This window comes from Vipera ursinii, assembly GCF_947247035.1.
Source record: "Vipera ursinii genome assembly, chromosome: W".
NCBI classification, from domain to species: domain Eukaryota; kingdom Metazoa; phylum Chordata; class Lepidosauria; order Squamata; family Viperidae; genus Vipera; species Vipera ursinii.
The window spans coordinates 19,005,762-19,294,119 of record NC_139522.1 but is presented as its reverse complement, the minus strand read 5'-3'; the positions used below and the strand labels follow the sequence as shown (position 1 = coordinate 19,294,119).

General features: G+C 44.9%; 1 protein-coding gene across 3 annotated transcripts; it reads left to right on the top strand.

Moving 5' to 3' along the window:
* The first annotated feature begins 67,734 nt into the window (after positions 1-67,734).
* Positions 67,735-286,269, top strand: LOC310648238 (dnaJ homolog subfamily B member 6-like). Of its 3 annotated transcripts, XM_083375986.1 has the most exons (10): positions 67,735-67,870; positions 107,419-107,496; positions 111,834-111,943; positions 200,677-200,733; positions 204,979-205,089; positions 237,152-237,283; positions 239,838-239,979; positions 240,426-240,496; positions 252,386-252,543; positions 253,360-253,375. In XM_083375986.1, the coding sequence occupies exons 2-10, from the start codon at positions 107,432-107,434 to the stop codon at positions 253,363-253,365; spliced, it is 852 nt and encodes a 283-aa protein (XP_083232112.1). In that variant the 5' UTR covers positions 67,735-67,870; positions 107,419-107,431; the 3' UTR covers positions 253,366-253,375. The 3 variants fall into 3 exon arrangements, with proteins under 3 accessions (XP_083232112.1, XP_083232114.1, XP_083232113.1); XM_083375988.1 differs by lacking the exons at positions 252,386-252,543; positions 253,360-253,375 and adding an exon at positions 285,324-286,269; XM_083375987.1 differs by lacking the exons at positions 252,386-252,543; positions 253,360-253,375 and having other exon boundaries at positions 240,426-240,814.
* Positions 286,270-288,358: the final 2,089 nt, after the last annotated feature.

The following is a 288,358-nucleotide window of genomic DNA, read 5'->3' as shown; positions in this document are numbered from 1 at the left end:
ATTCTATTGATTAAAGTGTGGAGAGATATAGTAAAGGAATAAAGGGAGGGGTGCATTGGTTTAAAGAATTATTCAAAATGACGAGTATTCCGAACCTATCCAAGGAAGGGACAGCAAAGAAGGGGGCACAGATTGCCTCAGCTACCTCAAGTCCATCGAGCCAAAAATCAATTGATGAGCTTCTGCAAAGAGAAACGTCTAATTCATTTAAAGACCTACAGGCTATGTTACAGGCGATGCAGGAGGCCATGGCTAGAAATCATGAGGAGCTGAGGAAAGAGATTGGAGAGGTGAGGAACGACACAAGCGATCTCAAAAAATGGATGCAAGTAATGGATGGAAGACTGGAATCGTTCCAACAGCAGATGGCAAAGAATGAACAGAAATTACAAAAGATGGAGGAAAGGATGGAAAAGGAAGAAAAAAGAGTAGAAGAAATAAATGAGAAGCTAACCAGAGCGAATAAAGAACTAGAAGCAACAGTCCGTTATCACCTTTATTATTTGTTTTAACATTGGAGATATTATTGATAAAAATACGGAACTCGGAAAAAATTAAGGGTATTCAAATTAGAGATCAGGATTATAGATTGAGGGCGTTTGCAGACGATCTGGTTGTTACGGTGACTCAGCCAGAAAACTCTGTTGTGGACCTGATGGAGATAATAATGCAATATGGGAAGGTTTCTGGATTTAAGGTTAATGTACAAAAAACAAAAATTTTGGCCAAAAACATGACAACACCGCAAAAGGCCCTTTTAGAAGGATTAACTGGATTTGAGATTGTTAAAAGGGTTAAATACTTGGGGGTGTATTTGTCACCCTCAAATGCAAAGTTATATAAAAATAATTATGAAAAGTTATGGGGAAAAATTCAAAAAGAATTGGAGAGTTGGGAAAAATTGCAATTGTCTTTACTGGGAAGAATTGCAGCAGTGAAAATGAATGTCCTGCCTAAATTTTTATTTTTATTCCAAATGATACCGATTCTTAAAAAAGACTCTAATTTGGAAGAATGGCAACGGGGTATCAATAAATTTGTGTGGGCAGGGAAAAGGCCACGAGTTAAACTTAAGATTATGCAGGATACTCGTGAAAGAGGTGGTCTTAAAATGCCTAATCTTAAATTATATTATGAAGCTGCTGCGTTGTCAGGAATAAGTGATTGGATTAATTTGACACAAGGGAGATTATTAAATCTTGAGGGCCATGACTTGTTGTTTGGCTGGCATGCATATTTGTTGTATGATAAAAAGGTAGATAATGTGTTTAAAGCGCATATTTTAAGACAAGCATTGTTGAGAGTTTGGAAGAAGTACAGACATAAGTTAGGTTGTAAGATACCATTGTGGGCAATCCCTAAACACGCATTAGAAAATATAAATGTTGGTTTTAAACATGATGTGACCACGTATAAGGAGATTTTAAGTTTGGAAAGAAATGTCTGGTGTCTGAAACCGTACAGTCTCTTGCGAGATGAGAAGATTGTTCAAACTTGGTTCCAATATATTCAGCTACGGGCCAGGTGGAAAGAAGATCAGAAAACTGGTTTTACAATGACTGATGAAAATCTGATAATGCAAATTAGAAAGCAGGGTCCAGCACATATCAAACGGATATATCTTGCACTGATAGAAATTGATTCAGAAACAGAACTTGTTAAAGATTGTATGATAAAATGGGCCCAAAACATTCAAGAAGTTATTACAATGGATACGTGGGAAAAGATTTGGGTGAGGAACGTAAAATTTACACAAGCTCAAAACTTAAGAGAGAACTTTTATAAAATGTTTTATAGATGGCATCTAGATCCTAAAAAGCTTGCAAGTATGTATCCGAATTATCAGCCCAAGTGCTGGAGGTGTGGCGATGAAGATGCAACATATTTTCACATATGGTGGACTTGTAAAAAGGTTAAGGCCTTTTGGATAAAAATTTGGTGGAACATGCAGAAGATTTTCAAGCAAAGGATAAAGTTTTGCCCGCAACTTTTTTTGTTAGGTATAATTACAGATGCTACGGTTGTGGACACTAAGTTGATGTTGAATTTAATTACGGCAGCAAGACTCTTAATAGGTCAATATTGGAAGAAGGAGGAACTGCCGACTATAGAAGAATGGACTTTAAAGGTTTCTGACCTGGCAGAGATGGCAAAGATTTCGGCTTATTTGAAAGATCACTCGCAAGAACGTTACATTATGGAGTGGAGAAAATGGATTGAGTATATCCAGAACAAATATGGGACTAAAAAGTTTCATGTAGCATTTGAATAAGTCTTCCCTTCTTTTCTTTTTTCTTTTTTTTATATTTAATAGTAATAGTGTTTGTAGTTATCCTATATGAGCTAGAGAGTGATAGATTTTAGAGTTTATGGTTGTTAGCATTTGGATGTTCATGATTGTTTTTTTTGTTTTTATACCCTGTACTTAGCTCTGGGAAGTCGGGGGGGGGGAGGGGGGGAGGGGTAGGGAGGGATGGGTATGGGAGGGGGAGGGGGGATTGTTGAAGATAAAATGTATGTTAAAACTTTTTAATAAACAAGCTGCAATGGAAGACAGGGTGAACTCACCCTAAAAGCCTAGGGAGTTTCAATTCTACTGTGACTGGGTTGATGATCCTTACAATGGGGAAAGGCCCCAAGAATTTCGGTCCTAATTTCTTACTGGGTAATTTGAGGCATAAATATTTAGTCAACAGATAAACCTTTTCTCCAACTTGGAATGTTCTTTGAGGAGCCCTCTTTTTATCTGCCTGCTTTTTATAGGTCTCAGAAGTCTTTTTTAAAGCAGTCTTCATGGTTCTCCAAACTTCTTCACAACCTCTCACCCATTGATCAAGTGTCTGAGAAGCGGAGGGTGCCTGGGGGTATTCAGGTATTGGGCTGAACTCTTTTCCTGTGGCTACTCTGAAAGGCATGAAGCCGGTGCTGCTGTGAACAGAGTTATTGTAAGCCTCCTCTGCAGAAGGGAGGAGGTCGGCCCAGTTGGTTTGTTGGTAGGAAACATAGCATCTGAGATATTGCTCCACCATTTTGTTAGCAGATTCTGCAGCTCCATTAGTAGATTGGTGAAAAGCAGATAATAGGCCTTGAGATGATCCAATTAATTTAAGAAAGTTCCTCCAAAACTTAGCTGTGAACTGCACCCCCTGTCTGAAATTATTTGTTTAGGGGCGCCATGCAGCTGGTAGATATGTTTCAAGAACAATTTAGTCAGTCGTTGGGCAGACGGGAGTCCTTTGCAGGTGATGAAGTGAGCCTGCTTTGAAAACAGGTCTATCACAGTCCAGATGACTGTATTTCCTCTACTTTCAGGTAGGTCTACTATAAAACCCATAGCAATTTCTTCCCATGGTTGAGAAGGGTCTGCCACCGGCTGCAATAACCCAGGGGTTTTCCCTGGAATTCTTTTCATAGTGGCACATACAGTACAACTCCTGACATAGTTTTCCACATCCCGTTTTAATCCCGGCCACCAGAATTGCTGGCAGATGAGATGTAGAGTTTTCAAATAACCAAAGTGTCCAGCCTGTTTTACGTCATGGCTGTGTCAGAGAGTGTTAAGACGGAGGGTTTCTTGCAAGTACAGCTTTTCCCTCTTGTAAGCCAAACCATCCCTGCATGTTAGGGAGGTTTGATTGTTCTTGAACCATTGATCAGTGAGGAGCTCTTGTTTTATTTTCTTTGCCCTAGAGTCATCAGGATTAGGGGCCCTGCAAGGCGTGAGTTGAGCAGCAGTTTGTGGATTGGAGATAATTGCCTCATTAACCTCTTTGCTCTGGCTTTTGTACTGGGGCAGTCTGGATAGAGCATCAGCTAGGAAGTTTTTCCCTCCTGGAATGTACTTTAGAGTGAAATTAAAACGGTTAAAGTACTGTGCCCATCGTACTTGCTTCGGGGACAATCTGCGGGGAGTTTTCAATGCTTCTAGATTTTTGTGATCTGTCCATACTTCAAAAGGCACCTTGCTCCCTTCTAGATAGTGCCTCCAGTTTAATAAAGACCAGCGGATCGCGAACGCCTCCTTTTCCCACACAGCCCACCTCCTCTCACTCTCACTAATTTTTTTTGAGGTGTAGGCGCAGGGTTGCAAGGTCCCACTTTGGTTCTTTTGCAGTAATACAGCTCCGACAACCACGTCACTGGCGTCGGCTTGAATTACAAAGGGCTCCCCTGGGCAGGGATGCTTTAGGACCGGTTCAACTACAAATAGTCTTTTTAAATTCTCAAAAGTGGTTTGACAGCTCATAGTCTATGCTAGTGGTTGGCCTGGTCACGGCTTCCCTCCCCCTTTGCCTGTTTTGAGTAGTTCCGTAAGGGGTAGAGCAATCTTGGCAAAGGAGGGGATGAATTGACAGTAGAAGTTGGCAAAAGCTAGGAAGCTCTGGAGCTGTTTGCGAGACTTTGGGGGCTGCCATTCAATTACAGCTTTCACTTTGGTTGGGTCCATTTCAATGCCCTCGTTGGAAATTCTATAGCCAAGGTAATCGAATTGGGTCTGGTGAAATTCACATTTTGACAGTTTGACATAAAGCTTGGGATTCAATAGTTTCTTTAACACTTCTCTCACTAGTTTTACATGATCAAGTCATATTCATGCTGTATATCAGGATGTCATCAAGATACACCAGAACCCCTTTGTATAAATGATCATTTAGGACCTTATTAATCAGCTGCATGAATACGGCTGGGGCCCCCTGTAGCCCAAATGGCATGACTTTGAATTGATAGCTCCCCATGGGACAGTTGAAGGCAGTCTTCCACTCATCTCTCTCCTTTATTCTCACCCGGTAACATGCTTCTCTCAGGTCTAATTTAGTGAAGACACTTCCCTTAGCCAGGTGGGTTAGTAAGTCCTTCAGGAGCGGGAGGGGTATTTATTTTCCACATTCACCACAGTCACACCTTTAAAATCTACGCAGAGACAAAGAGACCCATCTTTTTTCTTTAAACAACACAGGGGCTTCCACAGCAGACTTGGCCCGTTCAATGAATCCCCTCGCTAGGTTTTTGTCCACATATTGCTGCATCTCCTCCATTTTGAGGGGGGGGAAAAGTGTACATTCTCGGTCGTGGGAGTTCTGCTCCCGGCAACAGTTCAATGGAGCAATCATTGGGTCAGTCGAGAGGCAGGACATCACATTCTTTGTCACTAAATGCCTCCGCTAGGTCCCGGTACTCGGTGGGGATGAGTGGCTCGCCTGGTTGCATATTGAGGCATCCATGTGCGCTTGTTCATTGGGTGGGCTAAAGTTTGCTGTAATGTCCATTGAATCAGTGGGGGGCTTGGGTCCTATAGGTAGCCTCACAGTTCTCATTCCCTTCTCCCACCAGATAAACAGCTTCCATTTGTCCAGCCAGGCTAATCCTAGGATCACAGCTTCAGTCATTTTTGGAGCCACCAGGAAGCCAATGAACTCCCAGTGCTCACCTATTTTTAAGCGTAAGGGCTCAGTTAATTGCATGACTAAAATCCCTCCCATTAGTGAGCCATCAGTTTGCTCAAACCTCATGGGCTTGGAGAGCAGTTTTGCTCATATGCCCATTTTCATAGCAAATGGCAAGCTAATAATGCACCGGGAGTATCCAGAATCGACTAGCACTTTTAAATCTAGGTGTGCCCCCGACTTAGGGATTATGAGTTTGGCAGGTAGTGAGAAAGGTGGGATGTGTCGACTCACCATCGGGTCGTTCTCTCCTTTGTCATCGCTGTCTAAAGAGGGTAGAGTGGTGGCGGGTCCAGCCTGAGTCCCGGCATTCTCCTGTGTGGGGGATGTGACTTGGGCAACAGGTTCCTGTGTGATCCAGTTGGATTTCTCTCTCATTGGCTGCTGGGCACATTTCTTTCTTACTGCTGGTCCTGGTCTACTCTCTGCTGTTGGGGGTAGGGGACTGGGCAATTTGCTGCTCGATGTCCCTGCTGTCTGCATTGGAAACACTTGATCGGTGGGCCTGCAGGGGGGCTGGGACTTTCAGTAGCCACAGCAGTTGGAGGTTTTCAGGGGGGTGGCTGCCATTTGGGTTGCTCTGGCCTCGACTCAGCTTCAGGTGGGAGTAGATTCTTATAGTGGGTGAGCTGAACGTCTAGTCTTACCGCTGTCTGGTACCACTCTTGCAGCTGATCAGGTACTGCTCGATAGATACAGGCCTGAGAGAGGTGGTTGCCTAATCCTTCTTTGAAGTGGACTAGGGATTGCTCAGGCCACCTCTCTATCTGACTGGATATCTTGCAAAACTCTTGTATGCACTCCAGAGCAGGCCTGCTGGCTTGCTTTATCTTATGGATTTGTTCTTCTGCTTTGAGGGCAATGGATGGGTCCTCAAACCTTGCTCTCAGTCCTAGGAGGAAGAGATGGGGGTCCTCCAATTCGGGGGCTTGCTCGTTATATAAATTATTCAGCCATTTGGATGCCTCTCCCTCTAAGTTGGACGCAATCACATTGACCATAGGGGCTGGGTCCGGATAGAGATAGGCACAGCAGTTCAAACGAGAACGGACTTGGTTGAGGAAAAAAATCAGCTTCTCTGGGTCCCCATCGAAGGCTGCTCTGAAAGCTGGAGCAATCAATGGCTGCTGGCCTCCCCACTGTGGCTGCAGCTGAGCCCCCCGGCAGCTGCCTCATCCCCAGTGGCTGCACGTTCGGGGGCTGTTGCCACCCCCCTGCTGTTGCTGCAGTACCAGCACCTGTGGCATCTTGAGTTGCCGTAGGTCTCCCAATGGTTGCTGCCTGGATGGGGGCTGTTGCTGCCCCCCTTGCTGCTGGTCTGCAGGGAGCTGTGGCACCCTCAGTTGCTGTAGGCCTCCCAATGGTTGCTGCATGGGCGGGGGCTGTTGCCATCCCCCCTGGTGTTGGTCTGCAGGGAGCTGTGGCATCAATTGTTGTAGGCCCCCCTGCAGGGAGGGGGTTGTTGCTGGATCCCCATCGCTTGCGGGCCCCTCAGTGGTTGCTGTACATTTGGGCGCGGCGACCACCCCCACTACTGCTGCTGTCCTCCCACTGGTTGCTGGTCTCCTGGCCTCTGCATCACCCCAGGTTGTTGCAAGGCCTCTATCAGCTGCTGCAAACTCAGGGGATCCAACCACCCCAACCACCCAAGTCCTCAGCGGCAGACAATTTGGTAGTTCTCCACCGGTCTGGGGAATGCAACATGCGAGAATCCCTTCATGGTAGCTCAATTTCGTCTGCCTTTGAAGCACTTGAGGGTAGCAAGGCTGTCTAGATTCTCCACTGGGCTGAGCCCATTCCGATGACCAGATCAGCTGTCCTTGCGGCTTGGGCTTTGCCCCCAGCTGGGAGGCCTGAAAAAGCTCCTTCACCACCGGCTCGCTGGCTGTCGTTCCCCCAATGGAGTAGCAGCTGCTGCTGGGGTGCTGGCTTCAGGCTGCCTCTCTTTCTCCATGCTGAGATCTTCCCCAAATCTTTGTCGGCTTATCCCTTGATTCTAGGGACAGCGACTGGGGCTCAGGACCCCTAGATAGTTAAGAAAGTTGGAGATTTTGGCTTAATGTCATGGTTCCGAAGATGAAACTCTTCAAAGAACTTTGAGGCATTGTTTACCTTAAAGAATCTTTATTCGAGTAGCATAGCATCGGCTCTTACATAGTCGAAGCCAAAATCTGAATTCCCCTCCCCTGAGCACATAGTATCGAAGCACAATTCCCTCCTCTAATTAACAATTATAAATCACATTCTCCAATCAGTTTGAAATGCAGGCTTTCCCTCCAGTTCTCCAACCCAATTCTTATCATCTCTTATTTCAATAACCTTGGTTCACACACTAGGTTCAGTATTGTTATGTCCAGCTAAACTCGCATGCACATTCCTCCTCCTCCCCCCAGTATCATCTAATTCTAACTCTAATTCTAAGAGTAAAGCATAAGAAGAAAAATGGTTGCATCTCTATATGTTGTCAAAGCAAGAACATCCGATGTTAGCAGCATTGACATTGCCTTGGACTTATCTAATTGTCACCACACCAATTGATGGATAGCCTGTAACTCGGTCAGATATTCATTAGCTGCAGGAACTGGTGAGTCGAGCTGTGAGAAGGAAAAAAGCTGGGGATGATACCCCATATTGATTACGGGCCCAATTGTTGGGACCCTGAGAGATGGCTAGGTATGGATTGGGGTCTCTGGTTTACTGTTAGGAAGAGACCCCTGATCTGTTTTTTAGCTAATTTTTTTAGGGGGTTAAGGGGGAGGGTTGGATTGCGGTTTGGGTTGGAATCTGGGGGGCTTCCACCAACCGAGTTTCAGTCCAGGCTTGTGACAGGTCGCGGTGGGACCAGGCTTGGGTTGGGTGCCTCCGGGTCTCCAGAAGGAGGGGTGGGGTTGCGGATCCCCACGATGATTGGGAATGGCAACAGGTGGTTGTACAGGGGGCCGTATCAACATTTGGGAGCACGCCCCCGCTATCTCCAAGAGGTGGTGTGCTCCGACCCCCCGGATTTACCCCGTATTCCCGGGAGCGGGAATGAGCAGGCCCCTGAGCTCAGGCTGGTGTACCTTAATGCCAGATCGGTAGTTAATAAGGCTCCCCTTATCCGACAGCTGGTTGAGGAGGAGCATGCCGATCTGGCCTGCATTACTGAGACCTGGTTGGGCCCAGAGGGAGGTGTCCCTCTGACTGAACTTTGCCCACCAGGTTTCCGTGTGCTTCACCAGCCCCGGGCTCAGGGAAGGGGTGGGGGTGTTGCGGTGGTTGTAAGGGAGACCTTGTGTCCGCGGGAGGCTACCGTTACTCAGATATTCGGATGTGAGTCGCTCCTCCTGAGATTTGGCCCTGGGGTTCAGTTGGGCTTGTTGCTGGCGTATCTTTCGCCTACCTGTGTAGCAGCAGCCCTGCCCAAGCTCCTCGACACCCTCTCTGGGTTGGCGGTTGAGTTCCCCAGACTTATGGTTCTGGGGGACTTTAACCTACCATCCTTGGGAGGTTTGTCGGGGTTGGCTCGGGAGTTCATGACCTCCATGACGGCCATGGACCTGACCCAGGTAATTCAGGGCCCGACTCATGAGGGGGGTCACACACTCGATCTTATTTTCCTATCTGGCTTGATGATCTGGGAGGGGGATCTCCATTTATTACTCCCCTGTCATGGACCGATCATCACCTCCTGCGGCTGGCCTTCTGATTGGCCCCCCCCCTGTCGCGGGGTTACGGAACCGACCAGGTGGTTCCATCTCAGGCGCCTAATGGACCCTGAACGGTTCCAGGAGGCGCTTGGATCTGTGCCTGCCATCTTCGCTCACAGCCCGGTCGATGCCTTAGTGGAAGCCTGGGAAAGGGCGGCCACGGAGGCACTCGACCGCGTTGTTCCCATGCAGCCCCTGACCCGGCGCAGATCCCAGCGGGCACCATGGTTTTCCATGGAGCTCCGGGGGATGAAGCGTCGGAGACGGAGCCTAGAGAGCTGTTGGAGGTCCAGCCAGTCTGAGTCTGATCGATTGCGACTAAGAACCTTCACGAGGTCTTATCTCACAGCGATGGAGGCAGCGAAGTCTAATTACTTCGCTGCCCTCATCGCGTCCGCAGATAATTGCCCGGCCGCCCTGTTTGGGGTGACTCGGTCCCTCCTGAATCAGGAGGTGAGGGAGGAGCCCCTGCAGGGTCGTGCTGAGGAATTTAGTCAATATCTGGCGGATAAAATCGCTCAGATTCGGGCCGGCTTGGACTCCGACTGGGCAGAGTCTGACGATGGGGAATTGAGCGGTCTTGGGAATATTACTTGGGAAGAATTCGATCCTGTGACTCCGGAAGAAGTGGACAGGATCATGGGGAAGCTGAGTTCCACCACTTGTTTACTGGACCCGTGCCCCTCCTGGCTGGTTTATGCAGCTCAGGAGGGGACACGAGGCTGGCTCCAGGCAGTAATAACTGCTTCTTTGAGAGAGGGCAGCTTCCCCGCCGCCTTGAAGGAGGCAGTGGTGAGGCCCCTCCTCAAGAAGCCTGCCCTGGACCCGGCCATTTTGAATAACTATCATCCGGTCTCCAACCTTCGCTTTTTAGCGAAGGTTGTTGAGAGTGTGGTGGCTCATCAGCTTCCTCTGTTCCTGGAGGAAGCGGATTATCTGGACCCCTACCAATTGGGCTTTAGGCCCGGGTACAGCACGGAGACGGCATTGGTCGCACTGGTGAATGATCTCTGGCGGGCTCGGGACAGGGGTTGTTCCTCTGTCCTATTCCTATTAGACCTCTCAGCGGCTTTTGATACCATCGACCATGGTATCTTACTGCGGCGCCTCAGGGGGTTGGGAGTGGGTGGCACTGTCTTACAGTGGTTCTCCTCCTACCTTCTGGGCCGTTTGCAGTTGGTGTTGGCAGGGGGGCAGAGGTCGGCCTCGAGGCCTCTCGTTTGTGGAGTTCCTCAGGGGTCGGTCCTCTCGCCTCTCCTGTTCAACATCTATATGAAGCTGCTGGGTGAGATCATTCGTGGTTTGGGGGTGGGGTATCATCAGTACGCTGATGATACCCAGCTTTTTATTTCCATCCCAGATCAACTCAGTGATGCCCTCTCCATGATGTCCCGTTGCCTGGAGGCGGTGAGGGTCTGGATGGGGAGGAACAGGCTTCGTCTAAATCCCGACAAGACCGAATGGCTGTGCGTACCAGCATCTCGGGTTGTCCATTCTATTCCATCTTTATCTATAGGGGGTGAGGTGTTAACCCCCGTAGATAGGGCTCGCAACTTGGGTGTCCTCCTTGATTCACAGCTCAATTTTGAAGATCATATAGGAGCTGTGACCAGGGGGGCTTTTGCCCAGGTTCGCATGGTGCGCCAGTTGTGGTCCTATTTGGACCGGGATGCCCTACGCACAGTCACTCATGAGCTCGTGACCTCTCGGATAGACTACTGCAACGCTCTCTACATGGGGCTGCCCTTGAATACCACTCGGAGGCTCCAGCTGGTGCAGAATGCGGCCGCGCGAGTTGTGATGGGGGTCTCCCGATACTCCCATGTAACACCTCTGCTCCGCGAGCTGCATTGGCTTCCAGTTGTCTTCCGGGTGAGATTCAAGGTGCTGGTGATGACCTATAAAGCCCTAAATGGCATGGGTCCGGGTTATTTACGGGAGCACCTTTTTCCGGCGTTAACTCCCCATCGCCCTGTGCGCTCCCACAGAGAGGGCCTCCTCAGGGTGCCGTCAGTCAGGGAATGTTGACTGGTGGCCCCCAGGGGGAGAGCATTCTCTGTGGGCGCGCCTGCCCTCTGGAATCAGCTTCCGGTTGAGCTCCAGATGGCTCCCGACCTTCGCTCGTTTCGCCGCGACCTGAAGACTTGGCTATTTGAACTTGCCGGCCTGGACTGAGGGACTGGGATTTTAGATCTTAAATTTTAAACATTTTAAATTTTAGCATGTGTTTATTGTTTAGGGCTATTTGATTTAATCTCATTTTAATTTTTATACATTATGTGTTGTTTATAGTGTTTTAATTGCCCTGTACATCTTGAAATGATAGTTTGTGCTTCTAACTCAGTTTTTGTTATTATTGCAATATCATTTGTGAATAATAAAAGAAAAGATAATGCTCCGTTGTGATCTTTTCTAAACAAACAAGGATCAGCATTACTGGCTACAAAACGTAATGCACTTAACTCATTAACTATACATTTATTCCACTCATAGCCTGATTGTTTCAATCCATAGAGGCTTTTCTTTAACTCCCAACAATCATGGTCTCTATCATTGGTCAATCCTGGTGGTATTCTTAAATAAATAGTATGTTGCAATGGAGCATGTAAATATGCAGTTTCAACATCTACATGGGTAACCATATATTGGTTTTTAGCTGCCCACACTAAAGCTGCTCTTAAAGTAGTTGCCCTCAGACTGGGTGCAAACACCTCGTCATAATCCTCAGTAGTTTGGGCAAAACCTTGTGCAACCAAACGTGCCTTATGGGTTATAGTCCCATCTACACCCTTCTTTATTTTGTATATCCATTTGCAACCTATAGCTTGCTCACCAGGTGGCAGTTTTGCTTTCTCATAGACCTTAAGATCCTGCAAAGACTTCAACTCCCTGTTCATTACAGCTTTCCATGATGCCTGTTCCTTTTCAGGATACATCCTGATCTCATCATAGTTAGAAGGTATTGAACTAACTTGACATATTATACTGGCTTCATAGCGATCAGGTGGACGTCTGATGCGCGTTGAACGCCAAGGAATTACAGGGTTTTGAGTTTCTTACTCCTTTCCTTCCTCTGATTCATCTTTAATCTCCCCTATCTCCTCTTCATCTTTTATATTTACAGGAGATGTATTATCATTACTAGTTACCTTATCAGAGGAGTCCTCAAACACTAGAGGATCAGTATTAACAGTTACTTGCTCTAACCTATCCCAACCAACGTGCTCAAGGAATTTTGCACTAGTATTGTTATATACATTAGTTGTGCCCTGTTCCCAGAAACGATAGGATCTGTGGTTAGCTTCGTAACCTACAAAGTATAATTGCCTAGCCCTATGTTGGCCTTTACTCCTGAGTTGTGCAGGAATGTGGACCCAAGCTGGGGTGCCAAACGTGTGCAGGTAATCAAGGTTTGGTTTTTTACCATGCCATATTGTGTATGGTATTTTACCAGTAGAAGTATTAACAACTATATTCAGAACATGGTTTGCACATTTTGCTGCCTCCCCCCACAGTCTATCTGTTAAGCCAGAATCTTGTAACATGGTTCTCATCATGGCTTGTAACGTTTGCCCACGTCTCTCAACAAATGCATTATGTTGAGGCCTATAAGGGGCTGAACGTTTATGCTCAATGCCAGCTGATTGTAGCATATCAACAAAGCGCTTATTTGTAAATTCAGTACCATTATCAGTAATTATGCACTGAACCTTTCTCTTTGTTTTTCTCTCCACGAACTTCAGCCAGTTTGCAAATTGTTGGAAAGTGTCTGCCTTTGACTTAAGCAGATAACAAAATCCATATCAAGAGTAGTGGTCAAGGATACTTAAAACCTAACATGACCCTCCTAAACTTGGTTTCATGGGTCAAATTAAATCAGCAAACACAACTTCCAAAGGTACAGTTGTTTTGAAGCCGTTTAACCTGTTTGCAGGAGTTGCCTTACTCTTTTCCTGATTACAGGCATTGCAATTCAAATACTTACTACATGGCTTCAGTTTAATTCCTTCTACTAACTCAACTGTTTTATGTAGTGAGTTAAAGTTGACATGCCCTAACTGCCTATGCAATAAATGTATACACTCATCATGTGGCTTCTTGTTCTCACATATTGAGTTAGCTTTAACTGTACTAACCTGGTTACTTGTGAGAACGAATAAACCATTTTTCAAATTAGCAGTTACACAGGTTCCATTCCTCTCAATAGTGCATTGCTCCTCTCTGAATGTTACCACAAACCCAACCTTAACCAATTCCCTTACAGATAACAGGTTGAATCTCAGTTTAGGTATATACAACATAGGTAACTGTTCATCAATGCATGGACAATAGGAATTACCTTCACCAGAGGCCTTCATCTTCCAACCGTTGGCTAGTGAAACATATTGGTTGCTGTTTTTCATATTAATAAACCTCTTTTTCTCTTTAGTAATGCATTGTGAAGCCCCACTATCAACAACCAACAATTCATTATTTCTGGATGTTGGTTCACCAGAAATAGCCAAACCAATGCCCTTCTTAGCCTTCCCACTGCTATTTACATTCTGTTTTCTACCCTTTCTACAGAATTTGGTTATATGCCCTCTAGCCCCACAAAAATAACATTTCTTGACATTGTAAGCAGTAGTGAATGGCTGCTCCTCTCGTGGTTGTGTCTCTCTCAGCTGGTCTCTGTCACGCCTCCTTCTGGACTCTTCCAGCAGTCTCCCAGTAATGTTAGTCAATGTCAGTTCCTCTCTGGTCAGGACTTCCAAAGAAGAAACATACTCATCATAACTCTCATCCAAAGATGACAGAATAATGTAGACCTGATGCAACTCTGAAAAAAATCAGCTCCTTTTCATGAAGCTCTTGAAAAGTTGCCTTCATGTAATTTAAATGGGTCAGCATATCTCCATTCTTCTGCAAACGAGCTCTAAACAGCTTACGTGTAAGGTGTATATGTGCACCCACACTGTCTCGAACATAAAGCCTTCGCAAAATGCCCCAACACCTAGCAGCAGACTCCTCACCACGAATATGGACAAGCTGCTGGTCATTCAGTGTTAGTCCAATAATGCAAAGAGCTTTCTCATTGCTTCGTTTAAAGTTGTCTATCTTCTTTTCATCCTCTTCGTCATCTGGATCCCAAGCAGTAGTATCTGGTGGGTTATTTACAACAGTCCATAGTCCTTCCTTGCGCAAAAGCAAGCAGCATTTCGTGGACCAGGAAACATAGTTTGTCCCATCCAACTGGGTTATCCAGGAGATGCCTGACAACAGGTCTTGTGCCATTGTACACCAAATAGCTAACACAAACTCAGCTAGGAATACTGTGTGTACTAACTCTCAGTACAGGCCTGGGCCCATAACCAGTGTTAAGAAATTTGTTGTGCAGAGGTCTCCTTGTGCTACCAAACAGTTGCACAGACAAGGAAGGGTACTGAGAGCAGCAAGAGTCACACAGTAAGAGTACACTGAGTTGTAAAAGCAAAAAGTATTTTACTTTGAGGTGGTGTAAAAACAAAAATGCACAGTCAAAAAATAAACAGTCCAGGTCATAAACAATAGCAACAGTCCAAGGAGTAATCCAAACTACAAAGTCTTCTTACCGGTCCAGAGGTCAATACACAGTTCAGGTTACAACAGTAGTAAACCAACAGCAGAGCAAAAACAGTAATAGTAGAGAGCAGTGAATTCAGAGAGAGAGAGAAGCTATGTTACTAGCTTCCTCTTATGGCCATGAGAACACTTACACACCCATTGGCCAATTAACTTCTTAAAGTCATAGCATTATGGTTAATATATTTTCAACCCAACATTGTAGGCTAACACCATATGCCTAACATCTTCCATACAGGAATATTCTGGTTTCCTTGAAAGAGCATTCGCTCTTTGGTTGCGACCACTTGGTATGTAGGTAACACGGAAATTGAACCTAGCAAAGAAGAGAGACCACAGAATCTGTCGTTGGTTCAATTTCTGGGCGGTCTGCAAACTTTCCAGATTCTTGTGGTCCGTTCAGACTTCAATTTGATGCCAAGCTCCTTCCAAATGATGTCTCCAGGTCTCAAACGCCACCTTAATGGCTAGTAGATCCTTCTCCCAGATGGTGTAGTTGCGCTTGGCCGGATTAAGTTTCCATGAATAGTACGTGCAAGGGAAGAGGGCACCGTTGGGCGCATGAGCCTGGAGTAACACTGCTCCAATGGCAATATTGGACGCATCCACTTCCACGACAAACGGCCGTTGAGGGTCAGGGTGGTTCAAGATGGGTTCCTTCATAAAGGCTTCTTTTAAAGCCTAGAAAGCTTGTTGCTCCTAGATGCCCCAATGAAACTGGGTCTCTTTCTGCAGAAGCCGAGTGAGGGGTGCAGTCATGGAAGCAAAACCAGGGATGAAGGTTCTATAGCAGTTGGCGAACCCAAGGAGTCGCTGGACATCTTTAAAGCAACGTGGGGGTTGCCAACTAGGCAGGGACTCAACCTTGCTCAGCTCCATGGTGATGCCCTCAGGAGAAATGCGATGACCTAGGAAATCAATGGTTGTTTGATAGAATTGGCATTTCTCCAGTTTGCCATATGCTGTCTTCCATTCATCACTGGGCCGGATTCTAACCAGATTGTAGGCTCCTCTCAAGTCCAATTTCATGAAGATTTTTGCCTCCTGGAGCCGTTCCAGAAGTTCGGGGATGAGGGGCAGCGGGTATCAGTTATGCACCGTAATGGTGTTTCATTTCATTTCATTTCATTTTATTAAATTTATATGCCGCACTTCTCCCTGAGGACTCAGGGCGGCTCACAACAATAAAAATTAAAAAACATAGAATAAAAATTTTAAAAGAGAATTAAACAATAAATGCAAAATTACAATACAATTTAACCCAGTAAAAAGCCTAATTAAAAATCATAGTCAGTCCAGGCCCGCTTGTTGGAACAACCATGTCTTCAGGTCATGGCGGAAGGACTGAAAGTCAGGTTGTGATAGTCACAACAAAGCCTTAATTCCCTGGACTTCTTTTTTACAAAGAGCACTGGCGTGGACACTGGCGAAGACAAGGGCCGGATAAAACCCCAAGCCAGGTTTTTCTCCAGGAAGTCCCGCAACACAGCCAATTCAGAGTTTGACATGGAATACAAACGCCCCATTAGGAGAGGCGTGTCAGGGACTAAGTTGATGGGGCAGTCGTATGGCCTGTGAGGGGGCAATTGATCCGCCTCAGTGTCACTGAACACATCAGCATAAATCGCCAGTTCGGAGGGCAGGGAGACCCCTGGGGGACTCACCACCTGGCTGGCACAGACTTGGGGTGTGTGGTCCACACACTGTAAACTCAGAAAGGTGACCAGGTTCTGGAACCAATAAATCTGCGGGTCATGTGTCTGTAGCCACGCCATTCCCAAGACCACGGGGAAATGCAGGTCGGAGGTTATGTAAAACTGAATAGTCTCCTCATGCGAACTGATGGCGATACCCAACGGTTGCATGGCGGCCTTAATTGGCTCAGACAGGAGCACTCGGCCATCAATAGTCTCTACTAACAGAGGCAGTTCCACTGGGCATTGTGGAACAGCCCATTTGGCCACAAATGCAGCATCCATAAAGTTTGTGGTGGCCCCAGAGTCAACTATGGCGTGTACCGGAATCCCCTGTGGCTTCCCGGGGTGGATCAAGCATGTCTCCAGGATCAAGTGCCATGGGGGTCTGTGCAGCATCTGATAGACGTTGCTTGGTGTTGGGGGAAGCCCAATCCAAAAAGCCTTTTAGGTAAGGCTAAGGGTGTTTCCCAACAGATGAGGCTGCTTTCGTGGGGCAGGCTCAGTAGCTAACGCTTTGTTTCTTGGGGCAGAATGCGGCCAAATGCCCAGGTTCCCCACAGTAGAAACAACCCCCCCAAACGCCGTCTATTCATTTCTGCCACCAATAGGTGAGGTCTGGCAGAACCTAACTCCACAGGCTCCTCCCAAACAACCAGAGTCTCATGCACAACCGGGCCCACCCGGGTCTCTGGGGTAGCACGACTCCTACACTGCTCATCCAACAGCTCCTCCGACAAGCCATCCTGGAAAGCATCCATGAGTGCAACTTCATTACAGGCTGAATCCTGGCTAAGCAGCTGAAACTCACTGATATATCCCTGTAAAGGGCGTCAGCCCTGCCTCAGAGCTTTCAGGCACTGGGTAGCGGTCTGTGTCTTAATGGGGTCCTCATACATAAGACGCATGTAGTCACAAAAACCCAAATTATCCAACAATGGACTAGGCTGGACTAGCAGGGGTGTGCCCCAATGAGCTGCAGCACCAGAAAGGAGGCTGATCATAAACCTCACTTTATCTCGGTCAGTGGGGAAGTCAGCCGCTCTCAGGCTGATAAAGAGCTGGCATTGACCCAAAAAAGCTGGAAACATATCCAGGGTGCCATCAAATTTATCAGGCACTGCAACTGGACACTTCCGTTAGGGTTCTGGAGCAGCAGGAGCTTGAAGCTGAGCAACGTGCACTGCCAGCAAAGCCAGCTGTTGGGAGAGCTGTGCATTCTCCACACGTAACTGCTCCAAGATAGTAGGGGGTAAAAGGCCAAAGGCAAACTGTTCTGTCCAAGCCTACGTGAGTACTTGCTCAACCGCTTTACTCACAAGGAGAAACCCCTCTTCATGGAACCAGGCAGGACCCCTTTTATTTTTACACACCTGACTCAATGTCCAAGACTTCAGAGGCAAGCAACACAATCAACAAAAACACAAATTCTCAGCCTTTGGCAACCAGCACTTCCCACACCTCCCCCCTTTATAGTCCAGTCAGGGCGTGGCTTCTTAATGACTTTTCATTTGCCTCTGGAGCCGCCCCACTGCTTTCCTCTGTCTTGCTCGCCTCTCTTCTCTGCGCATCCATGCATCTGGGATTGGCCCCAGCTGTTCCTTTTCATCTCCCAACTCAGGCTCCCAAACCAGCTGTGTCTCTGCTGGACCATGAGTAGAGGGGCCAGGCTCCTCGTCTGAGTGGGAGTCTTGGTGCTCCTCAGAGCCTTCCTCTGATTACAATGTCACTCCAGGCCCCTCCTCCTCATCTGAGTCCACAGACTCAGCTGCCAGATCCACTGGCTGGCAAGGGATCACAACAAGGACTGGCCAGAATGCCTGCTGATCACCCACTTCAGAGGGACTAAACAAGGAGTTGTACCATACCTGCCTGTCCTGAGGGGTGCCATGAACCCTATGGACATGGCATCACATGGCCAGCAAGGTGGAAATTGATCTAATGGAGTTTCATGAGCATAGGGGGCAAAAGAGTGGTAGTTGCACCATCCAGCTGAGAAGCAAGAAGCGCAAAAAGAGGGAAGAGGGGGTGCACCCTCTGTCAAGGCAGGAAAACCATGCCAGAGCCCTACTGGATGTTTCTGGTGTGGCAAAGAGGGGCACTGAGCAGCCAAGTGCCTCGAGCCATGCCCAATGTCTGCCCCTCAACCTTGGAGCCAGCCAAAGAGAGAGAACAAGCTGCCGAAACTGAAGGAAGGGACCTGCATGGGACAACAAGTTATAGAGGTCACCCCCCATCCAGTGAGGAGGCACAACTCCGACTCCCACCATAATAAGACCAGTTACGTATGAGAGTGACAGTGAAGGGGAAGACGACCCAATGGCAAGTGACCTGATCATCCCCATGACTGCTAGGGTCAAGGTCACTATAATTTCCTTGGGCAGCAAGGGAACATTAATAGTCCTATTGGACTTGGGGTGTACTAGATGCCTAGTAAGCCCACAAGTGGTAGAAAAACTAGGGTTGAGGTTGAGAAAGCTGAAAAAACCCACAGCCTTTTCCCAGCTAGACAACTTACTAGCTGGTGAAATGCCAGCCACTTGTTTAACTGAGCCCGTGGATTTGAAGCTGGGGACTCATGTACAAACCATCCAGTTCACCGTAGCCCCTGCAATGAGCAATGCTATGGTCCTAGGCTTAATTTGGTGGAGGAAGTGGAACCACTACATTAACTGGGATGGAGTTAAATTGCAGATGAGGAGGAAAGCTGAGGGGCAATAGTGAAAGTGTTAAAAAGTCACTGGGCACTTGCGGTTAAGAAAGCAAAAGTGGAAACCATCAATAAACTCAGAGGGAAAGAAATGTAAGAACAGCTGATTCCCAAGGAATATTGTGACTTGGCTGAGGTGTTCATTGAGAGGAAATTAGACATGCTCCTGCCCCACTGCCCCACAGACTGTGCTATCGAAATTGTCCCTGGGGCTAAGCTGCCAAAGCTGTATTAAATGACACTCAGGGAGTTGGAGGAACTCCCAGCATTTCAAGTTTATTATTACAGCCAAAGGCCAACACATAAATTAAACATTCAAATAAAACAAAACTAAACAGAACCAACACAAGAAGACATAACAATATATTACAATTAATGATGTAATCCAGGGGTGTCAAACTGCCGGCCTGCGGGCTGGATGCGTCATGAGGAAACCGCGCCCACCCCATTGCCGGCAATGGGGATAAAGCTCCAGTATGTTGCATGACATCACATAACATCGTGAGTTTCACGCCTGATGTAATAAATGGGTGACCAAGGTCTGCCTAGTTTTACAGACAGTATAACAAAACCTAGCTACCTACAGAAAAACTGAATCATACTGGCCTGACAATAAAAATACATTGAGTATAGTCTGTTGGGGGTGGCCAGAAAAGTAGCTGATTGGATCCGTTTGGATCTCCATAGCATTCAAACTGCATTTAAGCTGCCCAGAGCTGTTGGGAGGTGCTACATTCTGTAAGTCTGTTGGGGGTGGCCAGAAAAGTAGCTGATTGGATCTGTTTGGATCTCCATAGCATTCAAACTGCATTTAAGCTGCCCAGAGCTGTTGGGAGGTGTTACATTCTGTAAGTCTGTTGGGGGTGGCCAGAAGAGTAACTGATTGGATCTGTTTGGATCTCCATAGCATTCAAACTGCATTTAAGCTGCCCAGAGCTGTTGGGAGGTGCTACATTCTGTAAGTCTGTTGGGGGTGGCCAGAAAAGTAGCGGACTGTGCACCTAATGGCACACAAATTATATAACTAATAATTCATAATCATAAAACAGCAGTGGTACTTCCTTGTATCTAAGAATGTCTGGCTTAGTTCAGTGCAACACTTGTTTTGCAGCTGTCTTTCGCAGTACCCTTTTCAAACTTGGAAACTGTCTTATCTGTAAACAAATCACTAGTCTACAAGGACAGATTATTTATCTAGGTTCTGTAATCCGTGCTCTTCAGGCAGAAATTAGGTGTCCAGTTCAGCCCTTCTACTCTATTGAGCCTCCGTGCTATCTGCCCCCTCTACCACAAAGATCCTGCAGGAGAAGGGCAGTGTGGACAACTGTGGGATCTGGCAGGGTGAGAGCTGTGAACCATAAACACAAAGCTTTTGCTGTGTCCCCACACAACAGATACAGTGCCCTTGCTGACCTTAATAGGGACATTAAGGAGACTGGTAAAGGTATTTGTGATGATAACTCAGATAAGCAGGGGACTGTGGTCCGAGATGAAGAACTTGTTTTCGACAGGGAGAAGTGCGAATCAGGTATTACACATCAGTCATGCAAGAACAGAAAGGCATCCAAAAAGAGAAGCCACCTTCTGGTTGGTGATTCAATTATAAGGGATGTAAATTTAGGAAAGAACACAGAGGTTTTGAAAGAGGTCAGGTGTCTTCTAGGTGCTACTGCCAGTAGGGACAAGAAGCGTATTTCTAAAATAATCAAGAATGCCAGCAAGGACAGTGATGTGCAGGCTATTGTAGATCTTGGCACTAACGATCTGTCCCAAAAAGATGTACTCTCTGTGCAGCATGATTTCCAGAGCTTGGGGCAGGAACTTAGCAGAATAGGCTGTAGGCTTACTTTTCCAGAGGTTTTACCAGTGTATAAGAAGCAAAATGGAAAAGGCCAGCGTATAGCAGAATTCAATATGTGGCTAAAGGAGTGGTGTAAAGGGGAAGGCTTTGGATATATTAGTCACGATGTCTGTAGCTGGTCCAATGAAAAAATGTACAAAAGAGATGGTTTGCATCCATCAAAGAAAGGGACTGAGTTGCTCGTATATAAATTCACAGACTTTCTGCAGGAACATTTAAACTAAACAGCGGGGAAAGTGAGTTAATTGATACAGAACATCCCTGTCCCTGGCAATCTAAAAAATATAGGGCTATCAGTGCATGTAACGTAGATGTGTCTGTGGACAAGAATATCAACCTTGCTGTCAAGCAAAATCAAGCTTCTAATAGCGAGTGCCACACAAAGTGCACTAACCAAATAGGTGGTAAGACAATAGGGGAACTCAGGCACCACACAGGTCATGTAGAAAGTAAACACAGGGTAAAGGACTCAAATGTCTATACACCAATGCACAGAGTATGAGCAATAAACAGGGTGAACTAGAAATTCAGGTTAATGAGGGCAGATATGATATTGTCGCCATTACGGAAACATGGTGGGATGAAACCCACAAATAGAACACACAGCTAGAGGGATTTAAATTATTCAAAAGAAACAGACCAAATAAAAGAGGAGGTGCAGTTGCTCTCTATATAAGAAATAACTACATTGTTACAGAAATAGAGCACAACAATGATGAAAACTGTAAACTTGAATGCATTTGGGTTAAGATAAAAGGGAGAAAAAATGACATTACCATAGGTGTATACTATAGGCCACCCAACCAACCAGAGGAAATAGATGAACTTTTTGCTAGTCAGCTAACTAAGGTATGTAGGAAGCACATCACAATAGTAATGGGGGACTTTAACTACCCTGACATCAACTGGGAGACAAACTCTGCACCAAGTGGAAGATCAAACAGATTCCTGACAAACCTAGCAGACAACTTTGTCACCCAAAAAGTAGAGAGGGGAACTAGGGGATTAGCCATTTTGGATCTCATTCTCACTAACAAAGATGAAATGATAAAAGGTTTTGAAGCCACAGGAACCTTGGGAGCAAGTGATCATGCAATATTGGAATTCAACATTATGGAAGCACAAGCAATAGAACACAGCCAAACTAGAGTCTTGGACTTTAAGAGAGCTCATTTCAATAAACTTAGAGAGAGCTTGAGCAGGATTCCATGGATGAGAATCCTGATCTCATCATAGTTAGAAGGTACTGAACTAACTTGACATTCTACTGGCTTCATAGCGATCAGGTGGACGTGTGATACGCGTTGAACGCCAAGAAATTACAGGGCTTTGAATTTCTGACTCCTTTCCTTCCTCTGAGTCATCTATTATCTTCCCTATCTCCTCTTCATCTTTTATATTTACAGGAGATGTATTATCATTACTAGTTACCTTATCAGAGGAGTCCTCAAACACTAGAGGATCAGTATTAACAGTTACTTGCTCTAACCTATCCCAACCAACGTGCTCAAGGAATTTTGCACTTGCACTGTTATATACATTAGTTATGCCTTGTTCATGGATTACTGCCTTGTTTACTGCCTTCATGGATTACTGCCTTGTTGTGGCGAAGGGGCTTGCGTAATTCAATGAAGCTATGAGCTATGCCGTGCAGGGCCACCCAAGACGGACAGGTCATAGCCGAGAGTTCTGACAAAACGTGATCCACTGGAGAAGGAAATGGCAACCCACTCCAGTATCTTTGCCATGAAAACCCTATGGACAGTACCAAAAGGCAAAACAATATGACGCTGGAAGATGAGCCCCTCAGGTCGGAAGGCGTCCAATATGCTACTGGGGAAGAGCAAAGGGCTAGTACTAGTAGTGCCAGAAAGAATGAAGCGACTGGGCCAAAGCCGAAAGGACGCTCAGCTGTGGATGTGTCTGGTGGTGAAAGGAAAGTCCGATGCTGTAAAGATTTTTTCTTCATAGGAACCTGGAATGTAAGATCTATGAATCAAGGAAAGCTGGACGTGGTCAAACAAGAGATGACAAGACTAAACATTGACATCTTAGGTATCAGCGAACTAAAATGGACAGGAATGGGTGAATTTAATTCAGATGACCATCAGGTATACTACTGCGGGCAAGAATCCCTCAGAAGAAATGGAGTAGCCTTCATAGTCAATAAAAGAGTAGGAAAAGCAATACTGGGATACAATCCTCAAAATGACAGAATGATCTCAGTTCAAATCCAAGGCAAACCATTCAATATCACAGTAGTCCAAGTCTATGCCCCAACCACCAGTGCTGAAGAGGATGAAATTGACCGGTTCTATGAAGCCCTACAGCACCTTATAGAACTAACACCAAAAAATGATGTTCTTATCATCATGGGGGATTGGAATGCTAAAGTAGGAAGCCAAAAGATAACTGGAATAACAGGCAAGTTTGGCCTTGGAGTACAAAATGAAGCAGGGCACAGGCTGATAGAATTTTGTCAAGAGAATACGATGGTCATAGCAAACACTCTTTTCCAACAACCCAAGAGACGGCTCTACACATGGACATCACCAGATGGTCAACACAGAAATCAGATTGACTATATGCTCTGCAGCCAAAGATGGAGAAGCTCTATACAGTCAGTAAAAACAAGACCAGGAGCTGACTGTGGCTCAGACCATGAGCTTCTCCTTGCAAAGTTTAGGCTTAAATTGAAGAAAGTAGGGAAAAGCACTAGGGCACTCAGGTATGAATTAAATCATATCCCTGTTGAATATACAGTAGAGGTGACAAATAGATTTAAGGAATTAGATCTGATAGACAGAGTGCCTGAAGAACTATGGACAGAGGTTCGCGACATTGTACAACAGGTAGCAACCAAAACCATCCCAAAGAAAAAGAAATGCAAGAAAGCAAAATGGCTGTCTGAGGAAGCTTTGCAAATAGCTGAGGAAAGGAGGGAAGCGAAAGGCAAGGGAGAAAAACATAGATATGCCCAATTGAATGCAGAATTCCAGAGAATAGCTAGAAGAGATAAGAATGCCTTCTTAAATGAACAGTGCAAAGAAATAGAAGAAAACAATAGAATAGGGAGGACCAGAGATCTTTTCAAGAAAATTGGAGAGATGAAGGGAACGTTTCATGCAAAAATGGGCATGATAAAGGACCAAAATGGCAGGGACCTAACAGAGGCAGAAGAGATTAAGAAGAGGTGGCAAAATTACACAGAAGAACTATACAAGAATGAGCTTAACGTCCCAGATAATCACAATGAAGTGGTCACTGACCTCGAGCCAGACATCCTAGAACAGGGGTGTCAAACTCAATTTCATTGAGGTCCACATCAGCATTACGGTTGCCCTCGGGGGGCCGGGAGGGCGTGGCCAGGTGGGCGTGGCCGGGTGGGCGTGGCCAGCTCAATGCTGCTCACTCAGCGCAGCTTACTCAATGAAAGAAAGTTGGCAGCAGTGCCCCTGAGGGGCAGGCAGGGTGGCAAAAACAGTTTTTAGCGCTCAGCTCTAATATACCAGCAAATCAAGCAATCACACCAGGGTTACCCTTGTAGGTAGGTGCACTTGAAGCAGGCAGAGTGCCACTCAACCTGGTTCCCAGAGGGCCAACTTCCCCCTTCGGCCTCGAGTCCCCCGAAAAAGCCTAGTGGGGTGGGGCCGGATATTGGCTCATTTGCAGGCACCCCGATGAGCATTGCATAGCCGTAAGATAGGTAGTCCTCGTTTAGCAACAGTACAGTTACAACAGTGGTGACAAAGTAACTTTGCAGCCAATCCTTGCATTTAGAACTTTTTCAGGTTTGTGTGGCAAATGGCAGCTGAAGTAAGAACCTAAGTCAGTTGCAGTTTCACTGAGTGACTGCATTGCTTAACAACCAAGTGGCTGGTCCCAATTGTGGTCGGTAAATGAGAACTACCTGTATTTCTATGTCCTTTTTGGTGTGGTAGAGGGCTTCAAATTCAGGAAACCTTCCTAAAAAGGACCAGAGACTTACTTTCCCCAGGCTAGGAGTGCCCCTGAAGTACACACACTTGAACAGCAATTCAACACATAATCACACTTCTGTACCCATGCCAGCTTTTCAAAACCACACCGGCAGCAGGGGATCCCACTTCAGTTTCCATTTTACAGCTTTACCCTGTGCAGCAGAAACCCAGCACCTGCAAAATTACCCGTAACACAGCCTGGAATTAAAGGATTCTGCCCTCGGCAGTGATAGGTAGGCAGTTGAAGCAATCAGTGAAGGTCTTCCATAATTTTATGTTATACCGCTGTTTACCACAAATCTTGAGTGGGGCTTCTAGTTCCAACAAAATGGGCTGGCTCAGGAAGATCTCTCGTGACTTCAGGCATATGCCCAGAATCTCATTTTCTGTGAGCTGAACATTCTTGCCTGGATGTGATCCTTGCACTTCAAGCACCCAGCACAGGAGCCCATGCGTGAAAGAAGCCCGGCAGAGGAGCTGGAGCGGCTCCACTGCTGGGGGCGCCTCTTGGCCGGGCCTTGCAGGATCTGGGCTGGGCGCCTCTGCTCGCCCTCAGCAGTGCCCGGCAAAGTAGCTCGCATGCGAAACAAGCCCGGCAGAGGAGCCGGAGTGGCGAGCAGAGGCGCCCGGCTTGGATCCTGGAAGGCCCCAGCCAAGACGCGCCCCCAGCAGTGGAGCCGCTCCGGCTCCTCTGCCAGGCTTCTTTCACACAAGGGCTCCTCTGCCGTGCTTGTTTTGCGTGCGAGCTACCGTATTTTTCGGACCATAAGACGCACCTGACCATAAGACGCACCCAGTTTTTAGAGCAGGAAAACAAGAAAAAAAATATTCTGAACCAAATAGTACCAGTATACTAAAACAGGGCTTTTCAACCTTTTCATCCATTGTACCACTTTTAGGACAAGGCAATGTCACCCAGCAACGTGTCAAAAACTTAACCCCCCCTAAAAAAGGAAAAAAAAGATAAAGTACAGGTAGTCCTCGACTTACAATGATTCACTTAGTGACCGTTCAAAGTTACGACACTGAAAAAGTGACTTATGACCATTTTTCACACTTATGACCGTTGCAGCATCCCCAGGGTCATGTGATTTACATTCGGATGCTTGGCAATCGATTCATATTTATGATGGTCATATTGTTCCAGGGTCATGTGATCGCCTTTTGCAACCTTCTGAGAAGCAAAGTTAGTGGGGAAACCAGATTCACCTAACAATCATGTTACTAATTTAATTTCTCTCTCTCCTTCTCTTTCTCTCCCTCTCTCCCCCTCCCTCTTTCTTTCTCCTCTCCTTCTTTCTCTCTCTCCCTTTCCTTCTTTCCCTATTTTTCTCTTTCCCTCTATTTCTCCCTCTTTCTCTCTCTCCCTGTTTCCCTCCCTTTTTCTCCTTCTCCCTCTCTATTTTTCTCTTTCCCTCTATTTCTCCCTCTTCCTCTATTTCCCTCCCTCTTTCTTTCTCCTTGTCTCTCTCTCCCTTTCTTTCTCTCCCTCTTTCTCTCTCCCTCTATTTCCCTCCCTTTCTCCTTCTCTCTCTCCCTCTTTCCCTCTATTTCTCCCTCTTCCTCTATTTCCCTCCCTCTTTCTTTCTCCTTGTCTCTCTCTCCCTTTCTTTCTCTCCCTCTTTCTCTCTCCCTCTATTTCCCTCCCTTTCTCCTTCTCTCTCTCCCTCTCTCTCTCCCTCTCTTTCCCTCTATTTCTCCCTCTTCCTCTATTTCCCTCCCTCTTTCTTTCTCCTTGTCTCTCTCTCCCTTTCTTTCTCTCCCTCTTTCTCTCTCTCCCTCTATTTCGCTCCCTTTCTTTCTGCTTCTCTCTCTCCCTTTCTCTCCCTCTCTATTTTTCTCTTTCCCTCTATTTCTCCCTCTTCCTCTATTTCCCTCCCTCTTTCTTTCTCCTTCTCTCTCTCTCCCTCTCTCTCTATTTTTCTCTCCCTCCCTCCCTCTCCCATTGTCCCTTCCTTCTTTCCTTCCTTCCTTCTTCCTTCCTTCCCTCCCTCTCTGTCCTTCCCTCTCCGCGTTAGAGCAGTACCTACGGAGGCAGCCCTGCGGCCCGGCTTTCTCTTGCAGAAGGCAGACTGAAATGGAGCAAGGAATGCGAATCGCCCGATCTCGCGCTTCAGCGATCTCCTCTTCTCGGTTTCAGTTTCTTTTGCTACAAGACAAAGCAGGCTGAAACGGAGCGAGGGAATCTCCCTTGCTTTGTTTCAGCCTGCTTTCTCTTGTAGCAAGTGAAGCTGAACCCGAGCAGAGGAGATCCTAGGAGCGCGAGATCGGCCGATTCGCATTCCTTGCTCCGTTTCAGCCTGCCTTCTGCAAGAGAAAGCCGGGCCGCAGGGAGATTGCAGGAGCCAATTGCAATCTCCCTTGCTTTCACTTGCGGATGTTGGGGCTGGCCTGGGCATCTCTCCCCCTCACCGGCTGGGTGTTGTTCGTCCTCCCCCCCCCGCGTACCACCTCACTCCCTCCTACCTCCTCGTCCTCCACTTTTTTTTTGGAGCCGCAGGAGACTAATAAGATGCAAATAGTGCTGGGTTCCACCAGCCCAGTGCACTTGCCTCCTACTGAGCAAGTGCTCAGCCGGGCCGGCGCCAAGGTGGTGGGGGCCGGACCTTTGTAATTTCTGGGAGAGTTGTGCGGGCCAGATTCAATCATGTGGCGGGCCGTTTGTGGCCCGCGGGCCTTGTGTTTGACATGTCTGTCCTAGAATGTGAAGTGAAGTGGGCCTTAGAAAAGCTGAGCAACAACAAAGCTAGTGGAGGTGACAGTATTCCAGCTGAGCTATTCAAAATCTTAAAAGACAGTGCAGTAAAAGTGCTTCACTCAATTTGCCAGCAAATTTGGAAAACTCAACAGTGGCCACAGGATTGGAAAAGATCAGTTTACATCCCAATTCCAAAGAAAGGCAGTGCCAAAGAATGTTCAAACTATCGCACCATTGCACTATTTTCTCATACTAGTAAAGTCATGCTTAAAATCCTACAAGCTAGACTTCAGCAATATGTGGATCGAGAACTACCAGAAGTACAGGCAGGATTTCGAAGAGGCAGAGGAACTAGAGATCAAATTGCCAACATACGCTGGATCATGGAGAAAGCTAGGGAGTTCCAGAAAAACATCTACTTCTGCTTCATTGACTATGCTAAAGCCTTTGATTGTGTGGATCATAACAAACTGTGGCAAGTTCTTAAAGAGATGGGAGTACCAGACCATCTTATTTGTCTCTTGAGAAACCTATATGCGGGTCAAGAAGCAACAGTGAGAACTGGACACGGAACCACTGATTGGTTCAAAATTGGGAAAGGAGTCCGGCAAGGCTGTATACTGTCGCCCTGCCTATTTAACTTATATGCAGAGCACATCATGAGAAAGGCAGGGCTAGATGAATCAAAAGTTGGAATTAAGATTGCCGGAAGAAATATCAACAACCTAAGATACACAGATGATACCACTCTAATGGCAGAAAGTGAAGAAGAACTAAAGAGCCTCTTGTTGCGGGTGAAGAAGGAGAGTGCAAAACTTGGGTTGAAACTTAACATTAAGAAAACCAAGATCATGGCATCTGGCCCTCTCAATTCCTGGCAAATAGATGGGGAAGAAATGGAGGTAGTGACAGATTTTATTTTCCTGGGCTCCAAGATCACTGCAGATGGGGACTGTAGCCAAGAAATTAAAAGACGCTTGCTCCTCGGAAGGAAAGCCATGGCAAATCTAGACAGCACACTAAAAAGCAGAGACATCACCCTGTCAACAAAAGTGCGTATAGTCAAGGCTATTGTTGTGATTCAGGGTCAGCCTGTGGGTCCGGCAGCCGGGTCGGATGACTCGGATGACTCAGACGAGGGGGAGGAGGAGGGTGTTGAAGACGAACTTGCTGATGATGGCTTGGAGGCTTCGCAGAGCTCCCAGCCAGGCCCCTCTTACTTGGTGGAGACTCAGTTGCGCGAGCCCGACAGTGCAGATGATGATGACCCACAGCTGGCCTTGTTCAAGGACGCCCGACGCAGGAGGCAGTCAAGCAGGAGCAAGCAGAGAAAGGCTGTGGGACTCCTCGGAAGGAGGCACAGGGAGGCCACGCCCTGAACTCTAATAAAGGGTGTGTTTGGGGATGGGCTGGTTGCTGAAAGCAACCGCTCCGTTTGAGGATCAAAGTTCCGGTATCTTGTTTCATGTTCTGTTGTTTGTTTGTGCAATAAACTTGGCAGACGTTTTCCAGCCTCAGACGCTTTCCAGCCTCTGCCGTTTGTACAGGGGTTGCCTTTCTGCAAGGCCGGTAGCAGGCTGGTACAGAACAGTTTGCTTTCAGCCTCCCACCCCTTACAACTATTATGGAGCAGCTACGTGCCGAGAATGCTCAGCTCACTCAGCAACTCACTTTGCTGGCAGCTCAGGTGGCTCAACTGCAAGCACAGGTTCATGCTGCACCCCCACCCAGTAGAAAATGCCAGGTAGCAATGCCGGATAAATTTACAGGTACTCCAGAACTGTTTCCTGCTTTCCTGGGACAATGCCAGCTCTTTATCAGCGTGAGAGCAGCTGATTTCCCCACTGACCGGGATAAGGTGGGGTTTGTGTTAAGCCTTCTTTCGGGGGATGCAGCTCGTTGGGGCACGCCTCTGCTGGCTCAACCTAGCCCATTGTTGGACAACTTTGTGGGGTTTTGTGACCATATGTGTCTGATGTACGAGGACCCAATTAAGACGCAGACTGCCACCCGACGCCTGAAAACTCTGAGGCAGGGTCAACGCCCCCTACAGGGCTATATCAGCGATTTCCAGCTGCTTAGCCAGGATTCCGCCTGGAATGAGGCTGCGCTCGTGGATGCCTTCCAGGATGGATTGTCGGAGGAGATGTTGGATGAGCTGGCCCGTGTGGACATTCCCTCAGACCTGAATGGGCTGATCCATCTTTGCCTGCGGATCGATGCCCGGTTGCAGCAGCGAAAGAGTCGCCGTGCCACCCCACAGACCCCTGCCGCCCCTGTTGTGCGTGAGCCCCCAGTCCAAAGGGAGGAGCCAATGGAGCTGGGTGCCGCCAGGTCCCGTCTATCGGTGACGGAAATAAACAGACGACGATCGGGGGGGTTGTGTTTTTACTGTGGGGACCCTGGACATTTGGCTGCTTCTTGCCCAAAGAAGCGTCAGCGGGCATCAGTGACCAAGCCTGCCCCGAGAAAGTCCCCTACTTTGCTGTCGGGAAACGCCCCGAGCCCGATCTAGACGGTGTGAGAGATCGGGCGTCCCACAACAACAACACCGAGCGACGCCTTTCCGATGGTGCCTGTGAACCTCCACGGCATCTGATATTGGAGGCACGTCTGATCCTTCCTGGCAAGCCAGAGGGGATTCCAGTCCATGCCTTAATTGACTCTGGGGCCACCACAAACTTTATGGACTCAGCCTTTGTGGCCAAATGGGCTGTTCCCCAGTGCCCGGTGGATCCGCCCATGTTAGTGGAGACTATCGATGGTCGAGTGCTTCTGTCTGGGCCTATTACGGCCGCCACGCAACCAGTATGTATGGCCATCAGTTCCCATGTGGAGGCCATTCGGTTCTACATCACTTCAGATCTGCACTTCCCCGTGGTCTTGGGACTGGCGTGGCTCCGGGCGCATGACCCACAGATCTATTGGTCACAGAACTTGGTCACCTTCCCAAGCTTGCAGTGCGTGGACCACTCCCGCCAAATCTGTGCCGGCCAGGTGGAGGGTTCCCCAGGGGTTTCCTTGCCTCCCGAACTGTCCGACTTTGCTGATGTGTTCAGCGAGTCAGAGGCGGATCAATTACCCCCGCACAGACCCTATGACTGCTCCATTGATCTAGTCCCTGATGCGCCTCTCCCAGTGGGGCGTTTGTACTCCATGTCGGAGCCCGAGTTGGCTGCATTGCGGGACTTCCTGGAGAAGAATTTGGCTCGCGGTTTCATCCGGCCCTCGTCCTCGCCAGTGTCTGCACCCGTGCTCTTCGTCAAAAAGAAGTCGGGCGAATTACGGCTTTGCTGCGACTACCGGAAACTCAACGCCATCACGGTGCGCAACCGTTACCCGCTGCCCCTCATCCCCGAGCTCTTGGACCGACTCCGGGAGGCTAAGATCTTCACGAAACTGGACCTGTGTGGAGCTTACAACCTCGTCAGGGTTCGGCCGGGTGATGAGTGGAAGACGGCGTTTGGTACTCGCTATGGACATTTCGAGTACACGGTGATGCCGTTTGGCCTGACCAACGCCCCCGCTGTGTTTCAGCATTTCATGAACGACATCTTCCGGGATTTGTTGGACCAGTTTGTCGTGATCTACCTGGACGACATCCTGATCTACTCCCCGTCGCGTGAAGTGCATCATCAGCATCTCCGTCAGGTCCTGCAGCGACTCCGAGAACATCGGCTGTTTGCCAAATTGGAGAAGTGCCAGTTCTACCAGGTGACCATCGATTTCCTGGGTCACCGCATTTCTCCTGAGGGCATCGCCATGGAGCCGAGTAAGGTTGAGTCGTTGCAGAGTTGGCAACCCCCGCGTCGCGTGAAGGATGTTCAGCGACTTCTTGGATTTGCCAACTACTATCGAACATTCATCCCTGGCTTTGCTGCCTTGACAGCCCCCCTAACCCGGCTCCTGCAGAAGAAGACTCGGTTCCAGTGGAACGCACCAGAACAACAGGCGTTCCAGGCTTTGAAGGAAGCCTTCATGAAGGAGCCCATCTTGAAGCATCCTGACCCGCAACGGCCGTTTGTCGTGGAGGCGGATGCCTCCGACATTGCCATTGGGGCAGTGTTACTCCAGGCAATGACGCCCAGCGGTACCCTTTTCCCTTGCGCGCATCACTCTCGGAAATTGAACCCCTCGGAGCGCAACTATACCATCTGGGAGAAGGAGCTGCTGGCCATCAAAGCGGCGTTTGAGGCCTGGAGGCATCATCTGGAGGGAGCGCGGCATCAAATCGAGGTCCGGACGGACCATAAGAATCTGGAAAGCCTGCAGACCGCTCGGAATTTGAACCAACGCCAGATCCGGTGGTCTCTTTTCTTTGCGAGTTTTGACTTCCGGGTTCGGTACATACCAAGCGGGCACAATCAAAGAGCAGATGCTCTGTCCAGGAAGCCCGAATATACCCGAGTGGAAGACAAGCTTCTGCCCAGGACAGTGATCCCTGTCGAGTCTTTTGCTGCGGTACGGGAGCCGGTTGATATACGGGCTCGGATCCGGGAGGCACAGCAGCAGGAGGCGTGGGTGGCTCAGCGGAAGGAGGAGGTGGGGCCAGATTCGCCTTGGACGGTCATGGATGGACTCTTGTATTATCGTGACCGGCTCTATGTTCTGGGAGGGCCACTCAGAGGACTCGTCCTCAGCCAGTGTCATGTTAACCCGGCAGCGGGGCATTTTGGCCTGTTCAAGACTCTGAACCTGGTTTCCCGTACCTTCTGGTGGCCCCGAGTCCGACACGACATCCAGTCTTATGTCACCTCCTGCATCCCATGCAGGCAGGCCAAGTCAGCGACAGGGGCCCCGCCTGGATTACTGCAGCCTTTGCCAACACCCAAGAGACCCTGGGGGGCTGTGTCCATGGACTTTCTGATGGATTTACCCCCATCCTCTGGTTTCACGACAGTGTTTGTGGTGGTGGACATGCTGACTAAGATGGCGCACTTCATCCCCTGTCGCGGCTTACCGTCAGCTCGCGCCACTAGTCGTATGTTTATCCAACAGGTGTTTCGGCTGCACGGCCTCCCCGATAGAGTTGTCTCCGATAGGGGGGCCCAGTTTACAGCCCGCTTCTGGCAGGAGTTGATGCATGCGTTGGATATTAAGGTTTGCCTCTCGTCCGCGCATCATCCTCAAACTGACGGGGGAACCGAGAAGGTCATCGGTATCCTGGAACAGTATCTGCGCTGCTACGTCAACCTGCAGCAGGACAATTGGGTGGACTATCTGGCCATAGCCGAGTTTGCCTTTAACAACTCGCAGCACACCTCCACGCAGATGACACCGTTCTTGGCCAATGTGGGTTATCACCCCCGGTTTTTCCCCCTTTCTCCCGTGGACTCACCGGAGCCGGCAGCGAACGACTTCATGGCAGAGTTACAGGCGATCCATCGATTGGTGCGACGGCAATTGGAGAAGGCCAAGGCCGATTACAAAAGGTTTGCTGATCGGTCAAGACGGGATACGCCTCCACTATCGGTGGGGGATCGGGTCTGGCTGTCCACCAGGAACTTACCGTCCACACGGCCGGTGAGGAAGCTAGATCACCGATATTTAGGACCGTTCCCAGTCGAGGCTGTCATCAATCCGGTCGCCTATTGCTTAACTCTGCAACGTTCCCTGCGCGTGCACCCCGTCTTCCATCAGTCTCTGTTGGTCCCCGAGCAACCGGCTTGTCCACTCCGCCAAGCGGAACCTCCCCCATCAGGACCTCGTGATGGAGGCAGCACCCCCGAGTACGAGGTCGCCAGCATCAGGGATTCCCGTTGGCTGAAAGGTCGTTTCCAGTACCTGATCGAGTGGAAAGGTTACGGGCCGGAGGACTTCACCTGGGAAGACGTGACCGCCGTTCATGCCCCTGCGTTGGTGACTGTTTTTCACGAACAATTCCCATCCCGACCGCATCCGGATCGGCAGCCCCGGGGGAAGGGCCCTGCGGTGCGGGATAGTGTTGTGATTCAGGGTCAGCCTGTGGGTCCGGCAGCCGGGTCGGATGACTCGGATGACTCAGACGAGGGGGAGGAGGAGGGTGTTGAAGACGAACTTGCTGATGATGGCTTGGAGGCTTCGCAGAGCTCCCAGCCAGGCCCCTCTTACTTGGTGGAGACTCAGCTGCGTGAGCCCGACAGTGCAGATGATGATGACCCACAGCTGGCCCTGTTCAAGGACGCCCGACGCAGGAGGCAGTCAAGCAGGAGAAAGCAGAGAAAGGCTGTGGGACTCCTCGGAAGGAGGCACAGGGAGGCCACGCCCTGAACTCTAATAAAGGGAGTGTTTGGGGATGGGCTGGTTGCTGAAAGCAACCGCTCCGTTTGAGGATCAAAGTTCCGGTATCTTGTTTCATGTTCTGTTGTTTGTTTGTGCAATAAACTTGGCAGACGTTTTCCAGCCTCAGACGCTTTCCAGCCTCTGCCGTTTGTACAGGGGTTGCCTTTCTGCAAGGCCGGTAGCAGGCTGGTACAGAACAGCTATGGTCTTCCCAGTTGCAATGTATGGCAGTGAAAGTTGGACCATAAGAAAGGCTGAGCGCCAAAGAATTGAGGCCTTTGAACTATGGTGCTGGAGAAGACTCCTGCGAGTCCCTTGGACTGCAAGGCGATCAAACCAGTCAGTCCTAGAGGAGATCAATCCTGACTGCTCTTTAGAAGGCCAGATCCTGAAGCTAAAACTCAAATACTTTGGCCACCTAATGAGAAGGAAGGAGTCACTGGAGAAGAGCCTAATGCTGGGAAAGATTGAGGGCAATAGAAGAAGGGGACGACAGAGAATGAGGTGGCTGGATGGAGTCACTGAAGCAGTAGGCGTGAGCTTAAATGGACTCCAGAAGATGGTAGAGGACAGGAAGGCCTGGAGGAATGTTGTCCATAGGGTCGCGATGGGTCGGACACGACTTCGCAGCTAACAACAGCATGCCCTGTTCCCAGAAACGATATGATCTGTGGTTAGCTTCGTAACCTACAAAGTATAATTGCCTAGCCCTATGTTGGTCGAGTTGTGCAGGAATGTGGACCCAAGCTGGGGTGCCAAACGTGTGCAGGTAATCAAGGTTTGGTCTTCTACCATGCCATAATGTATATGGTATTTTACCAGTAGAAGTATTAACAACTATATTCAGAACATGGTTTGCACATTTTGCTGCCTCCCCCCACAGTCTATCTGTTAAGCCAGAATCTCTTAACATGGTTCTCATCATGGCTTGTAACGTTTGCCCACGTCTCTCACCAAATGCATTATGTTGAGGCTTATAAGGGGCTGAACGTTTATGCTCAATGCCAGCTGATTGTAGCATATCAACAAAGCGCTTATTTGTAAATTCAGTACCATTATCAGTAATTATGCACTGAACCTTTCTCTTTGTTTTTCTCTCCACGAACTTCAGCCAGTTTGCAAATTGTTGGAAAGTGTCTGCCTTTGACTTAAGCAGATAACAAAATCCATAATGAGAGTAGTGGTCCAATATACTTAAAACATAACATGACCCTCCTAAACTTGGTTTCATGGGTCCAATTAAATCAGCAAACACAACTTCCAAAGGTACAGTTGTTTTGAAGCCGTTTAACCTGTTTGCAGGAGTTGCCTTACTCTTTTCCTGATTACAGGCATTGCAATTCAAATACTTACTACATGGCTTCAGTTTAATTCCTGCTACTAACTCAACTGTTTTATGTAGTGAGTTAAAGTTGACATGCCCTAACTGCCTATGCAATAAATGTATACATTCATCATGTGGCTTCTTGTTCTCACATATTGAGTTAGCTTTAACTGTACTAACCTGGTTACTTGTGAGAACGAATAAACCATTTTTCAAATTAGCAGTTACACAGGTTCCATTCCACTCAATAGTGCATTGCTCCCCTCTGAATGTTACCACAAACCCAACTTTAACCAATTCCCTTACAGATAACAGGTTGAATCTTAGCTTAGGTATATACAACATAGGTAACTGTTCATCAATGCATGGACAATAGGAATTACCTTCACCAGAGGCCTTCATCTTCCAACCGTTGGCTAGTGAAACATATTGCTTGCTGTTTTTCATATTAATAAACCTCTTTTTCTCTTTAGTAATGCATTGTGAAGCCCCACTATCAACAACCCACAATTCATTATTTCTGGATGTTGGTTCACCAGAAACAGCCAAACCAATGCCCTTTTTAGCCTTCCCACTGCTATTCACATTCTGTTTTTTACCCTTTCTACAGAATTTGGCTATATGCCCTTTAGCCCCACAAAAATAACATTTCTTGACGTTGTAAGCAGTGGAGAATGGTTGCTCCTTTTGTGGCTGTGTCTCTCTCAGCTGGTCTCTGTCACGCCTTCTTCTGGACTCTTCCAGCAGTCTCCCAGTAATGTTAGTCAAAGTCAGTTCCTCTCTGGTCAGGACTTCCAAAGAAGAAACATACCCATCGTAACTCTCATCCAAAGATGACAGAATAATGTAGACCTGATGCAACTCTGAAAAAATCAGCTCCTTTTCATGAAGCTCTTGAAAAGTTGCCTTCATGTAGTTTAAATGGGTCAACATATCTCCATTCTTCTGCAGACGAGCCCTAAACAGCTTATGTGTAAGGTGTATATGTGCACCCACACTGTCTCGAACATAAAGCCTTCGCAAAATGCCCCAACACCTAGCAGCAGACTCCTCACCACGAATATGGACAAGCTGCTGGTCATTCAGTGTTAGTCCAATAATGCAAAGAGCTTTCTCATTGTTTCGTTTAAAGTCGTCTATCTTCTTTGCATCCTCTTCGTCATCTGGATCCCAAGCAGTAGTATCTGGTGGGTTATTTACAACAGTCCATAGTCCTTCCTTGCGCAAAAGCAAGCAGCATTTTGTGGACCAGGAAACATAGTTTGTCCCATCCAACTGGGTTATCCAGGAGATGCCTGACAACAGTTCCTGTGCCATTTTACACCAAATAGCTAACACAAACTCAGCTAGGAATACTGTGTGTACTAACTCTCAGTACAGGCCTGGGCCCATAACCAGTGTTAAGGAATTTGTTGTGCAGAGGTCTCCTTGTGCTACCAAAGAGTTGCACAGACAAGGAAGGGTACTGAGAGCAGTAAGAGACACACACAGGAGTACACTGAGTTGTAAAAGCAAAAAGTATTTTACTTTTGAGGTGGTGTAAAAACAAAAATGCACAGTCAAAAATAAACAGTCCAAGTAGCAATCCACAATACAAAGTCTTCTTACCGGTCCAGAGGTCAATACACAGTTCAGGTTTACAACAGTAGTACACCAACAGCAGAGCAAAAACAGTAATAGTAGAGATCAGTGAATTCAGAGAGAGAAAGAAGCTACGTTCCTAGCTTCCTCTTATGGCCATGAGAACACTTACACACCCATTGGCCAATTAACTTCTTAAAGACATAGCATTATGGTTAATATATTTTCAACCCAACATTGTAGGCTAACACCATATGCCTAACAGTAACTGTGAGAGGGATCTCGGAGTCCTGTTGGACAATCGCTTAAATATGAGCCAGCAGTGTGCTGCAGTTGCCAAAAAAGCCAACACAGTACTAGGCTGCATTAACAGAGGGATAGAATCAAGATCATGTGAAGTGTTAATACCACTTTACAATGCCTTGGTAAGGCCACAGTTGGAATACTGCATCCAGTTTTGGTCACCACGATGTAAAAAAGGTGTTGAGACTCTAGGAAGAGTACAGAGAAGAGCAACAAAGATGATTAGGGGACTGGAGGCTAAAACATATAAGGAACGGTTGCTGGAATTGGGTATGTCTAGTTTAATGAAGAGAAAAACGAGGGGTAACATGATAGCCGTGTTCCAATATCTCAGGGGCTGCCACAAAGAAGAGGGAGTCAAGTTATTCTCCAAAGCGCTCGAAGGCAGGACAAGAAGCAACGGATGGAAACTAATCAAGGAGAGACGCAACCTAGAACTAAGGAGAAACTTCCTGACAGTTAGAACAATTAACTAGTGGAACAACCTGCCTCCAGAAGCTGTGAATGCTCCAACACTGGAAGTTTTTAAGAAGAGATTGGACAGCCATTTGTCTGAAATGGTATAGGGTTTCCTGCCTGAGCAGTGGGTTGGACTAGATGACCTCCAAGGTCCCTTCCAACTTTACTATTATGATTATGATTAAAACACATAATTAATTATAAAAGATTATTAAAAAGATCTAAAATGTTTATGTTTCTGGTGAATCCCTAATACTGCTATGCAGAATCTAGCCACCTGCCCCGTGATTACTGCTTGCTCATAGTTAAGCAGCCACTGGAGATAAATAGTTTCCAAACGACCAGGATACCTATCAATTATGGGGAGGATATGGTTTTTCTGAATAGGTCTATATAGAAGGAACATCGAAGGAGTATGTGTCCAATGGTCTCCACCACTCCTGAGCCACAGGAGCAGAGTCTTTCAGCCGATGGTGTCTTTTTATACTTGCTGTACAGGACGGCCGATGGAAACGCATGGCACCGTGCAAGCAAGAATGCTTTCCGGTGGTTTACTGACTCCAACTGACTAAGATACCTGGCAGGTGTAACCACATATCTAATAGAGTCTGGAGCCAGAAACAGCGGAGCTATACCTAAGTCTGCTTGCCTCTCGATGTCCTCTACTCTTTGATGCAAGGTTTGTTTTGCTTGGTTGTAGTCCAATTTGAGAATTGAGGCTGACGAGAAGCCTAGTTTGGCAAGGTTGGACTCAACTGCCTTGATTCATGAAGAGGAGAATTTATCTTGAAGAATTAATGGAGCAAGGCCTTGTGGAAAGCAATTAAGCCTTAGCCAGATGTTTAAGGAAGCTATACAGATTTTTCCTTTGACTTTTATCAATCCTGTATCTAGACGCAGAAGTGCATTTGGGACACAGCGCGGCATCTGGAGAATTGTTCTGATAAGTTTGGATTGAACTCTTTCCAGTGGTGTAAAACACAAAGCTGAGGGTCCGAGCAAGGTTCCATAGAGAAGCTGTGCTAGCAACATGGCCAGAAAGAGCTTATTTGCAGCTGGAATGTAGTGTCCTCCCTTTGTGTGGAAAAATTTAAGAATGGCATTCGCTGATCATTGGCCAGAGTCAGCCACGTATTCTCCATGGGCTTTTTGTGAGCCAGTGGCATGGATGACCATCCCTAGGTACTTAAACGTGGTTACCTGCTCTATTTTATGGCTATTTAAATACCATGAGTGCCGTTTTGGCCTTTTTGCAAAAGCCATAACCTTTGTTTTCTCATAATTTATGTTCAGTTTATTATATTTGCAATACTGGACAAGGGTTAGCAAGGCTCTATTAAGGCCAACTGGAGTTCTGGAGAGGATCACAGCGTCATCTGCATAGAGCAGCAGAGCAATGCTTTGGTCACCTATTTTTTTGGGGGTGGTAATTTGGATTATTTAACCATTTTACCATATCATTTATGTAAAAATTGAAGAGCAAGGGGGCCAAAATGCACCCGTTTAACCCCCTTTTGAGTTTCAACTGACCTGGAGAGACCCTTGCATATTACACCTCACCTTGAGGGATGTTTTGGTATGTAAGGCACGTAACAGATGGAGGAGGCTGTGATCAATTGAGGCAGCTTCCAGCTTCTCCCATAGCTTAGTCCTTGTAACCGTGTCAAAAGCTGCCTTAAGATCTATAAAGGCAGCATATAATTATGCAGGTCTATCTGATGCATATTTTTCAATCAAATGATGAAGAACTAAGCACTGATCTATGGTGCCTCTCCCCTCTCTAAACCCAGCTTGTTCTTAGGCAATCAGGTTCTCAAGATCCAGCCACTCCTTTAATTTATCTTGAAGGTGTTTGGCATAGAGTTTGCTGATTATATTTAGCATACTTATTGGTCTGTAATTGGCAGGGTCATCTCTCTTTCCCTTTTAAGAAATTGGGACCACAATTGCCACGCCCCAATCCTCTGGGACATGGCCAGTGGAGTCAATATAGGTGAATAGTGCTGCCAGGATGGGTATCCACCACTCCATATTATTCTTTAGTAATTTGGCCAAAATGAAGTCAGCTCCTGGAGCCTTCCTGATCCTGAGTTGACCAATGAGGGATTTAATTTCAGACTCTGAAACTGAAGGCCACTCAGGTATATCCTTCATTATAGACCTTGTACTCTCACTGGAGGGGTCTTCATACATTCTCCGAAAGTGAAGTTCCCAGGTTATAGGAGATATGTGACAGTCTAATGGGGTATAGATTCTTTCAGAGTGGCAAGCTATTAGATGCCAAAATAAGGAGTTCTTTTGCTTTGCTGCCACAATGAGCTGTTCCCAGGAAGACCTTGTGTCTTGTCTCTTCTTGGATGCAATCAATTGCTTGAATTGTTTTTTGAGTGTAAGTAACTGTTTAAGAATTGCTTTATTGCCATATCCAGTCTCGCTTTTATACTCCTTGTATGCCAAGTTAAGAGCTTTCTTGGCTTCTACACAATCTCCCATTTAAGGAGAAGGGCCATAGCTGAATGGTTTAAAGGGGTAATAAGTGTGGACTCTGCTCTCAAGTTGGTAGAAATAAATATACCCAGCCCTCCTTTCAGTCTCCCTGGGCCTTTGCCTGGCCTTGCTTCCAGCTTATATGAATAATAGCCATTAAGCAGGAGATCATCAACAGTCCAAGTCTCTTGCACCAATATAATATCCTTACCTTTCAGAGGATCAGAGTGATTAAGGCCTCTAAATTGATACCACCTGCCTACATTCCATGACATAATGTTTAAAGTGTTTTCCTTGCACTGACCTTCATATAGTCAGTTCATGTTCTCCATAGGGCACTTCTTGGAAGATAGTTATAATAATTGTAATTTGATGCATTAGATTGAGTAGTTGTTGTCAATGCTTCTTTTAAACCATTCAGTCTCTGTGTATTATTAGCTTGCTCAGGTTCTGGCAATACACCATTGAAGTCTATCAACATTTCTTCTGTCACGCCCTCAGAAGATTCAGTGACTGTGGGTAACTCAGTTCGTGGATCACTTCTCTGCTTTCTCAAGGTTGATTCAGCTGCCCCTGCTTCAAACTTATCAGTATGAGGTCTGTTGCCACTTGGAATTGAAGCAGTAGTTCCCTCATGGAGAGACTGAGCCAGGAGTGGGCACAGGTTCCCGGAGCGGAAGACACGTATTGGAGATATTGAAAAACTGCTCAGGAAGTGCTTCATTCTAAAAAGCATTGAAGGAATTATGGACTGCTTGAAAGATAACAAAATTTGCATACATTCCCTTCTTGCTGGCAACCACTCTGCATGTAATAAATCAATGTGAGTATGCTCGCAGCGGAGCAGCTGGCTCAGAGACTGCCTAACAGCTTTTCTATCACTCCAATGTCCTCTATTCCTTCTGTTGTCATAGATTTGCAAGGTAACCTGGTTGGTCTGTAAACTGAGGTTATAATGGTCACCTCTAGAACTATCTGATTGAGTGTGGTTTTCTTTGTGGATATTCTTTCCTCTCTCATTTATAGAAGGGAGATAGGGGCCTATTCTAGTTTCCATTTCTGCATTAGCCATCCCATGTCTATCTGTGTGTCCTCCTGGGTCCTTCTGCAATGTTTGTTTGACTGCTGATAAACTTTGCAAAAGACTCTTTCAAGCAGTCAACCTTATTTGTGACAATTGATAAAAGTTTGTAGACTGAATTTCTGGTTTGAGCTGTGAGCAAACATTGTCTGGAAAGGAGATCTATTTCATTCTCCCTTACTAAGTTTGTTACTATCCCATCCTGTGCAGGAAAAGCAGTTGCTGAATTTCAGGGAGCGGATCTATTTTCTGTGAGAGAAACAGAAAGTTCTATATGCTGTTTGCTTTCAAGTTCGGTTTGTAAATCCCATTCCAATGAGTCACATACAGATGAGTTACTTACTGGAGCAGACTGTCTATTTGCAGTGAAATCTTCCATTTTCTGCTGCTTCAGTGGCTTAGAAGAACTCTGTGCTGCCGAGTGAACACAGTCTCTTTCTCCTTTTCCCCATTCTTGGTAATCCTGGCTTGTAGAGTTGTTAAAATGTAAGTAAAACAATGGTAGCCTCTCCAGTATGTATCCTTTATAAAAAGTCTTTGACTATTATAAAAAGTAAAACAAGGGTTAAAACAGATTTAAAAATAGGGTAAAAATAGTTTAAAAATGGGTTTAAAGTGGGTTAAAATGCAGTGTTAAAAAGGGTTAAAAAGTTAACATAAAAATAGAATAAAATAAAAGAAAGCTTTTACTTTTGGAGGAACTATTTACAGCCTTTGCTGCCTGTTCACCATCTTGGCTCCTCTTCCAACCCCAGCATTTGTGGATAAGAACCTAGCCAGGGGGTTTATTCAACCAACAAAGTTATGAATGTACTCTTCAAGGAAAAGAAGGATGGGTCCCTTAGGCTGTGCTTAGACTATTGTGGGGTAAATGGTATCTGCATGGAGAACACCCCCCTCCCACTGATGAAGGACATGTTGGGTCACCTCACAAACGGAGGATATTTACAAAATTGAACTTGAGACTATTACCGGGTGAGGATCAGAAAGGGCGATGAATGAAAAATGGCCTTAAAATGCCCACTGGGCTGCTACCAGTTCCAGGTGATGCCGTTTGGACTGCATGGAGCCACAACCATCTTCATGCAACTGATAAACGAGGTCCTGCATGAACATTTGTATAAAGGGGTCCTAGTATACTTAAGGGACGCGGTGGCTCAGTGGGTTAGGACGCTGAACTTGTCGATCGGAAGGTCGGCAGTTTGGCGGGTCGAATCCCGAGTGCCGCGTAGCAGAGTGAGCGCCTGTTACTCGTCCCAGCTTCTGCCCACCTAGCAGTTCGAAAGCACGTAAAAATGCAAGTAGAAAAATAGGGACCACTACGGTGGGAAGGTAACAGCGTTCCGTGCGCCTTTGGCGTCTAGTCATGCCGACCACATGACCACGGAGACGTCCTCGGACAAGCGCTGGCTCTTCGGCTTTGAAACGGAGATGAGCACCGGCCCCTAGAGTCGGAAACGACTAGCACGCATGTGCGGGGGAACCTTTACCTTTTTACCTAGTATACTTAGATGACATTCTGATCTACAATGAGACGATGGAAGAGCATGTAAAATTGGTCAGGCTGATGCTCAAAAAGCTCAGAGAGGCACAGCTTTACACAAACCTTTCCAAGTGTGATTTCCATAAGACCAGACTGGATTACCTGGAGTAGCGGATTTTGCAAGACGGTGTAGAAATGGACCCTGCGAAGGTGTGGGAAATCTCAGAAAGGGAAGCCCCATGGATGAGGAAACAATTGGAAAGTTTCCTCAGCTTTGCTAAGCTCTACCAGCCACTCATCCTTATGTTTGCCCAGATTGCCTTGCCCATCACAAATTTACTGAAGACAAAAGGGGTAACCATGGCCAGACCCACTCAGCCCTTAAAATGGTCAGTGGAATGCCAAGTGGCGTTCAAGTAGTTGAAGTACCTCTTCACGGCTGACCCGACAAGCCATTCATCATTCAGGTGGATGCCAGTGACATGCCTGTGGGAGCAGTGCTCCTCCAGCAAAACACAAAAGGGGAGGTACAGCCTTGCACCTACACCTCTCGCAAGCTCTCTGACACAGAAAGGCTGAGAGAAAGAAGCCTACCTGATCTGCTGGACTCATCTCACATGAAGGCAATTCCTAGAAGGCAGAATTCCTTTTGAGGTGTGGACCAACCAGAAGAATTTGGAAACACTGAAGGCCCCCCTGAAAGCTGTCCAAGCAGCTTTCGTGGGCTCAGTACTTCAATAGGTTCGACTTCACACTCCACTACCTACTTGGGGTGAAAAACCTTGCAAATGCCCTCTCCAGGATACCTCAGTACAACTGTGCCAGGGAGGTTATCAATTCCATCATCCCCTCCTGACAGGTAGCTGCACCAGCCCTAATGAGACAACAGAGGCTCACCAATACCATTAGCTGAGGACCTAGTGCAAACACTAAGAGGGCCTTTGGTGGAAGATGATTGGTTCCAGCAACATAAGGATGAGCTCTCAATGAAGAATGGGTTAGCATGGATGGGGTCCAAGTTGTATGTTCTGGCGAACCAGCGAACCTTGGTGCTGCAGTGTAGCCACAATATGAAAGCGGCGGGGCACTTTGGATTTGTGAAAACCCTCTACCTCGTAAAGTGACAGTTTTGGTGACTACACATGAAGAAGGATATAGAGACTTATGTGGCCAGTTGCTCAGTGTGTGTGTCGGCAAAGAGGCTATCCGGAAAACCCCCAGGCTGCTACAAGTCCCTCAGCACATAATAACAGACCAGGAGGTACAATTCACTTCAAAATTTTGGCATGAGTTCCTGAAACTGTTAGGCTCCTCTCAGAGCCTTAGCTCAGCCCATCATCTGCAAATGAGTTGTGAATGTAAGAATGTCATGCTAGACCAGTACCTTCAATGCTATGTGAACTACCAGCAAGACAAATGGGCCGAGCTTCTGCCTTTCGCTAAAGAGGCATACAACAACTCTGTACACAGTAGGACCAGTTTCACTCCTTTCCGGATAGCTACTGGCATAGAATTCATGCCCATGCCAGACCTCCCTCAGCAGACCCCTTCAAATGGCTGAATGGAAGTGTTAGTATCACTCTGTAACACCTTGGTAAGAGCACACTTGGAACATTGCATCCAGGTTTGGTTGCCATGATATCAAAAAGATGTTGAGACTCTAGAAACAGTGCAGAGAAGCACAACAAAGATTAGGGGACTGGAAGCTAAAACATATGAAGAACACTTGCAGGAATTGGGTATGTCTAGTTTAATGAAAAGGAGTGGGGTGACATGATAATAGTGTTCCAATATCTAAGGCTGTGGTTTCCAACCGCTAGGTCATGGCCCACTAGCGGGCCACAGCCTGTTCGAAACTGGGCTGTGGGAGAAATAGGCAAGTGTGTGCTCACGAAGTTGCACTCTTGAAAGTGGAGGGCACTTGCGCTCAAAGCTCCATTCATGCACGCACCCTCTACTTGCATGTGAAAATCCATTTGTGTAAGCAGAGGGTGGACGTGCGTTCGCCTGCCAATCCCACTCACCCACCCACCCCCGCTGATTGCAAAGGGGTCAACCTATTCTCCAAAGTCCCAAAGGCACTTTTCAAAAGGCAATTGGACTTTCTTAAGTTTTTTACTTGACAACATTTCACTTCTCATCCAAGAAGCATCTTGAGTTCTGACTGAATGGCGGGGAATGGAAGGATTTATATTCTTTGCCCATCCATTCTCCACCATTCACTCAGAACTGAAGAACCTTTTTAGATGAGAAGCATAACACTTTCAAGGAAAAAAAACTAAGTCCAGTTGCCTTTTGAAAAGCATCTTTGGGACAACCATGACCTGGATGATTGAGAATCTCCATAGACATTAAAGGAAAATAAATAAAGGTTATTCTTTTATAAATTGTATCAAATGTAACACCAAGATGTGAAGCTATTTATTTCCTGCTCAGACAGAGGACTCATAAATGGTAATCAACAAAGTTCTTTTGAAATGTTAAAAAAGCTTCAAAGAAGATAGGAACATCTCAAGGTTGCAAGTAAAACAAGATAAGATAGTGACGGATGTAAGGAAGTTGTTTCAATAAGTCTTTTGGATGTAAAAGCTTCAAAGAAGATCTTTTAGAAATGTAAATGACTTCAAAGACTAACTTAGGTTTCTTAGGGGTAGCATGTATCAAGAAAAGAAAGTATAAATGCCTGGTTTGAAACTTGTTCAGGGCGCTCTTTGAACCCAATCCAATTTGGGAAGGGTCTAAGAGGCCGCGTTTGCAAACGCTTTTATTTTTTTATTTTCAATTTTCTTTTCAATAAATCTTTGCCTTTGTTAACCAGACTTGTCTTCAAGTTGTGAGTATCAAATTTTGGGCTTTTAAATCTCACAATCTTGGCAACCAAACGTGGGGCTTGAAAGAGCCTCTAGGGGGGAGCTGTCCTCAGTAAAGTCCAGGGGCGTGCCTGTTGATTTCAACTGCCTGGGGTTATCTGAGATCTAGCTTCCCATTGCAGGCTCCAAGCCAAACTAAATCAACAAATTGACAATTCTGGTCTACAAAATCAAAGAATAGGAAAAAAGAAGTCAACAGCTGAAGCCCAGGACCAGGTAACCCAGTGCACTGGCCCAGGTAAGAAACTTTTGCCCTGAAGGAGGGAAACAGGTAATTGTACCTGGGTGGTCAGGAGAGCGATTGTGGGAGGTTTCTGAGATAATGGCTGTGTGAGTGTGATGGGCTGTGTTCTGGGAACACTGGTAAGTCCAAAGCGAGTGCGGACCTGAAAGGTCGCATTTCCTTAACCCGCGAAGGGAAAGGACAGCCTGAAGGGAAGAGAACTGGTGTTGAAAATTTTGAGTGGCCATAAAATCGAGAAGCTCAGGGAACCATAATCAGGGAAACTCTCAAGAAGATGGGCAATTGTTGTAGTTGTTGTTGTAAACCTAAAGAAAAGAAAATAACTATAAAATTAATCGGGGTATAGAAATTCTTTCTGATAGTCCATTAGGAGAATTACTAAGTCAGTGGGATGATGAAAATTTGGAAGCATGGACTTGTAAGATAACAAAAAGCAGAATGATAACTTTGTGTTTAAAGAAATGGCCTCATTATGTAATTAGTCCACCTGATTATCATTGGGACTGGTTGGGAGAGCCAAATAAATATTGGATAGGGAAATTAGAGTAATATATTCTTAAAAGACCTACCCTAAACAGTGAAATACCATACGTAAAGCCATGGTATTTTGTGCATTGGGAAGGACCAGTACCACCAGAGGAAGAAAGGATTTTTAAATTGAAGGAGGAAAAACCGGGATGGGATCCTTTAGAATGCCTCCCTTCCCCACCTCCTCCTCTTGCTCCCCCTCCACAAGTAATACCAAATGCTCCAGCCTTAGAGGATGATCAAGGAGCAGTAGGGGGAGTCGAAGAACAACCTGTAGCCGAAAGAACCCGAAAGAGAGAGAGAGAGAGAGAGAGGGGGGGGGGGGAGGATGAAAAAGAAGAAAAATTATATCCTTTGCGGCAAGTCCTCAGGGCATAAATGCACAGGGACAGCCAGTAATGGGTTATGTAGCAGTAAATATCACAGCTACTGAATTGAGGGAATTTAAGCAAAGAATGAAGAAGGTTCAAGAGGAACCCCAAACAGTAGCTGAGGAGTTCTCTGCCTTTTTAGGTCCCAATACATACACGTGGGATGAACTCCAGTATTCTCTGGGTTTTCTATTTACCCCGGAAGAGAGGGATCTAATCCGAAATGCTGCTATGGCATATTGGAAAGATCATCATTCAGGGGCAAATGATCCAGCTCCTGAGGAAAAGTTTCCATTACAAAGACCAGATTGGGATAATAACAATCCTGCCCATAGGCAGCAAATGGATGATTTAAAACAAATAATTATAGAGGGCATTCGGAACTGTGTGCCCCAAAGCAAAAATATCAGCAAAGCTTTTAATGTAAAACAGAAAAAGGAAGAGTCACCAGGGGAATACTTAGACAGACTTAGAGACCAGATGAGGAAATACAGAGGAATGAAAGAAGAAAGCAAAGGTTTTAGACAATTATTAAAGAGTCAGTTTGTGATAGGAGCATATGGAGATATACAAAGAAAAATACAGAAGATGGAAGGATGGGGAGAAAAGAATATAATGGATTTGTTAGCAGAGGCTCAGAAAGTATTTGTGAATCATGATATACAAGAGCGAAGTCAGCAGTAGGACAAATGATGGATAAGAAGTTAGGAGATCAGAGGGGACAGAGAAGAGAATTTGGAAATCAAGAGAAAGGAAGAGGAAGAGGAAGAGGAAAAGGCAGGAGAATGATGGGATTAGGTAGCAAGAACCAGTGTTTTAATTGTGGAAAGGAAGGGCATTTCGCAAGAAATTGCCCGCAGCTAAGAGAGAACCTTTGAGAACTTGGATGCAGGCAGAGCGATACAGGAGATCCAGGTGAAAGTGAATTTATGATCTTTAACTCAATGGACTTTGCGGAGTTTGAAAGTGAAAGTGCGTAGCAGGCAATAGTGGGTGAAAATGGCGGCTAAATCTTCTAAAGTTCTTAGAAGCGTGGGGGCTTCTCCGGTGCAGCAGTCTTCGTTACAAGCTTTATTGCCCCCTGCACCTGCACCTGCACCAACTTTTACAGTTAAAGACCTGCAGAATGTGTTGCAAGAGGCTATGGAAAAGCAATCACAACAATTAGCTGAGATTATGGATGAAAAGCTTACAGAGCTTCTGGATGAGAAGTTAACAGAAATAAGGGCAGACATCTTACTTGCATTTCAAGGCATGGCTATATGTATTGAGCGCTTGGACGAAAGAATGGAAGATCTCAGCCAAAATAATATCAGATTAGATGCAAAAATGACAGAGACTGAAAATGTGGTGGAGAAAATTGATAGTGATTTGACCTTGGTACAGTACCATGAGATGGAGTTTGCTGTGAGAATCAGAGGCTTAAAAGAGGATCCTAAAGAAAATTTGAAGAAAATAGTTTCTGAGGCTTCGGAAGGGGTGCTGGGGCGACCAGCAGATGCAATTATGGAAGATATAGACAAAATTTTCCGTGTTAATTCGTGGATTGCAAGACAAAGGAAATTACCCAGAGATGTGGTGGTTTATTTTACAAAGAGAGCAATTAGAAATGAGGTTATTCAAGCCTCTTACAATACTAAATTTGCAATTGCTGAGCAAGAAGTCTTGGTTTTAAAAGAGATCCCTCCAAGAATCCTAAGGAGAAGGAAGGAATTTGCCTTTTTGGCACAAGAATTAAGACGACGTGATATTAAGTTCAGATGGGAGATACCAGTGGGTATGGTGGTGATGCATGAAGGCATGAGACATCGTCTTACTACAGTGTTGCAGGCACGTGATTTTTACAGTAATGTTTTAAAAGCAACCCCCATACCACTTTTGGAATCTACAAAGAAGAATGGTGAGGGAGAGCCTCAACTACGCAGTGAGAATTTACAAGGTGCTGAAGGAACAACGCAGATAGATGAGAAAGCTACAGGAGTGGATCAAATTTCAGTATCATTGGAGGAGGCCAGAGACCAGAGGATGACGCGTGCTGCTTCGAGACGAATGAGACGAGAGCAAGAACAAGATCAGCAGAAAGTCATGATGGCACCCCCAAAACTTACTTATAGTGAAGCTGTGGGAGGAGCGTGACCTAAGAAAGTGCAGGTGATCCTGGAAGAAGCGCTCCAAAAGCTTCGGGTCGCAAAGGATGGCGACAAAGTTTCTAACTTGGAATGTTAATGGTTTAAATTCACCGCAGAAGAGAAAGAAAGTTTTTCAATACTTAAAACAATTTAAGAATGATGTTATTTGTTTACAAGAAACACATATTAGAGTTACGGATCAAAAGTACTTATTAAATTCAAGACTGGGTACACAATTTATTGCCTCTGCAACGGACAAGAAAAATGGAGTGGTTGTTTATGTTAAGAATACCTTGACAGCGGAGTTAATTGAAGCAGATAAACAAGGAAGATATGTTATAATTGAACTGTTAATAGAAGGCAAGAAAACACTTCTGGTTGGATTATATGCTCCTAATCAACAACAAGCAGACTTTTATAGTTTATTACACAGCAAGATTACTCAGTGGGATTATAAATCTTTTATTTTTATGGGAGACTGGAACGGTGTTTTGGATGTACAAATGGACAAGAGAGGTTCTTTTAAAAGTGTTCCAAGTCATGCTAAACTGCCTAAATCCTTTTTTGAAATGAAGGATGATTTGGAACTGCGAGATATTTGGAGAGAAAGAAATCTGCAAGAAAAGGACTATACTTTTTTTTCTGATAGACATCAATCTTTTTCTAGGATTCACTTTATACTAATTACCAATGATCTCTTTTCCAGGATTAAGAAGATTAAGATTTGTCCAAGAACTATGTCTGATCATAGTCCAGTCTGGTTAGAGATAGACAAGGATAATAGAGATAGGCGCTCTTGGCGTCTAAATGAGAACCTGTTTAGAAATCAGGAAAATGTGGAAGAATGTAAAAAACAGATGAAGGATTTTTTTAAAATTAATATGCATAAGGGTACTTCTATTGAAATGGTCTGGGATGCTAGTAAAGCTTATATGAGAGGTGTATTAATATATTTGAATAACAAATATAGACGCAATCTGGAACTCAGGAGGAAGGAATTAGAGAATGAAATTAGGGAAAAAGAAAAGGCTTTAATTTTGAATCCATCGGATGTGAAGATTAAAGAGGCAATTAATTTATTAAGGGGACAGTTCGATAAGTTGATGGCTAATCAAGTGGCAACTAACTTACGGTATGCTAGACATAATACTTTTTGCAATGCCAATAAACCAGGTAGATGGTTAGCTTATTTGTTAAGGAAGAAGCAAAGGGCTTCTAATATAGATAGAATAGAACATAAGGGTAAGGTAGTGTATCAGCAGAGTCTTATTAAAAAAACTTTTGTTGATTTTTACTCTAAGTTATATGCTAGAGATAAGATTAGCGCGGCAGATATTGATGTATATTTGATGAATGCTAATATTCCTGTTCTCACACAAGAACAAAAGGAAGAGATGAATCAATTGATAACTGAGGAAGAAATTTTTTCAGCAATTAAACAATTGAAAGTGGGTAAGGCGCCAGGTACGGATGGATTGACTGCTGTGTATTATAAAAATTTACAGTTAGAGATGGTAAAGCCATTAAGGGAATTGTTTCAGACAATTCAAATGGGAGGAGGGGTGCCCCCGTCTTGGAAAACTGCTTTTATTTCTCTGATTCCGAAGGAAGATCAGGATGTCACCCAAGCAAAAAATTATAGACCAATATCACTTTTGAATACGGACTACAAGATATTTGCTAAGGTTTTAGCTAACAGATTAATGAGGGTACTGCAACAAGTAATTCATGGTGACCAAACTGGGTTTATAAGTGGTAGACAAATGAAGAACAATGTGAGGCATATAGTTGATTTGTTGGAATTTCTGGAAAGAAACAATCAGATCCCTGCAGCGTTGATCTTTTTGGATGCTGAAAAAGCCTTTGATCAATTGGATTGGCAATTTCTGTTGAAAGTATTAGAAAAAATGAATTTTGGGGATAAATTTTTACAACCAATTAGGGCACTATATCAAAAGCAAACAGCCCGTATAATAGTAAATAATAGTTTGACCGAAGTATGTAAAATTGAAAAGGGCACAAGGCAGGGGTGCCCGTTGTCACCTTTACTATTTGTTTTAACATTGGAGATATTACTGACTAAAATACGGGATTCGGAAAAAATTAGGGGAATTCAAATAAGAGATCAGGATTATAGACTGAGGGCGTTTGCAGACGATCTGGTTGTTACGGTGACTCAGCCAGAAGATTCAGTTGTAGAACTGATGGAGATAATAATGCAATATGGGAAAGTTTCTGGATTCAAGGTTAACATACAAAAAACTAAAATGTTGTCTAAGAATATGACAGTATCACAAAAGGCTGTTTTAGAAGAGCTAACGGGATTTGAAATTGTTAAAAGGGTTAAATATTTGTGGGTATATTTGTCACCCTCAAATGTAAAGCTATATAAAAATAATTATTAAAAGCTATGGGGAAAAGTTCAAAAAGAATTGGATAGCTGGAAAAAACTACAATTATCTTTATTGGGAAGAATTGCAGCAGTGAAAATGAATGTTTTGCCGAAATTTCTATTTTTATTTCAAATGATACCTATTCTTAAAAAGGATTCAAACTTGGAGGAATGGCAAAAGGGTATTAATAAATTTGTCTGGGCAGGGAAAAGGCCACGAGTTAAATTTAAGATTATGCAGGATACGCGTGAGAGAGGTGGTCTTAAAATGCCTAATCTTAAACTATACTATGAAGCTGCTGCTTTGTCAGCGATAAGTGATTGGATTAATTTAACACAAGTGAGATTATTAAATCTTGAAGGTTATGATTTGCTATTCGGTTGGCATGCATATTTATTGTATGATAAGAAGGTGGACAATGTGTTCAAGGTGCATATTTTAAGACATGCTCTGTTGCGAGTTTGGAAAAAGTATAGACATAAGCTAAATTATAAGATACCTATATGGGCAATACCGAAACACGCAATAGAAAATATAAGTGTTGGGTTTAAACATGATGTGACTACATATAAGGAAATTTTAAGTTTGGAAAGGTATGTATGGTATTTGAAGCCGTATAATATCTTACGAGAAGAAAAGATTGTACAAACTTGGTTTCAGTATGGGCAATTACAGGCCAGGTGGAAAGAAGATCAGAAAATTGGTTTTTCAATGACTGATGAAAATTTGGTAAAGCAAATTAGAGATCAAGGTCAAGCACATATCAAACGGATATATCTTGCACTGATAGAAATTGATTCAGAGACAGAACTTGTTAAAGACTGTATGATAAAGTGGGCTCAGAATTTTCAAGAAGTTATTACAATGGATACTTGGGAAAAGATTTGGGTGAGAAATGTAAAATTTACGCAAGCTCAAAATTTAAGAGAGAACTTTTATAAAATGTTTTATAGGTGGCATTTAGATCCTAAAAAACTAGCAAGTATGTATCCGAACTGCCAGCCTAAATGTTGGAGGTGTGGTGGTGAAGATGCAACGTATTTTCATATATGGTGGACCTGTAAAAAGGTTAAAGCATTTTGGATTAAAATTTGGTGGAATATGCAAAAGATATTTAAGAAAAGGATAAAGTTTTGTCCGCAATTGTTTTTACTGGGCATTATTACTGACACTACTGTTGTGGACACTAAGTTGATGTTGAATTTAATTACAGCGAGACTTTTAGTAGGGCAATATTGGAAGAAGGAAGAACTGCCGACTATAGAAGAATGGACTTTAAAAGTTTCCAACCTGGCGGAAATGGCAAAGATCTCAGCGTACTTGAAAGACCATTCGCAACAGAGATATATTGTGGAGTGGAAAAAATGGATTGATTATATCCAGAATAAATATGGGACTAAAAAGTTTCACTTAGCATTTGAATAAGTATTGATGTGATATTTATATTGCTTGTAGTTATTTTATAAGAGTTAAAGTGCGATAGATTTAATAGTTTATTGTTGTTTGCATATGGTAGACTATGATTGTTTGTACTTTTATACCTTGTATTTAGCTCTGGGAAGTCGGGGAGGGGGGAGGGGAGGGAGGGAGGTGTTGGGGAGGGTTGGGAAGAGGGGAGGGGGTTGGGAGGGGTTTTGTTTTGTTTTGTTAAAAATAAAATATACTGTAAAACTTTTCAATTAAAAAAAAAAGAAACCAGTAGCACTTTTATCAAAACTGATGGATCCAGTAATAAAAGGGTGGCCGGTCTGTGTACAAGCAATTGCGGCTACTGCCTTGCTACTTCAAGAAAGCAGGAAGATAAGTTTTGGAGGGGCAATTGTAGTGAGTAGTCCACACCACGTAAGGAATATTTTGAATCAGCAAACTCAAAAGTGGATGACAAACTCTAGGCTAATGAAATATGAAAGCATTTTATTAGAAGATCCAAATTTAGTGATCGTGACTGAAGCTAATGTAAACCCAGCTCAGTTTCTAAGTGGAGAAAGAGATTCACAAGAAATAGAACATGATTGCTTAGAAGCAATTGACTATCAGACCAAGGTGAGGGATGATCTGAAAGAAAGTCGAATAGGAGGATTAAGGACTTTGTTTATAGATGGAAGCTCCAGGGTAATAGAGGGGGAGCGAAGAAGTTCCTATGCCATAGTTGAAGGGGAAACATGGGAAACTGTTAGCTGAGAGATTACCAAATCAGTGGTCTGCTCAGACTTGTGAATTATATGCATTAAAAATGGCTCTGAAGGATTTGGGAAAGGAAGGTGGTAATATATACACAGATTTGGAATAGCGCACACTTTTGGAAAAAATATGGAAAGAAAGGGGATTGGTGAATAGTAAAGGGAAGGGATTAGCAAAGAAAGAGTTAGTCATTGACATTTTCAATTTAATAACTATACCTTAGGCATTAGCCACAATACATGTAGAAGCACACCAGAAGGGAGAGAGATTTGAAGTCTATGGCAACAATTTAGCAGATGAAAGAGCCAAAGAAGCAGGACTCATGGAAAAGGAAAAAGAAAAAGTTTTTATAATGATACCTGAAATAGAAGAACAAAGGATACCAAAGTTCTCCAAGGAAGAGGAGGAAGCAATGGGGAAAGAGGGGATAGTTCAAAATACAGATGGGGAGTGGATATTGCCAGATGGGAGAAAGATGTTAAATAAACCGATCATGAGAAATCTGATCGAGAGGTTACATGAAGGGACACACTGGGGGGCACAGGCTTTGATACACAGAAAATATGTATGTAAATGAATATATAGCCTGGCCTTACAAATGGTTAGAAAATGTATGGTCTGTCTAAAAACAAATAAAGCAGCACTAAGAAAACAACCAATGGGGGGAAGGGAGTTGGCAATACGACCTTTTCAGAGAATTCAAATTGACTATACTGAATTACCAAAAGCAGGAAAAATAAGGTTTTTGCTTCTCATAGTGGATCATTTAACTCGATGTGTGGAAGCTTTTCCATGTGTCAATGCAAATGCTAGCACCACGGGCAGAATATTGTTAGAAAACATAATACCCAGGTATGGTCTTCCTGAAGTAATAGATAGTGACCAGGGGACACATTTTACGGCAAGGGTAGTAAAATTAATTAATGAGGCCGTAGGAATTAAGTGGGATTATCACACAGCTTGGCACCCCAGTAGTTCTGGGATTTCTGAACATGCTAATCAAAAATTAAAACAAACTTTGATTAAATTAATGGAGGAAACAAATTTACCCTGGAATAAATGCCTCCCCTTGGCCTTATTAAGGATACGAACACAACCACATAAAGATATTGGATTGTCATCATTTGAACTCATGTTTGGAGTACCTTATATGGGGAAGGATGGATTGCCACGAGTTGAACTGAAAGATAAAATAATAAGAAAATATGTACTTGAACTGTCCAGAAGTTTTTCTCTCTTGTGACAGAAAGGCATTCTTGCTCAAACTCCACCCTTGGACTTTGCAGTACACCAATACAAAGCAGGGCAGTGGGTGTTGATAAAAGCCTGGAGAGATGAAAAACTAAATCCAACTTGGGAGGGACCTTACATCGTCTTGTTAACTACTGAAACAGCCATCCGGACAGCTGAAAAAGGCTGGACTCATTACTCCCAAGTGAAAGGGCCCATGCCAGCCCCAGAGTGGTGGAAGGTGGAATCTCAACTAGGAGATCCACTGAAGTTAAAGTTTCAAAGGACCTAACGGACTCTTGACAGAAGGAGGGGTAAAGAGGCATAAGGACTAAACATTGCATTTTTTTTAGATGCTTCCACTTCAACTGGAGAAAACCAAGATTGAGAAAATCCAATACCTCCCGGATGTGCTGGTTTTGTAGGTGCCTTTGTGGGTGTTGTTGTTGCCCCCATTGTATTGATTGCGTTTTATGTACACGGTGTAAGATAGAGTGTGATATTAAGAGCATAGAGGATGTATTGGAACGTTACTGGGTGGTACTTGGGAGTTCTTATTATACTCTTAAAACCTGTCCAACCATTAGAGCAATGTACGCAATGCGTAAAAATGACAAAAAGGGAAGGGAAAATTGAGAAAACAATGATATACCATACTATGATTCCTGAATGTTTACAAACTGACTTAACAGACTGCATTCAGATTGACACACAATATAAGCGTTGCAACACCAGCACAGGGGTAGAATGTTATGACCCGAAAGCAATAGGACCAGTAACTGCAAGGATGTGGGTGTATGCTTATAAAGGAGGAGGAAATGCATTTGAGATGTTCTCATTAAGTCAAATCAGACAAGGTTATATAGCCCATAATGAAACTAGGGGTGAGGTTAGGTAGTAAAGGAAATTACAGACAAGATGATAAAATTAGCTCATGTCCCAGTCCAAACCTGGAAGGGATTGACCTTAGATGGGGTAAATAACTGGTTCGGAGGGTGGTATGCAAATTGGAAAGAACTAGCAAAATTTGCAATATTAGGATTTTTGGCTATTATGTTTTTACCATGTTTGATTCCTCTCATACAAATACTAATAAGACGAACAATGAAAAGTATGACTTTAATAACAACTTCAATTGAAAATGGGAAAAAAGAAAAAATCTTAATAATGAAGGTAGGAAAATAGGGGTTGGGGAAAGAAGACTCAGAATATAACAACTTGCTTCCCCAGGAATTTAAAGAAAAATTAGGGAATTATGAATTCCTAAAAGTATAAAAGAATAATTCAGGAAGAAAAGAAAAAGGGTGGAATTAAAGGAAAATAAATAAAGGTTATTCTTTTATAAATTGTATCAAATGTAACACCAAGATGTGAAGCTATTTATTTTCTGCTCAGACAGAGGACTCACAAATGGTAATCAACAAAGTTCTTTTGAAATGTTAAAAAAGCTTCAAAGAAGATAGGAACATCTCAAGGTTGCAAGTAAAACAAGATAAGATAGTGACGGATGTAAGGAAGTTGTTTCAATAAGTCTTTTGGATGTAAAAGCTTCAAAGAAGATCTTTTAGAAATGTAAATGACTTCAAAGACTAACTTAGGTTACTTAGGGGTAGCATGTATCAAGAAAAGAAAGTAAAAATGCCTGGTTTGAAACTTGTTCAGCGCGCTCTTTGAACCCAATCCAATTTGGGAAGGGTCTAAGAGGCCGCGTTTGCAAACGCTTTTATTTTTTTTATTTTCAATTTTCTTTTCAATAAATCTTTGCCTTTGTTAACCAGACTTGTCTTCGAGTTGTGAGTATCAAATTTTGGGCTTTTAAATCTCACAACATCTAGTCTCCAAAGCACCTGAAGGCAGAACAAGAAGCAATGGATGGAAACCAATCAAAGAGAGAACCAACCTAGAACTAGGGAAAAATTTCCTGACAGTGAGAACAATTAACCAGTGGAACGGCTTGCCTTCAGAATTTGTGGGTGCTCCAAGAATGGAGGTTTTCAAGAAGAGACTGGACAGCCATTTGTTCAGAATAGTATAACAGGGTTTCCTGCTTGAGCAGGGGGCTCAACCAGAAGACCTCTGAAGTCCCAACTCTGTAATTCTGTTCTTTAAGCAGGGCTTTTTTTCCTCATAGAACGCTCAGAACGGCGTTCCAGCACCTTTTTTTTGAAAAAAAGAAGCTCCCTCTATTGGTTTTCCTAAGCCTATTGCAGGGCTAGGCAATCTTGGCTCTTTTTTATGACTCGTGGACTTCAACTCCCAGAAATCCTGAGCCAGCCATGCTGAGGGGAAAAGGAGAGGTTTCCAAGCTGAGCCAGGCTGGCTCAGGAATTCTGGGAGTTGAAGTCCATGAGTCATAAAAGAGCCAAGGTTGCCTACCCCTGCACTAGAGGAGGACATTGAAATTATTTACAGGATTACTTCTTTAGGAACTAAACTTTTAGAATCTAAAGCAGCTAATTCAAAAAAGCCAACAGGAAAGAACCTCATATTTTTCATCTGCTTCTGTCTTTTGGAAGGTAAAATTAGATAACAAAATAATCTATTTCCTATGTTAACATCTCTGCAATGATGATTTCATAAAGTTAACAGGAAAGAAATTAGAAACATTTTTCTCAATGTAATATGTCTAATTTAGCTGATGCTAGAAAAAAATAGTATCTTTTGTACTATTTTGTACTATTGAAAACTATTTTGAATCTAACCATCTATTACAACTAAACCACTTTAAATTAAACAATTCTTAAGAATGAAATATTCTTAATTTGGAGTTTACTTTTATTGTTTGGACTGTTGTGTGTTTTGAAAAATAGATTATTTAGAATCTAGTTATGTTGCACTTCAGCCTTTAAATAATTAACCTAGTATATACATAACAATATATGATGTTTTCCATGGTGAGCTTAACATCAATAACAACATTTATTAAAAAGGCTAAAATAATTTCTGGTGGTATTATCTGTACATTAAAATTTTGTTTAGTCACAGTCTTTCACTTTTCACATTCTGGAAAAGCAGTGGTCATGTATTCTAGCAAAAGATGTTACATATGTGCATAAGCGTAGTCAGTAGCATATGCCTTTTTAAAAATATCAAACATGCAAAGAAACAAAAATAAGTCCAAAATACCTGTATTACATCCAGAAATGCCAACTTTGCAACCAATATTTCTCATCCATAACTATGGCACCCTAAGGATACCTGCATACATGCAAATGCTTCTCTGGGATCAGTAACGCAGCAGGGATTGATTTTTCCTTCCAGTAACATATACCTAAAACCAGTTTATTGTATTTGGCAATTGTACGGGAAAAAAAATCTCATGTCAACCAATATAATTCATTTAATTTGAAATCAAGTGAAAAATTGATTTAAATTGTTTTATTAAAACAAATTAATGGCAATTCTTTTATAAGAAGTTGCCTCAAACAAAATGAGTTTGACATGCCTGCTCTAGATAGTTGAATGCTCCAAAATAAATTCTAGACCAGGCCTGTACATGCAGCCTGCCAAACACCCTTGGACAGAGCACAGGCTTAAAAAAAAAGTAATAAAATCACCACCACTGCCCTAAAAGTCATGTTGCCTAGTGTCTCCATGGCTTACCATGACCATGAGCTCCAACACTGTACATGCTCCTCTAGTCACCAAATTGTTGATTAGCCCACCAGTATTCCTTTGCAGACCACAAAGATTTTTAATTTATCAGTGTGGGCCTTTCCCTTCTACAAGTTGCACAGACCTCTTCTAGATTTTCCTCTTGCCTTTCTGAGTTAACTCCTTGGTCTGTCATTAAGCAAGAATTGACTTTGTAGAGAAGCATATTATCATTTGATGTATATTTAACATATGTTCTACCTTTATTTACTGATTATATAATATTTGTATGCAATCCACATGGCTAGGTTTGGGGCAACTTACAAAAGAAAAAAATATATTTTTAAAATCATAAGATTAAAACATAAAAGCAGGGCTTTTTTCTTATTGAACGCTCTGAATGGCGTTCCAGTACCTTTTTTTTTTGCACAAAAAAAGCTTTTGCACAAGCTATGCTACTCCCTCCCTCCCACAAGCTATGCTACTTGAAAGCCAATAGGAATTGCTGCTGAGAGCGCCAAAAGACCCGGCCGGCAAACATTGTACCGGCAAGTTGTCTGCAGCGAAGGTGAGTTGGCAGGAAGTTTGCATCCCTCCCTGCTGCCCAACTACACCATCTCAACTAGGTAAGTAAGAGAGGAAAAGGAGTGGGAGGTGGGTTCTGCGGAGTCCATGTGCACTCCTTCCTTGTGCTGACCCGTGTCAGCCAGGCTGGTGGCCTACCCGGTGCTGGACCTGCGCCACCGTCGCCTCACCCTGCGCACCTAAGTGGCCGCCCTGCATTGCCTGGCCCGCACTGCCTCCCGCCCCGCACAGCCCCGCCGTATAGAGCAGCCCCGCTGCTCCCACTGCACCAGCTGCGCCGGCTCCAGCCCCAGGGGACAGCCTGCCGCCAACACCCCTCACGCCCGTGACCGCAGCAGTGCCGCCCCCCCGCCTCCTGCACCCGCCAAGATGAGAGTTCCGGCACCTTTTTTTAAAAAAAAGCCCTGTGTTTATGTCACTGCGTGTTTTTTAGTTTTGCCAGCTTCGCTCATTTCTATCTGTACGTTTTCCCCTGCTCTCTGTACCTGTGTTACTATCTTATCATGTAACCATAGTGACTCTCATATGTCCAGCTATGTTATGGTTTCAGACTGTTTTGTGCGCATGCCTAGAAAAAGTTTCTCACAGTTACTTCTTTACTTTTCTCTTCTGCCTGATGAGAGAATGTTGTCAGTTTAGGTCTTTTGTTTTCTCTATTAAAGGTTTTACAACAGAACATGCCTTGGATTTCTTTTCTTTGATATTCACCATGCAAATGAACCACGGTCCATCCTCCTCTGGTCGGGATGTTAATTTTTCTGCAACATTTGGTATCGAGGATGGTTTGTTTTTCTTTTCAAGATTTATTGATAGGCAATTAGCCAGGCAGTTAGTCCGGCACTGAGGAGGCTGTGATTAATTGCTGCAAAAATGCCAAGGAAAAGGAGAAAGAAGAAGGCCGGTTATCAGTCAGCTGAGGAGGAGGCAGCCGTTTCACAGAGATATCTCCCTTCAAGTTTACAGACTCCGTTGGCATCGGCTACACATCTTGGAGAAGCAGCCTCTGAGCCAAGGTCAGTTTCACTGTTTTCTGTTTTTGCAGACTCTCAAGCTGATGCCCCAGTAGTAACCTATGCTCATGAGGATCAGGCTGATTATGAGAGATTTGGTGCTAGACCTAAGGCTTCACTAGGGAAGGAAGTGATGTATTATCCTCCAAGCCCTGAGCAAACTGTGCAGGAGAAGGCTTTGCAAAGTTATTATGAACAAATTGAAGTTTTTGAGGGAGAGCTGCAAAACGCAAAGTTGTGTGCAACATGGTATAAAAAGCATGGGAGAGCCTCTGCTGGCATTCAGTTTTCAGAATCAGCCATTTTGCCTCCCTCTTCACAAGCAAAGCCACACCCACGAGGGGTCGCCATTTTGCCTTCTTCCTCAACGACAGAGGCACACCCACAGTGGAATCTTGTGTCAGACGAATGGGAGCCTGACTGCCTGCTGTGTCAAATGACACGCGAGGATACAATGGTGCCTGAATCTAATGTTATAGCACCATCTGCTGGCGAATCTGTTTTACCAGATGCATTTCAAAGAATGCAGAATGCATTTTCACAGATGTCCCTTCATCAGGCATCGCTCCAAGCTGCCACACCTCCTCATTCATTGGGAGCTTCAGCTAGAATGCCTATTAATACTGCTACTATTCAGGTTCCTGTCTCAGATGGAGCACAGCAGCCTTCAGCCCACATGCAGCCTCCACTGGTTCCTCAAATTCCTTCCGCGGGAGACCACCATTGTCCAGATAGGCGGGAGTGAGTCCCTTCTCATGAGATGTGGCCCTCGGGCTCAGTTGGGCCTGTTGCTTACATACCTGGCGCCCAGCTGTGTGGCAACGGCCCTGCCTGAGCTGCTCGACACCCTCTCAGGGTTGGCAGTGGAGTTTCCCAGATTTATAGTTCTGGGTGACTTCAACCTGCCTTCCCTGGGAGGGTCGTCAGAGTTAGCTCGGGAGTTCATGGCTTCCATGACGGCCATGGACATGACCCAAGTAATTCAGGGCCCGACTCATGGGGCGGGTCACACCCTTGACCTGATCTTTCTATCTGGACAATGGTTGGATGATTTGGGAGGGGGCTCGCCAACTGCTGTCCCCCTGTCATGGTCCGATCATTATCTCCTGCGGTTGGTCTTCCATTGTGCCACCCCCCGCTGCTGGGCTGTGGAACCGACCAGGTGGTTCCGTCCCAGGCGCCTAATGGACCCAGAACGGTTCCAGATGGCGCTTGGGTCCTTACCTGTCTCCCTCACTCACAGCCCGGTCGATGCCTTGGTGGATGCCTGGGAAAGGGCGGCCACTGAGGCACTCGACCGTGTTGTACCCTTGCGACTCCAGACTCAGCACAGATCCCGTTGGGCCCCATGGTTTTCTGTGGAGCTCTGGGAGATGAAGTGTCGGAGACGGGGTCTAGAGAGCGGTTGGAGGTCCACCCGGTCTGAATCTGACCGATTGCGACTAAGAGCCTTTACAAGGTCTTACCTTGCTGCGATGAGGATGGCGAAGTCTAATTACTTCGCTGCCCTCATCGCGTCCGCAGATAATTGCCCAGCCGCCCTGTTTAGGGTGACTCGCTCTCTCCTTAATCGGGAGACGAGGGAGGAACCCTTACAGGGACGGGCTGAGGAGTTTAGTCATCATCTGGTGGATAAAATCGCTCAGATCCGGACCGGTTTGGACTCTGACTGGGCAGAGTCTGGAATAGAGGAATCAAGCGGTCTTGAGCATGTTACCTGGACTGAGTTTGACCCTGTTTCCCCCGATGATGTGGACAGGATCACCTGTTTACTGGACCCGTGCCCCTCCTGGCTGGTCTATGCGGCTCGGGAGGAGACACGAGGCTGGTTCCAAGCAGTAATATCTGCTTCCTTGAAGGAGGGTACCTTTCCCACTGCTTTGAAGGAAGCGGTGGTGAGGCCCCTCCTCAAGAAGCCTGCCTTGGATCCGGCTGTTTTAAATAACTATCGTCCGGTCTCCAACCTTTGCTTTTTGGCGAAGGTTGTTGAGAGTGTGGTGGCGCATCAGTTCCCTCTGTTTCTGGAGGAAACGGATTATCTTGACCCGTACCAATCGGGTTTCAGGCCCGGGTACAGCACGGAGACGGCATTGGTCGCACTGGTGAATGATCTCTGGTGGGCTCGGGACAGGGGATGTTCCTCTGTCCTAGTCCTTTTAGATCTCTCAGCGGCTTTCGATACCATCGACCATGGTATCCTACTGCGGTGTCTCAGGGGGCTAGGAGTGGGAGGCACTGTTCTACAGTGGTTCTCCTCCTACCTCCTGGGCTGCTCGCAGTCGGTGTTGACGGGAGGGCAGAGGTCTGCCCCGAGGTCTCTCGTTTGTGGAGTCCCTCAGGGGTCGGTTCTCTCTCCCCTCCTGTTCAACATCTACATGAAACCGCTGGGCAAGCTCATTCGTGGTTTCGGGGTGGGGTATCATCAGTACGCTGATGATACCCAACTTTTTCTCTCCACCCTGAACCAACCCAGTGATGCACTCGACGTGATGTCCCGTTGCCTGGAAGCGGTCCGGGTTTGGATGGGGAGAAACAAGCTTCGTCTCAATCCTGCCAAGACTGAGTGGCTGTACATACCGGCATCTCGGATAAACCAGGTTGTTCCACCACTAATGATGGGGGGTGAGGTGTTACCCCCCGTCGATAGGGCTCGCAACTTGGGCGTCCTCTTGGATTCACGGCTCAATTTTGAAGACCATATAGGAGCCGTGACCAGGGGGGCTTTTGCCCAGCTTCATCTGGTGTGCCAATTGCGGCCCTATCTGGACCGAGATGCCCTACGCACAGTCACCCATGCGCTCGTGACCTCCCGGCTAGACTACTGCAACGCTCTCTACATGGGGCTGCCCTTGAGGACCACTCGGCGGCTTCAACTGGTGCAGAATGCAGCTGTGCGAGTTGTTATGGGAGTTTCCCGATACTCCCGTGTAACACCTCTTCTCCGTGAGCTGCATTGGCTTCCGGTTGCCCTCCGGGTGAAATTCAAGGTGCTGGTAATGACCTATAAAGCTCTCAATGGCTTGGGTCCGGATTATCTAAGGGAACACCTGCTGCCGGCATCAACTTCCCATCGTCCCGTGCGCTCCCACAGGGAGGGCCTTCTTAGGGTACCGCGGGTCAAGGAATGCCGGCGGGTTATCCCCAGGGGAAGGGCGTTCTCTGTGGGTGCGCCGGCCCTTTGGAACCATCTTCCCACGGAGCTTAGGACTGCCCCCGACCTTCGCTCATTTCGCAGGGATTTGAAAACTTGGCTTTTTGAGCTGTCTGGCCCAGACTGAGAGGTTTTAATTATTTATTAATGGGGTTTTAGTTTAAATTCAGGGACTTAATTTAATTTTAGTTTTAATCGATTTTAACTTTGTATGTATGTATTTTTAATTTTTCCCTGTAAACTGCCCTGAGTCCTACGGGAATAGGTCGGTATACAAGTTTAAATAATAAATAAATAAATAAATAAATAAATAAATAAATAAATAAATACAAAGGCCAGTGCTAACTGCAGGTCTTCTTAATGTAGCAGCTCAAGCGCCAGCACCTTCTGCTGGCCAGGGTGGTATTGCAGCTCAGGTACAGCCACCCACAGCACCAGTACCTGTAGCAGCTTCAATGCAACTGCTGCAAGCCCTGGCACAGGCGCCACTGGTGCCCCCTGCTGGTTATGTCCGGATGGCACAGCCTGCACAACCAGTGCCTCCTGCAGGTCAAGTCCCATTTGCACAACCTGCACAGCCAGTACCCTAATTGCATGTTCCTCAACAGGCACCCTCTATTGTACCACTGGCTGGTGATTCAAAATTGAAGCGGTCAGGACAGAATTACAGGGCATGGGTCAGTGAAGTTGAACTTCTGCTTCATAGAGAAGGTACCCATGTGATGGTGTTTAATCCTCCTGCCCAGCCATGGCCTCCTGACATAAGAGACTTGAATAATAGAGCATGCACAACGTTATTGATGTCCATGGACACTGAATTGCAGCTCACATTTTCACAAGATGCAACTGCCCAACAGATTTGGACTCAATTAGAAGCATGTTACCGGCCTACGTCCATTGAGTCTACATGTTTGCTTTTGTCCGAGTTCCATGGTTCTAGATTAAAACCTAGTGAACATATTGGAGAACACTTAACTAAAATGAAAGGAATAAGAAAAGAACTGGGTGAAAAAGGCTATCCTATTGATGACTTTCAAATGATCAGCATTATCATTAACTCATTGAATTATGAATGGAAAGATGCTATTTCTAAGATTAATCAAGTGCCTATTGCTCAATGCACAGTGGATCATGTATGCAGAATTTTAACCGAAGAAGAGGCGCTTATGCAAGCCGTGCCACACTTAAGGGAACCACCTGCATCAAAAGCTTCAGCGAGGTGTTCCTTCCGTGGAAGGGCCTACGTTCCAAGGATGCCAAGATGCTACATCTGCAATCGTGTGGGACATGCCACCCGGGATTGTCCCCAACAATTTCCAGCGCCCGTCACGTACCAGCCCAGAGGAACGGATTCCAGAGGAGACAGAGGTAGAGGCGGACGACAAGGTCGTGGTCGTGGTCCCAGGCATGATCCGCAAGCTCCACTTGCCACATTGGTTGTAACCACAGCCTCAACCAGAGTACGACAGATGCCTACTTTGGACTTTGGACAGTGGAGCAGCATTACATGTTACCTACAGAAAAGAGCTGTACACAGAGATGCACAAGCCTGAACTTGAACTTCGTGAACTGTATTCTTTTTCAAATCATCCTGTTCAGGTCATGGGAAAAGGAACTGTTTATATTGAAGAGCTCGGTGCATCCATTCCTGATGTTTACTATGTACCATCAGCTAATAGTAGTTTGCTTAGTCAGAGTCACTTGTCTAGGGTATCAAAATTCCAGGTTCATCATCTCGAAAAAGCAAGTTATGTAGTTAAAGATGGAGATATTGTTGCTGAAACAATGTTGATTGGTGGTGTTTATTACATAAAGCCAAAGTCTAAGCCACAAGAGCAGGCAAGTATACAAGCTCCAAAAAGGGAGAGCACAGGCCCAGTGAGAGATGTCCCAGTGAGAGATCCTGTTGCTACCCCAAAGGCTCCTAAAGCCAACAAAAAGACAAATAAGACACAGGTTGCTCACGGCAAGCCTATGGTTCCTAATAAACATGCTAATGTTGAGAATTCACTAACAGGTAAACCTTTGCATTCCAGGTGTATCCATAAGTGGCACAGAAGATTGGGTCATGCCAGTTTCTGTGTTCTGAAGAAGATGCCAGAGTTCGCTAGAGGTTTGGATCTAAAGGGGTGTAAGGTGTTCTTGGACTGTGCTGTCTGCAAGAAAGCCAAATCCAAAGCAGCAGCAATTCCAAAACGCGCTACACACCTGTCAACACACATTTTTGATTTGGTACACACTGACGTAGTCGGTCCTTTTGCACCAACACTTGGTGGTAAAAGGTATTTCTTGACAGTTGTTGATAATTATTCTAGATATGGATATGTATTTCCTATGAGAGAAAAATCTGAGACCTTTCAGATCTTTAAAGACTTTGCCAATCTTGTCTATACCCAATTCGAAGTCAGCATCGCCAGAATTCAGAATGATCGTGTTGCTGAATTTATGTCTCAGCGTTTCCAGGACTGGATGTGTAAGAATGGGATACTACACCAGACCTCAGCTCCTTACACTCCGGCTCAAAACGGAGTGGCAGAATGCAGAAATGGGGTTCTGCAAACCATGATGCATTGCCTTCTTGAAGATGCTAACCTCAGTCTCCCATACTGGGGTGAAGCTATCAAATATGCTAATCATATCATCAACCGCACTTGGAGTAGTGTGATAAATCAGACCCCTTATTTCATGTTATATGGACACAAGCCTGACCTCTCACATCTCCATATTTTTGGTTCCTACGCTATGGTCAATATTGTTACACTTCCTCCTGAGACGTTCACACAAATCAAACATCTTCCTGAATCAGAGCAAGATAAATGGTTTGAGGCAATGCAGGCTGAAATGGGTATTGTAAAGAAACTTCAGGTGTTTACGCCTGCAAGCCCTCCAGTAAACAAGAAAGTTATTGGCACTCAGTGGGTCTACAGAATTAAAAAGAAGCCAAATGGTGAGTTGTTGTACAAGGCCAGACTTGTAGCCCAGGATTTCGCTCAACATTATCCTGAGGACTACACAAATACTTATTCACCCACAGTGCGGACTGAGAGTGTGAAAATCGCCTTAGCCACTGCAACTATCCTTGGTTTAGAAGTTTTCCAGTTCGACGTTGAAACGGCTTATCTACATGCTGATCTAGATGAAGAAATTTATGTGAAAGGTCCTCCAGGTTTCCGACAGCAAGAAGGGGATATTTGGTTTCTACACAAAAGTCTTTATGGTCTGAAACAGTCTGGTTTAATGTGGTACTTATGTCTTTCTGACAAACTAAATTCAATGGGCTTTATTAAGTTTCTGATGCATGTAATTCTCTAACGTGGTTTGATGCCTTAGTCACAGATATCTGGACACCTCTGATTCGACCAATCACTGTGATGGAGGACAACGAATCTGTGGTTTACATATCTGAGAATCGCTTTACAGGTTCCAGGTCTAGACACATTGACATCTGTTACCAAAACATGAGACAAGCAGTTAAACAAGGTTTTGTCAAATTGCAGTATGTGCCTACACATGACCAAATTGCTGATATGCTGAACAAACCACTTCCTACAGCTCAACACGCATATCTGCGCAAGATGTGCCTTATCTGATTTTCTGCTTCGCTGACAAAAGGGGATGTCACTGCGTGTTTTTTAGTTTTGCCAGCTTCACTCATTTCTATCTGTACATTTTCCCCTGCTCTCTGCACCTGTGTTACTATCTTATCATGTAACCATAGTGACTCTCATATGTCCAGCTATGTTATGGTTTCAGACTGTTTTGTGCGCATGCCTAGAAAAAGTTTCTCACAGTTACTTCTTTACTTTTCTCTTCTGCCTGATGAGAGAATGTTGTCAGTTTAGGTCTTTCGTTTTCTCTATTAAAGGTTTTACAACAGAACATGCCTTGGATTTCTTTTCTTTGATATTCACCATGCAAATGGACCACGGTCCATCCTCCTCTGGTCGGGATGTTAATTGTTCCGCAACAGTTTAAGTATCTAAATAATAAGCAACCAGCAAATCCTTACCCTATAACGTTATAACCCTGTAACATTTCCCTCCCAAGAGGAGGCAGGGCGGAACAAAACAGTCGGACGATTTATTTTAGAACCTTCCGGAATGTTTCGGCTGTGACCAACTGCTTCCTTCGGGAGGTACCTCCCTCCCTTCCTCCCCTCTCCCGGAAATGTCACATAGAGCTGCTTAATGTAGAGTGACTCGTACCACGATTTCAAAGCGAATTTCCGGACCCAAAGAGACTCGTTTTTCATCTTTCCTTTGTTGCTGTTTTTCCCCAGCTCCCTCGAGGAGGAAGCGAGAGTCGCTCTTCCAAGGCCAGGAAGAAATCCCAGGATTCCTTACAGGTTTGACCGGGGTATCGCCGCTAAGCGGTAGAGGTCTTATCTCGGGCCTTTTGTGCGCCTCAGCCCTTCTTTTCGGTGGCGCGTGGAATCCTAGGGGCAGAGGAACTTTCAAGTATCCCCGTATCCCTCATCTCCCCGGCTCGAAGGAGGCCTGTCTCAGTTGACCAGCAACGTGTGCCGTCCGGAGTGCTGCTCGCCGCTCAGCCAGGGCACACTTTGAGGTTGAGAAAGGCGCGTCAGTCCCGGAACGGCTGCCTCGGGAGCTCTCTTTACCTGAGATAGAGACCCTTGGGTTTCGCCGGAAAGGGGTTTGAAAGGCTTGTCCCTCAAGTCCACAGCTATATATCTCTCTTGATTTTTTTTTCTCGCTCTATAGACACAGGGCAAAAAGGAAAGTGCTTCTTCCGCTCCCTGCGCCTGATGCACTTCCTGTTTGCGGCTCTGCTTAGAAGCTGTATAACTTGTGCTTCCAAACCAGGAAGGGGAGCAGGTCCCGAGAGGAGACAGGGTTGCTGCGGTCGCTGTTCGGGAACGGAAAAGGAGGAGCAAGCGGGTGAAGTCCGAGACGGTGGGAGCTGCTCGGGTGAGAAAAGCAGTTATGGGTCGCCGCCAATTTAGTGCGCGAGGAGAGCGGGCGGCGGCACTGGGAAATTCGGGTCTCGCGCTCCCCTCCCCACCCGGGCCCGTTTTTGTGGGTTGTACTCTCCTGATTGGCCAAAAGGCGCCGGGGAGGGGAGGGATGGTGGTCAATTCGGGGACGATGTCCCACCCAGTCCCCCGCTGGCGTTGGTGGAGAAGCGTGGAGAGGTGTTTGCATTCTTTCCCCTGATGCTGCCGTTGCTCCAGGTCCTTTTCTCCCCGTTCTCTCTCTCTCTCCCCTTGTCCGTGGGGTTGCCTCTTAGCGCCTAACCTTGGGCAGAAACGGGGACACCTTAGAAGCACTGTAGAGGCCTGCCTGCAGGTGGAACAGACCCCCTAGAGCAGGGCTTTTCAACCTTTTCATAGATTGTACTACTTTTAGGATATGGCAACCAGGTATCAAAAACTTGTTGACCAAAAAAAAGGAAAAAAAAGTGATAAAGTACAGGCAGTCTTCGACTTACAACAGTTTGCTTAGTGACTGTTTGAAGTTACAACGGCATTGGAAAAAGTGACTTATGACCATTTTTCACACTTATAACTGTTGCAGCATCCCCAGGGTCATGTGATTTACATTCAGATGCTTGGCAACTGATTTATACTTATGACAGTCATGTGATCACCTTTAGCAACTTTTTGACAAGTGAAGTCAATGGCCTTGGGGGTGCAGGCGGGTCTGTGGGGGGATCCATGGGTCTCTGGTGGAGGGGGGTGGGACTGGGGTAGGCGCCAGGGCATGGTCCACTGGAGGAGCTTCGCCATCCCTCTTGGGCCACACGGGGGACTCCCGGACAGTCGTGTGGGCTGCCTGGACTCCTGGGCAGCGGAGGGCAACCACCCAGCCTGGCCCTCGAGCTCCCAGAGCACCAGGAGCCTGCAGCCGAACCCACTTCCCTGTGGGTGCGCCTGGCTGTGCTTATCTCCTCATCAAGACTACTTCTGCTGATGTGCCCACTCTCCTTGGACAGGCTGCTCATGGTGGGTGTAGGAGGGCAAAGTGCGTGGATCAGAGGGAGGCCCGGCTTTGTAATCAAAGCATCCTTAGCAATAGGATGGGAGACCATCAGGATAGGCCAGAAGGAGGGGGCAAAGGGATGGTGAAAGGGCAGCAGGGCTGCTGGTGGCCAAGTGCTAAGGCAGGACTTCCCCCAGACCCGCCCTCCCTCTCATTCCAATCTTCCTTCTTCTTCCCTCCCTCCCTTTTTCCCTGCCTCCCTGCTTCTCATTCCGATCTTCCTTCCTTCCTCCTTCCTTCCTTCCTTCCTTCCTTCCTTCCTTCCTTCCTTCCGTCTCATTGTCCCATCCCTCCCTCCCATTGTCCCATCCTTCCTTCTTTCCCTCTCATTCTCCCCTCCCTCCCTCCCCTCCCTCCCTTTCACATTCCCATCTCCCTCCTTCCTTCCTCCGTGCCCAGGAAGGGACAAGGGGAGGGGGAGAGGCTGCCAGCGCGGCTGGTGGCTGTGGCTTGAAAGGCCACTGTAAATTCCTGGACAAGAGCCGCACAGCCTTAAGAGCAGAGTGGCAGGAAGATATTTGTGATGAGAGAGGGAGAAAAACAGGCAAGAAACGCAGCGGGGGAGTGGTCACCCTCGCGAGGAATGAAGAAAGGCACCATCTCCTGAAGGAGACCAGCAAATGGCCCTCGCCTACTTCACACACCCGGCTCTGGTGTAGGGGATGCCGCGAGTGGCATGAGTGTCCATGTTACCTGCACTATGCCGCCTGCAGGACAAAACAGTCACCTGCAGCTCCTGAGGACACACTCACGGCAAGTCGTGCGCTGCACCGCTTTGGCTCGTTCTCTCCTCCACTACACTTGGCTAGGCTGGGCATGGCCATGTACCAGGTGCCAGTGTGCCACCGGTTGAAAAGTCCTGCCCTAAAGCAGTGTTTTTTCAACCTTGGCACCTTTAAGATGGGTAGACTTCAACTCCTAGAATTCCCCAGTCAGCATGTGCTAGCTGGGAAATTCTGGGATTAAAGTTCACCCATTTTAAAGGTGCCAAGGTTGAAAAACACTGACCTGGAGGATTGGGATCATTGGCAAATGATGGCCACAAAAAATAATTAAAATAAATGCCAGTATAACAACCTATGGTGAGTTAATTGGAAATGATTTATATAATTGGTTACTAATAAATTGTGAAGTGTTTGCTAGCTGGGGAATTCTGGAAGTTGAAGTTGATATAAGATGCCATGGTTGGAAAATACTGCTCTAGTGCCTCACGAAGGTCTATAAGTGACTGGATCCAACAAGGTCTCTCTCAAGGGAAAAAATGTTGTGGATACAGATAAACAAAATAATATACAGTATTCATGCTTAGGGTAAGGGATCTTAGGGATCCAAACCCCTCAATTGTGGAGAAAAGCTAATATTGCTTTGCTTCCAAAAGAAGGACAAGATGATACACTGATGAAAATTTATAGACTAATTTCTTTATTAAAAACTATAACATTTTTATGGCAATATTGGGGGAAAGTTTGAAGAAGATCCTGCAGAATTTTGTATGTGAAAACCAAGTTGGCTTTTTACCGAAAAGACAATTGAGAGAGAAGGTTAGAAGGGGCTTGAATGTAACTGCATATTTGCAATACCATAAGACCTGGGCAGCCTTAATAATTTTAGATGCTGAAAAAGCCTTTGACAATTTAAATTGGGTCTTTTTGTTTAGACTCTTGTAGAAAATGGACTTTGGACAGCAATTTAGATCAACCGATACACCCAAAATTGCTACAAGTGAAAGAAGATACTGTAATAAAGCAACTTCTACGGCTATCCAACTCAGAAAGTCACTTAATTTTTTCATCTGATCATGCCCAAGATGGCGGACGTGCTCGGCTAAGCTCCGTGCAGAGCTCCGGCAATGTGGCGACCCTTGGGAGCCTCACAGGAATATTCTCTCTGTGAAGGACTTGGGATGGGGGACGAGGACGAGGTGAGCTTCTGTGGTTGTGGGCAACGCCCGTATTGTTATCTTTTGGCCCCGCGAGCCCTGGACTCTCCGAGGTCTCCGAGGTTTTCCATCTGAGCCCGGAAGAGTTTTTGGAGGCCCTAGAGGACGCGGAGGAGCTGAGCAGTGCCCCGTGCTGCGCGACCAGCTGTTTGTCGGACCGCGGGGGCTCGGCGGACTCGGCAAACTCTAACGGAGGCTGCTGGAGTGCCTGGAAGACCTAGATACATTCTGCGGAGCTCTGCTCTACGCGGCGCCGACCAGCTGCTCTACGCGGCGCCGACCAGCTGACCGTTTGTGCCGGGGGAGTTTTGAGAGCCTGATTAACAACTCGTTGGAGCCGGGCGGAGGATCTCGGAGGCCTGCGTTCCGCCGACCAGCTGACTGTCGGCCCCTGATGGAGTCTGCGGAGCCTGGTGGCGTTCCCGGAGCCTGCGGAGCCCGGGACAACTTTCTAGAGCTTGGCGGTGTTCCGGAGCGCCTTTCAGCTGCTTGGGGGAGCCGTGTGTTGACTGATTAACTATGAATCGCGGCTTGGAGCAGCGTTGGCGTGGAAGTGTTGAAGTGGTGGAGATGTCGCCTGGTTGGTGTCTGAGATGGCTGGCGGCGAAGGGAGTTGGAGTACCGCGGCCTCTCTGGTATGGTGACCTGGCCTGGTGGGGGAATGCGGATGCTGATGCCTCGGACGTTAATGAGGCACAATTTAACCTCTGCGCTGCCAGAAACTGACTAGACCATGTTTTGTGGTTCTGTTGAACTACCATGGTCTCGGTTTCCCTTCCTGGCTGACTATCATCTGGTCCTTCTACAACATGAAATTGAACTATGTAACCGGAGCTCTCCTACCATTCTGTGACTCTACAGGCTTATCAGCCCTGATGTATTTCGCTGACTCTTTTGCTCTAATTCCCTCCTCTCTCCTCCCCTCCCCTATGATTTTGGGAGGCCCGGGTTACAACCACTGTGGGAGAGTGGTTGAGACTGTACATCTGCTACCTCCTAGAGGTGAGAGCTCTAGGCGGTATTGCTTTTCCTGGTTGTATGCACCAGGCTGCTCCCCGGTTCTGACCGTCGTGAGAGGGCGGGTTTCGATCTGTCCCAGGGTTTCCCAGCTCTAGTGGCAGTGGAGCTGGGCTGGCACTCTGGACATTCTCCTTTTTATTTATTTTGAGATCCTCCTGTTTCGATCTGGGTCCGCCTTGTTGTCTTTTTGCCGGACTTGTTTAACAACCACCATGCGTCTGACTTATCCGAGCACGGTTTTGTTCGCCCTCAGGGCCCCCCCCCCATCCTGGGACCGACCCGCCTTACTCTTTACACCTCCTCTTGATGAAGGGCCCGATTGCCGGGACCCTGAGAGATGGTTGGGCAGGGGCAGGGGCAGGGGCCTCCAGTATAAATTTAATAAGAGGCCCCTGATTACCTTTTTAGCTAATTTTTTGTAGGGTTGGGGGGGAGGGTTGTGGTTGGTTGGAAATGGGGGGTAATCCACCAATCGCTGGTCAGGCCAGGCCTGGGACAGATCGCGGGGGGGAGGAGCTGGAGTCTGCTGCCTCCGGAGCTCGGGAGCGGGCCGTGGGACTTCCTATTCCCACGACATTAGGGAATGGCAGCAGGTGTAGAAACAGAGGGCCGTATCGATGTCCGGGAGGGCATCCCCGCTATTTACAAGCGATGAAGCGCTCCGACACTCTGTCTTCACCCCAAGGCTCCGGGAGCGAGGATGTGCAGCCACCTGGGCTCCGGCTAGTGTACCTGAACGCCAGGTCCGTCGTTAATAAGGCTCCTCTCGTCCGGGATCTGGTCGAGGGTGAGCATGCGGACCTGGCCTGCATCACGGAGACCTGGTTGGGCCCAGAGGGTGGTATCCCCCTGGTTGATCTTTGCCCACCAGGCTTCCGGGTGCTACACCGGCCTAGGACTCAGGGTAGGGGTGGGGGAGTGGCTGTGGTTATGAGGGAGACCTTATGAGCCTTGGTGGCGCAGTGGGCTAATGCCTCCTTAAGTAACACCAGCTGCCTGCAATTAGTGCAGGTTCACATCCCACCAGGCTCAAGGTTGACTCAGCCTTCCATCCTTCCGAGGTAGGTAAAATGAGGACCCAGATTGTTGGGGGCAATAAGCTGACTTTGTAATAATGCTGCTTGGGGGGGGCCCAAAAGCCCTAATAAGCAGGCATATACATAGAATGAAGGCTATTGCTAAGCACATTGGTTTGTGCTTTAATTGTAAGCCGCCCTGAGTCTTCGGAGAAGGGCGGGATATAAATGGGATTAAAATAAAATAAATAAATAAATGTCCGCAGGAGGCCACCGTTCTTCAGATAGTTGGGTGTGAATCTCTCTTACTGAGGTGTGGTCCTAGGGCGCAGTTGGGCCTGCTGCTGGTGTACCTTTCGCCTAGTTGCGCAGCAGCAGCCCTGCCTGAGCTTCTCGATATCCTCTCGGGGCTGGTGATTGAGTTCCCCAAACTTATGGTTTTGGGTGACTTCAATCTACCATCCCTGGGAGGAGTATCTGAGTTAGCTCGGGGGTTCATAGCTTCCATGACGGCCATGGACCTGACGCAAGTAATTCATGGACTGACTCATGTGGGAGGTCACACCCTGGATTTGGTTTTCCTATCTAGACGGTGGTTAGATGATCTTGGTGGGGGCTCTCCAATTGTTATGCCCCTGTCATGGACCGATCATCATCTCCTGCGGCTGGTCTTCCGTTTTGCCACTCCCCACCATGGGGGTGCTGAGCCAACTAGATGGTTCCGCCCCAGACGCTTAATGGACCCTGAGAGGTTCCAGGCAGCACTGGGGTCCCCACCTGCCTCCTCTGCTCACAGCTCGGCAGATGCCTTAGTGGAAGCCTGGGAAAGGACGGCCACGGAGGCAGTTGACCGAGTTGTACCCTTGCGGCCCCTGACCCGGCGCAGATCCCAGTGGGCTCCATGGTTTTCCGCGGAGCTCCGGGAGATGAAGCGTCGGAGACGGGGCCTAGAGAGCGGTTGGAGGTCCAGCCGATCTGAATCCGACCGATTGCGACTAAGAACCCATATTAGGTCTTATCTCGCAGCGATGAGGGTGGCGAGGTCTAACTACTTCGCTGCCCTCATCGCGTCCGCAGATAATCGCCCGGCCGCCCTGTTTAGGGTGACCCGCTCCCTCCTTAATCAGGAGGTGAGTGAGGAACCCTTGCAGGGGCGTGCCGAGGAGTTTAGTCAACATATGTCGGACAAAATCGCTCAGATTCGGACCGGTCTGGACTCCGACTGGGCAGAGTCGGACGATCAGGACACGGGTGGTCTTGTCAATGTTACCTGGGAGGAGTTCGATCCTGTAACTCCGGAGGAAGTAGACAGGATTATGGGGAGGCTGAGCTCCACCACATGTTTATTGGACCCGTGCCCTTCCTGGCTGGTTTATGCAGCTCGGGAGGGGACACGAGGCTGGTTCCAGGCGGTTATATCTGCCTCTTTGAGTGAGGGTAGTTTCCCCGCCGCCTTGAAAGAGGCGGTGGTGAGACCTCTCCTCAAGAAGCCTGCCTTGGACCCGGCTGTGTTAAATAACTTTCGTCCGGTCTCCAACCTTCGCTTTCTTGCGAAGGTTGTTGAGAGTGTGGTGGCGCATCAGCTCCCTCTGGTCCTGGATGAAGTGGATTATCTAGACCCGTACCAATTGGGCTTCAGGCCCGGGTACAGCACGGAGACGGCATTGGTCACGCTGGTGAATGATCTCTGGAGGGCTCGGGACAGGGGATATTCCTCTGTCCTAGTCCTATTAGACCTCTCAGCGGCTTTCGATACCATCGACCATGGTATCCTGCTGCGGCACCTCGGGCTTGGGAGTGGGAGGCACAGTCCTTCAGTGGTTCTCCTCCTATCTCCTGGGACGCTCGCAGTTGGTGTTGGCAGGGGGGCAGAGGTCGACCGCGAGGCCTCTCGTTTGTGGAGTTCCTCAGGGGTCGGTCCTCTCGCCTCTCCTGTTCAACATCTACATGAAACCGCTGGGTGAGATCATTCGTGGCTTTGGAGTTGCTGATCATCAGTATGCTGATGATACCCAGCTTTTCATTTCGACCCCAAACCACCCCAGTGATGCCCTCGACGTGATGTCCTGTTGCCTGGAGGCGGTCCGGGTCTGGATGGGGAGGAACAGGCTTCGACTCAACCCTGACAAGACTGAGTGGCTGTGCGTACCGGCATCCCGGGATATTCAGGATATCCCACCCCTCTCTATAGGGGGTGAGTTATTACCTCCTGTAGATAGGGCTCGCAACTTGGGAGTCTTCCTAGATTCACAGCTTTCCCTAGAAGACCATATAGTAGCTGTGACTAGGGGGGCCTTCGCCCAGGTCCGTCTGGTGCGCCAGTTGTGGCCCTATCTACACCGGGATGCCTTACGTACGGTCACTCATGTGCTCGTGACCTCTCGTCTTGACTACTGCAACGCTCTCTACATGGGGCTACCTTTGAAGACCACTCGGATGCTCCAACTGGTACAGAATGCAGCCACGAGAGTTGTGTTGGGAGTTTCCCGACACTCCCATGTCACACCTTTGCTCCGCGAGCTGCATTGGCTTTCAGTTGTCTTCTGGATGAGGTTCAAGGTGTTAGTAATGACCTACAAAGCCCTACATGGCATGGGTCCGGAATACCTTGGGGAGCACCTGCGGCCGGCGTCAACTTCCCTCCGCCCAGTACGCTCCCACAGAGAGGGCCTCCTCAGGGTGCCACCGGTCAAAGAATGCTGACTGGTGGCCCCCTGGGGGAGGGCGTTCTCTGTGGGAGCGCCGGATTTATGGAACCATCTTCCGGTCGAGCTCCGGATGGCGCCTGATCTCCGCTCCTTCCGGCGCGATCTTAAAACCCACCTTTTTGAACAAGCTGGCCTGGCCTGATTGGATGGGGTTGGGTTTTATAAATTGGTCTTAACTTTTAATCTGTACTAATTTATTACGGGCATTGCTGTTTAATTACTTTTTAATAATTTTTAATTTTTGTATCTTGTTTTTATTATGTATTGCCCTGTTCACCGCCCTGAGTCCTTCGGGAGAAGGGCGGTATACAAATTAAATAAATAAATAAATAAATAAACAGGCATGTATTATTAATGGTGAATTGACCAAACCATGTAGAATCCAAAAAGGCACAAGACAAAGTTCCAGCTTGGCCCAACTGTGTGTGTGTAAGTAGCAGGTGAATGCGTGTGCACAGCCTCCGCTCACACAAATGGAGCTTTGTGCATGAGTGGAGGGTGCTTGCGCTCACGCGTGAAGCTCCACTTGTGTGAGCAGAGGGTACTCGTGCACGAAGCTCCACTTGAACGAGTGGCAGGCTCTTGTACTTGTGTGCAAAGCTCCACTCACGTGAGCGGAGGGTGCTTGTGCACAAAGTTCCAGTCTTGCAAATGAAGCTTCGCACATGAGTGCCCTCCGCTTGTGAGAGTGGAGCTTCGTGTGCATGTGTGCTTGGTCGCCGCTCACGCAAGTGGAGGTTCACGCTTGTGCTTGCCCATTTCTCCCATGGCCCAGTTTCGAACTGAGCACGGCCTGCTAGTAGGCTGCAGCCTGGTAGTTGGGGACCCCTGATCTAAACGGATAATTCTAGTATCACTAAATATCATTACATGGCTAAAGCATGTAGATTTGATGCACTTTTACAGGGGTGTTAGTATAAAATGTTAAATTGTCTTTACTCATTATGTAAGCTTTGCAAGCATCTGTATTTGTACCTCTGCTTGCCGAGAGTCAGACTAGAACTGCCTGATAAAAACATTTGCTACTAAGAATATACTTAATGGTAGAGGGTAAAATGGCATATGAATTCAGCTCCCCAAATTAGCTAATAGAAATATTGCATCCTTGTATGCAGATAGTACAGTACTTTTATCACAAACACAAATTGGACTTAGAGAAACCCTGAATGCTCTGGTTAGTTATTGCTCTGAAGAAACCTTTGAAATCAGCTGTAGTAAAACTAAGGTCATGATCTTTGCAAAAAGACCTAAATTGACAACTGGAAGATAAATGGCCAGAACATCAAGCAAGTCAAATCCTTTAAATACTTTGGCATGGTTTTCCATAGCTTTACTAAATGCAGTGCACATCAAAAGTGTGTTATTCAAAGGCAGGATTATCTAAAGTTGAAACAGGTGCATGGATTTATATTATAGCACATTGGTTAAAATTACTCTTCCCCCCCAGGCTTCAGTTCTTTCCTTATGGAGGACAATTACAAATCAGTATTGTTTAGGACAATCTCACAAAAAAAGTCAGTATCTTGGCTTCTTCAGGGAAGTGCTCTTAATGATGGGGTACAAGCATGCACTTAGTGCATTTAAACTGTGGATCTACTGTAAGTCTTGGAAGCCCAACAGTATCAGTCTGCTCTTCCTAAGAACATTTTTTTGAGCAAACTTCTCTCTCCAAAACAGCGAGATACTTACATCTTACAGTGAGGGGGAAAAATATTTGATCCCCTGCTGAATTTGTAGGTTTGCCCACTGACAAAGAAATGATCAGTCTATAATTTTAATGGTAGGTTTATTTTAACTGACAGATTAACAACAAAAACATCCAGAAAAATGTATTTCAAAAAAAGTTATAAATTGATTTGCATTTTAATGAGTGAAATAAGCATTTGATCCCCTATCAGCCAGCAAGATTTCTGGCTCCCAGGTGTCTTTTATATAGGTAACGAGCTGAGATTAGGAGCACTCTCTTAAAGGGAGTGCTCAGCTTGTTTTTTTTATAAAGATTTTATTAATTTTCTCTTACATATGTTAATTTTTTAACCAACGTGCTGTCTGGTTTTAAAAACACTAATACATATTCTGTTCCTAATCCTTCATTCTTTCCTCTAGCCATTGATAAATCCCAAATTGGGTAATATTGTTTCTTCTTCATTTTTATTATTATTATTATTATTATTATTATTATTATTATTATTATTGTTGTTGTTGTTGTTGTTATTATTATTATTTAACCTCTACATACATATGTTAGTTTTTCAAACAGCGTGCGATCTGGATTCATAAAACGCTAATACATAATCAAGTCCTATTCTTTGGTTCTCTCTTCTAACCATTTGTAGAATAAATTCCAGCTTTGGTAATATTCTGTTTCTTCTTTATCTTTTAGTCTCATAGTTAATCTGTCCATCTCTGCGCCATCAGGACAAGTCGGGAAAGTCAGTGCTCGGCTTTCCAGCTTGGTTTTTCTTCGTCTAGCGACCCTTAAAAGGTCAGAAAGTTTATTTATTTATTTATTTTATTACATTTATATACCGCCCTTTCCCTGAGGACTCAGGGCGGTTTACAGGGAATTAAAAACCAGCAATACAAAAGTTAAAACCAATTTAAAAAAGATTAAACTTAACCCTGTGCAATTAAAACCCCGATTAAAATAAATTACTCCTCAGCCTGGGCCCGAGAGCTCGAAGAGCCAGGTCTTCAGGCCCCGGCGGAATGATCGGAGGTCGGGGGCAGTCCTCAGCTCCACTGGCAGCTGGTTCCAGAGGGCAGGCGCCCCCACTGAGAAGGCCCTATCCCTGGGTGTCACCCGCCGGCAATCTCTTACCGGTGGGACCCTGAGCAGACCCTCCCTGTGGGAGCGCACTGGACGAAGGGCATTTGATGCCGGCAGCAGGTGTTCCCTCAAATACCCTGGACCCAAGCCATGTAGGGCTTTATAGGTAATAACCAGCACCTTGAATTTCACCCGGAGGGCAACCGGAAGCCAATGCAGCTCGCGGAGTAAAGGAGTTACGTGGGAGTATCGGGAGACCCCCATTACAACTCGCGCGGCCGCATTCTGCACCAGTTGAAGCCTCCGAGTGGTCCTCAAGGGCAGCCCCATGTAGAGAGCGTTACAGTAGTCCAAACGGGAGGTCACGAGTGCATGAGTAACTGTGCGTAGGGCATCTCGGTCCAGATAGGGACGCAACTGGCGCACCAGGCGAACCTGGGCAAAAGCCCCCCTGGTCACGGCTCCTATGTGGTCTTCAAAATTGAGTCGTGAATCCAGGAGGACGCCCAAGTTGCGAGCCCTATCAACGGGGGGTAACACCTCACCCCCATCGTTAGAGGTGGAATAGTCTGGTTAACCCGAGATGCCGATATGCACAGCCACTCAGTCTTGGCGGGATTGAGACGAAGCCTGTTTCTCCCCATCCAGACCCTGGAGGGGCAATGAAGGAGGAGGGATACTTCAGGAGCTCAGATCAGGGGGCACCCGATCAGAGTGAACTGTAGGACCCTCTGGAAAATGAAACGAAGGGAAAGGCTGTTTTAAATCTTCAGCCATAGGCGTCTCCGACAGGGAGCAAAAGATCATAAAACAGCGGAATTTCAACTGCGTGCTGAAGCTGGGTGAGCAAGATGTTTACTTTTCTTCTCTTAGAGGACTATAAATGTTGAGCCCCTGATTGGAAAGAGCTGGAATGTAAAGAACCCCCAGAAGATTTATGAGTGGCGAATAATTACACGGGGGGGGAAGAGACTCTTTGTTAAAAATACTGGACATTGATAAATAAACCGAGGACATCTAGTGGTGAAAAAAAAAGAACGAAATTTTTGCAATATTCTTTGTTGACTGAAATTTAACCTTGAGAAAACAGCTGCAGGTGATAAGGCTACTTTGTTATGAGACTGGAACTTAAAGTTGCTGTCGGGCTCGACACCCCCGACACCCGGTGAGGCCGTGGAGTGACTCACCGGGCCCCGTGACCAGCTGCCGGCGTCTGCGGACTTCCAACGAGCCGGGGAAGAGCGCGGCCGCCGGGACGGCCCAGCGGCCACCCGCGCTTCCCTCGATGCCCCAGCAGCCACCGGGGCCTTCCCGGCAGGCCAGGTAACAGCCGTGGAAACGTGCAGCTGGCCGTCGTCACCCAGCGCCGATGCAGCGGGGCGAGGAAGAGCGCCAGGGCGGCCCAGGAGGCAGCAGGGCCTTCCGGCAGAACAGGGAGGGGCCAAGGACGCGCACCAGCGCAGCGTTCCCCTGGAAACCCGTCTCCGCAGACAGCTCGCTCCGAAGCCCTGCCGGCCTCTTTGCCTGCCGAGGGACTGCTCGGCAAGCACCAACAGCGAATGGCCCAAGCAGCGCAGTTCGCGGCGGTCTGGGGACCTGTGGGGGGTGGCGAGGGTGTGCGGGCCCGAGGGGAAAAGGGGGGTGGACGGCTGGGGGGTGGCTTACCGGCTGCAATGGTGGTGGGACGGGGACGGGTAGGATATGTACCTTGGGGCGGGTGCCAAAGGGCAGGGGCCAAGGGGAGTGGTGGTTAAGTAGGGTGAGGGGGTGATTAGGCAATTAAGGGCGTGGTGGTGGGTGTCGGCCTTGCCGGCTATTTAGCAGCGTTGATTGTGCTGTGGAATCAACGCTGACTTCGTCTGTCTTCAAGTGACTGTTTATGAAGCAAATAAACGTGGCTCAGGAGAACCAGCTCTCGTTCCGGACTCATTCTTTCTGGTGATTCGATGGACGGGGGCTGAGAGTAAGTCAGCATTCCTTTTCTCTTGGCGGAGAGCACTCTCGGGGTGGTTGCAATGGCGGAGGGCACGCAGGACGCTGCACCACTGGCTGTAACGCAGGAAGAGGCTGGAGCTACAGCTGGGCTGCTCGAGTCAGTAGAAGTGGGGCAGGAGGCGTTGCCCTCGGTGCGGCGGAAGGAAAGGCCTCCCCCTCTCAAAGGCCCTGGTCCGGGCTCCCAGGAGGCTGGGGATCGGGCCCACAGCGGCGACTGGTGGACACACTCCGCTGGGGAACGCAAAGGATCCGGTCAGGGCCAGACGACCCGGCCTAAAGGAACATCTACAGAGTGGAGGGAGCGGTGTTACACGGAGGACAGCGGAGAGGAATGGAGCTACTCCACCGCCCCAGGTAGCCATACCATGGAGGTGCTCAGGGACCGATTCGGGGAAGTGAGGGGACGGGAGCCTGGTCTCTGGTCTGTTCCCGATGAGTCAGACCTGGGGCAGTGGTCCCTCCCAGGTGTCCCTACATGGCGGTCCAGCCCGCCCCGCTTCCATATGGACAGCCCGCGGTTCCAGGGCCCGCCCCGACAAAACGAAGCCCACGGAGGTCCTCTTCCCGGAGGCCCGGCTCCTGCAATGATGGCACCGAGTGGCACGGCTCCCTGGGACGGGCCAGGCGGAAGACCAAGACAGCAGCCGCTGCGGCCAGACATGGGGCCCCAGGTCCAGGGGTTGCTGCCGGGTCCTTGGGGACCGGGAGCAGTGTGGGGTCCGCCGCCCCTGACCGCGGTCTATGATGGGCATCCAGATCGCCTGGCAATGTTTTTGGGCCAGGTGATCAACCACATGGACCAATACGGACCGGCTTACACGTCCCAGTGGGCGATGGTCGTGGCTGTGACAGTGTGCCTACAGGGAGAGGCCGCGGCCTGGGCGGGCGACCTATACTGTGACCATGCCCGTGAACTCGGGGACCTTGGGCTCTTCTTGGAGGCTCTACGGGCCCGCTTTGAAGATATCTTGCGGGTGCTCCGAGGCCGAGCTGTTAGACTTGCGCCAGCAAGGAAGGCCGGCGGTGCGCTATGTTGGGGAGTTCCGGAAGGTGGCCGGGAAGCTGCACTCCTGGCCAGAACGCCTTTTGGTGCATCACTTTAAGGCCGGGCTCGACAGTGCTTTGCGCCGGGCTTGCGTGGTGCGGGGGGGTGCTGGCCCGTCTGCAGGATTGGTTCCGGGTGGCTGTCGAGCTGGACATCGGATTGCAGGACACTCGGGGAAGGCCTGAAGGGGTGACCGGGGCCCGGCGGCCTGTCGAGAGAGCGAAGCTGGAGGAGCGGCCTGGCCTGTCAGTGGCTAAACCCCCTTCCGTGCAGCCAGCACGGCCTGCCATCCGGTGTTTCTGGTGTGATCAGCCGGGTCATCGGGCGGCTGAGTGCCCGCTTCTGCCGGCTCGGATGGGCCCCTCTGCTACCCCGACACGGACCTTGTCTGCTAGGAAGACCACAGAGCGGTCCCGGACTGCTTATCAGGCGGCCGATGACACTTGCCGGATGACGAGTCCTCCCTTGGCGACCGCACCAGCAGCCGCTCAACCCACGCTGTCGGAAGACTTCGAAGACCTGGAGCAGGAGGAGGACCCGATGGTAAGTGCCCCGTTGTGTCCATTTGTGTTCCCAGTGGTGCTGGTGAGCCCCCTTTCGGGGCAAAGACGGGTGGTAAGGGCTTTGATCGACTCAGGGAGCACCTGGTGCCTTATCAACCAGGCAACCGCGGCCACAGTGGGTATCCGGTTACGACGCCTGGTAACCCCTCTTCGCTTCCAGCAAGTGGACGGGTCACTCCTGGGTGGGGCTCCTATCACCCATGTTACTGAACCAGTCCGGCTGGAATTGGGGGCCCATTGGGAGACCTTGCGCTTTGTCGTGGTGCCCTCCATGACAGAGGCCATCATCCTGGGGCTCACTTGGTTGGACAAATGGGGCCCCACGATCTGGTGGGAGGGGGGTTGCCGTCATCTCCGTTTGGGCTTGGGCCCCGAGCCCCCTCTCCACCATTCCTTTCTGGGCCCGTATGACACGGGGGAGCGGGAGAAGGCTTGCGGGGCTGCGGAGGACCCGAAGGTGCACGTGCCCCGGGTTTACTCTGATCTGATGGACGTTTTCGACGAGCGGGAATGCGACTCGTTGCCGCCCCACCGGGCCACGGATTGTGCCATTGAGTTCGAACCCGGTGCCAGACTGCCCAAGCCCTGCATGTACGCCATGTCACCAAAAGAGATGCAGGAGTTACGGAGGTACATCGATAAGAACCTGGAGAGGGGGTTCATCCAGCCTGCACGGTCTCGAGTGAGTAGAAGGACGGGGGCCTTCGTTTATGTGTGGACTATCGGGGGGTTAACGCGGTGTGCATGGAGCACCTCTATCCCCTTTCCCTGATGAAGGACCTATTGGCCCATTTGGCGAAGGGCCGGGTGTTCACCAAGTTGGACTTGAGGGAGGCCTACTACCGGGTTAGGGTCAGAGCCGGGGACGAGTGGAAGACTGCATTCAACTGTCCCCTTGGCAGTTTCCAGTTCCGAGTGATGCCGTTCGGCTTGCAGGGGGCCCCAGCTGTGTTCATGCAGTTGATCAACCAGGTCCTGCATGAATTCTTGTACCGAGGGGTCTTAGTGTATTTGGACGACATCCTCATTTACTCGGACACCTTGGACGAGCATGTCGTTCTTGTGTGGCAGGTATTAACAAAGCTGCGGGAAGCGCAGCTTTACGTTAAACTGTCCAAGTGCGAGTTCCACAGGGCCCAGCTGGACTACCTTGGGTATCGCATATCGGCAGCCGGAGTGGAGATGGACCCCAGGAAGGTACACACCATTCAACAATGGCAGGCCCCACGGACCCGTCAACAGTTACAGAGTTTCCTCGGCTTTGCCAACTTCTACAGATAGTTCATCCCACGTTTCGCGGCCATCGCCGTGCCGTTAATGGACCTTCGAACACGACCACTGAAGGTACACCCACGGCCAGGGCTCAGATTGGAGTGGTCCACGGCATGTCAGCGAGCCTTCGAAGAACTGAAGTCCCTCTTCGCTAAGGAGCCCGTTTTGCGGCACCCAAACCCCGACTTGCCCTACGTAGTGCAGGCGGATGCGAGCGATGTTGCTCTTGGGGCCGTCCTCCTCCAGCGGAACCGTTCCGGGGTCCTGCAGCTGTGCGCATGTGCCTCCAAAAAGCTGACCCCCACCGAACGGGCCTGGGCGGTGTGTGTTGTGACTCAGGGCCAGCCGGTGGGTCCGGCAGCCGGCTCAGATGTCTCGGATGACTCAGATGAGGGGGAGGAGGAGTGTGTGGAAGACGAACCGGCTGATGATGGCTTGGAGGCTTCGCAGAGCCCCCAGCCGGGGCCCTCTTCTCAGCTGCGTGAGTCCGATAGTGCGGAGGATGATGACCCACAGCTGGCCCTGTTCAAGGACGCCCGACGCAGGAGGCAGTCGAGCAGGACCAAACAGAGAAAGGCTGTGGGACTCCTCGGGAGGAGGCACAGGGAGGCCACGCCCTGATCTCTAAATAAAAGGAGTGTTTGGGGAAGGGCTGGTTGCTGAAAGCAACCCTTCTGTTTGAGGATTCAAGTTCCAGTGTTTTTGTTTCTTGTTCTGTTATTTGAGTAATAAATCTTGGCAGACGCTTTCCAGTCTTAGACGCTTTCCAGTCTTAGACGCTCTCCAGTCTCTACTGTTTGAACAGGGGTTTGCCTTATTGCAAGGCCGGTAGCAGGCTGGTTCAGAACAGTTTGCTTTCAGCCTCCCACCCCTTACTACTACGATGGAGCAGCTACGTGCCGAGAATGCTCAGCTCACCCAGCAACTCACCTTGTTGGCAGCTCAGGTGGCTCAACTGCAAGCTCAGGTACATGCTGCACCCCCACCCAGGAGGAAATGTCAGATAGCAATGCCGGATAAATTTGCTGGCAATCCAGAACTGTTTCCTGCTTTCCTGGGACAATGCCAGCTTTTTATCAGCGTGAGAGCAGCTGATTTCCCCACTGACCGGGATAAGGTGGGCTTCGTGATAAGCCTTCTGTCGGGGGATGCAGCTCGTTGGGGCACGCCTCTGCTGGCACAACCTAGCCCTTTGTTGGATAACTTTGGGGGGTTTTGTGACCATATGCGCCTCATGTACGAGGACCCAATTAAGGCGCAGACTGCCACCTGATGCCTGAAAGCTCTGAGGCAGGGTCAGCGCCCCCTACAGGCCTATATCAGCGATTTCCGGCTGCTTAGCCAGGATTCCGCCTGGAATGAGGCTGCGCTCGTGGATGCCTTCCAGGATGGCTTGTCGGAGGAGATGTTGGATGAGCTGGCCCGCGTGGACATTCCCTCAGACCTGAATGGGCTGATCCATTTTGTCTGCGGATCGATGCCCGGCTGCAGCAGCGAAAGAGTCGCCGTGCCACCCCACAGACCCCTGCCGCCCCTGTTGTGCGTGAGCCCCCAGTCCAGAGGGAGGAGCCAATGGAGCTGGGTGCCGCCAGGTCCCGTCTATCGGTGACGGAAATGGACAGACGACGATCGGGGGGGTTGTGTTTTTACTGTGGGGACCCTGGACATTTGGCTGCTTCTTGCCCAAAGAAGCGTCAGCGGGCATCAGTGACCAAGTCTGCCCCGAGAAAGTCCCCTACTTTGCTGTCGGGAAACGGCCCGAGCCCGATCTAGACGGTGTGATAGATCGGGCGACCCACAACGACCACACCGAGCGACGCCGTTCCGACGGTGCCTGTGAACCTCCACGGCATTTGATTTTGGAGGCACGTCTGACCCTTCCTGGCAAGCCAGAGGGGATTCCGGTCCATGCCTTAATTGACTCTGGGGCTACCACAAACTTTATGGACTCGGCCTTTGTGGCCAAATGGGCTGTTCCCCAGTGTCCGGTGGATCCGCCCATGCTAGTGGAGACTATCGATGGTCGAGTGCTCTTGTCCGGGCCTATTACGGCCGCCACGCAACCAGTGTGTATGGCCATCAGTTCCCATGTGGAGGCCATCCAGTTCTACATCACTTCGGATCTGCACTTCCCCGTGGCCTTGGGACTGGCGTGGCTCCGGGCGCATGATCCACAGATCTATTGGTCTCAGAACTTGGTCACCTTCCCAAGTTTGCAGTGCGTGGACCACACCTGCCATATCTGTGCCGGCCAGGTGGAGGGTTCCCCAGGGGTTTCCTTGCCTCCCGAACTGTCCGACTTTGCTGATGTGTTCAGCGAGTCAGAGGCGGATCAATTACCCCCGCACAGGCCCTATGACTGCTCCATTGATCTAGTCCCTGATGCGCCTCTCCCAGTGGGGCGTTTGTACTCCATGTCGGAGCCCGAGTTGGCTGCATTGCGGGACTTCCTGACAAAGAATTTGGCTCGTGGTTTCATCCGGCCCTCGTCCTCGCCAGTGTCTGCGCCCGTGCTCTTCGTCAAAAAGAAGTCGGGCGAGTTACGGCTTTGCTGTGACTACCGGAAACTCAACGCCATCACGGTGCGTAACCGCTACCCGCTGCCCCTCATCCCCGAGCTCTTGGACCGACTCCGGGAGGCTAAGATCTTCACGAAACTGGACCTGCGTGGAGCTTACAACCTCGTCAGGGTTCGGCCGGGTGATGAGTGGAAGACGGTGTTTGGTACTCGCTATGGACATTTCGAGTACACGGTGATGCCGTTTGGTCTGACCAACGCCCCCACTGTGTTTCAGCATTTTATGAACGACATCTTTCGGGATTTGTTGGACCAGTTTGTCGTGATTTACCTGGACGACATCCTGATTTACTCCCCGTCGCGTGAAGCGCATCATCAGCATCTCCGTCAGGTCCTGCAGCGCCTCCGGAAACATCGGCTGTTTGCCAAGTTGGAGAAGTGCCAGTTCTACCAGGTGACCATCGATTTCCTGGGTCACCGCATTTCTCCTGAGGGCATCGCCATGGAGCCGAGTAAAGTTGAGTCGTTGCAGAGTTGGCAACCCCCGCGTCGCGTGAAGGATGTTCAGCGACTTCTTGGATTTGCCAACTACTATCGAACATTCATCCCTGGCTTTGCTGCCTTGACAGCCCCCCTCACCCGGCTCCTGCAGAAGAAGACTCGGTTCCAATGGAACGCCCCCGAACAACAGGCGTTCCAGGCTTTGAAGGACGCCTTCATGAAGGAGCCCATCTTGAAGCATCCCGACCCGCAACGGCCATTTGTCGTGGAGGCGGACGCCTCCGACATTGCCATTGGGGCCGTGTTACTTCAGGCAACGACGCCCAGCGGTACCCTTTTCCCTTGCGTGTATCACTCTCGGAAATTGAACCCCTCGGAGCGCAACTATACCATCTGGGAGAAGGAGCTGCTGGCCATCAAGGCGGCGTTCGAGGCTTGGAGGCATCATCTGGAGGGAGCGCGGCATCAAATCGAGGTCCGGACGGACCACAAGAATCTGGAAAGCCTGCAGACCGCTCGGAATTTGAACCAACGCCAGATCCGGTGGTCCCTTTTCTTTGCGAGGTTTGACTTCTGGGTGCGGTACATACCAAGCGGCCACAATCAGAGAGCGGATGCTCTGTCCAGGAAGCCCGAATACACCCGAGTGGAAGACAAGCTTCCGCCCAGGACAGTGATCCCCGTCGAGTCTTTTGCTGCGGTGCGGGAGCCGGTTGATATACGGGCTCGGATCTGGGAGGCGCAGCAGCAGGAGGCGTGGGTGGCTCAGCGGAAGGAAGAGGTGGGGCCAGATTCGCCTTGGTCGGTCACGGATGGACTTCTGTATTATCGTGACCGGCTCTATGTTCCGGGAGGGCCACTCAGGGGACTCGTCCTCAGCCAGTGTCATGATAACCCGGCTGCGGGGCATTTTGGCCTGTTCAAGACTCTGAACCTGGTCTCCCGTACCTTCTGGTGGCCCCGAGTCCGACACGACGTCCAGTCTTATGTCACCTCCTGCATCCCATGCAGGCAGGGCAAGTCAGCGACAGGGGCTCCGCCTGGTTTACTGCAGCCTTTGCCAACACCCAAGAGACCCTGGGGGGCTGTGTCCATGGACTTTTTGACGGATCTACCCCCATCCTCCGGCTTCACGACAGTGTTTGTGGTGGTGGACATGTTGACCAAGATGGCGCACTTCATCCCCTGTCGCGGCTTACCGTCAGCTCGCGCCACTAGTCGCATGTTCATCCAACAGGTGTTTCGGCTGCACGGCCTTCCCGATAGAGTCGTTTCCGATAGGGGGGCCCAGTTTACAGCCCGCTTCTGGCAGGAGTTGATGCGTGCGTTGGACATTAAGGTTTGCCTCTCGTCCGCGCATCATCCTCAAACTGACGGGGGTACCGAGAAGGTCATCGGTATCTTAGAGCAGTATCTGCGCTGCTACGTTAACCTGCAGCAGGACAATTGGGTGGACTATTTGGCCATAGCCGAGTTTGCCTTTAACAACTCGCAGCACACCTCCACGCAGATGACGCCGTTCTTGGCCAATGTGGGTTATCACCCCCGGTTTTTCCCCCTTTCTCCTGTGGACTCACCGGAGCCGGCAGCGAACGACTTCATGGCGGAGTTACAGGCGATCCATCGGTTGGTGCGACGGTAGCTGGAGAAGGCCAAGGCCGACTACAAGAGGTTCGCCGATCGGTCGAGAAGGGATACGCCTCCACTATCGGTGGGGGATCGGGTCTGGCTGTCCACCAGGAACCTACCATCCACACGGCCGGCGAGGAAGCTGGACCACCGTTACCTTGGACCGTTCCCAGTCGAGGCTGTCATCAATCCGGTCGCCTATCGTTTAACTCTGCCACGTTCCCTGCGCGTGCACCCCGTCTTCCATCGGTCCTTGTTGGTCCCCGAACAACCGGCTTGTCCACTTCGCCAAGCGGAACCTCCCCCATCAGGACCTCGTGATGGAGGCAGCACCCCTGAGTACGAGGTCGCCAGTATCAGGGATTCCCGTTGGCTGAAAGGTCGCTTTCAGTACCTGATCGAGTGGAAAGGGTACGGGCCGGAGGACTTCACATGGGAAGACGCGACCGCCGTTCATGCCCCTGCGTTGGTGAGTGCTTTCCACGAACAACTCCCATCCCGACCGCATCCGGATCGGCAGCCCCGGGGGAAGGGCCCTGCGGTGCGGGATAGTGTTGTGACTCAGGGCCAGCCGGTGGGTCCGGCAGCCGGCTCAGATGTCTCGGATGACTCAGATGAGGGGGAGGAGGAGTGTGTGGAAGGCGAACCGGCTGATGATGGCTTGGAGGCTTCGCAGAGCCCCCAGCCGGGGCCCTCTTCTCAGCTGCGTGAGTCCGATAGTGCGGAGGATGATGACCCACAGCTGGCCCTGTTCAAGGACGCCCGACGCAGGAGGCAGTCGAGCAGGACCAAACAGAGAAAGGCTGTGGGACTCCTCGGGAGGAGGCACAGGGAGGCCACGCCCTGATCTCTAAATAAAAGGAGTGTTTGGGGAAGGGCTGGTTGCTGAAAGCAACCCTTCTGTTTGAGGATTCAAGTTCCAGTGTTTTTGTTTCTTGTTCTGTTATTTGAGTAATAAATCTTGGCAGACGCTTTCCAGTCTTAGACGCTCTCCAGTCTCTACTGTTTGAACAGGGGTTTGCCTTATTGCAAGGCCGGTAGCAGGCTGGTTCAGAACAGTGTGGGAGAAGGAGGCTTTCGCGGTACGTTGGGCCTTGGAGACTTGGCGGCACCATTTGGAAGGGGCCTCCCATCCATTCGAGGTGTGGATGGACCATAAAAACTTGGAGGCCCTACAGACCCCTCGACGCTTGTCGCCCAAACACGTCCGATGGGCGTTGTACTTCCGTCGCTTCCGGTTTGTGTTGAAGTATGTGCCGGGGGGACGGAACTTTCTAGTGGATGCCTTATCCCGCATTCCGCAATTTGACAGCAAGAGGGAGTAGGTGGTGCAGGCACTCATCCCGGCACTGACAGAAGAGGGGGATGGAACAGAGGGCGCTGGACAGGTGACAGAGGAGGGTTTGGGCCAGGCACTCCAAAGGGCCCTGCAGGAGGGCGCTTGGCTGCGAAGCAATCCGGGACTTTTGACCATGCGGGAAGGCCTGGCATGGCACGGGACACGGTTGTATGTACCCGAATCCGTGTGGGCACGAGTCCTTTTCAGCTGTCACGACGCCAAGCAGGCGGGACACTTCGGGTTCGTGAAGACCCTACATCTGGCGCGCCGACAATTCTGGTGGCCCCGTATGAAGAACGACATTGAGGAGTATGTACGGCGCTGCCACGTCTGTGCTACTACAAAACCCCAGGTTGGAAAGCCTTTGGGGTTACTGCAGCAAGTGGCTGACCCTACCCGGCCATGGCAAGACATAGCCATGGACTTCATCGTGGACCTTCCAGAGAGCAAGGGCCACACCGTCATCTGGACAGTAGTCGACCTGTTTTCCAAACAGGCACACTTTATTCCTTGCAAGGGGTTGCCGTCAGCCCGTCGGCTGGCGTGGATGTTTATCACACAGGTGTACCGGTTGCACGGGGTGCCGCACTGTGTGATCTCAGACAGAGGGGGGCAGTTCACGGCTCGGTTTTGGAGTTCCTGCGACATATTGGCTCGTCACAGGGGCTGAGTATGGCCTACCACCCCAGCACCAATGGGGCCGTGGAACGGGCCAATGCCGCCGTGGAACGGTACCTACAGAGCTACGTCTCTTATCAGCACACAAACTGGGTGGACCTGATAGTGCTCGCCAAAGTGGCGTACAATAACACGGTTCATAGCAGTACTGGCTTCTCTCCATACCGGGTTGTCACCGGCCACGACTTTGTCCCCTTCGCTGAATGTGCCCAGGAGGAGAGGGTCCCATGCTCGCCACGGGAGTGGATGTGACAGATCGAGGACGCATGGGGGGTGGCGAAAGAAGCCTTGCAACGGTCTGCCACTGCGGCCAAAGCACAGGCAGACAAGAAGCGAAGGCCCTTTGTTACCCCATGGGTGGGGGACCTGGTATACTTGTCGACCATGTATTTACGGCTACAGGTCCCTTGCCGAAAACTAGGACCCAAGTACCTTGGGCCGTTCCGGGTGGTGCAGGTGGTGAACCCGGTAACAGTGCGACTGCGTTTGCCGAAATTCCTGGGTAAGATCCACCCAGTGTTTCACAGTAGCCTGCTAAAGCCCGCTCCCGCGACTACTGCAGCAGCAGGGGAGGGGGGTCCCGGGCCTGTTCGTGCCGACCAGTACGAGGTGCAGGAGGTACTGGATTCCAGGGTGCGGAGGGGTGCCATATAGTACCTTCTCCGGTGGAAGGGGTACCCGGTGGAGGAGGCAACGTGGGTGCGGGGAAAAGACGTCCACGCTCCACGCCTAGTTCGGGCGTTCCACCGCGCCCACCCTAATAGGCCAGGAGGACGGGGGGGTGACGGTGTATGCGGGGTGAGTGACTGTGTGTCTTTGTCTTCTACACCTGCAGGAGGACCCTTGGTAGGGGGGGCGGCATGTCGGGCTCGACACGCCTGACACCCGGTGAGGCCGCGGAGTGACTCACCGGGCCCCGTGACCAGCTGCCGGCGTCTGCGGCCTTCCAACGAGCCGGGGAAGAGTGCGGCCGCCGGGACGGCCCAGCAGCCACCCGCGCTTCCCTCGATGCCCCAGCAGCCACCGGGGCCTTTCGGCAGGCCGGGGAGCAGCCGTGGAAACGTGCAGCCGGCCGTCATCACCCAGCGCCGATGCAGCGGGCCGAGGAAGAGCGCCAGGGCGGCCCAGGAGGCAGCAGGGCCTTCCGGCAGAACGGGGAGGGACGCGCACCAGCGCAGCGTTCCCCTGGAAACCCGTCTCCGCAGACAGCTCGTTCCGAAGCCCTGCCGGCCTCTTTGCCTACCGAGGGACTGCACGGCAAGCACCAACAGCGAATGGCCCAAGCAGCGCAGTTCGCGGCGGTCTGGGGACCTGTGGGGGGTGGCGAGGGTGTGCGGGCCCGAGGGGAAAAGGGGGGTGGTCTGGGCTGGGGGGTGGCTTACTGGCTGCAATGATGGTGGGACGGGGACGGGGAGGATACGTACCTGGGGGCGGGTGCCAAAGGGCAGGGGCCAAGGGGGGGGTGGTTAAGTAGGGTGAGGGGGTGATTAGGCAATTAAGGGCGTGGTGGTGGGTGTCGGCCTTGCCAGCTATTTAGCAGCGTTGATTGTGCTGTGGAATCAACGCTGACTTCGTCTGTCTTCGAGTGACTGTTTATGAAGCAAATAAACGTGGCTCAGGAGAACCAGCTCTCGTTCCGGACTCATTCTTTCTGGTGATTCGACGGACGGGGGCTGAGAGTTGCTTTTATTGAATTTGACCAAATTTAAACACGTTGTTTTGGCTATAAGATTGTAAACTTCAAAATGACTTCATCGAATATTACCAGACTTATGAAAAAAACTGCTTCTGGACCCTCAGTAGGACAATCCAGTCCTACAACACAGGGATCTATTGAAGCTATGTTGCAAAGGGAAAAGATAAATACAGCTCAAAGTGAAACACAGACTTCTTTAAAAAATGTTCAGGATCTTATGTTAAAGAATCAAAAGACTTTGGAATGGAACCATTTAGAGATGCAAGAGAATCATAGAAGCACTCAAGCAACATCGGAGAAGTTAAATGAAGAAATTGTGGATATAAAGGGAAAATTTGAAACTCAAAATCAAATGATAGTAAAAAATCAACAGAAGATACACAGGATTGAAGAAAAAACAGATGATAATGACAAAAAGGGGTGGGTCCTGACAGTTCCAAAATATCCCTGAAGATAGAGAGGAAAACATAGAAGAGGTGATTATTGACATCCTGGAGGAGGCTCTGAAAGTGGATCGAGGGGAAATCCAGCTCGAATTAGATGGGATATTCCGCTTCAAGCTATGCAAGAAGAAATAAGTTACCAAGAGAAGTACATGTACGGTTTACAAGGAAGCCAACAAGAGATGAAATATTACGGAAAGTAAGAGATGAACCAATACAATATAAAAATAAAGAAATTGTGGTTTTAAAACAGATACCTAAGAGAGTCAGAGATTCATGAAGACAGTACCATTTTTTGACTACCAAGTTGATGGCTAATGGCATAAACTTTAGATGGCTGATGCCAGAAGGCATTTTAATAAACTGGAACAATACAAGATATAGACTTGATTCAATTTGGAAAGCAGAAGACTTTGAAGAGAAGAATAGGTCAATCTTGGATGAAGGAACAAAAAGAGGTCAAGGGGAGAGTAAAGAGCAGAAACCAACAGAAGAGAAGACCCAAGGAGCAACTGCACAAATAAATGAACAGAAAGAGGAAGACCCCCAAAAGGGGGAGGATGAAGGACTTGTCAGAGAACAAAGGACTACTAGATCTGTTAGACCGAAATATAAGTAAACGGAAATGGATAAAGAAAGTGGAATTTTCTCAGTAAACAAATGGACTGAACTCTCCAATTAAAAGAAATACAATTTTTAGGAAATTACAGAAATTTAATTTGGATATAATTTGTTTGCAAGAAACACACATAAAAGTACAGCATTATAAATTATTGGAATATCCAAAAATTGGAAAACTATTATGCATCAGCACAAAAAAAAGAGGAGTAGCTCTATATATTAAAAGAGACAATAAATTCAAAAATGGTATATTCTGATGGAGAAGGAAGGATCTTAATGGTAGAAATCTATCTGCATCAAAAGCAAATGTTATTAGTGGCAATTTATGCACTGAATAACAAAAATTTTATAAAAACGTACATAGAAAAATAATAGAAATAGAGTATCAAAATATTTTTATTAGTAGATTTCAATGCAATAACAGATGGGAAAATTGATTATAAAAGTAACAAAACAAGGACAAATGGTAGAGGAAGATTACCTAAGACATTTTATGATATGGCGGAGGAAATTGGAATCCAAGATATTTGGAGGGAAGTGAATCCACAAAAATTACATTATACTTTTTACTCAAATAGTCAGAAATCTTGGAATTGATATGATTTGGATGACTGTTGACTTGAGTATGAATGTGCAGGACATTGAAATAGAAATAGGCACATGGGCAGATCATAATCCTTTGAAAATGACTTGGAAAGGAACACAAAAAAGGCTAAGATGGACTTTAAATTGTTCCATATTAAAGGAAAAAGAATTTATAGAGTTAACAAAAAAAGAAATGGAACTCTTTTAAAGAAAATAAGAGAAGATACTATGATACAAAATCTATGGGATACAGCTAAAGCATACTTCAGAGGTATAGCTACATCGTATATGGCAAGGAAAAATAAACAGAGAAAACAGCAATATGTATTATTAAAAAAAGAATTTGGAAAGTTAGAATCAGAATTGCAAAGGAATCCACAAAAAAAGACTTTAACGAGATATGGATATGATAAAACAAAAAATAAATTTGTTAGATTCAGAAAAAATGACAGAACAGATAAAAAGAGCAAAGCAGAACTTTTTTGAAAATGCCAACAAGCCGGGAAGATGGTTAGGCTATAAACTTAAAAAACTGAAAGAAAAAAAAAGATACATAATTTAATGGATGGTAAAGGTTATTTACAATATAAAAATGAAGAAATAAAAAAGATAGTTAAAGAATTTTATAAGGAATTCTTTGATAAAAAGGAGACTTCAAGAGAGAAAACTGTAAAATACTTGAAAGATAGTAATCTTCCGAATTTTTACTTCAATAATGGCGGAGAGACTGAAAAAGTATTTGGTTGAATTTATACACTTGGATCAAAATGGCTTTTTACCAAAGAGACAAATCAAAAACAATTTATTATTTTTTTTTAACCTTTACATAGAGTTAACAAGCGGCGCCGCTGCCCATTCCGAGAGGTGCGCGCGCACCTCTCCGAACGACCGTAGGTGCGCGCGCACCTCCCCAAACCTTTGGAGAGGTGCGCGCGTACCTCCGTGCGAACAGGCAGCGGCGCCGCTCTGAGAAAGCTGTCGCGGCACGTTTGCAGGCTGCCGAAGGCGGTAGCTCTGCAAACGGGCCGTCGCCGTCGCGCAACCGGGAACCGGTTCCATCACACATAAAAAAAAGTGGCAACTGTGCGTGCCCGCGCATGCGCAAGAAAAAACCGTTTTGCGCATGCACAAAACGGTTTTTGCACATGCGCGTGCATGGACGCACGCACGCGGCTCCCACTTTTTTTATGTGTGATGGAACCGGTTCCCTGTGGCTCTTTTCCTTTTTCAGGTTGCCGACCCCTGTCCTAGATGATGACTCATACACAACAACCCAGGCTCCACCACAGCTCCGTTTCCCCCTCCCCTTTAACATGAGGCTTTTACTTTTCCAAAATACATAAAGCATCTGACTACAAAATAATGATTACAAAATAAAACAATGATTACATAATAACAATACAAGTATCAATATAAAATGGCTACTAATGGTTACTATATAAAATAGCTGCTAATGTCAAACTTATACTAAAATCATAAGCACAATAAAATCCCTTCATTAGTTTTAATTTTTCCCATACTGTTAAAGCATTTTTTATATAGTGATTTTGGAAATACTTATGAACTCTGTTTTTCCTATACCATAAGAAAGCGTGCCATCCCAATTGTAAGTCATGCCCCTCCAAATATTTAATTTCTAAGAGTTATCCATTATTTCACCCATGTTAAAACAGTTGCTTAATAATACAAAGCCCACTCCAGTAACCCAAAACCTCCATTTTCCTTAACGTAACGTTTTCATCTTAATTCTAGCTTTGTTTCCTTGCCAGACAAAATTAAAAATTAATGAGTTTAGGTCTTGGAAGAATTTTTTCTCAAGTTTTATCGGAATTGTTTGAAATAAAAATAGAAGCTTTGGCAATACATTCATTTTCATTGTAGCAATTCTTCCTAATATTGACAATTGCAGATTCTTCCATCTTTCCAAGTCCAGTTTTATTTGTTTCAATAATTTTATATAAATATCTTTTATTGTTGAGCATTTGGCCGATAGATATATACCCAAATATTTAACCTTTTTCACTATCTGTACCTCTGTTTTTTCTGACATTTGTTTTTTCTGTTTATCTGTAACATTCTTAACTATTACCTTGGTTTTTTTCTCTATTTTTACTCCCGCCATTTCTCCATACTGTTCTTTCTTTCCCCATAATTTAGGAATCATCTCCAAAGGTTCTTCTAGGACAGGGGTAGGCAACCTCGGCTCTTTTATGACTCATGGACTTCAACTCCCAGAATTCCTGAGTCAGCTATGCTATGCTGACTCAGGAATTCTGGGAGTTGAAGTCCATGAGTCATAAAAGAGCCAAGGTTGCCTACCCCTGTTCTAGGACATGGATTTTCAACTGGTGGTACGCGTACCACTAGTGGTACGTGAGCACCTGGCTGGTGGTACACGGCGTTGCCTACCTCCCCCCTGCCTCCCCCCTGCCACCTCATCCCCACCCCCACCCCTGTGCTCCGCTCCTTTCCAGCTCACTTGCTGCCAGAAAGCATGCTGCTTGGCAGTGGCCTGCAGGAACCCTACAGAGGGTGCGCACAGGCGCAGAGTGAGACCCTGCCCTCCCCAGGGACTTGTACAGCAACTGGATTGACTTCTGATCGGTGCTTCTTTGGGGCACACGTGGCCGGGAATCCCAGGTACCGGTAAGGCGATCGACCCACTCCTCCCCATCACCTGCCAGCTGTGGGAGAGCCCCGCGCGAGCGCCTCGCCAGCCTGCCAAACCCTGCCTTTCGAGCAGGAGCGGCCTTGCCCTGCTTGCCCTTGGCCACCTCCGCGGGTGCTGCTCTAGCATAGAGAGGGCAAGGCCAGTCCCTGTTCGGCCCGCCATCCCCGGGAGAGCCCCGCACGAGCGCCTTGCTGGCCGCCGAACCCTGCCTTTTGAGCAGGAGCGGCTGTCGAGCCCTGGGCTCGACAATCAACTGAGTTTGGGGGGGGAATCCGTGAAGCAACCCAGCTACCTGGCCTGCCAGATGCTCATTGCTCCACCGATCAGCTGGGAGGCTGAGACTCCGGATTTGAGCCTCTGACAAAGCGCACCGTAGGGAAGATGCACCAAAGCTCGCCCCGAAGCCTCCGCTGCCGGAAGCCTGCTTGGAAAAAGTGGGGCAGGCAGCAGCAGCTGCTCACAGCGCCGGGGAAGAGCAAGCAGGGAAAGGCCGCTATGAAGCTCCAGGCTCGACAATCAACCGGTTGTGCGGGGGGGGGGAATCCGTGCAGCAACCCAGCTACCTGGCCTGCCAACTGCTCGTTGCTCCGCCGATCAGCTGGGAGGCTGAGACTCCGGATTTCAGCTGCTGACAGCGCAGTGCAGGGAAGACACACCAAAGCCAGCCGCTTATTGCTCTGCCGATCAGCTGGTTTGCTGCGCAGATTCCTCCCCCCACACCCACCGAGTTGATTGTTGAGCCCGGGGCTTGATAGCGGCATTACCCTGCTTGCTTTTGGCCAGCACTGTGAGCAGCTGCTGCCGTCTGCCCCACTTTTTGCAAACCCCGTTATGCCGCCATCGCAGGCTTCCAGCAGCGGAGGCTCCGGGACGAGCGAGATTGCCAGAACCGTGAATCTGTGTTTGCTCAGAAATGCCAATCTTGCTTCCTGCGCATCCGTCTTGCTTAGAGAAAGCAAACTGAAAGTGAGCGAGCGAGATTGCCAGAACCGCGAATCGGCGTTTCTGAGCAAACGCCGATCCCGCCTCCTGCGAATCCCGATTGCTTGCAGAAAGCAAGCTGAAAGCGAGCGAGTGAGATTGCCAGAACTGCGAATCGGCGTTTGCTCAGAAACGCCGATCTCGTGCTCCTGCAATCTTCCTCGGTTTCAGCTTGCTTTCTGCAAGAGAAAGCCGGCCGCAGGGGCAAGTGCCGCTCTAGCACGGAGAGGGGGAGGCCGGTCCCCGTTCAGCCCACCAGCCCTGGGAGAGTTAAGTGGGCATCAGGTTTCTTGGTAAAAATGGATTTGGAAGGAAGGAAGGAAGGAAATGACAACGGGAGGGAGGGAGGGAAGGAGGAAAGGACAAAGAGAGGGAAGGAAGGAAGGAAAGAAGTAAGGGACAATGGGAGAGAGGGAGGGAGAGAGAAGTAGGGAGAGAAAGGGAAAGAGAAAGAGAGAAGGAGAAAGAAATAGGGAGGGGGAGAGAAAAAGGGAGAGAGGGAGAGAAAGAGGGAGAGAGAGGGATAGAGAAGGAGAAAGGGAGGGAAATAGGGAGAGAGACAGGGAGAAAGGGAAAGGGAGAGGAGAAAGAGGGAGGGAAATAGAGGGAGAGGGAAAGAGAAATAGAGAGAGAGAAAGAGAAAGAGGGAGGGAGAGAGAAAGAGGGAGAGAAGGAGAGAGAGAGGGAGGGACAGAGAAAGAGAGGGGGAGAGAGAAATTAAATTAGTAAGTGAATCTGGTTTTCCCACTAACTTTGCTTGTCAGAAGGTTGCAAAAGGCAATCACATGACCCTGGAACAATGTGACATTATAAATATGAATCGGTTGCCAAGTATCCAAATGTAAGTCACATGACCCTGGGGATGCTGCAACGGTCATAAGTATGAAAAATGGTCATAAGTCACTTTTTTCAGTGCCATCATAACTTTGAACAGTCACTAAGCAAATTGTTGTAAGTCGAGGACTACCTGTACTTTATCATTTTTTTCCTTTTTTTTTGGTCACGCTTTTGACACCTTGCTGGGCGACTGGTGGTACTCGGACATTGCTTTATCCTAAAAGTGGTACAATGGGTGAAAAGGTTGAAAAGCCCTGTTCTAGGATAAATACTAGATTATCAGCCAATGCTTGTAATTTATATGTTTCACCTTTTATCTCCAGCCCTTTAATTTCTGTACCTTGTCTAATATTTCTGTTTAAAACTTCCAAAGTAAAAATAAATAACAATGGGGATAGTGGACATCCTTGCCTTGTGCCTTTTCTTATCTCAAAGCTCTCAGTACAGTCTCCGTTCACAATCACTTTGGCTGTTTGTTATATAGTTTTTATCGTATTTATAAAGTTCTGTCCAAAGTCCATTATTTGCAGTTGCTGAGTCATAAATTTCCAGGAAACGTTGTCATATGCCTTTTGGGCGTCTAAAAATATTAGTGCCAATTGTTTCCCTGGGTGTAGTTCATAGTATTCTAATATGTCCATTATCACTCTTAAGTTGTTTTTAATTTATCTCTTTGGTAAGAAGCCGTTTTGATCTGGTAAGTAAGTATTTTTTCAATCTCTGTCATTATTGAAGTAAAAATTTTGTAATCCACATTAAGCAGTGAAATTGGTCTATAATTCTTGATCTGCGTCAAATCTGAATCTTCTTTTGGTATTATAGCGATGTTTGCTTCCATCCATGTAGCTGGGAGTTTAGCCTCTAACAAAAGTCCATTACAAACATCTTTCAGCGGTTCACTTAGTATGTCTTGTAGATTTTTATATAACTCCGCCAGAAGCTCATCTGGACCCGGTGTTTTCCCATTTTTTTTGTCTTTTTATGGCCTCTGATATTTCCATCATTGTAATCCTTTCTTCTAACATAGTTTTAAATGTCTCTGGAATTTTTGGAAGATTATTTTCTTCTAGATATTGAGCAATTCTCTCTTGAAGTTTCCTCTTTATCGTACAGTTCCTTGTAGTATTCCTTAATTATCTTTTTTATTTCTTCATTTTTGAATTGTAAATAGCCTTTCCCATCTAGTAAGTTACGTATCATTTTCTTCTCTTTCTGTTTTTTAAGTTTATAAGCTAACCATCTTCCTGGTTTATTGGCATTTTCAAAAATATTCTGTTTTGCTCTCTTTATTGGTTCTGCCACTTTTTCTGAGTCCAACAGGTTTAATTTATGTTTTATTATTTCCATTTTTCTTTTCAAAGTCTTTTTTGTGGATTTTTTTTTGTAATTCTGATTCTTACTTTCCAAATTTTTCTTTTAATAGTACATATTGCTGTCTTCTCTGTTTATTTTTCTTTGCCATATATGTTATAACTATGCCTCTAAAGTATGCTTTGGCTCTATCCCATACATTTTGTAATGTATCTTCTTTTTTATTTTCTTTAAAGAAGAATTCCATTTCTTTTTTCGCTAGTTCTATAAATTCTCTTTCTTTTAATATAGATTGATTTAAAGTCCATCTTGGTCTTTTTTTGTATTCCTCTCCATGTCACTTTTAGAGGGTTATGGTCTGCCCATGTGACTATTTCTTTCTCAATTTCCTGTATATTCATCCTCAATTCAGATGTCATCCAAATCATATCAATTCTTGACCAGGATTTTTGGCTGTATATTGTAATTTTTGTGGATTGATTTCCCTCCACAGCATCTTGTATTCCAATTTCCTCTGCCATATCAAAGAATGTCCTAGGTAATCTTCGGTTTTTTCCTGTTTTTTTGCTTTTATAATCAATTGTTCCATCTACTATCACATTAAAATCTCCTACTAGACCGTGGGGGGGAGCGAAATCGCTCTGCAGCCCTAGATCTGGGCGGCAGAAGCGGCAGACAGAAAGAGAGATTGAGCCAGCAGAGAAGCAAAAGTGTGGGGAAAGGAAAGCATTGCAAAGTAAGCAAACTTACAAAAAGGGGATCTTTCTCTCTCTCTGTCACACACACACAGACATTTCCTCCACCCCCTTTAATATCATGTTTTCCCCCACCCCCTTTAATATCATGTCTTCCCCCACCCCCTTTAATATCATGACTTCCCCCACCCCCTTTAATATCAGTGAGGCTCCTCCAGTGGACCATGACCCGGCACTTGCCCCGGTCCCATCCCCACTTCCGCTGGAGACCCTCAGATCTGCCCTAGTCCTGCCCAGCTCCGCACAAGTGCCCCTGACGCAAGTGAAGTTGAGCTGGCCACGCCCACCCAGTAGGCCATGCCCATGCCAGCCACGCCCACCCGGCACCCGACGATAAATAAGTGGGGTTTGGGTTGCAGTTTGGGCACTCGGTCTCTAAAAGTTTCGCCATCACTGGCTTAGGCACTCCATGCAACTGATAAATGTGCTGCAAAATCATCTTTGCTAGTTTCTGGGCTGAGGGGAGACCAGCACAGGTGATGAAATGGGATTGCTTGGAAAACAAGTCTATTATGGTCCAGATTATGGTGTTTCCCCCACTCTCAGGCACCTCCAACATAATCCCAGGGTCTGGTTAGGTTAGCCACTTGTTGTAACAGTCCCGGACTCTTCCCTGGTAGTATTTTGCTGGCCCCACAGACAGCACAGCTCCCCACATAGCTTTCAATGGCCTTTTTCATCTTTGGCCACCAGAACTGACGACTAGCTAGATGTAGCGTTTTCAGGAACCCAAAGTGGCCTGCTTGCTTAGCATCATGACTGTGTTTTAGGACCTGCACTCCCAGGCAGTCTGGGACATACAATTTGTCCCCCTTCCACGCCAAACCCGTCTGCAGGGTCAACTCCTTCTGGTGAGCCACAAACCATGCGTCAGTTTGCAGCTCCTGCTTCAGCTGCTGTGCAAAATCATCAGTGGGGGGGGTTGAGCTTCTTTTTTTCTCCTGCCGTCTGGTTGTTGCTTGCGTCGCTTGCTGTCTATCAGGAATGACCAAACTCTTGTATTGGGGCATGTAGGACAGTGTGTCAGTCAGGACGTTTTTTCCCCCTGGGATGTATTTTAGTTGAAAGTGAAATTTTTTGAAATACTGTGCCCATCTGACTTGTTTGGGAAAAAGTTTGTGGGGAGTCTTTAAGGCTTCTAAATTTTTATGGTCAGTCCATACTTCAAAGGAGATTTTGCTTCCTGCCAGGAATTGCCTCCAGGTTAGTAATGCCCACAGCACGGCAAAAGCCTCTTTCTCCCACAACACCCATCTCTGTTTCGTTCAGCTTTCGGGAGGTGTATGCGCATGGCTGCAGGTCCCCCCCCTCGTTGCGCTGGAGGAGGACGGCTCCCACAGCCACATCACTGGCATCTGCCTGAATCACAAAAGGTTCCTCTGGGTTAGGGTGCCTTAGCACTGGCTCAGTGGTGAATAGCCCCTTTAACTTTTGAAATGCCACTTGGCACTCCATTGTCCAGTTCAAGGGCTGATTTGACCGAGGCTTCTCTCCCCGCTTCCCAGTCTTCAACAACTCAGTGATCGGCAGAGCAATCTTGATAAAAGGGATGAATTGCTTGTAGAAGTTTGCAAACCCCAGAAAACTTTGCAGCTGCTTGCAGGTGCAACGGGCTTGCCACTCCAAGATGACCCCCCCAAAAAAAGGAAAAAAGTGATGACGTACAGGTAGTCCCCGACTTACAACAGTTCGCTTAGTGATGGTTTGAAGTTACAATGGCACTGAAAAATGTGCCCCCCAAGCCACAGCCGAGCAAGATGCCTGCCTGCCCGCCAGGTGGTGCTGTTCCTCCTGTCCGAGGTTTTCATTGTTGTGAGCATTTCTGTTGAGGATTAGCAGTGGGGGTGGGGTGGGGTGGTGTTTGGTTTTTATTCCCCCATCTGCTGGGTGGTTGCAGCAGGTTTTGGTCACTTCACATGACCCTGGGACACTGACCGTCATAAATATGAATCAGTTGCCAAGCATCTGAATGTAAATCACAAGACCCTGGAGATTGTTGTGGCCCTGACCCCCACACCTGTCCTAATTGAGGAAGAGGACTCTGAGGATGATGGGGAGGAACTGGCAAGGCCTCCCTCTCCGGGACCCTCCTCTCTGGCAAGGCCTCCGTCTCCATCTGAAGGAGCAGCCTGGGAGTAGCCAGGCTGGGACGGAGCTCGAGCAGCTGCAGCAAATACAGTCTAGTGAAGATGACTCATGGCTAGACCCTTGAGAAAGACGCAGGGCCAAGCGTTTGCAGCAACGTAGGATGAGTAGGAGGGCCAGGGAGTAGCTGAGTCATTGAGCCACACCTCACAAGTTACAAAAGGGGGTGTGGCTGATCTCAGAACTTTGTGACGAACAATTAATTCACCACAGCTTCTGGTCACGTCTGTCGGATTTCTCTACTTGTGTGAACCCTGGTCTGGATTTCGTGACTACGCTTCTTCATCTCTGCTTTTGGGTTTGTTTGTCTGGACTTTCTTGGAATTACTTGTTGGCAGTTATCTCATGTCAGCGAGCATTTGAGATAACTAGCTTATTTTGGCTGACTGTGGGTAGCTTGCTGCCAAGACTTTATCGGACAGCAATTATATTGTAGTATAAAGAATTAGCCCTTTTGTTTCGTACCTGCTTGTCCGGCTGTTTGTACCTTGAGGGAGGGGGAACAGAACAGAGATGCTGCAACATTCCAGCTAATCGGTGCTTCTTCTGGGCTCAGCAGAAACGCCAGGATCAGCGCCGAGCTCCAGCCGGAGCCTGGCGCTGATCCTGGCGCTTCTGCTGAGCCCTGACAGCTCTGTAGCTCCAGTTGTCTTGCTCAGGCTTGTGTGGTGCTGCCACCGGTTCAGCTCATTCCCCTCCCCCGCTACCACTTTTCTAGGATGGTTGTGTACTACCTGCCAGGTGCCAATGTACCACAGGTGGTACCCATACCACTGGTTGAAAAGTAACCCATCTTTTCTTTGACGAGTATTGGGGCCGCGACTCAAGATTTTGCGGCTTGAATAAACCCCCTTGCTAAGTTCTTATCAGTGTACTCCCTCAGCTCCTTCATCTCCTTTGGAGTCATGGAATACCTCTTTGGGGAGTTTTGCTCCAGGCAGGATCTCTTTGGCACAGTCCATGGGGTGCTGTTCCATTCCTTCTCACTGAACGCTTCCAGAAGGTCTCGGTACTCCCTCAGGATGGATTGCAGTCCCTCCCTTTCCTCCAATGCTCCCTTGCTCCACTCAGGAGTTCTCTTCACCCCCCTACCGTATTGGGCTGCTCTCCTCTTTCATGGAGGCTCAGGGCCCGCCTCCCCATGATCATCCACCTCACAGCTCTCTCCCAATAGATTCGGGGTCTCCACTTGCCTAGCCAGGCCAGACCCAGCATCTCAGATGTACTCAACTACATGTCTGGTCCCCTGCTTGATCTTTCAGACTTCCAGCTCTATCTGTTGGGTTTACACAGGGTCCCCAAACAGGGCTCTGAGGCCACAGAGGAAGGCGTCTTGATCTGCCAGCTCAGGGGCACCTTCATCGTGGAGGATGGTCACCCATTCTACTGCTTCCCCTTCGAGGTTAGCCATGACAACATCCACCTGGGCCACATTGTCAGGGTAATCATGCTGATCTAGGTGCCTCCAGACCTGATTTAGGAAAAACACCAGCTTTTCTGGGCTCCCACTGAACATCACCCTCAGCCGTGGGGGAGAAGGTGGCCTGGGTCCCAGCCATTGCACCCATGCCCCGTAGTCAGGGTATGTCCCTGGCTGCACGCTATACCTTTGCCTCGGCAGGGGCTGCCAACCCACTCACCCAAGCTGTGACTCAGGTACTGGGGCGGGCTGTAGGCTCTCTGCCCTGGACTGGGTCCCAGTGGGGAAGGTAACCTGGGCAGCGGGCTAACTGCCCCCCGGTCATCACAGCAGCCACTCCTACTGAGTCCTGGGTTGAAGGGATCACCGTCGGCCTCAGGATTGGGGCTGAACCACCTCAGGGTCAGGCATCCAGCTGTGAGACCAACCCTTCTCCACGGACCTCCAGGCTGCTGAACTGCTGCCTCAGGTGCTCCACTGATTGGCTGCCGCACCTTGGCAGGTAGTGTTCCCTGGGTGCCATTCCCTCCGAGGCTTCACATTTCAACCACTTCTTCCCCGTGGCTCCTTTGGGCTGGGGGCAGTACAACCAGAATTCAGCTTCCACAGCTCTCCACAACTCCTCTCTCCAACTCGGGCCAGTTGAACACTGCCGCTACCCCCATCCACTCCAGGGTTGGCTCCCTCCATTCAGCTCGCTGCTTGGGTTGGGTTGAGGCTAGTGGGGTTATAAAGCTGCCTTCAGCTCCAGCTGGAGTTCCACTGATCGATCCCAAGCCAGCTACAGCCGGCTTCTCCGTTTCAGGCATCTTCCCCCGAGTCTTCACCACCCCCCTGGAGGCTTCCAGTGGGGCGTAGGGGCTCAGGACCCATCAATGGAATTTAATTTGTTTAGAGAGCTAGCTTAGTGTCAACCTCCATCTGAAAAGCCCAACAAAACACCAGAGCCATTAAGTCCTCTAATGCAGGGCTTTTGAACCTTTTCACCCATTGTACCACTTTTAGGATAAGGCAATGTCCGAGTACCACCAGTTGCCCAGGAAGGTGTCAAAAACTTGACCAAAAAAAAGGTAAAAAATGATAAAGTACAGGTAGTCCTCGACTTACAACAATTCGCTTAGTGACTGTTCAAAGTTATGATGGCTCTGGAAAAAGTGACTTATGACCGATTTTCACACTTCTGACCATTGCAGCATCCCCAGGGTCATGTGATTTACATTCGGATGTTTGGCAACCAATTCATATTTATGATGGTCACATTGTTCCAGGGTCATGTGATCGCCTTTTGCAACCTTCTGACAAAGTGGGGCAACCAGATTCACTTAACAACCATGTTACTAATTTAATCACTCTCTCTCCCTCTCTCTGTTTCTCTCTCCCACCCTCTTTCTTTCTCCTTCTCTCTCTTCCTCTTTATCTCCCTCTCTCTCTCTCTCCCTTTCTCTCCCTCTCTCTCTCCCTCTCTATTTCTCTCTCCCTCTCTCCCTCTTTCTTCCTCCCTCCCTCTCTCCATTTCTCTCCATCTCTCTTTCTCTCTCCCTCTTTCTCTTCTCTCTTTCTCTCCCTCTATTTCTTTTTCTCTCTCCCTCTCTCCTTCTCTCTCTCTCTTTCTCTCCTTCTCTATATCTTTCTCCCTCTCTCTATTTCTCTCCCTCTCTCTATTTCTCTTCCTCCCTCCCTCCCTATCTCCCATTGTCCCTTCCTTCTTTCCTTCCTTTCTTCCTTCCCTCCCTTTGTCCTTTCCTCCTTCCCTCCCTCCCTCCATTATCCCTTTCTTCCTTCCTTCCTTCCTTCCTTCCTTCCTTCCTTCCTTCCTTCCTTCCTTCCTTCCTTCCTTCCTTCCTTCCTTCTTCTCCCGGCGCCGGCCGAAGGCAAGCAGGGCAAGGCCCAGCTTGACAATCAACCGGGGGGGGGGGAAATCCGTGCAGCAACCTGGCTACCTGGCCTGCCAGCCGCTCTATAGAACATTTTGTAGAAGTTTTCTCTTAAATTTTGGGCTTGAGTAAATTTCACATTTCTAACCCAAATTACCTCCCACACATCCAATGGGATCGGCTCTTGAATACTTTGAGCCCATTTCACCATGCAATCTTTGACAATTCTGTTTCCAAATCTAATTCTATTAAGGCATTATAAATTCTTTTTATGTGCGCTCGTGTTTGATCTTTAATCTGTTTTACCAAATTTTCATCCATCAGCATCAAACCAACCTTCTGGTCTAATTTCCACCTGGCTTGCAATTGAGTGTACTGAAACCAGGATTGTACAATATTTTCTTGTTTTAGCTCGGCTAGCGACCTTAATTGCCAGTCACTCCCTTCCAATCTAAGTAGTTGCTTGTAAGAAATCACATCCAAATTCACACCCATAGATATCCCCTCTATTGCGTATCCAGGAATCCCCCAAATTGGTATTTTATAATTTAACTTGTAATAATACTTTTTCCAAACACGCAATATCGCACTTCTTAAAATGTGGGATTTAAAAGTCCTATCAACTTTTTTATCATAAATCAGATATGCATGCCACCCATATAATAAATCCCATCCCTCAAGGTAAAGTATACTTTTATTAGTTAAATTAAGCCAATCACTAACCAATGTTAAGACCACTGCGTCATAATATAATTTCAAATTCGGCACCTTGAGTCCTCCTCTTTCCCGAGCGTCTTGCATAATCTTAAGTTTAACTCTCGGTTTTTTCCCCGCCCAGATAAATTTGTTAATACCCTTCTGTCACTCATCCAAATTGGCATCTTTTTTCAAAATAGGTATCATTTGAAACAGAAAGAGAAACTTTGGTAAAACATTCATCTTAACAGCTGCAATTTTCCCCAACAAAGATAATTGCAGTTTTTTCCAATTATCTAGATCCTTTTGTACTTTTAACCATAACGTCTCATAGTTATTCTTGTATAATTATACAAGCATATTCTATGTTTTGAGTGTTATACAAACTCTCAACCATTGTTGGAAGCCTTTTGTCAGTGGTATAAAAAGAGTGAAACTTTTGTCTAGGATGAGAAAAAACAGGATTCAAGTACTGAACTGTTATATTTTGGATGAACCTTAAGATGGAAATATAGTTGGAAGCTGTAGTAGAAGAGGCCCAATAGCCAAAACCCTCACCCCTATTATAATAACTTTTCTTTCAGAAGAATATGATGGAATAGTTCTGTTTTTCTCTCTAAAAATGGTCCCTGTCTAATGCAAAAGACAATCTTTGTAGCTTTGATGAAGGAAAAGTCTTCATCATGGTTCAGTTCAAGCTGGGGATAAACAACATGGCGACTGCTTTAGAAAGAAGGTTGCAGTTTATTGAAGAGGGGAGCCAGACAGGAAGATGGCTCTGGAAGGAAAAGGGCTGAGCACATGTAAGGAGTGGGTTTTTATACCGTATTGAGCCTTTTGTTTGGAGTTGTTTCCTGTTCCTGTTTGAGGCTATTTTCTGTGTCATGTATTCTGACCTGAGTCTGGGTGTGCCCTTGGGCATCTGTGAGTTAATCCTATTATGTCCTGTCTTAGAGTTTGGGTGGGGTATGTAGATTTTAGGTCTCTTTGCCTTCTTAATCTTCTAGCTCCAACCTTCCTGGATTATTTACATCTGCATTTCTATAGAGCTGGTTTCTGCTTGGGGGAGGGAGACTTGTGGCTATTAAGAAAAAAGTGGGCATGCTTTTCTGCTTCTTTAAGATCCTTTGAGGAAATATATTTTTCTTCCCTTTTAATATTTCCTTCTCTGGGGGGCTGACTTTGCACAATATATATTGCAAAAAGGTTGTCTGGTTTAACCTTATTTTCATTAAGACTGATACTATCTTATCTGACAAAATGTTATTGAAAAACACTTGTTATTCAAAAATATGCTGATTTTTTTGCCACCTAGACTACAAGGCTGTTTTCTTGTAATGAGTTTTTTTGGTGGGACAGTCATTTAACAATCCATATTTTCAGGGTATTCATCATGCCTTTTAAGAGAAATTTGTGTTTGGGTATTGAAATGATGTCTTGCTTTTACAGGACACAGTAAAACATGGTGGATTATTATGAAGTTCTAGGAGTTCATAGACATGTCTCACCAGAAGACATTAAAAAAGCGTACGTACACATTTTTATATGTTTTTATTCAAAACTAAATTAAAAATACAAAACTCCAAAAAATCCAAAAAGAAAAAACACAAAACACAATGCAATCAATGCATTAAAAAGGTGCATAAAAACATACACACATTTTATACCTTCTAGTTGAATACTGATTAATATATTACTACAACATTAATTCCCACCCCTTGCAAAACAAGCCCTCCCAAAATTTTTAAACTACTAAATCTATTTGCAACTTGTTAACATGTCTTCTATATGTTATATTAATGACAAAGTAGTTAAAAGGAAGTACAATAATAATGAAACAACAAAATTAAATTTTCAAAACTCACTGTTAACAAGCTGTTATTGTAATCCACTTGTAGAAAATTTACCACGGCATCTTATCTTTGACAAATCATCCCAAAAATTATAAATAGATCATCCTGGGTCAATTATCCATGTTTGTTTTTTAATGTCATTTCTTGTCAATTGTTGTTTAATTAAATATAGTAAATTCAGTCTCCAGAATAGGTCTATCTTCCAATCAAAATGCAAGGAAATGTAGTTGCCAGTTAACTGTAATCCATCTAGTCTCCATCAGGCTTCATAGAGGAAAGGAATTTCTCTTTCCCCCTTCCAGTCAAAGCCGTGATGTTGAGGAAATGTACAGACTTAAAGTTCGGAACAACAGGTGAAATCTACTTTACTGGTTCTCCAGCTGTGAGATTACCACTTTGATCTGGAACTGGATCAAAGTCCTTTTGTGTATCTTTATCGAAAAATAAAGCTTCAGATCCTACAATTTTTTGAACAATCATTATAGTTTGGTCAAGCTTTTGAAGGAGGAATCGAGATAGAAGCTGCATAGTTCCCCTCCCTCCTTTCTTAGGTTTTAGATACTGTTCAGCCATTTTAATCTGTGAAACCTAGTCATGGAACAATGAACAACAACAAAAGTATGTTTTCCTCTATATTTCAATCCAAGGTTATAAGAAAAAAATCAAGAGAAATAAACACCAGGTATTTTGCAAATTCAAAACCTACAGAATCCAGTGGTGAGCGTCTGATAGTTCTTCACCACCACTCTGAATGCTGCTGTGCTTTCTATACGGAAGGGACAGAGGTTATCCAGAACAACATATATCAAAAGGAAAAAAGAGAAAAAGCAATTAGAGTCCAGCAAGGGTTTGAAATAAATCAGCATTCAACCAATAATCAACTTTTCAAGCAAAAAGCAAAATAAAATTCAAAAAGTGAAAATGAATACTCAGGCATCTTAGGAAATGAAACTGCTTGACAGGAAGATGGATACGCCCAGTGACTTTTTGATCACTTCCAGAGGAAATTAGAATCTTCAACCCTCCCCTTCCCCACTGGGTCTACGATCGTCCAAAAGTCATCTTGGGTCACTCCTAAGTGCTCCCATTCAAAACCAGGGAGCAGCACTGCCAAAGAACTAGCTTTAGTAGTGTAATCAGCAGATCGTCGGTAAGAGGAAAAAAAACCCTTACCGTGTAGCAGCCATCTTTAGAGGAGGGGCACGTACTCATTTTTAAAGCTCTGGCAGGTTATATACAGGTAGTCCTCCATTGTTGATAAGTGAGACAGTTGTTAAGTTTTGCCTCATTTTATGAGCTTTCTTGTCACAGTTGTTAAGTGAATCACTGCAGTTAAGTTACCGTATTTTCCAGCATATAAGACGACTGGGCGTATAAGACGACCCCCTACATTTCCTGTTAAATTATAGGGTTTGGGCTATACTCGCCGTATAAGACTACCCCTCTTCCAACGCACACCAAATAAAAATTTAAAAACATCAGATTTGATTTTAATATGGTAATTTTAATTCAAATGCTTATGACATGCAGGTGCTTAGGAAAACTGTCACTTATAAACATAAGGCTGTTTGTCATCAAACATGTAAACATAAAACAGTGCAAGTGGAAATAATAATAATAATAATAATAATAATAATAATAATAATAATAATAATAATAATAATAAAAGAAGAAGAAGAAGAAGAAGAAGAAGAAGAAGAAGAAGAAGAAGAAGAAGAAGAAGAAGAAGTAGTAGTAGTTGAAGTTGGAGGGGACCTTGGAGGTCATCTAGTCCAACCCCCTGTTCAGGCAGGAAACCCTATACCATTTCAAACAAATGGCTCTCCAGTCTCTTCTTAAAAACTTCCAGTGTTGGAGCATTCACCACTTCTGGAGGCAGGTTGTTCCACTGGTTAATTGTTCTAACTGTCAGGAAGTTTCTCCTTAGTTCTAGGTTGCTTCTCTCCTTGATTAGTTTCCATCCATTACTTCTTGTCCTGCTTTCAGGTGCTTTGGAGAATAGCTTGACTCCCTCTTCTTTGTGGCAGCCCCTGATTCCAGCAACCATTCCCTATTTTCCTAATTCACTTTTTCACTTTTCCTAATTCACTCTAAAGCTTTCCCTGCGCAGAGCCTTAAGTAACACAAGCTGCCTGCAATTAGTGCAGGTTCGCATCCCACCAGGCTCAAGGTTGACTCAGCTTTCCATCCTTCCAAGGTAGGTAAAATGAGGACCCAGATTGTTGGGGGCAATAAGCTGACTTTGTAATAATGCTGCTGGGGGGGGCGGTGAAAGCCCTAATAAACAGGCATATACACAGAATGAAGGCTATTGCTAAGCACATTGATTTGTGCTTTAAATTGTAAGCCACCCTGAGTCTTCGGAGAAGGGCAGGATATAAATGGGATTTTTTAAAAAAAAAGACCAAATGGGAGATCCGCTCCAGGTTTTCCAGCCAGCCCGCCCAGTTCCTGAGTCAAATGTGTCCTTAGAGCTAAGCCGCTGCTCTGGCTGCTGGCTTCCCCACCTGCCTTTCAAGTTGGGATATACTACAGCTGGTCTTCAACTTTAGAAGAAAAGACGCCCAGACCCCAGCCTGTAAAAAATCACAGACTGCAGCTTCTTCTCCAATTGGTCCCGCTTTCCCTGCGCAGACTAAATGGGAGATCCGCTCCAGGTTTTCCAGCCAGCCCTGTCCCTAAATTTTCAGCACCCGGCGTATAAGACGACCCCTGACTTTTGAGAAGATTTTCATGGGTTAAAAAGTAGTCTTATACGCCGGAAACTACGGTAGTAACATGCTTGTTAAGTGAATCTGGCTTCCCCATTGACTTTGCTTGTCAGAAGTTTGCAAAAGGTGATCACATGACACTGCAACCGTCATAAATATTAACCAGTTGCCAAGCATCCAAATTTTGATCATGTGACCATGGGGAGGCTGCAATGGTCATAAGTGTGAAAAGGGGTCATAAGTCACTTTTCAGTGCCATTGTAACTTTGAACAGTCACTAAATGAATGGTTGTAAGTCAAAGACTACCTGTATTTCTTATATTCCTGGCATTAGCCACTTTTTGAGGAAGGCCTTAAGCTACACAAAAGTGATTGCAGTTCTCAGCCTATAAAAAGTTTCCTCATGCTTACTTTACTACCACTTAGGTCACGGGTGTCAAGACTCACCATGTCACATGACATGTCGCGAATTTTTTCGCATTGCCGTAGTTGGGGTGGGTGTGGCCTCCGCATGATGCAACCGGCCTGCAGGCTGGCAGTTTGACACCCCTGATTTAGGGGATTATTTATATGTTTACCCAGAATTAAATCTCGCAGTTGAAATTGGTCACATAGCTAGATGTTTTATTAGCTGAGAAAGATTGTTTAAAGCAGAAGTTATTTAAAACATTCAAGAAAATATGCCTTCAGATAAAGTTTCTTATGTCAGAAACTTACATCAAGAATAAAAAACTGATCTTACAAAACTTAGTCCTGAGAATTGGGACAAGTTTATGGATCAGTTGGCTGTGACATCTAAATTAAGAAATTGGTCGCTAATACTAATTTCCTAATCACCCCTTCCTATGATTCAGTTATAGATTGATAAAATTATCAGAATAGGAGCCGGTAAACAGTTCACAGTATAATCTGGATGAGATTTTTAATTAAACAATTTAATATTTTTTTATTTTTTCACATATTGTGTTTATGTATAGAATTTAGTACCCCTGTGAATTGCCTCTACTGTGTTTTTTCCATTTCCTATTGTGCTCTTCTATATATTGCGGTACAGCGCATTCAGATGGTTTATCCTTTAGTTCTTTGGGAGCTTGCAAAGTGGGGCAAGATAAATCTCTCAAGTTTGAGCAATCTTATTATGGGCAAATTATATTTATCATGTATTAGGAAATTAACATTGCTAATCAGTATATCTATTGATGTTTAAAATGTTTAAAAAATTCTTAGTTCATCAGGCTAATTTGTTTTTCTGTTCATGCAGTGTTGTTCTTTAATAAAGTATCTTTGGCTTTGATTTCAGGTACCGTAAACTGGCATTAAAATGGCACCCTGACAAAAATCCAGATAATAAAGAGGAAGCTGAGAGACAATTCAAGCAAGTTGCTGAGGCTTATGAAGTGCTGTCAGATGGTGAGTAATATGAAAGATTTCCACACCAGGACCTGTGGAAGTTAGAACATGCCTAAAACTATTGAATATATATTTGGCCCCATAATATCAAGGAAAAAGTTCTGCAAGATTGGACCCGGTAAAAATGTTCTTCTGGACTTTCCTTGGAAAAATAGAGAGATGCTGCACTGGATAATTGTTCACAGCAGCTGTGGAGAGGGGAGGGAAGGAAAGGAAAGTGCTGGTAAGAGTGGGGAGCAGGCATAGTGTTTAAGGGGAAGATAATTTATATGATTTGAATAATTTTATATTTAAATGTAGATTATATAAATGGGGGCAATATGCAGCTTAGTCTTGATTTTACTCTCCCCACCAATATGTAAATTCAGGTTTCTGGCAGATGCTCTGTCCTTTATTAGTTATAGTTAGGGTTTCCCAAACTATAATCTCCCTTGGGAGGTGCAGACAGAGTACAGTGGAGTGTGAAGAACCTTTTAGTTTACATTGAAATTTTGGGAATGGTGGATTTATTGTAACATTGTATTGTTTTCACTGTTCATTTGTGTTCATTTTGATGTTTGGATTTTTAGGGGAGTTGTGTACATTAAGATTACAGGTAGTCATTCATTAACAATGGTAATTGAGGCTGGAATTTCTATCGCTAAGCAATGTGGTTGTAAAGTGTGGCATTACGTGACTATGCTGCTTAGCGATGGCAGTTCCAGCAGTCCCAAGTTACTGTTGTTAAGCAAATCACCAAGGGTTGTTAAGCGACTTCCTGCTGGCTTCCCCATTAATGTTCCTTATGAGAAGACAGTAGGGAAGGTTGCACATCGAGAACACATGACTGCAGGGTGCTGTGATCGCCAGAACTTCAAGGACTGGTCATAAGTACCACTCATTCATTACCATTGTTAAGTTTGAGAAGTACGCTAAAGGGAGGCGTGATGGTAAAGGTTTAGGAGCTTTTTTCCTCTCTAGAGGTCTTGAAGAAATTTAGGAAAGCCTTCCTCAACCTGTCACATTGCACATTTTGCTAACTTGTAACTGAATCTTAGAAGAAATAGGAATATTTTGCTGCATAACCTAAAAGTCAAATTATTCAGAGAAGGATGTTGTCAGTTTTGTTACATATTTGGTCTTACTTAAGACAGGGCTTTTCAACCTTTTCACCGATGGTACCACTTTTAGGATAAGGCAGTATTCGAGTACCACCAGTCGCCTAGCAAGGGGTCAAAAACTTGATGACAAAAAAGGAACAAAATGATAAAGTACAGGCAGTCCTCGACTTACAACAGTTCACTTAGTGTCTGTTCAAAGTTATAACGTATGACCATTTTTAATATTTATGACCATTGCAGCATCCCCCGGGTCATGTGATTTACATTCGGATGCTTGGCAACTGATTCATATTTCTGATGGTCACAGTGTGCCAGGGCCATGTGATCCCTGTTTGCAACCTTTTGACAAGCAAAGTCAATGGCTGGGGTGCACTTGGGGGGCGGGGGGGGGCTGTGGGGGGATCCAGGGGACTCCAGTGGAGGGGGGGATTGGGTGAGCACTAGGGCATGGTCCACCAGAGGAGCCTCACTGTCCCTCTTGGGCTGTGAGGGGGACTCCCAGAGGGTGGTGTGGGCTGCCCGGAGCCCTGGGCAGCGAAGGGCAAGTGCCCAGCCCGGCCCTCGAGCTCCCAGAGCACCAGGACCCTGCAGCTCAACCCAGTCCAGCCCCACGTTCCTGAGGGGCCGCTGGCTGCGCTTACCTCCTCCAGGCTGCTGCTGCTGTGCTCACTCTCCTTGGCCAGGTTGCTCATGGTGGGTGCAGGAGGGCAAAGTGCATGGGTCAGAGGGAGTACCACTCCCTCTCCATGTGAGGAGTCCCAGCTTTGTAACCAAAGCATCCTTCACAACAGGATGGGAGACCACCAGGTTAGGCCAGGAGGGGGCAAGGGGATGGCAAAAGGGCAGCAGGGCTGCTGGTGGCCAAGTGCTAAGGTAGGACTTCCCTCAGAGCTTCCATTCCTCTCATTATAATCTTCCTTCCTTCCTGTTCTGTCCTAGCCTATGTGAGTCCTTGTTATGCTCACCATGAGAAACCCCTCTTCAAGAAACAGGGAGGAACCGCAAGGAAAAAACAACCCCTTTTATTGACCTGAGTCAATTTTTATTAACCTGAGTCAATGTCCAAGGCAAACAAACACAGTCCACAGAAACTCGATCCTCAACATGAATGGTTGCCTTTGGCAACCAGCACCTCCCACACCTTCCGTTTTATAATTCAGCCAAGGCGTGGCTTCCTAATGCTTTCTCCTTTGCCTTTGGAGCTGCCCCATTGTATTCCTCTGTCCTACTCGCTTCTCTTGCCTGCGCAATCGTGCATCTAGGATTTGTCCCAGCTGTTCTTCATCACTGTCCAACTCAGGCTCCCAGCACAGCTATGTCTCAGCCTGAGCATGAGTAGAGGGGCCAGGCTCCTCGTTCAACTGTAAGTCTTGGAGCTCCTCAGAGCCTTCCTCTGACTTTTAATGTCACTCCAGGCCCCTCCTCCTCACCTGATTCCTCAGACTCAGCTGCCAGATCCACTGGCTGGCGAGGAATCACAACACTTCCTTCCTTTCTTCTTTCCTTCCTTCCTTCTTCCCTTTTCTTTTTTTCCCCTTCCCTCTTCGTTCTCCTTTTTTCTTCCTTCCCCTCTTTCCTTCTTTTTCCTTCCTTGCTCTTTTCCCCTCTTTCCTACTTTTTCTTTGTCTTTCCTCTTTCCCTTTCTCCTTTCCTCTCCCTGCTTGGATGCTCAAATGCAAAAGGGGAAACATTTCTCGATGCCTCCTTGCCTTGTCATCAAATGCCACTTTTGCTAGTAGTTTGTGGCCACTTAAAACATTGAGAAAAACCACGCTCAGTTTATCCTGTGCTTGCATTTAGTGGGGGCATCCACAGACAACAGTACAGCAAAACTGTCAAAATGGTGGCTGTGATAGTTGATCAGAGCTGCTCCATTTTTTATGTGCAAGAGCTTTAGCGTTTAGGAACAGAGGTAGCTTAGTTGCTTTTCTATTAATACATAGTCCTTAAAAAGGCTCTCTTGTAGGGATCCTGCCTTGGTTTAATTCAGACTGGAAATATAGCAAAGGAAAATATTTTTCCCCACTCTGCTTTGTCCTGTTTTCCCCAATGGAAATGGCTGTTAGCAACACACAAGGAGGGGATACTTTCCTAAGAGCTCACAATTCAAGAATACCAATGTTATATATACGTATCTTTCAGTTATGTTCATTATATAGATGCTAATAAAAAATCCTTACATTATCAACCAATCAAACAATGTTCATCTCAGCGATCCTCCTTAACTCTAACCAATTGTACAAATTTTGCCAAATTTCATAATACTCCGTTTCTGTCAGGACGCACCCCAAACCATGTCTTAGGAAGACAAAAACTCTTGGAGTCAGTTCTAGTCCAAAAGGAATCTTTACTAGGACATGCTTGGTTGTGGGAATACAAGACAGGACTTAGTATTGTTTTACAAATTGAAATTTTATAAAGGGTACCCGGTTCAACCCCCCCTTCCCTCAACCCCATTTAGTCAGCCCCCATCCTTCTACTTCGTGTCATCCCTTTTGTGGGAAAAAAAGGAACTTCGAATCTTTATGGTTATTGCCTTCTTCCTCTCCAGAATTAAAAGAAAACACAAGCCAGATACCTTCTTCTCTAACCCTCCCTTTTGATCCCCCCAGTTCAAAAGGTTTCCTTGGTCTTTGAAATAACCTAAGGCAGGCTGAATCCACAAATGCTCCTCCTTCCTCGGGAGATGGCAGAATCCATATTGGGGGGGGATAATGTTTGAAACATACATTTATGAATGTGATATAAATGGATTCTGACAGTTTCGTTCTTATTTTTGACCTCTAGGGTTAACCTGTCCATTTCAGCGCAGAATAAAATTTTATCTATTATTACTTCTTCAGTGTGTGTTTCCTTTCTTTTCCATTTTTGGGCATATGCCAATCTTGCTGTGGTTAAGATATGTACTAATAAGTAGAGAGATGCTTTACTGAGATTATCGTTAATAATCCCTAATAAAAATATTTCTGGTTTTAAATCAATTTTTTGTTGTAATATTTCTTCCAACCAATTTTTAATCCACTGCCAAAATTTTTTCGCTTCTGAACATTCCCACCACATATGATAATAAGTCCCTGGAAGCCTTCTGCATTTCCAGCATATTGGTGAGATTTTTTTTATCTATTTTTGCTAACCTTGTAGGGGGAAGATGCCATCTATAAAGCATCTTGTACAAATTCTCTTTATAGGAGGTGGCTAGCATTAACCTCCTATTTCTATCCCATAGTAGTTGCCAATTATCTAAGTCAATATTATAACCAAAATTTTTACTCCAGGTTAACATTGTTTCTTTTACCTGTTCTTCTAATAAATCCTGTTCTAATAAATATTGGTATATCTTTTTTATCATTCGATTTTCTCTTCCTAGAAGAATTTTATCTAATTGTGTATGCTCTAATTTTATCTCAGGTTCTTTTTTATCTTTTCTGTATCGTGACTGTATTTGTAAGTATGCCCACCATTCCAACTCTACACCATCTTCTGATAATCTTTTTCTTGTTTTCAGGTCTCCATTTTCATCTAAGAGATCTTTATATGTAATTACACTTCCTAGATTTATAAATTTGGGGTGCATAAAAATCTCTAATATAGATAGCCAATTGGGAATTTCTATATAGTTAATTTTTTTTAATTTTTATCCACACATCTAATAGTGCCCGTCTAATATGATGATTCTGAAAATACTGATGAGCCCTATATTTTCCATCCCACATGATAGCATGCCACCCAATTTGCATGTCATGACCTTCTAAGGCTAGTAGTCTTCTATTCCTTAAATGTATCCAATCCTTTATCCATACCGCTATTGCTCCTTGATAATATTTTTCCCAATCTGGGAGGCCGAGCCCTCCTCTTTCCTTTGCATCCTGTAATAATTTTAACTTGATTCTCGGTTTTTTACCTTGCCAGATAAATTTAGATGTAACTCTATTTAAATTTTCAAAAAAATCCTTACCTAATTTAATTGGTACACATTGGAATAAAAAGAGTAATTTGGGCAGTATATTCATCTTGATTGTCGCTATTCTTCCCATCAAAGAGAGCTGCAAGTTTTTCCATCTAATCAATTAATTACAGAAGAAGAAATTTTTACAGCAATTAAGGAATTGAAGGTGGACAAAGCACCAGGTACGGATGGCTTGACTGCGGCCTATTACAAAAATTTACAATTAGAGATGATAAAACCGTTAAAGGAACTGTTCCAGACAATCCAGAGGGGGGGAAAGGTGCCACCGTCTTGGAGAACAGCTTTTATTTCCTTGATTCCGAAGGAAGACCAAGATGCTACTCAAGTTAAAAATTATAGACCGATATCGCTTTTAAATACAGATTACAAGATATTTGCTAAGGTGTTGGCTAATAGACTGATGAGGGTTCTGCAACAGGTGATTCATGGGGACCAAACGGGGTTTATTAGTGGTAGGCAAATGAAAAATAATGTGAGGCATATAGTTGATGTGTTAGAGTTTTTGGAAAGGAACAACCAGATCCCTGCGGCGCTAATCTTTCTAGATGCTGAAAAAGCTTTTGATCAATTGAATTGGCAATTTTTGATGAAAGTTTTAGATAAAATGGACTTTGGGGAAAAATTTTTACAACCGATTAGGGCATTATATCAAAAACAAACTGCCCGAATTATAGTTAATAATAGCCTGACAGAAGCATGTAATATTGAGAAGGGCACAAGGCAAGGGTGTCCGTTATCGCCCTTGTTATTTGTGTTAACATTAGAGATATTATTGGTTAAAATACGGAATTCAGAAAAAATTAAGGGTATACAAATTAGAGATCAGGATTATAGATTGAGAGCATTCGCAGATGATCTGGTTGTTACAGTGACCCAGCCAGAGAACTCTGTTGTGGACCTGATGGAGATAATAACACAATACGGGAAGGTTTCTGGATTTAAAGTTAATATACAGAAAACCAAAATTCTGGCCAAAAATATGACAGTTTCGCAAAAGGCTCTCTTAGAAGGATTAACTGGATTTGAAATTGTGAAAAGGGTTAAATATTTGGGGGTGCTTTTGTCGCCCTCTAATACAAAGTTATATAAAAATAATTATGAAAAATTATGGGGGAAAATTCAAAAAGAATTGGAGAATTGGGAAAAATTGCAATTGTCTTTGTTGGGACGGATCGCAGCAGTGAAAATGAATGTCCTGCCTAAATTTTTATTCTTATTTCAAATGATACCGATTCTTAAGAAAGATTCTAATTTGGAGGAATGGCAGCGAGGTATCAATAAATTTGTTTGGGCAGGGAAAAGGCCACGAGTTAAACTTAAGATTATACAGGATACTCGTGAGAGAGGTGGTCTTAAAATGCCTAATCTTAAACTATATTATGAAGCTGCTGCATTAGTAGGAATAAGTGATTGGATTAATTTGACACAAGAGAGATTATTAAATCTTGAGGGCCACGATTTGTTGTTTGGCTGGCATGCATATTTGCTGTATGACAAGAAGGTAGACAATGTGTTTAGAGTGCATATTTTAAGACAGGCATTGTTGAGAGTTTGGAAGAAGTATAGACATAAGCTAGATTGCAAGATACCACTGTGGGTAATTCCAAAACACGCAATAGAAAATATACATGCTGGTTTCAAACATGATGTGACTACCTACAAGGAGATCCTAAGCTTGGAAAGAAATGTTTGGTGTTTGAAATCATATAGCCTCTTGCGAGAAGAGAAGGTTGTTCAAAATTGGTTTCAATATACTCAGTTACGGGCCAGGTGGAAAGAAGACCAGAAAAATGGTTTTACAATGACTGATGAAAATTTGATAAAGCAAATCAGAAATCAGGGACCAGCACATATTAAACGGATATATCTTGCGTTGATAGAGATTGATTCAGAAACAGAACTTGTTAAGGATTGTATGATAAAATGGGCCCAAAACATCCAGGAAGTTATTACAATGGACACGTGGGAAAAGATTTGGGTGAGGAATGTAAAATTTACACAAGCTCAAAATCTAAGAGAGAATTTTTACAAAATGTTTTATAGATGGCATTTAGATCCTAAAAAGCTTGCAAGTATGTATCCGAATTATCAGCCTAAATGTTGGAGGTGCGGTGATGAAGACGCAACATATTTTCACATATGGTGGACTTGTAAAAAGGTTAAGGCCTTTTGGATAAAAGTCTGGTGGAACATGCAGAAGATTTTTAAACAGAGGATAAAGTTTTGTCCGCAAATTTTTTTGTTGGGAATAATTACAGATGCTACAGTTGTGGACACTAAGTTGATGTTGAATTTAATTACGGCAGCAAGACTTTTGATAGGTCAGTACTGGAAGAAAGAGGAACTGCCGACCATAGAAGAGTGGACTTTAAAGGTTTCCGACCTGGCTGAGATGGCGAAGATTTCGGCCTATTTGAAAGATCACTCGCAAGAACGCTATATTATGGAATGGAGAAAATGGATTGAGTTTATCCAGAACAAGTATAGGGTTAAGAAGTTTTATGTAGCATTTGAATAAGTCTTCTTTCTTTTCTTTTTCTATTTTGTTTTTCTATATATATTTAATATCACTAAGGTTTGTTTTATCCTATATAAGCTAGAGAGTGATGGATTTTAGAGTTTATGGTTGTTAGTATATGGTTGTTTATGATTGTTTTTTTATATATACCTTGTATTTAGCTCTGGGAAGTCGGGGGGGGAGGGGGGGAGGGGGGAGAGGTAGGGGGGGAGGGAGAAGGGAGGGGGAGGGGGGATTTTTAAAGGAAAAATTGTATGTTAAAACTTTTCAATAAAAAAAAAGAAATTATTAGAAATGGAGGAGAGAATGAATAAGGAGGAAAGAAGAGTAGATGAAATGAATGAAAAACTTTTGCAAGCAAATAAAGAGTTAGAAAAAACCATTATACTGCTTGAAACAGAAAGCAGACCACTATTTACGTTTCCAAAACGTGAAGGAAGAGAAGGGGGAGGACCTCCCAGAAATGATGACGGACTTGCTAGCAAGGGCCCTAGGGACAGGGAAAGATGAGATGGCAAATGAGATTGATGAAATATATAGAATTCACACAAATTACGCGAGAAGAAATAACTTACCCAAGGAGGTACATATCAGATTTGTGAAGAAGTCAATTAGGGATGAGATTTTGCACAGAACAAGGGACGACCCAATAGAATATAGAGGTAAACAACTAATTGTCCTCAAACAAGTCCCTAGGAGGGTAAGAGATCTGAGAAGGCCCTACCAACATATTACATCAAAATTAATAAGACAAAATATTAATTTTAGGTGGCTGATGCCGGAAGGGATTGTGGTGACCTGGCAAGAAAAGAGATATAGGTTAGATTCAATTGATAAAGCAGAAGAGTTTTTCCAGTAGCATCTAGGCAATGAAGATGAACTAAAAGAAAGAGAGTTAAGAGAAGGGAACAATACAGAGAGATATAATAGAAAGACACAGGAATCACAAGAAAAAGAACAGGAAACAGAGAGAAGAGAAAAAAATGAGAATGCACCATGACAACAATGATGAGTGTAGACACAAAGAAGTTAAGGAAGATAGACGGACAAGGGCAACAAGATCAAAACAGAGGCAGTAATATAGAAATATTAATAGTATTATCATTAAATGTTAATGGACTAAACTCCCCAGCTAAGAGAAATATAATTTTGAATAAGCTCAGTAAGAAAAATTTAGATATAACAATTCTATAAGAAACACATATAAAGACTCAAGATCAGGATCTATTAAACTACCCTAAGTTAGGAATTAAATTTGTATCGCTTTCACAGCAGAAGAAAGGAAGCATCAGACAATTATTATGAGAAAGAACCTTCAGTTTCCAAATCAATCTCTACAGCTGCAGATATAACCCACATTCCATTCTCCCCCTTTTGTCTCTGTTGGCAAGTCAAGGAAAGAAAGAATCTGAAACAGTTCCGGTTTTGGGCGCCTGTTAGGCATATGATAATAGCCTATATATTGGGTTGGAAATATATAGGCCATGATGATGTTGTGACTTTAAGATGTTAATTGGCCAATGTGTGTTTAAGTGTTCTCATGGCCATAAGAGGGAGCTTAGGATTGGCTATAATGTTGGGTGATTCTTTGATTGGATGGAAGTCTATCAGGCAAAAGCACATAAGCCTGTCTACAATGGAGGCTGAATTTTCATGTCTATCAGTGTTATGTACAGAACTGCTAGTGTACAAACAATTACTGTTGGATATGGGTTTAAATGTCAATGATCCATTTATTGTGTATGAGGACAATCAAGCTGCGATAAAGATGGCAAACAATGCTTCAGTAAGAACAAGATCTAAACATACAGATCTTCGTTATCTACATGTAAGACAATGTGTTAAGGATAAATTAATACAGCTAGAGTATTGCCCATCTGATGTAAATATCGCAGACCATTTTACGAAGGTCCAAAGTGCTGTGAAACACAATGCTAATTGTGAAAGAATGTGCATAAGATTGTAAATGTTATATATTATCCTACCCAAAGGGGAGAATGTTAGGCATATGATGATAGCCTACATATTGGGTTGGAAATATATAAGCCATGATGATGTTGTGACTTTAAGATGTTAATTGGCCAATGGGTGTTTAAGTGTTCTCATGGCCATAAGAGGGAGCTAGGAACATAGCTTCTTTCTCTCTGAATTCACTGCTCTCTCTACTATTATTGTTTTGCTGTACTGTTGGTTTACTACTGTGATAAACCTGAACTGTGTATTTGACCTCTGGACCGGTAAGAAGACTTTGTATTTGGAATACTCCTTGGACTGTTACTATTGTTTATGACCTGGACTGTTTTCTTTTTGACCGTGCATTTTTGTTTTTACACCACCTCAAAAGTAAAGTACGTTTTGCTTTCACAACTCAGTGTACTCTTGTGGTTACTGTGTGACTCTTACTGCTCTCAGTACCCTTCCTTGTCTGTGCAAACCCTTGGTAACACAAGGAGACCTCTGCACAACAATACCTATCACTGGTTATGGGCCCAGGCCTGTACTGAGAGTAAGTACACACAGTAACATAGCTGAGTTTGTGTTAGCTATTTGGTGTAAAATGGCACAAGAACAGTTGTCAGGCATCTCCTGGATAACCCGGTTGGATGGGACAAACTATGTTTCCTGGTCCACAAAATGTAGCTTGCTTTTGCGCAAGGAAGGACTATGGACTGTAGTTAATAACCCACCAGATACTACTGCCTGGGATCTAGATGACGAGGACGATGCAAAAAAGATAAGACAACTTTAAACGTAACAACGAAAAGGCACTTTGCATTTTTGGACTAACACTGAATGACCAGCAGCTTGTCCATATTCGTGGTGAGGAGTCTGCTGCTAAGTGTTGGAACATTTTGCGAAGGCTTTATGTTCGAGACAGTGTGGGTGCACATATACACCTTTACACGTAAGCTGTTTAGGATTCGTCTGCAGAAGAATGGAGATATGTTGACCCATTTAAACTACATGAAGGCAACTTTTCAAGAGCTTCATGAAAAAGAGCTGATTTTTTCAGAGTTGCATCAGGTCTATATTATTCTGTCCTCTTTGGATGAAAGTTATGACGAGTATGTTTCTTCTTTGGAAGTTCTGACCAGAGAGGAACTGACTTTGGCTAACATTACTGGGAGACTGCTGGAAGAGTCCAGAAGAAGGCGTGACAGAGACCAGCTGAGAGAGACACAGCCACTAGAGGAGCAGCAATTTACCACTGCTTACAACGTCAAGAAATTTTATTCTTGTGGGGCTAGAGTGCATATAGCCAAATTCTGTAGAAAGGGTAGAAAACAGAATATGAATAGCGGTGGGAAAGCAAAGAAGGGCATTGGTTTGGCTTTTTCTGGTGAACCAACATCCAGAAATAATGATCTATGGGTGGTTGATAGTGGGGCTTCACAATGTATCACCAAAGTTAAAGAGAGGTTTGTTAATATGAAAAACAGCAACCAATATGTTTCACTGGCAAATGGTTGGAAGATGAAGGCCTCTGGTGAAGGTAATTCCTATTGTCCATACATTGATGAACAGTTACCTATGTTATATATACCTAAACTAAGATTCAACCTGTTATGTCTAAGGGAATTGGTTAAAGTTCGGTTTGTGGTAACATTCAGAGGGGAGCAATGCACTATTGAAAGGAATGGAACCTGTGTAACTGCTAATTTGAAAAACGGTTTATTCGTTCTCACAAGTAACCAGGTTAGTACAGTAAAAGCTAACTCGATATGTGAGAACAAGAAGCCACATGATGAATGCATACATTTACTGCATAGGCGGTTAGGGCATGTAAACTTTAACTCACTACGTAAAACAGTTGAGTTAGTACAAGGAATTAAACTGAAGCCATGTAGTAAGTATTTGAATTGCAATGCCTGTAATCAGGAAAAGAGTAAGGCAACTCCTGCAAACAGGTTAAACGGCTTCAAAACAACTGTACCTTTGGAAGTTGTATTTGCAGATTTAATTGGACCCATGAAGCCTAGTTTAGGAGGATCATGTTATATTTTAAGTATCCTTGACCATTACTCTCGTTATGGTTTTTGTTATCTGCTTAAGTCAAAGGCAGACACTTTCCAACATTTTTCTAACTGGCTTAAATTTGCAGAGAGGAAAACAAAGCGAAAAGTTCAGTGCATAATAACTGATAATGACACTGAATTTAGAAACAAACGCTTTGTTGATATGCTAGAATCAGCTGGCATTGAGCATAAACGTTCAGCCCCTTATAGGCCTCAACATAATGCATTTGTTGAGAGACGTGGGCAAACGTTACAAGCCATGATAAGAACCATGTTAAAAGATTCTGGCTTAACAGATAGACTGTGGGGGGAGGCAGCAAAATGTGCAAACCATATTCTGAATATAGTAGTTAATTCTTCTACCGGTAACGTACCATACACAATATAGCATGGTAGAAAACCAAACCTGGATTATCTGCACACGTTTGGCACCCCAGCATGGGTCCACATTCCTGCACAACTCAGGAGTATAGGCCAACATAGGGCTAGGCAATTATACTTTGTGGGTTATGAATCTAATCATAGATCCTATCGTTTCTGGGAACAAGGCACCACCAATGTATATAGTAGTGCTAGTGCCAAATTCCATGAGCACGTTGGTTGGGATAGATTAGAACAAGAAACAGTTAACACAGATCCTCTAGTATTTGAGGGCTCCCATGATAAAATACCTAGAGATGATAAGACATCTTCTGCATCTGCAAAAGATGAAGATGCGATAGGGGAGATAAAAGAGGAAACAGAGGAAATATCAGTACGAAGCCCTGTACTTCCTAGGCGTTCAACGCATCAGACGTCCACCTGATTGCTATGAAGCCAGTGTAATATGCCAAGTTGATTTAGAGCCTTCTAACTATGATGAGATCAGGATGTATCCTGAAAAGGAACAGGCATCATGGAAAGCTGCAATGAACAGGGAGTTGAAGTCTTTGCAGGATCTTAAAGTCTATGAGAAAGCAAAGCTGCCACCTGGTGAGCAAGCTATAGGATGTAAATGGGTTTATAAAATTAAGAAGGGTGTTGATGGGACTGTTACCCATAAGGCACGTTTGGTTGCACAAGGTTTTGCCCAAACTACTGAGGATTATGATGAGGTGTTTGCACCCAGTCTGAGGGCAACTACTTTAAGAGCAGCTTTAGTGTGGGCGGCTAAAAACCAATATATGGTTAGTCATGTAGATGTGGAAACTGCTTATTTACATGGTCCATTGCAACATACTATTTATTTCAGAATACCACCAGGATTGACTAATAATAGAGACCATGATTGTTGGAAAATAAGGAAAAGCCTCTATGGATTGAAACAATCTGGTTATGAGTGGAATAAATGTATAGTCAATGAGTTGAATGCAATAGGTTTTATAGCCAGTGATGCTGATCCTTGTTTGTTTAGAAGAGAACACAATGGAGTGTTATGTTTTCTTCTATTATTCACAGATGATATTGCAATCATAATGAAAACAGTTAGAAGCACGAACCATTATTTCAAGGTTTGCAAAACAAATTTACAATTAGGAACCTTGGGGAAATAAGCCACTATTTGGGGTTAGATATTGTGAAAATGAATAGGGGTTTTAAGGTTTCGCAAGCCAGTAAAATATCTCAGTTATTAAAGAGATACAATATGGAACTATGTAAACCAGCAAAAACTCCGATGGCTATGGATTTCAAGGACACTTATGTTGAGAGTCCTGTATTTGATAAGACTACGTACCAATCTTTAATAGGTAGTCTTATGTATCTGAGTAATTGGACTAGACCTGATATCTCTTATAGTGTCAACCAATTAGCCAGGTACAATAATGAACCAACTGTGATACACTGGCAAGCAGCTAAAAGGGTATTGAGGTATTTGAAGCAGTCTATTCACTACTCGTTATATTTAGAGCCAAATCATGAGTTAATCCTTACAGCATATGCAGATGCGAGTTTTGCCTCTGATACAAGCACTTGTAAATCTACTTCAGGATTGGCTATAATGTTGGGTGATTCTTTGATTGGATGGAAGTCTATCAGGCAAAAGCACATAAGCCTGTCTACAATGGAGGCTAAATTTTCATGTCTATCAGTGTTATGTACAGAACTGCTAGTGTACAAACAATTACTGTTGGATATGGGTTTAAATGTAAATGATCCATTTATTGTGTATGAGGACAATCAAGCTGCGATAAAGATGGCAAACAATGCTTCAGTAAGAACAAGATCTAAACATACAGATCTTTGTTATCTACATGTAAGACAATGTGTTAAGGATAAATTAACACATTGATGTAATGCCCATCTGATGTAAATATCGCAGACCATTTTACGAAGGTCCAAAGTGCTGTGAAACACAATGCTAATTGTGAAAGAATGTGCATAAGATTGTAAATGTTATATATTATCCTACCCAAAGGGGAGAATGTTAGGCATATGATGATAGCCTACATATTGGGTTGGAAATATATAAGCCATGATGATGTTGTGACTTTAAGATGTTAATTGGCCAATGGGTGTTTAAGTGTTCTCATGACCATAAGAGGGAGCTAGGAACGTAGCTTCTTTCTCTCTGAATTCACTGCTCTCTCTACTATTATTGTTTTGCTGTACTGTTGGTTTACTACTGTGATAAACCTGAACTGTGTATTTGACCTCTGGACCGGTAAGAAGACTTTGTATTTGGAATACTCCTTGGACTGTTACTATTGTGTATGACCTGGACTGTTTTCTTTTTGACCGTGCATTTTTGTTTTTACACCACCTCAAAAGTAAAGTACGTTTTGCTTTCACAACTCAGTGTACTCTTGTGGTTACTGTGTGACTCTTACTGCTCTCAGTACCCTTCCTTGTCTGTGCAAACCCTTGGTAACACAAGGAGACCTCTGCACAACAATTCCTAACAGTGCCAATAAGACACATGGAAGAAGCCGGCGCTCTGGCTTCCAAGTCCAAATTCGCTTTGTCCAGCAACCCTTAAAGGGTCAGAAAGTTGCCCTGGAGGGGCAACGAAGAAGGAGGGACACTCCAGGAGTTTGGATCAGGTGGTGGTCGATCGGAGCGGATTGAAGAAATCCTCTGAAAGGGTGGAGGAAAGGCTGCTGGGTGAACCGAGGCAGCCCAAGTCATCCCCAGCCGGAGGGAGACCGAGGAGCCACAGCGCTTCGCTAAACAGCTGACTGTCAACAGCATGCTGAGACTGGGTGAGCCAGTGCCTTTTTCCTTCTCCTTGTAGATTACAAAATGTTGATTCCCTGACGGGGTAGAGCTAAAAAGTAAAGACCCCCAGAAGGATTAATTTAAAAGCGGCAAGTAACTACAAAGGGGAAGATTCTTAAAGAATATCAGACATTGGACTTCCGGTAGCGCTGCCGCGCCGAATGGCGGTGTTTTGAAGCCGCCCGATCCTGGGAAGCGTGAAAGCGCTCGGAGGCAGCGAAAATCAGCTGTCATGCGGCGCTGGAGCTTCTCCCTTGGGAGAAGAGGGAGAGGCAAGCTTGCCTGGGTAGAGGTAGAGCTCCCCTGCGATTCTCTCAAGTAGTTTGGGGGATAACAGGGTGAGGCCCCTCGGAGCCCAGGCTCTCTCCGCTCTCAGGACGTTTTCACTCCAAAAGGAGCGGAACCAGACGCGACAACTGCACCTGCTGCTTAGATGGGACTGTGATTATTTTGTTTCTTTGAGAAGCAGGCAGAGCAAAGCAGGAAGATCTGAATTTTCAAGTTGGATTTTAACTTTAACTCAGATTCATTATCTTCTTCAAGTTTTAAGTTTGAAATGGAGTAAAAATGGTGCTGGAATGTTTCTTTCCTGTGTGAAGTGAGTGCGTTGGAAAACTGTTATATTTTGCTACATAGCAAGAGATACAATTTGCAACTGACTTTACCCAGTACCGGATTTTGTTTATTTGGAAGCTTGTTCCCTCTTTTCTTATTGAAGCTTAAGGAACTTTGGGAGAACTTTTATTTTTTCCTTCCTTTCCCTTTCCCCCCCCCCTTTTTTTCCTGAACTTTGATTCTGCTGGCTGAAAGAGGAAATCGAAACCTAAGAGATGGCTGTGAGACGTGGGGGAGGGCCTCCAATTTCTAAGAATGTTATTTCTTCACCTTTACCACAAGCTGTAGGGCAGACTTCGATGAAACCTACAGTACAACCACCCTCCCCCCCACCTCCTGCATTTACACTGACAGACATTCAGCGAGTTGTGATGCAGTCAACACAAGTTTTGCAGCAAGAAATAAAGGAAACAAGGGAAGAATTTGTTAACCAAAACAACCAGATGAGGGGAGATATAGTGCTTGCACTCCAGGGTTTGACTGCACATATAGAACACCTGGATGTTCGTGTGGACTCAGTTATGGAGTATGTGGAGAATTTGGAAAATAAAATCATTGATGCTGAACAGAAGATTGATAGAGCAGAGGCCAAGATTGACAGAACAGAGGACGAAGTTATTATATCACAATATAAGAACATGGAGTTTGCATTGCGTATCAGAGGCCTTAAAGAGAATCCTAAAGAAGATTTGGAATGGGAAGTTTCACAAGCAGTGGCTCCTGTTTTGAAAGGTGAACCTGAAGAACTACTTAAAGAAATGGATAAGACATTTAGGGTTAACTCCTGGATTGCTAGGCAAAAAAATTTGCCTAGAGATGTAGTGATTTATTTTTCCAGGAGATCAACCAGAAATTCTATTATCCAGGCCTTTTATCGGGAAAGATTTCAAATTGCAGGTCAAGACATGATTTTAAAGGAGATACCTCCAAAAATTCTTAGAAAAAGGAAAGATTTTGCCTTTCTGTCCGATGAGCTTAAGAAGCGACAAATCCAGTTCAGATGGGAAATACCTAATGGAATTGTGGTAAATTACGCAGGGACCAGATACAGATTGGATAAAATTTTAAAAGCAAAAGATTTCTACACTAAGGTCCTGAAAGCAGGTTCACCACCGTCTCCTCAAATCAAAAGAACAGAAGCAAGACAAGAAGATAAACAATTGAGTGAAGGGGCAATGTCATTGCCTCTTGGGGAGATACGGCAGGCGGAGGTTATGGAGCAGAGTTTGGCATTAAAGGAAGACCCAAAAGAACAGAGGATGACAAGGGCTGCATATAAGCGTATGGAAAAAGAGCAAAAACAGAAGTTTGTATCTGGTCCAACTACGCAAGATGCGGCTGTCTCAGAGCCTGTGGGAGGAGCACATCCAAAGAGAGCAACAGCTGATCTTCAAGTTATGTTCCAAAGCCTCATGGTCACCAGAGATGGTGAAGTTCCTGACATGGAATGTTAATGGCTTAAATTCACCACAGAAAAGAAAGAAAGTATTTTTTTATCTGAAACAACATAAAAATGACATTGTTTGCTTACAAGAGACACATATTGCATTAAAAGACCAAAAGTATCTGATTAATTCCCGATTGGGAACACATTTTGCATCTTTTGCTCCGGACAAGAAGGCTGGAGTGGTCATTTATTTAAGAAAAGATTTTTCGGCAAGATTGATTGAATCGGATAAACAAGGGAGATATGTTAGTATTGAATTAATATTACAAGGAAAGAAAGTTCTTCTTATTGGATTATATGCTCCAAATCAACAACAGCAAAAATTCTTCAAATTTTTACATCAGAGACTAATCGAATTGGATTATAAATCTGTTATCATGATGGGGGACTGGAATGGAGTTTTGGTCCCATCTGAAGACAAGAAGGGATCCTCCAAAAACTTTTTTAATTCAAAATTGGCTAAAGCTTTTTTTGATTTGAAGGAGGATCTGGAATTAAGAGATGTATGGCGGGAAAGGAATATGAGAGACGGAGATTTTACCTTTTTTTCGGATAGACATAAATCTTTCTCTAGGATTGACTTTATTTTGATTACTACTGATCTTTTTTCTTCGGTTAAGAACGTTAAGATTTTCCCTAGGACAATGTCTGATCATAGTCCTGTTTGGTTGGAGTTTTTTGCTGAAGATGGTAGTAGACGATCCTGGAGGCCGAATGAGAATTTATTTACAAATGACTTGTTCTTGCAGAAATGTAGAGAACACATGAAAGAATTTTTTGTTACAAATATGCATAAAGGTACATCGATGGAAATGGTTTGGGATGCTAGTAAAGCTTATATGAGAGGGGTTTTGATTTATATGAACAACGCCTACAGGCGTAAGCAAATGCAAAAATGTTTAGATCTTGAGGAAGAGATTAAATCTAAAGAGAAAAAGCTTATTTTGAATCCATTGGATAATAATTTAAGGATTTCAATACATTTACTGAAAGAACAATTTAACATGCTACTGGCTGATCAAGTAGCAACTAATTTGCGCTATGCTAAACATAATACTTTTTGTAACGCTAATAAGCCTGGTAGATGGTTGGCTTACCAATTAAGGAAGAAAAAGAAATCACGTACTATAGATAAAATAGAATATAAAGGAAAAGAAGTCTACCAACAAAATTTGATTAAGAGGAGTTTTTTAGATTTTTATTCGAAATTATATTCTAAAGAAAATATACAAGCTTTAGATATAGACAAGTATTTACAGGGAGCTTATTTTCCGAGACTCTCAAAAGAACAACAACTTGAGATGAATTGCCCAATTACATCAGAAGAAATTTCTTTAGCTATTAAACAGTTGAAATTGGGCAAGGCTCCGGGAACAGATGGATTAACAGCAATTTACTATAAAATGTTGGTCGAAATGATTGAACCCTTAAAGATTTTGTCTAATGAAATTCAGACTGGAGGTGCAGTTCCTCCATCATGGAGGACAGCTTTTGTATCATTGATTCCAAAGGAGGATCAAGACCTTACTCAACCTAAAAATTATAGACCTGTATCGCTTTTGAATACAGATTATAAGATTTTTGCTAAAGTATTGGCTAATAGATTAATGCAAGTTTTGAAACAAATGATTCATAGTGATCAATCGGGATTTATATCTGGGAGGTATATGAAATATAATGTAAGACAAATTGTAAACTTGCTTGAATATTTGGATAAGAACAACCAAGTCTCCGCAGCATTGATATTTTTGGATGCAGAGAAAGCCTTTGACCAATTGAATTGGCAATTTTTATTGAGAGTTGTTGAGATGAATTTTGGAGAAGGTTTTTTACATACTATTAAAGCTATATATCAACAACAAACTGCACAAATTATAGTTAATGGGGGGCTAACAGAGACCTTTAAAATTGAAAAAGATGCAAGACAGGGATGCCCCCTATCACCATTATTGTTTTTTTAACATTAGAGATTTTATTAATTAAAATTCGAGAGTCCTCTATGATAAAGGGAATTAAAATAAAACAGAATGATTATAGATTGAGAGCTTTTGCTGATGACTTGGTTGTGACAGTATCTCAACCGTTACAGTCGGTTATAGATTTGATGGAAATTATAACTCAGTACGGTAAGGTTTCTGGGTTCAAGGTGAATAGTAATAAGACTAAGATATTATCTAAGAATTTATGAGTGAAAGGGATATGTTTTCTAAATTAACAGGTTTTGAAATAGTGAAAAAGGTTAAATATTTAGGAGTATATATTGCAGCTTCAAATGTAAAATTGTATAAGAATAATTATGAAACACTATGGTTGAAGGTACAAAGGGATTTAAATAATTGGAAAAAATTACAATTATCTTTGTTGGGAAGAATTGCAGTTGTTAAAATGAATGTTCTGCCAAAGTTTCTCTTTTTGTTTCAAATGATACCTATATTGAAAAAGGATGCCAACCTTGATCAATGGCAGAAGGGTATTAATAAATTTATTTGGGCTGGGGAAAAAAACCAAGAGTTAAATTTAAGATTTTACAAGATGCTAGGGAAAGAGGGGGACTTAAGGCGCCGAATTTGAAATTGTATTATGATGCTGTTGCCTTGACGTGGTTTAGTGATTGGCTTAATTTAACTAATAAGAGAATACTTCATCTTGAGGGTTGGGATTTGGTATATGGATGGCATGCATATTTGCTTTACGATAAGAAGGTGGATAGGGCTTTTAAATCCCATATTCTTAGAAGTGCTTTATTGCATGTCTGGAAAAAGTATTATTATAAGTTAAATTATAAAATACCGATTTGGGGAATTCCTGGACACGCAATAGAGGGCGTATCTATGGGAGTGAGTTTGGATATGGTTTCTTATAAGGAATTACTTAGATTGGAAGGGACTGATTGGCAACTTAAATCATTAGATGAGTTAAGACAAGAAAACATAAGTTACTCTTGGTTTCAATATACCCAATTGAAAGCTAGGTGGAAGTTGGATCAGAAGGTTGGCATCACAATTACAGATCAAAATTTAGTAAAACAAATTAGAGATTTAAATTGTGCACATATAAAGAGGATATATAATGCTTTAATTGAATTGGATTCGGAAACGGAATTAGTTAAAGATTGTATTATAAAGTGGGCACAAAATATTCAGGAACCGATTTCGCTGGACACTTGGGAGATAATTTGGGTCAGAAATGTTAAATTTACTCAGGCTCAAAATTTAAGAGAAAATTTTTATAAAATGTTTTATAGATGGCATCTGGATCCCAAGAAGTTGTCTAACATGTATCCTAACTTACAGTCTAAATGTTGGAGATGTGGTAGTTTAGAAGCCACCTATTCTCATATGTGGTGGACTTGTAGAAATATAAAAGCTTTTTGGATTAAAATTTGGTGGAACATTCAAAAGATTTTTAAGAGAAAGATAAAGTTTTCTCTGCAATTGTTTTTATTGGGTATTGTTGTAGATTGTGATGTTAAAGAAACCAATTTGATGTTGATAACAGCAGCACGGTTACTGGTGGGACAATATTGGAAGAAGGATAGTTTGCCTACGATAGAAGAATGGGTGTTTAAAGTTTCGAATCTTGCAGAAATGTCTAAGATTTCTGCTTATTTGAAAGATCATTCACAGGAAAGATATATTTCAGTTTGGAGGAGATGGATAGATTATATTCAGAATAAATATGGGACTAAAAAGTTCCATTTAGCTTATGAGTAGATTTTAGAGGGATATTGTTATTGATCTTAGTGTTGTTACTCTGTATGTATTTATGTTAAAGGGGAGTTAAAGCACATTATGAATTTGGTTAATTGTATATTATGTATAATTTTTATTTAGAATATGATTATTATAACTATAATCCTGTATTTAGCTCTGGGAAGTGGGGGGGGAAGTGGGCGGGTTTGGGGTGGGGGGGATTTGGGGATATATTGTAAAATCTTGTTTTTGTAAAACTCTTTAATAATAAAAAAAGAATATCAGACATTAATAAATGAGCATATGAGGATATCTAGTGGTGAAAGAAGAAACGACAGTACAAAGAAACACTGGAAAAACCCTTTTGGAAATATCTTACCTTGAATAAAGTACACCTGCAGAAAACAAAGTGCCTTGGCATGAGATTACAAGGGAGAACACTCCTCATAGCTACATTTGTTGACGTGGGCTATAATATAACTAAACAGAAATTGTTTGGAGAAAGTGAGCGCTTTGTATCGGAGACTCGACTGGAGGCGGTGGATTTGGCCAAAAGCTGGCTCTCTTTTGCATTCTGGATTTTATTCTAAGACTGTTGGCTCTAATATGAGTACATCAAATATTACTAGACTTATGAAGAAGACCTCTTCTGTACCCTCTGTTGGACAAGCCAGCCCAACAACCGAGGGATCTATTGAAACAATGTTGCAGTGTGAGAAAATAAGCACTGCCCCAAATGAAATGCAGACTTCACTAAAATTGATTCAAGAGATAATGCAAAAAAACCACGAAGAGACACAAAGTAAATTAGAAAAATTAAGTGAAGAAGTTTTGGATATAAACACACAATCTGAAGCTCAACATCAAATGATTATTAAAAATGAACAAAGAATTCAGAAAATGGAAAATAAATCAGAGGGCACTGATAAAATGGAAATGTTAATGCAAGAAAATGAAAAATTAGAACAAGCTAATCAAAATTTAGAGGGGGCAATGGCAATTTTAGAAATAGATAAGCTGGAACATTATTTGAGATTTCAAAACATCCCTGAGCTCAGATAAGAAGACATAGCAGTTGTGATTATTGGGCTTCTGGCAGAGGTTTTGAATGCAGACAGAGCAGAGATGCAAATAGAGATAGATGAAATATTTTGAATGAATTCAAGTTACGCAAGGAAAAATAAACTACCAAGAAAAGTACATGTAAGATTTATAAAGAAAACAACCAGAGATGAAGTATTGAGAAAAGTGAGAGATGAGCCACTACAATATAAAAATAAAGAAATTGTGGTTTTAAAACAGATACCAAAGAGAGTAAGAGACACTCGAAGACACTACCATTTCTTAACTACAAAGCTGATTGCAAAAGTCATAAACTTTAGATGGTTAATGCCGGAAGGCATCTTAATAAACTGGAACAACACAAGATATTGACTGGATTCAATCTGGAAAGCAGAGGACTTCGAAGCAAGGAATCGAGCAATTCTAGATGAAGGAGTGCAACAACAACAAGAGAGCAAGGAACAGAAACAAACGGAAGAGATGGCCCAAGGAGCAACCATAAAAATAGGAGAACAGAAAGAGAAAGATGAACAAGAGGGTGAAGGTGAAGGAACTGCCAGAGAACACAGGATTACAAGAGCGACTAGACCTAAATACAAATAATGGAAATGGAGAAAGAAAATGTAATTTTTTCAGTGAATGTAAATTGACTAAACTCCCCATCCAAAAGAAACAAAACTTTTAGGAAATTACAGAAATTGAATATAGATATAATTTGTTTGCAAGAGACACATATAAAAAAGCAACATATATAAATTATTGGAATATCCAAAAATTGGGAAACTGCTATGCATCAGCACATCAGAAAAAAAGAGGTGTCGCTGTATATATCAAAGAGACAATAGATTCTAAAATGGTGTACTCAGATGAAGTAGGAAGAATTGCAGTGGTATAAATATATTTACACCAAAAGCAAACATTGTTAGTAGCAATCTATGCACCAAACAATAATCAAGAAGAATTCTATCAAAGCTTACATAGAAAAATAACAGAAATGAAGTACTAAAATATTTTAGGATATTTTAATGCGATAGTAGATGGAACAATTGACTATAAAAGCAGTAAAACAGGGAAAACCGGAAGAAGATTACCTAAGACATTTTTTGATATGACAGACGAAATTGGAATACAAGACATTTGAAGGGAAATTAACTGGCTTTTATTCAAACAGCCAAAAATACTGGTCAAGAATTGATATGATTTGGATGATATCTGAATTGAGTATGAATATACAGGGAATTGAGATAGAAATAGATACATGGGCAGACCATAATCCATTAAAAGTGATATGAAGAGGAATACAAAAAAGACCAAGATGGACTTTAAATCAGTCTATGTTAAAAGAAAGAGAATTTATAGAACTAGCAAAAAAGAAATAGAGCTTCTGTTTAAAGAAAATAAAGAAGATACAACATTACAAAATGTATAGGATACAGCTAAAGCATACTTTAGAGCAGTGATGGGGAAACCTTTAGAGACTGAGTGCCCAAACTACAACCCAAACCCCACTTATTTATCATTGGGTGCCGGACGGGCGTGGCCCACTGGGTGGCCATGGCTGCCATGGGTGTGGCCTACATGGCCTGGGTCCGGGATATCTGAGGGAACACCTGCTGCCGGCATCAAATGCCCTTCGCCCAGTGCGCTCCCACAGGGAGGGTCTGCTCAGGGTCCCGCCGGTAAGAGACTGCCGGCGGGTGACACCCAGGGATAGGGCCTTCTCGGTGGGAGCGCCTGCCCTCTGGAACCAGCTGCCAGTGGAGCTGAGAACTGCCCCCGACCTTCGATCATTCCGCCGGGGCCTGAAGACCTGGCTCTTCGAGCTCTCGGGCCCAGACTGAGGAGGAATTTTTTAATTTGGGGTTCTTTTTAACTGACTACAGGGTTAATTTAATATTTTTTAATTTGGTTCTTAATTTTTGTATTTTGGATTTTTAATTCCCTGTAAACCGCCCTGAGTCCTCAGGGAATAGGGCAGTATATAAATATAACTAAATAAATAAATAAAATAAACTACTGGGTGGGCGTGGCCAGCTCAACTTCACTTGCGTCAGGGGCACTTGTGCAGAGCTGGGCAGGACTGGGGCGGATCTGAGGGTCTCAAGCGGAGGGGGGATGGGACTGGGGCGAGTGCCGGGTCATGGTCCACTGGAGGAGCCTCACTGATATTAAAGGGGATGGGGGAAGACATATTAAAGGGGGTGGAGGAAGACATATTAAAGGGGGTGGGGGAAGACGATATTAAAGGGAGTGGAGGAAGACATGATATTAAAGGGGGTGGGAAAGACATATTAAAGGGGGTGGAGGAAATGTGTGTGTGAGAGAGAGACAGAGAGAGAGATCCCCTTTTTGTAAGTTTGCTTACTTTGCAATGCTTTCTTTTCCCCACACTTTTGCTTCCCTCCTGGCTCAATCTCTCTCTCTGCTGCTTCTGCCACCCAGATCTAGGGCTGCAGAACAATTTCGCTCCCCCCCACGGCCGATCTGGGCAGCAGAAGCATTTTCAAAGCCTCTGGAGCTCACATCCATGGCCGTGGGGCGATTTTACGATGCTCCAGCAGCCTGATCCAGGTGTCGGAGGCCTTCAAAATGCTTCTGCTGCCCAGATCTAGGGCTGCAGAGCGATTTTGCTCCCCCCCACGGCCGATCTGGGCAGCAGAAGTGTTTTCGAAGCCTCTGGAGCTCACATCCAAGGCTGTGGGGCGATTTTACGATGCTCCAGTGGCCCGATCCGGGCATCGGAGGCTTGCAAAATGCTTCTGCTGCCCAAATTGCTGAGGGGGAGCGTGAAATTACTCTGTAGCCCTAGATGTGGGCAGCAGAAGCATTTTGCAGGCCTCCGACACTCTGATCGGGCCACTGAAAGATCACTCCAGAGGCTTACCTGGACTCGTGCTGGCAGCTGCCTCCACCATCCAGTGCAGATCCGCCACCCAGCTCTTGCAGTTTCTCCCTGGCTCTCAGTGCAGTTTGAATGAAAGCCGAGAGCGCAGCCGCACGTGGAGAGCCGGAAGATAAGAAATAGCATGCTACACAAAGGAAGTTGAACTTTGCATGTTAAACTAATTGGAGAATGTGATTCATGACGTACAATTGAGGGAATTGTGTATGATACGATGTGTTCAGGGGAGGAGAATTCATTCTCATTATTATAAACTTTTAAGAAAAACAATGCCTGAATGTTCTTTGAACTGTCTCATTAATCGGAACCATAACATCATGTCAGAATCTACTTTCTTTTCAAACAACCTGGGAGTCCTGAGCCCCAGCCGCTGTCTCTAGCCTTGAGAGAAGCTGGCAAAGATTCAGGGAAAAATCTTTATCATGGGAAAAGAGAAACTGCTTGGAGACAGTGACCTGGCAGCTACTGAGGAGGAAGTATCAGACAGCATGCTGTGGGAAGATGACTTTGTGCAGGTGTCCCAATTTTGGGGAGAACACAAGCAGTTAGGAGAGCTTATCTGGTCGTCAGGCTGGAACCACTGCAACGGAGACTTCAGATGCCTCAAGACTGCCCTGCCAGAGACTTGAAAAGCAGAAGGGTGGGAAGCTACCAGATCGTCTGCCACTGAGAATTTGGGTGAGTGGAAAATCCTGTCTGCAGACCACACAGCCTTCCAGCCCCAGGAGTCCCCTGCCAGGCCCTCCAGACCCACAGAGACAGAGAGCCCCAGCTTGAGGCCTCTGCAGCAATGGGAGGTTTGGGATCCCCTGCAAGTGGAAGGCCAACAACCTCTGAGCTTGACACAGCTAATAGAGGCCTTGCAACAGCTTGGGGTGGTGCAGAAGCCTGGAGATCAGAAGCTGGTGGGAGGACGACCACAGCAAGCAGATTGGTCGCCGCCCCCAAACATACAGCAACCACTGAGGAGCCCACTAATGAGGGAGACCCAGCAGCTTCCCCTTAGACAACAACAGCAAGGAGGGCAGCAGCAGGGCCCAAACATGCAACCCCTGGGCATACAGCAGCACCAATGGGGTTGCCAGCAACTGGGGGTTCAACAGCTGCAGTGGGGGCCCCGGAAGCCATTGAATCAACAACCAGGATGGGGCCAGGAACAACTAGGGGTACAACAGCAACCAATGGTGGCCCCACCTTTCAGTGCAACCTTCGATGGGGACCCAGAGAAACTGATTTTTTTCCTCAACCAAGTACGCTCTCACTTGAATCGCTGGGCCTATCTCTACCCGGACTCAGGTGCTATAGTTGATGTGATTGCATCCAGCCTAGAGGGAGAAGCATCCGAATGGTTAAACATTTATATAATGAGCAAGCTGCTGAATTGGAGGACTCCCACCTCTTCCTCCTAGGACTGAGAGAATGATTTGAGGACCCATCCATAGCCCTCAAAGCAGAAGAACAAATCCACAAGATAAAATAAGCTGGCTGGCCTGCCATGGAGTACGTGTGGGAGTTCCGCACGATAGCCGGTCGAATAGAGAAATGGCCTGAGCAATCTATAATTCATCATTTCAGGGAAGGGTTAGAAGACCACCTTTCTCAGGCCTGCATCTACTGAGCTGTACCTGACCAGCTGCAAGAATGGTACCGGGCAGCGGTAAGATTAGATGTTCAGCTCGCCCGCTATAAGAAGCTTCTCCCACCTGAAGCCGAACCGAGGCCAGAACAACCCGAATGGCAATCACCCCCACGAAAATCTCAAACTACTGTGATGGCTGAAAGACCCAGGTCACCTGCAGGCCCGTCAATCAAGTGTTTCCGGTGTGGACAGCAGGGATATCGAGCAGCGACTTGCCCAGTCCCCTACTCCCAATCGCAGAATAGACCAGGTGCAGCACCGAGAAAGAAACCTGCACAGCAGCTAACGGGAGAGAAATCCAACTGGATGACGCAGGACCCTCTTGCCCAGGTCACATACCCCACACGGGAGGACGCCAGGACTCAAGCTGGATCCGCCCCTGTTCTACCCTCTTTCAACAGTGACAACAAAGGAGAAAACAACCCGATGGTGAGCCGACACATCCCACCTTTTTTACTACCTGCCAAGCTCATAATCCCCCACACAGGAGGATGCCAGGACTTAGGCTGGATCCGTCCCCGCTCTACCCTCTTTTGACAGTGACAGCGAATGAGAGAAAGACCTGATGGTGAGTCGACATGTCCCACCTTTCTCACTGCCTGCCAAACTCATAATCCCTCAGTCAGGGGCACAGGTAGACTTAAAAGTGCTAGTTGATTCTGGATGCTCCTGATGCATCATTAGCTTGCCATTTGCCATGAAACTGGGCATATGACCAAAATTGCTCTCCAAACCTGTGAGGTTCGAGCAAGCTGATGGCTCCCTGATGGGAGGGATTTTAGTCACACAATTAACGGAGCCCCTACACCTAGAAATAGGTGAGCACTGGGAGTTTATTCACTTCCTGGTGGCCCCAAAAATGACAGAGGCTGTGATCTTAGGATTAGCCTTGTTGGACAAATGGAAGCCGTTTATCTGGTGGGAGAAAGGAATGAGAACTGTGAGACTACCTATAGGGCCTAATCCTCCCACTGATTCAACAGATGTGGCAGGACAATTTAGGCCACCAACTGAACAAGCGCACATGACTGCCTCACCGCTGCCAGGTGAACCAACCATCCCCAGTGAGTACCGGGACCTGTTGGGGGCATTTAGTGAGAAAGAATGCGACACTCTGCCCCCTCACAGACCCAATGATTGTTCTATTGAACTGTTGCCAGGAGCCAAACTCCCATGACCGAGAATGTATGCCATGTCCCCCCTCGAAATGGACGAGATGCAACAATACGTGGATAAAAACCTAGCGAGGGGGTTCATTGAACGAGCCAAGTCTACTGTGGAAGCCCCTGTGTTGTTCAAAGAAAAAACGATGGGTCTCTTCGTCTGTGTAGACTATAAAAACCTTAACGCGGTGAGTGTGGAGAACAAATAGCCCCTCCCCCTCCTGAAAGACTTGTTAACCCACCTAGCTAAGGGCAATATTTTCACAAAATTGGACCTGAGAGAGGCATACTACCGAGTGAGAATAAAAGAGGGAGATGAGTGGAAAACTGCCTTTAATTGTCCCTTGGGAAGCTACCAATTCAAAGTTATGCCATTCGGACTGCAGGGGGCCCCATCTGTATTCAAGCAGCTGATTAATGAGGTCCTACATGACCACTTATACAAAGGTGTTCTGGTGTATCTTGATGACATCTTGATCTACAGCACAAATATGACTGATCATATAAAGGTAGTGAGAGAAGTGCTAAAGAAACTCTTGAAGGCCAAGCTATATGCCAAATTGTCGTAATGTGAATTTCACCAGACCCAATTAGATTATCTTGGCTACAGAATTTCCAATGAGGGCATAGAAATGGACCCAGCCAAAGTGAGAACTATAATTGAATGGCAGCCCCCAAAGACTTGCAAACAGCTTCAGAGTTTTTTAGGTTTTGCTAACTTTTATCGCCAATTCATCCCCTTTTTTACTGAGCTTGCCCTACCCCTTACAGAACTACTCAAGGCGAAGGAGGAGAGAAGCCGTGACCAGGCCAACCACTTTCTTGGACGATGAGTTATCAAACAGCTTTTGAGAATTTAAAAAGACTATTTGCTGCTGAGCCAGTCCTAAAACATCCATGCCCAGGGGAGCCCTTCATAATCCAGCGACGTTGCAGTCGGAGCTGTACTACTGCAAAAGAACAAAAGTAGAGTCCTACAACCCTGCGCCTACACCTCCAAAAAGTTCACTGAAAGTGAAAGGAGATGGACAGTCTGGGAGAAGGAGGCCTTAACAATTAGGTGGTGGCTATTAAACTGGTGACACTATTTAGAAGGGAGCAAGGTGCCTTTTGAAGTATGGACAGATCACAGAAATTTAGAGGCACTAAAAACTCCCCGCAAATTGTCCCCAAAGCAAGTGTGGTGGGCACCGTACTTTAACCATTTCAACTTCACTCTAAAGTACATACCGGGAAGAAAAAACTTCCTAGCTGATGCTAGGAGATTGCCCCAGTACAAAAGTGAATGCAAAGAGGTTAATGAGGCAATTATCCCCAGTTCACAACCTGCTGCACAACTCACGCCTCGCAGAACCCCTAATCCTGATGACCTGGGAGTGAAGAAGATAAAACGAGAGCTCCTTACCGATCAATGGTTCAAAGATAATCAAACCTCCCTAACATGCAGGGATGGTTTGGCATACATGGGGGGACAATAGTATACCTGAAGCCCTTCGTCTCAATGCTCTCAGACACAGCCATGATGTAAAACAGGCTGGACACTTCGGATATTTAAAGACTCTACACCTCATCCGCCGGCAATTTTGGTGGCCAGGGCTAAAACGAGATGTAGAAAACTATGTCAGGAATTGTACCGTATGTGCCACCATGAAGAGAATTCCAGGGAAAACCCCTGGGTTACTGCAGCTGGTGGCAGACCCTTCTCAACCATGGGAAGAAATAGCTATGGACTTTATTATAGACCTACCCAAAAATAGAGGAAATACTGTCATCTGGACTGTGATAGACCTGTTTTAAAAGCAGGCTCATTTTATCACCTGCAAAGGACTCCCATCTGCCCAACGACTGACTAAATTGTTCCTGAAACACATCTACTGTCTGCATAGCACCCCTAAGCGAATAATTTCGGATAGACGAGTGCAGTTCACAGCGAAATTTTCGAGGTGTTTTCTTAAATCAATTGGATCATCTCAAGGTTTACCATCTGCTTTTCATCCAGCTATCAGTGGGGCTGCAGAATCTGCTAACAGAATGGTGGAGCAGTATCTCAGATGCCATGTTTCGTACCAACAGACAAACTGGACTGATCTCCTCCCTTTCGCCAAGGTGGCTTACAATAATTGTGTTCACAGCAGCACTGGCTACACACCTTTTAGCGTAACCACAGGAAAAGAGTTCAGCCCAATGCCTGAATACCCTCAGGTGCCCTCCACTTCCCAGACACTTGATCAATGGGTGAGGGGGTGGGAAGAAGTTTGGAGAAACACGAAAACAGTATTAAAAAAGACTTCTGAGACTTATAAAAAACAGGCTGATAAAAAGAGGGCTCCCCAAAGAACATTCCAAGTTCGGGAAAAGGTTTATCTGTCAAGTAAATATTTACCCCTCAAATTACCCAGCAAGAAATTAGGACCGAAATTCTTGGGGCCTTTCCCCATTGTAAGGATCTTCAACCCCGTCACAGTAGAATTAAATCTCCCTAGGCTTTTAAGGAAAGTTTACCCTGTCTTCCATTGCAGCTTGCTGAAACCTTTTCGGCACTCCACCTTAAGACCTCCCCCTAAGAAGGCACCCAGGCCCCTCGTACTAGCGGGTCAGAGACACTGAAGTGAAAGGCATTCCTGACTCTAGAATCTTTAAAGGGAAATTGCAGTATTTAGTACAATGGAAGGGGTATTCGCTATCTGAACCTACTTGGGTGAAATCTAGCGATGTGAAGGCTGACCGACTCATCAAAAACTTTGATGAAAAAAACCCCAAGAAACCAAGAGATCATCCCTGACATATGCTTTTGTTTACATTACAGGATCTATCCTTTTTGTAAGGGGGGGCGGATGTCAATGCTGCAAACATTGGATGTTTTTGCTCTGACAATATAAGAGGCAGCCTTTTCCCTGAAACTGTTTTGCTTTGAATCAATGAAGCTGAGGGGGGCGGGGTTGACCTGGTTGTTTTGATAAGATAAGAAATAGTATGCTACAGAAAGGAAGTGAAAGTTTGCATGTTGAACTAATTGGAGAATGTGATTCATGATGTGTAATTAAGGAAGGGAATTGTGTATGATACGATGTGTTCAGGGGAGGAGAATTCAGATTCTGGCATCCATCCATGAGTGCCGATGCTTCGTTCTCATTATTATAGACTTTTAAGAAAAACAATGCCTGAATGTTGTTTGATCTGTCTCATTAATCGGAACCATGATGCAGGTATAGTATAGGTGGTACCTTGCTCAATAGTAGTAACTGTGAGAGGTATCTCGGAGTCCTAGTGGACAGTCACTTAAATATGAGCCAACCGTGTGCTGCAGCTGCCAAAAAAGCCAACACAGCATTAGGCTGCATTAACAGAGGGATAGAATCGAGATCACGTGAAGTATTAGTACCACTTTACAATGCCTTGGTAAAGCCACACTTGGAATACTGCATCCAGTTTTGGTCACCACGATGTAAAAAAGATGTTGAGACTCTAGAAAGAATACAGAGAAGGGCAACAAAGATGATTAGAGGGAGCCAAGCTATTTTCCAAAGCACCTGAAAGCAGGACAAGAAGCAATGGATGGAAACTAGTCAAGGAGAGAAGCTACCTAGAACTAAGAAGAAACTTCCTGACAGTTAGAACAATTAACCAGTGGAACAACCTGCCTCCAGAAGCTGTGAATGCTCCAACACTAGACATTTTTAAGAAGAGACTGGACAGCCATTTGTCTGAAATGGTAGGGTTTCCTGCCTGAGCAGGGGGTTGGACTAAATGACCTCCATGGTCCCTTCCAACTTCATTATCATTAAAATAAGAAAAGGCACAAGGCAAGGATGTCCACTATCTCTATTGTTATTCATTTTCACTCTGGAAGTTTTAAATAGAAATATGAGACAAGATAAAGAAATTAAAGGACTGGAGATAAAAGGTGAAAAATATAAACTACAAGCATTTGCTGATGATTTAGTTTTTATCCTAGAAGAACCTTTGGAGATGATTCCTAAATTATTTGGAAAGAGAACAGTATGGAGAAATGGCAGGATTAAAAATAAAGAAAAAACCAAAGTAATAGTTAAGAATCTCACAATTAACAACAAAAAGTCAGAAAAAACAGAGTTACAGATAGTGAAAAAGGACAAATATTTGGGCATACATTTGTCGGCAAGATGTTCAACAATAAAAGAAGATAACTACATAAAATTATTGAATCAAAACTGGACTTGGAAAGGTGGAAAAATTTGCAATTGTCAATACTAGGAAGAATTACTACAGTGAAAATGGATGCATTGCTGAAAATTCTATTTTTATTTCAAACAATTCTGATAAAACTTGAGAAAAAATTCTTCCAAGATTTAAATTCACTAATTTTGAAATTTGTTTGGCAAGGAAAGAAAGCTAGAATTAAGATGAAAACCTTACAAGATGCCAAGGAAAATGGAGGTTTTGGGCTTCCGGAGCGGGCTCTGTATTATCAAACATCTGTCTTAACATGGGTGAAAGAATGGATAACTCTTAGAAATAAAAGGTTGTTATATTTGGAGGGGCATGACTTACAATTGGAGTGGCATGCTTTTCTATGGTATGGGAAAAACAGAGTTCATAAGTATTTCCAAAATCACTATATAAGGAATGCATTGTTAATAGGATGGGAAAAAATTAAAAGTAAAATATATCTGAAAATTCCAGGGTGGCTGTCAACTATGGAAGCATTTGTACATCCAAACGTGGTAGATTTTGAAAAAAATTGGACATATAGATATATTCTAAATGCTGAAGGGTTTTTAAAATCAAAGCAAGAACTGGAAAATCAGGGTATCAACTTGTCGTGGTGGGCATATTTACAAATGCAAAGTAGATATGAAAAAGATGTTAAATTATATGGTTTTTATAAAGAACAAACTCTATTTGATATGATTTTGTTAACCTCAGACAAGAAACTAAGAAAATGTATAATTTTTTGTTAATTCTGGAAATGGAAAGTGAACAAGTTAAAGAAACAAAAGATGGGCAAAAAGTTTTGGGTATAATATAGAATTAGAAAAATGGCAAAAGTTATGGGAAAGAAATTATAAACTGACAATGTCAATTTCTTATAAAGAAAAATTTATATAAAATGTTTTATAGATGGCACTTGCCACCAGCAAGATTAGCAAAAATGTTTTAAAATATGTCAGTTAAATTTTGGAAGTGTAAACATAATTCGGGCACATATTATCATGCTTGGTGGACATGTGACAAAGCAAAGAACTATTGGAAAAAGATACATACCTGGTTAGAAAAGATATTGGGAGAACATGTAGACTTTAAACCTGTCAGTGGATAGCCCTTCCATTGAATCAGATATTGTAACTTCCCTTTTTAGATTCTGGAATCCAGAATCCATTGGACTTCATAGTGTGTCTACACACACACACACACACACACACCATTATTGGACCAAGGGCTGCTGTCCCCACTGGCCTCAGTGTGGAGTCTCGAAACGGCTTCAGCAGGCTACAATGGAACACTGGATGTACCTTGCCTAGTATTTTATTTTATTATTTTATTTTTATTTATTTTAATTACATTTATATCCCGCCCTTCTCCGAAGACTCAGGGCGGCTTACAAGCTTAGCAGTAGCCTTCATTCTATGTATATGCCTGCTTATTAGGGCTTTCACACACACCCCAAGCGGCATTATTACAAAGTCAGCTTAATTGCCCCCAACAATCTGGGTCCTCATTTTACCTACCTCGGAAGGATGGAAGGCTGAGTCAACCTTGAGCCTGGTGGGATGCGAACCTGCACTAATTGCAGGCAGCTGGTGTTACTTAAGGAGGCATTAGCCCACTGCTCCACCAAGGCTCTATTGTTAAAAATATCGGACATTGATAAATAAGCCAAGGAGGACATCTAGTGGTGAAAGAAGAACGAAATTTCTGATATACTGTTGTTCACTGAAGTTAACTTTGACAAAAGACACCTGCAAGCGATAAGACTGCCTTGTTGTGAGATTGAGATTCAAAGCTACTTATATTTTTTTTATTGAAAAGTTTTACAGTACATTTTTAAATACAAAACCCCTCCCATCCCCCTCCCCTCTCCCCAAACCTCCCCAACTCTCCCCTCCCCTCCCCCCCCGACTTCCCAGAGCTAAATACAGGGTATAAAAATACAAACAAACATAATCTAAAATATGCAAACGACAATAAAATATTAAATTCTATCGCACTTTAACTCTTAATAAAATAACTACAAGCTAGTTATACATCATATAAATCCACTACTTATTCAAATGCTAAGTGAAACTTTTAGTCCCATATTTATTCTGGATATAATCAATCCATCTTCTCCACTCCACAATATATCTCTGTTGCGATTGGTCTTTCAAATACGCTGAAATCTTTGCCATTTCCACCAGATTGGAAACTTTTAAAGTCCATTCTTCTATAGTCGGCAGTTCTTCCTTCTTCCAATATTGCGCTACTAAAAGTCTCGCTGCCGTAATTAAATTCAACATCAGCTTAGTGTCCACAACAGTAGCATCTGTGATAATACCCAATAAAAACAATTGCGGACAAAACTTTATCCTTTTCTTGAATATTTTTTGCATATTCCACCAGATTTTAATCCAAAAAGCTTTAACCCTTTTACAAGTCCACCATATATGAAAATACGTTGCATCCTCACAACCACACCTCCAACATTTGGGCTGGCAATTCGGATACATACTTGCAAATTTTTTAGGATCTAAGTGCCACCTATAAAACATTTTATAAAAATACTCTCTTAAATTTTGGGCCTGTGTAAATTTTACATTTCTCACCCAGATCTTTTCCCATTGTAATAACTTCTTGAAAATTCTGAGCCCACTTTATCATACAATCTTTAACAAGTTCCGTCTCTGAATCAATTTCTATCAATGCAAGATATATCCTTCTTATATGTGCTTGACCTTGATCTCTAATTTGCTTTACCAAGTTTTCATCAATCATTGAAAAACCAGTTTTCTGGTCCTCTTTCCACCTAGCTTGTAATTGCCCATACTGGAACCAGGTTTGTACAATCTTTTCTTCTTTTAAAATGTTATATGACTTCAATTGCCATACATTCTTCTCAAAACTTAAAATTTCCTTATATGTAGTCACATCATGTTTAAATCCAACATTTATATTTTCTATTGCGTGTTTAGGTATTGCCCAAATAGGTATCTTATAATTTAACTTGTGTCTGTACTTTTTCCAAACTCGCCACAGAGCATACCTTAAAATATGTATTTTAAACACATTATCCACCATCTTATCATACAATAAATATGCATGCCATCCAAATAACAAATCATGACCCTCAAGATTTAATAATCTCACTTGTGTTAAATTAAACCAGTCACTTATCGCTGACAAAGCAGCAGCTTCATAATATAATTTAAAATTAGGCATTTTAAGACCACCTCTTTCACGCGTATCTTGCATTATCTTAAATTTAACTCGTGGCTTTTTCCCTGCCCAGACAAATTTATTAATTCCTTTTTGCCATTCCTCCAAATTTAAATCCTTTTTAAGTATAGGTATCATTTGAAATAAAAATAAAAATTTTGGCAAAACATTCATTTTCACTGCTGCAATTCTTCCCAATAAAGATAATTGTAATTTTTTCCAACTATCTAATTCTTTTTGTACTTTTCCCCATAACTTTTCATAATTATTTTTATATAACTTCACATTTGAGGGTGACAAATATATCCCCAAATATTTAACCCTTTTAACTATTTCAAATCCCGTTAGCTCTTCTAAAACAGCCTTTTGTGATACTGTCATGTTTTTAGACAACATTTTAGTTTTTTGTATGTTGACCTTAAATCCAGAAACTTTCCCATATTGCGTTATTATCTCCATCAATTCTACAACTGAATAATCAGGCTGAGTCACTGTAACAACCAGATCATCTGCGAACGCCCTCAATCTATAATCCTGGTCTCTAATTTGAATTCCCTTAATTTTATCCGAATCACGTATTTTAATCAGTAAAATTTCCAATGTTAAAACAAATAATAGAGGTGACAACGGGCACCCCTGCCTTGTACCTTTTTCAATATTACATACTTCAGTCAGACTATTATTAACTATTATGCGGGCTGTTTGCTTTTGATATATTGCCCTGATTGGTTGTAAAAATTTATCCCCAAATTCTATTTTCTGTAATACTTTCATCAGAAATTGCCAATCCAATTGATCAAAGGCTTTTTCAGCATCCAAGAAGATCAACGCTGCAGGGATCTGATTGTTTCTTTCCAAAAATTCCAACAAGTCCACAATATGTCTCACATTGTTCTTCATTTGTCTACCACTTATAAACCCAGTTTGATCACCATGAATTACTTGTTGTATTACCCTCATTAATCTGTTAGCTAAAACTTTGGCAAATATCTTGTAGTCCGTATTCAAAAGTGATATTGGCCTATAATTTTTTGCTTGGGGGAGATCCTGATCTTCCTTCGGGATCAAAGAAATAAAAGCAGTCTTCCAAGACGGAGGTACCCCTCCTTCCATTTGAATTGTCTGGAACAATTCCCTTAAAGGCTTCACCATCTCTAACTGTAAATTTTTATAATACACAGCAGTCAATCCATCCGTACCCGGCGCTTTGCCCACTTTCAGTTGTTTGATTGCTAAAAAAAATTCTTCATCAGTTATCAATTGATTCATCCCTTCCTTTTGTTCTTGCGTAAGAACAGGAATATTAGCTCTTTCCAAATAATTATCTATATCTGCATCTCTAATCTTATCGCTAGCATACAACTTAGAGTAAAAATCAACAAAAGTCTTTTTGATGAGACTCTGCTGGTATACTACCTTACCCTTATGCTCTATTCTATCTATATTAGAAGCCCTTTGCTTCTTCCTTAACAAATAAGCTAACCATCTACCTGGTTTATTAGCATTACAAAAAATATTATGTCTAGCATACCGTAAATTAGTTGCCACTTGATCTGCCATTAACTTATCAAACTGACCCCTTAATAAAGTAATTACCTCTTTAATCTTCCCATCAGATGGATTCAAATTTAAAGCCTTTTCTTTTTCCTTAATTTCATCCTCTAATTCAGACATGTCAAACACAAGGCCCGGGGGCCGGATCCGGCCCGTGAAGTGGTTTCATGTGGCCCGCGAAGCCATCCTGGAAACAGTGAGGGAACGGCCCCCACTGCCTTGGCCCTGGCCCAGAGACCCTCCTTCTGCCAAAGACCCTCAGATCTGTCCCACTCCTGCCCAGGCCCCCATAGGCACCCTTGATGCGAACGATGTAGAGCTGGCCACGCCCACCCAGTAGGCCATACGCACTCTAGCCACACCCACCCAGTAGGCCACGCCCACCCAGGCCATACCCATCCGGCCCCCTGAGGGCAACCGCAATGCTGATGCGGCCCTCAATGAAATTGAGTTTGACACCCCTGCTCTAATTCTTTCCTCCTAAATTCCAAGTTACGTCTATATTTATTGTTCAAATATATTAATACACCTCTCATGTAAGCTTTACTAGCATCCCAAACCATCTCAATAGAAGTACCTTTATCCATATTAATTTTTAAAAAATCCTTCATCTGTTTTTTACACTCTTCCACATTTTCCTGATATCTAAACAAATTTTCATTCAAGCGCCAGGACCGTCTATCCCTATTATCTTTTTCTATCTCTAACCATACTGGACTATGATCAGACATAGTTCTTGGACAAATCTTGATCTTCTTAATCCTAGAGAAAAAATCATTAGTAATTAATAAAAAGTCAATCCTGGAGAGAGATTGATGCCTATCGGAGAAAAAAGTATAGTCCTTTTCTTGTAAATTCCTTTCTCTCCAAATGTCTCGCAATTCCAAGTCGTCCTTCATCTCAAAAAAAGATTTAGGCAGTTTAGCATGACTTGGGGTGCTTTTTAAAAAAAACCCTTGTCCATTTGTACGTCCAAAACACCGTTCCAGTCTTCCATCAAAATACAAGATTTATAATCCCACTGAATAATCTTGCTGTGTAATAAACTGTAGAAATCTCCTTGTTGTTGATTAGGAGCATATAATCCAACCAAAAGCGTTTACCTTGCCTTCTATTAACAGTTCAATGATAACGTATCTTCCTTGTTTATCTGCTTCAATTAAAGCCACTGTCAAAGTATTCTTAACATAAACAACCACTCCATTTTTCTTATCAGTTGCAGAAGCAATAAACTGTGTGCCCAACCTTGAGTTTAACAAATACTTTTGATCCGTGGCTCTAATATGTGTTTCTTGTAGACAAATAACATCATTCTTAAATTGTTTTAAGTATTGAAATACTTTCTTTCTCTTCTGTGGTGAATTTAAACCATTAACATTCCAGGTCAGAAACTTTGTCGCCATCTTTCGCGACCTGAAGCTTTTGGAGCGCTTCTTCCAAAATCACCTGCACTCTCTTAGGTCGCGCTCCTCCCACTGCTTCACTGTAAGTAAGTTTTGGAGGTGCCATCATAACTCTCTGCTGTTCTTGTTCTTGCTCTCGTCTCATTCATCTGGCAGCAGCACGTGTCATTCTCTGGTCTCTAACCTCCTCCGATGTTACTGAAATTTGATCCACTCCTGTAACTTTCTGGAATTCTCCATCTTTCATCTGCGTAACTCCTTCAGCACCTTGTACATTCTCACTTTGTGGTTGACACTCTCCCTCACCATTCTTCTTTTTAGGTTCCAAAAGTGGTATGGGGAGTGCTTTTAAAACATTAGTATAAAAATCACATGCCTGCAACACTGTAAGAAGACGATGTCTCATGCCTGCATACATCACCACCATGACCACTGGTATCTCCCATCTAAACTGAATATCCCGTCTTCTTAATTCTTGTGCCAGAAAAGCAAATTCCTTCCTTCTCCTTAAAATTCTTGGAGGGATCTCTTTTAAAATTAAAACTTCTTGTTCAGCAATTGCAAATTTATTATTGTAAAAAGCTTGAATAACCTCATTTCTAATTGCTCTCTTTGTAAAGTAAACCACCACATCTCTGGGTAGTTTCCTTTGTCTTGCAATCCATGAATTAACACGAAAGATTTTGTCTATATCATCCATAATTCCTTCTGCTGGTCGCTCCAAAACACCCTCAAAAGCCACTGAAACTATTTTTTTCAAATTTTCCTTAGAATCCTCTTTTAAACCTCTAATTCTCACAGTGAACTCCATTTCCCTGTAATGCACCAAGGTCAACTCGTCGTCAATCTTATCCACCACATTTTCAGTCTCTGTCATTTTTGCATCTAATCTGATATTATTTTGGCTGAGAACTTCCACTCTCTCGTCCAGACGCTCTATACATACAGCCATACCTTGAAATGCAAGTAAAATGTCTGCCCTCATTTCTGTAAGCTTCTCCTACATAAGTTCAGCTAATTGTTGAGATTGCTTTTTCAAAGCATCTTGCAAAACATCCTGCAGATCTTTCACTGTAAAAGTTGGTACAGGTGCAGGTGCAGGGGGAGGGGGCATTAAAGCTTGTAGCGAAGATTGCTGCACTGGAGAAGCCCCTGCGCTTTTAGGAACTTTAGAGGATTTGGCAGCCATTTTCACCCACTATTGCCTGTTACGCACTTTCACTTTTATCAAACTCCACAAAGTCCACCGAGTTAAAGATCATAAACTTGCTTTCACCTGATTCTCCTGTACCGCTCTGCCTGCATCCAGGTTATCTGAGGTTCACTCTTGTTGGCAGGGATGGTTGCTATGCCCTGCTCTGCTCCAAAGCCCTGTAGCAGAGGCGTCCCGAGGTCCGGAGCAAACTCAGGCTTCAGGGGGGGGCTCAATCCTTCAGCCACCAGAGTTTCAACTCTGGGAGCCCGGGAGAGCTCTACCCCTGCCTGGGCGCTCACCCCCTCCTCTTCTCCCAAGGAGCGGGCTTCCGAGCCGTCAAAACAGCTGATCGGCGCTGTTTTCGGCAGCTCCACAGAGACGACGGGGCTGACAGCCTAAATGGCTGCCGGCGGCAGAGCCTTGCCACCCAGAAGCTACTTCTATTGAATTTGGCTAAATTTAAACAGATGTTGTTTTGGCTTTAGATTGTAAGCTGTAAAATGACTTCATCGAATATTACTAGACCCATGAAGAAAACTTCTTCAGCACCCTCAGTAGGACAATCCAGTCCTACAACACAGGGATCTATTGAAGCAATGTTGCAACATGAAAAGATAAGCACTGCTCAAAGTGAAACACAGACTTCATTAAAATTTCTTCAAGATCTTATGTTAAAGAATCAAGAGACTTTGGAGAGGAACCATCTAGAAATGCAAGAAAATCACAGAAGTACACAAAGTAAACTGGAGAAATTAAATGAAGAAATTTTGGACATAAAGGGAAAATTTGAAACTCAAAATCAAATCATAAAAAATCAACAAGATACACAAAATTGACGAAAAAACAGATGAGAATGATAAAAAGATAGAAATGTTACTAAAAGAAAATGAAAAATTAGAGAATGCAATCAAGACTTTAGAGATGGATAAAGCAGAACATTATTTAAGATTTCAAAACATTCCTGAGGATAGAGAAGAAAACATAGCGGAGGTGATTATTGACATCCTGGAGGAGATTTTGAAGGCAGATCGAGGAGAAATTCAGCTTGAGTTACATGACATATTTTGCTTCAATTCAAGCTATGCAAGAAGAAATAAGCTGCCAAGAGAAGTACATGTGCAGTTTACAAAGAAGACAACAAGAGATGAAGTACTACGGAAAGTTAGAGATGAACCAATACAATATAAAAATAAAGAAATTGTGGTCTTAAAGCAGATACCTAAGAGCAGGGCTTTTTTCTCATAGAACGCTCAGAACGGAGTTCCGGCACCTTTTTTGGATGGAACCTTGTAGGGTAGGCAAGGCGGATTGTATAACATGTGTTTGTTCCGGCACCTTTTTCTTTTACAAAAAAAGCACTGCCTAAGAGAGTTAGAGATGCACGAAGACAGTACAATTTTTTGACCACTAAACTGATTGCCAATGGCATAAATTTTAGATGGTTGATGCAGGAAGGTATCTTAATAAACTGGAACAATACAAGGTATAGACTGGACTCAATTTGGAAAGCAGAAGATTTTGAAGTGAGGAATAGGTCAATTTTAGATGAGGGAGTGAAACTAAGTCAAGGGAAGAGTAAGGAGCAGAAACAAACAGAAGAGAGGACTCAAGGAGCAACTGCACAAACAGAAGAACAGAAAGAGGAAGATGACCAAAAGGGCGAGGATGAAGGACTTGCCAGAGAACAAAGGAGTACTAGATCTACTAGACCAAAATATAAATAAATAGAAATGGATAAAGAAAATGGAATCTTCTCAGTAAACATAAATGGACTGAATTCTCCAATTAAAAGAAATAAGATTTTTAGGAAATTACGGAAATTGAATTTGGATATAATTTATTTGCAAGAAACACACATAAAAGTACAGCATCATAAATTATTGGAATGTCCAAAAATTGGAAAACTTTATTATGCATCAACACAACAGAAAAAAGAGGAGTCGCTTTATATATTAAAGAGACAATAGATTCTAAAATGGTATATTCTTGGTGGAGCAGTGAGTTAATGCCTCCTTAAGTAACACCAGCTGCCTGCAATTAGTGCAGGTTCGCATCCCACCAGGCTCAAGGTTGACTCAGCCTTCCATCCTTCCGAGGTAGGTAAAATGAGGACCCAGATTGTTGGGGGCAATTAAGCTGACTTTGTAATAATGCCGCTTGGGGTGTGTGTGAAAGCCCTAATAAGCAGGCATATACATAGAATGAAGGCTACTGCTAAGCTTGTAAGCCGCCCTGAGTCTTCGGAGAAGGGCGGGATATAAATGGAATTAAAATAAAATAAATAAATAAATAAAAATATTCAGATGAAGGAAGAATTTTAATGGTAGAAATTTATCTGCATCAAAAGCATGTATTATTAGTGGCAATTTATGCACCGAATAATAATCAAGAAAATTTTTACAAAAACTTACATAGAAAAATAATAGAAATGGAGTATCAAAATGTTTGCCTACTAGGAGATTTCAATGCAATAATAGATGGAAAAATTAACTATAAAAGTAACAAAACAGGGAAAAATGGAAGAGGAAGATTACCTAAGACGTTTTTTGATATGGTGGAGGAAATTGGAATTCAAGATGTTTGGAGGGAAGTTAATCCACAAAAATTGCAATATATTTTTATTCAAATAGCCAAAAATCCTGGTCAAGGATTGATATGATTTGGATGACTGCTGATATGAGAATGAATGTTCAGGACATTAAAATAGAAACAGGCATATGGGCAGATCATAATCCCTTGAAAATGACCTGGAAAGGAATACAAAAAGGGCCAAGATGGACTTTAAATCGTTCCATATTAAAAGAAAAAGAATTTATTGTCGCGGAACAATTAACATTCTGACCAGAGGAGGATGGACCGTGGTTCATTTGCATGGTGAATATCAAAGAAAAGAAATCCAAGTCATATTCTATAGCAGACATGTCAAACACAAGGCCCGGGGCCCAGATCCGGCCCGCGAAGTGGTTTTATGTGGCCTGCAAAGCCACCCTGGAAACAGTGAGGGAACGGCCCCCACTGCCTTGGCCCTGGCCCAGAGACCCTCCTTCTGCCAGAGACCCTCAGATCTGTCCCACTCCTGCCCTGGCCCCTATAGGCACCCTTGATACGAATGATGTAGAGCTGGCCACGTCCACTCAGTAGGCCATACGCACTCTAGCCACGCCCACCCAGTAGGCCACACCCACCCTGGCCATACCCACCCGGCCCCCTGAGGGCAACCACAATGCTGATGCGGCCCTCAATGAAATTGAGTTTGACACCCCTGTTCTATAGTAAAACCTTTAATGAGAAAACAAAAGACCTAAACTGACTACATTCTCTCATCAGGCAGAAGAGAAAAAGTAAGAAGTAACTGTGAGAAACTTTTTCTAGGCATGCGCACAAAACAGTCTGAAACCATAACATAGCTGGTCATATGAGAGTCACTATGGTTACATGATAAAATAGTAACACAGGTGCAGAGAGCAGGGGAAAATGTACAGATAGAAATGAGCGAAGCTGGCAAAACTAAACACGCAGTGACATCCCCTTCTTTTGTCAGCGAAGCAGAAACTCAGATAAGGCACATCTTGTTGCGCAGATACTCGTGTTGGGCTGTAGGAAGTGGTTTGTTCAGCATATCAGCAATGTGTAGGCGCATACTGCAATTTGACAAAACCTTGTTTAACTGCTTGTCTTATGTTTTGATAACAGATGTCAATGTGTCTAGACCTGGAACCTGTAAAGCGATCCTCAGATATATATACCACAGATTCGTTGTCTTCCATCACAGTGAGTGGTCGAATTGGAGGTGTCCAAATATCTGTGACTAAGGCATCAAACCACGTTAGAGAATTACATGCATCAGAAACACAAGCATATTCAGCTTCAGTAGATAAACAAGAAACAAAATTCTGTTTACGCACATGCCAGTAAACAGGACATCCATTTAAAAACATCATATAACCTGAAGTGCTTTTACGTGATTTCTTATCACTTGTCCAATCAGAATCTGCATAACAACATAACTCTGCATAGTCAGTATGTGTGGGTTCTAACAATAACTTCATGTCTTTGGTGTGTTTTAGGTATCTCAATAATTTCTTAACACATGTCCAATGAAACTGTTTTGCCTTGCCTACGTGTCGTGATAGGAGATTAACACTAAGTGCAATGTCAGGTCTAGTCCAACTACTAATATATAGCAGCGACCCAATGACTGAGCGATAAAGTGTTTGATCCTTGAACTCAGGACTCGGTTCATGTGTCAAGTTGTGAAAGTCGGTTTGCATGGGTATACTCACTGGTTTAGCATCCTTCATGTTGCAGTGATGCAATAGTTTAGTTTAGTTTAGTTTTATTAAATTTTTATACCGCCCTTCTCCCTAGGGACTCAGGGCGGTGAACAGGGCAAATGATAAAAGTACAAAACTACAAAAGTTAAAATAGAATTAAATTAATGCCCAAGATAAAACAGTAAAATATACAAATATTTAAAAACCCAAATTAACTCCCCATCAGGCCAGGCCAGCTTGTTCAAACAGGTGGGTCTTTAACCCGCGCCGGAAGGAGCGGAGATCCGGTGCCATCCGGAGCTCCACCGGCAGTTGATTCCATAAGGCCGGGGCGCCCACAGAGAAGGCCCTCCCCCTGGGGGCCACCAGCCGGCATTCTCTGACTGGAGGCACCCTGAGGAGGCCCTCTCTGTGGGAACGCACAGGGCGGAGGGGGGTTGACGCCGGCAGCAGGTGGTCCCCGAGGTATTCCGGACCCATGCCATGTAGGGACTTAAAAACCATCACTAAGACCTTGAACCTCACCCGGAAGACAACTGGTAACCAATGTAGCTCGCGGAGTAAAGGTGTAACATGGGAGTACCGGGAAACTCCCAAGACAACTCTCGCGGCCGCATTCTGTACCAGTTGGAGCTTCCGAGTGGTCTTCAAGGGAAGCCCCATGTAGAGAGCATTACAGTAGTCAAGGCGAGAGGTCACGAGCGCATGAGTGACCGTACACAGGGCATCCCGGTCCAGATAGGGCCGCAACTGGCGCACCAGGCGAACCTGGGCGAAAGCCCCCCTAGTCACAGCTGCTACATGATCTTCCAAGGTAAGTCGTGAATCTAGGAGGACTCCCAAGTTGCGAGCCCTATCCACGGGGGGTAACAGCTCACCCCCCATAGAAAGGGATGGAACAATTTGAATGTCCCGGGATGCCGGAATGTACAGCCACTCAGTCTTGTCCGGGTTGAGTTGAAGTCTGTTCCTCCCCATCCAGACCCGAACCGCCTCCAGGCAACGGGACATCACAGCGAGGGCATCACTGGGGTGGTTTGGGGTAGAAATAAAAAGTTGGGTATCATCAGCATATTGATGATACCCAACTCCAAAACCACGAATGATCTCACCCAGCGGTTTCATGTAGATGTTGAACAGGAGAGGCGAGAGAACCGACCCCTGAGGAACTCCACAAACGAGAGACCTAGGGGCCGATCTCTGCCCCCCTGCCAACACCGACTGCGAACGTCCCAGGAGATAGGAGGAGAACCACCGAAGAACTGTGCCTCCCACTCCCAATCCCCTGAGACGCCGCAGCAGGATACCATGGTCGATGGTATCGAAAGCCGCTGAGAGGTCTAATAGGACTAGGACAGAGGAACATCCCCTATCCCGAGCCCTCCAGAGATCATTCACCAGAGCGACCAATGCCGTCTCCGTGCTGTACCCGGGCCTGAAACCCGATTGGTACGGGTCCAGATAATCCGCTTCATCCAGGACCAGAGGGAGCTGATGCGCCACCACACTCTCAACAACCTTCGCAAGAAAGCGAAGGTTGGAGACTGGACGAAAGTTGTTCAACACAGCTGGGTCCAAGGCAGGCTTCTTGAGGAGGGGTCTCACCACCGCCTCCTTCAAGACGGTGGGGAAATTACCCTCACTCAAAGAAGTTGTTCAATAGTTGTTCAATCTTATCTTCTTGTGTAAGACTGAACCCCTTCTGAGTTTTGGTAACTTGAACACCTAAATAAGTGTTAATATGTCCTAAAGACCTCAATGTGAAAAACTGTTGTAAAGCTTTAGCAAAACATTCACTCATCTGCTTATTTGGACCAATATAAACAATATCATCAACATAAACAAGAATTATCTCATACCTATTATCAGATCTTTTTGTAAACACGCATTCATCTGTTTCGGACTTAATAAAGCCCATTGAATTTAGTTTGTCAGAAAGACATAAGTACCACATTAAACCAGACTGTTTCAGACCATAAAGACTTTTGTGTAGAAACCAAGTATCCCCTTCTTGCTGTCGGAAACCTGGAGGACCTTTGACATAAATTTCTTCATCAAGATCAGCGTGTAGATAAGCCGTTTCAACATCAAACTGGAAAACTTCTAGACCAAGGATAGTTGCAGTGGCTAAGGCGATTTTCACACTCTCAGTCCGCACTGTGGGTGAATAAGTATTTGTATAGTCGTCAGGATAACGTTGAGCGAAACCCTGGGCTACAAGTCTGGCCTTGTACAACAACTCACCATTTGGCTTCTTTTTGATCCTGTAGACCCATCGAGTGCCAATAACTGTCTTGTTTGCTGGAGGGCTTGCAGGCGTAAACACATGAAGTTTCTTTAGACTGTCCATTTCAGCCTGCATTGCCTCAAACCATTTATCTTACTCTGATTCAGGAAGATGTTTGATTTGTGTGAACGTCTCAGGAGGAAGTATAACATTACAAATCAAAGGTAAAGGTGCTTTCGTTACTTGCCACGAATATCGTTTTGGAGGAATCGCCTTTGTGGTCCTCTTGGAACGTCTCGGAACAACCGTCCATTGTTCTTCTGTTTCGTCCTCGTCTTCATCATCGTCACCAGCAACATCGGTGGCTTGCGAAGATGGAACAATGGGATGAGAAGAACTCGTGGAGGGAACATTCGCCTGTGAATCTTGATCATCAGACTGTGTGGCATCAGCAGCATCATCTCTAGGAAAATAAACTCCAGGATCGTTAGAATGAATCCTGGACCAGTCAGCATCTTCTTCAAAAGTAGCGGATTGTGAAATCACTACGACATGATGAGAGTCAATATATTTGCTCCATTTTGAATTATCATCAATGCCCATAAATCTCATCCTTTTTGCTGAAGGACCTCCTTTCTTTCTTTGAGCTAAAGGAATATTGACCATAGCGTATGAACCAAAAATATGGAGATGTGAGAGGTCAGGCTTGTGTCCATATAACATGAAATAAGGGGTCTGATTTATTTATTTATTTATTTATTTATTTATTTATTTATTTTAATTCCATTTATATCCCGCCCTTCTCCGAAGACTCAGGGCGGCTTACAAGCTTAGCAGTAGCCTTCATTCTATGTATATGCCTGCTTATTAGGGCTTTCACACCCCCTCCAAGCGGCATTATTACAAAGTCAGCTTATTGCCCCCAACAATCTGGGTCCTCATTTTACCTACCTCGGAAGGATGGAAGGCTGAGTCAACCTTGAGCCTGGCGGGATGCGAACCTGCACTAATTGCAGGCAGCTGGTGTTACTTAAGGAGGCATTAGCCCACTGCTCCACCAAGGCTCATTTATGACACTACTCCAAGTACGGTTGATGATATGATTAGCATATTTAATAGCTTCACCCCAGTATGGGAGACTGAGGTTAGCATCTTCAAGGAGGCAATGCATCATGGTTTGCAGAACTCCATTTTTGCGTTCTGCCACTCCCTTTTGAGCCGGAGTGTAAGGAGCTGAGGTCTGGTGTGGTATGCCGTTCCTACGCATCCAGTCCTGGAAACGCTGGGACATGAATTCAGCACCACGATCACTCTGAATTCTGGCAATGTTGACCTCGAATTGTGTATAGACAAGACTGGCAAAGTCTTTAAAGATCTGAAAGGTCTCAGATTTTTCTCTCTTAGGAAATACATATCCATATCTAGAATAATTGTCAACAATTGTCAAGAAATATCTTTTACCACCAATTGTTGGTGTAAAAGGACCCACTGTGTTGGTGTGTACCAAATCAAAAATGCGTGTTGACAGGCGTGTAGCGCGTTTTGGAATTGCTGCTGCTTTAGATTTGGCTTTCTTGCAGACAGCACAGTCCAAGAACACCTTACACCCCATTAGATCCAAACCTCTAGCGAACTCTGGCATCTTCTTCAGAACATGGAAACTGGCATGACCCAATCTTCTATGCCACTTATGGATACACCTGGAATGCAAAGGTTTACCTGTTAGTGAATTCTCAACATTAGCATGTTTATTAGGAACCTCAGGCTTGCTGTGAGCAACCTGTGTCTTATTTGTCCTTTTATTGGCTTTAGGAGCCTTTGGGATAGCAACAGGATCTCTCTCTGGGACATCTCTCACTGGGCCTGTGCTCTCCCTTTTTGGAGCTTGTATACTTGCCTGCTCTTGCTGCTTAGACTTTGGTTTTAAGTAATAAACACCACCAATCAACATGGTTTCAGCAACAATATCTCCATCTTTAACTACATAACTTGCTTTTTCGAGATGATGGACCTGGAATTTTGACCCCCTAGACAAGTGACTCTGACTAAGCAAACTACTATTAGCTGATGGTACGTAGTAAACATCAGGAATGAATGCACCGAGCTCTTCAATATAAACAGTTCCTTTTCCCATGACCTGAACAGGATGATTTGAAAAAGAATACAGTTCACGAAGTTCAGGTTCAGGCTCGTGCATCTCTGTGTAAAGCTCTTTTCTGTAGGTAACATGTAATGCTGCTCCACTGTCCAAAGTCCAAAGTAGGCATCTGTCGTACTCTGGTTAAGGCTGTGGATCGTTGGTTAAAGCCAATGTGGCAAGTGGAGCTTGTGGATCACTCCTGGGACCACGACCACGACCTTGTCGTCTGCCTCTACCTTTGTCTCTTCTGGAATCTGTTCCTCTGGGCTGGTACGTGACAGGCGCTGGAAATCGGGGACAATCCCGGGTGGCATGTCCCACACGATTGCAGATGTAGCATCTTGGCATCCTTGGAACGTAGGCCCTTCCACGGAAGGAATGCCTCGCTGAAGCTTTTGATGCAGGTGGTTCCCTTAAATGTGGCGTGGCTTGCATAAGTGCCTCTTCTTCAGTTAAAAGTCTGCATACATGATCCACTGTGCATTGAGCAATAGGCACTTGGTTAATCTTAGAAATAGCAGCTTTCCATTCATAATTCAAAGAGTTAATGATAATGCTGATCATTTGAAAGTCATCAATAGGATAGCCTTTTTCACCCAGTTCTTTTCTTATTCCTTTCATTTTAGTTAAGTGTTCTCAAATATGCTCACCAGGTTTTAATCTAGAACCATGGAACTCAGACAAAAGCAAACATGTAGACCCAATGGATGTAGGCTGGTAACATGCTTCTAATTGAGTCCAAATTTGTTGGGCAGTTGCATCTTGTGAAAATGTGAGCTGCAATTCAGTGTCCATGGACATCAATAATGTTGTGCATGCTCTTATTATTCAAGTCCCATATGTCAGGAGGCCATGGCTGGGCAGGAGGATTAAACACCATCACATGGGTACCTTCTCTACGAAGCAGAAGTCCAACTTCACTGACCCATGCCCTGTAATTCTGTCCTGACCACTTCAATTTTGAATCACCAGCCAGTGGTACAATAGAGGGTGCCTGTTGAGGAACATGCAATTGGGGTACTGGCTGTGCAGGTTGTGCAAATGGGACTTAGCCTGCAGGAAGCACTGGTTGTGCAGGCTGTGCCATCCGGACATAACCAGCAGGGGGCACCAGTGGCGCCTGTGCCAGGGCTTGCGGCAGTTGCATTGAAGCTGCTACAGGTACTGGTGCTTTGGGTGGCTGTACCTGAGCTGCAATACCACCCTGGCCAGCAGAAGGTGCTGGCGCTTGAACTGCTACATTAAGTTGACCTGCAGTTAGCACTGGCCTTTGTATTTGAGGAACCAGTGGAGGCTGCATGTGGGCTGAAGGCTGCTGTGCTCCATCTTAGACAGGAACCTGAATAGTAGCAGTATTAATAGGCATTCTAGCTGAAGCTCCCAATGAATGAGGAGGTGTGGCAGCTTGGAGCAATGCCTAATGAAGGGACATCTGTGAAAATGCATTCTGCATTCTTTGAAATGCATCTTGTAAAACAGATTCACCAGCAGATGGTGCTATAACATTAGATTCAGGCACCATTGTATCCTCGTGTGTCATTTGACACAGCAGTCAGTCAGGCTCCCATTCGTCTGACACAAGATTCCACTGTGGGCGTGCCTTTGTCTTTGAGGAAGAAGGCAAAATGGCGATCCCTTGTGGGTGTGGCTTTGCTTGTGAAGAGGGAGGCAAAATGGCTGATTCTGAAAACTGAATACCAGCAGAGGCTCTCCCATGCTTTTTATACCATGCTGCACACAACTTTGCGTTTTGCAGCTCTTTCTCAAAAACTTCAATTTGTTCATAATAACTTTGCAAAGCCTTCTGCACAGTTTGCTCAGGGCTTGGAGGATAATACATCACTTCCTTCCCTAGTGAAGCCTTAGGTCTAGCACCAAATCTCTCATATTCATCCTGATCCCCATGAGCATAGGTTACAACTGGGGCATCAGCTTGAGAGTCTGCAAAAACAGAAAACGGTGAAACTGACCTTGGCTCAGAGGCTGCGTCTCCAAGACGTGTAGCCAATGCCAACGGAGTCTGTAAACTTGAAGGGAGATCTGTCTGTGAAACTGTTGCCTCCTCTTCAGCTGACTGATAACCGGACTTCTTCTTTCTCCTTTTCCTCGGCATATTTGCAGCAATTAATCACAGCCTCCTCAGTGCCGGACTAACTGCCTGGCTAATTGCCTATCAATAAATCTTGAAAATAAAAACAAACCATTCTCTGCTACCAAATGTCATGGAACAATTAACATTCCGACCAGAGGAGGATGGACCGTGGTTCATTTGCATGGTGAATATCAAAGAAAAGAAATCCAAGGCATATTCTATAGTAAAACCTTTAATGAGAAAACAAAAGACCTAAACTGACTACATTCTCTCATCAGGCAGAAGAGAAAAAGTAAGAAGTAACTGTGAGAAACCTTTTCTAGGCATGCGCACAAAACAGTCTGAAACCATAACATATCTGGACATATGAGAGTCACTATGGTTACATGATAAGATAGTAACGCAGGTGCAGAGAGCAGGGGAAAATGTACAGATAGAAATGAGCGGAGCTGGCAAAACTAAACAAACACACAGTGACATTTATAGAGTTAACAAAAAAGAAATTGAATTCTTCTTCAAACAAAATGAAAAAGAAGATACAGCACAAAATCTATGGGACACAGCTAAAGAGTATTTCAGAGGTATAACTAACATTTATGGCAAGGAAAAATAAACAGAGAAAACAGCAATATGTATTATTAAAAGAAGAATTTGGAAAGCTAGGATTAGAACTGCAAAGAAATCCACAAAAAAGACTTTAAAAAGAGAAATGGACATAATAAAACATAAATTTAATTTGTTAGTCTCGGAAAAAGTGGCAGAACAGATAAAAAGAGCGAAGCAAAATTTTTTTGAAAATGCCAACAAGCCAGGAAGATGGCTAGCTTATAAACTTAAAAAACAGAAAGGAAAAAAATGATACATAACTTACTTGATGGGAAAGGTTATTTACAATATAAAAATGAAGAAATAAAAAAGATAGTCAAAGAATTTTATAAGGAACTGTATGATAAGGAGGAGACTTCAAGGGAGAAAACTGTAAAATACTTGGAAGAAAGTAATCTTCCAAAGATTTCAGAGACATTTAAAAATATGTTAGACGAAGGAGTTACAATGATGGAAATAACAGAGGCCATAAAGAGACAAAAAATGGGAAAAACCCTGGTCCATATGGACGTCCGGCAGAGTTATATAAGAACTTACAAGAGATATTAAGTGAACCGTTGAAAGATGTTTGTAATGGACTTTTATTAGAAGCTAAAATGCCAATGACGTGGATTGAAGCAAATATTACTTTAATACCAAAAGAAGATTTGGATTTGACCCAGATTAAGAACTATAGACCGATTTCATTGCTCAATGTGGATTATTGAAAAAATACTTGGTTGAATTTATACACCCCGATCAAAATGGCTTTTTACCAAAGAGACAAATTAAAAATAACTTAAGAGTGATAATAAATGTATTGGAATACTATGAGCTACATCCAGGGGAAAAAATGGCATTATTTGAGCCTTGGTGGAGCAGTGGGCTAATGCCTCCTTAAGTAACACCAGCTGCCTGCAATTATTGCAGGTTCGCATCCCACCAAGCTCAAGGTTGACTCAGCCTTCCATCCTTCCGAGGTAGGTAAAATGAGGACCCAGATTGTTGGGGGCAATAAGCTGACTTTGTAATAATGCTGCTGGGGGGGGTGAAAGCCCTAATAAGCAGGCATATACATAGAATGAAGGCTATTGCCTTTTTTTTTTACCTCCGGAGAAGATGGCCGCGGCCCGCGGCTGAGCTAGAGAATGCGGGAGCGTGAGTCCTGGCTGGCTGAGCCCTGAGGAGGCTGTTGCTTGCCGCACGGCCTCGGCTGGGCACCGGGAATTCCCGGTGCCGTAACAACTTGCCGAGGCCGTGGGAAATGTCGGTGCGCCAGGCCTGATCCGCGGCGGCTGCAACGTTTCTGAGGCCGCCGGAAATGTGTCAGGCGGCGAGGAACGTGGGCCTAAAGTGGCTGGTCCGATCCGAGCGGCGGGGTGCCTGGGACCTGCGGCGACCGCGGCGACGCCTTTTGAGGCCGTTCGGCATTTTGACTGGGCAGCGAGGCGCCGGGACCCACGGCAGTTAGGATGCTTCGGCGAGGCTTTTCGGCCCACGATGACTGCAGCAACATCTTGTGGGCCCCGCTCGAGGCGTGATCCGGGCGGTGAGACGCCCAGGACCTGTGGCGGCCAGGACGATCTCCGTGTGGCCATTTGTGATTTGGGCGGTGGGGCGCTTGGCCTGGGATGGCCGAGTGCTCAATCTGATGGTGGACTTTCCCCTCCGGTGGAAGTTCCGCGGGGGTGGAGACATGCCAACCGAGGGGCCACGGGCTTTTCCTCCCCTGAAGGCCCTTTCGGGGCCGTTTTTTGGAGGATGGAGGCTGCCGCCGATACCGCCCGAAGAAGAAGACCATGGTGAGACCATCCATTTCCCTGGACGATACTTAAATTCTGTGGCTTGCTACAGCCTTTCGGTCGTGAATTCAACTGGAGATGGGGATGCATGACTGGTTTGAACTCTGTTGCTACCATTTTCCATCCGGGGTGGCTTTGGAGGTGCTGGCGGTGGGGCCTAACGATGTTCGGCTGCAGGAGGGCCCGGCTGTGGTTGGCCGGAACTGGAACCTGCAGCCAGAGACTTGGATTATATCTATCCGTTATTAGAACTATGGATGCCTCCACCGACAAATGGACTATTATTAACTCCCAGTCATTGGATTTTCCTTCTCCCTCTCTGCGACCTGTTCGGAATTGCATGGTGACATTCCCTGATGCCGGAAGATCTTCTTGTCACTGTGAGAGGGTGACTTTGCTTGGGAGTCACTATCCAGCTCTGTAATTTTATCATCAATGGCTGTTGTATTGATTTTAGCCAATCCGTTTCCTCCTGCTTTTAGCTTATTGTATTTCTTCTATCTTATTGATGATTTATTCTGCGGGCATGTTGCTTGCCCTGAGAGATTCCCCCCTCTCCCAGGTGTGGCCCTCTGGTTTGTGCCGCCGATTCCTTAATGACGGATCCTGGGATCCTGAGAGGTGGCATGGCACAAGAAGGAGGCTTAGGGATTTTTTATGTAAACTTTTTAACGGGTTAGGGAGGGGGGAGGGATGTAAGTTCCAGCAGAAAGTTGGGGGGACTTTGCTGGATCTTTCCCAATCCAGGTTGGTAAATGGTCGCCGCGGTGGGGGGTGTCTTGGGACCCGAGGGGATGGGGTGGGGACATTGATCCCCACAGTGATCGGGAATGGCAGCAGACGGATGAACAGAGGGCCATATCGAAACTTGGGATCGCGCCCCCGCTATCTTCGAGTGGTGGCGCGCTCCGACCCTCTGGCCTCATCCTGCTTTTCTGGGGGTGGGGGAGGACAGGTACCTGAGCTCAGGCTGGTTTATTTGAATGCCAGGTCTGTGGTGAATAAGGCTCCCCTCATTCGGGATTTGATTGAGGAGGAAGGCGTAGACCTGGCATGCATTACTGAAACCTGGTTGGGCCCAGAGGGAGGGGTCCCTTTGATTGAGTTATGCCCGTGTGCTTCACCAGCCTTGGGCTCAGGGTAGGGGTGGGGGGGTGGCAGTTGTTATTAAAGAGGCCCTTTGTCCGCGGGAGACCACTGCTCCTCAGATTGGCGGATGTGAGTCCCTTCTCCTGAGGTGGGGTCCTGGGGGTCAGTTGGGTCTGTTGCTCACGTACCTTTCTCCCAGCTGCGTGGCAACAGCCCTGCCCGGGCTACTCGACGCTCTCTCAGTGTTGGCGGTTGAGTTTCCCAGGCTTATGGTTCTGGGAGATTTTATTTATTTATTTATTTTATTTGTTTAGATTTATATACCGCCCTTTCCCGAAGGACTCAGGGCGGTTTACAGGGCATTTAAAAGAAAGTCATTACAAACGTTAAAACAAATTAAAAAAGATTAAATAGAACCCTGAGAAAATTAAAACCCAGTTAAAATTAAAATTAAAAAATTCTCAGCCTGGGCCAGAGAGCTCGAAGAGCCAGGTCTTCAGGTCCCGGCGGAATGAGCGGAGGTTGGGGGCAGTCCTAAGCTCCGCAGGCAGCTGGTTCCACAGGGCAGGCGCACCCACTGAGAAGGCCCTATCCCTGGGTGTTACCCGCCGGCAGTCTTTAACCGGCGGCACCCTGAGGAGACCCTCCCTGTGGGAGCGCACTGGACGAAGGGAACTTGAGCGAACTTTTAATCTGCGTTCCCTGGGTGGTGGGTCGGGGGTGGCCCGAGAGTTCATGGCTTCCATGATAGCCATGGACCTGACCCAGATTATTCAGGGTCCGACTCACGAGGGGGGAAACACGCCCGACCTTATTTTCATCTCTGGGCAGTGGCTTAATGGTCTGGGTGGGGTTACTCCAACATCTCAGCCCCTTTCGTGGACAGACCATTATCTCCTACGGCTGGGCCTCTGTCATGCCACTCCCCGCTGCTGGGACGCGGAACCGACCAGGTGGTTCCGCCCCAGGCGCCTGATGGACCCAGATAGGTTCCAGACGGCGCTTGGACTGATTCCTTCCTCCCTTTCCCACAGCCCGGTCGAGACCTTAGTTGATGCCTGGCAACGGGCGGCTTCCGAGGCTCTCGACCTTGTTGTGCCTTTGCGGCCTCTGACCCGGCGCAGATCCCGGCTTGCTCCTTGGTTCTCCGTGGACCTGCGGGAGATGAAGCGCCGGAGAAGGGGCCTAGAGAGCATTTGGGAGGTCCAGTCGGTCTGAGTCTGACCGAACACAGTTAAGATCCTTTTCTAGATCTTATCTTGTGGCAATGGAGGTGGCGAAGCGTGCTTACTTCGCCACCCTCATTGCATCCGCAGATAACTGCCCGGCCGCCCTGTTTAGGGTGACCCGTTCCCTTTTAAATCGGGACGGGAGAGGACCCCTTGCAGGGATGGGCCGAGGAGTTTAGTGAGTATCTGGTGGATAAAATCGCTCAGATTCGGGCTGGCTTGGACTCCGACTGGGCAGTGTCTGACGAAGGGGAAACGATGGGTTTGGCTGATAATATTTGGGAAGAGTTTGATCCTGTGACTCTGGATGAAGTGGACAGGATCATGGGGAAATTAAGTGCCGCCACGTGTTTGCTGGACCCGTGTCCCTCCTGGCTGGTTTATGCGGCCCGGTAGGTTACACGAGGCTGGCTCCTGGCAGTTATAAATGCTTCCTTGAGTGAGGGGTGCTTCCCTGCCGCCTTGAAGGAGGCGGTGGTAAGGCCCCTCCTCAAGAAACCTGCCTTGGATCCAGCTATTCTAAACAACTTTCGTCCTGTCTCCAACCTTCGCTTTCTTGCGAAGGTTGTTGAGAGCGTGGTGGCACGGCAGCTCCCTTTGGTCCTGGAGGAAACTGAGTATCTGGATCCATACCAATCGGGTTTCAGGCCCAGGTACAGCACGGAGACAGCATTGGTTGCACTGGTGGATGATCTCTGGCGGGCCCGAGACAGGGGTTATTCCTCTGTCCTGGTCCTTTTAGATCTCTCAGCGGCTTTTGATACCATCGACCATGGTATCTTGCTGCGACGTCTGGCGGGGTTGGGAGTGGGAGGCACCGTTTTACGGTGGTTCTCCTCCCACCTCTCGGGCCGTTCGCAGAGGGTGTTGACACAAGGGCAGAGGGTCAGCCCCTAGGCCCATTAGTTGTGGGGTGTCTCAGGGGTCGGTACTCTCGCCTCTCCTGTTCAACATCTATATGAAGCCGCTGGGTGAGATCATCCGTGGTTTCGGGGTGAGGTATCATCAATATGCTGATGATACCCAGCTCTTTATCTCCATCCCGAACCAAGCCAGTGATGCCCTCGGTGTGATGTCCCGTTGCCTGGAAGCGGTACGGATTTGGATGGGGAAGAACAGGCTCCAGCTCAACCCGGCCAAGACTGAGTGGCTTTACGTACCGGCATCTCGACTTGTCCAAGAGGTTCCATCTTTGGTTATGGGGGGAGAGGTGTTGCCTCCCGTTGATAGATTACTGCAATGCTCTCTACATGGGGCTGCCCTTGAAGACCACCCGGAGGCTCTAGGTGGTGCAGAATGCGGCTGCGCGGGTACTGATGGGAGCATCCCGATACTCCCATATTACACCCCTCCTGCGTGAGCTGCATTGGCTACTGGTTGTCTTCCAGGCGAGATTTAAGGTGCTGGTACTTACCTTTAAAGCCCTACATGGCTTAGGCCTGGGATATCTGCAGGACCGTCTGCTGCCGGGGACGACTTCCCATTGCCCAGTGCGCTCACACAGAGAGCGCCTCTTCAGAGTGCCGTCAGACAATGTCGGCTGGCGACCCCCAGGGGGAGGGCCTTCTCTGTGGGAGCGCCAGCCCTTTGGAATCAACTCCCCCTTGAGCTTCGGATGGCCCCGGACCTCCGGTCCTTTCGCCGCGACCTCAAAACGTTCCTTTTCCATCAGGCTGACCTGGATTGATGATGGGTTTTTAAAAGTTTTAATTTTTAACTGTGTAATTAATATTTGGGGCTGTTATTTAATTTTTTCTTAACTTTTGTACTGTTGTTTTTTATTGCTGTTAGCCACCCTGAGTCCTCTGGGAGATAGGGCGGCATATAAGTCCCATAATAAATAAATAAATAAAATAAATAAATATTGCTAAGCACATTTGATTTGTGCTTAGATTGTAAGCCGCCCTGAGTCTTCGGAGAAGGGCGGGATATAAATGGGATTAAAATAAAAAAATAAAAATAAATTATTTTTAGACGCTCAAAAGGCATTTGATAATCTTTCATGGCAATTTACGATTCATCAATTACAAACAATGGACTTTGGATAGAATTTTATAAATATGGTAAAAACAATATATAATAAACAGCCAAAGTGATTGTGAATGGAGATTGTACTGAGAGCTTTGAAATAAGGAAAGGCACAAGGCAAGGATGCCCTCTATCCCCTCTGTTATTCATTTTCACTTTGGAAGTTTTAAATCGAAATATAAGACAAGATACAAAAATTAGAGGGTTGGAGATAAAGGGTGAAACATATGAACCACAAGCATTTGCTGATGATTTAGTATTTATTTTGGAAGAATCCTTGGAGATGATCCCAAAATTGTGGGGGAAAATAGAACAATATGGAGAAATAGCGGGACTAAAAATAAATAAAGAAAAAACCAAGATAATAGTTAAGAACCTTATGGATAAACAAAAAAGCTGAATGTCAGAAGTAACAGAGGTACAGATAGTGAAAAAGGTAAAATATTTGGGTATATATTTATCAGCTAAGTGCTCAACAATAAAAGAAGATAATTATACAAGGTTATTGAAAAACAAAGCTAGACTTGGAAAAGTGGAAGAATTTAAAACTGTCATTATTAGGAAGAATTGCTACAGTTAAAATGAATATATTGCCTAAGATTTTATTTTTATTTGAAACAATTCCGATAAAACTTGGGATTTTTTTTTCAAGAGTTGAATTCATTAATTTTGAAGTTTTTATGGCAAGGAAAGAAAGCTAGAATAAAGATGAAAACCTTGCAAGATACTAAGAAAAATGGAGGCTTTGGCCTACCTGAGTGGGCTTTGTATTATCAAGCATCTGTATTAACATGGGTGAAAGAATGGATAATGCTTAGGAATAAAAGGTTATTATATTTGGAGGGACATGACTTACAATTGGGGAGGCACGCTTTTTTGTGGTATGGGAAAAGCAAAAAATGAAAATATATGTAAAAATTCCAGGGTGGTTATCAACAATTGAAGCTTTTTCACACACAAATTTGTTAGATTTTGAAAAAACTTGGACGTATAGAGATATTTTAAATATTGATGGGACATTAAAATCGAAACAAGAGCTGGAAAATCAGGGCATCAACATGTCATGGTGGGTACACTTACAAATACAAAATAGATATGAAAAAGATATGAAACTGTATGGATTCTGTAAAGAACAAACTGTATTTGATAAGATATTAACTTCTGATGAGAAATTAAGAAAATGTATAATTTTTTGTTAATCTTAGAGATGGAAAGTGAACAAACTAAAGAGACAATGATAAGGTGGGTGAAAAACTTTGGTTACAATATAGAATTAGAAAAATGGCAAAAATTATGGGAGAGAAATTATAAATTGACAATGTCAACTACATATAAAGAAAATCTGTATAAAATGTTTTATAGATGGCACTTGCCTCCAGCAAGATTAGCAAAAATGTTTAAAAATGTATCAGGTAAATGTTGGAAATGTAAACATAATTTAGGTACGTATTATCATATCTGGTGGACATGTGAAAGTAAAGGCTTATTGGAAAAAAAAATACATGCTTGGCTAGAAAAAATATTAGGAGAACATGTAGTATTTAATCCTGAATTTTTTTATTAGGTGTAGTACCAGAAAAGATTAATAAGCAAAACTTATATTTGGTTCTACATATTATAACCGCAGCAAGAATAAGCTATGCGCAATGTTGGAAGAATGAACGAATACCTTCAGAAGAAGAAGTAATAAAAAAAATACTGGAATGCGCGGAGATGGACAGATTAACTATGAGGCTGAAAGACAAAGAAGAAACAGAATACTACCAAAGCTGGAATCTATTCTACAAATGGCTAGAAGAGAGAACCAAAGAGTAGGACTTTATTATGTATTAGCATTTTATGAACCCAGATCACATGCTGTTTGAAAAACTAACATATGTATGTAGAGGGAAAAAAATAAAAAGCTTATTATAAAAAAAAGAACAGACTGAAGAGAAGATAAACAGTTCAGGACAACTATGTCGAGATGGAAAAATAGACAATTTGTTAGTCCTCTCAAAAAAATGGCGACTAGATGGTTTTTTTTCTACGTCAAACAATATAACAATACAGGGAGATTTGTTTGATGACTCAAAAGCACGGACATGGAAGACGATTTGGCAAAGAAAGAAAGCTAGAATAAGACTGAAGAAAACTAGGGCTTTGACTTATTCATGAGAATTAAAATAGAATATACTCAAATAGGTAATATGTGTACTTTGAATATTAGATATTGTTATGAGTTGAGAAAAAAACTTTGGTCATTTAAAACTTAGAAGTATAAATATTAACAGTTAAATTTGTACATTGATTTGCTTATGAAGGTCAAATGTAAAGGTAATTAAGATATATATAAGCTAAAAACCTGTCAATGAATGTAAAAAATATGTTCTTACTTAGCAGTAATAATAAAAATTATTAGCTTAAATATGAGATAGTAGATATAAAGAGAAAAACAGGAAGTATTAAATGTTGAAATAAGAGAAATTAGGGTTACTAAATTTAAGATGTTTGGAAATTACTAGAAAATAAGATTATATTGTATTATTAATTAGTTGATGTAGATGGTGAGAATGCAAATAGATAAGATATGTATCCTGAACATTAGATCTTGTGATGAATTGTTATAAAGGTAATTGGGGTCATTTTAAATTTGGAAATTATAAATACTAAACGTTAAATTTAAATATTAATGGGAAATTAAAAAATGGGAAAAACTAATCAGGACATTGTCTAAAAAGATTGAATTTTAAAATAACTAGGATTTGTATAAACTAAAAATTATTGATAAATAATTAAAGTTATAAAATAAAGTTATTTTTTATTTAATTGATATAATAAGAGTTGTATTAATTTAAATATGAGACAGTAAATACCAAGGGGAAAAGAGAGGAAACATTTAATGTAATAGTTTGAGATCTGTACTAAAGATATTTGTATGTTATTGAATTATTGAACAACACAGCCGCCACATTGCTTTTCAAATATTTAAATGTAAAACTAGAAAATCAATAAAATTTTCTTTTAAAAAAAGTAAACTGGACCCCACAATCTGAAATGATGTGCTTAGGCGCCCCATTCAGCCAGTAGATGTGCTGCAAAAACATCTTTGCTAGCTTCTGGGCTGAAGGTAGTCCAGCACATGCGATGAAGTGGGCTTGCTTGGAAAACAGGACTATCACAGTCCAAATCACAGTGTTTCCCCCACTCTCTGGTAGCTCCACTATAAAGTCCATGGCTACCTCCTCCCAGGGTGTGTTTGGATTAGCCACCTGCTGCAACAGTCCTGGACCCTTCCCTAGTAGTCTCTTACTGGCTGTACAAACCACACAGCTCCTCACATAGCTTTCAATGTCTTTTTTCATCTTTGGCCACCAGAACTGACAATTAGCAAGGTGCAAAGTCTTTAGAAATCCAAAATGGCCCGCTTGCTTAGCATCATGGCTACATTGCAGGATTTGCAGTTGTAGGCTGTCTGGGACATATAGCTTGTCCCCCTTCCATGCCAAAACTTCCCTCATGGTTAAATCTCTTTGATGAGCCACAAACCAGGTGGCCTGTAGCTCTTGCTTCAGTTGTTGGGCAAATGCATCGGGAGGTGAGCTCCTATTCTTCTCTTGCCACCTGGTTGTAGCTTGGGCCGCTGGCTAGCTATTGGGAACTATGGAACTCACCACCTCCCCCCGAGTGCTTTTATACTGGAGCATGCGGGACAGGGCGTCAGCAAGGAAGTTCTTACCCCCTGGAATGTATTTCAACTCAAAATCAAATCTTTTGAAGTACTGCGCCGATTGTACTTGCTTGGGAGAGAGCTTGTGGGGAGTCTTCAGGGCTTCCAAATTTTTATGGTCAGTCCACACTTCAAATGGGGCTTTATTTCCCTCCAGGAATTGCCTTCATTTCAATAACACCCATCATACCGCAAAGGCCTCTTTCTCCCATACAGGCCACCGCTGTTCTGTTTCATTCAGTTTGTGAGATGTGTATGCGTATGGATGTAAGTTTCCCTCCTTATTTCGCTGGAGGAGGACTGCCCCCACAGCTACATTGCTGGCATCTGCCTGGATTACAAATGGTTCCTCTGGGTCTGGGTGTTTCAAGACTGGCTCAGCCACGAACAGCCTCTTTAGGTTTTCAAATGCCGCTTGGCATTCATTTGTCCAGTTCAAGGGCTGATTCGTTTGGGGCTTTTCCCCTCCCTTTCCTGTTTTGAAAAGCTCTGTAATTGGTAAAGCAATCTTGGTGAAGGAGGGGATGAACTGTCTGTAGAAATTTGCAAACCCTAGGAAACTTCGTAGCTGCTTGTGGGTGTAAGGGGCTTGCCACTCCAAGATGGATTTCACTTTTGCTGGATCCATCTCAACGCCCTCCCACAAGACACTGTAGCCCAAGTAGTCTAGGCTGGTTTTCTGAAACTTGCATTTTGACAGTTTAGCATACAGTTTAGCATCCAACAACTTTTTCAGCACCTGTTGCACGAGTTTGACATGTTCGTCCATGGTCTCAGTGTAAATAAGAATGTCATCCAGGTACACTAAAAACCCCTTATATAAATGCTTATGTAGCACCTCGTTTATGAGTTGCATAAACACGGCAGGGGCCCCCTGCAGTCCAAAAGGCATCACTCTAAATTGGTAGCTCCCAAAGGGGCAGTTGAAGGCAGTCTTCCACTTGTCGCCATCCTTGATTCTCTCTTGATATTATGCCTCCCTCAGGTCTAACTTTGTAAATATTTTTCCTTTGGCTAAATGCCCTAGCACAGTGATGGCGAACCTTTTACAGATCAAGTGCCCAAACTGCAACCCCAAACCCACTTATGTATCGTTGGGTGCTGGGGGCGTGGCCCATTGGGTGGGTGTGGCCCATTGGGTGGGTGTGGCCCATTGGGTGGGAGTGGCTCTGGTGGTAACGGCAGACGGGGTTGGACTAAAAAGTTCAATCAATCAATTCCAAATTTGCGAGATCTTCTTTTTCCCCACAAAAAGTTGAAATTGATTGATCAAACCTTTTTTTCTCCACATGGCGACAGAGGCTTAAAGTGAAAAGGTTTTATAAAACCCAGCTGAATGCCTAGGACTGGGGTGATGGCGCACGTGCCCACAGAGAGTGCTCTGCGTGCCACCTGTGGCACACGTGCCATAGGATTGCCACCACGGCCCTAGCATTCCTTCATGAGAGAGAGGGGTACATGTTCTCTATGCACACTCCATTAAGCCCATGGAAATCACACAATCTCAGCGACCCATCTTTCTTTTCTTTAAAGAGCACTTGTGCCACCACTTGAGATTTCACTGCCTGAATAAACCCCTTCGCCAAGTTCTTTTTTATTTTTTTAAAAATATATTTTATTAATTTTTTACAATAACAATCTTTAGTGTTTCGTGAATAGTGTGTTGTCTGGGTTCATATATTTAAAATGATAATTTCTACAATTAATATGTTGATAATATATTTCTTGATCCTCTTTCCTGTAATATTCTCCTTTTGTGTACATTAAACAAATATAATTCTTAATATTTTCAGTACAAACCAAGTTGAATATAAACTTTTTTTAGTATTTATGCATATAATAACATCGAGATATCACATATTTTTAATCAGCTTATTTCCATTGTATTTATAAAAGTCATCTTATTAAATCATTATATGTCCTGTTTTCAAGATTCTTATTAAAGCTTAATTTCCCCTCGGTATTGAAACCACTCTCATCAGTCATAGTTTTTTCAAAATTCATTAACTTTAAATATCCAAACTTTTCATTTAAATACATCCTCTCAATGTTTTAACATTTCATATATTCTAAAAGTATTATACTACTTATATATCTTATTCCTTTTACTATAGGGCCCCTTTACAAGCTTTATTCTTTTGGCTATATTCCAACAATATTTAATCCTATAATACACCATCTAATAATCTTTCTCTAGAGCCTCTTTATATCCATATATATATATATACAGTATATATATGTCTCTAATTATTTTAAAAACTCGAATCCCAGGTATATTCATATCAAAAGTACGACAAAGTCACTGAACTCCGGGATAAATATAAAAAACAAACTGTTTAATAGTAAGCTTTCATCAGTCCTCTCCAACGTCGTCAGAGTAAAAGCCGGTGGCTGGAAGATTTGCTTATATAGCTAACTGTTTCAACGCTCTGCTTATCGGTGTGTAACAGGTCTACCCACCCCTCCCTCAGCCAGTCGTATTGCTCCTAATTGTATCGCATCTGCTTGTGTTTCACCTGTATTTTTGCTAAGATATTCATTTTAATTGTAGCTATTCTCCCCAGTATTGACAGTTGGGAGACGTTTCCACTTTTCTAAGTCCAGTTTTATTTGTTTTAATAATTTTTTATAGTTGTCCTCTTTTACTGTTATACATCTTGCTGTTAAGTAAATTCACAAGTACTTAACTTTTTTAAGTACAGGTGAAACTTGAAAAATTAGAATATCGTGCAAAAGTTCATTTATTTCAGTAATGCAACTTAAAAGGGGAAACTAATATATGAGATAGTCTCATTACATGCAAAGCAAGATAGTTCAAGCCGTGATTTGTCATAATTGTGATGTTTATGGCTTAAATGAACTTTTGCACGATATTCTAATTTTTTGAGTTTCACCTGTATTTGAAGATTTGTTTTTCTTGCAAGTTGCGTTTTCTGTTTTTCTGTTAAGTTCTTTGTCAAAACTTTAGTCTTTTCTCTATTTATTATCAGGCCTGCAACCTCACCATATTGTTCTATTGTGGCCAACAGTTTTGTGCTTGTTTCCAGAGGTTCTTCCAATATAAAGACCAAGTCAGCCGCGAATGCCTGCAATTTATATTTTTCACTCTTTATCTCCAGTCCTTTAATCTCTGAGTCTTGTCTAATATTTCTGTTCAATACTTCCAAGGTTAATATAAATAGCAATGGGGATAAAGGACATCCTTGTCTTGTGCCCTTTTTAATATTAAAGTTTTCTGTGTAGTCTCCATTTACGATTATTCAAGCAGTCTGTTGATCATAAATCGCATGAATTGCATTCATAAAGTTTTCCCCAAAATCCATTTTCACAAGTTGCTGAAACATAAATTGCCAATTTAAGTTATCAAACGCCTTTTGTGCATCAAGAAATATCAAAGCGATCTGTTTGCGTGGATGAGCTTCATAGTACTAGAGCATCCACGATTGTTCTTAAATTATTTTTTATCTGTCTTTTAGGCAGAAAGCCATTTTGATCTGTGAGTATAAATTCAATCAAGAATTTCTTAATTCTTTCTGCCATTATCAAAGCAAAAATTTTATAGTCTACATTTAGTAATGAAATTGGTCTGTAATTTTTTATATGTGTCAAATCTGTATCTTCTTTAGGTATTAAAGTGATACTAGCTTCAGTCCATGTCTTTGGTATTTTGGTTTTCAGGAGAGTTTCATTACAAAGTTCTTTCAAGATCGGAGTAAGCACGTCTTGTAACGCAGTGTAGTATTCTGTAGGTAGTCCGTCTGGCCCTGTAGTCTTGTCCTTTTTTTGCCTTTTTATTCTATGGTCTCCATCATTGATACTGGTTTGTTCAATATATTTCGGATATTCTGGGGAATTTTCGTTAAATTTGCTTTTATTAAATACTGCTCTATTTTTTCCTTAGAGATTTCCTTTGGCATGTAAAGTGTCTCATAATATTCTTTAACAATTTTTTTCATTGCATCGTTTTGAAACTGTATTTCTCCTTTTGTATCCTGGAGTTTCTTTATTATTTTCTTTTATTTTTCCTTTCTCAATCTATATGCTAGCCATCTTCCTGGCTTGTTAGCGTTTTCAAAGAAATTCTGTTTAACCCATTTAATCTGTTGAGCCATTAATTCCACCTCAGCTAAGTTTAATTTGTGCTTTATTATTTCCATTTGTTTCTTGTGTATTACTTTATCTGGATCTATTTGTAATTCTAATTCTAATTTTCTAAGTTCCTCCCTCAACTTTAATTGTAGTTGTTTCTTTTCTTTGTTCTTCTTAGCAGTAGAGGTTATGGCCAGGCCTCTAAAATATGCTTTGGCAGTGTCCCAAATATTTTGAAGTGATGTTTCTTCCTTCTTGTTTATTTTAAAGAAAAATTCCATTTCTTTTATGACTAGTTGTAGGAATTCTTTGTCCTTCTATATCAATTTGTTTACAGATCATCTAGGTTTCTTCTTAATTCCTTTCCAGATCATTTTTATTGGATTGTGGTCTGGCCCCCGCCCGCCCGTGCACACAAACACACACAAACATGTGCGCAGGTCTGGGAGAGGGGTCAAAATGTGAAGCCTGTGAGAATAAAAGGGGTTGGTTTTTTTCTTGCGGTTCCTCCCTGTTTCTTAGAAGAGGGGTTTCTCCTTGTGAGCATAACAAGGACTCACGTAGGCTAGGACAGAACAGGAAGGAAGGAAGGAAGGAAGGAAGGAAGGAAGGAAGGAAGGAAGGAAGGAAGGAAGGAAGGAAGGTTATAATGAGAGGAAGGGAGGCTCTGAGGGAAGTCCTGCCTTAGAACTTGGCCACCAGCAGCCCTGCTGCCCTTTTGCCATCCCCTTGCCCCCTCCTGGCCTAACCTGGTGGTCTCCCATCCTATTGTGAAGGATGCTTTGGTTGCAAAGCTGGGTCTCCTCACATGGAGAGGGAGTGGGTGTCCCTCTGACCCATGCACTTTGCCCTCTTGCACCCACCATGAACAACCTGGCCAAGGAGAGTGAGCACAGCAGCAGCAGCCTGGAGGAGGAGGTAAGCGCAGCCAGCAGCCCCACAGGAAAGTGGGGCTGGACTGGGTTGAGCTGCAGGGTCCTGGTGCTCTGGGAGCTCAAGGGCTTGGCTGGGCACTTGCCCTTCGCTGGCCAGGGCTCCAGGCAGCCCGCACCACCCTCTGGGAGTTCCCCTCATGGCCCAAGAGGGACGGTGAGGCTCTGGTGGACCATGCCCTGGTGCCCACCGCAGTCCCCCCTCCACTGGAGTCCCCTGGATCCCCCCACAACCCCCCCGCCCCCCCACAAGTGCCCCCCAACCTTTTGCTTGTCAAAAGGTTGCAAACGGGGATCACATGGCCCTGGGACACTGTGACCATCAGAAATATGAATCAGTTGCCAAACATCTGAATGTAAATCACATGACCTGGGGGATGTTGCAATGGTCATACAGTTGCAAGAAAAAGTATGTGAACCCTTTGGGATTACGTGGAGTTTTGCATGAATTGGCCATAAAATGCGCTCTAAACGTCATGTAAGTCACAACAATAGAAAAACACAGTCTGCTTAAAATACTACACAAACATTAGCTGTTGTCATGTTTTAATTGAAGATAAGATGGAAACATTCACAGTGCAGGGTGGAAAAAGTATGTGAACCTTTGGACTTAATAACTGGTTGACCCTCCTTTGGCAGCAATAACCTCAACCAAACATTTCCTGTAGTTGCAGATCAGACCTGCACAACGATCTGGAGTAATTTTGGACCACTCCTCTTCACCAAACATTCAGCGTAGTAATATTCTTGGGATGTCTGGTGTGAATCGCTCTCTTAAGGTCATGCCACAGCATTTCAATCGGGTTGAGGTCAGGACTCTGACTGGGCCACTCCAGAAGGCGTATTCTGTTCTGTTGAAGCCATTGTTTTGTTGAATTACTTGTATGCTTTGGGTCATTGTCCTGTTGCATCACCCATCCTCTGCAGAGCTTCAGTTGGCGGACAGATGGTCGTACGTTTTCCTGCAAAATGTCCTGGTAAACTCTGGAATTCATTTTCCCATCAATGACAACAATCCGTCCAGGCCCTGAGGCAGCAAAGCAGCCCCAAACCATGATGCTCCCTCCGCCTTGTTTTACAGTGGGGATGAGGTTTTGATGTTGGTGTGCTGTGCCTTTTTTTCTCCACACATAGTGTTGTGTGTTTTTCCCAAACAACTCAATTTTGGTTTCATCTGTCCACAGTATATTTTGCCAGTAGTGCTATGGAACATCCAGGTGCTCTTTTGCAAACTTCAAACGTGCTGCAATATTTTTTTTGGACAGCAATGGCTTCCTCCGTGGTGTCCTCCCATGTATTCCATTCTTGTTTAATGTTTTCCTTATTGTAGATGTATCAACACAAATGTTAGCATGTGCCAGAGATTTCTGTAGGTCTTTAGCTGACACTCTAGGATTCTTCTTTACCTCATTAAGCATTATGCGCTGTGCTCTTGCAGTCATTTTTACAGGACGACCATGCCTAGCGAGAGTAGCAACAGTGCTAAATTTTCTCCATTTGTAGACAGTCTGTCTTACCGTGGGCACATGAGAGATACATTGGAGATACTTTTGTAACCCTTTCCAGCTTCATGCAAGTCAACAATTCTTGATCGTAGGTCTTCTGAGAGCTCTTTTCTGCGAGGCATGGTTCACATCAGACAGTGCTTCTTGAGACCAGTAAACCCAAAACAGATGTGTGTTTTTAAAGGGCAGGACAGCTGTCAGCAACACATCCAATATCATCACACTGATTGGAGTCAAGGTTGGCTCACTCCTGGCTCCAATTAGCTCTTAGAGAAGTCATTAGGCTAGGGGTTCACATACTTTTTCCACCCTGCACTGTGAATGTTTCCATGTTATGTTCAATTAAAACATGACAACAGCTAATGTTTGTGTAGTATTATTTTAAGCAGACTGTGTTTTTCTATTGTTGTGACTTACATGACGTTTAGAGCGCATTTTATGGCCAATTCATGCAAAACTCCACGTAATCCCAAAGGGTTCACATACTTTTTCTTGCAACTGTAAGTGTTAAAAATGGTCATAAGTCACATTTTCCAGTGCCATTATAACTTTGAACAGACAGTAAGTGAACTGTTGTAAGTCGAGGACTGCCTGTACTTTATCACTTTGTTCCTTTTTTTGGTCATCAAGCTTTTGACCCCTTGCTAAGCGACTGGTGGTACTGGAATATTGCCTTATCCTAAAAGTGGTACATTCAGTGAAAAGATTGAAAAGTTCTGCCCTATCCTGTTCTCATTGGTCTGTCGTCTCCCTCCTAATTCCCGAACGGGTCGTGTTGGCGTCTCCCTCTTTTTTCTCGTTGTGGTTTCATGCTGTACTGTGGGCGGACAACCTAGGTCTTTTTTGTCCCTCTCCTTCCTGTGTATGGGCAGTATTTGTATTCGTTGTGAGTTTTTCCATTGCTGTTCATGTTCTTTTAGTGTCTGGTAGGCTGGCAATAGATCTATATGTCGATTGATCCAATATTCATTTGATAGCCAGGCCTCTTTGAACAAACAGTCACCCTTCGAAGTGTCCTGGGCAATGGCCTCTGCTCCCGTGAAGTAGAACATGAGGTTGCTGTCAGCTAAATGTGTCCACACCTGCGAGTGCTGTTCGCGCCGTCTGACAGCCAACTTGTGCTCGTGGATCCTGGTCTTCAGTCGCTTTGCGGTTTCTCCGGTGTAATTGCAGTGGCAGTTATTGCATCTGACCCTGTAGACTACTTATGATCTTTCATCTTTGGGCAGCGGTTCCTTAGGGCGCATTATTTTGGCACACAACGTCTGATTCGGCTTGTGTGCCACATTGACGTAAGGTGCCAGTATCCGTGCTGTTGCCTCTGATACGCCACTGATGTACAGGAGTGCTGTCCAAACTGTAGTTGTTAGTCTATTTTGTGTTCTACGGGGCCTCTGGCACCTGCTGCATTGTCGGATGAAGTCCATCAGATAGCCATTGCGCCTGCATGTGCGGTAGAGCAGCGCTTTTCAACTTTTTCACCCATTGTACCACTTTTAGTATATGCCAACATCCGAGTACCACCAGTCGCCTAGCAAGGTGTCAAAAACTTGATGACCAAAAAAAAAGGAAAAAAGTAATAAAGTACAGGTAGTCCCCGACTTACAACAATTAGCTTAGTGACTGTTCGAAGTTACAATGGCACTGAAAAAAGTGCCCCCCAAGCCACAGTCGAGCAAGACACCTGCCTGCCCGGTGGCGCTCTTCGTCCTGTCTGAGGTTTTCATTGTTGTGAGCATTTCTGTTGAGGATTGGCAGCGGGGGGGGGGAGGAGTTTGGTTTTTATTCTCCCATCTGCTGGGTGGTTGCAGCAGGTTTTGGTCACTTCACATGACCCTGGGACACTGTGATTGTCATAAATATGAATAAGTTGCCAAGCATCTGAATGTAAATCACAAGACCCTGGAGATGCTGCAACATTCCAGCTGATTGGCGCTTCTTTTGTGCTCAGCAGAAGCGCCAGGATCAGCACTGAGCTCCAGCTGGAGCCTGGTGCTGATTCTGTCGCTTCCACTGCCCCCTGACAGCCCCGAAAAAGTGCCAATCAGCTGGAAAGCGGCACTGATCCTGGCGCTTCCGTTGAGCCCTGACAGACCTGCAGCTCCAGCCATCTCTCGCTCAGGCTTGTGCAGTGCTGCCACCGGTTCAGCTCATTCCCCTCCCCCGCTACCACTGTTCTAAGATGGTCGCGTACCACCTGCCAGGTGCCAATGTACCACAGGTGGTACCCATACCACTGGTTCAAAACCCCTGCGGTAGAGGTAGGTTCGTTCTTTGATTTTTGCTTTCATCATGCTGCAGTGTTTCTACAAGTCCACCACATGTGAAAATAGGTAGCTTCTGAACTACCACATCTCCAACATTTAGACTGTAAATTAGGATACATGTTGGACAACTTCTTGGGATCCAGATGCCATCTATAAAACATTTGATAAAAATTTTCTCTTAAGTTTTGAGCCTGAGTAAATTTAACATTTCTGACCCAAATTATCTCCCAGGTGTCCAACGAGATTGGTTCCTGAATATTTTGTGCCCACTTTATCATACAGTCTTTAACCAATTCCGTTTCCGAATCCAATTCAATTAAAGCATTATATGTGCGCAATTTATATGTGCGCAATTTAAATCTCTAATTTGTTTTACTAAATTTTGATCTGTAATTGTGATGCCAACCTTTTGATCTAACTTCCACCTAGCTTTCAACTGGGTATATTGAAACCAAGAGTAACTTATATTTTCTTGTCTTAACTCCTCTAATGATTTAAGTTGCCAAACATTCCCTTGCAATCTAAGTAATTCCTTGTAGGAAACAATATCCATACTCACTCCCATAGATACGCCCTCTATCGCGTGTCCAGGAATTCCCCAAATCGGTATTTTATAATTTAACTTATAATAATACTTTTTCCAGACACGTAATAAAGCACTTCTAAGAATGTGGGATTTAAAAGCCCTGTCCACCTTCTTATCGTAAAGCAAATATGCATGCCATCCATATACCAAATCCCATCCCTCAAGATGAAGTATTCTCTTGTTGGTTAAATTAAGCCAATCACTAATCCAGGTCAAGGCAACCGCATCATAGTACAATTTCAAATTCGGCGCCTTGAGTCCCCCTCTTTCCCTGGCATCTTGTAAAATCTTAAATTTAACTCTTGGTTTTTTCCCCGCCCAGATAAATTTGTTAATACCCTTCTGCCATTGATCAAGGTTGGCATCCTTTTTCAATATAGGTATCATTTGAAACAAAAAGAGAAACTTTGGTAGAACATTCATTTTAACAACTGCAATTCTTCCCAGTAATGATAATTGTAATTTTTTTCAATTATTTAAGTCCCTTTGTACCTTCAACCATAGTGTTTCATAATTATTCTTATACAATTTTACATTTGAGGCTGCAATATATACTCCTAAATATTTAACCTTCTTCACTATTTCAAAACCTGTTAATTTAGATAACATATCCCTTTCACTCATAGATAAGTTCTTGGATAATATCTTAGTCTTATTACTATTCACCTTAAACCCAGAAACCTTACCATACTGAGTTATAATTTCCATCAAGTCTATAACCGACTGTAACGGTTGGGATACTGTCACAACCAAGTCATCAGCAAAAGCTCTCAGTCTATAATCATTCTGTTTTATTTTGATTCCCTTTATCATAGAGGACTCTCAAATTTTAATTAATAAAATCTTAATCCCCAGGTGTGCCTTGTGGAGTGGGGCGGGACACTCTTCTCCCGAGCAATTGAGCCTGCCTCCATTGTTCTCTCCTCCTCTCTGCTCTCCTTGCTCTAGGATCGGGGAGGGGGCTTGCTCCTCGTCTGCACTCTGTCTTCCCTGTTCCAAACCTGAGGGGCCCTGGCCTGCCTCAGCCTGCTTTTCCCTACAGTCCTCTGAAGCCACAGACACCCCCTCCTGGGCCTCAACAGAGAACTCCATGTCTTCCTCAGAGTCAGGCTAGGACGGAGGCATGACAATATATATAATATTGTCATGTTAGCCAACGAAAGCTTGATCTTTTAGCAATGAAAACTGTTTTAGTTTTTCTTATTTAATCCCAGTGTTCACTTAGTTTGTTAATTTTAATATGCCTGGGATTCGCATTTTTAATCTTGTCAAGGAATACTACCCGAGAGCTGTATTGCTCACAGCCAGGAGATGGCAGAGACTCACACGAAAGATTACTTGCGTTTATCGCAAACTAGCCTTTCTACACGACTGCCTACGTAACGATCTACCTCCGAGGTCGCTCTGGAAGAAACCGCTTGTGGATTCCATGGAGTGCTGACTTGCCATTCGTTGATTCCAACGCCATACTACATGTGCATTGATTAACGATAATCATAGAAAGATCCACACTATGACGGCAGCCCGTGAATACCAGGAACATTGCCAACAAATCCTTGCACACCAGCATTACCAGCTTCTCGCTTGCCAAATTAGCGAAGCTACAGAAAAGACCAAGCAACTCAGGACTGAGGTCCTGCATCACAAAATGCAGCCCCTGCGCGCAATAAGCAACCCTGGTTCTAACAATGGTTTGGTGCACAATTTATCATCTAATGCTAAACATTATCAGTTACTGAAAAAGAAGCCCTAAAGCAATTACAGGATGACACATCCATCGTCATCCTCCCAGCTGACAAAGGCAGAGCAACAGTCGTAATGGACTGACCCAATTATATCCACAAAGCCCTTACACTTCTCAATGACACCAGCGCCTACCAGACTGTCAAAATAGACCCTATGACAACCCTCAGGAACCAAATTTCCAAGGTACTGGAGAGATTAAAAGGCCAAGGGAAAATAGGGGAGGAGGCTTTAAGAACTATGCGCCCCAAAGACGCGCCTACTGCCAGATTTTATGGACTCCCCAAGATCCATAAGGTAGGAGCTCCCCTAAGACCTGTTGTGTCATTTAGGGGAACTCCAACCTCGGGGCTAGCCAAATGGCTATATGGCAGGTTAAGATATCTAGTAATGAACAATGATACCACTGTGAACTCTTCTAGTGAATTTTTAGAGAAAATTAGATCTGTCAGCATAGAGGAGGGGGAGATCATGGTTTCCTATGATGTCACCTCCCTATTCACCTCAATTCCACAAGATTTAGCACTTGCTGTAATTGGGGGTCGCTTGCAACAGCAGGGAGCGGGGCAACATCAAGATTCACTTAGCAACGAAGATCTGCTTCAGCTCATGTCCCTATGCCTGAAAACGTTTTTTACTCTTCAAGGCACCATTTATGAACAGGTGAAGGGTACCCCTATGGGGTCCCCCATCTCTGGTGTCATTGCAGAGGCAGTCCTGCAACAGTTAGAGACCCGGGTGATGTCCACGTATCGCCCCAAGTTTTGAGTGAGATACGTGGACGACATCTTTGTGATCATCAAAAGGCAGGACAAGGACAGGCTGATGAGGAAGCTCAATTCCATCTATCCTGATATCCGCTTCACTGCGGAAGAAGAGACCAATGGGGCTTTGGCCTTTTTAGATGTGCTGGTTAGACGTCAGCCTGACGGCTTGTTACACACATCAGTCTACCGTAAATCCACCCATACAGACAGGATACTTCATTACGAAAGTAATCACCCCACAACCCTTAAAGCCAGCTGTACCAGGACCCTCTTTAGACATATAGACATGCATTGCAGCACGAATAAGGCAAAAAGGGAAGAAAGACGCCACCTTTATCGTGTCTGCAGAAACAATGGGTACCCACCTAACTTCATTAGACATCACAGCAGGCCAGGTGAACGTACCCGCCATCAATGTGAAAACACATTAACATCACGGATAACACTGCCTTATATCCACGGTGTATCCGATGCCACAGCGTGCATACTAGCCCCTCACAAGGTCGGTGTTGCCCACAGACCTGATTGGACTTTACAAGCTTGTGTCATGCACCCTAAAGATCCACTCCCCAATGAAGAAAAATCCTCGGTTGTGTACAAGATGTCATGCCAGAATTGCAATTGCAATTACATTGGGGAGATGGCAAAACGACTGAGGACTAGGGTGCATGAACACAAGCTGGCTATTAGAAGACAAGAACAACATTCACAGGTGTGGGCACACATGGCTACACACAACCACATCTTTAACAGGGACCGAGGCAATTGCCAGTGACAACTCTAAAGGCGGCCGCTTGTTTAAGGAAACTTGGTTTTCAAACCACTCCTCTATCAACCGGCACATAGACCTCCCCCCTGCATACCAGGCACTAAGGAATTGGGAAGAGGAACGACGTACACGATATGAAGGCAAACAGCACAAGCATTCACAGAGCACCTCATTGTATCAAAATCAAGATTGCACAAACACACAACCACCCTGCGTTGTAGAACACGGAAGAAGAGCAACAACTATTTAGAACCTGTGGTATAACAACACGGGCAATGACTAGAGCTATGGCTACAACACATGGAACTATCAGCAATCCACTTTTGACAACAGGAACCCAGAGACAACTACATCCCCCAAAAACAGATTGTTCTGTACCAGCCTGCTACTGGCCCTGCAGAAAAGGCAACCCCTTTACAAACGGCAAGAGGCTGGAATTACGCCTGCCAAATTTATTACTACAAAAACAAACAAGACACGAACCAAGAAACAGGAGCTTTGAAACACTATCCGAGCGGTTGCCTTCAGCAAACCAGCCGTCCCCACACATTCCCCTTATATAGAGTTCAGGGCGTGGCTTCTCTCTGCCTCCTTCCGAGAAGCCCCATTGCCTTCCTCTGTTTACTCCTAATTGACTGCCTTCTGCATCGGGCGTCCTTGAACAGGGCCATCTGTGGGTCATCTTCATCCACACTGTCAGGCTCACACAGCTGGGTCTCCGTGGTGACCAAGTGCGAGGGGCCTGGCTGAGGGCTATCATCAGCAAGATCTTCAACCCCCTCAGCAAGGTCTTCAACACCCCCCTCCTCCTCTGAGTCGTCTGACCCAACTGCCGAACCCACAGGCTGACCCTGAATCACAACACGGATGTGCGACAACTCAAAGAAATACGGCTGACCTTAACAAACAGACTGGTGACGCGCTCCATGAGCAGAGTGCAGACACCAACAGTATAAACGCTATCTCCCCACCCCAGCATTTCCATCCTGACGACGTTGGCAGTTAGCCAACGAAAGCTTGATCTTTTAGCAATAAAAACTGTTTTAATTTTTCTTATTTCATCCCAGTGTTCGCTTAGTTTGTTAATTTTAATATGCCTGGGATTCGCATTTTTAATCTTATCAAGGAATACACACACACACACACACACACACACACCATATTCAGTAATATCCCATCTGATAAGATGAATCACGTCACTTGACTCCCAACTTTGATCTTCTTTTGCCAAGTCGCTTTCCAAATCAGTAAGTTTCGCTTGCCAGGTTGTATTTTTGTAAGTGTTATTGGAGACAAAAAAGACAAATCAAGTAAGGTATCAGGTTTTTTTCTCCCACGTTTGGATGATTCTTCTGAGAATTCTTTAATCCATTTCATTTGTTCTTTTTTTATCCTCAAATTTGTTTTGAAGTCCTGGAGAATCAAGAATCTTTTTTGTTTTCTTTATTATAGTAAGGTTTTGCAGATATTTTGTTTTTTGTGTTAAATTGTACAGGTGAAACTCGAAAAATTAGAATATCGTGCAAAAGTTCAACTTAAAAGGGGAAACTAATATATGAGATAGACTCATTACATGCAAAGCAAGATAGTTCAAGCCATGATTTGTCATAATTGTGACGATTATGGCTTACAGCTCATGAGAACCCCAAATCCACAATCTCAGAAAATTAGAATATTGTGAAAAGGTGCAATATTCTAGGCTCAAAGTGTCCCACTCTAATCAGCTAATTAAGCCATAACACCTACAAAGGGTTCCTGAGCCTTTAAATGGTCTCTCAGTCTGGTTCAGTAGGAATCACAATCATGGGGAAGACTGCTGACCTGACAGTTGTGCAGAAAACCACCATTGACACCCTCCATAAGGACGGAAAGCCTCAAAAGGTAATTGCAAAAGAAGTTGGATGTTCCTAAAGTGCTGTATCAAAGCACATTAATAGAAAGTTATGTGGAAGGGAAAAGTGTGGAAGAAAAAGGTGCACAAGCAGCAGGGATGACCGCAGCCTGGAGAGGATTGTCAGGAAAAGGTCATTCAAAAGTGTTGGGGACTTTCACAAGGAGTGGACTGAGGCTGGAGTCAGTGCATCAAGAGCCACCACACACAGACGGATCCTGGACATGGGCTTCAAATGTCGTATTCCTCTTGTCAAGCTGCTCCTGATCAACAAACAACGTCAGAAGCATCTTACCTGGGCTAAAGAAAAACAGACCTGGTCTGTTGCTCAGTGGTCCAAAGTCCTCTTTTCTGATGAGAGCAACTTTTGCATCTCATTTGGAAACCAAGGACCCAGAGTCTGGAGGAAGAATGGAGAGGCACACACTGCAAGATGCTTGAAGTCCGGTGTGAAGTTTCCACAGTCTGTGTTGATTTGAAGAGCCATGTCATCTGCTGGTGTTGGTCCACTGTGCTTCATTAAGTCCAGGGTCAACGCAGCCGTCTACCAGGAGATTTTGGAGCACTTCATGCTTCCTTCCGCAGACGAGCTTTATGGGGATGCTGACTTCATTTTCCAGCAGGACATGGCACCTGCCCACTGTTGTGATTCAGGGTCAGCCTGTGGGTTCGGCAGTTGGGTCGGACGATTCAGAGGAGGAGGAGGGGGTGTTGGAGAGCTTGCTGAGGATAGTATTGAGGCTCCACACAGCCCTCAGCCAGGCCCCTCCCATCTGGTTACGACACAGACCCAGCTGTGTGAGCCTGACAGCATGGATGAAGATGACCCACAGCTGGTCCTGTTCAAGGACGCCCGACGCAGGAGGCAGTCAAGCAGGAGTAAACAGAGGAAGGCAATGGGGCACCTCGGAAGGAGGCAGAGAGACGCCACGCCCTGAACTGTTTAAAAGGGGAATGTGTGGGAGGGCTGGTTTGCTGAAGGCAACCGTTTGAATAGCTCCTGTTTCATGGTTCGTGTCTTGTTTTGCTCTGTTTGCTTTTGTGTCCATAAATTTGGCAGGCTTAGTTCCAGCCTCTTGCCTTCTTGACAACCCCCCTGCCTTATATGCAGGGCCGGTAGTAGGCTGGTACAGAACACCCACACTGCCAAAAGCACCAAAACCTGGTCCAATGACCGTGGGATTACTGTGCTTGATTGGCCAGCAAACTCGCCTGACCTGAACCCCATAGAGAATCTATGGGGCATTGCCAAGAGAAAGATGAGAGACATGAGACCGAGCAATGCAGAAGAGCTGAAGACAGCTATTGAAGCATCCTGGTCTTCCATAACACCTCAGCAGTGCCACAGGCTGATAGCTTCCATGCCAGGCTGCATTGAGGCAGTAATTGCTGCAAAAGGGGCCCAAACCAAGTACTGAGTACATATGCATGCTTATACTTTTCAAAGGTCCGATATTGTTCTATGTACACTCCTTGTTTTATTGATTGCATGTAATATTCTAGTTTTCTGAGATTGTGAATTTGGGGTTTTCATGAGCTGTACGCCATAATCATCGCAATTATGACAAATCACGGCTTGAACTATCTTGCTTTGCATGTAATGAGTCTATCTCATATATTAGTTTCCCCTTTTAAGTTGCATTACTGAAATAAATGAACTTTTGCACGATATTCTAATTTTTCGAGTTTCACCTGTAGTTTTCTTCATTTGTAGCTTTTCTATTTTAAGTCACTTTCATTTAATTTATATTCTGTTGTCTGATTTGTTTGTTCATTCTTTGTTGTCATTTTTTGAGTGTCATTTAGTTGTAGGTTTAAGTTAGATATATGTTCGTTTATATTGTCAAACTGATTTCTAATCTCATTATAGTTTGAAACAATTATCATTTGAATCTGTCACAGCCTTGTGTATATTTTCTCCTGGAATGTGTTTGTATTGTCTTGAGTCATTGTTCCTGCAGATCTTTGAAGCTCAAAACTGGGTTCTTCAGGAAAAGATGTTAGGTATGGTTTTATATTATTTTAGATAGGTATATAATATCCATTTTATCTATCCCCTTTAAGTAGTTTTCCATCGGTGTCATAATCTTTTTAATTAGTTTTATCAATCCAGTCAACTTCTCGGAAGTACTAGGTTAGGAGTCCTTTGGGCCAGTGTCTTAGTCTCCCCGCGATCCTCCTGAACACTCTCATGTACTCTGCTACAGTTCTGCTCCCCTGCCTGATGGTTCGGACCTCAGTCTCGGCATGTCAGGTTTGCCTGTTGTCGTCAAAACAAACCCTGAATTCTCCCAAGAATGCGTCCAGGTCTCCCAGCTCGGGAGCTCTCTCGTCGTATAGGGCGGCCACCCATTCCGCAGCTTCTCCCTCAAGGTTCACCACAATAACATCCATACAGGGCTTGTCGTCAGGATACATCTGCCTGAAACAGTCCAGGTGTGACCACAACTGGTTCAGGAAGAAGGCCAGCTTCTCTGGGGTCCCCGTCAAAGGTTGTTTTTAGCGATGGGGGCTACTGGGCTCTGAGTGCAGGCCACTGTTCTGGTACTCACTCCTCTGCAAAGGGGAAAGGTCCAGGTTAAGTGGCTGGTCTCTGCAGTTGATCGAGATGACATGCTAAGCATGGCTGTCAGGAGTTGGCTGGACCTTGCCTGGGGCATCTTCTCCCAGCTCCCAGCCAGCTCCTCTGCCCGCCATTCCAGGTCACACCATCTCTTCCATGGCTGCTCAACTGACTGCTGCCTACTGCAAAATGCCTCCAGTCCACTAGTCCTTCCCATTCTGAAACCTTCCTCCTCTTCCATCCAGGCATCTTCCCCTGAGTCTTCACTGCCCTTCTGGAGGTGACCAGATGGGGTGTAGGGGCTCAGGACCCCTTAGTAGAATTTGAAGTTTAATGAGACCTGACTGAATGTCACCACTCTGGCTGATGATCCCAACAAAGCAGACACACCTGAGACATTGCAATCGCTAATTCCAGACTTTATTAGGAAATGATCTCCAAGTCAAGCTCTGATTAAATTGCCACGAAAGCATTATATTCAAAGCACAGCAAAGCATAACAACTCCGTCTCCCACCCTGACAGTGCAGGTCACATTACCCAATTAAGCATCAGAAAATTATTATGAGAAAGAACGTTCAGTTTCCAAAATAATCTCTACAGCTGCAGATACAACCCACATTCCATTCTCCCCCTCCTGTCTCTGTTGACAAGTCAAGGAAAGAAAGAAAACCTGAAACAGCATGGAGTTTTTTCTGAACTTGACAGTTTGTTTATTATTTTCACTTTAACAGATACAAATAAATTTTCATTTTTTTTATATTTTTAAAAAAATTTCATTAAACAAATTTTAAATAAAAAAACAAGAACATTATTACAAAGTACTGAAAAGTGCATCAAATAGAAAAACACCAAGACATCCTAGACACCAAAAAAACAAAAACAACAACATTAGACAGGACCAGGGAGTGTAATACTACCCCTAATTTCTTTTTCTCGTGGATCCCAGGCTAAGTAACCTTTAATTACCAAATATTAGAAATCTATAATTGTATATATCTCCAGATTCTATACCTCAAATAAAAATACACAATCATCTGGTATTTCCCCCGTTGAGATTAAATATTCTATTTTGTAACCATGAATACCAGGAGTCCCAACTTTTATTGAAAAGTGATTCACTTTTCCCTTTGAGAATATATGTCATTCGATCTGACTCTGCGCATAGTAATACTTTCTCTATTACTTGATAGTCTGTTGGGATTTCCATCGTCTTCCAATATTGCGCATAAATCATACATGCCGCTGTTGTAATATGTATTACTAGATACCAAACATTTTTGGTACTTCTTGTGGCTTCATCCCCAAGAGGAAAATAGCTGGGTCCAATTGAAGATCATATCCTGTTATTTGAAATAACCAATTTTTTATATTGGTCCAGTAACGCCTAACCTTTGGACAAGTCCACCATTGATGGTAGAAAGTGCCCCTGGCAGAATCACATTTCCAACATTTGTCATTTGCATTGGGAAACATTTTTGAAATTCGTGCGGGAGCTAAGTACCATCTATACAACATTTTGTACATATTTTCTTTAAATGCTGTTGCTAACATTAATTTTATATTTTTCTTCCAAATTTGTTCCCACTCTTCTAATTCTATAGTGCGACCAATATTTCTCCCCCAGGCATTCATTACGTCATTTATTGTTCCCCCTTCCATCCCATGGAACAAAAGTAGATTATAGGTCTTAGATAAAAATTTAGCATCACTTCCCCATAAAATCTTGTCTAATTCTTGTGGGATTATATTGATTCCAAATTCCTGCTTATCCCTATTAAACCTTGAGCTCATTTGAGAATACGACCACCAATCCAACTCTATACCCCCAGAATGTAACTCCTCCCTGGATTTAAGATTGCCTCTCAGATCTATGAGATCTTTATACCTATAGTTTCTGTCTGGATTGTGTAACGTTGAATAAGTTACAGCTTCCAAAGGAGTAAACCAGCCATGTATCTTTGTATAGATCCACCCTCTCACCATACGCCAAGAGTTTATCAATACATCGCTAATATAATGATTAGAGAAAACTTTATATTGACTATCCTTCCTTGGCCAGAGATAGGCATGCCATCCCTGTGTTAAGTTATATCCTTCAATAGTTAACACCCTCCTTCTAGATAACACAACCCAGTCCCTAATCCAAGCCAAGGCAGAGGCATGGTAATACAGCTCCCAATGTGGGAGCCCCAGGCCTCCCCTTGTTTTGTGCTCCTGCAGCGTTCTTCTTTTAATACGCGGCTTTCGATTATTCCATATGAATCTACCAACTATCTGTTCTAGTTTTTAAAAAAAATTCTTATCTAGTTTTGCAGGAGCAGTTTGGAATAGGTATAACCACTTTGGCAAAATATGAGTCTTAATCACTGCGATTCGTCCTAGGATTGAGAGTTGAATGTTTTTCCAGCTGTCTAATTTCTTCTCCATCTCAGTCATCAATTTTTGATAATTTAATTCCTTTATAGATGGACACCTTGAAGATAGCCAAATACCTAAATATTTAACTTTTTTAACTATTTGGATCCCCATCACCTCTTGTAATTGTACCTTGGATTCAGTTCCAATATTCTTTACCAAAAATTTAGTTTTATCTCGATTAATCTTTAAACCTGCTACTTCTCCAAAGGCACTAATTTCCTCCAATAATTTAGGGCCTGATTCCAACGGGTCTTCCAAAATAAAAACTAAGTCATCAGCAAAAGCTTGAAGCTTATATTGCTGATCATTTATTTTTAATCCTTTAATATTATTATTTTGCCTAATTATGACCAATAGTGGTTCTAAAGTCAAAATAAACAGTAGAGGTGAAAGGGGGCATCCCTGTCTCGTACCTTTTTGTATATCAATTTTCCCAGTCATTTCACCATTGAATAATACTCGGGCAGATTGCGTAGTGTAAATTGTTTGTATAGCTCTTACAAAATTTGGTCCAAATCCCATTTTAATCATCTGACATATTAACAATTCCCAACTAACCATGACAAATGCTTTCTGAGCGTCAAGAAACATCATTGCCAACTGTTTGCTAGGGTGCATCTCATAATATTCCAACGTATTCATTACTATTCTCAAATTATCTCTTATTTGCCGATTTGGAAGAAAACCATTCTGATCTGGATGTATAAATTCTCTTAAGAAAACTTTAAGCCTGCCTGCCAGAATTGAGGAAAAAATTTTATAATCTGCATTCAATAGCGAAATGGGTCTATAATTTTTAACCAAGGTATGATCTGAATCTTCCTTTGGGATCAAAGATATATAAGCCTCTGTGCATGACTGGGGTATTTTCCCTTCACTCAAAACCTCATTAAATAAATCTTTTAAATGGCCACTAAACATTTCCAACATCTCTTTATATAATTCCGCCAGGAGTCCATCCGTTCCCGGGGTTTTCCCATTCAATTGTTTCCTAATTGCCTCCTTTATTTCCCCTTCTGAGATCTCTGAATTCAAAATTTGTTTTACATTCTCAGGAACCTCCTGTAAATCCACCCTTTCTAAGTAACTTCCAATCCTTTCTTCTAAAATTGGGTCTTTCTTATACAATGCAGTAAAAAATTCCTGAATCACCTTTTTCTTTTGATCATTTGATTCCACCATATTTCTCATCCCATCCTGTAACCATTCTATTTTTCTCGCGATTGCTCGCTTCCTAAGCCTATAGGACAACCATTTTCCAGCCTTGTTGGCATGTTCAAAAAAAGATTGTTTATTCCTTTGAATTTTCTCTGCTAATTCATGTTGATCCAGGAGGGAAATCTCGTGTCGCGTAATATCTTTCCTCTCCCTCGCTATTACTGAGGATGGGTCTTTCTGAAGAGCCTCCTCGGCCTCTGTCAACATTCCCATCAACTCCAATCTCTTAACCCTCTCTTTCTTCCACTTATATGCCGAATACTTAATTGCTATCCCTCGAATCACTGCTTTCGCAGTGTCCCATATAATTTGAATTGGTGTATCTTCCCTTCTGTTCTCCTCAAAAAAGTATCCCATTTCCTGGTTCAACAAGTTTTTGAATTGTTCTTCTTTTAAAAGAGCTGCTCTCATTGTCCATCTATACCTCTTCTTTTCTCCTTTCCAAACCAAAACTAACGGGCTGTGATCTGCCCAGTCATTAGTCGTAATCTCTATTTCCCTAACCATCTCTTTCAATTCATGGGATGCCCATATCATATCAATTCGGGTCCATGTATGATGCCTGGGAGAGAAATAAGTATATTGCCTCTCTTCCCTGTGAAAATCTCGCCATGTATCACATATACCTAATTCCTCCCTCACTTGATCCCACACCTTAGGCAATGTTCTTTTTACCCCTTTAAGTAAATGTTGCCCCGGGGTATAGTCTTTATCAACGTCTACTATTGCATTGAAGTCTCCTACGATGCATATATGCTCGTATTCTAACCCTGCTATTACTTTATATAAACCTTGAAAAAAGGCACACTGATTACAATTTGGTGCATACACATTTACCAATAAGATCTTCTTCTGAGCCAATCGAAGTTCTACCATCACTACTCTACCTTCTGTATCTGAATACACCCAGTGGGCCTCAATATTTCGCCGGACGTAAATCACTACTCCCCTTTTCTTTTGTTCTGCCAGGGACACAAAGACTTCCCCCAATTTTGGACACGCTAGTACATTCTGTTGACTTTTAGTGATATGGACTTCCTGGATACAAATTATGTCATATTTTAATTTACAGAGTTTGGACCAAGTTTTTTTCCTCTTAGTAGGAGCATTAAGACCGTTAATATTGACAGAAAAAAGGCGAACCTCTTCCTGAATGTCACTGCTTCGCTGTATTCTTTATTTTTTTTGCTAACCGTGTCTCCATTTGAGGGCCCGAGCCTCCCAATTCCCCAGCATCTTCCTTATCTATACTCTTCTTTTCTTTTAATCCTCCACTTCTCCCCTTGGAATCTAATTGAACTTCTTCCTGGCTTTTGCCTTCTAACTCCTCCTCACTCTCCTGATTGAACTGAGATTCAAAAAATACATGGGCATCCTGTAAGTTATCAATACGATATCTCTTGTCCTGCCACATAAAAGCCAATCCTTCTGGAATCAGCCATCGGTAGCGAATGTCAAATTTCCTAAACTGACTTGTTAGGAAATCATATTTTTTCCTCTGATCTCTCACTCTTCTTGGTAGCTGCTTAAGAATAATTACTGATCTTCCTTTAAAGGATATAGTCTTCTCTCTTGCTTTCCTTAGGACCTGCTCCCGCACTGATGTTTTATTCAGTCGGACATGTATCTCTCTCGGGAGTTTGTTTCGACGTGCATAACTAGTGTAAACCCGAAATACGTCATCTATATCCCTCAACATCTCTTGTGGGTTCACCTCAAGCACTCCAGCCAAAATCTCTGTCACAATAGTTTCCAACTGCTCCTCTCGGTCCTCTTCAATGTTTTGTAAACGTAGGAAGAAGGCAGATTTATCTAATTCAAGGGCAATTATTTCATCCTCCAGGCGTTTATTAGCTATCACCAGCCGGTGTTCCATACTTTCCACTTTGACATCTGTCTTATCCATTCTCGTTTCTACCACCTGGATCCGTTCCTCTTGACTCACTACCATTGTCTGCATTTCCTGGAGCTTCCTATGTATACTCCTTATTTCTCCCTTTAAACCTTCCATCTGGTTACCCATCTCAGCCTTCATTTCCCTCTTTAACTCCTCAAATCCTATAGCTGTAGTCTCCTGATTTTTCAACATTAAGTCTTGAAGTGACTTAAACATATCCTGAACTCCCTGTATAGATAAAGCGTCTTTATTCCCTGTCACTGTCTCATCCGGAAATTTGCAAGCTGTCAGGGGTGTAGTTGACGGGGATTGTGTGGGTGTCGGGCTCGGCATGCCCGACATTCGGGGAGGCCGCGGAGCGACCTGCCGGCCCCCGAGACCCGCCGCCGGCGCCCGCAGTCTCCCGAAGAGCCGGGGAAGGGCGCAGCCGGCAAGACAGCCCAGCAGCCGCCCGCCCGCCGCATGGTGAGGCCGCAGAACAACTTACCGGGCCCCAGGAATAGCCGCCGGCACCCGCATTCGCCCGACGAGCCAGGGAGGAGCGCAGGTGCCAAGACGGCTCGGCAGCCACCCGCCTGTCATCCGGAGAGGCCGCGCAGCAACCCACCGGCCCACGTGAGCGGCCGACAGCGCCAACGTTCTCCCGACGAGCCGGGGAGGAGCCCAGCGGCCCCGGGGCCGTCCGGAAGGCCGGGGAGCAGCCGTGAGGAGGCGCAGCCGGCAGTTGCCCAGCAGCCGAGCAACAGACGGAGGAGGGGCGCCGGGGCGGTCCAGGAGGCGGCAGGGCCGCAGACGACGCGTTCCGTTGTTTTGCCGGCCTCCTTGCGTGCTAAGGGACTGTGTGCTAGGCTCCAGCGGCGGATGGTCCAAACGGCGCAACTCACGGCGGTTTGGGGACCTGAGGGGGGAGGTGAGGCCGTGCGAGGCTCAGGGGAAAAGGAGAGCGGTCTGGGCTGGGGGGTGGCTTACCGGCTGCAGTGGTGGTGGGACGGGGACGGGGAGGATACGTACCTGGGGGCGGGTGACGAAAGGCAGGAGCCAAGGGGGGTGGTAGTTAAGTAGGGTGAGGGCGTGGGTAGGCAATTAAGGGTGTGGTGGTGGGTGTCGGTTCTGCCGGCTACTTAACAGCGTTGATTGTGCTGTGAAATCAACGCTGACTTCGATCGTCTTCGAGTGTCTGTGAGGTTAATAAACGTGGCTCAGGAGAACCAGCTCTCGTTCCGGACTCATTCTTCCTGGTGATTCGTCGGACGGGGGCTGAAAGTGGGCACAGGCACTATGGTCTTCTTCTTGGCAAAAGTTGTTATGGTCGCCATTTCTATTATTCTTTGGTGGTCTTCCAAAATAGCCTACACTTACTCAATCTCCAAGACTCCTCCCCAAGCACCTCCTACTCTCAATATTATCCTAATCACCTAATTTCTTCTCTAAGTTTATTAAAATAGGGGTTAAATATGTTGTTATTATATAAGGCATAAAAAGAAAAATATAGAGAGAATATAGTAAATAGGCCCTATCAATGGCAAAAAAGAAAGGAAATAAGTAATAATATGAATAAGCCAATATTCAAAAAAAGGGGGATGTAACCCAGTTCAGTATATTTAAATTCCTTATTCTTCAAGGGAGCGTGGCAGTCCAATTCAGTTCAGTTCAGTTCCTCTTCTCTTCTCTGCTGACAAATGTTACGATGTTAAACCTCCAAGAAAGAAGCAGAAAGAAAAAAAACCCCGATGCCAGATCAAATAGAAAAGGGGGTCTCCAGGCTGTTATGCATTAACAAATTAACAAGTCACCATCCAGATCCCAGATATTTCAAAAGGAGAAAAAAAAACACTTATCAAAATTTAAAGAAAGAGTCTGTCCATCGAAGAAGAACACCAAAGAAGTAACTGGAATCCTCAAATCAGCCTGTGAGTCTCTCTAAGGCGGCTATTGTTAAAAGCCTGTATTGTTGTCTGCGGCTTTAATCAATTAAGGCTGGATAATACTTCACGCTGCTCACCTCTCAAACGATCAACAAACGAAGGGGAGGATTCTCATTCTCTTTTGATATTCACTCTTAACTCTGCCTGGAACGTCAGTAGCTTCCTTCTAAATTGCTGAGTCACAGCTCCAGGGCAGCCATTCTTCAGGTGCCTTCTCTCAATACCGGCACCACGGGAGGATTTCTCACTGCTAAGCAGGGATTTTGCAAGTTCCCTGCAATTGCCGAGCGTCCTCTCTTCTTCACCTGCTGATCCCCAGCTGGCGATGGCTATGTAGAGCCGCACAGTATCGGGAAAACAAGCTGCGATCCGAAGAGATATTCCAGGACCCGCTTGTCTGCTGTGACCTCAGCCCCGGAAGATCCAATAAATTTTCATTTTTCATTTAGTTGCATAATTCTGCACAGTAATAGTTGTCCAATAATTGTGCACACATAGATATTCTCTTAAGAAAGCCGAAACCTCACTTTTGCTTTATTAAATATTCAGGTTTGAGGTTTATTAACATTTTGGATTGACTGATCAATCAGCTGATCGGGACTTTGGAAGCTGGATGTGCCCTGAAGACAAAAGGAGGAGGAGGGGGGGAAGGGGGGAGGTAGGGAGGGGAGGAGGGAGGGGGGAAGGGGTTTTTTTAAAGGAAAATTGTATTTTTAAAACTTTTCAATAAAAAAAAAAGGAGGTTTTGGCAGGAAAGGGCCAGCAAGGGGCTGCCCCCCTGACCCCCTGGGCACGCGAAGAGGCGGCGGCAAGTGCCTGGCATCCCTGCTGACCACTGAGAAAGAAAAAGGCAAGAGAAGCGCTTCCCTTTCCCTCAGGATGCCAGCGCTTGCATGCTTGCTGCCTTCTCTGTGCACACCCAGGGGGCAGGGTACAGATAATAGGGGCCCCTCTCTGGCTCCAGGGCTCCCTGTGGATCTAAGGCTGAGCGCGTTCCAGCTTTGATGGGCCCCACCAGTAGATCAGCACCATGCCTGATTGCTGACCTAGCCTCACAGCCACCAAGCTTCCCTTTCACCGGGACTGCCCCTGCCTCTGGGATAGCTACGGCTGGTGGCAGCATGGCCACCGACAGCATTGGCAATCTCTCCCCCTCCCATAATCTCTTCCTGAGCGCAGAGGAAGGAAATGGAAGGAAGGAAGGAGGGAGCTGGGAAAGGGACTGCCTTCTGAGTGCTCCTCAGGTTTATTTTTTTTAGCTGTCTGAGGCTCAAGGCAGGAGGTTTTCCATTTTGCCCCCTCCCCCCGTTGTTTCCCTTTGTGCCTGAAGGGCCTCTGCGTGGCTCTCAGCTCACGTCTCCCAGACCCGTGCACGTGTTTGTGTGTGTGCATGGTGTGTGTGTGTGTCTCACTCCTTGCAGCTGTATGCTGTGAAATTGGGGAGTAAAAAACAGGAGAGAGAACAGAAGCTGCGATGGGAGCTTTTTGCAGCCTTTCACGAGGCTGGGGGCGGGAGCTGATTGGGGCTGGGCGCAATACAATCAGTGGCACATTGAGAAAAAGAAACAAGTACTCAAAAAAACCCAGCTTTCATAAGTTTGCAGCCTGCCATCGCAGAACGTCTCTATTGAGGACGTGGGGTTGCAAGGGGTGAGACTCCCACCCGTGCGCACACACACAAACCCATACACCAGTCTGGGAGAGGTGAGCTGAGAGCAACGCAGAGGCAACAATGGGGGGAGGGGTCAAAATGTGAAGCCTGTGAGAATAAAAGGGGTTGTTTTTTTCTTGCGGTTCCTGCCTGTTTCTTGGAAGAGGGGTTTCCTTGTGAGCATAACAAAGACTCATGTAGGCTGGGATGGATGGATGGATGGAAGGAAGAAGAAGGAAGGAAGGAAGGAAGGAAGGAAGGAAGGAAGGAAGGAAGGAAGGAAGGAAGGAAGGAGCAATTTATTTGGAAATGCCCCAGTTCAAAGGAGAAAGCAATTTTGTGTTTTGTTTTGTCACAGACAGAACTTTGTTGGCAATCCAAGTTAACATTGATATTCTTGAATTGTGAGCTCTTAGGAAAGTATCCCCTCCTTGTGTGTTGCTAACAGCCATTTCCAGTGGGGAAAACGGGACAAAGCAGAATGGGGAAAAATATTTTCCTTTGCTATATTTCCAGTCTGAATTAGACCAAGGCAGGATCCCTACAAGAGAGCCTCTTTTTTTGTTGTTGTTGTTAGCTGCGAAGTCGTGTCTGACCCATCGCAACCCCATGGACAACGTTACTCCAGGCCTTCCTGTCCTCTACCATCTTCTGGAGTCCATTTAAGCTCTGGAGTCCATCCAGCCACCTCATTTTCTGTTGTCCCCTTCTTCTATTGCCCTCAATCTTTCCCAGCATTAGGCTCTTCTCCAGTGAGTCCTTCCTTCTCATTAGGTGGCCAAAGTATTTAAATTTCAACTTCAGGATCTGGCCTTCTAAAGAGCAGTCAGGGTTGATCTTCTCTAGGACTGACCAGTTTGATCGCCTTGCAGTCCAAGGGACTCGCAGGAGTCTTCTCCAGCACCATAGTTCAAAGGCCTCAGTTCTTTGGTGCTCAGCCTTTCTTATGGTCCAACTTTCACTGCCATACATTGCAACTGGGAAGACCATAGCCTTGACTATATGCACTTTTGTTGGCAGGGTGATGTCTCTGCTTTTTAGCGTGTTGTCTAGATTTGCCATGACTTTCCTCCCCAGGAGCAAGCGTCTTTTAATTTCTTGGCTACAATCCCCATCTGCAGTGATCTTGGAGCCCAGGAAAATAAAATCTGTCACTACGTCCATTTCTTCCCCATCTATTTGCCAGGAATTGAGAGGGCCGGATGCCATGGTCTTGGTTTTCTTAATGTTAAGTTTCAACCCAACATTTGCACTCTCCTTCTTCACCCGCAACAAGAGGCTCTTTAGTTCTTCACTTTCTGCCATTAGAGTGGTATCATCTGCATATCTTAGGTTGTTGATATTTCTCCCGGCAATCTTAATTCCAACTTTTGATTCATCTAGCCCTGCTTTTCTCATCATGTGCTCTGCATATAAGTTAAACAAGCAGGGCGACAGTATACAGCCTTGCCGGACTCCTTTCCCAATTTTGAACCAATCAGTGGTTCCGTGTCCAGTTCTCACTGTTGCTTCTTGACCTGCATATAGGTTTATCTGTTCCTAAACGCTAAAGCTGTTGCACATAAAAAATGGAGGAGCTCTGATCAACTATCACAGCCACAATTTTGACAGTTTTGCTGTACTGTTGTCTGTGGACGCCCCCACTAAATGCAAGCACAGGATAAACTGAGTGTGGTTTTTCTCAATGTTTTAAGTGGTCACAAACTACTAGCAAAAGTGGCATTTGATGACAAGGCAAGGAGGCTACTGGGTTGAGCTGCAGGGTCCTGGTGCTCTGGGAGCTTGAGGGCTGGGCTGGGCATTTGCCCTTCGCTGCCCAGGGCTCCGGGCAGCCCGCACCACCCTCTGGGAGTCCCCCTCGCAGCCAAAGAGGGACGGTGAGGCTCCTCTGGTGGACCATGCCCTGGTGCCCACCCAATCCCCCCCTCCACTGGAGTCCCCTGGATCCCCCCACAGCCCCCCCAAAGCGCCCCCCAGCCATTGACTTTGTTTGTCAAAAGGTTGCAGAAGGGGATCACATGGCCCTGGGACACTGTGACCATCAGAAATATGAATCAGTTGCCAAGCATCCGAATGTAAATCACATGACCCAGGGGATGCTGCAATGGTCATAAGTGTTAAAATGGTCATAAGTCACATTTTTCAGTGCCATTATAACTTTGAACAGACACTAAGTGTACTGTTGTAAGTCAAGGTCTGCCTGTACTTTATCACTTTGTTCCTTTTTTTTAGTCATCAAGTTTTTGACCCCTTGCTAGGCGACTGGTGGTACTCGAATATTGCCTTATCCTAAAAGTGGTACAATCGGTAAAAAGGTTGAAAAGCCCTGTTTTAAAAGACAGGGAAGTTTGCTGAATAGGGTTGCTGTCCTTGGAAGGAAATCCACTAAAACAGATCAAATAGCAAATGTGAGTTCATCAAGACAATTTCCTTGGATTTGTATATTTGCATTTCAACTGCTTCCAATTCTTTGCAGCTAAAAAGCGGGATCTCTATGACAAATATGGAAAAGAAGGATTAAACGGAGGCAGAGGTATGTACAGATTTACTACTGCTGTTCCTATTACTCTAATGTAATTGTTTTTGGAACTATTTATGGATTTTATTATTAGGGTAGAATATGGAAAGAAGAGAGCCATGATATAACTTTAGAGAAGATAAAATATAAATGGATTTATAACTGCTGTGAAGAAGATTGGAAGCTGCTTCTTTTCATCTTTTCATTTTCCTTTTCATTTATTTTATTTATTTCTAATTTACTTATCACTTATCTCTACTCTTCTTTTTAAAATTTGTATTGTTTTACTCTGTAAAAAATATTCAATAAAAATTTTAAAAAAGTAAATGATTGTGGAATAGAGCTATAAATGCATTTTAATAGGCTTGTACTGATATGAGTAGGACGTTGGAGATCTAAATATAGTTCCAGGCTTAGAAAAATCAGGATTCTGATAAATGTGCATCAAGTTTAATTGATTTCAGTAGTCTACTTCAACTGTAACTAACAGTTACTAACTAACATGCCCCTGTCATGGACCGATCATCATCTCCTGCGGTTGTTCTTCCGTTTTGCCACTCCCCGTCGTGGGGTTGTTGAACCAACGAGATGGTTCCGCCCTAGGTGCTTAATTTTGTCTGTCGGACAAAATCGCTCGGATTCGGACCGGTTTGGACTCCGACTGGGCCGAGTCTGATGATCAGGACATGGGCAGTCTTGTTGATGTTATCTGGGAGGAGTTCGATCCTGTGACTCTGGAGGATGTGGACAGGATCATGGGGAAGCTGAGCTCCACTACGTGTTTATTGGACCCGTGCCCCTCCTGGCTGGTTTATGCGGCTCAGGATGGGACATGAGGCTGGCTCCAGGCGGTGATAACTGCTTCCTTGAGTGAGGGTAGTTTCCCTGCCGCCTTGAAGGAGGCGGTGGTGAGACCTCTCTTCAAGAAGCCTGCCTTGGACCCAGCTGTATTAAACAACTTCCATCCGGTCTCCAAACTTCGCTTTCTTGCGAAGGTTGTAGAGAGTGTGGTGGCACATCAGCTCCCTTTGTTCCTGGAGGAAGCTGACTATCTGGACCCGTACCAATCGGGTTTCAGGCCCGGGCACAGCACGGAGACGGCATTGGTCGCTCTGGTGAATGATCTCTGGAGGGCTCGGGACAGGGGTTGTTCCTCTGTCCTAGTCCTATTAGACCTCTCAGCGGCTTTTGATACCATTGACCATGGTATCCTACTGCGGCGTCTCAGGGGTTTGGGAGTGGGAGGCACGGTCCTTCAGTGGTTCTCCTCCTACCTCCTGGGACGTTCGTAGTCGGTGTTGGCAGGGGGACAGAGGTTGACCTCAAGGCCTCTCGTTTGTGGAGTTCCTCAGGGGTCGGTCCTCTCGCCTCTCCTGTTCAACATCTATATGAAGCCTCTGTTTGAGATCATTCGTGGTTTTGGAGTTGGTTATCATCAGTATGCTGATGATACCCAGCTTTTTATTTCGACACCAAACCACCCCAGTGATGCCCTCGACATGATGTCCCGTTGCCTGGAGGCGGTTCGGGTCTGGATGGGGAGGAACAGGCTTCGGCTCAACCCTGACAAGACTGAGTGGCTGTGTGTGCCGGCATCTCGGGAAATTCAGATTATTCCATCTCTTACTATGTACCTTTTGAACAGAATTGAAATCTGGGTAGAGGAAAACAACATCCTCACAGAAGAACAAGCAGGTTTTAGACAGAACAGATCTACTATTGATAACTGCTTTGTTTTGAACCATCTAATTGCCAAATATGCCTATAAGAGGAGACCCGTTTGCTGCTTTTATAGACCTTACAGCAGCATTTGATATGGTAAATAGAGATGTACTATGGAGTAAATTGACATCTCTTAAAATAGAACCCAGACTCCTGGCTTTGATTAAAGCCCTTTACACAAGTACCTGTTTGAGGGTGCGGTATGGGGTTAATGGGGCCCTGACTAACAGGATTCACACAAATAAAGGGATAAGGCAAGGGTGTATCCTGGCCCCATTATTATTTAATTTATACATCAATGACTTGCCAGGGTTAATGAAGGATACCATGGTACACTCCCTAATTATTAGCAAATCCAAATCGAAAATAATGGTGTTTGGAAGAAACCATCAGAGACATAAGTGGCAATTAGATGGTGAACCAATTGAGCAGGTTAATACCTTTGTATATTTGGGGGTAACTTTTTCCAAGACTGGATCTTGGGCCTGCCATCCTCAACGAAGTACATTTAGAGCAAAAGCCCATTTGAATTTATTGCTCAAACTAAAGAACCATAGTTACCTAGGGTCCCTAGCTCCACTACTCAAAGTTTATAAGGCTAAGGTTACAACAATGCTCTTGTATGGAGCAGAAATTTGGGGTCTTTATTCAACGACAGCTTTAGAACAAACACAGTCCCAGCATCTGAGATGTATTTTGGGTGTAGATCCAAGAACATCTGCTGCAGCAGTTAGATCTGAATTGGGAATTCATACAATTCAGGCATTATCTAAAATTAGAGCTTATAACTACTGGTGCAAAGTTAATGAAATGGAGACTGATAGACTCCCCAAATTATGCCTACTAGAGCAAATAAAACTGCAATCACAAATCTCCTGGATCACCAAACTAACAAATTTTGTAAGAAGCTGTGGCCTTCCTGTTTCTTGCGTAACAGGAGAACAATCTAAAAAAAGAGTTGCCCAAAGAATTAAGGATATAGAAGCACAAACTGATATAGCTATCCTTAGTAAGGTGGGTAACTTGAAATGGCTGAGTAAATACAAATGTACTTTTCAAGTGGACAGTTATTTGAAGTTACAACTCCCAAAACATCTTAGGGAGATATTTACGAGAGCGAGATTCGAACAGCTTGATACAATGGTCAGATATGGGAGATTTCATGCTATACCGTACAATGAGCGTCTCTGCATTTGTGGAGCAGCAGAAGTAGAGGACCTGGCTCACATCCTATTTGACTGTTGTCTGCACAAGAGGGTGAGAGACAGGTATCTTGGTCTATATACCAAACGAATGACCCATTGGGATCCCCATATCAAAATAACTTACCTTATGTCCGGCCAGAACTTGAAAATAACATTCAACGTAGCACAGTATTTAAACAAAATGATCCGGTTAAGATCTGCATAAGTGGGACTGATTGGGGTAGATTGTAAGGGCGACTCCGAAATATAATGTTATCATCTCTTACTATGAGGGGTGAGTTATTACCCCCCCGTAGATAGGGCTCGCAACTTGGGAGTCCTCCTAGATTCACAGCTTTCCTTAGAAGATCACATAGTAACTGTGACTAGGGGGGCCTTCGCCCAGGTTCGCCTGGTGTGCCAGTTGCGGCCCTATCTAGACCAGGATGCCTTGCGTACAGTCACTCATGCGCTCGTGACCTCTCGGTTAGACTACTGCAATGCTCTCTACATGGGGCTGCCCTTGAGGACCACTCGGAGGCTCCAACTGGTGCAGAATGCAGCCGTGCGAGTTTTGTTGGGGGTCTCCCGATACTCCCATGTTACACCTTTGCTCCGTGAGCTGCATTGGCTTCCAGTTGCCTTCCGGGTGCTGGTAATGACCTATAAAGCCCTACATGGCATGGGTCCGTAGTACCTAAGGGAGCACCTGCGGCCGGCATCAACTTCCCTCTGCCCAGTGCGCTCCCACAGAGAGGGCCTCCTCAGGGTGCCACCGGTCAGAGAATGACGATTGATGGCCCCCAGGGGGAGGGCATTCTCTATGGGCGCGCCAGATCTTTGGAACCGTTTACCGGTTGAGCTCCGGATGGCTCCCGACCTGCGCTCCTTCCGACGTGATCTAAAAACTTATTTATTTGAACAAGCCGGCCTGGCCTGATGGGTTTGGGGTTTTAATTACTGTTTTAATTAATTTATTGTATTCGGGCACAATTGTTTAATTTGTTTTTAACTTTTGTATTTTGTATTTTTGGTATTTATTGCCCTGTACACCGCCCTGAGTCCTTTGGGAGAAGGGCGGTATACAAATAAAATAAAATAAATAAATAAATAAATCTAATTCAGATCCTTATTTCTGTAGTTCCTATCATCTTTCTATTATCTCTAATGTAGCAAGGATTTTGAGAAAGGAAAATAAGAGGATCAAATGCTATCCTGAACTTTATAAAAAGACAAAAATCCAAGAAATACAGTACAATACTAATTAATCATTGAAATGATGGTGCTCTTGCTAAATTATATAATGAATATTTTGATATTCTGAAAAATGTAATATTGAATACTCTCTTTGTAGGTGGATGTCATTTTGACGGTCCATTTGAATATGGTTTTACATTCCGGAATCCAGAGGATGTCTTCAGGGAGTTCTTTGGTGGAAGAGACCCATTCTCTTTTGATTTCTTTGGTGAGTATTTAACGTTTAAATTTTGGGGAGTCTGAATATGTAAAATATTGAAAATTTTACTTTTTTTGTAGGAATCCTCATAACTGCTGCTTCTAATCCTCTGGTTTTCTATGTATGTTGGCAAAAAGCTCCTCTTCATATGTTCAAAAACTGATTTGGTTTCTTTAATTTGATACTTTGGAGTGCTGAAGATTTGTGCAATCGGCTGCAGTATATATCTGTGTAATCCTTTAAAAATATTTCCAAATTAGTTTTAATGGTGTCCTTGGAAATGATTAGGGAACACAAAATAAGACATCCTACTATTAAATACAGTACATTGTGTTGTTCAAGTGTTCCCTTTATTTTTTTGAGCAGTATATTTTAAGATTTTAGATACAAGTTCTAATGCCTTCCAGTGTGAACATATTTGGAATAAGTTTAACTTTTTGACTCTGTTTGATATGAATAGTAAATTACATTCAGGTGTACATTCCTTTATACAGGTGAAACTCGAAATATCAGAATATCGTGAAAAAGTTCATTTATTTCAGTAATACAACTTAAAAGGGGAAACTAATATATGAGATAGACTCATTACATGCAAAGCAAGATAGTTCAAGCCATGATATTGTGACGAATATGGCGTACAGCTCATGAAAACCCCAAATCCACAATCTCAGAAAATTAGAATATTGTGAAAAGGTGCAATATTCTAGGCTCAAAGTGTCCCACTCTAATCAGCTAATTAAGCCATAACACCTACAAAGGGTTCCTGAGCCTTTAAATGGTCTCTCAGTCTGGTTCAGTAGGAATCACAATCATGGGGAAGATTGCTGACCTGACAGTTGTGCAGAAAACCATCATTGACACCCTCCATAAGGACGGAAAGCCTCAAAAGGTAATTGCAAAAGAAGTTGGATGTTCCCAAAGTGCTGTATCAAAGCACATTAATAGAAAGTTATGTGGAAGGGAAAAGTGTGGAAGAAAAAGGTGCACAAGCAGCAGGGATGACCGCAGCCTGGAGAGGATTGTCAGGAAAAGGTCATTCAAAAGTGTTGGGGACTTTCACAAGGAGTGGACTGAGGCTGGAGTCAGTGCATCAAGAGCCACCACACACAGACGGATCCTGGACATGGGCTTCAAATGTCGTATTCCTCTTGTCAAGCTGCTCCTGATCAACAAACAACGTCAGAAGCGTCTTACCTGGGCTAAAGAAAAACAGACCTGGTCTGTTGCTCAGTGGTCCAAAGTCCTCTTTTCTGATGAGAGCAACTTTTGCATCTCATTTGGAAACCAAGGACCCAGAGTCTGGAGGAAGAATGGAGAGGCACACACTGCAAGATGTGAAGTTTCCACAGTCTGTGTTGATTTGGGGAGCCATGTCATCTGCTGGTGTTGGTCCACTGTGCTTCATTAAGTCCAGGGTCAACGCAGCCGTCTACCAGGAGATTTTGGAGCACTTCATGCTTCCTTCCGCAGACAAGCTTTATGGGGATGCTGACTTCATTTTCCAGCAGGACTTGGCACCTGCCCACACTGCCAAAAGCACCAAAACCTGGTTCAATGACCGTGGGATTACTGTGCTTGATTGGCCAGCAAACTCGCCTGACCTGAACCCCACAGAGAATCTATGCGGCATTGCCAAGAGAAAAATGAGAGACATGAGACCGAACAATGCAGAAGAGCTGAAGGTCGCTATTGAAGCATTCTGGTCTTCCATAACACCTCAGCAGTGCCGCTGGGTGAGATCATTCATGGTTTTGGGGTGGGGTATCATCAGTATGCTGATGATACCCAACTTTTTATTTCCACCCCAAATCAACCCAGTGATGCCCTTGCCGTTATGACCCGGTGCCTGGAGGTGGTGAGGGTCTGGATGGGGAGGAACAGGCTTTGACTAAATCCCGACAAGACCGAGTGGCTGTGCATACCGGCATCTCGGGTTGTCCATTCTATTCCATCTTTATCTATAGGGGGTGAGCTTTTACCCCCCGTAGATAGGGCTCGCAACTTGGGTGTCCTCCTTGACTCACAGCTCATTTTAGAAGATCATATAGGAGCTGTGACCAGGGGGGCTTTTGCCCAGGTTCGCATGGTGCGCCAGTTGCGGCCCTATTTGGACCGGGATGCCCTACGCACAGTCACTCATGAGCTTGTGACCTCTCGGATAGACTACTGCAACGCTCTCTACATGGGGCTGACCTTGAATACCACTCGGAGGCTCCAGCTGGTGCAGAATGCGGCCGCGCGAGTTGTGATGGGGGTCTCCCGATACTCCCATGTAACACCTCTGCTCCGCGAGCTGCATTGGCTTCCAGTTGTCTTCCGGGTGAGATTCAAGGTGCTGGTGATGACCTATAAAGCCCTAAATGGCATGGGCCCAGATTATTTACGGGAGTACTTTTTGCCGGCGTTAACTTCCCATCGTCCTGTGCGCTCCCACAGAGAGGGCCTCCTCAGGGTGCCGTCGGTCAGGGAATGGCGACCGGCGGCCCCCAGGGGGAGAGCATTCTCTGTGGGCGCGCCTGCCCTCTGGAATCAGCTCCCTGTTGAGCTCCGGATGGCTCCCGACCTTTGCTCTTTTCGCCGCGACCTGAAGACTTGGCTATTTGAACTTGCCGGCCTGGACTGAGGGACTGGGATTTTAGATTTTAAATTTTAAATTTTACATTTTAGAATGTGTTTTATTGTTTAGGGCTACTTGGTTTAATTTATTTTAATTTTTGTATATTATGTGTTGTATATAGTGTTTTAATTGCCCTGTACACCGCCCCGAGTCCTTCGGGAGAGGTGCGGTATATAAATCCAAATAATAAATAAATAAATACATACATACATACATACATACTGTTGTGATTCAGGGTCAGCCTGTGGGTTCGGCAGTTGGGTCAGACGAATCAGAGGAGGAGGGGGGTGTTGAAGACCTTGCTGATGATAGCCCTCAGGCAGGCCCCTCCCACTTGGTCACCATGGAGACCCAGCTGTGTGAGCCTGACAGTGTGGATGAAGATGACCCACAGCTGGCCCTGTTCAAGGACGCCCGACGCAGGAGGCAGTCAAGTAGGAGTAAACAGAGGAAGGCTGTGGGGCTTCTCAGAAGGAGGCAGAGAGAGGCCACGCCCTGAACTCTTTATAAAGGGAATGTTTTGGGAGGGCTGGTTTGCTGAAAGCAACCGCTCAGATAGTGTTTCAAAGCTCCGGTATCTTGGTTCGTGTCTTGTTTGTTTTTGTAATAAATTTGGCAGACGTATTCCAGCCTCTTGCTGTCTGTAAATGGGTTGCCTTTTCTGCAAGGCCGGTAGCAGGCTGGTACAGAACAGTTTGCTTTCAGCCTCCCACCCCTTACTAATATTATGGAGCAGCTACGTGCTGAGAATGCCCAGCTCACCCAGCAACTCACTTTGCTGGCACCTCAGGTGACTCAACTGCAAGCTCAGGTTCATGCTGCACCCCCACCATCACCCCCACCCAGGAGAAAATGCCAAGTTGCAATGCTGGATAAATTTACAGGCACTCCAGAACTGTTTCCTGCTTTCCTGGGACAATGCCAGCTCTTTATCAGCGTGAGAGCAGCTGATTTCCCCACTGACCGGGATAAGGTGGGGTTTGTGTTAAGCCTTCTTTCAGGTGATGCAGCTCGTTGGGGCACGCCTCTGCTGGCTCAACCTAGCCCATTGTTGGACAACTTTGTGGGGTTTTGTGATCATATGCGTCTGATGTATGAGGACCATATTAAGACGCAGACTGCTACTTGACGCCTGAAAGCTCTGAGGCAGGGCTATATCAGTGATTTTCGGCTGCTTAGCCAGGATTCCGCCTGGAATGAGGCTGCGCTTGTGGATGCCTTCCAGGATGGATTGTCGGAGGAGATGTTGGATGAGCTGGCCCGTGTGGATATTCCCTCAGACCTGAATGGGCTGATCCATCTCTGCCTGCGGATCGATGCTCGGTTGCAGCAGCGAAGGAGTCGCCGTGCCACCCCACAGACCCCTGCAGCCGCTGTTGTGCGTGAGCCCCCAGTTCAAAGGGAGGAGCCAATGGAGCTGGGTGCCGCCAGGTCTCGTCTATCGGTGACTGAAATGAACAAACGACGATCGGGGGGGTTGTGTTTTTACTGTGGGGACCCTGGGCATTTGGCTGCTTTTTGCCCAAAGAAGCGACAGCGGGCATCAGTGACCGAGCCTGCCCCGAGAAAGTCCCCTACTTTTCTGTCGGGAAACGCCCCGAGCCCGATCTAGACGGTGTGATAGATCGGGCGTCCCACAACAACACTGAGCGACGTCTTTCCGATGCTGCCTGTGGACCTCCACGGCATTTGATTTTGGAGGCACGTCTGATCCTTCCTGGCAAGCCAGAGGGGATTCCAGTCCATGCCTTAATTGACTCTGGGGCCACCACAAATTTTATGGACTCAGGATTTGTGGCCAAATGGGCTGTTCCCCAGTGCCCAGTGGATCCGCCCATGTTAGTGGAGACTATCGATGGTCGAGTGCTCCTGTCTGGGCCTATTACGGCCGCCACGCAACCATTATGTATGGCCATCAGTTCCCATGTGGAGGCCATCCAGTTCTATATCACCTCAGATCTGCATTTCCCCGTGGTGCTGGGACTGGCGTGGCTCCGGGCGCATGACCCACAGATCTATTGGTCACAGAACTTGGTCACCTTCCCAAGCTTGCAGTGTGTGGACCACTCCCGCCATATCTGTGCCGGCCAGGTGGAGGGTTCCCCAGGGGTTTTCTTGCCTCCTGAACTGTCCGACTTTGCTGATGTGTTCAGCGAGACAGAGGCGGATCAATTACCCCCGCACAGGCCCTATGACTGCCCCATTTATTTAGTCCCTGATGCGCCTCTCCCAGTGGGGCGTTTGTATTCCATGTCGGACCCCGAGTTGGCTGCATTGCGGGACTTTCTGGAGAAGAATTTGGCTTGCGGTTTCATCCGGCCCTCATCCTCGCCAGTGTCTGCACCCGTGCTCTTCGTCAAGAAGAAGTCGGGCGAATTACGGCTTTGCTGCGATTATAGGAAACTTAACGCCATCACGGTGCGCAATCGTTACCCGCTGCCCCTCATCCCCGAACTCTTGGACCGACTCCGGGAGGCTAAGATCTTCACGAAACTGGACCTGCGTGGAGCTTACAACCTCATCAGGGTTCGGCCGGGTGATGAGTGGAAGACAGCGTTTGGTACTCGCTATGGACATTTTGAGTACACGGTGATGCCGTTTGGCCTGACCAATGCCCCCGCCGTGTTTCAGCATTTCATGAATGAAATTTTCCGGGATTTGTTGGATCAGTTTGTCGTGATCTACTTGGATGACATCCTGATCTACTCCCCGTCGCGTGAGGTGCACCATCAGCATCTCCATCAGGTCCTGCAGCGACTCCGAGAACATCGGCTGTTTGCCAAGTTGGAGAAGTGCCAGTTCTACCGGGTGACCATCGATTTCCTGGGTCACCGCATTTCTCCTGAGGGCATCGCCATGGAGCCGAGTAAGGTTGAGTCTTTGCAGAGTTGGCAACCCCCACGTCGCGTGAAGGATGTTCAGCGACTTCTTGGGTTCGCCAACTATTACCAAACTTTCATCCCTGGGTTTGCTGCCTTGACAGCCCCCCTCACCCGGCTCCTGCAGAAGAAGACTCGGTTCCAGTGGAACGCTCCAGTACAACGGGCTTTCCAGATTTTGAAGGAAGCCTTCATGAAGGAGCCCATCTTGAAGCATCCTGACCCGCAACGGCCGTTTGTCGTGGAGGCAGACGCCTCCGACATTGCCATTGGGGCGGTGTTACTCCAGGCAACGACGCCCAGCGGTACCCTCTTCCCTTGCGCGTACCATTCACGAAAACTGAACCCTTCGGAGCGCAATTATACAATCTGGGAGAAGGAGCTGCTGGCCATCAAAGCGGCGTTCGAGGCCTGGAGGCATCATCTGGAGGGAGCGCGGCATCAAATCGAGGTCCGGACAGACCATAAGAATTTGGAAAGCCTGCAGACCGCTCGGAATTTGAACCAACGCCAGATCCGGTGGTCTCTTTTCTTTGCGAGGTTTGACTTCCGGGTTCGGTACATACCTAGCGGGCACAATCAAAGAGTGGATGCTCTGTCCAGGAAGCCCGAATATTCCCGAGTGGAAGACAAGCTTCTGCCCAGGACAGTGATCCCCGTCGAGTCTTTTGCTGCGGTGCGGGAGCCGGTTGATATACGGGCTCGGATCTGGGAGGCACAGCAGCAGGAGGTGTGGGTGGCTCACCGGAAGGAGGAGGTGGGGCCAGATTCTCCTTGGATGGTCACGGATGGAGTCTTGTATTATCGTGACCGGCTCTATGTTCCAGGAGGGCCACTCAGGGGACTCATCCTCAGCCAGTGTCACGATAACCCGGCGGCGGGGCATTTTGGCCTGTTCAAGACCCTGAACCTGGTCTCCCGTACCTTCTGGTGGCCCCGAGTCCGACACGACGTCCAGTCCTATGTTACCTCCTGCATCCCATGCAGGCAGACCAAGTCAGCGACAGGGGCCCCGCCTGGATTACTGCAGCCTTTGCCAACACCCAAAAGACCCTGGGGGGCTGTGTCCATGGACTTTCTGATGGATTTACCCCCATCCTCTGGTTTTACGACAGTGTATGTGGTGGTGGACATGCTGACCAAGATGGCGCACTTCATCCCCTGTCGCGGCTTACCGTCAGCCCGCGCCACTAGTCGTATGTTCATTCAGCAGGTGTTTCGGCTTCACGGCCTTCCTGATAGAGTCGTCTCTGATAGGGGGGCCCAGTTTACAGCCCGCTTCTGGCAGGAGTTGATGCATGCGTTGGATATCAAGATTTGCCTCTCGTCCGTGCATCATCCTCAAACTGACGGGGGAACCGAGAAGGTCATTGGTATCCTGGAACAATATCTGCGCTGCTACGTCAATCTGCAGCAAAACAATTGGGTGGACTATCTGGCCATAGCTGAGTTTGCATTTAACAATTTGCAGCATACCTCCACACAGATGACACCGTTCTTGGCCAATGTGGGATATCACCCCCGATTTTTCCCCCTTTCTCCCGTGGACTGACCGGAGCCGACAGCGAACGACTTCATGGCAGAGTTACAGGTGATCCATCGATTGGTGCGACGTCAGTTAGAGAAGGCCAAGGCCGATTACAAAAGATTTGCTGATCGGTCAAGACGGGATACGCCTCCACTATCGGTGGGAGATCGGGTCTGGTTGTCCACCAGGAACCTACCGTCAACACGGCTGGTGAGAAAGTTAGATCACCGATATTTAGGACCGTTCCCAGTCGAGGCTGTCATCAATCCGGTCGCCTATCGCTTAACTCTGCCACGTTCCCTGCGCGTGCACCCAGTCTTTCATCGGTCTCTGTTGGTCCCCGAGCAACCGGCCTGTCCACTCCGCCGAGCGGAACCTCCCCCATCAGGACCTCATGATGGAGGCAGCACCCCCGAGTACGAGGTCGCCAGCATCAGGGATTCCCGTTGGCTGAAAGGTCGTTTCCAGTACCTGATTGAATGGAAAGGTTACGGACCAGAGGACTTCACCTGGGAAGACGCGACCGCCGTTCATGCCCCTGCGTTGGTGACCGCTTTTCATGAACAATTTCCATCCCGACCGCATCCGGATCGGCAGACCCGGGAGAAGGGCCCTGCGGTGCGGGATAGTGTTGTGATTCAGGGTCAGCCTGTGGGTTCGGCAGTTGGATCGGACGACTCAGAGGAGGAGGGGGGTGTTGAAGAGCTTGCTGAGGGGGTTGAAGATCTTGCTGATGATAGCCCTCAGGCAGGCCCCTCCCACTTGGTCACCATGGAGACCCAGCTGTGTGAGCCTGGCAGTGTGGATGAAGATGACCCACAGCTGGCCCTGTTCAAGGACGCCCGACGCAGGAGGCAGTCAAGTAGGAGTAAACAGAGGAAGGCTGTGGGGCTTCTCGGAAGGAGGCAGAGAGAGGCCACGCCCTGAACTCTTTATAAAGGGAATGTTTGGGAAGGGCTGGTTTGCTGAAAGCAACCGCTCAGATTGTGTTTCAATGCTCCGGTATCTTGGTTCGTGTCTTGTTTGTTTTTGTAATAAATTTGGCAGACGTATTCCAGCCTCTTGCCGTCTGTAAAGGGGTTGCCTTTTCTGCAAGGCCGGTAGCAGGCTGGTACAGAACACATACATACATACATACATACACGCCCCGGACCTCGTACGGGCCTTCCACAACCAGTTTCCATCCCAACCACATCCGGACTGTCAGACCTGGGGGAAGGGCCATCGGGTCGTTCTCCCCTTCGTCGTCGCTGTCGAAAGAGGGTAGAACTGTGGTGGATCCAGTCTGAGTTCTGGCGGCCTCCTGTGTGGGGGATGTGACCTGGACAACAGGTTCCTGTTTCATCCGGTTGGATTTCTCTCCCTTTAGCCACTGTGCAGTTTTCTTTCTCACTGCTGGTCCTGGTCTGTATTGCTCTTGGGGGAAGGGGACTGGGCATTTCGCTGCTCAATGTCCCTGCTGTCCAAATCGGAAACACTTAATTGCCGGGTCTACTGGTGGCTTGTGTCTTTGAGCCATCACAGTAGTTGGAGATCTTCGTGGGGGTGAGTGTCATTCAGGTTGTTCTGACCTTGGCTCGGGTTGAGGTAGGAGAGGCTTCTTATAGCGGGCAAGCTGAACATCTAATTTCACTGCTGCCTGCTACCATTCATGCAGTTATTGAGGTACAGCTCGGTAGATACATGCCAGAGAACCTCTTTCTAAAAAGATGAATTATGGATTGTTCAGGCCATCTCTCTATCCGACCGGCCAGCTTTCGAAACTCCCGCACGTACTCCAGGGCAGGCCAGCCAGCTTGCTTTATCTTATGGATTTGCTCTTCTGCTCTGAGGGTGATAGATGGGTCCTCAAACCTTTCCCTCAGCCCTAGGAGGAAAAGGAGGGGGTCCTCCAATTCAGGGGCCTGCTCGTTATATAAATTGTTCAACCATTTGGATGCTTCTCTCTCTAGGCTGGACGCACTCACATCGACTATAGCACCTGGGTCCGGGTAGAGATGGGCCCAGCTATTCAAATGAGAGCATACGTGGTTGAGGAAGAAAATCAGTTTCTCTGGGTCCCCATCGAAGATTGCTCTGAAGGGTGGGCTCATTATTGGTTGCTGGGGCCCCCATTGCTGCTGGCCCCACCCTGGTTGTTGGTTAAATGGTTGCGGGGGCCCCACTGCTGTTGTTGTGTCTCCAGTTGCGGCTGGCCCCACTGTGGTTGCTGATTTAATGGCTGCCAGGGCCCCCACTGCTGCTGGCCCCACTGGTCCTGTTGTACGTTCAGGGGTTGCACGTTTGGGTCCTCCTGCTGCCACCCTTGCTGTTTTCCTCCCACCAGCTCCTGCACCACACCCAGCTTTTGCAATGCTTCTATTAGCTGGGGCAAGCTCAGAGGTTGTTAGCCTTTCACTTGTGGGGGCTTCCCAACCTCTCATTGCTGCAGAGGCCCCAGGCTGGGGTCCTCTGTCTCTATGGGTCTGGCGGGCTTGGCAGAAGACTCCTGGGTCTGGCAGGCAGTCTGATCTGCAGACAGGATTTTCCACTTGCCCAGATTCTCAGTGGCTGAAGATCTGACATCTCCTCCCCATTCTGCTTCTGGGGCCTCTTGCCGCACAGTCTGGCCTCCGTATTCTCTATTGGAGTGGTTCCAGCTTGACGACGAGATAAGCTCAGTTATCTCCTGAGGTTTGGAGATCAGCCCAAATTCATCTTTCCACAGAAAACTATTATTTCCTCTTCAGAAGTTTCGCCAGGACTTCCTGGTGGCAAGGCTCCGTTGATGGCAGCTATTTCGACTGTCAGCCCCGCTGTCTCCGTAGAGCCACCTAAAACAGCGACGATCAGCTGTTTGGCGGCTTGGAAGCCCGCTCCTCGGGAGAAGAGGAGGGGGTGAGCGCCCAGGCAGGGGTACAGCTCCCCCAGACCGCCAGAGTTGAAACTCTGGTAGTTGAAGGGTTGAGCTCCCCCGAAGCCTGAGTTTGTTCCGGACGCCGGGACGCCTCTGCTCCAAGGCTTTGGAGCAGAGCAGGACACTGCAACCATCCCTGCCAGCGAGAGTGAATTTTGGATTACTTGGATGCAGGCAGAGCTGTGCAGGAGAATGCTGTCAGAGCAAGTATTTGAACTTTAACTCAGTAAACTTTGTGGAGACTTTTAAGTGGAGCGGAAAGTAAAAGTGCGCAATAGAATTAAGTGGGTGAAAATGGCTGCCAAGTCAACTAAAGTTCCTAGAAGCGCGGGGGCTTCGCCAGTTCAGCAATTTTCATTACAGGCTTTAATGCCCCCCCCCTCCGGCACCTGCAACCGCACCAGCCTTGACAATAAAAAAGCTGCAGGATGTTTTGGAAGAGGCTTTGAAAAAGCAATCTCAGCAATTAGCTGAGCTTATTGAGGAGAAGAATACAGAAATAAGGGCAGACATCTTACTTGCATTTCAAGGCATGGCTGTTTGTATTGAACGTCTGGATGAGAAAGTGGAAGAACGTAGTCAAAATAATATGAGATTAGATGCCAAAATGATGGATGCTGAAACAGTGATGGAAAAGATTGATGACGATTTATTATTGGTCCAGCATAGAGAGATGGAGTTTGCTGTGAGAATTAGAGGGTGGAAGGAAGACCCTAAGGAAAATTTGAAAAAAGTAGTTTCAGAAGCTCTTGAACAGGTTCTGGGGCTCTCAGCAGAAGATATTATGGTGGATATAGATAAAATATTTCGTGTTAATTCCTGGATTGCAAGACAAAGGAAGCTACCTAGAGATGTGGTGGTTTATTTTACAAAGAGAGCAATTAGAAATGAGGTTATTCAAGCCTTTTATAATAATAAATTTACAGTTGCAGAGCAAGAAGTTTTAATTTTGAAAGAGATCCCTCCAAGAATTTTAAGGAGAAGGAAAGAATTTGCTTTTCTGGCAGAAGAATTAAGAAGACGGGATATCCAGTTCAGATGGGAGATCCCAGTAGGTATGTTGGTGATGCACGCAGGCACGAGATACCGTCTTCTCACAGTTTTACAGGCACGTGATTTTTATGCCAATATTTTGAAGGCAGGCCCCATACCACTTCTGGAATCTAAAAGGAAGAATGGCGAAGGAGAGCGTCAACCACAAAGTGAGAGTATACAAGGTGCTGAAGGAGTTACGCAGTTGAAAGTTGGAGAATTCCAGAAAGCTACAGGAGTGGATCAGATTTCAGTGCCAACGTAGGAGGTCAGAGACCAAAGAATGACACGCGCTGCAGCTAGACGAATGAGACAAGAGCAAGAACAACAGAGAGTTATGATAGTATCTCAAAAACTTACTTACAGTGAAGCAGTGGGAGGAGCGAAGCCAAAGAGAGTGCAGGTGATGTTGGAAGAGGCGCTCCAAAAGCTTCAGGTCGCAAAAGATGGCGACAAAGCTTCTAACCTGGAATGTTAATGGTCTAAATTCACCACATAAGAGAAAGAAAGTATTTCAATATCTAAAGCAATTTAAAAATGATGTTATTTGCTTACAGGAAACACATATTCGAGCGGCTGATCAAAAGTACTTGGTAAACTTTAGGTTCGGCACACAGTTTATTGCTTCTGCGCCTGATAAGAAAAATGGAGTTGTTATTTATGTCAAGAATACTTTAACAGCGAGTTTAATTGAAGCAGACAAACAAGGAAGATATGTTATAATTGAATTATTAATAGAAGGCAAGAAAACGCTTTTGGTTGGATTATATGCTCCTAATCAACAGCAAGGAGATTTTTACAATTTATTACACAGCAAGATTATTCAGTGGGATTATAAATCTTGTATTTTTATGGGAGATTGGAATGGTGTCTTGGATGTACAAATGGACAAGGGAGATCTTTTTAAAAGCACGCCAAGTCATGCTAAATTGCCTAAATCCTTTTTTCAGATGAAGGATGACTTGGAATTGAGAGATGTTTGGAGAGAAAGGAACTTGCAAGAAAAAGACTTTACTTTTTTCTCCGACAGGCATCAATCTTTTTCCAGGATTGACTTTGTATTAATTACTAATGATTTTTTTTCTAGGATTAAGAAGATCAAGATTTGTCCAAGAACTATATCTAATTATAGTCCAGTATGGTTGGAGATAGAGAAAGATAATGGAGACAGACGGTCTTGGTGTTTAAATGAAAATTTGTTTAGATACCAGGAAAATGTGGAAGAGTGTAAAAAGCAGATGAAAGAATTTTTTAAAATTAATATGCGTAAAGGTACTTCTATTGAGATGGTTTGGGATGCAAGTAAAGCTTATATGAGAGGTGTATTAATATATTTGAACAATAAACATAGACGTAAATTGGAATTTAGGAGGAAAGAATTAGAGGATGAAATTAAGGAAAAAGAAAAGGCTTTAATTCTGAATCCATCTGATGGGAAGATCAAAGAGGTAATTACTTTACTAAGGGGTCAGTTTGATATGTTAATGGCAGATCAAGTGGCAACTAACCTAGACACAACACTTTTTGTAATGCTAATAAATCGGGTAGATGGTTAGCTTACTTGTTAAGGAAGAAGCAAAGAGCTTGCAATATAGATAGAATAGAACATAAGGGTAAAGTAGTGTATCAGCAGAATCTTATTAAAAAGACTTTTGTTGATTTTTACTCTAAGTTGTATGCTAGAGATAAGATTAGAGATGTAGATATAGATGGATATTTGATGAAAGCTAATATTCCTGTTCTTACGCAAGAAGAAAAGGAAGGGATGAACCAATTGATAACTGACGAAGAAATTTTTCTAGCGATTAAACAATTAAAAGTGGGTAAAGCACCGGGAACTGACGGTTTGACTGCCGTTTATTATAAAAATTTACAGTTAGAAATGGTGGAACCTTTAAGAGAATTGTTTAAGACAATTCAATTGGGAGGAGGGGTGCCTCCATTGTGGAAAACTGCCTTTATTTCGTTGATCCCGAAGGAAGATCAGGATGCTACCCAAGCCAAAAACTACAGACCAATATCGCTTTTAAATACTGACTATAAGATATTTGCAAAACCTTTAGCCAACAGATTAATGAAGGTAATGCAACAAGTGATTCATAGTGATCAAACTGGATTTATAAGTGGCAGACAAATGAAGAATAATGTGAGACATATTGTAGATCTATTGGAATTCTTGGAAAGAAATAATCAGATCCCCGCAGCGCAGATCTTTTTGGATGCTGAAAAAGCTTTTGATCAATTGGACTGGCAATTTTTGATGAAAGTATTAGAGAAGATGGAATTTGGGGAAATTTTTTTACAACCTATTAGGGCAATATATCAGAAGCAAACAGCTCGTATAATAGTAAATAACAGTTTGACAGAATCATGCAATATTGAAAAGGGTACAAGACAGGGGTGTCTGCTGTCACCTTTATTGTTTGTTTTAACATTGGAAATATTACTGATTAAAATACGAGATTCAAATAAAATTAGGAGAATTCAAATAAGAGATCAGGATTACAGATTGAGGGCGTTTGCGGACGACCTGGTTATTACAGTAACTCAGCCGGATTATTCAGTTGTAGAATTGATGGAGATAATAATGTTATATGGGAAAGTTTCTGGATTTAAGATAAACACACAAAAAACTAAAATATTGTCTAAGAACATGACTGTACCACAAAAGGCTGCTCTAGAAGAGCTAACGGGATTTGAAATAGTTAAAAAGATTCAATATTTGGGGATATATCTGTCAGCCTCAAATGTGAAGTTATATAAAAATAATTATGAAATGTTATGGGGAAAAATACAAAAAGAATTAGATAGTTGGAAAAAATTACAATTGTCTTTATTGGGAAGAATTGCAGCAGTGAAGATGAATGTTTTGCCAAAATTTTTGTTTTTGTTTCAAATGATACCTATACTTAAAAAGGATTTAAATTTGGAGGAATGGCAAAAAGGAATTAATAAATTTGTCTGGGCAGGGAAAAAGCCACGAGTTAAATTTAAGATAATGCAAGATACGCGTGAAAGAGGTGGTCTTAAAATGCCTAATTTTAAATTATATTATGAAGCTGCTGCCTTGTCATCGATAAGTGACTGGTTTAATTTAACACAAGGGAGATTATTAAATCTTGAGGGTCATGATTTGTTATTTGGTTGGCATGCATATTTATTGTATGATAAGAAAGTGGATAATTTATTTATTTATTTATTTATTTATTTAGTTACATTTATATACCGCCCTATTCCCTGAGGACTCAGGGCGGTTTACAGGGAATTAAAAAATCCACCATACAAAAGTTAAAAAACCAAATTAAAAAATATTAAATTGACCCTGTATACTTAAAACCCCAATTAAAAAATTTCTCCTCAGCCTGGGCCTGAGAGCTCAAAGAGCCAGGTCTTCAGGCCCCGGCGGATAATGTGTTTAAAATACATATTTTAAGGTATGCTCTGTTGCGAGTTTGGAAAAAGTATAGACATAAGTTAAATTATAAGATACCAATTTGGGCAATACCTAAACATGCAATAGAAAATATAAATGTGGGATTCAAACAGGATGAGACTACATATAAGGAAATTTTAAGTCTAGAAAGGAATGTATGGCAATTAAAGCCATTTAATATTTTAAAAGAAGAAAAGACAAACTTGGTTCCAGTATGGGCAATTACCGGCAAGATGGAAAGAGGACCAGAAAGCTGGCTTTTCGATGACTGATGAAAATTTGGTAAAGCAAATTAGAGATCAAGGTCAAGCACATATTAAAAGGATATATAATGCATTGATAGAAATTGACTCAGAAACGGAACTTGTTAAAGATTGTATGATAAAGTGGGCCCAGAATTTTCAAGAAGTTATAACAATGGATACTTGGGAAAGGATTTGGGTTAGAAATGTTAAATTTACACAGGCCCAAAACTTAAGAGAGAATTTTTATAAAATGTTTTACAGTATAGGTGGCACTTAGACCCTAAAAAATTAGCAAGCATGTATCCGAACTGCCAGCCCAAATGTTGGAGGTGTGGTTGTGAGGATGCAACATATTTTCATATATGGTGGACTTGTAAAAAGGTTAAAGCCTTTTGGATTAACATTTGGTGGAATATGCAAAAGATATTTAAGAAAAGGATAAAGTTTTCTCCGCAATTGTTTTTATTGGGTATTATTACAGATACTACTGTTATAGACACTAAGTTGATGTTGCATCTAATTACGGCGGCAAGACTTTTAGTTGTGCAATATTGGAAGAAGGAGGAATTGCCGACTATAGAAGAGTGGACTTTGAAAGTTTCCAACTTGGCGGAAATGGCAAAGATTTCGGCATATTTGAAAGACCAATCGCAACAGAGATATATTGTGGAATGGAGAAGATGGATTGAATATATTCAGAATAAATATGGGACTAAAAAGTTTCATTTAGCATTTGAATAAGTAGTGGATTTTTATGATGTATGATTAGTTATTTTTTACTTTATTAATATTATGATTCTGGAGAGTTAAAGTCCAATAGAACTTAATGTTTTATTTTTGTTGTTAGCATATTTTAGTTTATGTTTGTATTATTATACCCTGTATTCAGCTCTGGGAAGTCGGGGAGGCGGGAGGGTAGGGTAGGGGAGGGTTGGGGAGAGGGGAGGGGGAGGGGGGAGTTCATTGTATTTAAAAATTGTAAAACTTTTCAATAAAAAAGAAGTTTCGCCAGCAATCAGGCCTTCTCTTGCCATCTTGAGGATTCTTCCCTGAATTTTTGCCAGCTTATCTCTCTTACCGGAGACACCGGCGGGGGTTCAGGACCCACCTTTGAAAGAAAGGATATTCTGGCATGATGTCATGGTTCTGATGAATGAGACAAATCAAACAAATTGCAGGCATATTATTTATCTAAAAAGTCTTAGTAATGAAACAAAACATCAGCACTCATGGAGGGATGCCAGAATCTGAAATCTCCTCCCCCCAAACCCATCATAACACACACACAATCCCCGCCCTTATCTACACATCATAAATCACATTATCCAATTAGTTTTACATATGAGGTTTCACTTCCCATTCTGTACGCGGACTTTTGCAAACTTATCACAACTTCCGAGTGATTCCTCCCTCCCAAATGAAGCAATTAAAATAACAGGCTGTCTCTTATATTGTCAGTGCAAAAACATGTCAGTGTTTGCAGCATTGACAAATCGGCTATTTTGAGAAGATAAGAAATAGCCACACACAGAAAGGGAAGTGAAACTTCATATGTAAAACTAATTGGATAATGTGATTTATGATGTGTAAACAAGGGTGGGAATTGTGTATGATACGATGGGCTTAGGGGAGGAGATTTCAGATTCTGGCATCCATCCATGAGTGCCGATGCTGCGTTTCTTTATTAAGACTTTTTAGATAAAAATGCCTGAATTTTGTTTGAACTGTCTCATTAATCGGAACCATGACATCATGCCAGAATCTACTTTCTTTCAAAGGGGAGTCCTGAGCCCCCACCGCTGTCTCCGGTAAGAGAGATAAGCTGGCAAAGATTCAGGGAAGAATCCTCAGGATGGAAAGAGAAAGCCTGGCTGCTGGCGAAACTTCTGAAGACCGAGTAATAGATAGCTTGCTGTGGGAAGATGAGTTTGGGCAGATCTCCAACCCTCAGCAGCTAAGTGTGCGTATCTGGTCATCAGGCTGGAACCACTCCAGTGGAGACTACAGAGGCCTTGAGGCTGCGCTGCCAGAGGCCCCAGAAGCAGAATGGTGGAGAGATTCCAGGCCATCTGCCACTGAGAATTTGGGTGAGTGGAACATCCTGTCTGCAGACCAGACAGCCTGCCAGCCCCAGGAGTCCTCTGCCAAGCCCTCCAGACCCACAGAGACAGAGGACCGCAGCTTGGGGCCTCTGCAGCAATGGGAGGTTGGGGAACCCCCACAAGTGAAAGGCCAACAACCTCTGAGCTTGCCACAGCTAATAGAGGCCTTGCAACAGCTGGGGGTGGTGCCGAAGCCTGGAGATTAGAATCTGGTGGGAGGAAAACAACAGCAAGGGTGGCAGCAGCAGGGCCCGAACGTGCAACCCCTGGACATACAGCAGGAACAGTGGGGGCAGCAGCAGTGGGGGCCCTGGCAGCCGTTAAATCAACAGCCTGGATGGGGCCAGCAGCAACTGGAGACACAACAACAGCAGTGGGGGCCCCAGCAACCAATGATGAGCCCACCCTTCAGAGCAAGCTTCGATGGGGACCCAGAGAAACTGATTTTCTTCCTCAACCAAGTACACTCTCACTTGAATCGCTGGGCTCATCTCTGCCCGGACCCAGGTGCCATGGTCGATGTGATTGCATCCAGCCTAGAGGGAGAAGCATCAGAATGGTTGAACAATTTATATAACGAGCAGGCCCCTGAATTGGAGGACCCCCTCCTTTTCCTCCTAGGGCTAAGGGAAAGATTTGAGGACCCATCCGTCGCCCTCAGAGAGGAAGAGCAAATCCACAAGATAAAACAAGCTGGCCGGCCTGCCCTAAAGTACGTGCAGGAGTTTTGAAACATGGCCAGTCGGATAGAGAGATGGCCTGAGCAATCCATAATTCATCTTTTTAGAGAAGGGTTAGACGACCACCTTTCTCAGGCATGTACAGTTGCAAGAAAAAGTATGTGAACCCTTTGGGATTACGTGGAGTTTTGCATGAATTGGCCATAAAATGCGCTCTAAACGTCATGTAAATCACAACAATAGAAAAACACAGTCTGTTTAAAATAATACTACACAAACATTAGCTGTTGTCATGTTTTAATTGAACATAAGATGGAAACATTCACAGTGCAGGGTGGAAAAAGTATGTGAACCCCTAGCCTAATGACTTCTCCAAGAGCTAATTGGAGCCAGGAGTGAGCCAACTTTGACTCCAACCAGTGTGATGATATTGGATGTGTTGCTGACAGCTGTCCTGCCCTTTAAAAACACCTGTTTTGGGTTTACTGGTCTCAAGAAGCACTGTCTGATGTGAACCATGCCTCGCAGAAAAGAGCTCTCAGAAGACCTACGATCAAGAATTGTTGACTTGCATGAAGCTGGAAAGGAATACAAAAGTATCTCCAAAAGCCTTGATGTTCATGTGTCCACGGTAAGACAGACTGTCTACAAATGGAGAAAGTTTAGCACTGTTGCTACTCTCCCTAGGTGTGGTTGTCCTGTAAAAATGACTGCAAGAGCACAGCGCATAATGCTTAATGAGGTAAAGAAGAATCCTAGAGTGTCAGCTAAAGACCTACAGAAATCTCTGGCACATGCTAACATTTTTGTTGACACATCTACAATAAGGAAAACATTAAACAAGAATGGAGTACATGGGAGGACACCACGGAGGAAGCCATTGCTGTCCAAAAAAATTATTGCAGCACGTTTGAAGTTTGCAAAAGAGCACCTGGATGTTCCACAGCACTACTGGCAAAATATACTGTGGACAGATGAAACCAAAATTGAGTTGTTTGGGAAAAACACACAACACTATGTGTGGAGAAAAAAAGGCACAGCACACCAACATCAAAACTTCATCCCCACTGTAAAACATGGGGGAGGGAGCATCATGGTTTGGGGCTGCTTTGCTGCCTCAGGGCCTGGACGGATTGTTGTCATTGATGGGAAAATGAATTCCAGAGTTTATCAGGACATTTTGCAGGAAAACGTACGACCATCTGTCCGCCAACTGAAGCTCCACAGAGGATGGGTGCCCTCCGCTTCCCAGACACTTGATCAGTGGGTGAGAGGGTGGGAAGAGGTTTGGAGAAACACGAAAATGGTGTTAAAAAAGACTTCTGAGACTTATTAAAAACAGGCTGATAAAAAGAGGGCTCCCCAAAGAACATTCCAAGTTGGGGAAAAGGTTTATCTGTCAACTAAATATTTACATCTCAAATTACCCAGGAAGAAATTGGGACCTTTTAGAGAAGGGACCTTTGGGAAAAATTCACCCGGTTTTCCATTGTAGCTTACTGAAACCTTTTCAGGCCTCCAGTTTAAGACCTCCCTCTAAGAAGGCACCTGGACCCCTCATAGTAGCAGGTCAGACCCATTATGAAGTGAAACGTATTCTTGACTCTAGCATCTTTTAGGGAAAATTGCAGTACCTAGTACAATGGAAGGGATACCCATTGTCTGAAGCCATTTGGGTGAAATCTAGTGATGTGAAAGTTGACAGACTTAACAAAAAGTTTTATGAGAAACACCCCAAGAAACCAAAAGCCAGCTCCTAACTTGTGTTTTTTTACATTACAGGATCTGTTCTTTTTGTAAGGGGGGGTGGATGTCAATGCTGCAAACATTGACATGTTTTTTCACTGGCAATATAAGAAGCAGCCTTTTGTTTAAACTGCTTCGCTTTGAATTACGGAAGGGAGGGAAATGTCAAACGGCTATTTTGAGAAGATAAGAAATAGCCGCACACAGAAAGGGAAGTGAAACTTCATATGTAAAACTAATTGGATAATGTGATTTATGATGTGTAAATAAGGGTGGGAATTGTGTATGATACGATGGGCTTAGGGGAGGAGATTTCAGATTCTGGCATCCATCCATGAGTGCCGATGCTGTGTTTCTTTATTAAGACTTTTTAGATAAAAAAATCCTGAATTTTGTTTGAACTGTCTCATTAATCAGAACCATGACACATGGATCACTGCCTTGTTCCGGTGAAGGGACTTGCACAGCTCAAATAAACTATGAGCTAAGCCATGCAGGGCCACTCAAGACAGACAGGTCATAGTGGAGAGTTCTCACAAAACATGGTCCTCTGGAGAAGGAAATGGCAACCCAATCCAGTATCCTTACTAAAAAACACTATGGACAGTACCAAAAGGCTAAAAGATATAATGCTGGAAGATGAGCCCTTCAGGTCAGAAGGTGTCCAATATGCTACTGGGGAAGAGCAGAGGGCAATTAAAAGTAGTGCCAGAAAGAGTGAAGCGTCTGGGCCAAAGCTGAATGGACACTCAGCTGTGGATGTGTCGTGGTGAAAGGAAAGTCCACTGCTGTAAAGTACAATATTGCATAGGAACCTGGAATGTAAGACCTATGAATCAAGGTAAGCTGGATGCAGTCAAACATGAGATGGCAACATTGAACATCAACATCTTAGAAATCAGTGAACTAAAGTGGATGGGAATGGATGAATTTGATTCACATGACTGTTTTATCTACTACTCTGGACAAGAATCCCTTAGAAGAAATGGAATAGCTCTTGTAGTCAATAAAAGAGTGGGAAAGACAGTACTGTTCTGGGGTACAATTTCAAAAACAACAGAATGATCTCCAAATCCAAGGCAAACCATTCAACATCACAGTAATCCAAGTCTATGCCCCAACCACTGATGCTGAAGAGGCTGACATTGACTGGTTCTATGAAGACCTACAACACCTTCTAGAACTAACACAAAATGATGTCCTTTTCTTCATAGGGAATTAGAATGCTAAAGTAGGAAGTCAAGAGGTAACTGCAATAAAAGGAAAGTTTGGCCTTGGAGTACAAAATGAAGCAGGGCAAAGGCTAACAGTTTTGTCAGGAGAACATGCTGATTGTGGCAAACATTCTTTTCCAACAACCCAAGAGGTGACTCTACACATGGACATCATCAGATGGTCAATATCAAAATCCAATTGATTATGTACTTTGCAGCCAAAGATGGTGAAGCTCTATACCAGGGCTTTTCAGCCAGTGGTACGGGTACCACCTGTGGTAATTGGCACCTGTAGCGGGGGAAGGGAATGAGCTGAACCTGTGGCAGCATCACACAAGCCTGAGCAAGAGATGGCTGGAGCTGCAGGGCTGTCAGGGCTCAGCGGAAGCGCCAGGATCAGCGCCAGGCTCCAGCTGGAGCTCGGCGCTGATCCTGGCGCTTCTGCTGAGCCCAGAAGAAGCGCCGATCAGCTGGAATGTTGCAGCATCCCTAAGGTCTTGTGATTTACATTCAGATGCTTGGCAACTGATTCATATTTATAACAATCACAGTGTCCCAGGGTCATGTGAAATGACCAAAACCTGCTGCAACCACCCAGCAGAGGGGAGGAATAAAAACCAAACACCCCCACCACCCCCACTGCCAATCCTCAACAGAAATGCTTACAACAATGAAAACCTCGGGCAGGAGGAAGAGTGCTGCCAGGTGGGCAGGTAGGTGTCTTGCTCAGCTGTGGCTTGGGGGGCACTTTTTTCAGTGCCATTGTAACTTCAAACAGTCATTAAGCGAACTGTTGTAAGTCGAGGACTATCTGTACTACCTGCAAGTAGGAAAAGCCACTAGGCCAGCGGTCCCCAGGCCGCGGTCCACTACTGGACCATGGCCTAATTGGAATTGGGGGCCCCGAGCAACAGGCCAGCATGCACACACACACAGCTTAATTTGGGTGAGTGGTAGGCCGGAGCATGTGCACATGCATGCTCAGCGCAACTTGCACAAGTTGAACTATGTGCGCACATGCCAGCCTGCTGCTCACTCAAGTTGAGCTGCACACGCACCGGCCCACCACTCACGTGCCCCGATTCCCCTCTCCCCCCCGGCCAGGCTGCCAAATCACAAAGGTTGGGGTCTGCTGCACTAGGGCATTCAGTGTGACCTAAATCATATCCCTTATGAGTATACAGTGCCAGTGATGAATAGATTTAAGGGATTAGGTCCATGTAACAACACTGCTCCACGAGTTGCATTGGCTGCCGGTCTGCTTCCTGGTGCAATTCAAGGTGTTGGTAATCACCTGTAAAGGCCTTCATGTGCCCCCCCCATGTGAGGTCAGCCCCAACCCTCCTGACCTTTCATAAGGGCCTAAAGACTTAGCTCTGCCAGTTAGCTTGTGGCCGCAATGGGGGAGCATCACAGTGGAGGTGGTTGATTGATTAACAACAGATCCCACCTCCCTCTGCCTGTGCCCTCCCGATCTGTAATTGGATCATTGTGTTTGAGGTTATTAATTTATCATCTATCTATCCATATTTTTACCTTTCATGATGGGCAGCCAATAAATGATAGATAGATAGATAGATAGATAGATAGATAGATAGATAGATAGATAGATAGATAGATAGATAGATGAACTATGGACAGGAGGCAGCAACTAAAACCATCCCAAAGAAAAAGAAATGCAAGAAAGTGAAGTGGCTATCTGATGAGGCCTTACAAATAGCTGAGGAAAGAAGGAAAGCAAAAGGCAAAGGAGAAAGGGAAAGATATACCCAACTGAATGCAGGTTTCCAGAGAACGGCAAGGAGAGATAAGGCTTTCTTAAATGAACAATGCAAAGAAATAGAGGAAAACAATAGAATGGGAAAGACTAGAGATCTCTTCAAGAAAATTGGAAATATCATGTCATGGCCCCATCGGAACCCAGGGCTGAGGAGGAGGAGATGGAGCTGGGGCCAATGGAGGGGGATAGCACAGTCCCTATGGCCCATGAGGAATGACCTGAGGACAAGGACGAGGCAGTTCCGGGTCCCTCAGGCCTCAGAAGAGTAGGCAGAGAGGAAGAGAGGGTGCAGGCTGACTGAGGAAGGGGGGAGGAGATGGAAAGGGCAGACAGCAGAGCAGAGGAGTGACAGAGCTCCGAAGTTGAGCAAAGGCCTCCCCCGCCCATTCCCTGAGCATGGAGAATGGAGAGGAGGCAGAGTCAGTGCAGGGTGACCCGACTACTTGGGAGGAGGGCGACCCGCCCCTCTTCATGAGAATCACCTGGAGAGTAGCATTTAAGGAGATGCCGTGAGGAGGGGCTTTTGTCGGGAATGAGTATTGTATTTTGTGGCAACACTGTCCACGGCTCCGAGAAGAACTTTGCTCCACAATCCTTGCTGTTGTGGACTTGTGTTTGATTCTTTGCCTTGATGTCTGCGGGCTAATGGCAACGCGGCTCTGTTCCAGGTTTTTGCTGCGTTCCCAGTGGACTCTGCATGCCGCAAAGTTCCAAGTCATCCATCGTGAACTTTGCTGAGGTTGAGATCCTACCTTGCTCCCGTAGTGTTGCTGCTCCCTTGGACTTCCATTGCTAGGAAGTTGCACGGAGTATGTGCGTTTGTGTGTGTTTGAGCCTTGCTCTTGGACTGTAGGTGTAAATTGAGTGCAGAGACTTTGGGAACGGAACAGGAATTGAAGGATTATGGGGATTCTGGGGGATGGTGGTGGAATAAACGCTGACAAGCCTCTGCCTAGAACGTGTTGCTTGCTCGCCAACCCTGGGTCATAACATAACAAGGGAATGTTTCATGCAAAGATGGGCATGATAAAGGACAAAAATGGTAGAGACCTAATAGAAGCAGAAGAGTTTAAGAACAGGTGGCAAGAATACCCAGAAGAACAATACAAGAAAGATCATAATGTTTCCTGATAACCACAATGGTATGATTGCTGACCTCGAGCCAGACATCCTGTAGTGCAAAGTCAAGTGGACCTTAAGAAGCATTAAAAACAATGAAGCTAGAGGTGGTAACGGTATTCCAGCCGAGCTATTTAAAATGCTAAAAGATGTTGCTGTTAAAGTGCTGCACTCAATATGCCAGCAAATTTGGAAAACTCAACAATGGCCACTGGGTTGGAAAAGGTCAGTTTACATTCCAATCCCAAAGAAGGGCAATGCCAAAGAATGTTCAAACTACCATATAATTGCACTCATTACACACGCTAGCAAGGTCCTGCTCAAAATCCTACAATCCTAAGCTTCAGCAATTTGTGAACCAAGAACTACCAGAAGTACAAGCTGGGTTTCGAAGAGGCAGAAGAAATAGAGACCGCCTTACCTGTCTCTTGAGAAACCTGTATGCGGGCCAAGAAGCAACAGTTAGAACTGGACATGGAACAACTGATTGGTTCAAAATAGGGAAAGAAGTATGACATGGCTGCATATTGTCACCCTGATTATTTAACTTATATGCAGAGTACATCATGTGAAATGTCGGGCTGGATGAATCACAATCTGGAATTAAGATTGCCGGGAGAAATATCAACAACCTCAGATAGCCAGATGATACCACTCTAATGCTAGAAAGTGAAGAGGAACTAAAGAGCCTCTTGAGTGTGAAAGAGGAAAGTGCAAATGCAGAATGGGAACCTTGGCCATGCCTCCTTCTCCTACCTGTTGCCCTCTCTGCCCGGAGCCTCTGGCAGCTTAAAAAAAAAGCCTGCAGAGCACTGGCTTCCATGTTTTCTTCCACCCTCCACTCCATTGCCTCTGCTCCTGGACTCTGGCCTCACACTGAACGGGGAGTTGGCCTGCTGCCCCATGCCAGATTCCCCCCCCCCAACAATGGCAGGAGTTGCACCAGCACCGTTTGCCTCCTTCCTGCCCCACGCCAGGCTTCCCCCCCACACACACAATGGCAGGAGCCGCGCCAGCCCTGTCATTCGCCTGCTGCCCCATGACACAGCCCCTGCGATCACCCATTGTACGCTGCCCCCCTGCAGCACCATGGCTGCTGCCTGCCACCCACCCAATTGGCTGGTGGCTATCTGTCTTGTGCAGCCAAAGGCCCGGGACAAAGGGGCCCATTCGCCAGGGAGACTGGCCAGGGGCAGGCCAGCTGATGAGGAATGCTGGAGGCAAATGGGCTGAGGCGGGAGAAGGTAGGAGAAGGAGGCGTGGCCAAGGGTGGGAGCTGAAGGATCCTAGACCCAGTGCAAATATTGTCTTGAAACACAACATTAAAAAAACTATGATTTTGGCATCTGGTCCCCTCACTTCCTGGCAAATGGAAGGGGAAGAAATGGAAGCAGTGACAGATTTTATTCTCTTGTGCGCCAAGATCACTGCAGATGGCGACTGCAGCCATGAAATTAAAAGACACATGCTCCTTTGGAGGAAAGCTATGGCAAACCTAGGCAGCATATTAAAAAGCAGAGACATCACCTTGCTGACAAAGGTCTGTATAGTCAAAGCTATGGTTTTCCCAGTAGTAATGTATGGCTGTGAGAGTTGGACCATAAGGAAGGCTGAGCGCTGAAGAATTGATGCTTTTGAATTGTGGTGTTGGAGAAGACTCTTGAGAGTCCCTTGGACTGCAAGAACAAATCAGCCAATCCTAAAGGAAATCAACTCTGAATGTTCTTTGGAAGGACAGATACTGAAGCTGAAGCTAAAATACTTCGGCCGCCAAACGAGAAGAGAGGACTCATTGGAAAAGACCCTGGTGTTGGGAAAGACTGAAAGCAAAAGGCGAAGGGGATGGCAGAGGATGAGATGGTTAGATAGTGTTATTGATGCAATGAACATGAATTTGGGCAAACTCTGGGAGACAGTGGAGGACAGGGTGGACTGATGTCCATGGGATTGCAAAGAGTCAGACATGACTTAGTGACTGAACCAACAACATAAGTATAATGCCCTACAAATATGTCTCAGATGGTCTGATCTTCATATAGATTCTAAATTAAAAATAAACAGCTAAAAATTAAGGATATATTGAACTCTACTTACAATTCAACTGAAGGGTTTCAACTCAGTCTTACGTAACAGCAGAAGAATATCTTGTTGTTCCTCATCCTTTTTTAAAAATTCCAGATGTTTTACAAAGTAGCAGGCCTGGCAATATGGAAACTTGGAAGTAGTTAGTCTGGGGGTGCCTGGAGTCCTTTTGTTGAAGTGATATATTTTTTTTTTGCTCAAGATGGCGATGGCTGTTGCTTGAGTTCCGTGCTCCCTGCGAGGGGCTTCAAATGAGCTTTGGGGGAGGCACAACTGTGGCGGCGACCCGATGGAGAGGTTGGAGGGGCTGCCAGCAGTCGGGGGGCCGCTTTTGAGCGGCGTGAAGGCTCTTTTTGTCCTTTCATGATCCCGCTGGCCCGAAGATCGGCCGAAGCGTGGAGTGCCGGTTGTGGCGTCGCTGTTTCGAGAAATCAGCTGGTAGGCTCCCTTTTCTCTCTGAAGGCCTCCCAGCCCGAAGATCGCCCGAGGTGTATCCGCCCCGTTTGGAGTGTTGTCGCCTCCAGATTCATCAGGGCGGCTTCCTTCTTTCTTTGGAAGGCCTTCCGGCTCGAAGATCGGCCCGAGGACCGGCCGAGGTGTGGTCGTGCGGCAGGGAGTGCTGCCATTTTTTGTGTACAGCAGGTGGGCTCCCTTCTCCTTTTGGAGGGCTTTTCGGCCCGAAGACACGTGGCCATGTCGTTTGGACTGCTGCCGCTTCCATCAATGGCAGTTGCTGTGCTGTACCTGGCTGCATTGGGACTCCTCCTTTTTGGGAGCCCTCTCGGCCCGAAGATCGGCCGGAAAATGACTTTGCAGCTGGGACAGTTGCTAGACGCTTTGGCTCTACGGAGATATGATCAGGGGGCAGGCACCCTTTTTAGTGGCGTGAAGCCCCCCTTCTCCGCTTCAGACGGCCTGTTGAGCCAAATGCCGGCTTGGATGTGCCCTTGCTGTCTGGCCTGCTGTCGGGCGTTTTCCGTTGAAGATGGTGGCTTGATGGTGGCTTGATGGCGTGTGGACCTTCCATGACATAGCCCTGATGTTCTGCTTGGTTGGGGAGGCCCTGGCTTGAGTTTCTTGGATTAGCTGACATATACTATCCTGGGCACGATGGACTGCCTTCTTAATGCCCGGTTGGCGGGAGTAGGGCAGAATATGAACATTGTCCCTACCCCGAAGACTTCCTTCTGCCAGTTGATATGGTACCGGATCACACCGTGGTGAGAGGGCGGCTGGATTGTTCATCAACCACCCACTGATGTGAGAGATCAGTGGGATGGTTTTCTCTGGTACCCTGGACTTAGTCCACCTTGGTGGGCTTTCCTCAGCGGCGGTGAGAGAGCGGCTGCGGTTGCTCCACCTGGTCGACTCGGGTGAGAGCCGAGTTGAACTGGGCTGGGGGCTAAGATGCACATCCTGGCTTATAACATCACTTTAGTTATCTATCTGCTCATTGATTTATTGCCCTACACAGCTGTTATTATGGTTCGTATACAATATTCTGGCACGGACTTGTATTTTATCTTTTTTTATTTTAATTCCATTTATATCCCACCCTTCTCCGAAGACTCAGGGCAGCTTACAAGCTTAGCAGTAGCCTTCATTCTATGTATATGCCTGCTTGTTAGGGCTTTCACACACACCCCAAGCGGCATTATTACAAAGTCAGCTTAATTGCCCCCAACAATTTGGGTCCTCATTTACCTACCTCGGAAGGATGGAAGGCTGAGTCAACCTTGAGCCTGGTGGGATGCGAACCTGCACTAATTGTATGCTCTCAGGGGGGCTCCTCCCTCCTGGATACGACCTGTCGCCATGTCCCTTACTTCCCTCAAGGACGGGCCCAATTGTTGGGACCCCGAGAGGTGGCTGGGCTTAAATAGGGGCCTCTGGTGGAAATGCATTAAGAGGCCCCTTGTATGTTTTTTAGCCGGTTGTTTTAAAGGGTTAGGGAGTGGTGGGAATGGGAGGGTGGGGAGGGAATTGGGGTGGGCTTCATCAACCGGCTATCAGTCTGGGCCTATAATAGTTCCCAGTGAGATGGGGTTGGGGGCGTGGGCTTTTGGTTCCGTTGGTATGGGGGTGGGGTTAAAAATCCCCACGACGATTGGGAATGGCAGCAGGCGGTTACATGGAGGGCCGTATCAATATCCGGGACCGCGCCCCCGCTGTCTCCGAGTGGTGGCGTGTTCCGACCCTCCAGTTAGTACCCTTGTATCCGGGGGTGAGGGGGATAAGGACCCTGAGCTCAGACTGGTGTATTTTAATGCCAGATCCATTGTGAACAAGGCTCCCCTCGTCCGGGAATTGATCGAGGAGGAACACGCGGATCTGGCATGCATTACAGAGACCTGGTTGGGCCCAGAGGGTGGTGTCCCTCTGGTTGAACTTTGCCCTCCGGGTTTCTGTGTGCTGCACCAGCCTTGGGCTCAGGGCAGGGGCGGTGGGGTGGCGGTGGTCGTACGGGAGACCTTATGTCCGCGGGAGACCACCATTGTCCAGATAGGCGGGAGTGAGTCCCTTCTCATGAGATGTGGCCCTTGGGCTCAGTTGGGCCTGTTACTTACATACCTGGCACCCAGCTGTGTGGCAACAGCCCTGCCTGAGCTACTCGACACCCTCTCAGGGTTGGCAGTGGAGTTTCCCAGACTTATAGATCTGGGTGACTTCAACCTGCCTTCCCTGGGAGGGTCGTCAGAGTTAGCTCAGGGGGTTCATGGCTTCCATGACGGCCATGGACATGACCCAAGTAATTCAGGGCCCGACTCATGGGGCGGGTCACACCCTTGACCTAATCTTTCTATTTGGACAATGGTTGGATGATTTGGGAGGGGGCTCGCCAACTGCTGTCCCCCTGTCATGGTCTGATCATTATCTCCTGCGGCTGGTCTTCCATTGTGCCACCCCCCCCCGCTGCTGGGCTGTGGAACCGACCAGGTGGTTCCGTCCCAGGCGCCTAATGGACTCAGAACGGTTCCAGATGGCGCTTGGGTCCTTACCTGTCTCCCTCACTCACAGCCCGGTCGATGCCTTGGTGGATGCCTGGGAAAGGGCAGCCACTGAGGCACTCGACCGTGTTGTACCCTTGCGACCCCAGACTCGGCACAGATCCCGTTGGGCCCCATGGTTTTCCGTGGAGCTCCGGGAGATGAAGCATCGGAGACGGGGTCTAGAGAGCGGTTGGAGGTCCACCCGGTCTGAATCTGACTGATTGCGACTAAGAGCCTTTACAAGGTCTTACCTCGCTGCGATGAGGACGGCGAAGTCTAATTACTTCGCTGCCCTCATCGCGTCCGCAGATAATCGCCCAGCCACCCTGTTTAGGGTGACTCGCTCTCTCCTTAATCGGGAGACGAGGGAGGAACCCTTACAGGGACGGGCTGAGGAGTTTAGTCATCATCTGGTGGATAAAATCGCTCAGATCCAGACCGGTTTGGACTCTGACTGGGCAGAGTCTGACGTGGAGGAATCAAGCGGTCTTGAGCATGTTACCTGGACTGAATTCGACCCTGTTTCCCCCGATGACGTGGACAGGATCATGAGGAGACTGAGTTCCACCACCTGTTTACTGGACCCGTGCCCCTCCTGGCTGGTCTATGCGGCTCAGGAGGAGACACGAGGCTGGTTCCAAGCAGTAATATCTGCTTCCTTGAAGGAGGGTACCTTTCCCACTGCTTTGAAGGAGGCGGTGGTGAGGCCCCTCCTCAAGAAGTTTGCCCTGGATCCGGCTGTTTTAAATAACTATCGTCCGGTCTCCAACCTTCGCTTTTTGGCGAAGGTTGTTGAGAGTGTGGTGGCGCATCAGTTCCCTCTGTTCCTGGAGGAAACGGATTATCTTGACCCGTACCAATCAGGTTTCAGGCCCGGGTACAGCACGGAGACGGCATTGGTCGCACTGGTGAATGATCTCTGGCGGGCTCGGGACAGGGGATGTTCCTCTGTCCTAGTCCTTTTAGATCTCTCAGCGGCTTTCGATACCATCGACCATGGTATCCTACTGCGGCGCCTCAGGGGGTTAGGAGTGGGAGGCACTGTTCTACCGTGGTTCTCCTCCTACCTCCTGGGCCGCTCGTAGTCGGTGTTGACGGGAGGGCAGAGGTCCGCCCCGAGGTCTCTCGTTTGTGGAGTCCCTCAGGGGTCGGTTCTCTCTCCCTTCCTGTTCAACATCTACATGAAACCGCTGGGCGAGCTCATTCGTGGTTTCGGGGTGGGGTATCATCAGTACGCTGATGATACCCAACTTTTTCTCTCCACCCCGAACCAACCCAGTGATGCACTCGACGTGATGTCCCGTTGCCTGGAAGCGGTCCGGGTTTGGATGGGGAGAAACAGGCTTCGTCTCAATCCTGCCAAGACTGAGTGGCTGTACATACCGGCATCTCGTATAAACCAGGTTGTTCCACCAGTAATGATGGGGGGTGAGGTGTTACCCCCTGTCGATAGGGCTCGTAACTTGGGCATCCTCTTGGATTCACGGCTCAATTTTGAAGATCATATAGGAGCCGTGACCAGGGGGGCTTTTGCCCAGCTTCGTCTGGTGCACCAGTTGCGGCCCTATCTGGACCGAGATGCCCTACGCACAGTCACCCATGAGCTCGTGACCTCCCGGCTAGACTACTGCAACGCTCTCTACATGGGGCTGACCTTGAATACCACTCGGAGGCTCCAGCTGGTGCAGAATGCAGCTGCGCGAGTTGTTATGGGAGTTTCCCGATACTCCCGTGTAACACCTCTTCTCCGTGAGCTGCATTGGCTTCCGGTTGCCCTCCGGGTGAAATTCAAGGTGCTGGTAATGACCTATAAAGCTCTCAATGGCTTGGGTCCGGATTATCTAAGGGAACACCTGCTGCCGGCATCAACTTCCCATCGTCCCGTGCGCTCCCACAGGGAGGGCCTTCTTAGGGTACCGCCGGTCAAGGAATGCCGGCGGGTTATCCCCAGGGGAAGGGCATTCTCTGTGGGCGCGCCGGCCCTTTGGAACCATCTTCCCACGGAGCTTAGGACTGCCCCCGACCTTCGCTCATTTCACCGGGATTTGAAAACTTGGCTTTTTGAGCTGTCTGGCCCAGACTGAGGGGTTTTAATTATTTATTAATGGGGTTTTAGTTTAAATTCAGGGACTTAATTTAATTTTAGTTTTAATCGATTTTAACTTTGTATGTATGTATTTTTAATTTTTCCCTGTAAACCGCCCTGAGTCCTACGGGAATAGGGCGGTATACAAGTTTAAATAATAAATAAATAAATAAATAAATATTGAACAAATTGTTTTTTTCAAAGTTTTTCAAATAAACATACATGTCGAATTATCTCCACCTAGATCAGCGGTCCCCAACCTTTCCAGCTTGGCAGCCTGGCCCAGCCGACCATGGGTGTGTGTGTGAGTGGCAGGCGAATGCACGTGTGCACCCTCCCCTCACACAAATGGAGCTTCGTGAGTGAGCGGATGGTGCTTCCGCTCACGCACAAAGCTCCACTCGTGGGAATGGAGCTTCGTGCGCAAGCTCCCTCCACTCACACAAATTCAGCTTCGTGCAAACAGGGTACTTGTGCTCATGCACGAAGCTCCACTCGTGGGAATGGAGCTTCATGCACCAGTGCAAGCACCCTCTGCTCTCAAGTGTGGACCTGCACAATCTTGCCCAACGCTCGCACAAATGGAGCTTCACGTGCGCATGCTTGCCCTTTTCTCCCATGGCCTGGTTTCGAACAGGCTGCAGTCTGCTAGTTGGGGACCCCTGACCTAGATTATGGTACTTTGGGTTCTCTAGGATCTTAGACTAGACTGATTATATAGTTCTGTGACACAGTCATTCTTCAATGTAATGTTGAAGATCACATTATTTTAAGTGCCTTTTATTGTAATTTTTTGCATATATTCATTTATACATATTTTTTCAGGTTCTGGATAACGTGATAAAATGGTAAACTTTGATTTTAAGACTAATGAAGATGAAATGTTTTGATTAATAACTTACACTTTGCTTTCAGGTAACATTAAATTTCTACGCATTATATACCATAAGACCTGTTACAAAAGCAAAATCCCTTTTCTGTAAACAAACACATAGACCACATAAGCAATGAGAGTATTTTTATTGTTCCATTTAGCGTTTCTAATACCTTCATGCAGGATTTTTTTAATATATGTCTGGTTAAAACCTCACTAACCAGGGTAATATGATAAAAGATTTAGATTCTTAATTACTTTTACTCTTAATTACTTTTGTTCAGGTTCCCAAGTTCCTACACCTACAAAAGGATATACTGTAGTTAAGTTGGCAGTGAAACACAAGTTACTTAACTTTTCCACAGGTTGTATTTTTTTTTTCTTATATTAGAAAATTACACTTAAAGGCTGAAGTTCAGGGCATATTTTCTTGGGACTAGGACTTCTTGAAGAGAGCCAGGGTAGTGCAGTGGTTAAAGGCTCCAGGCTAGAAACCACGAGAACATGAGTTCTAGTACTATCTTAAGGAAGAAGACAGTTGGGTGACTTTGGTAAAGGACCTATTGAAAACTATGAATAATACTTTTACGTACAGGGGTATAATGTAGTACTAACAAATATGTGACAACAATACTCTCAAATCAAAGATTGAAATAAATTATGCTGGAGATACATCTTAATATTTAAATGTCCATTTTTAAACCTTTGTGTTTAATTAATACGGAAATTCACGTGTTAATCCTAAATCCTTTTAAACTTTATTTGCAGAAGATCCTTTTGATGACTTTTTTGGTAATAGAAGAGGGTCACGTGGAAACAGAAGCAGAGGTGGTGGTTCATTTTTCTCTGCCTTCAGTGCTTTTCCTGCCTTTGGGAGCGGTTTTTCTTCCTTTGATACTGGTAGGATGAACTTAATTACAATGTAGATATTAAAATGTTGACAATTATCAAAGGAATAAAACTTCACATATTTATACACAAGGTTTAAACTGCAGACCTGCAAAATGTGAGTCTGCCTTGGACACCATGTATGCAAGCTAGAATTATAGGAATCGACAACTAAAAGAGCAAGAATTGCTTAGGTGGGCCCAATAATTTGATCTTTCTACATTTATTTAAAGTTTGAACAGCCTTTGGTGCTCCAGAGTATTACTGATTTATACCATTTGGCAGCTCTGTCAAGCATGGGAATTAGCAATATTTGGATTTCCATAGGTTCCCCACTTTTCTAGCCCTTCAAAGTATGTACAACATAAACTAAACTAGTCACATAATTTTCATTTTTACAAAATAGTGTTCTCCTGATTACTGTTTGTAGATCTATATTTGAGCAGTGAGGATAGATGTAGTTGTGTTTGGTGTAAACCACTATTATTTGAATTTTGAATTTTAATTTGAATTTTATTGAATTTATATACTGCCCTTTCCCGTAGGACTCAGGGCAGTTTACAGGGTATATAAAACATCAATACAAAAATTAAGAGCAATTTAAAAAGATTAAACTAAATCCCTGAAAAAATATAAAACCCCAGTTAAAACCCCAATTAAAACTCAGCCTGGGCCGGAAAGCTCGAAGAGCCAGGTTTTCAGGTCTCGGCGAAATGATCGAAGGTCGGGGGTAGTCCTAAGCTCCACGGGCAGCTGGTTCCAAAGGGCAGGCGCCCCCACAGAGAAAGCCCTCCCCCTGGGTGTTATCCGCTGGCATTCTTTTACCGGCGGCACCCTGAGAAGGCCCTCCCTGTGGGAGCGCACAGGACAAAGGGAACTTGATGCCGGCAGCAGGTGTTCCCTCAGATATCCTGAACCCAAGCCATTTAGGGCTTTATAGGTCATCACCAGCACCTTGAATCTCACCCGGAGGGCAACCGGAAGCCAATGCAGCTCGCAGAGCAGAGGTGTTACATGGGAGTAACGGGAAACCCCCATCAAAACTCGCGCGGCTGCATTTTGCACCAGCTGAAGCCTCCGAGTGGTCCTCAAGGGCAGCCCCATGTAGAGAGCATTGCAGTAGTCTAAACGGGAGGTCATGAGCGCATGAGTGATTGTGCGTAGGGCATCTCGGTCCAGATAGGGTTGCAACTGGCGCACCAGGCGAACCTGGGCAAAAGCCCCCCTGGTCACGGCTCCTATATGGTCTTCAAAACTGAGCCGTGAATCCAGGAGGACACCCAAGTTGCGAGCCCTATCAACGGGGGGGGTAACACCTCACCCTCCCATCGTTAAAGATGGAATAGTCTGGTTAAGCCGAGATGCCGGTATGCACAGCCACTCAGTCTTGGCAGGATTGAGATGATGTTGAACAGGAGGGGAGAGAGAACCGACCCCTGAGGGACTCCACAAACGAGATGCCTCAGGGCGGATCTCTGCCCTCCCATCAACACCGACTGCGAGCGGCCCAGGAGATAGAAGGAGAACCACCGTAAAATGGTGCCTCCCACTCCCAACCCCCTGAGACGCCGCAGTAGGATACCATGGTCGATGGTATCAAAAGCCGCTGAGAGGTCTAATAGGACTAGGACAGAGGAACAACCCCTCTCCCGAGCCCGCCAGAGATCATTCACCAGCGCGACCAATGCCGTCTCTGTGCTGTGCCCGGGCCTGAAACCCGATTGGTATGGGTCCAGATAATCAGTTTCCTCCAGGAACAGGGGAAGCTGATGCGCCACCACACTCTCAACAACCTTCGCTAAAAAGCGAAGGTTGGAGACCGGACGATAGTTGTTTAAAACAGCCGGGTCCAGGGCAGGCTTCTTGAGGAGGGATCTCACCACCTCCTCCTTCAAGGCGGCGGGGAAGATACCCTCCTTCAGGGAAGCAGTTATTACTGCCTGGAACCAGCCTCGTGTCTCCTCCCGGGCCGCAAAAACCAGCCAGGAGGGGCACGGGTCCAATAAACAGGTGGTGGAGCTCAGCCTCCCCATAATCCTGTCCACATCATCAGGGGAAACAGGATCGAACTCAGTCCAGATAACATGCTCAAGACCATCCGATTCTTCCACGTCAGACTCTGCCCAGTCCGAGTCCAAACCGGTCTGTATCTGAGCGATTTTGTCCGTCAGATGATGACTAAACTCCTCGGCCCAACCCTGCAAGGGATCCTCCCTCGCCTCCTGGTTAAGAAGGGAGCGAGTCACCCTAAACAGGGCGGCCGGGCAATTATCTGCGGACGCGATGAGGGCAGCGAAATAATTAGCCTTTGCCGTCCTCATCGCCGCAAGGTAAGACCTTATGAAGGTCTTATTTGTTATTTTGACTGTATTTTGAACATTTATTATTTAATATTTCTCAACATTAGTGAACAAATATGATCTTAAATAAATGGCCCGATAGTTCCAAACATTAGTCTCTCCATTAATCTAAAACCAAAATATAGGTGGGAAGCTGGTGTTGAGTTCTTGAATTAATGTGGTTCCTTTACCTGGGCCAAATACATTCTGTCACTTTTTCTTAACAGGTTGTACTTCATTTGGTTCCCTTGGCCATGGAGGCCTTACTTCTTTCTCCTCCACATCATTTGGTGGTAGTGGAATGGGTAATTTCAAATCTGTATCAACTTCAACTAAAATAGTTAATGGCAGAAAGATCACTACAAAGAGGTACAGTGATTTAAATTTAAATTTATTAGCAAGTTGTTAATACCCTTTTTTCCATTCAAAAGAAAACAAAACTACACAAATAGTAACTCTTTGTTTGACTCGTTTTTATGTTGTTATGTATCATTTTTTGTCCTGGGGATAAGTCTAAAGTTGGCATTCCTGTGGCTGAAGTGCCCAAGATACGCTTCATAAAGTAAAATATGTGGTGTGTCTGAAATGACTCAGAATCATAGTTAAAAAGGTAGTTCATAATTTTGCAAGGATTTTGACAACTAGAGAATTAATTGCTTCAAACCTGTGGATAAAATGAAGTTTTCCAGTTTAGTTTGCTGCAGTGAGGTCTTGTGGTGAATCACTTTATGGACAAGAAATTCTTGTGTTATCTTACTACTGTTTAAAAAACAAAAACCAACACCCATGCACGTCCATGAATTTTTGTCCTGCAGAATTGTTGAGAATGGACAAGAAAGAGTAGAAGTTGAAGAAGATGGCCTGTTAAAGTCTTTAACAATAAATGGTAAGGAGCAGCTGCTACCCTTGGATAACAAGTAATTCATCACATGCATTTAACAGAAATTTTAAGCTATAAAAAAGCACCCTTTGCGGATTAACAGGAACATATATGAAGATTTCAGACGAACTCTTTCATTATACTATCTGTAATCTGAAGTATTTATAAATGGCTCATCAGAGCTCATATGTCAGACTTTTTGCATTTAATTGCCAGGACCAGATGAATAGGACCACTTTTTGTCCTTAAAATTGTTATAGATTTCTATATGCACTTTGCTTTATATTAAAAATGATTCTCGATGAACACCCTACTTTAGTGTTAGGGATGAATTGTACACTAATGTTAGCATGAATCTTGTTTTTTGCTTTTTTTTAAAGGTGTTGACGTGAGCCAATTAATACTTTACTGTGAAGTTTACATTTCTGAGGCAAATTTAATTACAAGCGTTCAGCATTTAATAGTGAAAAATGTTAATATGTTACTGATGGTGCATTTCTGGTTTAAGCAAATTAAGTGCTTTCTAGTTTGCATGATTGCTGGCAATTTAGTACACTTTGACATAAATGTATAATGTTTAAGCCTAAGCTAACAAGTTAAAACTACTCAGCTTAGGTATTTTGTCATTTTTGCTAAAAGGTTAAAAATGAATAAATGCTGATTGTGGTGCATTCATTTTTGGGTAATAGTTTTACTGTATGTGTGCCTACACTGCATTCAGAAAGTATTCAGACCCCCTTTACTTTTGTCAATTTTGCCTGATTCTACAGTTGTTGAAATTCATGGTAGCAAACATCCCTAATGCGTCTTCCTCCTCCTATTTTCTGTGACTATCTGGCCTCCAGAAACAACCAGGCTGCTACATTTTATAGTATCTGAAATTTTTGAATGTTCTTCAAATTCAGCCTGCTGCAGTTGCCTCTTTTCAGTGCAATCTAAGACTTGTAGCTAATACAGCAGTCTTAGCTAGTTGTAAAAGGCATTCCTAACAAAACCAAGTGAACTTTCTGTTAGTCTTCGGTTCAGGCTATTTCAAAATCACAGTGACACAGACTTCATAGGGAATGAATCCCTTAAAAAAAGATCACACAAATCTACCCAAGCCTGATGACCTCTGTCTATAGAACCTAATAATCTTGATGATTTTAATTTCTATATCCTTGCCCACTCCCAAACAGTTGCTAGAGTTCTTCTTAAATTCTACAGCCTATCTGGGATTATTAGGTGAAAATGAAAGGTACAGTTATACTGTACAGTGCATTCAGTATGTATTCAGACTCCCTTCACTTTTGTCAATTTTGTTATTGCTGCAGCCTGATTCTACAGTTGTTGAAATTCAATTTTTTTCTCATTAATCTACACTCACTACCCCATAAAGACAAAGTGAAAACAGAATTTTAGAAATGTCTGTAAAGTTATTTTAAAAAACCTGAAATATAACATTGGCATAAGTATTCAGACCCTTCACTCAGTACTTGGTTGAAGCATCTTTGGCAGCAATTACAGCCTCGAGTCTGGGGTATGACGCGACAAGCTTTGCACACCTGGATTGGGGAATTTTCTGCCATTCTTCCTTGCAAATCCTCTTAAGCTCAGTCAGGTAGGATGGCGACTGTCGGCCGACAGCCATTTTCAGGTCCCTCCAGAGATGTTCAATAGGGTTCAAGTCAGGGCTCTGGCTGGGCCACTCTAGAACATTCACAGAGTTGTCCCTTTGCCACTCCTGTGTTGACTTGGCTGTGTGCTTAAGGATTGTTGTCATGTTGGAAATTGAACCTTCAGCCCAGTCTGAGGTCTTGAGTGCTGTGGAACAGGTTTCATTGAGGATATCCATGTATTTTGCTCCATTCAGCTTTCCCTCAACCCTGACCAGTCTCCCAGTCGCTGCTGCTGAAAAGCAACCCCAGAACATGATGCTGCCACCACCATGCATCACTGTTGGGATGTTATGTGATGAGCGGTGCCTGGTTTCCTTCAGACATAACATTTAGAATTGAGGCCAAAAAGTTCAGTCTTGGTTTCATCAGACAAGAGAACCTTGTTCTTCACAGTCTGAGAGTCCTTCAGGTGTTTTTTTGCAAACTCGAAGCGGACTTTTGTGTGTTTTGCACTGAGGAGAGGCTTCTGTCTAGCTCTAGCCACTCTGCCATAAAGCCCAGATTGGTGGAGGGCTGCAATGATGGTTGTCCTTCTGGAACTCTCATCTCTCATCTCCACACAGGATCTCTGGAGCTCAGTCAGAGTGAACATCAGGGTCTTGGTCATCTTTCTTACTAAGACCATTCTCCCCTGATTGCTCAGTTTGACCGGGCGACCAGCCCTTGGAAGAGTCCTGGTTGTGCCAAACGTCTTCCATTTGAGAATTATGGAGGCCATTGTGCTCTTAGGAACCTTCAGTGCAGCAGAAATTATATTGTAGCCTTCCCCAGATCTGTGCCTTGTAATAATCCTGTCTCTGAGCTCTGTAGGCAGTTCCTTTGACCTCATGGCTTTTGCTGTGCTACAGTATGCATTGTCAGCTGTGAGGCCTTCTATAGAGAGGTGTGTGCCTTTCCAAATCATGTCCAATCAATTTAATTTACCACAGGTTGACTCCAAGGTGTAGAAATATGTCAGCAACAATTAAGAGAAATGGGAGGCTCCTGAGCTAAATTTCAAGTGTTGTTACAAAGGGTCTAAATACTTATGCCAATGTGATATTTCAGTTTTTTCTTTTTAATAAATTTACAGACATTTCTAAAATTCTGTTTTCACTTTGTCATTATGGGGTACTGAGTGTAGATTATTAAGAAAAAATGAATTTCAACAACTGTAGAATCAGGCTGGAGCAAAACAAAATTGACAAAAGTGAAGGGGGTCTGTCTGAATACTTTCTGAATGCACTGTACAGTATGTAACTTGAAGGATACTATGTTTTGCTTTTAGCTCTTTCTTCCTGTGAGCTTTTCCTTTGCAAACATTCTTTATACAAAAACTGGATGCCGCTTAAGTGTCAGAAACAACATTCTGAACTAACACAAATGTAATTTCTTTAAATAGGATAAGAGAATAACTTTAACATGTCAGTGGTAAAATTAATTTTTAGGACTGATAGCATTCTTAAATATAGATTCATTACAGGTAGTCCTCAACTTACAACTGTTTGTTTAGCAACTGTTCAAATATTGTAAGCTGCCCAGAGTTACCCTGTGGTAAGATAAGCAGCCAATAAATTTTACAAATGAATGAATGAATGATAAAATTGCAGTGGCCTTGAAAAAAGTGATGACTGTCACAGCATCCCCTTGGTCACGTGATCAAAATTTGGGCACTTGGCAACTGGCACATATTTACAATGTTTGCAGTGTCTTGGGGTCATGTGATCACCATTGATGTGACCTTCCCAGCTGGCTTCCAACAAGCAAAGTCAATGAGGGAAGCTGGATTCGTTTAAGGATTGCATGATTCACTTAACATCTGCAGTGATTTGCTCAACAACTGGTAAAAAAAGGTCAAAAAATTGGGCGCAACTAACTTAAAAACCACCTTGCTTAGCAACAGAAATTCTGGTCCCTGTTGTGGTCATAAGTCAAGGACTACCTGTACTGTATTTAAATACAGTTTTAACACAGTGGTCTTAAAAACAATTTTTAAAGTACTATTGAATTTTGGATGAATATTCATTTGCTTTTCATTTTATCTGAAGCAATGGATAACAGCAAAAGGACTTTAGTTTTCCCATATTTACATTTTGTTAAGCCACCCAGGCAACTTTATAGGGCTTGCCCATTTCCTAAGGAATTCCATAAGAAACTGACTTTATTTTAGAAAACAGTCTTCCCTTTAAGAAATGACACATTTGTTTACAAAATAGGAAGCTTTTAGCAGGCATATCGCTATAATGAAGTCTCAGAAAACTAAAAAATACTAACAATAGTATTTACAGGTATCATGTTGCCTATCCTCTAAATTCTTTTTTTTGGAGGTAAGTGCGCAACAGATTTCTACAGTATAGGTTTTGGGTGTTAGGAACCTGATTTGAAATTGAGTTTTAAGCTGGCTATTACTGAATATTTGTTAAGAGTATTACTGAGATTTTCAATAGAAGTTTCAGAAAAGCTGCAGAGATCAACTTTAGCAAGATGTACAGGTGAAACTCGAAAAATTAGAATATCGTGCAAAAGTTCATTTATTTCAGTAATGCAACATAAAAGGGGAAACTAATATATGAGATAGACTCATTACATGCAAAGCAAGATAGTTCAAGCCGTGATTTGTCATAATTGTGATGATTATGGCTTACAGCTCATGAAAACCCCAAATCCACAATCTCAGAAAATTAGAATATTGTGAAAAGGTGCAATATTCTAGGCTCAAAGTGTCCCACTCTAATCAGCTAATTAAGCCATAACACCTGCAAAGGGTTCCTGAGCCTTTAAATGGTCTCAGTCTGGTTCAGTAGGAATCACAATCATGGGGAAGACTGCTGACCTGACAGTTGTGCAGAAAACCATCATTGACACCCTCCATAAGGAGGGAAAGCCTCAAAAGGTAATTGCAAAAGAAGTTGGATGTTCCCAAAGTGCTGTATCAAAGCACATTAATAGAAAGTTATGTGGAAGGGAAAAGTGTGGAAGAAAAAAGTGCACAAGCAGCAGGGATGACCGCAGCCTGGAGAGGATTGTCAGGAAAAGGCCATTCAAAAGTGTTGGGGACTTTCACAAGGAGTGGACTGAGGGTGGAGTCAGTGCATCAAGAGCCACCACACACAGACGGATCCTGGACATGGGCTTCAAATGTCGTATTCCTCTTGTCAAGCCGCTCCTGATCAACAAACAACATCAGAAGCGTCTTACCTGGGCTAAAGAAAAACAGGCCTGGTCTGTTGCTCAGTGGTCCAAAGTCCTCTTTTCTGATGAGAGCAACTTTTGCATCTCATTTGGAAACCAAGGACCCAGAGTCTGTATTCTGAACCAGCCCTCTTCTGGCCTTGTAAAGGCAAACCCCTATTTAGAAAGAAGAGACTGGAGAGCGTCCAAGGCTAAAAGGCATCCGCCAAGATTTATTACGCAGTTAACAAAAACACTAGAGCTTGTCTTCTCAAGCGGAAAAGTTGCTTTCAGCAACCAGCCCCTCCCCAAACACTCCTTTTATAGAGAGCTCAGGGCGTGGTCTCCCTGTGCCTCCTCCCGAGGAGTCCCACATTCTTTCTTTGTTTGTTCCTGCTCGACTGCCTCCTGCGTTGGGCGTCCTTGAACAGGGCCAGCTGTGGGTCATCATCTTCCGCACTATCGGGCTCACGCAGCTGAGAAGAGGGCCCCGGCTGGGAACTCTGCCAAGCCTCCACGCCATCATCAACCGGTTCGTCTCCCACACGGTCCTCCTCCCCCTCATCTGAGTCATCCGACACATCTGAGCCGGCTGCCGAAACCACAGGCTGGCCCTGAGTCACAACAGTCTGGAGGAAGAATGGAGAGGCACACACTGCAAGACGCTTGAAGTCCAGTGTGAAGTTTCCACAGTCTGTGTTGATTTGGGGAGCCATGTCATCTGCTGGTGTTGGTCCACTGTGCTTCATTAAGTCCAGGGTCAACGCAGCCGTCTACCAGGAGATTTTGGAGCACTTCATGCTTCCTTCCGCAGATGAGCTTTATGGGGATGCTGACTTCATTTTCCAGCAGGACTTGGCACCTGCCCACACTGCCAAAAGCACCAAAACCTGGTTCAATGACCGTGGGATTACTGTGCTTGATTGGCCAGCAAACTCGCCTGACCTGAACCCCATAGAGAATCTATGGGGCATTGCCAAGAGAAAGATGAGAGACATGAGACCGAACAATGCAGAAGAGCTGAAGGCCGCTATTGAAGCATCCTGGTCTTCCATAACACCACAGCAGTGCCACAGGCTGATAGCTTCCATGCCACGCCGCATTGAGGCAGTAATTGCTGCAGAAGGGGCCCAAACCAAGTACTGAGTACATATGCATGCTTATACTTTTCAGAGGTCCAATATTGTTCTATGTACACTCCTTGTTTTATTGATTGCATGTAATATTCTAATTTTCTGAGATTGTGGATTTGGGGTTTTCATGAGCTGTACACCATAATCATCACAATTATGACAAATCATGGCTTGAACTATCTTGCTTTGCATATAATGAGTCTATCTCATATATTAGTTTCCCCTTTTAAGTTGCATTACTGAAATAAATGAACTTTTGCACGATATTCTAATTTTTCGAGTTTCACCTGTAGAGCTTGCTACATTTAGTTCTGATACTCAGTTCTACTATTCCTTTGTCTAAATTGTGAACAAAGTGCAGTTTTTATATTGAGTGAGTTGCATTAACCTGTCTTCTGCCCAGTTGCTAGATTGAATTCTCTCTTTGTAACTTGGGATTGATTTCTCACAAGTTATTACTAAACATCTTTTTAAAAAGTGTTTTTTTAAAGGAAGAGCATAGACTGTTTCTGCTAGTAGTATAATAGAAAAATCTTTCATTGTTGAGAATTGTTGCATTCACATTTGGCCTTTGTGTATGTTTTGAGCTATTGTGCTCAAATGTACTGTATGTCTGGAGTATTTATGTTAGCTGACTTATTTGCAGCTTTCCTTAAACTCTTTTATGTTTTGTAACTAAACAAGATGTTTAACTTCAGTTTCTTCATCTGTAAAATAATTTTACTAATTTTAAAACTATTAATGAGTTTAATAAAATGTATCATGTTATATAAGATTATGATAAAAAAACCCTTGATTTAATATATTTACAGCAGTTGTTCCCAAGCAGAGTAATATCCTACGAAATATTCATGTTGCTTTTAATTAAGGATAGTTCAAACTATTAGACTTCAGCTCCAGAAGTCTGGACAATTGCTAGATACTCTGTTTCCCTGAAAATAAGACCGGGTCTTATATTTATTTTTGGTCCAAAAGACCCATTAGGGCTTATTTTCAAGGAATGTCTTATTTTTCCATGTATGGGAGGTGGTGAACATGTGTGGGCTGAAGGTGTCCAACAGCTGCAGCCGGCTGAGCCCTTGGCTGGTGCACTCTGTGGCTACAAAGCCCATGCAATGCAGGTGAGTGGGAGCGCTGCTACCGCTGGGCTGGCCCCCGCCGGATGCGCCACACAGTCTCCCGCCCACTCCATCCCATCTGGTTGCTCACAGCCGCAATGGGGCAGGAGGCCATGCAGCACGCCATTGCTGCTACCACGAGGTGAGGTGAGGCAGGTGGGGGGGTGGAGCTGTACCCCACACCCACGCACCCAGGCCACCTGCCTCGCTTCACCTTGTGGCAGCAGCACTGGTGTGCTATGTTGCTACCTGCCCTGTTGTGGCTGCAAGCAGCCAGACAGTGGGACGGAGTGGGTGGGTGGCCACGCGGGTTCCTGCTCAACGGGGCTGCTGCTAGTGCCGCCATGAGACAAAGCAGATGGGGTGGGCTGGCTGCGGGGGCCCTGAGGTGCGTGGGTACAGGGCACTTGGGGCAGCTCCACCCACCTGCCACCTGCCTCGCCTCACCTTGTGCTGGCACTGGCGCACTGCGCAGCCCCCTGCCCCGTTGCAACCATGAGCAACCAGACGGTGGGACAGAGTGGGTGGCCGGCCGGTTGCAAGTGCTCTTCACTGGGCCTTATTTTGGGGTAGGGCTTATATTAGGTGCACGCTAAAAAAATACTAGGGCTTATTTTCTGGTTGTGTCATGCCTCTGCTGGAGCCTGAATCTGCTGAGGAAAATGAGCTGGAACTGGAGCCTATGGAGGTCGAGGGAGAGGTGTCTGTGGCTTCAGAGGAATGTGGGGAAGGGCAGGCCGAGGCAGGCCATGGCCTTTCAGGATTGGGACAGGATGAACATGAGAAACAGAGCTCAGGCAATGAACAAGGGCCACCCCCTCCTGATCCTAGAGCACTGAGAGTGAAGAGAAGGAGGGAACAACACAGGCAGGCTCAACTACTCGGGAGGAGAGCGCCCCGTCCCTCTCCACAAGGCACACCTGGAGACTGAGACTTAAGGAGACGCTGTTACTGTTCTAATCTGTGTGTGAGTTGAAATCTGAAGGAGGATGGCTTGTTCCATACACACACTCTCCCTGTCTGAAGAGTTAAAAACTTGTGAAACTACTTGCAGCCAGAGGCTGCTGAAGGTGTGTGTGTCTTACTTTGTTCTGTGGCTTGCCAGAAATGTGGGAGCACTTGGGGAATATTGGAGAAAATAAAGGGCAGTTTGAACTGCCAGTTGACTGTTTTGCCTCTGTGCTGTGCCCTGGGTCATCACAGATTGGGTCTTATTTTCAGGGAAACATGGTAGAAGCAAAGAAATACTATATAGAAAAACTGGTCCTTTGCTGTCATCTACTTGTCTGGATTTTTGCAGGCCAAATCTGGTAGCTTTACAGGTGTTGAACAGACGTCTTAAATGAGTAGAAATTCTTATTAGAACCTTTTACGGCACCTTTCATTTTTGTGTTTCCTTTTTTCCACTTTTTCTTGTAATCTGAAACTATCATGACAGTTGGAAACTGCTGAAGACAGATAGTCCTCAACTTACAACCATATGTTTAGTGACCAAAGTTACAATGGCACTGAAAAAAGTGACTTATGACCATTTTTCACATGACCCTTGCAGCTTCCCCATGGTCAAATGATCAAAATTCAGGCACTTGGCAACTGGCATGTATTTATGACTATTGCAATGTCATAGGGTCATGTGATCACCTTTTGCGACTTTCTGACAAGCAAAGTCAATGGTGAAGCCAGATTCACTTAACAGCTGTGCTACTAACATAACTGCAGTGATTCACTTAAAAGTCATGGCAAGAAAAGTCATAAAATGGGGCAAAACTCACTTAACAACTGTCTTGCTTAGCAATGGAAATGTTGAGCTCAGTTGTGGTCTTAAGTCGAGGACTACCTGTATTTGATTGATTGATGGATGGATGGAAGTAGCCACCTATCCCACACAAGTGTCTCACACAGAAAAAAAAACCCAACATAAAACCCCACTAACAGACAAAAGCACATCTATAACAGCAGAATTCATCTACCATCTGACCCAAATGCTTGGGGAAATTGCTAGATATTCAGTGCCTTCCAAAAGGCTGACTTGGGTTGAGACCCCTGTATTTACTTACTATAGCTGCCCATTTCAGATAAGTGACTCAGGGCAGTGAACAATAATAAAACAATTAAAATATAGTGCAAAAGTAAATATGAACATGAATTTGGCCAAACTGTCAGGCGCCAGGGAAATCAGGAGATGAGTCTCTTACTCATTCCTGAAAGAGTACAGCTGGATGTACAATAAATGGATGCTCTCAAGTAGGACAAAATAGTAAGTTTTCTGGCCTCTCTAGATAACCTGAATAGACTAGTCTTGCAAATTGCACAAGTTATAAAGAAATGAGTTTGCGGTTCTTAACTGTTTTTCCTGATCCTGCAAAATGTTTTAAGGGTGAGAATGTGTTGAGGACAGATGGTGCAAGCTAAGACTTGGTTGCTTATCAGCTGGTATCTGGGTTCAGCAAAAATATGGGTTTTCAGACAACATGACATCTGCAGTCTGTACAATGTCTGCTAGATCAAGGAAGAGTTCCACATTCACTGGGGATACATTACTGTATTGTTTCAAATTATGAAAGTTCCCTGAAGAATACCACTTCTTCCAGAGGAAGCAAAATTAGTAAATTGTGCAAAACCTCTCAGCCCTCTGTGGTTTGGGAAGGTGTCAGAAACATCAGATTGTTGGTTTTGCAGGAGGCTTCTTACTAGTACTTCACATGAAACACTTGGGCAAGTATAATTCTTTTAAACTTTTGGAGCAATAATTAGGGATATAAAGGCAATTCAGGTATTCATGTAGGATGATTGAAAATAATTGGGACTGAGAAAGCATTTCAAAGTAATTTTACTTGAAAGCTGATGACTAAATAAATATGACTTAAGCCAAAATAAAGTATTGGCTTATTTGCTCCTGTGTTAAAGAACTAAGTTCCGACATAGTCTGTATCATGTCCTATTTGTTTTTTCCTTAGTATAGAGCATGGTAAGAGCCATTTTCATGCAGTGGTTAAGGTATCAGGCTAGAAACAGGGTTCTAGTCCCTGGAGACTTGTAGTCCTGCCTTAGGCATAAAGCCAGCTGGTTGAGTTTGGATCCACTTACTTTCTCATAGCCCCTTTGAGGCAATGGCAAACCACTTCTCAAAAGCCTTGCCAAGAAAACTGCATGGACTTGTCCAGGCAGTCTCCAAGAATGGGAAATGATTGAACAGAAGAGGAAAAAAATAAAGCACAGCAAATTTAGCCATTTCTTTTATATATTGCTAAATATATGACAAGTTAAATAGATGAATCATTTTATGGTGAAATTCTGTTAATTGATGTAGAGTCCTAAGAACCATCAGTAGCAAATACTGGGAAAAGATTCAGAAATATATGTGCTGTCCAGCTCTCTCTCACATACACACACCCCACAGATGTAAGGAGACTCTATTAAGTCTTCCAAGCCTGAATTGGTATTCCTCAGCAATTCCCTGTGCCAGCACCAGCTCAACCTCAATGAGTTCCACAGGGTACTCAAATGAAGCCAACACTAGTCCTCAATGCAAAGGTGAGTCCAGCCCACTAGGCAAAAGCAAATTTCCAAGCAAAGGCAAGTCCACAGGCAAAGGCAAGGAAAGGCAACGGCAAGTCCACAAGGCAAAGGCAGGGCAGGGCAAGGCCACAGCTGAAGAGACACAATACAAAGTTAACAATAAAAGATTTACAAGATGCTTTAAAAATACAGCAAATAGCTGAACTTATTGAGGAGAAGAATACTGAAATAAGAGCAGACATTTCAGCTGCATTTCAAGGGCTTGCAGTCTGTATTGAGCGTCTGGATGATCGCATGGAAGAGCTGAATCAAAATAATTTGAGATTGGATGCTAAAATGTTGGAAGCTGAAAATGTGATGGGAAAGATGGATGATGATGTAGTTATGATACAATATAGAGATATGGAGTTTGCTTGCCTTTTGTTCTATGGTCATATTTTTAGACAATATTTTAGTTTTTTGCGTATTTATCTTAAATCCAGAAACTTTTCCATATGACATTATTATCTCCATCAAATCTACAACTGAGTAAGTCAGTTGACTTAATGCAGGGGTCGGCAACCTGAAAAAGGAAAAGAGCCACTGGGAACCGGTTCCATCACACACAAAAAAAAGTGGGAGCCGCATGCGTGCGTCCATGCACGCGCATGCACAAAAAACGTTTTGCGCATGTGCAAAATGTTTTTTCTTGCGCATGCACGGACGCCCGCGGTTGGCACTTTTTTTGTGTGTGATGGAACCGGTTCCCAGTGGCAGCGGCGCAGCTTGTTCGGAAAGCTGCTGCAGCCCGTTTGCAGAACTGCCACCTTCGGTAGCCTGCAAACGTGCCACGGCAGCTTTCCCAAAGAGCGGCGCCGCTGCCCGTTCGTGCGGAGGTGCGCGCGTACCTCCGCTCATGCGGAGAGGTGCGCGCGCACCTCTCAGAACACGCAGCGGCGCCGCTTGTTCGGAAAGCTGCCGCGGCCCGTTTGCAGAGCTGCTGCCTTCGGCAGCCTGCAAATGTGCCGCGGCAGCTTTCCCAAAGAGATGTGGTGGTTTACTTTACAAAGAGATCAATCAGAAATGTGATTATCCAAGCCTTTTATAACAATAGATTTAAAGTTGCTGAGCAAGAAGTTTTAATTCTGAAAGAGATTCCTCCAAGAATTTTAAGGAGAAGAAAAGAATTTGCTTTTTTGGCAGATGAATTAAAGAAATGGCAGCTTCAGTTTATATGGGAGATTCCAGTAGGCTTGGTGGTGAATTATGCTGGCACGAGATATCGTCTTAATACAGTTTTGAAGGCATGAGATTTTTATTCTAACATATTGAAGGCAGGTTCTCCGCCATCTTCAGAATTTAAAGGAAGGAAGGACGAAGGAGAGCGTCAGACTCGAGTGGAGAGAATACAAGGAGCTGAAGGAGTTACTTTGCAGAAGGATAAAGAATCTCAGCAAATTTCAGAAGTTGAGCAGTCCCAGATGCCATCAGAAGAGGTTAGAGAACAAAGAATGACACGGGCTGCAATAATACGAATGAGACAAGAACAAGAACAACAGAAAGCTACAATCATATCTCAAGAACCTACTTATAGTGAAGCAGTGGGAGGAGCGAAACCGAAGAGGCAGGTGCAGGTGGTTTTGCAAGAGGCGCTCCGAAAGCTTCAGGTCGCAAAAGATGGCGACAAAGTTTCTAACCTGGAATGTTAATGGATTAAATTCCCCGCACAAGAGAAAGTATTTCAGTATTTGAAACAATTTAAAAATGATGTTATTTGTTTACAGAAAACACACATTCGAGCAGCTGATCAAAAATATTTGATAAACTTTAGATTGGGTACACAGTTTAGTGCGTCTGCTCCAGATAAGAAAAATGGAGTAGTTATTTACGTGAAGAAGAATTTAACAGCTAATTTAATTGAAACAGACAAACAAGGAAGATATGTTATAATTGAATTGTTAATAGAAGGCAAGAAAATACTTTTGGTTGGATTATATGCTCCTAATCAACAGCAAGGAGAATTTTATAAACTTTTACATAGCAAGATAATTCAATGGGATTATAAATCGTGTATTTTGATGGGAGATTGGAATGGTGTCCTGGATGCACAAAAAGACAAAAAAAGTCTTTTCAGAAGTATACCAAATCATGCTAGATTGCCTAAATCTTTTTTTGAGATGAAAGATGACTTGGAATTGAGAGATGTTTGGAGAGAAAGAAATTTGGAAGAAAAAGATTTTACCTTTTTTTCCGATAGACACCAATCCTTTTCTAGGATTGATTTTGTATTAACTACTAATGATTTTTTCTAGGATTAAGAAGATTAAGATATGTCCAAGAACTCTACCAGATCATAGTCCAGTATGGCTGGAACTGGAAAAAGAGAGTGGAGATAGGAGGTCTGGGAGACTGAATTAAAATTTGTTCAGATATCAAGAAAATGTGGAAGAATGTAAAAAAACAGATGAAAGAATTTTTTAATATAAATATGCATAAGGGTACTTCTATTGAAATGGTTTGGGATGCAAGCAAAGCTTATATGAGAGGAGTGTTAATATATTTGAATAATAAACATAGGCGTAAACTGGAATATAAGCGTAAAGAGTTAGAGGAGGAAATTAAGAGGAAAGAGAAGGCTCTAATTTTGAATCCATCTGATAAGATTAAAGAGGCAATTATTTTGTTAAGAGGTCAGTTTAATATGTTGATGGCAGATCAAGTGGCAACCAATTTACGGTATGTTAAACATAATACTTTTTGTAATGCTAATAAGCCGGGTAGATGGTTAGCTTACTTGTTAAGGAAGAAACAAAGGTCATGTAATATAGATAGAATAGATTACAAGGGTAAAGAGGTGTTTCAGCAGAATCTTATTAAAAAGGCCTTTGTTGAATTTTATTCTAAGTTATACGTTAGGGATAAGATTCAAGATGTAGGACTTCTGGTGGTGGCGCGGCGCCGAAGACAGCCGCTTTCGGGCTGTCCGCTTCGCAGCTGTGTTTATCCACCGAAAACAGCGCCCATCAGCTGTTTAGGTGGATTTGAAGCCCCCTCCTCGGGAGAAGAGGAGGGGGTGAGGCCCCAGGTAGGGGTTGAGCTCTCCGAGGCCGCCTGAGCTGAAAGTTTGGGCGGCTGAAGGATTGAGCCCCCCCGAAGCCTGGGTTGCTCCGAGCTGCTCAGCGTCTCTGCTCCGGGATTTTTGGAGCAGAGCCAGGCGTTAGCGACCACCCCTGCCAGAAGGAAAGACTTTCGAGTAATAAGGAGCAGGCAGAGCGGTACAGGAGGTCAAGGTGAAGTGGATTTTTATTTTTACTCCCTAGCTCAATGGACTTTATAGCTTTAAAGTGAAATTATGCAACAAGTGAAAGTGGGGAAAGATGGCGGCTAAATCTTCCTCTAAAGTTCTTCGGAGTGCGGGAACTTCCCCGGTGCAACAGACATCGTTGCAAGCTTTGCTTCCTCCTGCACCTCCTGTGGCATTGACGCTAAAGGACTTACAAGATGCCTTTGCAAAGCAATCCCAGGTAATGTCAGAAATGATGGATGATAAGATGGCAAAGCTGGAGGAGAAACTGGAGAAATTGGAGGAGAGGATGGAAGAGAAGTTTAGTGCAATGAGGGTAGACATTTTGTCTACAATTGAAAGCGTGGCTGAATGTGTGCAACATTTGGATGAAAAAGTGGAGGATCTTAGTCAAAAGAACTCTATATTAGAAGTAAAGGTACTGGAGAATGAAAATTTAAGGGATAAAATGGACGGAGAATTGAGCCTTGTCCAGTATCATCAGATGCAGTATGCTATTAGAATCAGGGGCTTAAAAGAGAATCCTAAAGAAGACTTAAAGCAGCTGATTTCTGAGGCTTTGGAAGCAGTATTGGGCCAGCCAGCATCTGAAATAGAGGGAAGTATGGATAAAATCTTTCGTGTAAATTCATGGATTGCAAGGCAGAGGAAGCTACCTAGAGATGTGGTGGTCTATTTTACAAAGAGAGCTACTAGACATGAAGTTATTCAAGCTGCTTATGATACTAAAGTTGTGGTTGCTGAGCAAGAAGTCCTGGTTCTAAAAGAGATTCCTCCAAAGATTTTAAGGAGAAGGAAAGATTTTGCATTTCTTGCACAGGAACTTAAGCAACGTGATATCAAGTTTAGATGGGAGATTCCAGTCAGATTTGTGGTGATGCACGAAGGTAAAAGATATCGTCTGGTTACCATGACTCAGGCGCGTGATTTCTACAGCAATGTTTTAAAAGCAACCCCTCTATCACTCTTGGAAGCTGCAAAGGGATCTGGAGAGGGAAAATTTCAAGATGCTGAAGGGGGACAGACAGAGGAGGACGGTGCTGGAGGGGATCAAACTACAGCTTCATCGGCTGCTGCTGGACAGCAGAGGTTGACGCGTGCCGCTTTAAGACGAGCAAGACAAGTACAAGAGCAAGACCAGCAGAAGTTTATGGAACTTTCAAAGCGTACTTACAGTGAAGCTGTGGGAGGAGCGCGGCCCAAGGAAGTTGCAGGGGCCATTGAAGATGTGCTCCAAAAGCTTCGGGGCGCCAAGCATGGCGACTAAATTTCTAACCTGGAATGTCAATGGATTAAACTCACCACAGAAGAGAAAGAAAGTTTTTCAATATTTAAAACAATTTAAGATTGATGTTATATGTTTGCAAGAAACGCATATTAGGGTTATGGACCAAAAGTATTTATCGAACTCAAGGTTGGGCACGCAATTTGTTGCTTCTGCGTTGAACAAGAAAAATGGAGTGGTTGTCTACGTTAAAAGTACCCTAACAGCGGAACTAATTGAAGCAGATAAGCAAGGAAGATATGTTATGATAGATTTGCTGTTAGAAGCTAAAAAAACGCTTCTAGTTGGAGTGTATGCTCCTAATCAACAACAAGCTGATTTTTTTAGTTTACTTCACACAAAGGTTACACAATTGGATTATAAATCGTTTATTTTTATGGGGGACTGGAATGGTGTTTTAGACGTACAGATGGACAAGGCTGGTTCTTTTAAGCGTGTTCCGAGTCATGCTAGATTGCCTAAATCTTTTTTTGAAATGAAGGACGATCTGGAACTGCGAGATATCTGGCGTGACACACATCCACACGAAAAGGATTATGCTTTTTTTTCTGACAGACATCAATCTTTTTCCAGGATTGATTTTATTTTGCTGACTAATGACTTTTTTTCTAGGATTAAGAAGGTAAAGATCTGTGCAAGAACTATTTCTGACCATAGCCCAGTTTGGTTAGAGATCAATAAGGACAATAGGGATAGGCGCTCGTGGCGCGTAAATGAGAATTTGTTTAGAAATCAGAAAAATGTGGAAGAATGTAAACAGCAGATGAAGGATTTCTTTGAAATTAATATGAATAAGGATACTTCTATGGACATGGTTTGGGATGCTAGCAAGGCCTACATGAGAGGGGTGTTGATATATATGAATAATAAATGCAGACGTACTTTGGAAGTCAGAAGGAAAGAACTGGAGAATGAAATTAGGGAAAAAGAAAAGGCCCTAATCTTGAACCCATTGGATGTGAAGACTAAGGAGGTTATTAAGCTATTAAGAGGACAATTTGATAAATTGATGGCTGATCAAGTGGCAACCAATTTACGGTTTGCTAGGCATAATACTTTTTGCAATGCTAACAAGCCAGGTAGATGGCTAGCTTACAGACTAAGGAAAAAGCAAAGGGCTTCTAATATAGATAAAATTGAACATAAGGGAAAGGTTGTGTTTCAACAGGATCTTATTAAGGAAGCTTTTGTGGATTTTTATTCTAAATTATATGCTAAGGAGAAGATTAATGAAAAAGTCATTGATGTATATTTGGAGAATGCTAGCATCCCGGTTCTTACGCAAGCACAAAGGGAGGAGATTAATCAATTGATAACAGAAGAAGAAATTCTTATAGCAATTAAGGAATTGAAGGTGGACAAAGCGCCAGGCACGGATGGTTTGACTGCGGCTTACTACAAAAATCTACAAGTGGAGTTGCTAAAGCCATTAAAGGAACTGTTCCAGACAATCCAGAGAGGGGAAAAGGTGCCTCCGTCTTGGAGAACTGCTTTTATTTCTTTGATTCCGAAGGAAGATCAAGATGCTACTCAAGTAAAAAACTATAGACCGATATCGCTTTTAAATACAGATTACAAGATATTTGCCAAGGTGTTAGCTAACAGATTGATGAGGGTTCTGCAACAGGTGATTCATGGGGATCAAACTGGGTTTATTAGTGGTAGGCAAATGAAAAATAATGTGAGGCATATAGTTGATGTGATGGAGTTTTTGGAAAGGAACAACCAGATCCCTGCGGCACTAATTTTTCTAGATGCTGAAAAAGCTTTTGATCAATTGAATTGGCAATTTTTGATGAAAGTTTTAGATAAAATGAATTTTGGGGATAAATTTTTGCAACCAATTAGGGCATTATATCAAAAACAAACTGCCCGAATAATAGTTAACAATAGTTTGACTGAAGTATGTAATATTGAGAAGGGCACAAGACAAGGGTGTCCGTTATCACCTTTATTATTTGTTTTAACATTGGAGATATTATTGGTAAAAATACGGAATACAAATTAGAGATCAGGATTATAGACTGAGAGCGTTCGCAGATGATCTGGTTGTTACGGTGACCCAGCCAGAAAACTCTGTTGTGGACCTGATGGAGATAATAATGCAATATGGGAAGGTTTCTGGATTTAAAGTTAATGCACAAAAAACTAAAATTCTGGCCAAAAATATGACAGTATCGCAAAAGGCCCTTTTAGAAGGATTAACTGGATTTGAGATTGTTAAAAGGGTCAAATATTTGGGGGTGTTTTTGTCACCCTCTAATACAAAGTTATATAAAAATAATTATGAAAAGTTATGGGGAAAAATTCAAAAAGAAATGGAGAGTTGGGAAAAATTGCAATTGTCTTTGCTGGGAAGAATTGCAGCAGTGAAAATGAATGTCTTGCCTAAATTTCTATTTTCATTTCAAATGATACCGGTTCTTAAAAAAGATTCTAATTTGGAAGAATGGCAACGGGGTATCAATAAATTTGTCTGGGCAGGGAAAAGGCCACGAGTTAAACTTAAGATTATGCAGGATACTCGTGAAAGAGGTGGTCTTAAAATGCCTAATCTTAAACTATATTATGAAGCTGCTGCGTTATCAGGAATAAGTGATTGGATTAATTTGACACAAGAGAGATTATTAAATCTTGAGGGCCATGACTTGTTATTTGGCAAAGATCTCGGCTTATTTGAAAGATCATTCGCAAGAACGTTATATTATGGAGTGGAAAAAATGGATTGATTATATCCAGAACAAATACGGGACTAAAAAGTTTCATTTAGCATTTGAATAAGTCTTCCTTTCTTTTTTCTTTTTTCTTTCTTTTTATATGTAATATTAATATTGCTTGTAGTTATCTTATATGAGCTAGAGAGCGATAGATTTAAGAGTTTATTGTTGTTAGCATATGGATGTTTATGATTGTCCTTTGTTTTTATACCTTGTACTTAGCTCTGGGAAGTCGGGGGGGAGGGGGGAATGGGGGGGGAGGGGTAGGGAGGGATAGGTAGGGGTGGGGGGAGGGGGGATTGTTAAAGATAAAATGTACTTTAAAACTTTTCAATAAAAAAAAAGATTCAAGATGTAGATATAGATAGATATTTACAAGAAGTTAATATCCCTGTTCTTACACAAGAGCAAAGGGAAGGGATGAATCAACTGATAAATGATGAAGAAATTATTTTAGCAATTAAACAATTAAAGGTGGGGAAAGCACCAGGAACAGATGGCTTGACTGCCGTTTACTATAAAGATTTACAGTTAGAAATGGTGGAATCTTTAAAAGAATTATTTAGAACAATTCAATCTGGAGGAGAAGTGCCTCCATCATGGAAAACAGCTTTTATATCCCTGATTCCGAAGGAAGATCAAGATCTTACCCAAACCAAAAATTATAGGCCAATATTGCTTTTAAATACTGATTATAAGATATTTGCAAAAATTTTAGCAAATAGATTAATGAAGGTGATGCAGCAAATGATTCATAGTGACCAAACAGGATTTATAAGTGGTAGACAAATGAAGAATAATGTGAGACATATTGTAGATTTATTGGAATTTTTGGAAAGAAATAACCAGGTCTCTGCAGTGCTGATTTTTTTGATGCAGAAAAAGCTTTTGATCAATTGGACTGGCAATTTTTATTTAAAGTACTGGAGAAAATGGAGTTTGGGGATAATTTTTTACAACCTATTAGGGCAAAATATCAGAAGCAAACAGCTCAAATAATAATGGTAGTTTGACAGAAACATGTAATATTGAAAAGGGTACAAGACAGGGGTGTCCGTTGTCACCTTTGTTGTATGTTTTAACATTGGAAATATTATTAAGATACGAGATTCAAATAAAATTAAAGGAATTAAAATAAGAGATCAAGATTATAGATTGAGAGCGTTTGCGGATGACTTGGTTATTACATTAAGTCACGGGTCGGCAACCCGCGGCTCTGGAGCCACATACGGCTCTTTGAGCCGTCTCCTGCGGCTCCCAGCCGCCCGGTGCGCATGCACCTCTTCGAACGGGCAGTGGTGCGCTCGCACCTCTCCAAATGGAGAGTGGGACCGCCCGTTTGGAGAGGTGGGTGCGCACCTCTCCGAATGGGCGGAGGTGCGCGCGCACCTCTGCCCAAACAGGCAGTGGCGCCACTCATTGGGAAAGCTGCCGCGGCCCGTTTGCAGAGCTGCCGCCTTCGGCAACCTGCAAACGTGCCGCGGCAGCTTTCCCAAAGAGAAGCGCCGTTGCCTGTTCGCGCGGAGGTGCGCGCGCACCTCTCCAAAGGTTTGGAGAGGTGCGCGCGCACCTCCGCTCGTTCGGAGAGGTGCGCGTGCACCTCTTAGAACGGGCAGCGGCGCTGCTTGTTCGGAAAGCTGCCGCGGCCCGTTTGCAGGCTGCCGCCTTCCTCTGAAGGCGGAGAGGTATTTCGATAACTGATGGAAATTTGGTAAAACAAATTAGAGATCAAGGTCAAGCACATATAAGAAGGATATATAATGCACTGATAGAAATTGACTCAGAAACGGAACTTGTTAAAGATTGTATGATAAAGTGCGCCCAGAATTTTCAGGAGGTTATAACAATGAATACTTGGGAAAAGATATGGGTCAGAAATGTAAAATTTACACAGGCTCAAAATTTAAGAGAATTTTTATAAAATGTTTTATAGATGGCATTTAGATCCTAAAAAATTAGCAAGTATGTATCCGAACTGCCAGCCCAAATGTTGGAGGTGTGGTTGTGAGGATGCAACATATTATCATATATGGTGGACTTGTAAAAAAGTTAAAGCTTTTTGGATTAAAATTTGGTGGAATATGCAGAAGATTCAGCTTGCCTGCTGCCTGCCAGGGAGGCCTTCCGCCCTTGCAGAGAAAAACAAATGGACGGAATATGCCTCTCACACATGGGCAGCGCAACACCGAGACAGGGCAGCAGGTGGGATGCGCTTCTTGTGCGTGGGTAGTGACAACACCGCAGTCATGCAGAACAGATGCACTCCAACCTGACCGATTGGCCATGCCCATGGGAGACCAGACCTGGGTCTGCAGACACAACCTGTCATGACACCATGGTCAATGGCTGTGTTCTGTTCCAGCCTACGACCGGCCCTGTTGGAATGTCAGGGACAACCCCTTTTTTATATTCAATAGGCTGGAATTAAGCCAACCAAATTTATTTGCAAAAACTAAACGAAACAGTTCAAAACAGAGTTAAACAAATACAGACCGAGACTATATCAGAAGCTCTTCAAACGGTTACCTTCGGCAACCAGCACCTCCCACACATTCCCCTTTTAAACAGCAGTCTCAAGGCGTGGCTTCTCTTTGCCTTCTCCCGAGGTGCCTCATTGCTTTTCTTTGTTCACTTCTGCTTGTCTGCCTCCTGCTTTGAGCGTCCCTGAACAAAGCCAGCTGTGGATCGTCTTCTTCCAATGTTTCAGGCTCACACAGCTGGGTCTGAGGAGGAACAAGACGGGAGGGGCCTGGCTGAGAGCTCTGTGGTGCATCAGAACTTTCCTCTGCAACCAAAGGCTTTCCAAACCCCTCCTCCTCCTCCTCTTCAGAATTGTCCGACTCAGCTGCCGAAACCACAGGCTGACGCTGAATCACAACAGGCTGCTTCCCATGAAGGGAAATGCTGAAGGGGGCACAGCGAGTTGTCCCATGGCAAGTTTACCATGACAATTTGTTCCGCGCTGAGATGGTGGTGCCAAGGTGGCCATGGCAACAGGGCTGTGGCAAGATGGCGTCGAGAGGTCTTAAACCCCCCTTTCCATTGTCAAGAGCAACCCCACTAATACTGCAGCCATCACCATCACCAGTAAAATGGTTAAATAAAAACCCTCTGTTTCTCTGCATGGCAGTTTCTTGCACTTCAGATGCATTAGAATTCTCTGCTAATGTTACTACATTCACTCAATGCTGAGCCACAAAGCCAGGTGAGGGGCTCTTACTATATAACTACTGGGAAATGACCAGACGGGCAAAGAGGAGGAATCAAACAAGGAGTTAGCCTTGAATTGTGCAGCCACAAGAGATCAGACTAACTCCCTGCTTGATTCCTCCTCCCTCCCTGCCTGGGCATTTCCCAACAATAACCCCCCCTGTATAAATACTATGGTAATATACTTAATGTATATTATAATTTAGTACAGGTAGTCCTCAATTTACAATTGGGAATGGAACTTGGGAGGAGGGGAAATGATTGCCTTGGGGGATGTAGGGCAGGACAATTCATCAGAGTGGTAATGGGCATGAGAGCCAGAAGACAGGTCATTACAGGTAAAGACAGCCCCGTTGTACAATATTGGTAGCGTGTTCTGACCCCTGATCTCATTCCCAATGTCAAGGTTCCAACAGACAGAGACAAATAAAGCAGAACTCTCAGGCTTGCAAGTTCCTCAAAGAACATGTTTATTGATACAAAGTATCTGTCAATGCTGCTAACATCGGATGTTCTTGCTTTGACAAAAGATGAAGAAGCAGCTATTTCATATTTAAAACTTGTGTGTTACTTTTACAGCTAGAATCAGTTGATGCTGGGGGGAGGAGGAAGAATGTCTCTCAAGGCTGTTTTGAAATAAGAGAAGATAAGAATTTGGAGGGTTGTTTAACAGAAGGGAAAACTGACCCTTCAAACTAATTGGAGAATGTGATTAATGACAGCAATGAAAGGAGGAGAATTGTGTTTATTATTATTGTGCTAAGGGGAGGGGAGGAACGCGGTGGCTCAGTGGGTTAGGACGCTGAGCTAGTCGATCAGAAGGTCAGCAGTTTGGCGGGTCGAATCCTGAGTGCCGCGTAACAGATTGAGCACCTGTTACTTGTCCCAGCTTCTGCCAACCTAGCATTTCGAAAGCACGTAAAAATGCAAGTAGAAAAATAGGGACCACTACGGTGGGAAGGTAACAGCATTCTGTGTGCCTTTGGCATCTAGTCATGCTGGCCACATGACCACGGAGACATCCTCGGACAAGCGCTGGCTCTTCGGCTTTGAAACAGAGATGAGCACCGGCCCCTAGAGTCAGAAACGACTAGCACGCATGTGCGGGGGAACCTTTACCTTTACCTTTAAGGGGAGGGGAATTCAGATTCCAGCTTCCAGCAAGCATTGCCGATGTTATAGGGCTCTAATAAAAGACTTTTAAGGTAAATAATGCCTCAGAGTCCTTTGAAGAGCTCATCCGTCGGAAACTTGACATCAAGCTGGAATCTGCCAACTTTACAAACTAACTAGGGGTTCCCGACCTCCCGTCGCTGTTTCCAAGTTTGCGAGACAGGCTGACAAAGACTTGGGGAAGATTCCATCATGGACGAGGGAAAATTGGCTGAAGCCAGCTCCCTGGCACCAGCAGCCACCCCACGGGGGGGAAGGACCAGCGATGAAGCCGGTAGGAAAAGAGTTTCAGCAATCCTCCCAGCTGGGAGCTAGACCCAAACAACCAGGAGAATTGGTCTGGTCGTCAGAGTGGATTAAGCCCAGCAGAGACTCCAGATGCCCTGAAGCGGCCTTGCCATCCCCAAGGGCTTCAAAGGCAGAGGAAGTGGAGCAACAACAAAGAGACGACTCCTGCACATCGCATTCCCCAGACTGGTAGGGAGCTGCCAGGCCATCTGAGATTGAATACTTGGGTGAGTGGAAATACCCTCTGCAGCCCATAGCCAATCAATTGACTATCTAGCAGAAAGGTTTGAAGAGCTAGAAGTGAGGAGCGCAGAACAGCTCCTGCTGAGAGAAGCCCCCAGCCCCCCTTTCACAGAGCTAACAGCCCTCCAACCCCTGGAGTTCCCTGCTAGGGCCTCCAGTCCCACAGAGGAAGAGAAGCTAGGACCCCCGCAGCAGTGGGGAGTATGGCAACCCCCACAGAAGGAGGGGCAACAACCTCTGGGACTAAATCAGCTAATAGAGGCCTTGCAACAGCTTGGCGTGATGCCTGGAGAGCAACAGCTAGTTGGAGGACGACAACTCCATGGAGGCTGGTCACCACCCCCGAGCGCCAAGAAACCACTGAGGGGCCCACAATTGATTGAGGCACCACAGCAGCAGTGGGGCCCCCGGCAGCCATTGAATCAACAATCAGGATGGGCCCAGCAGCAGTGGTGGCCCCGGCAGCCATTGAACCAACAACCAGGGTGGGGCCAGCAGCAATGGGGGCCCCAGCAACCAATGATGAGCCCACCCTTCAGAGCGGAACCTCCTCACCAGTCGAGGAGCCTGAATGTCTGCTTCCCCCACTCATGAGGCCTCTGTGACAGGGTATCCCTTCTACCGCACCAGGTACTGCAACCGGCCCTGCTGGAGCCGGGAGTCCAGTATCTCCTGCACCTTGTAATGGTCCCCCGTAACGGGCCCTGGGACTTTTGTTACAGACCTCAAGGAGGTCCCCTCTACTGATTTCAGCAGGCTAGAATGGAAGACTGGATGTATCTTCCCCAGGAACCTGGGTAGCTGTAGCCGTACGGCTACTGGGTTGACGATCTGTGTGATCCGGAATGGCCCTAGGTATTTCAGTCCCAGCATTTTGCATGGCACCTGCAAGCGGAGGTACTTGGTTGATAAATATACCATGTCCCACACCTGAAAAGGTTTTTGGAGAGTCCTTTTCTTGTCTGCTTGCACCTTTGCAGCCTCCTCCACTTGTACTAAGACCCTCTTCACGTCCCCCCAACCCCCCGTAATGTGGGCTATCCAGTCCTGGGGCTGACAGGGGGAGGGGTCTCACTGTGAACACTCAGGGATTGGGATGAAGTCCAGACCATGTACCACCTGGAAGGGGGTAAAACCGCTACTGCTGTGCACTGCATTATTGTATGCCACTACTGCGAATGGTAGCATGTCAGCCCAGTTGTTCTGCTGATAGGAGATGTAGCACCGTAGATATCGCTCCACCATCGCGTTGGCCCGTTCTGCTGCTCCGTTGGTACTTGGGTGGTACGCCGAGCTGAGTCCCTGAGATGACCCGATGGAACGGATGAACTCACGCCAGAAGCGGGCTGTAAATTGCACCCCCTGATCCGAGATTATACACCGGGGCACCCTGTGCAGGTGGTATACCTGCACGATGAACATCTTAGCAAGTTTCCACGCAGATGGTAACCCCTTACATCGTACAAAATGGGCCTGCTTGGAGAAAAGGTTGACTACCATCCAGATCACCGTGTAACCACAGCTCTCTGGCAGTTCCATAACAAAGTCCATCGCTATCTCCTCCCATGGTTGGGTTGGATCCATCACTTTCTGTAGCAGCCCTGGTGGCCTCCTGGTACGAGGCTTTGCAGTGGCACACACAGGGCAGCCCCGTACGTAGGCTTCAATATCCGTCTTCATCTGGGGCCACCAGAATTGGCATCTTGCTAGGTGCAGGGTCTTGAGGAATCCGAAGTGTCCTGCCTGCTTTACATCATGGCATCTTTGCAATGCCCTTATCCTCACTGCCTGTGGGACATATAACTTATCACCCTTCCATGCCAGTCCATCCCTTTTTGTTAGCAGGGCTAGTTGGTCCTGCAGCCAGGGATCGTCCTGGGTGGCCTTCTGCAGTTCCTGGACCAGGTCGCTGGCTGGGTGGCGTGCAACCACTTGCGCCACCGCTTGCCTGAAGGGAGGCATAATAAACAAGGCACGGTTCACATATCCAGCTTGGTGGGCTCTGGGGGAGGGGATGCCATGAGCAGCATGAAAGTCAATGTTACTTGCACAATGCTGCCCAGCCCCCAGCCTGCCTGGTTTTGGCAGGCAGCGGGGTGCTCTCCTCACAGTGCGCAGAAGCTGAGCCGGGTGGCATGAATCTAAAGAGAAGCGCAATGCTGCCCAGCCCCTAGCCTGCCCAAAGTAGGCAGGGCCATGTGCTGGCCACTTCCAGGCAATGGTGCATTTCGTCATTCCTCACAAAGGGTGATACCTCCCAGCGTGGGCCCAGGGGGCGGGATTGACGCGGCAGGGGCTGGTACCTCGATGTTTCCAGACGGCCTTGTGAAGTAAGACTGAATGCGTTTCAGCATAGATGGCCACCATGAAATTGTACATTGGCTCCCGGCCAGCCTGGGCTAGGGCCAAGGCAGTGGGGGCCGTTTCCTCACTGTTTCCAGGATGGGTTCACGGGCCACATGAAACCACTTCGTGGGCCTCATCTGGGCCCCAGGCCTTGTGTTTGACATGTCTGCTCTAAAGTACATACCAGGAAGAAAAAACTTCCTAGCTGATGCACTATCGAGATTGCCCCAGTACAAAAGTGAACGAGAAGAAGTTAACAAGGCAATTATCTCCAGTCCACAAACTGTGGCCGAACTCACACCTCACAGGACCCCTAATCCTGATGACCCCGGGATAAAGAAAATAAAACAAGAACTCCTCACCGATCAATGGTTCAAAGACAATCAGACATCCCTAACACGTAGGGATGGTCTGGCTTACAAGGGGGGGAAATTGTAATTGCCTGAAGCTCTCCATCTTACCGCTTTCAAACACAGCCATGATGTCAAACAGGCTGGACACTATGGATATCTAAAAACTCTACATCTCATTCGCCGGCAATTTTGGTGGCCAGGATTAAAACGAGACATGGAAAACTATGTCAGGAGCAGTACTGTATGTGCCACCATGAAAAGAATCCCAGGGAAAACCCCTGGGTTACTGCAAACGGTGGCCGACCCTTCTCAACCATGGAAAGAAATAGCTATGGACTTTATTGTAGACCTACCTGACAGTAGAGGAAATACTGTCATCTGGACTGTGATAGACCTGTTTTCAAAACAGGCTCATTTTATCGCCTGCAAAGGACTCCCATCAGCCCAACACCTGACTATGTTGTTCCTAAAACATATCTACCAGCTACATGGTGCCCCTAAGTGAATAATTTCAGACAGAGGGGTGCAGTGCACAGTGAAATTTTGGAGGAATTTTCTTAAATTAATTGGATCATCTCAAGGCCTATCAACTGCTTTTCACCCGGCTACTAATGGAGCCACAGAATCCACCAATAGAATGGTGGAACAGTATCTTAGATGCTACGTTTCTTACCAACAAACAAACTGGACTGACCTCCTCCCTTTCGCAGAGGTGGCTTACAATAATTCAGGACACAGCAGCACCGGGTACACTCCTTTCCGGGTAGCCACAGGGAAAGAATTCAACCCCATACCGGAATACCCTCAGTTACCCTCCGCTTCCCAGACACTTGACCAATGTGTGAGGGGTTGGGGAGAAGTTTGGAAAAACACAGAGATGGCCTTAAAAAAGACTTTTGAGACCTACAAAAAGCAGGCTGGTAAAAAGAGAGCTCCCCAAAGGACATTCCAAGTTGGGGGAAAGGTTTATTTGTGGACCAAATACTTACACCTTAAACTACCCAACAAGAAATTAGGACTGAAATTCTTGGGGCCTTTCCCCATTGTGAAAATCATTAACCCGGTCACAGTAGAATTGAAACTCCCCAGTCCTTTGGGGAAAATTCACCCGGTTTTCCATTGTAGCTTACTGAAACCTTTTCGGGCCTCCACTTTAAGACCTCCCCCTAAGAAGGCACCCGGACCCCTTGTAGTAGCGAGTCAGACCCATTATTTATTTATTTATTTATTTATTTATTTATTTATTTATTTATTTGGATTTATATACCGCCCCTCTCAGACCCATTATTTATTTATTTATTTATTTATTTATTTATTTATTTATTTATTTATTTGGATTTATATACCGCCCCTCTCCGAAGGACTCGGGGCAGTGTACAGGGCAATTAAAACTATAAACAACACATAATGTATAAAAATTAAAATGAGATTAAATTAAATAGCCCTAAACAATAAAGACATACTAAAATTTAAAGTTTTTAAAATTTAAAATCTAAAATCCGAAACCCTCAGTCCAGGCCGGCAAGCTCAAATAGCCAAGTCTTCAGGTCGTGGCGAAAGGAGCGAAGGTCGGGAGCCATCTGAAGCTCAACAGGGAGCTGGTTCCAGAGGGCAGGCGCGCCCACAGAGAATGCTCTCCCCCTGGGGGCCGCCAGTCGACATTCCCTGACCGACGGCACCCTGAGGAGGCCCTCTCTGTGAGAGCGCACAGGGCGATGGGAAGTTAACGCCGGCAAAAGGTACTCCCGTAAATAACCCGGACCCATGCCATTATGAAGTGAAACGTATTCTTGACTCTAGAATCTTTTAGGGAAATTTGCAGTACGTAGTACAATGGAAGGGATACCCATTATCTGAAACCACTTGGGTGAAATCTATCGATGTGAAAGCTGACAGACTTATCAAAAGGTTTTATGAGAAACACCCCAACAAACCAATAGCCAGCTTCTAGTTTGTGTTTTTTGTTTACAGAATCTGTCCTTTTTGTAAGGGGGGCCGGATGTCAATGCTGCTAACATCAGAGGTTCTTGTTTTGACAAAAGATGAAGAAGCAGCTATTTCATATTTAAAACTTGTATGTTACTTTTAGAGGTAGAATCAGTTGATGCTGGGGAGAGGAGGAAGAATGTCTCTTAAGGCTGTTTTGAAATAAGAGAAGATAAGAATTTGGCGGGTTGTCTAACAGAAGGGAAAACTGACTCTTCAAACTAATTGTAGAATGTGATTAATGACAGCAATGAAAGGAGAATTGTGTTTAATATTATTGTCCTAAGGGGAGGGGAATTCAGATTCCAGCTTCCAGCAAGCATTGCCGATATTATAGGGCTCTAATAAAAGACTTTTAAGGTAAATAATGCCTCAGAGTCCTTTGAAGAGCTCATCCGTCGGAAACTTGACAAAAGTGGATGTCAATGCTGCAAACATTGACATGTTTTTGCACTGACAATATAAGAGACAGCCTTTTGTTTAAACTGCTTCGCTTTGAATCACAGAAGGGAGGGAAATGTCAAACGGCTATTTTGAGAAGATAAGAAATAGCCGCGCACAGAAAGGGAAGTGAAACTTCATATGTAAAACTAATTGAATAATGTGATTAATGATGTGTAAATAAGGGTGTGAATTGTGTATGATACGATGGGCTTAGGGGATGAGATTTCAGATTCTGGCATCCATCCATGAGTGCTGATGCTGCGTTTCATTATTAAGACTTTTTAGATAAAAAATGCCTGAATTTTGTTTGAACTGTCTCATTAATCGGAACCATGACATCATGCCAGAATCTACTTTCTTTCAAAGGGGAGTCCTGAGCCCCCACCGCTGTCTCCGGTAAGAGAGATAAGCTGGCAAAGATTCAGGGAAGAATCCTCAGGATGGAAAGAGAAAGCCTGGCTGCTGGCGAAACTTCTGAAGACCGAGTAATAGATAGCTTGCTGTGGGAAGATGAGTTTGGGCAGATCTCCAACCCTCAGCAGCTAAGTGTGCGTATCTGGTCATCAGGCTGGAACCACTCCAGTGGAGACTACAGAGGCCTTGAGGCTGCGCTGCCAGAGGCCCCAGAAGCAGAATGGTGGAGAGATTCCAGGCCATCTGCTACTGAGAATTTGGGTGAGTGGAACATCCTGTCTGCAGACCAGACAGCCTGCCAGCCCCAGGAGTCCCCTGCCAATCCCTCCAGACCCACAGGGACAGAGGACCCCAGTTTGGGGCCTCTGCAGCAATGGGAGGTTGGGGAACCCCCACAAGTGAAAGGCCAACAACCTCTGAGCTTGCCACAGCTAATAGAGGCCTTGCAACAGCTGGGGGTGGTGCCGAAGCCTGGAGATTAGAATCTGGTGGGAGGAAAACAACAGCAAGGGTGGCAGCAGCAGGGCCCGAACATGCAACCCCTGAACATACAGCAGGAACAGTGGGGCCAGCAGCAGTGGGGGCCCTGGCAGCCATTAAATCTGCAGCCAGGATGGGGCCAGCAGCAACTGGAGACACAACAACAGCAGTGGGGGCCCCAGCAACCAATGATGAGCCCACCCTTCAGAGCAAGCTTCGATGGGGACCCAGAGAAACTGATTTTCTTCCTCAACCAAGTACGCTCTCACTTGAATCGCTGGACCTATCTCCTATGCTATGGTCGATGTGCTTGCATCCACCCTAGAAGGAGAAGAATCCGAATGGTTGGAACAATTTATAATGAGCAAGCACCTGACTTGGAGGACCCCCTCCTTTTCCTCCTAGGGCTGAGGGAAAGATTTGAGGACCCATCCATTGCCCTCAAAGCAGAAGAGCAAATCCACAAGATAAAACAAGCTGGCTGGCCTGCCCTGGAGTACGTGCGGGAGTTTCGAAAGATGGCCGGTCGGATAGAGAGATGGCCTGAGGAATCCATAATTCATCTTTTTAGAGAAGGGTTAGACGACCACCTTTCTCAGGCATGTATCTACCGAGCTGTGCCTGACCAGTTGCATGAATGGTACCAGGCAGTGGTGAAATTAGATGTTCAGCTCGCCCGCTATAAGAAGCCTCTCCTACCTGAAGCCGAGCCGAGGTCAGAATAACCTGCAGCACAACTCACACTTCGCAGAACCCCTAAACCCGATGACCTGGGAGTGAAGAAGGTAAAATGAGAGCTCCTTACCGATCAATGGTTCAATGATAATCAAACCTCCCTAACATGCAGGGATGGTTTGGCATACATGGGGAGAAAATTGTATCTACCTGAAACCCTCCGTCTCAATGCTCTCAGACACAGCCATGATGTAAAACAGGTTGGACACTTCGGATATTTAAAAACTCTAAACCTCATCCGCTGGCAATTTTGGTGGCCGGGGCTAAAACGAGATATGGAAAACTATGTCAAGAGTTCTACCGTATGTGCCACCATGAAAATAATTCCAGGGAAAACCCCTGGGCTACTGCAGTCGGTAGCAGACCCTTCCCAACCATGGGAAGAAATAGCTATGGACTGTTCTGTACCAGCCTGCTACCGGCCCTGCAGAAAAGGCAACCCCTTTATAAACGGCAAGAGGCTGGAATGACGTCTGCCAAATTTATTACTACAAAAAACAAACAAGACACGAACCAAGATTCAGGAGCTTTGAAACACTATCTGAGCGGTTGCTTTCAGCAAACCAGCCCTCCCCAAACATTCCCTTTATAAAGAGTTCAGGGCGTGGCCTCTCTCTGCCTCCTTCCGAGGAGCCCCACAGCCTTCCTCTGTTTACTCCTACTTGACTGCCTCCTGCGTCGGGCGTCCTTGAACAGGGCCAGCTGTGGGTCATCTTCATCCACACTGTCAGGCTCACACAGCTGGGTCTCCATGGTGACCAAGTGGGAGGGGCTTGCCTGAGGGCTATCATCAGCAAGATCTTCAACCCCCTCAGCAAGGTCTTCAACACCCCCCTCCTCCTCTGATTCGTCTGACCCAACTGCCGAACCCACAGGCTGACCCTGAATCACAACACTATCCCGCACCGCAGGGCCCTTCCCCCGGGTCAACCGATCCGGATGCGGTCAGGATGGAAATTGTTCATGAAAAGCGGTCACCAACGCAGGGGCATGAACGGCGGTCGCGTCTTCCCAGGTGAAGTCCTCTGGTCCGTAACCTTTCCATTCAATCAGGTACTGGAAACGACCTTTCAGCCAACGGGAATCCCTGATGCTGGCGACCTCGTACTCGGGGGTGCTGCCTCCATCACGAGGTCCTGATGGGGGAGGTTTCGCTCGGCGGAGTGGACAGGCCGGTTGCTCGGGGACCAACAGAGACCGATGAAAGACTGGGTGCACGCGCAGGGAACGTGGCAGAGTTAAGCAATAGGCGACCGGATTGATGACAGCCTCGACTGGGAACGGTCCTAAATATCGGTGATCTAACTTTCTCACCGGCCGTGTTGACGGTAGGTTCCTGGTGGACAACCAGACCCGATCTCCCACCGATAGTGGAGGCGTATCCCGTCTTGACCGATCAGCAAATCTTTTGTAATCGGCCTTGGCCTTCTCTAACTGACGTCGCACCAATCGATGGATCGCCTGTAACTCTGCCATGAAGTCGTTCGCTGCCGGCTCCGGTGAGTCCACGGGAGAAAGGGGGAAAAACTGGGGGTGATATCCCACATTGGCCAAGAACGGTGTCATCTGTGTGGAGGTATGCTGCGAATTGTTAAATGCAAACTCAGCTATGGCCAGATAGTCCACCCAATTGTTTTGCTGCAGATTGACGTAGCAGCGCAGATATTGTTCCAGGATACAAATGACCTTCTCGGTTCCCCCGTCAGTTTGAGGATGATGCGCGGACGAGAGGCAAATCTTGATATCCAACACATGCATCAACTCCTGCCAGAAGCGGGCTGTAAACTGGGCCCCCCTATCAGAGATGACTCTATCAGGGAGGCCGTGCAGCCGAAACACCTGCTGAATGAACATACTAGTGGCGCGGGCTGACGGTAAGCCGTGACAGGGGATGAAGTGCGCCATCTTGGTCAGCATGTCCACCACCACATACACTGTCGTAAAACCAGAGGATGGGGGTAAATCCGTCAGAAAGTCCATGGACACAGCCCCCCAGGGTCTTTTGGGTGTTGGCAAAGGCTGCAGTAATCCAGGCGGGGCCCCTGTCGCTGACTTGGCCTGCCTGCATGGGATGCAGGAGGTAACATAGGACTGGACGTCGTGTCGGACTCGGGGCCACCAGAAGGTACGGGAGACCAGGTTCAGGGTCTTGAACAGGCCAAAATGTCCCGCCGCCGGGTTATCGTGACACTGGCTGAGGATGAGTCCCCTGAGTGGCCCTCCCGGAACGTAGAGCCGGTCACGATAATACAAGAGTCCATCCGTGACCGTCCAAGGAGAATCTGGCCCCACCTCCTCCTTCCGGTGAGCCACCCACACCTCCTGCTGCTGTGCCTCCCGGATCCGAGCCCGTATATCAACCGGCTCCCGCACCGCAGCAAAAGACTCGACAGGGATCACTGTCCTGGGCAGAAGCTTGTCTTCCACTCGGGAATATTCGGGCTTCCTGGACAGAGCATCCACTCTTTGATTGTGCCCGCTAGGTATGTACCAAACCCGGAAGTCAAACCTCGCAAAGAAAAGAGACCACCGGATCTGGCGTTGGTTCAAATTCCGAGCGGTCTGCAGGCTTTCCAAATTCTTATGGTCCGTCCGGACCTCGATTTGATGCCGCGCTCCCTCCAGATGATGCCTCCAGGCCTCGAACGCCGCTTTGATGGCCAGCAGCTCCTTCTCCCAGATTGTATAATTGCGCTCCGAAGGGTTCAGTTTTCGTGAATGGTACGCGCAAGGGAAGTGGGTACCGCTGGGCGTCGTTGCCTGGAGTAACACCGCCCCAATGGCAATGTCGGAGGCGTCCGCCTCCACGACAAACGGCCGTTGCGGGTCAGGATGCTTCAAGATGGGCTCCTTCATGAAGGCTTCCTTCAAAATCTGGAAAGCCCGTTGTTCTGGAGCGTTCCACTGGAACCGAGTCTTCTTCTGCAGGAGCCGGGTGAGGGGGGCTGTCAAGGCAGCAAACCCAGGGATGAAAGTTCGGTAATAGTTGGCGAACCCAAGAAGTCGCTGAACATCCTTCACGTGACGCGGGGGTTGCCAACTCTGCAAAGACTCAACCTTACTCGGCTCCATGGCGATGCCCTCAGGAGAAATGCGGTGACCCAGGAAATCGATGGTCACCCGGTAGAACTGGCACTTCTCCAACTTGGCAAACAGCCGATGTTCTCGGAGTCGCTGCAGGACCTGATGGAGATGCTGATGGTGCACCTCACGCGACGGGGAGTAGATCAGGATGTCATCCAAGTAGATCACGACAAACTGATCCAACAAATCCCGGAAAATGTCATTCATGAAATGCTGAAACACGGCGGGGGCATTGGTCAGGCCAAACGGCATCACCGTGTACTCAAAATGTCCAAACGCCGTCTTCCACTCATCACCCGGCCGAACCCTGACGAGGTTGTAAGATCCACGCAGGTCCAGTTTCGTGAAGATCTTAGCCTCCCGGAGTCGGTCCAAGAGTTCGGGGATGAGGGGCAGCGGGGAACGATTGCGCACCGTGATGGCGTTAAGTTTCCTATAATCGCAGCAAAGCCGTAATTCGCCCGACTTCTTCTTGACGAAGAGCACGGGTGCAGACACTGGTGAGGATGAGGGCCGGATGAAACCGCGAGCCAAATTCTTCTCCAGAAAGTCCCGCAATGCAGCCAACTCGGGGTCCGACATGGAGTACAAACGCCCCACTGGGAGAGGCGCATCAGGGACTAAATAAATGGGGCAGTCATAGGGCCTGTGCGGGGGTAATTGATCCGCCTCTGTCTCGCTGAACACATCAGCAAAGTCGGACAGTTCAGGAGGCAAGGAAACCCCTGGGGAACCCTCCACCTGGCCGGCACAGATATGGCGGGAGTGGTCCACACACTGCAAGCTTGGGAAGGTGACCAAGTTCTGTGACCAATAGATCTGTGGGTCATGCGCCCGGAGCCACGCCAGTCCCAGGACCACGGGGAAATGCAGATCTGAGGTGATATAGAACTGGATGGCCTCCACATGGGAACTGATGGCCATACATAATGGTTGTGTGGCGGCCGTAATAGGCCCAGACAGGAGCACTCGACCATCGATAGTCTCCACTAACATGGACGGATCCACCGGGCACTGGGGAACAGCCCATTTGGCCACAAATGCTGAGTCCATAAAATTTGTGGTGGCCCCTGAGTCAATTAAGGCATGGACTGGAATCCCCTCTGGCTTGCCAGGAAGGATCAGACGTGCCTCCAAAATCAAATGCCGTGGAGGTCCACAGGCAGCATCGGAAAGACGTCGCTCAGTGTTGTGGGACGCCCGATCTATCACACCGTCTAGATCGGGCTCGGGGCGTTTCCCGACAGAAAAGTAGGGGACTTTCTCGGGGCAGGCTCGGTCACTGATGCCCGCTGTCGCTTCTTTGGGCAAAAAGGAGCCAAATGCCCAGGGTCCCCACAGTAAAAACACAACCCCCCCGATCGTCGTCTGTTCATTTCAGTCACCGATAGACGAGACCTGGCGGCACCCAGCTCCATTGGCTCCTCCCTTTGAACTGGGGGCTCACGCACAACAGGGGCTGCAGGGGTCTGTGGGGTGGCACGGCATTCAGGTCTGAGGGAATATCCACACGGGCCAGCTCATCCAACATCTCCTCCGACAATCCATCCTGGAAGGCATCCACAAGCGCAGCCTCATTCCAGGCAGAATCCTGGCTAAGCAGCCAAAAATCGCTGATATAGCCCTGTAGGGGGCGTTGACCCTGCCTCAGAGCTTTCAGGCGTCGAGTAGCAGTCTGCGTCTTAATAGGGTCCTCATACATCAGACGCATATGATCACAAAACCCCACAAAATTGTCCAAAAATGGGCTAGGTTGAGCCAGCAGAGGCGTGCCCCAACGAGCTGCATCACCTGAAAGAAGGCTTAACACAAACCCCACCTTATCCCGGTCAGTGGGGAAATCAGCTGCTCTCACGCTGATAAAGAGCTGGCATTGTCCCAGGAAAGCAGGAAACAGTTCTGGAGTGCCTGTAAATTTATCCGGTATTGCAACTTGGCATTTTCTCCTGGGTGGGGGTGATGGTGGGGGTGCAGCATGAACCTGAGCTTGCAGTTGAGCCACCTGAGCTGCCAGCAAAGTGAGTTGCTGGGTGAGCTGGGCATTCTCAGCACGTAGCTGCTCCATAATATTAGTAAGGGGTGGGAGGCTGAAAGCAAACTGTTCTGTACCAGCCTGCTACCGGCCCTGCAGAAAAGGCAACCCCTTTATAAACGGCAAGAGGCTGGAATGACGTCTGCCAAATTTATTACTACAAAAAACAAACAAGACACGAACCAAGATTCAGGAGCTTTGAAACACTATCTGAGCGGTTGCTTTCAGCAAACCAGCCCTCCCCAAACATTCCCTTTATAAAGAGTTCAGGGCGTGGCCTCTCTCTGCCTCCTTCCGAGAAGCCCCACAGCCTTCCTCTGTTTACTCCTACTTGACTGCCTCCTGCGTCGGGCGTCCTTGAACAGGGCCAGCTGTGGGTCATCTTCATCCACACTGTCAGGCTCACACAGCTGTGTCTCCATGGTGACCAAGTGGGAGGGGCCTGCCTGAGGGCTATCATCAGCAAGATCTTCAACCCCCTCAGCAAGGTCTTCAACACCCCCCTCCTCCTCTGATTCGTCTGACCCAACTGCCGAACCCACAGGCTGACCCTGAATCACAACATGGACTTTATTGTAGACCTACCCAACAGTAGAGGAAATACTGTCATCTGGACCATGATAGATCTGTTTTTGAAGCAGGCTCCCTTTATCGCCTGTAAAGGACTCCCATCTGCACAACGACTGATTAAATTGTTCCTGAAACATATCTACCGACTGCATGGTGCCCCTAAGCGAATAATTTCAGATAGAGGAGTATAGTTCACAGCGAAAGTTTGGAGGAATTTCCTTCAATTAATTGGATCATCCCAAGGCTTATCATCTTCTTTTCATCCAGCTACCAGTGGGGCTGCAGAATTCCCTATTAAAATGGTGGACCAATACCTCAGATGCTATGTATCCTACCAACAGACAAACTGGACTGACCTCCTCCCTTTCGCCAAGGTGGCCTACAATAATTCTGTTCATAGCAGCACTGGCTACACACCTTTCAGGGTAGCCGCAGGAAAAGAGTTCAGCCTGATGCCTGACTACCCTCAGGTGCCCTCCGCTTCCCAGACACTTTATCAGTGGGTGAGAGGGTGGGAAGAGGTTTGGAGAAACACGAAAACGGTGTTAAAAAAGACTTCTGAGACTTATTAAAAACAAGCTGATAAAAAGAGGGCTCCCCAAAGAACATTCCAAGTGGGGGAAAAGGTTTATCTGTCAACTAAATATTTACATCTCAAATCACCCAGGAAGAAATTGGGACCTTTCCCAATTGTGAGAATCATCAACCCGGTCACAGTAAAATTGAAACTCCCCAGACTTTGAGGGAAAATTCACCCGGTTTTCCATTGTAGCTTACTGAAACCTTTTCGGGCCTCCACTTTAAGACCTCCCCCTAAGTAGGTACCTGGACCCCTCGTAATAGCGGGTCAGACCCATTATGAAGTGAAACGTATTCTTGACTCTTTGAATCTTTAAGGGAAAATTGCAGTACCTGGTACAATGGAAGGGATACCCATTGTCTGAAGCCAATTGGCTGAAATCTAGTGATGTAAAAGCTGACAGACTTATCAAAAAGTTTTATGAGAAACACCCCAACAAACCAAAAGCCAGCTCCTAACTTGTGTTCGTTTACATTACAGGATCTGTTCTTTTTGTAAGGGGGGGCGGATGTCAATGATGCAAACATTGACATGTTTTTGCACTGACAATATAAGAGACAGCCTTTTGTTTAAACTGCTTCACTTTGAATCACAGAAGGGAGGGAAATGTCAAACGGCTATTTTGAGAAGATAAGAAATAGCCGTGCACAGAAAGGGAAGTTAAACTTCATATGTAAAACTAATTGGATAATGTGATTAATGACATGTAAATAAGGGTGGGAATTGTGTATGATACGATGGGCTTAGGGGTGGAGATTTCAGATTCTGGCATCCATCCATGAGTGCCGCTGCTGCATTTCATTAAGACTTTTTAGATTAAACAAATGCCTGAATTTTGTTTGAACTGTCTCATTAATCAGAACCATGACAGTGAAACCAAGTCTGAATAGACACGTAACAATCCCCAATACAAAGTTAAGATATCCCACCCCTAAAGCTATGTAAGCTACTACATTCCCCAATACAACTTCTTGGAGGTCTTTTCACAAAACACCCAGCCTGCAGTCCCAGGAGCACCCGATGACCTTGGTTCCCACAGGAGAAAGTCTGTTTAGTCTAGTGAAGCACCTGGTAAATCCGCCTCCCTCTGCTATGTGTCAACTGAAAATGAGTAGGGAAAATGGCTGCAGCCATGCTCATTTTCAAAGTTGACAGCTCCTCTCCAGAAAGAAAGAGTCTCCTGCAGGGGAAGCAAAAAGCAGGTTAAGTATCCCCTCAGGGCTTGTGAGGGTATTTATCATAAAACTTTTGTTATCAACCTATCTGCCTTCACATTTTTACATTTCACCCATGTAGCCTCTGAAAGGGGGTAACCTTTCCACTGGACAAGGTATTGTAACTTTCTCTTGTACAGCCCAGAATTGAGAATACGTTTTATCTCATAATGTGTCTTTCCCTCTACCACCATTGGACCAGGTGGCTCTTTCGGAATAGGTCTTAAAGTGGATTCTGACACAGATTTCAAAAGACTGCAATGAAACACCAGGTGAACTTTCCCCAACAATCGTGGAAGTTTTAACTCCACCATCACAGCATTTATGATCCTGATAATGGGGAAAGGACTAAGGAATTTCGGACCCAATTTTTTGCTGGGCAACTTTAACCATAGATATGTAGTTGAAAGATAAACTAATTTAGTCCCGTTTAGACTACTGCAACGCTCTCTACATGGGGCTGCCCTTGAGGACCACCCGGAGGCTTCAGCTGGTGCAGAATGCAGCCGCGTGAGTCGTGATGGTGGTCTCCCGATACTCCCATGTAACACCTCTACTCCGTGAGCTGCATTGGCTTCCGGTTGCCCTTCGGGTGAGATTCAAGGTGCGTACGGAACACTGTTACCTTCCCACCATAGTGTTCCCTATTTTTCTACTTGCATTTTTATGTGCTTTCGAACTGCTAGGTTGGCAGACGCTGGTACGAGTAACAGGCGCTCACTGTGTTACGTGGCACTCGGGATTCGACCCGCCAAACTGCCGACCATCTGATCGACAAACTCAGCGTCTTAACCCACTGAGCCACCGCGTCCCTTATAAAAGCCTAGTCTAGCACAATACCAGTGAAGAAGAAAAACAGCTCTCAAAATAAACCAGCATGGCTGCATAAAGAGTCTCAACATCCTTTTTACCATGTAAAACATCCTTTTTTACATGGATGTAAAAAAGATGTTGAGACTCTAAAAAGAGTACAGAGAAGAGCAACAAAGATGATTAAGGGACTGGAGGCTAAAACATATGAGGAATTGGGTATGTCTAGTTTAATGAAGAGAAGGACTAGGAGTGACATGATAGCAGTGTTCCACTATCTCAGGGGTTGCCACAAAGAAGAAGGAGTCAAGCTATTCTCCAAAGCACCTGAAGGCAGGACAAGAAGCAATGGATGGAAACTAATGAAAGAGAGAAGCAACCTAGTTCTGGTTTTGATGTTGCAGTAGAACAAACGCAGGAAGATGTGGCTCCGTCTTTCATGTTCGATTTCACCCTGCTGGGGGACCTTGGAAAGGGTCGAAAGTTGCCCTGTAGAGGCGACAAGCAAGGAGGGGATCCTCGTTGATCATGGAGGGGTGGCAGCTTTCCCGTTTGATCCAAGGAAGCCCTCCAAACCGGCAGGGGAAAGACTGGTTACATTCGTGTAGCCAGTCCTAACCTGCTGACAACGGAAGACAATAAGCACCAACAAGCAACATTACAGCAACATGGATGAAACTGGGTGAGACCTGATCCTCTCTTTATGATTTTAAGATCTCTTCCTGAAAAACTGCCCAAAGCACTTTCTGCCTCATTCCCTCAGGAAAAGAAAAGCAGTGATTTAATTACTTGTGGAAAATGGAGAAAACTACAAGACTAAGACTATATATTTTATTGTTTTTTTTACATATCACCATTAATATTTGGTAAACAGTGTGTTGTCTAGGTTTCTATTTACAAATAATAACATTTAATTTTTATAGTTCCATATTCCACATAGTAATTTTCCTTGATTTTTTCTTCTTCCAATAATATTCTCTTTTATCAACCTTAAATTAGAACATTTCTTGGTAATATTTTGAAAAATAACAAATGTCTACGAACATCCTCCACTTCATTATTAAGCTTGTTTTCTAATTAATCATCTAGATCACCTTGTCATAGATCCTGTTTTAGAGTTCTCATTTAAATTTATTTTCCCCACAATATTCAAAAGAAAGCATTTTTACTTGTTAAAATTTTCTTAGAGTTAATTACACTTATATATTAAAATCTTTTTCCTCATATGAACCATCCCAACACTTACATTTTTCATATCTTGGAATAGAAAGAAGAAAGGACAAGAATAATATACTATCTAAAAAAGCATATCCCTCTTAAACTAAATACCCTAATAATCAATGTTTCATTTTAAAAAAACATATTCAAATCTTCAAAATCCATTATATTTAAATATTTAATACATTTCCCTCATATAAATCTTCCCACACTTTTTTATATTTCTCATATCATAGGCAAAAAAAATACTGTATTGCTTAAGAAGTCTATCCCTCCTAAGCTGAGATTCATTTGTATTCAAAATTTTATTTCTTTAACCGTATTCAAACAAGTGTTTAATCTTTAAAGATTCCATCAAACGAATCCCATCATATAATTTCTTAATTCTGGCTTTAGCCCTTTTTTTTACCAAACATTTTTCCTAGTCAGTATGTTCTGTTGAATCCCAAGATCTTCCCATGGTTTTGCAAATGTTGTTGTCAGAACAAAAGCTAAGTCAAAGAGTTTTTGTGAAAATATTCCTCAGAGATCTTTTTCTTTCTTTCTCTCTTGGTTTCTCCCATCTCCTTTTTTCTCGAATTCTTGAATTCTTGACCTATAGGTTGTCATTTCCGTGTCCAGTATTTCCTGGAAGCTTTTGTCCATCTGAATCCTTCCATTATTAAATTCCATCTCAAAGTTTCTTTCCACTAGTTTATATTCAGTTGTCTGCTTTATATGATCTCTCTCCTTTTTTGTTTTCTGATCCTTCATTTGTTGTGATGTTAAATTAAGAATGCATTCATTTAAATTTTCAAATTCATTTTTAATTTCCTCATGGTTTGAAATTAATGTCATTTGTATTTGTTGTAACAGAACATACATTTCCTCCTGGAAAGTATTTATTTTTCCTTCATATATTCTTTCTGCAGACCTCTGATGCCCCATAATGCCCAAAAATCCTTTCTCTGCCAATCACTTTAAAGTTACAGTTTAAAAAATATTTATAGTCCAGGAAGGTCTGCTAAGCTTGTAGGCCGCCCTGAGTCTTCGGAGAAGGGCGGCATATAAATGGAATTAAAATTAAAAAAAAATAAGGTCAATTTTTTTCTAAATTTTATACAGGTGAAACTTGAAAAATTAGAATATCGTGCAAAAGTTCATTTATTTCAGTAATGCAACTTAAAAGGGGAAACTAATATATGAAATAGACTCATTACATGCAAAGCAAGATAGTTCAAGCCATGATTTGTCATAATTGTGATGATTATGGCATACAGCTCATGAAAAGCCCAAATCCACAATCTCAGAAAATTAGAATATTGTGAAAAGGTGCAATATTCTAGGCTCAAAGTGTCCCACTCTAATCAGCTAATTAAGCCATAACACCTGCAAAGGGTTCCTGAGCCTTTAAATGGTCTCTCAGTCTGGTTCAGTAGGAATCACAATCATGGGGAAGACTGCTGACCTGACAGTTGTGCAGAAAACCATCATTGACACCCTCCATAAGGAGGGAAAGCCTCAAAAGGTAATTGGATGTTCCCCAAGTGCTGTATCAAAGCACATTAATAGAAAGTTATGTGGAAGGGAAAAGTGTGGAAGGAAAAGGTGCACAAGCAGCAGGGATGACCGCAGCCTGGAGAGGATTGTCAGGAAAAGGCCATTCAAAAGTGTTGGGGACTTTTACAAGGAGTGGACTGAGGCTGGAGTCAGTGCATCAAGAGCCACCACACAGAGACGGATCCTGGACATGGGCTTCAAATGTCGTATTCCTCTTGTCAAGCCGCTCCTGAACAACAAACAATGTCAGAAGCGTCTTACCTGGGCTAAAGAAAAACAGACCTGGTCTGTTGCTCAGTGGTCCAAAGTCCTCTTTTCTGATGAGAGCAACTTTTGCATCTCATTTGGAAAGCAAGGACCCAGAGTCTGGAGGAAGAATGGAGAGGCACACACTGCAAGATGCTTGATGTCCAGTGTGAAGTTTCCACAGTCTGTGTTGATTTGGGGAGCCATGTCATCTGCTGGTGTTGGTCCACTGTGCTTCATTAAGTCCAGGGTCAACACAGCCATGTACCAGGAGATTTTGGAGCACTTCATGCTTCCTTCCGCAGACGAGCTTTATGGGGATGCTGACTTCATTTTCCAGCAGAACTTGGCATCTGCCCACACTGCCAAAAGCACCAAAACCTGGTTCAATGACCGTGGGATTACTGTGCTTGATTGGCCAGCAAACTCGCCTGACCTGAACCCCATAGAGAATCTATGGGGCATTGCCAAGAGAAAGATGAGAGACATGAGACCGAACAATGCAGAAGAGCTGAAGGCCGCTATTGAAGCATCCTGGTCTTCCATAACACCTCAGCAGTGCCACAGGCTGATAGCTTCCATGCCACACCGCATTGAGGCAGTAATTGCTGCAAAAGGGGCCCAAACCAAGTACTGAGTACATATGCATGCTTATACTTTTCAGAGGTCCGATATTGTTCTATGTACACTCCTTGTTTTATTGATTGCATGTAATATTCTAATTTTCTGAGATTGTGGATTTAGGGTTTTCATGAGCTGTACACCATAATCATCACAATTATGACAAATCACGGCTTGAACTATCTTGCTTTGCATGTAATGAGTCTATCTCATATATTAGTTTCCCCTTTTAAGTTGCATTACTGAAATAAATGAACTTTTGCACGATATTCTAATTTTTCGAGTTTCACCTGTAGAGATAATCCACGATGTTTTCTTTTCTTTTGTTACAGCTGTTCTTTCTTTGGTTAAAGCTTTGAAGGTCACAATAACAAGTTTTTTTCTGGGCTGTATATTTAAGGCAGTATTTCCATCGACCACTAGATGTCAGCACCAGTCCATATTTCAATTTTCAAAACAAATAAGCCATTTATCTCTGTCAATAATCTTTTTCCAGGAAACTCTTAATAAATTCCATCGATTTCACCTTTTCCAAGTTTAAATCTTATATTAATTTTATTTCTGTGTATTTTTATTCCCAATAAATTTAATTCACCACTTCCGTTTAGAGGAGGGTGGAGCAAAGATACACACCCCCTCACTTTCAGAGGATTTTTACTTCTGGGGTTTTTTCTTTTTTTTCAGGAAATCAGTCAGGTAGAAGATAGAGAATCAATATTCTTATCCAGTTCAATCATGCAGTTTACAATTGCTTAGTTTAGTGCTTTTTGGCTTCTGCTGCATGTAGCTTGGGCTAGAGTGACTCATGAATGATGCTAGCCTTTCTTCTGTTGATTTCTGGAGAGTTTTCCCCAGATGTCCAGATCGACCGCTGTCTCTCCAGGCTCGGCTGGGCTTCCTTCCTTCTTTGCCACCTCTCCAGGGTGGCTTTTGGCCCATTTAGGGTCCCCAAACAGAGAGAAATCAGCCATAGGGCGCGGAGCCCCGTGATCCCTCAGCTGCTGCGCTAACTGCACAAAACCGGAAGCCCCCAGATTTATATTATAAAGTGCTTTTAAGACATTTTTTTTAAAGAGAGACTTGAAAAGTGTGCAATATAAGTTTTGGATTTAAAAAACAAACAAACTAGAAAACTGCATCAATGATGTGTAGTGGTGAATTTATGACACTACAACTTATTATGCCTAAAAGAAACCTGGCTCGAAGCCCAGATTTAGATAAGACTGGCTGGTCTTGGAAGCTTTTACCTTTGAAGATTGCAGCTGAGAAAGAAAAGGCTTGGGGGCTGCTTATCTGTGTGGCAGAGACAATAAACTATTCTAAAATTGGCCTGTCTGAACTACGAATACAAATACTGACTTTCAGAACTGTATTGTGGAACTATTTTCCTGTAGAAGAAATATACACTATTGCCTGATATGATGGAACATTTTGGATTATAAATCTTTACAGACAAACAACTTTTAATGGTTCTTTCTTCTCCCTGGACAGAAAGGATATATTTCTCATTGGACAGAAAAATTAGAATTTTACTTATATTTGCTTAGGGGAGGTTTAAGAAAGGATTGATAAATTAGTTGGATAATCTGGAGCTCCAATAATAATTAACTGAAACTTCCTAAGTTTTCAAACAGATTTTTATAAAGGCCATTTACAAAAAATAAAATGGATGTTCCATATTTAGCTCTAAATGGTAAAAAACCATCCTTAATGTCTGTCTCTAGAAGCCTCAGTTTGATATACCACCAAGAAAATACCGATGAATCACAGGAAGAAATTCTCTCCATGTTGAAATACAAGAAACAATTGCCTTAGCTCATGATGAGATTAAAAATAACACAAAAGAGATAAAAGAACAATTTTCTAATTTAAATCTACAAACCCAGAAAATAACTACAGAGAAGGAACTAGCAAAGTACCCAAAGGAAAAAACTAATCACCAGACTCAGACAAATGAAGACTTAGAAGACTTAACGATAATATTGGAAATGGAAAAGACATATTATCAACCAAGATTTCAGAGCATACTGGAGGATAAGGAAGGAAAACTGATGGAATGGAAGATAGAGCTGTTACCAGAACTGTGGGGAATTGGAGAAGGAGGGAGGCTATTTAATGAATATAATTTACTTTAACTAAATTGTTTCTTTTGCTACAAATAATATGCACAAAAATAGAGGAAGAATTATTTGATGATCCAAATCCACTGAGTTGGAAAGTTAGTTGGCAAAGGAAGAAAGCTAGAGTAAGACTGAAGAAAACAGAAGCTTTGATGTATTAGAGGGGATATTATTATCAATTTGATGTTTGAATATGGTTAAGAATAGATTGGTAGAAATAGAAATATTATAACTAGATAGATAAGATTGGTAATCAGAATATCATATTTGGGCATGAAAAGGGAAGTAAGAAAATGCTAAGAATTTTGAATAAGGGAAGCTTTTGGTTACCCAAATATAACTTGTTTTGAAACTATAAATGATTGGAATATTTTGCATATGAATGGCAAATTAAAACTGAAAAAAGCGAAAATAGGATACTGATTGAATAAATGGATATTGAGTGCAAATGCAATTAAGATATGTTTTGGTTAGAAAAGATATTTTAAACTGATATCATTGATATTATTAGAAAACTGTAATAAATGCTGATATTCAACTGTATATGTATTAATAATAATAAGAATTGTATTTGCTTAATGTGGAAAAATGTTTATTATCAGAAGAAGAGAGGAGGTATTGGATGGTGTAATATTGGTTTTAGTTTGAAGAAGCTTATACAGTATGTACCACGGAATTATTAATGGACCCAGTCAACATGTCTATTAAGCACTTGTTTGTAAAAATAGAAAATTAACAAAATATTTATATTAAAAAAAAGATAGAGAAGCAACCTAGAACTAAGGAGAAATTTCCTGACAGAACAATTAATCAATGAAACAACCTGCCTCCAGAAGTTGTGAATGTTCCAACACTGGAAGTTTTTAAGAGACTGGACAACCATTTGACTGAAATGGTATAGGCCCCAAGCCATAGACAGTTGGGGAAGAAGCAAAGAGCTTTGGCAGCGCTGCTGAACAGCTGATTGCCAACAACGTGTGCGATCTTTGTGAGATTATTCTTTATTTCTCTTCCCTATACACTTTTAAAATATAAGTCCCTGAATTGGACAATTTTTAAAAGTAAAAACCCCAGGAAGACTCAGGAAGAAGACAGTTAAAAGCGTCGAGAATTCTGAAATGGGGAAACATAATTAAGGAATATAAAAAATATGCAGAAAAGATTTGACACTGATTGGAAAAAAAATTTTGGCTAACTTTTTTGATTTGGGAAGATTTTTTTACTTTATTGTGAAAGAGTACTTTAAATAAAGTTTTATTACTAGATAGAGATATTACAATCAATGAGGACATCTAGTGGTGAAGGAAGATACTACAATAATACAGAAAAAATCAGAAGAGTGATGACCTTGAAACAACACCTGTGGTAAACAAAGAACATTCTGTGACTACAAAAAAAACAAAGTTTTTTTATAACTACATCTTTTAACTCTAGACATAACTATTATAAAAACTATTTGAGACAGAGGGTTTTTTCTTACATCTTTGAACTGACAGAAATATCTGGATTAGACTTGTGCAGTTGGTTCTTTTTTAATGTTGGATTATAGCCTAAAGCAGTTGGCTCCCTTTTAAACCTGGATTATAACCTAAAGCAGTTGGCTCCTTTTTAAACTTGGATTATAGCCTAAAACGTTTGGCTCTTTTTACAGTTGGATTATAGCCTAAAGTAGTGGGACTTTTTCTAAAACTGGATTATAGCCTAAAGCAGTTGGCTTGTTTTTTTGTTTTGTTTTTTTCTTTCTTTTCTTTTTTTCTTTTCTCCCTGTGGATTTACAAAACTTGCTTGCTTGAACAATGAGCACACCAAATCCTACTAAAATTACAAAAAAAAACTGCTTCTGCACCCTCTTCTGGAACATGTAGTCCACTAAGTCAGGGATCTATTGAAGTAATGTTACAATGAGAGAAGGCAAACAATTTCCAAAAAGAGATGCACGCAACTCTACAACTAATGCAAGAAATGATGCAGAAGAATCATCAAGAAACAAAAAGCAATTTTGATAAGCCTAATTAACAAATGCTTGGTATAAAGACACAATTTGAGGCGCATCAACAAATGATTCTTAAAAATGAACAAAGAATTCAGAAGGTGGAAGATCAATCAGAAGAGACTGGGAAAAAAATTGAAGCACTAATAACAGAGAATGAAAGATTAGAACAAGCAAATCAAAACTTAGAAGGGGAGGTTGCTGCCTTGGAAATGGAGAAAGTGGTAGACTATTTGAGATTCCAGAACATACCCAAAGATAAAGAGGAAAATATAGCAGAAGTGATTTTTAATCTATTAGCAGAGGCCCTAGAAATGGAAAGATCGGAGATGCAGCAAGAAATGTCTGAAATATTTAGAATGAATTCAAGTTACACAAGGAAACACAAATTGCCCAGAGAAGTCCATGTAAAATTTATGAAGAAAGCAATAAGGGATGAGATGTTAAGAAGAGTCAGCTGACACATTACAATACAAAGATAAAGAAATAGTACTGTTGAAACAGATTCCCAAGAGAATAAGGGATGCTCAAAGACAATATCATTTCTTGACTACAAAGCTCATTGCAAAAGGAGTAAATTTTAGATGGCTGATGCCAGAAGGGATTCTAATCAATTGGGATAATACAAGATATCGATTGGATTCAGTGTGGAAGGCAAAGAATTTTGATGAAAGATATAGAGCATTTCTGGGAGAAAGAACACAATATCAACAAGAGGATGGAAAAAGCCAGAAACAGACAGAACAAACAATAGAGGAAACAACTACACAAGTGGAAGAAGAAAAAGAGAAGATGAATCAAGAAGATGAGGGAACAGTAAGAGAGCAGAGGATTACAAGATCAACAAGACCTAAAGCGCAGTGGCGGGATGACACATCCTTTGGAAACTCCCGAAGGATTGTCGCTTTTCAGCTGTTTGGGGGATCTGTCTGAGTTTCAGACAGATCAGAGCCATCCTGTAGGGATGGTGAAGAAAGGAAGCAGTTTTGGCAGTACAGGAGGGATCGCAACCTCCTGGAGAGCCGACAGAAGCTTCCCGGACCAGCAGCTGTCAAACGGCCATTGCAAGCCGTCACAAGCCGGGGCGGCCACTTGGAAGATCTTGAAAGTAGGTTTGGAGGACTGCCTGGGTGAGATGATTGAGAAACCTTCAATGCTGGAAACTGTGTGTGTGTGTGGGGGGGGGGGGAAATACGAAGAATTTGAAGCCATGGAGAAGTGGGGGGGAGCGGATTTTTAAACTGCTCCTCTTCTGGAAATTCAGTGGCAGATAACAATGGAAGGCAAAAGAAGGCAATGAATCAAGTATCTCGGCTGAGAATACTCTTGAAGCTTAGGAAAAAAATAAGGGAGAGTAAGTGTCCTTGAATGACAGCTGCTGGACTCACGGATAAGAAGTTTACAGAGTCTGTTTTTTAGTTTGCGGAATGGTGGATTGTTTTTTACTTTGGAGACCATATTTTTTTTATTAAAAAGTTTTACAGATACATTATAAACATAAGACCCACAACTCCCCCACCCCCACCCAATTTCTCTTCCCTCCCCCTCCCCCCTGACTTCCCAGAGCGTAATACAGGGTATTAACCCTAACAATCTTAAACTATAATATGCTAACTAACTATAATAACACTTTAAATCCTATCGAACTTTAACTTTAAAAGTAACTAAATAATAATAAATCTTATAAATCTAATACTTATTCAAATGCTAAATGAAACTTTTTGGTCCCATATTTATTCTGAATATAATCAATCCATCTTCTCCATTCCAAGATATATCTTTGTTGCGAATGGTCTTTCAAATATGCTGAAATTTTTGCCATTTCTGCCAGGTTCGAAACTTTTAAAGTCCACTCTTCTATAGTAGGCAGTTCCTCCTTCTTCCAATATTGTGAAAGCAAAAGTCTTGCTGCCGTTATTAAATTCAACATCAATTTAGTTTCTATAACAGTACAATCAGTAATAATACCCAGTAAAAATAACTGTGGAGTAAACCTTATCTTTTTCTTAAATATCTTCTGCATATTCCACCAAATTTTAATCCAAAAAGCTTTAACTTTTTTACAAGTCCACCATATATGATAATATGTTGCATCATCACAACCACACCTCCAGCATTTAGGCTGATAATTTGGATACATAGATGCCAATTTCTTAGGATCTAAATGCCATCTATAAAACATCTTATAAAAATTCTCTCTTAAATTTTGTACCTGTGTAAATTTTACATTTCTGACCCAGATTGTTTCCCAAGTATCCATCGTTATTGGTTCTTGAATATTCTGGGCCCATTTTATCATACAATCTTTA

Coding starts and splice junctions, on each gene's coding strand:
- LOC310648238 (XM_083375986.1), top strand. CDS start 107,432: ATGGTGGATTATTATGAAGTTCTAGGAGTTCATAGACATGTCTCACCA. Junction 111,944..200,676: donor TTATGAAGTGCTGTCAGATG/GTGAGTAATATG, acceptor AATTCTTTGCAG/CTAAAAAGCGGGATCTCTAT. Junction 240,497..252,385: donor AAAGTCTTTAACAATAAATG/GTAAGGAGCAGC, acceptor TATTGAAGGCAG/GTTCTCCGCCATCTTCAGAA.